This window comes from Xyrauchen texanus, chromosome 29, assembly GCF_025860055.1.
Source record: "Xyrauchen texanus isolate HMW12.3.18 chromosome 29, RBS_HiC_50CHRs, whole genome shotgun sequence".
In the NCBI taxonomy this organism is placed as follows: Eukaryota; Metazoa; Chordata; class Actinopteri; order Cypriniformes; family Catostomidae; genus Xyrauchen; species Xyrauchen texanus.
This window is the reverse complement of record NC_068304.1, coordinates 35,055,145-35,343,502: the sequence shown is the minus strand read 5'-3', so window position 1 is coordinate 35,343,502 and position 288,358 is coordinate 35,055,145. Positions and strand designations below refer to the sequence as shown.

The window sequence follows — 288,358 nt, the reverse complement described above, 5'->3', positions numbered from 1 at the left end:
AGATCTAGATTTTTAGGTGATATTGTACATAAAATTAACCCTGAATATTGCATTAAAATTTAAGATGCATACTTAGTTGTTCATGCAGTCTTTTTATGCATTTAAATTGTACAGATAAGACAAATAACCTCACCTTAAACGACGTTTCACAGTTCGCCTGGACACACACAAAATTTCTGCCATTTGTTTTGTAGAAAAATTATATTCTAGCAGAAAACGCAACTGTTCTTCGGTTATGGAGAATCGTGGACGGCCAGATGAGCCCCTTACCAAGGGAGCACTGTGTGTGGTGTGCGTGCGTGTGGGGTGTGTGGTGTGCGTGTGTGTGTGGGGTGTGTGGTGTGGTGTGCGTGTGTGTGGTGTGCATGGGGTGTGTGGTGTGTGTAGTGTGGTGTGCATGGGGTGTGTGGTGTGGGTGCTGTGTGTGGTGTGCGTGTGTGTGGTGTGCATGGGGTGTGTGGTGTGTGTAGTGTGGTGTGCGTGTGTGTGGTGTGCATGGGGTGTGTGGTGTGCATGGGGTGTGTGGTGTGGGTGCTGTGTGTGGTGTGCATGTGGTGTGCGTGTGTGTGGTGTGCATGGGGTGTGTGGTGTGGGTGCTGTGTGTGGTGTGCATGGGGTGTGTGGTGTGTGTAGTGTGGTGTGCGTGTGTGTGATGTGCATGTGTGGTGTGCGGGTGTGTGATGTGCATGTGTGGGGGGTGTGTGGTGTGTGTGTGAGTGGAAAGTTATGTAGAATTAGTTAGCTAGCTAGTTTGTGTCTGTGCGTGCGTGCGTGCGTGCGTGTGTGTGTGTGTGTAAAATTAGGTAGAAAGTTAGGTAGCAGCAGAAAGTAAGGTAGAACAGTTAGCCTATGTGTATTAGCATGTAGATACAATGGGTTATCCGACCGGTCACTATTGTTGCCGGTGACATGTTTGTGAGTTCTATGACCACATTAAACAAAGTTGAGTAATTGCAAATGCATATATCAATACTAGACATCTTAAACATGATGTGTACCAAAAATCTATGTCCTATCTTTAGGACTTTACTAATCTTTTCTTTGGGAGCTTTCTTGCTGCCATCCTCTTCTCTTGGCGCAAACAGAAATAAACAGCTCTGGTCATGTGACAATTTACAGTAAACATGCGACACACTGCACATATTTCATTGAGACCCTTTATTATTTCAATATCTGCTGGAAATGCATTGATAGATCATTCAGTAAAAAAAATTACGGTTACTATTGTGACCGGTGGGATTAAATGGGTTAACACATTTTGGAACATACCGTGCTGCTGAATCGATGTTTCCAAATGATCCAGAAACTCAGATACCTGGTCCAGCATGTCATTTGCCGTTTCAGGATCCAGAAATCTCCCTCGTGACCATACCACACTTCTGGCCATCGTCTGCATTCTGTAAAAGGGAAAATATATATTATAACATAATTAAAAAAAACGTCTAGGTTGTTCTACTTCAGTGGTGGCTGACTAACACTGTCATTAACAACTGCAAGCCTAGATCTTACAATTAATTCAAAATAAATGCAAAGAAACAGATTGCCATATTAAATTTGTATTCATAGGGAAAAAATTCTGTCAGAACAGATCATAAAACAAAGTGCTTAGGAAAAGTGCAAAGTGCTTAGGACTATATTGTATAATGTAACAAAGTTACATATAATTTAATTCATAATTCATTACATACGTTTAATAGCTAGCTACCCATTAAACATCCGCTGGTATTGAAAGACAGGACAATTCTCCATACCATGTAATGACTTCAAGTTGCATTAAGTCAGCCATCTTTCTTATAAATGTAATGCCTTTTGGACATACCGTAATATTACAAGATTCAAATCTTCATTAGTATGGTTATTAGAAGAAGCCAGCTCCACGCAGTCTGAAAAAGTTATTTGGCAGTTTGCTAAAAAATTCTAAGAGCCATGGTTATGGTTTCAGCTGCTTACTTTGTACCTGATCGCGTTTCATACTGAGAAAGAACGTAGGACAAAGGGCATGACAAATCATGACATAAGGCTGACATCACACACTACGTACCAATGCATTATCCCTCATGAACAATTATAACGTCTGATGTTTGCATACGTGTACCATTACGACATCATTCATTAATAAACATGACTTCTGATGTTTGTATACGTACATACCAATCAGAGACATACGTACCATATGCAAATATAGTCTCAAATACAGCAATTTCATTGGCTACTGTGCTCTTTGACGCGTTAACGCGAACAAACAGCGCGTGTTGACGCGGTCAAATTTCACGCGTTTCGTAAATAGACTATTGGCCCCGTTCGAGACCAGATGCACATCATAATGCAACTAAAGCCGAATCCTTTAATTTTTAAATATCATTTTAGGATATTGTTAGATAATTAATTATTTCACAGATATATCGAGGAAATAATGACTTGATATCGAGGAGCTATTTCTGGAACCCGAGTTGAAGGTGTAAATTCTCCAATAAGCCAGTGAGTGGCCATGATGCACTTAGACTCGATCACGTGCAAAGGCTGCGCTCTAGCGGCGGGCTTGCGTATTGCATGCAGAAATACATGGGATCTGTGGCAGCACATACAGTAGGAAAAAAATTACAGTAAATTAATAATCATAAAAAATTAATAATCAAAATATGGAGCGCTTCACGAATTTGCGTGTCATCCTTGCGCAGGGGCCATGCTAATCTTCTCTGTATCGTTCCAATTTTAGTATATGTGCTGCCGAAGCAAGCACAAACTTACTGGTTTGATGGCATCTATTAATACCATGGACCTCCATGTATCTGTCTGAGAGGTGGTAAGTGGACAAATCACTAACTTACAGTAGCTGTGACTATATCATAGTAACAAAAACGCACACATAAACCTGTAGACCTTAAAAACCAGTAACAATAAATAAATAAAATAAACACAGTTTTGTGTAGGTTTACTGTAGTATTCCTCTGGGCTACAGATCGTATACAAAAGAGCCTGCTCTCTCTAGACTGTGATTGGACCTCTGAATGTGACGTTGTGGAGCTCTTTGTTACGTGTCTCGTACCATCCCCCACAATGCCTCACCCTGTGGCAAAGACCGGTCTCTTGATTTACAAAAGAGCACAGAGGGCTGTGGCGCCAGGAAGTTCTCGTTTCAGAACAACCGAGGTAGTGAAAACACGGTCGAGTCTCAGGAAGTCATAGGGGTGTTTTATATGTCCATGGCTTGACTTCAAGATCAGTCCTGCGTTCTTAAAACACTTAAACACAATGTGCACTTTAACATTCTCATTCATAATGTAGTTTGAAAAGGTTTCCAAAAAGTCTTTAAATAGCCACACTTGAATCAGTGTTGTCTACTTTCTAGTCTTTACGTTTTTAGGGGTTTTTATGTAGAGATAAATGGCCCTAAGTGTAATTATAAGGATTTTCTCCTGCATACACACAGTATAAAAGAGCTAGTGGTAAGGTAGTAGAAGCCTATATGACCTATTTGTTCATGTAAGATTCCTCAGTTTCTAGATCAAAAGCTAGAAAAAACACTGAAGAGAAAGAACAGGGTTGATACTTTTAAGAGAAAGCGGTGGGACTATGAAGCTCTAATTGATGAACAATTGAGGCAGTGAAAACTGTATTTTTTAATCTACTGTGTTTATAAAGTGAAAAATGCCACAGATCCCATGCATTTATGCGTGCAATACGCAAGGCCGCCTCTAGAGCGCAGCCTCTGCACGTAATTGATATATGTATCAGTCCCACCTAGGGATGGGAATCATAAGGAATAACAATTCCGGTTCCTTAATGGTTCCAGCAGGGCAAATTAGATTTGGGGGCCCCTCGGTGCCGCCAATATGATTGAATATTGTCAATGCTTGATTATTCAGCACACTGTAATTGTAACACACCCCTTATCAATTGTATTAGTTGTAGCTGTGTTGCTTACAACATACCAATGTCTGCCTGGCATGATTTTACCCTTCTATTGTTTTAATTGTAACAGTAGCACACCTATATTTACCCAATCTTGTTATCCCTCCGTTACCAGTTTTGTGGACTTCCTAGAGAACAATTTGCAGCAGAAGCTGTTTTGAATAAGTGAGCCAGCTCCACTTACATTTTCTCCCCATTAATTACTTTTCTGTAGGTGTAGTGGAAGCTTCGGCCATCAGGTTTTTCAGGGAATGGGATGTTTTCCTTTATAGGCAGTGGCCCTCTGCTTACCAGATCAGTCCTTTCTGAGTCGGACAGGATAGATGACCACTCAGCCGGGTCAACTGGAGGAGCTGCTGATCCATGGTGTAGGCTGGAAGTTGCAATGGGGCCGCTGAGGTTGAAACAGATATGGAAGGAACAGCAGGATCAGTGGATGCCGGTGCTGGGAAGTGCTCCTCGTCTGCAGAGGATGGACCTGATGAAAGATGAAAATAATAATAATAACAGCTAGCCTAAGGTAATGCAACTGTCAGTCAGAAACTAAATAAAAGGTCTCACAAAAGGTATGGTTTATCCATATAAATATATTGATCTGGGATTGTTGAAAAATCATCATCAGCTGTAGCACTGGCACTTGGGGCAGGTGTCATCGGTTGTGCCTCACCTCCAAAACATTTCAACAGTGCTCCTAGGGAAGTTTCATAAGAGTACATATTTGACCGAACAGAATGTTATTTTCTCAACACGAATTATTATACACAGCAGCAAGCCGTCTGTACACCTAAAACAACTCTTAATCTATAACAAGCTAACTGAGGCATAATGATATTGGAATATAATAGCAAAGACCCCAAAATGGTAGACTAATGTAAATAATGTAAAGTTGTTATCAGTACCAAGTTTATGAAACGGAAGCATATTTTTATTACAAAAAAATACATACATAGGAAAGTTATTTTTACACTGAAGACAAAAACATATATTGTACTATAATATATTAAGATGTCAAGGCTATTTACGGATGTTTAATCAAACTTTCCTAAAAAACAGAAGATATGCTACATAGGGTATGTTAACGAACTAGCCAGCTAATGTTAGCTCGTAACATAACCAAGCTACTCAACATAACTTTATCGTGCCGTTTATACTCTTACTCTGTTTTCTTCTTTTTCCATTTCTCTGCACCAGAGGATATGTTCTTTTTTGTGACATTGCTGGTTTGCTGTCTGAATGTGCTTGCATCCTGCAGCCCGTTAACATAATATTGCGTTTTTGTATAATTACCATTGTCCATTGACAGTTTATCGCACACAAAAAATCAAACTGTCATTTCATGTGCTCTTGGGGGCCCCCTGGTGGCCACGTGGGACCTAAGCAGCCGCTTAGGGCCGTTACATAGTCAACGCGAGCAAGCAACGCGAGTGACGCGAGCGACGCGCTCCCTTTCATAGTCTAAACAGTGGACGCAAGCAGACGCACGCGTCACGGCCGCACGCGCTAAAGCAACCTGTCAGCAGAGCTCATTTCTAGTAGCGATATCCAGAAATGGTCCAATCACGGCACGCATCGCTACCAAGAATATTTGAAGAATGAACCAATCAGACGTTTGTCACTACCTGGTTACTGGAATTGACCAATCACAGCCGGTACCGCTACTTGGAGTCTTCGAAGAATTGACCAATGAGGCGCGCGAATTATCTAAATAAAGCCTAATCATGTAAATAATATATTATTTTGGCTTTATGTTAACAAATTGCATTGCTGTAAATATATAACCGGTAAAATGAGTGTTATTGACTCTCGGCAAAAGTGTGAAAAAATAATAATAAATCAACAGGCTTGTAAGCATTTGTGCTCACGTTATTATTATTTTTATATTTGCACTTATATTTACAATATACTTACAGTTGCAAATCAAGCATTTTAAAGATGGTGATTACTCATTTGCACAGTTTTATATTATTATTGTTATAATGTAACATTTATTTCATGCGTTTGATTGTATAAGTAATACCTAATTATATTGTGTATATATTGTTTACAAACTGCACTGCTGTAATTATATAGAGTATATCCTATAATATGTTAGTTTTTTCATTACACATTTTTATTCAAACAAGTTTGAATGTATTTGTCATCACCTTATTATTATTGAGATATATTTGCAATTACTGTATATTTTTTTATTTATAGTAGAAGCAAGCATTTTAATGGTGGTGACAAAAAACAACTTGTACAATATAACAATAATCACATGTTTGCTCGTAGACAAGACATTTTAAAACATAAAATCACATGTTTATAGTACAGATTAAAAATAGCATTTTCCGGTATTATTAATATACCAAAAGTATTGTTACGCCATTTATATCATACATCAAATAACTAGTACTGATTCAAAAATAAAATTGTCCAATATTAATGACACATCAGAAGAATTGTTAGACCATTTATTCCAGTCCATGTATCATTATTTGTAACAATCGTTTTAATAGTGACACAAACAATAAGAACTTTACAAATATTTCTTAAGTGTGTATCGTCAGGCACGAAACTTCACAAGATTATATAAAGATTTATACTCCAGAGCTGGATTCGAACCCACGTCTCTATGACGATTGGTGGTAGTTTTCTTTGAGCTCCACCACGACGTACACGCGAACCCAACACGCGTTAGCGGAGAGATTGACAGGCAGGAATTTGGCCTCTGACCAATTGGTGTGCAAGAAGGCGGGACTTACAACGAGGGGTTAAAGCAATGCAAATATGCGCGAGCTCACAAGAAGACCAGATGCACATCATAATGCAACTAAAGCCGAATCCTTTAATTTTTACAAATCATTTTAGGATATTGTTAGATAATTAATTATTTCACAGATATATCTTGGAAATAATGACTTGATATCGAGGAGCTATTTCTGGAACCCGAGTTGAAGGTGTAAATTCTCCAATAAGCCAGTGAGTGGCCATGATGCACTTAGACTCGATCACGTGCAAAGGCTGCGCTCTAGCGGCGGGCTTGCGTATTGCATGCAGAAATACATGGGATCTGTGGCAGCACATACAGTAGGAAAAACATTACAGTAAATTAATAATCATAAAAAAATTAATAATCAAAAGATGGAGCGCTTCACGAATTTGCGTGTCATCCTTGCTCTCTATGCCCAGCAATGTTCTCTGGATGCCGGCCAATCAGCAGCTCGTATTGTCGAGCGTTTGTCGCGCGTTTTCGGTTTTGCGTTTATCAAAAAAATTACCAAAGAGTTTCGATATTGTTCCTATTTAAAACGTGACTCTTCTGTAGTTACATCGTGTACTAAGACAGACGGAAAATGAAAAGTTGCGATTCTCTAGGCCGATATGGCTAGGAAGGAACTATAATCTCTTTCCTGCGTAACAATCAATGAACTTTGCTGCCGTACCATGGGTGAGCAGGCACAATGTTATTACGCAGCGCCTGAAAATAGTCCCCAGCTATAATTTACAACGTGACCGGCGCTAAGTTTCAATCGTGGCATAATATCATTGCACCTGCTGCACCCATGGTACTGCAGCAAAGTTCCTTGATTGTTACGCAGGAAAGAGATTATAGTTCCTAGCCATATCGGTCATTTTTTTGAGAGAGATGCTAACGGTCTAATCAGATTCAATGATCAATGCTAAGCTATGTTAAAAGTGCTACCGCCAGACCCGGAGATCGGCAGAATGGATTCAAAAACGGTAAAACTCAACTGATTAACTCTAGGGGAGTTGGAAAATGAGCCTATTTCCAAAAAAAGTGGAGTGTTCCTTTAAGACCTTTTTGATTACATGAGTAAGAACATTCAGCATCCAAGCATCTTTGGCAGATTTTTTTTTGGGGGGGAGGCGGGGATCCCACAGGCACATGTTTTTCCTCTTAAAATAGTCCTCTGAGTTAGATTACAATTTCCTCAAAAGTAAATTTAAAAGATTTACATATATATATTCTGCAATGTATTCTCTGCTGTCTGTAAAAATATACTTTCATTATAACATTTTGAACATACGCAGAATTGGCAACATTTCGAAAACAAACTTGAGAACATTTTGAAAATGTACATTAAGGCCATTTGAAACTATTATAGTACAGTAGAACATTTTGACAATATGCATAATATGCATACATAAAAACATTTAGGGATGAAACTGTAAGGTAGGCACCTGTGCCACTGCGAGCTAGACTTGCAGGTAAATTCTTAATAAAATTGTCCTGTGAGGTAGGCTTGTGTTTTTACCTCTTAAAATAGTCCTGTGAGGTAGGCTTGTGTTTTTACCTCATAAAATAGTCCTGTGAGGTAGGCGTGTGTTTATACGTCTTAGTACTTGTGGATCCAGGAGAGATGACCATCACTTTGGTAGCCGCTGCTCCTCTCTGCAGCATTATTCCAGTGTTGCCACTGTCAAACAACAACAAACAATCATTATCATAATAATAATAAACTATACAATCAGGAATGTACAGTATCCTGATACACTCCAAGCTAATGTTTATAAAGTAATAATACCAGTTCTCTTGTGGCTTAATGTGGCAATGCCAGACTGTCAAAACAAAGAGAGTGAGATTAAAGAGAGCTCACCGATCTATATGAAGTTCCATTCAAAGTCAAGGAGATTCTTCAGTAGCATGGCGACGTGTGTATTGACTGCAGAAGACTTCTTCTGGACGACCACACCTTTCTTCTTGGAGACAACCTTGCCCCTTTTGGCCTTTGTCCCTCCCTCTGGATTTATACCAATGAAGCACCTGAAATCAAAATAGTCTAAGATCAGAGTGGGGTTGCAACAACATACTGTTTTGTGTACATTCAATTAAATGCAATGAATTGTTTTTGTTTTGTCTTTCTTCATTGCACAAATAGAGTTGACTTGAATGACATATAGAAGTGACATCAAATGGAATTATGATAAAGCCTATAGTACAACAAAATACTGTGTGTGTGTGTGTGTGTGTGTGTGTGTGTGTGTGTGCGTGTATTTATCACTTTGTGGGGACCAAATGTCCCCATAAGGATAGTAAAACCCGAAATTTTTGACCTTGTGGGGACATTTTGTTGGTCCCCATGAGGAAAACAGCTTATAAATCATACTAAATTATGTTTTTTGAAAATTTAAAAATGCAGAATGTTTTCTGTGAGGGTTAGGTTTAGGGGTAGGGTTAGGTTTAGGGGATAGAATATAAAGTTTGTACAGTATAAAAACCATTATGTCTATGGAAAGTCCCCATAAAACATGGAAACACAACGTGTGTGTGTGTGTGTTGTGGCTTGAAATGTACAGTACTAATACCATTTTATGCGTGTTGTGGCTTGAAATGTAATACCATTTTATGCAAACAATACAAACACATTAATTTAATTGTATATATCCATATAATGATGACAAGGAATGAAGGGGTTTTACCTCTGAATGAATTCCAGAGTGCAGGCTGCCTCATCTTCAGAATCAGAATCAGAATCAGCTTTATTGCCAAGTATGCTTACACATACAAGGAATTTGTCTAGGTGACAGGAGCTTCCAGTCAACAACAATACAAACAATACCAAAAAAACAGCAGCAAGACATAGGTAATTAAACACAAAAAAGAACACAAAATAAATAATTATACATATACGTACATACACTCACCTTCACACATACCCACATACACACACGTAGTGCAAATCTAATACAATCTGTTATATAAAGAACAAAAACCTGTATATTATGTACAGAGAATCTTGACATTGAAGGTTGAATATGTAGTAGATTGCAAACACAGCAGCAAGTCCCGTTGCAAATGTTGGTGTGATGCCCTCAGAGATTACACGGCCCTCTAAGGTGATCATCCAACCTTTAATTAACACGAGAATGCATATTACCTTGTATAAACATTTGTAAACTCAAGATGAATGGCCGCTATGATATATAATGTGTCTATCAATTAATCTAAATGAAATGTATACCAGGAAGTATCAGGCGAGGACTTGCAGGAAGACTGAGAGTTGTCTCAACGTCAGCTGCAGTGGCAGACACCTTTAGGGAACAAATACATTATGCTTACCATAATAAAATTTTTAAGAAGAAGAATTATAAAAGGTCAATAATTAGTAAACACTAGGTGAGAGTAACCTAGAGGCAAATGAGATAGGCTTCTGTCTACCTACAGTCAAACTGCTAAATAGATTTGGCATTCAAAATTTAAAGGGTAACAAATTTATTTTTACAGGTCTTGGGGAGTTCTACTGTAAATGTCTAAAAAGTAGTATGAACCCTTTTGTGGTTCCAGAGGAAACTGCACATAATCTAATAAATTGCCTCAAGTAATGTCACTCAGTGGTCAAGTTGCATTGTGGATAATGTAGGCACCAGCTTTTGAAAAGGAAGAAGAATATTTGGAATAAAAAATTTAGATTTCTGTTTCTGCTGTATTGATTTGATCATTTGCTTTTAAAACGTTCAACAGTGTCATAGTAGGGCAAAGGAGACAAGTGAAATACTTTTTAAAACCTTGCACCTACTTTACCCATAATGCAATTTAGCAACTGTGTGACAACATTGAGGAAATTTATCAGCTTACATGCAGCTTCCTCTGAGCCACAAAATAATATACACTACTGTTTTCACATAATGTAGTAGTACTCCCCAAAACTAGTACACAAATTAGGTGTCTGGACACTGAAGACTGGTGGAGTCACCCTTTAAAACACAGGGTTAGAAAGAAAAAATAAAACTTACATCTGTAAGAAGGATCAGCCCGGTTAGGTCCTCTCCAAAGTGTGCCATGAGCAGCTGAACAACACGAAGTGCCATCTCATTATCTTCACCATTAGAGAGGATATCCTTGACATCTTTGTTGGTAGGTTTTCCCCTGAAGTATTCTGTGATGGCTCTTCCACATTCCTCCATACTGAGTTCCAAGCTACGAAGCACATTGATGTCTGTGAGCAACTCAAAATGTGCGTTTATATACCTTGGCGTGAAAAGAAAAGGCCATTTGCTTTTCACATCTTCAATGTCAGGTGGTGGAAGTGTATTTATATGGCGACGTTGTAGAGAGAATGTGATCTCCATTAGATTTTTAACTTCTGCTCTTTCTGCTCCACCTGCACCCTCCTGTCTATAAATCTCCTCCAGTCTCTGGCGGTGCTGCTCCACAGTGTCGTCAGTTTCTTCTGGGGGTAGCTCTGGCTGAAATCGTGTACATCCATATGTGTCAGTTGGACCCCTCTTGCCTGTAGAGGATCGGTGGCATGAGAAGCTTCTGTCACGGTTCACATTCTCAATGCGTTTTTCACTTGAATCAAAAGTGATGTATAACCTCCACACAGAAGTGACCCATCTGGTGCAATATCAGCAAAACTCTTTGGATACTGCCTGATGATATTTCGAACCACAGTTAGGCACTGTGCGTGAGTGGGGTTAGCTTCATACCTTCTCATTTCATCCGCGAGTACTCGTACCATCTGGCGTCGCTCCACTGGTTTAGGTCTCTTGCCATCTGCAATTGCAGAACGAATTTCCTGTGGCATTTGTTCCCTAAGGACCTGGAATGTTTCTGGCCATGTTTTCAGTATCTGAGATGTGGAAGGTCTGTTGCTTGGCTCGCTGTTTCTTGTCTGGCTTGAACATGATGAAATGGCCGATAGCTGTGATGAGCTAGAATTAGGCGGAGTGCATAATGTTGGTGATGAAGACCTAGACACCGATCGATCACTACTCGTCAGTGGTGACGAAGTTGGAATGACTTGAAGATCCAATGTAACTGTCTCGGTTTCTAAAAAACAAAAAAACAAAAAGAATTAGGGCACATAACTAATAAGCTATATCAGAGTCACTGCAGAGATTTGGCCAAAAGTCTACTTAACTTTCCTTATTAGGCATATTTGAAAAGTTTAAAGGTGCATTATGTAATTTTAGAAAAAAGAAATTCCACAACTGCATAAACAAGAGAATTTGACAAGAGAATGCCACACTAAATTAACCATACATTACCTAATTTGAATGCATCCAGGAGTTTTCTGCACTGGATAACAGGTAACAGATCAGCAATGTCTTCCTGTTGTACATATTCTAAGTCTTCTTTTGACTCCAAGCCGGAGCTCTGAAGTTTCGATACTATTTGCAACTGGGTCTCCTCAGACAGATTTGGCAAGGTCTTGCAGATTATCTCTTTGATCTCTTCACTCATGTTCACCATCATTCTGGACTAGAGGGAAAGAATGGTGAAGAATGATCAGTGGTGTGCCATGGACAGTGTACTCAGGCAAGGGATAGTAATCTAGCAGATTCTCCTGATTAATACAACAGTAGCTTCTCTGCATCAGTGTGAGGCTGTAAACACCCATGTCAGGAATACGCAGGGCATGATACTTTTCAGCAATAAAATATACTGCTGAATCCTTATGAACGAGAACCACTTTGATTTTTCCAGTGACAAGCCCCTCATCATCATCAATCACAATGAGCATGTTCTTTTTGTATTTTGTCCCCTTCACAGTCACTTCATTGGCTATCAGAGTGTTTGTGGACTTAAAATTGTGATGTGCAACTGCTTCTATGATTACATCATTGTAGTCATCTGAGAAAAACTGTGTGCCCCTCTCCACTGAAACACCTGGAGGGAAGAAGGTGCCAGCACTCAGAAAGGCCTGCAGAAGCTGATGTCTCTCTGCAAGAGTAGAACATGGATTCTTAAAGTTGCGCAATTTTCTCATACACTGCTTAAAATATGTGTGTTTGCTCTCGAATCTTAAAGTCCATAGGCGAATAAGTGGCCCAAACTGGATAATGAGCTCAGGATAATGACTGACATAATGATGTTTGGGCTTCAGTGGGTTGTCAGGAAAGGTTTGTATTCGGCAATGCAAATATTCATCAATCAGAACTCTTAGGTAGGCTATCTGGCCATTTGAAATTGTAGGTGCACAAATGAGGTCCACAACTTCTCTAAGTTGCAAAACCAACTGCCATACTTTGTTGTCACCTGGATATTTTACTTTGTCTCCGATCAAAACGGGCAACATTCTCAGCAAACACCAATTCTGCACAGCATGTCCCCCAAGTTTTACACCCTCTGGATTAACCTCACACGGTTTGTCATTAGCATCCCTACCGAGATACTTGAAATGATTTATTCGTCGATTCAACTCAAGATAGTTAAACATTTTATCCACCTTAACAAGATGGTTAATGCACAGTGCCAGATCAGAGGATACAATACCTTCAAAAAGATCGTGGCCAAGACATGGAGGCATCCCTGGCTGACATACATGGAAGTATTTGAGCGTATTGAACACAGAGTCAAATTTAACACCTCCACTAGATGTAGACTGTCCTTCACTGCTCTGAACATGACCACTGTATGACTGCACTGTGCGTTTTGTGCCCTGGATAAGAGGATCTGCATGGAATGCTTCTCTGCTGATATCACAATATCTGCAGAAGTGTGAACTCCTGCTGAAGTTCTCCACAAAGCCTCCTATGTTATGTGAGCCTAGGTTGTCGCCTGCAATGGCACACAAAGTTCCCTTGTAGACCTTTCCATCAAACAGGGTAACACCATTGAGCTCAAGATCTTTAAGGTCATTGACGAGGGTGCCCATATCCAAGTCTCGACCAAAATACTTAAAATCATGTTCTTTACAGAGAAGAACAAGTTGCATTTGATCAGTGCTGGATCTGTTGTGTGGCATTAAATCTGCAAGAGTTAGATACACTGCAAGTATCTTGTGTTTTTTCTTTCCAGATCCCAGTGGGTTTACCACTTCAAATGCATCCTGATACAGGATCAAGCTCAGTGATGAGCCCTCCGTCTGGAAGAGAACATTCTCAGCCATATTTTTGCCATCCCACACATCCTTAAGAATATCCTTAGAACCAATACTGGAGTGTACTTGCTTATATTGTTCCTGCACTGATTGGCAATGGAATAGAGAATCAATTGTCTGTTTAATAGGAACATACTGGGCAAAACACTCTTTGCCTGCCTCATTCTGACCTAGACAGATCTGAACTGGCTCAACATAGTTGAAGCTGTTCTTGAAAACTGTTTTTCTTTTCTGATCAGTTTTCAGTGGCTGAGCGTTGCAGGTCCTAAAGAGAGCCTCAGTTTTCATGACTTCAATCACATTGTTTGTGTTAGGTTCAGAAATCCCAAGTGTTATCAACTTCTCTTTTAGTTTGAAAAGCAAATGTGACTGGCTTATATCATGTATTTCCTGAAAATCTTCAATAATTGTTTGGATGACAGAGGATGGAAGCAAACACTTTGCTTGCAATTTCAAATAAAAAAGGGCTACATTTTTAAAGAACTGTGATTCATCAGCAATTTCTGGGTAAATCTCTTGTTCATCACCTGCATCACTGGGAGGCTCAATCTGCATATCAGACTGATCTTGTTCACTCTCATGGGAAACACCAGGATTCACAACGGACTCAGACAAATTTTCCTCAGTACCATTTTTATGTTTCCGACTCATGTGTGATGTGAATGTTGATAAAACTGTAAAGCTCTTGCTACAGTGTCTATAAGGACAAGCGACTGTTTTCCCCTCTCTAATGTGTGTTTTCAAATGAGAGTAAAATGCAGTCAAAGTCTCACACCTTGCACTGCAGATATTAACATGACATGTTAGTTCAACACCAGACAAAGTAGGCATAACTACACGTTTGTTATGTCTGTAAGTGTGACACTTAAACGTTGAAAAGTTTTGAAAAGTCTGACTGCAATCTGGCAAAACACACTTAAAAGTTAAATTAGGTGTATTTTTATGAATTCTCATGTGCCTTACGTATGTCACTATTGTGGCACAGTTATGACAACAGATCTGACAGGGGAACATTTTGTTACTGCCTGATTAATCTTGATTATGGCTGGCTGCTTTTTGACACCGTATCAGTCTTCACGGAGAAATGTTTAATCTTAAACAAGTTGCAATGTTAAGATTGTGAAAGAAAAGCCACAGATGATGCAAAACGGTTTGACAAAGCCTATACTGTTGGGAGAAGTAGGCTGTGTGAGACGCACAGCGACAGATAAATAAACAAAATGCATTCACAAAGTCCAGAAAGGCAATATTTTCACATCAATTTTCCGTTTAAACAGAAAAATGCAAAGCCTTGAGGATTCAAGTGTCTCTCTTTAACCGAACTACAAGCTTAATTTTCTTGTTAAATGTTTGTAAAACACACTACATTAAAAGTCGACACAAAATAAAACTCACCAAAACCATCTCGGTTATAGCCGATCAATGTAGGCTAATTATTCCAGTACAATGATATTTCCCTGCTGCCTCCATCTGCCGATTGCCTCTCTTACCGATTAACAAGTGTTGTTCCTCGGATGCAAACGTTCGGCTAATGTTACCAAAATTAAACAAAAAACCACCCAAAAGTAATGTTGTTTTGGTCATTCAAATCTAACCCTCACTGATAAATGACATGTTCAAATCCCTAGCTAGACAAGCTCCTGAGCATCAGTTTGATATCAAACATTCTTGACAATATGAATAAGATTTTAATTACCGTTTAATTTGTAGATGCAAGACCCGATGAATGTTGTTGATGAAGAACACTCGATGATGTCCAAATGATGGTTCCTGAAGTCCCGCAGGAGTTGATGGCAAATTATTTCTGTATTTTATAAAGAAAATTTACCAAAACAAAAGTAGTAGCCTCAATGTAAAAGACTGACGTTGTATCAAACTTCTGACCGTGCTCCAAATTCCCCAGTCAATCAGTTTCTAAAAAATACTGTAGTTTCCTGTAATTTAAAACATCAGCATACTGTTTAGGGCCTCTGTCCTGTTGCTCCAAGTTAAGCAGCCCATAATGCATTGCTAACTACAGTACTAAACTGTTTAACATGAAAACAGTATTTTAGTGTTGAAAATTGGCTGTAAATTTACAGCAATTGCTTACAGTTATAAGACCCCAAAATGGTAGACTAATGTAAATAATGTTAAGTTGTTATCAGTACCAAGTTTATGAAACGGAAGCATATTTTTATTACAAAAAATACATACCTAGGAAAGTTATTTTTACACAGAAGACAAAAACATATGTTGTACTATAATATATTAAGATGTCAAGGCTATTTACGGATGTTTAATCAAACTTTCCTAAAAAACAGAAGATATGCTACATAGGCTATGTTAACGAACTAGCCAGCTAATGTTAGCTCGTAACATAACCAAGCTACTTAACACAACTTTATCGTGCCGTTTATACTCTTACTCTGTTTTCTTCTTTTTCCATTTCTCTGCACCAGAGGATATGTCCTTTTTTGTGACATTGCTGTTTTGCTGTCTGAATGTGCTTGCATCCTGCAGCCCGTTAACATAATATTGCGTTTTTGTATAATTACCATTGTCCATTGACAGTTTATCACACACAAAAAATCAAACTGTCATTTCATGTGCTCTTGGGGGCCCCCTGGTGGCCACGTGGGCCCTAAGCAGCCGCTTAGTTCGCTAATGCCTTGGGCCAGCTCTGACTGTACATATAAATGCACTTCCAGACTTGTTCATTGTACTCTTTTCATTATCTGAAAATGTAAATGAGACATGCTGTCATTTAGAGTCACCCACAGAGCCCTCCTTTAGCTGGTGGTCAATGATTCAATGAAAAGAATTATTTCTAATGCTCCGCCTTCTCGAATCTGGACACACCAGACCTGATTGCTGTCAGCCCTGATCAATCAAATCAACACTAAATAGACATTTATTTCCAGCCAGGTCTCCTAAGCAACCAAATTGGCCCGGTTGCTAGGGAGGGTAGAGTAGGTTACCCCATGGTTACCCCATGTGGTCGAGTTTAGGGGTTCTTGCTCTCAATGGGGCGTGTGGTAAGTTGTGCATGGATCGCAGAGAGTAGCATGAGGCTCCACATGCTGTGAGTCTCTGCAGTGTCATGCACAGTGAGCCACGTGATAAGATGTGCAGATTGACAGTCTCAGAAGTGGACAGAGGCGAGTAACCGCGCCACCACGAGGCCCTACTAAGTAGTGGGAATTGGGCATAACAAATTGGGAGAAAAGGGGATAAACATTTTTTTTTTTTACATTTGAACAGCAAAAATAAATATAACAATACTAATATATAAGCAGTGAAAAAAGTAATTAATTACTAACTACTAATTACATCTTCTATAGTGTAATTAGATTATTGTACTAATTAATCTTTCCGAAAAGTAATTACTTATTACTATTTCTTATTCCTTATTATGATTACGTTCTAAAACCAAGATCAACCTCGACCAGATGAAAAATACAAGGGTAGACATGAAACTGTTCTTTTAATTCTTTCAAATAAATCCTATAAAATCAAATAAATTATTAATGAACTGGCCAAAATATTTTAAGGGGGCAGCGTTAAATTAGAAAGCATACAATTTAACATTAGGTGTTTAATTTAGCTTTTAAATTCACTATTGTTTGATATGGTCTTTGCAGTATTTAACGCAATTACATCAGAAGTAACTGTAATTACAGTACTGAAAAATTAAGAGTAATCCCATACTTTACTTTTTCAGCAAAAAGTAATTTAATTACAGTCATTAATACCTTATTAATGCATTACACCCATTACAACAGTGTGTATATAAGTAACAAATAAATTATAAAATAAGAAAAACAGATAAATATATTCTTCTGATGTTCTTTTGAGTGGATGCGCATCTTCTCTGTCATACACGGTACACTACATACAGAGAAACATTAGGCGCTTCTTCTCTAGCATGTACGGTATTGTTTCTCCCTCCATCGGTGTGCTGCAATACCAGCTTTCAGTCACTGGGGGCGCCATGCCGTGTATGAAAGAGACGGAGCTTTGTGCCCGAAACTAAAAAAAACAACATCTAAACCAGAACCTGACTCATGAATTAAAAGAACGACTTATCCGTGAGGTAATGATTGGGATTTTGTTTTTAGGTGGTTGTGAGGCGGCTGGGGTCGTTTGGAGCAGTTTAGTTCACACAGTTTTTGTGGGATGGTCAAGTTAAGTGCCTCGCTGAGTGAACTTATACAGGGAAAACAAGTAAACAATTCCGATTTCCTGCCGTGTAAAGTTGGGATGACGGCCGCTGTGGAGTAGTATGACTGAGAGGTCTGGAAGAAATGCGTTTTTGGTCACGGGAAGCGGCGGGGTTTAATTTCATTAGGTAAACGTGAGTGTTGCCTGGATGTTTGTTGAATAGTTTGAGGCCTGGAGCTGAGGGCTAGGCCATTAGCCGCCAAAAGATCTCTTTTATTGTTTGGGGTGCTTAAAAATTATTTTATACCGTCCAAATTGTTGACTTGCATCTAAATGTTCATATCACGTAGAAACCTTTGTTACTAGAGACTGAAATTGCTGCGTAGTAGTGCGGGTCTCGTTAGCTCCCAGGCTAGCACTGTTGTTAGCTTCATGTTTTTATTCTGGAATTGTGTCTTCTTTAATGTTTTCATGTCATTATACTATTTTAGGGGGGCTAGCTAGTAGCTACACGTTCAGAAAGCAGAAGGCTGAAGTGCAGGAGATGTTTTTGAGTGTGTTTTCAGAGGTGTGGTAGGGCTGAACTTCAGTGTTGTTGCCCATAGAGGCCAGTAGAGGACTGTCTGTCCGGAGAAGGATGATGAAGAAGTACATCCTGGGCCGAGACAAGGAGCGGTCGGCAGAGGCGGCTGCTACCCCCCCACCTCCCAGCAGCAGCAGCACCACCACCACCAGCAGTGGCCCCAGCAAGGCCGCTGCTTCCACCGCGCTGCCGCCACGCAAGCCGATCGCTCCCATGTTCTCGGCCCTACTGGGAAGGCATCCAATGGCCCCAGGTGAGCTGCAGGCCAAGGTCAGGAAGCTGATGACCACACCAGCACGGCCTGCAGTTCCAGGTAGATCTCTTTCTTTCTCTTTAACACAACAGTGGTTCAGTGTACAGGATTAACTAACCATTGCCCTCCCACCCCACAGCGGTGTCTACATCCGTCAGAGACCAGCGCCCCTCGGTTCCGCCGCCGCCCCCCCCCACAGAGGTGACGGACGAGGAACTGGTCCAGATGGCCACTGACTTAGAAACGGGTAACTGGCACCACACTGGACACGTCACACTGTAACATTTGCCCTCAATATATATTCTTCTGGCGGTATTTTTGTATTAACTGTAATGGTTTCATTTACTGGTCTCTACAGCTGATGCTTGAAGACCAAAGGTAGGTTTGGCAGGTAATGTAGCCGTCTTTGTCGGTGGTAGATGTGTAGAACGTAGTGGCAATGTAGATTTGCTTAACCACCTTCACATGTCTACTTCCCTTGGCCCTGCTGCATCTCTTGACATTCACCTTGTAGCACTAAACCATCTGCCCTATCACTGGCATTCTGCACGTCATCTAATCACTGGCATTCTGCACGTCATCTAATCACTGGCATGCTGCACGTCATCAACACTCAGACTCACTTAGTCTTGCCTGCCTGTGTGTTGCCCCATGACTATCATTGTGCTGATGCCATTTTGTTGTGTGTGAATGTGACTGAAGCTCACGTACAGGTCCTTCAGACTCTCCCGCTGGTGGTGAGGCCTCCATCTCCACCTCCTCCGGCATTGTCCTCCATCCCCCCCCCACCGCCTCGAGTTGCGGCTGCTCCACCTACGCTCGCGGTTCCGGCTCGGGCTCCGGCGTTGACCAGGGAGGAGCCCCGTCGCGTCTCCGTGGAGGAGACGCCATCTGGAGAGGCCACCCTGGCACCAGCGCCGGCGAAGAGGAAGAGGAAGGAGAGGAAAGTGGAGCAGCCCGCAACACCCACTCCTGCTTCGGCTGAGGTACAAACGCACGCACACACACACACACACACACACACCGTGCCCGTACTCATGGATGGCACAACTCAGTGAAGTTGACTGTCAAACTGCATGTAGCACCTCCTCTCAGCCTCCTGACAGTTTGTTTGTTTGTTTGTGTGTTTTTTTTTCCCCTCACAGTCCCGGTTGCCTGAGAGCTGGCGGACAGCTCTCACCGTGGAAGAGCAGGAGTGGATCGGCCGGGAGCTGTTTAGGACAGACAGCGAGGGGAGGAGCAAACTCACCACAGACCTCAAGCTGTGGTGGGACCCCCCTCAGCCCCGGCCAAGTTACACTCAGCCACCCGCCTCACCAGCTGCCTTCTTCGCGTGTCGGCTGTTCCTCTGGACGCCCCTGCGTCTGTGGGGCGTCCGGCCGACATGCTGTAATAGGGCCCTCACCAAGTGCGGGCTCTACAGGACCATCCGGAGGGTCCTGGACATCGACGGCTGGTACTTGATGGCCACCGAGTACCTGGAGTGCCGTCGGTGTAAGAGGAAGGTAGCTGCCTGGTCGCAGGAGGTCGTGAGTCAGCTGGGAGAGGGGCATCGCGCCCTCTTCCCTGCAATCCTCACCTACAAGTAAGTAGCTGTCTGAAAACTGTCAAGCAGCCCCTCGGTCTGTCTGTGTGTGGCTCTTCTGTAACACATGATGTGCTCCTCTCTGTAGGCTTGCCTGCGACCGGCGGGTTATCATCCAGCTGCGTGAGCGTACTCTGGGGAACAGCGCCACGCAGCTGTACAAAAAACTCTGTGAGGCACACACAGAGGCCTGGATGCGGCGGTCCATACACTACCTCAGCGTCATGGAGCCCTTCACGTCGCGGGGTGTCGTGCGCATGTGCACCCCACCACCAAAACCGCCACCCGTGCCCCAGTACGCGTGGCTGTTAATGGTGTACTGCCACGACATCCTCTCCCGCCTGGAGGACATGAAGGCCGGGTCACCTCCGTCTTCGAGCGGTCCTGAAGATGCATTCGACCAAGAAGGTAAATGTGGTGCTATAGCGCAAAGCGGAGTATCATGCTCTGGCTATTTGCGTGCAGCCTTACTGAGATGCTTTGTTCTTTCAAACAGGTGACCCGAAGCTTCGCCGGTGCTGCCGCCCAGACCGCAGCGTGGGCAACGAACGTCGGCAACGAGCACGGACAGGTGCTCATGTCCGTGCTCACGGACGCCGAGGGTGCCGGCCTGTTGTCCATGGCTGCGGGGTTAATGCGGCGGTATCGGGACGCTGGGGTGGAGCCGCCTCAGCTCCTCACGTTGACCGGGACTGTTGTTCGATCCCACGGGGATCCAAGACAGCTGACATGTTCAGGAAATGGGACAAGCTGGTGGTCCGGCTGGACATCTGGCACCTGATGCGGCGGTTCGCGTCAGGTGTGTTGTGGCAAAAACAATAATTAAACAAACAGCATCACAGTAAGAGACGTCATGGTTCCATAACTTGATATAACATGCATTTTTCCATAACAGGTGTCACCACCGAGAGCCACCAGCTGTATAAACCCTTCCTGCAGCAGCTGTCTTCGTGCATCTTCCTGTGGGACCCAGAGGACGCAGCCCGGTTGCTCAACGCAAAGAAGAGGATGCTTGAGGCGCAGGGGATGACCTTCTCGTCCGACGCCGGAGTGTGGAGGCACGTCAGCCGCAAGAATATGGCTCTCCATTGCCGTCGCCGCACGCGTGGAGCGGCGGAGACGGAGCGGCTGATCGGTGACCTCCTGGAAACCTTCGGCGGTGCCAACGGACGAGACACCATGGGGATTTCCCTGCTGGACCAAGACCGCATCCAGAAGATCTGGACGGAGCAGCGGCGCCACCTCCATTGCATCCAGGACCCCGCCGGGCGTGGAGCTGTACACTGAGACCGGCAGGGTGACCAAGGGGGGGGGATCAGCCTGCCGGTGTACCGTTGTGCACGAGGCTCCACGTCCCTGGATTCGTTCCACCTGCATCTCAACCGCTTCATTCCAGGTGGACCACATGTTTCACTGTCATGTCAATCTTTCACTGTCATGGACTCGTTGTCATTCACATTGTGTGCACTGAATAAACTGCTAAACAGATCTGTGTTCCTCCTCAGGAGAAAGTGCCAATCCCTGGCACTTCCAGGCATTTCTCCTGGAGGGGTTGACGCGGTGGAACGCGGACAGGGCGGCGTCCGTGGCACAGGAGGGACGGCCGCTGCTCCGCTCCTACAATGGCCCCCTGCAGCACTTCCTTGACCAGCTCAGCCAAAGGGTGCTTGGCATGAGTGTGGTCAAGGATTACACCAAGCCCAGGGAGTACACTGGTAAGAACACTCAAGCCACCGCGCTTACACGTGTCCACACTGAATGATATTTGTACCTGACTGACTGTTGTTGTTGTACTTCAGGGGAACTCATCGGCATCGAGTACCTGTACTCCCAGACGGGCAGAGTGCTGCAGGACGTCAGCTTGGACCCTGACATTCCGGACGCGGGGGGGGACGTTCCCCAACTCGTTGAGGATGACGAGCTCGCCGACGGCCAGCAGGAGGTGGAGGACCTCACGCTCCACGTGCCTGGCGAGTTCCCAGCTCCTCAGACGGACCCGCGGTCAGGGCGACCGGCTGACGCGCCCGAGCCATCCAGTCCGACCGGTGCCCCCGAGCCCGCACCCCACTCCCCCGGCCGGTCCTCGCCAGAGCCTCAGCAGGCTGCTGAGGTAAGCACGCCACCTCTTTGTGGTCTGCGACTGCAGTGCATCTCGCATCACCAAAAACTGCGCTCGCTCTGTTCCATCCAACTGACTTATTGTTTTCCATCTCTTCTTGTGTGTCTGCAGGACTACAGAGGACCAGATGACCAGCCGGGGTACCTGGCCGTGGTCCAGTTGGCCACGGCCTTGGTGGGGTTGCGTCACGACCCGGCCTTGTCCGAGGGGAGGATAGATGAGCTTATCAGGCTCTACGAGGCCCTGTCACCGTACGACAGGGCCCGAGTAGTTTACCCTCCCTGCTACAGGGACAGGCCAGCTCAGGGGCGCTTCATGGCAGCGAAGCCAAGCCGCACCAGTATACCTGGTGTGGAAAGCTTGAGGCGGTAAGGCTACACTTCCATCATACATTTCCCTGATGTACACACAAGCTGCTCTATGTAATGTTGCCCATTATCATGCTCATATCTGTCATTGTTTTTGTCCATTGTCCACAGCTGCCTGGTCGGAGAGACCTCTGGACCTGCCAGCTGTCCCAGCGCAAGCCGGCTGGTAGAGGCAGTATGCACCCAGCTCTGCCGCTTGATCCCCTCGGGAAGCCGTGCGCGCGGTGCCCGGAGGTCGCGGTGGGACAGCATACTGCTTCGGTACCAGCACATCCGGGACCTTGTGCTGGGCCACCAGAGGCTGATGGCTCGGGCGCCAATACAGCTCTTTGAGCTGAACGCCAGGACCCTCTCGCTGTGGTATGTTTGATGCTTTGGCCAGTGTTATGGTAATGACATGCTTGAATGGCATGCTCTCAAAATTGTACATGTAACTAAAATACTACGTTGAAATCCGTTCTCAGGTTCACCAGGACGCAGCGGGAGAAGGAGAGGACTGTGCTAGCTTCAGGCGGTGCAGCAGAGGGACAACCACCAGCGGCAGCGGGTTCGGCGACGGCGCCGTGCCCAGCAGCAGCGGTGGATCGTTCTCCGGCAGCAGCAACAGGCCAGGCGAGGACAGCAGCGCCAAGGGCGGCGGGACCTCTGGCAGCAGCACCGGCTGTGGCAGCACCGGTGCCTGTTCTGCCAGCGCCAGTGCGCCCACTGGGGCCTTTAACGCCTGCCCCCTCAGCTGTTGTCCTGGCTATACCACCGGCTGCTGCAGCTGCAACAGGACCTTTTCCAGCAACACAGCTTCTCTTTCTGGACCTCTCACTGCCCCAGCAGAGTGTGAGGGTGCTCCCCATACCAACGCTCCCTCGGACAACGCCAGCCCCACACGTCCTCCTTCTGCCGCTGGCCGCCGCACATCACGCCGGCCCTCAGGCAGCAGCTCCTGCTCCCCCTCCTCAGCCTCGCTCTGCGTACAAAACTGAATGGCTGAGGAGGAAGAAGGCTGAGCAGAGGGCAGCGGCAGGAGCAGTTGTTGCTGCTCGGGCCGGCGTGCCACAAGAACAAAAGTGCAGGAGATGCGGCCAGCCAAAGCGGAGGGAGACCGGACACACCCGCTACGGCAATGTGCATTTTTGCTCTGCCGCCGCGGCGGGTAAGAGTGTGGAGGACTGGCTGAGGGAGATGAAGGACCAGGGTCGAGCCCCGGACTGATTTTGCATTCTCGCTGGGGCAGGTGTATATAGTTGTTTCAGTGTTTGTTTGTTTTTTAAAGACATTGACTTTACCCTCCACAAGGACCGGGACCTTGCCACGGTGTGGAGGCTTCCTACAAACACCGGTCCACATCTGCCACAACTTTTCATTATTTGTTAATGTGTGAATAAATGAATGAAATCCTTCACTGTAAATATTTCTTTGTAAATGTTTGAATAATATATTAATGTTAACAAAATACGAATAAAAATATTAAAAAAATATATCGTTAAACAAAATAAACTATTTAAAAGCACACAGTTCAAAATTAACAAAGATAAATGAAAAATAACAGAATATACAGCCATTTATTTGCAGTGACGTGCGGTGGTGTCTTAAAGAGGCTAGGCACTGAGTTTATGAAAGCCAGATTACCTGATTTATTGTTTAAGCTAATAATACGTAATAAAAGTGAACGTTACGCACAAGCGCGGCATATCGAGAAATGTACAAATCAGGATGTATTTCTCTCTCTCTCTCTCTCTCTCTCTCTCTCTCTCTCCCCCCATTCAATTGAGCTTTATTGGCATGACTGTGTAAAATAGCACAATATTGCCAAAGCAATAGTAATATACAAACATATATGTAGATAAATAAAAGTGAACAATAAAAAACAAAAAAAAACATTTCCATATTATGCATAAATATATCACAATAAATAAAATAAAAAATATATACAATAACAAAAATAAGTACAGAGAGCAGTTTAATGGAACTGAGGGTTCAGCCCTTGTCCCTCATATGATGGCAGGAAGACACATACTGCGCTGCCAGCTGAACACACTCTTCTTTCTCTCCCAAAATATAACACAGTTTGTTTATGAGGCTCGCTTGTTGAAATTGAGGTACAATCTGTGCTATTTGTGTGAAATAGGCGTCTCTGATGTTTTTATACTTGCTGCACTCAGTGAGGAAGTGCAGCTCGTCCTCTACGGCCCCATCAGTGCATTGTGGACACAGTCTGAGCAAGCTCTCTCTCTCTCTTTCGCTCTCTCTCTCAAATTCAAATGAGCTTTATTGGCATGACAAATTGTACATTGTATTGCCAAAGCATTTATATGAGCATGAAAATTAACAGTAGAACAAATTCTGTATTGAACAAGTGTGTAAATAAAAATAATAATAATAATAATATATATATATATATATATATATATAATAATAATTAACAGTGTGTATACTCTCTCTCTCTCTCTCTCTCTCTCTCTCTCTCTCTCTCTCTCTCTCGCACAGCCAATTTTGGCAGGGTAGGCAGTGCCTAGTTTGCCTACCCAGACCGCACGTCAGTGTTTATTTGTAACAATCGTTTTAATAGTGGTGCCCAAACTCTTTTTTTTCTGGGCTGCCCACATTGACTGCACGTGTAGCCTTTACGTGGACTTTGCAGCCCTTGCGGAGGAGGAGGCGAACGGGTATGGAACGCCAGGCAGTTCAAATGCACGCGAATTTTAACACGTAGACAACACGTCAACAACACGTTGTTTGCACGTTGTTAACGTGTTGTTGACGCGTTGTCTACGTGTTAACTTTTCACGCGTTGTTTACGTGTTGTTTACGTGTTATCAACGCGTTGACAACGTGTTAACAACACGTAAACAACGTGTTGATTTCATGTGATTCTGAGCCATTTGGCCACTTGTCCAGTTTGAAGGGGTGAGTGTTGCACTTTTCCATTGGCTGCTGAGTTGTAGGGTTAAACCATTTCTGTAAGCCTGGGGGGTTTGCCTGCCACTATTTAACATACTAAGATCCTCTAATTTCTTGGTCCTTTTCTTCCAAAAGTAATATTAGGATTGCAGTTTTAACACTTTACAATTTTTTTTAAGTTATAAATTATTTACATAAAGACAAATTGCCTCCTTATGCTTCACTACTGATATTCTTGCTTTACACCATTCAACAATTGTGTTGCTGCAAAGTTACAGTGGTACTCACTAAATGATGGTTTAGGATACAAACCATTGTAATAAATGTATTTGGAAAACATGAAATTTTACTCTTTGAACATTTTTATTGAATGTAGGTTATGACCAGCAGGGGGGCATACCAGACTAGCCTATACCCTTAAGATATAGTGAGAGAGTGAGTGAGTGACTGAAAGATATAGTGAATGAGTGAGTGAGTGAGTGAGTGACTGACTGAAAGATATAGTGAGTGAGTGAGTGAGTGACTGAAAGAGATATTAAGTGATGAGTGTGTGTGTGTGAGTGAACCAAACAGAGTTAAGTTAACAGAAAATAAATTGATTAGCCTATATTGGAATCCTTGATTTCACACATCCTCACATTCAAACGGGAAGCAGAACCACCCCATCACATCCCTTACCACCACGTCACAATAAAACATGTGATGGGGTGGTAAATTTCATCCCAAAATGGCTGCAGATCTCACATGTGGTCAAGTTCCTCACATAGCATAAATGCATTCAATCTGAAATATAATTTTCTTTGCATTAATAATGTAAAAAATGACATAAAAAACAGTTTTCCCTATCTATTTTTTATGACGGGGTGGTTGGTTTGAGCTTGATGGACCCTGCCTAACATGAAAAAGCAACAAATAAACAAAGTAAAAGAATGTCAGTACTTGGCTGCTTTTGTTTGTGGTGGCTACAAGGCTCAAATGATGTAATTTCCACTTTGTGATGTGATTTAAAGCAACGGTACATTATTTATAGATAAAACAATTAGTGTGACGGGTGGTAAGTCAAACTGAGGGATGCACACAAATCATAAAATATTTACCAAAAAATAATATTTATTTTAAATAAATATATTTTATATATACAGGGACACACATAAAATCCTGAAAATAATAAATGTTTGAAAAAAATGTATAACTTATTTGGTGATATTTTAGATGCAAGTGTCATGTTGGTCAACACGGACATGTGAAATTGGCTATGTACTAATGAAAAATGATTAAAAATAGTATGTTACTCTTTAAGAATAGTATTTTTATCATATATCATGTTAACAAGAACACTTCATTTAATAACTTTAAGCTTTGGAAACACACTCTGGGACATTTTTTGTGCCTTATTCATCTCATCAAACCTTGCGGACACAAATGGCAGCTGTTTCATGGGATAACTATTTTACACAGTTATGTTTTTAACACTAATAGACACCTCCTGACCTTAGGTTCTCAGTTGAATATGATCATAGTCGTTTGTCTTTTTTGGATATGTGGATCGAATTATGCAGTGGCAGCCTTATATCAAAAATAAACAGATAAGACTACAATCTGCCTAGCCAGCAGTGCTCATCGAGCTCTGGAATATGGTTTACCCACTGATCTATAACTGGATAGCTCATGACGTCACAACAGTGAAGCTACTGCGCCGCCATCTTGGTATTCCCTAACATTCTGTACTCCTATGTGTCTCAATGGGAAATCGTCTGTTTTGGTGAGTAATTTGTACCCATCCAGTCACATTAAAACACATTTCTTATGTCTGCATACACTGTATCACAATGCAATCTTCCTAAATATGTAATTCATTATTTATTTTGACTTTAATTCCCCGCTTATTCTAAATGTGAGCGTGTTATGTTACTCTTTATTGCAGCAGCATTACGTTCAGCGGTGCACGTGCATGCGTGTTTCAATAGAAACAAGTTTAAGAAACTGAGGTAAGATATCAGTAGACATTTTCAAACATATTTTTTGCAGGCTTTAAAGTTTTTATTCTGAATACATAATTATGTTTTGTAGCTTTTGTTTACGTTGAACGTGCATTGTGGTTATTTTCCTAGGATAAATGAATATTAGCTATGCAGCTAACGTTAACTTAGTGAGATATACTGTTATTCTTTGTGGTTATTTTCCTAAGTCAGCTTTTTTGGTCAAGTTGAATATCTAATTGCAGATCAACACCGGTTACATATGATAAATATAATGTGGGTTTTCATTAATTCTCTGTGTGATTTGTACTTTTTGCAGTGCAGGCCTGAATACGGTCCAGCTCACGGGCATCAGTGATCAATTGGAATAGACGAGGAGCAGGGCAGGACTGGTAATCTGGACTACCGGACATTTTTCCGGTGGACCGACAAACTTTGGGGCCGATCAGGGTGGACTGGCCATCGGGAGAACCGAGCGGGTCGCTGTGTCGGCCGCGATAATCTAAAACGATCCGCCGCGTTAGCGAACACAACTTTTTGACAGTTATGTCAAATCCCGGGCCGATTTCTCTTTCCAGTCCAGCCCTGAAAAGGTGCACATGGATATTGTTGAAGTTAAACAAGGTAAATGTGCCGTTTGGATTTCAATAAACATCGCACTGAATGCTAGATAAAACTGGAATTGGTTTGCAACAGGAGGAAAAGCTGTATGAGGAGTCAGCCTGGCTTCACTGAAGAGCTGTTTTAACAGAGTAAAAAATATTATACTGTCTGTTTTTATTTGCAATGAAGATACTTTTGCAACATGCAGTATAAGTCTCATAAAATTACTGTGTTTCAGATAGTTATAACATTTAATATTAATAGAAAAGTTGACCCAAATATGTAAATTCTGTCATCATATACTCAACCTCATGTCCTTCCAAATCCATGTGACTCTTTTGCAGAACCCCCAAAAATGTATTTTGTATTCCATATAATGAAAGTAAATGGTGAGCAAAATAGCTTGTTTTGGTCACCAGTGGCTTTCATTATATGGACATCTTTTGTGTTCCACAGAAAAAGTCATACAGGTTTGGAAGGACATGAGGTTGAGTAAATAGCTGTGCGTAAGGTCTTAAGTTGGGGTATAAAGTTCAAGGCTTCGTAACTACTAGTTAGTTTGCAACTAAGTTGGTGCTTAATTTGGTTGCTCCACCTGTGGTTAAGTCAATTTTTTTTATGTACTTGGAAGCTTTTGTTATTGAACAAATAAATATGTATGATTTCCTTGAGTGTGCATATGTCAATAAACCTATTTCTGATTATGATTTAAAATATCAGGGGATTGTTGAAATAATTAAATGCTCACAAGCTGGTATGTGCATGTTCCAGAAATGAATGCAAATGGATAATTCCATTAAGTAAAGGTAAATTAATGTGTGTGTGTGTGTGTGTGTGTGTATATATATATATATACACACACACATACTACATATGAACTTGTGTGTGTATACTATGCTACATTTTTTGGTTCTGGATTTATTCTAAGAGGTACTGTCTAGTTACAATATCAACACAAAGCTAGTCGTTTTTATTAACTTTAAAATTTGTTGATGTGCATGCACCCCCCCTAAATTAGTTCACATTTACTATATAATCTAGTCAAAAATGGTTAATAATGTTGGCAAATTATGCAGATGTATAATTTGTCAACATTATGAACAATGAGCATCAACAGATTTAATCTATGAAGGCAGAGAAACATTGCATCCTGTAACAATCTGCAGATGGATAACTTTGCTTTAAAAAGGGGTATTAATACACTTTGGTGTTGTATTTTTACTGTTGATTATTAAAGATTATGATCGTTATGGACACTCTACGTGGGGATAACGACTAATGTGTGGTTAATATGTACATAGTCATAAATTACAACCTGTGGGCACTTTAGCCGCATCCTTAAGTGAGTGTTGTTTCGCGGTTAAACGCTGCACATGCCGCGATGCCCTCTGTCGGTAGGGAATAGTAAGATGGCCGCCAGAGCACTTCCGGTAGCTTCACCTACTGCTGGCAGTTTAGAATTCTATGAGCTATCCAGTTATATATATAGATCAGTGGGTTTACCCAAGAGCTCAGATGTCATTCTAATGAGGAACTAATTGATAAAGCTGCTGCAATGAAAAATAAAGCTTTCAGGACAGAGCCTCCTCTTTACAGTGTATTGATGAGGCTTACCAAGGTGCATTTAAATTCTAGTTTGATCTTTTACAAAAAAGTGTCAAATAGGGTAAAAGTTACTCTGTCAGAACACTATTCTTAAACACTGGACTATCTTTGCCTCTGATACGGCATAAGCATTAGCATACCCAGCATTTTAACGATCCTCCCCTCTTTGTCTATAGAAGAGGTCCTAACTTATGCAACAAGCTGGTGCAGGACTAACATTAAGGCAGGTCCTAAACAGAATATTTTAGCTCCTCTAAAAGATGGGAATAATCCATCTAGCAATTGTGCCCAGTGCCAAACAACAAGGGAAAATCCTCAATGTGGATTTTGATATGTGTTTTGCTGTAATCCAAGATGTTTCTTTTCTTCATCTCTCATGTATGGGTCTATGGTTTGTGGTGCCCCTCACCTGATATCTCTCCATTAGCCCTTTGTTCTGAGATGCTTTTTACTTATAGATCTGGGGACTTCTGATTTATGATGGCTTAAGCCTGATCCCTCTCAAATCCCCATTTAATTTGTGATTAGATTGTATTGTACTATTATCATGGGCAAGTAAGGCTTCTAATGGCATGCATCACAGTACGCCATTCAGTACTCAAAACCTCAATTCCCAGGAAGTGGAGCCTCTGTCTTCAGAGTTTGCACATAGACTTACAGTCTATTGGCGTGCACAGATGTGTTGGCACTGCCAGTGACTGGAATGTGATTGGTTATTTCTGCCTGCCTATCCAGTGTTGAGTTATGTATGCTCTGATGAAGGTCTGTTAGACCGAAAGCTTAACAAACTGATACACTGCATAGATTTAAGTGTGCTGATATCTCTTTTATCAGTTTGGACTCATTGATGCTTCCAGCACCTTAGCAAAAATTAAGCCGGGTGGAGGAGTGGTCATCCTGTTTTATTTCTGTCTCTGATAATAAAACAGAGTGAAAAGAATGGATTGATTTATTAAAGTGCAATTTAAACTTTTATTTTGTATTTATATAGTTATTTATGACTGATATAGTGTATAGATTTGATGGCTGTTGTCAAGGCATTCAGGCTTGGAGACACTTCAAGATGGATTTACTTTCAACATGCTTAATACACGGCATAGTTTCTGTCTTACAGGTTCTCACTAATATAAGCTTCAAAATACATAAGACTTGATGCACTGGATTTTTCATTCCCACAGTATCTCCAATATGCCGCATTCGCTCATTCATACTAAACAAAAACTTGCAGCATAATCCCACAACCATGCTTTCACATAGTGATGCGGTTTTCCGGAACCAGCTGTGTGACAGAAAAAGACCCAACAGACACAACACCAGCATGCCAGCTGTGGCTTTTCACACACACATTGTTCCATCTCTGTTACTACTCATGTTCCTGGCGCAAAGGTGGATCAAATCAGACCCCCCTTTCATGCTCCGTACCTTTCATATAGCGAGACAATACTCCCAGAAAATAATGCAGTGTGAAAACAGCTATGGATAGCCAGACTCATGATTTAATTGCCAAAAAATTAGATGAGAAGTCTGATGATATTTAACAAGGGCCATCAGACCATTTGCACAATATTGGGCACAATTAAAACTGTTGAACCACATTAATATATATAATGTATTATGTATAAATAGGCTGTAACTGGCTAAACACTTACTTCTCAGGTTTTAGGCTTTAATAAGAATTTTAAGCATGACCTAGGAGTTTGGCACAGTAGTGTACATCTGCTGTCAGGACAGTCAAATCAGTTACTATCTGACCTAATTACAAACTTTCATTCTAATCCCGACAGTCTTTGGAAGGCTGTACATTTAATCAAAATGGGTAATATCACCTGTGTACATATGTCTGAGTGCTTAATATCTAAACAAAAAGAGGTCCGTTTAGGTTTTAACAAGCCCCATAATTAGTCACAATGTGCCCTCTGCTGGTCAAAGCCCTAAATTAAATTAAAATGCTGAAAAAGGTTCATGTTGTTTTCCAAAGACATATACAGTATTTATTACAATGGTCTGTATCTTACACCAACATTAAATGAGTACCACTGCAAGTTGATGAATGGTGTAAAAAGCATGAATTCCCTCTAATGTGTTTGTTTACCAAAATAGGCAGTAAAGGAGCAAAAGGGGGCAATTTATCTTGATGAAAATAATAATAATAATTTACTTTAAGTCCTAAAACTGCAATCCTAATATTACATTTGTATAGGCTACACACAAAAGGAAGAAAAGGACCAAGAAATTAGAGGATCTTAGTATGTTAAATAGTGGCAGGCAAACCCCCCAGGCTTACAGAAATGGTTTAACCCTACAACTCAGCAGCCAATGGAAAAGTGCAACTCTCACCCCTTCAAACTGGACAAGTGGCCAAATGGCTCAGAATCACATGAAATCAACACGTTGTTTACGTGTTGTTAACACATTGTCAACGCGTTAACAACACGTTGACAACACGTTAACAACACGTAGACAACGCGTGAAAAGTTAACACGTAGACAACGCGTAGACAACACGTTAACAACGCAATTTTTTACGTGTTTCTTTTGAACGTGTAGACACGCTCATTCTGTATGGAACGCGAACGGGGCCAATAGTCTATTTACGAAACGCGTGAAATTTGACCGCGTCAACACGCGCTGTTTGTTCGCGTTAACGCGGCAATTTTTTACGTGTTTCTTTTGAACGTGTAGACACGCTCATTCTGGTCGTGTTAAGGCGTCAGTTTTCGTCGCGTTACTTTAGTGCGTGTAAAGACGCACAGTTTTACCATGTTGAGACGACCAATTTGAACGTGTTTCTTAACGCGCACATTCTGTACGTATTGAAGTGTAATATTTTAGAAAAACAGACTTACCTTAAGATGTAGCCTTCCTACATATTAATCATTCAGTTTATTGTGGCATTGTTTTACTGACTGCTGTGCTAGAGTAAAGTAATGTTAAAATGTATATTAAGTAATTGCTAATTATCCATATAATACAATTATTATAATGTATCTTTATGGGTTATTATTTGTTTTTGTTTTAAGTTATAATTTCCAAAAGTATTATAGGCTAACTTATACAGCACACATTTATAACTAAATACACACACACATTTATTCACTTTCACATAGCCTAATAATGTTTTGTAATTTGGTGTTTAATTGGTTGTAGAGTTTCTGCTGTTGTCTGTATTGCAGAACATCATCTTGGCTGCTGCAGGCTGATGAGTGCTACAATAAAATTACTACATTATATTTAACATGTGTTTTGATATTCATTATACTTTTATTATTAATATGTTATTTACCCATAAACTTGTCTTTAGGGATCCATAAGTTATAGTGGCAAGAATAACTTAGTTAAATATTGAGGGCGGTTTCCCAGACAGGGTTTATATTAAGACAGGAGTTTAATTAATGTTTAATTCATGTAATTCATGTTGTAATTCAGTACAGATTACTAACAAACAGATTTCCAGATTTCTTTTCTTTTATTCCAAAGGTGATGTGTGCACATTTTTTTTTTTTTGCTTGCATTAAAATAATTGTCTCTTGTTTTTTTTAATTGCAGTCTGTTTTTGTTCCTTCCAGTTCATGCTTCTCAGTTCCATGCAATTTTAAGATTTTCTTGGTTCATTCCATATAGGCTGACATCTGTCGAAGTTTGTTTTACAGTTTTTTCAAATTGCTAAGATGCTAAAAGTGGAATTTGAGGATCACTCGGTGAAACCATTCACTCATATACCCAATCTTTAGACCAAGTCTGCAAAAATACAAGGACATTATTGCTTTGCACTGAGTTTGCATTTGAAAAACAAACTTTTTGCAAAACTCTATCAGTAGAGTTTCACATCATTCAAAACTAACAGCTCTTGTGTTTAATTTGGGAAACACTGCCATTTAAATGCCACATTAATTTTCTGATGACCTAGGCAATGAACATGTGGGAAAACACTTGTACATAAATTGATCACTTAGAAATCCAAACTCAGTTTTGAGAAAGAAAGAATTATTTTTACTATTATTATAATAATATTATTAAATTATTTTTTATTATTTTCAAGACATTTTGGACAATTTCATGCTCCCAACTTTGTGGGAACAGAGATGGCCATTTCTGTTCTAACATGACTGCGCACCTGTCCTATCTAAAGTCCGCAACATCCGCTGGTATTGAAAGACAGGACAATTCTCCATACCATGTAATGATTTCAAGTTGCATTAAGTCAGCCATCTTTCTTATAAATGTAATGCCTTTTGGACATACCGTAATATTACAAGATTCAAATCTTCATTAGTATGGTTATTAGAAGAAGCCAGCTCCACGCAGTCTGAAAAAGTTATTTGGCGGTTTGCTAAAAAATTTCTAAGAGCCATGGTTATGGTTTCAGCTGCTTACTTTGTGCCTGATCGCGTTTCATACTGAGAAAGAACGTAGGACAAAGGGCATGACAAATCATGACATAAGGCTGACATCACACACTACGTACCAATGCATTATCCCTCATGAACAATTATAACGTCTGATGTTTGCATACGTGTACCATTACGACATCATTCATTAATAAACATGACTTCTGATGTTTGTATACGTACATACCAATCAGAGACATACGTACCATATGCAAATATAGTCTCAAATACAGCAATTTCATTGGCTACTGTGCTCTTTGCCGCGTTAACGCGAACAAACAGCGCGTGTTGACGCGGTCAAATTTCACGCGTTTCGTAAATAGACTATTGGCCCCGTTCGCGTTCCATAATTCTGTAACGGCCCTAAGCGGCTGCTTAGGTCCCACGTGGCCACCAGGGGGCCCCCAAGAGCACATGAAATGACAGTTTGATTTTTTGTGTGCGATAAACTGTCAATGGACAATGGTAATTATACAAAAACGCAATATTATGTTAACGGGCTGCAGGATGCAAGCACATTCAGACAGCAAACCAGCAATGTCACAAAAAAGGACATATCCTCTGGTGCAGAGAAATGGAAAAAGAAGAAAACAGAGTAAGAGTATAAACGGCACGATAAAGTTATGTTGAGTAGCTTGGTTATGTTACTGAGCTAACATTAGCTGGCTAGTTCAGTTAACATACCCTATGTAGCATATCTTCTGTTTTTTAGGAAAGTTTGATTAAACATCCGTAAATAGCCTTGACATCTTAATATATTATAGTACAATATATGTTTTTGTCTTCAGTGTAAAAATAACTTTCCTATGTATGTATTTTTTTGTAATAAAAATATGCTTCCGTTTCATAAACTTGGTACTGATAACAACTTTACATTATTTACATTAGTCTACCATTTTGGGGTCTTACACTGTAAGCAATTGCTGTAAATTTACAGCCAATTTTCAACACTAAAATACTGTTTTCATGTTAAACAGTTTAGTACTGTAGTTAGCAATGCATTATGGGCTGCTTAACTTGGAGCAACAGGACAGAGGCCCTAAACAGTATGCTGATGTTTTAAATTACAGGAAACTACAGTATTTTTTAGAAACTGATTGACTGGGGAATTTGGAGCACGGTCAGAAGTTTGATACAACGTCAGTCTTTTACATTGAGGCTACTACTTTTGTTTTGGTAAATTTTCTTTATAAAATACAGAAATAATTTGCCATCAACTCCTGCGGGACTTCAGGAACCATCATTTGGATAGGAGATTTTCCAGAAGAGGACGCACAATTTAGATGACGTGCATGCATCATCTAAATTGTGCACATCATCGAGTGTTCTTCATCAACAACATTCATCGGGTCTTGCATCTACAAATTAAACGGTAATTAAAATCTTATTCATATTGTCAAGAATGTTTGATATCAAACTGATGCTCAGGAGCTTGTCTAGCTAGGGATTTTAACATGTCATTTATCAGTGAGGGTTAGATTTGAATGACCAAAACAATATTACTTTTGGGTGGTTTTTTGTTTAATTTTGGTAACATTAGCCGAACGTTTGCATCCGAGGAACAACACTTGTTAATCGGTAAGAGAGGCAATCGGCAGATGGAGGCAGCAGGAAAATATCATTGTACTGGAATAATTAGCCTACATTGATCGGCTATAACCGAGATGGTTTTGGTGAGTTTTATTTTGTGTCGACTTTTAATGTAGTGTGTTTTACAAATATGTAACAAGAAAATTAAGCTTGTAGTTCGGTTAAAGAGAGACACTTGAATCCTCAAGGCTTTGCATTTTTCTGTTTAAACGGAAAATTGATGTGAAAATATTGCCTTTCTGGACTTTGTGAATGCATTTTGTTTATTTATCTGTCGCTGTGCGTCTCACACAGCCTACTTCTCCCAACAGTATAGGCTTTGTCAAACCGTTTTGCATCATCTGTGGCTTTTCTTTCACAATCTTAACATTGCAACTTGTTTAAGATTAAACATTTCTCCGTGAAGACTGATACGGTGTCAAAAAGCAGCCAGCCATAATCAAGATTAATCAGGCAGTAACAAAATGTTCCCCTGTCAGATCTGTTGTCATAACTGTGCCACAATAGTGACATACGTAAGGCACATGAGAATTCATAAAAATACACCTAATTTAACTTTTAAGTGTGTTTTGCCAGATTGCAGTCAGACTTTTCAAAACTTTTCAACGTTTAAGTGTCACACTTACAGACATAACAAACGTGTAGTTATGCCTACTTTGTCTGGTGTTGAACTAACATGTCATGTTAATATCTGCAGTGCAAGGTGTGAGACTTTGACTGCATTTTACTCTCATTTGAAAACACACATTAGAGAGGGGAAAACAGTCGCTTGTCCTTATAGACACTGTAGCAAGAGCTTTACAGTTTTATCAACATTCACATCACACATGAGTCGGAAACATAAAAATGGTACTGAGGAAAATTTGTCTGAGTCCGTTGTGAATCCTGGTGTTTCCCATGAGAGTGAACAAGATCAGTCTGATATGCAGATTGAGCCTCCCAGTGATGCAGGTGATGAACAAGAGATTTACCCAGAAATTGCTGATGAATCACAGTTCTTTAAAAATGTAGCCCTTTTTTATTTGAAATTGCAAGCAAAGTGTTTGCTTCCATCCTCTGTCATCCAAACAATTATTGAAGATTTTCAGGAAATACATGATATAAGCCAGTCACATTTGCTTTTCAAACTAAAAGAGAAGTTGATAACACTTGGGATTTCTGAACCTAACACAAACAATGTGATTGAAGTCATGAAAACTGAGGCTCTCTTTAGGACCTGCAACGCTCAGCCACTGAAAACTGATCAGAAAAGAAAAACAGTTTTCAAGAACAGCTTCAACTATGTTGAGCCAGTTCAGATCTGTCTAGGTCAGAATGAGGCAGGCAAAGAGTGTTTTGCCCAGTATGTTCCTATTAAACAGACAATTGATTCTCTATTCCATTGCCAATCAGTGCAGGAACAATATAAGCAAGTACACTCCAGTATTGGTTCTAAGGATATTCTTAAGGATGTGTGGGATGGCAAAAATATGGCTGAGAATGTTCTCTTCCAGACGGAGGGCTCATCACTGAGCTTGATCCTGTATCAGGATGCATTTGAAGTGGTAAACCCACTGGGATCTGGAAAGAAAAAACACAAGATACTTGCAGTGTATCTAACTCTTGCAGATTTAATGCCACACAACAGATCCAGCACTGATCAAATGCAACTTGTTCTTCTCTGTAAAGAACATGATTTTAAGTATTTTGGTCGAGACTTGGATATGGGCACCCTCGTCAATGACCTTAAAGATCTTGAGCTCAATGGTGTTACCCTGTTTGATGGAAAGGTCTACAAGGGAACTTTGTGTGCCATTGCAGGCGACAACCTAGGCTCACATAACATAGGAGGCTTTGTGGAGAACTTCAGCAGGAGTTCACACTTCTGCAGATATTGTGATATCAGCAGAGAAGCATTCCATGCAGATCCTCTTATCCAGGGCACAAAACGCACAGTGCAGTCATACAGTGGTCATGTTCAGAGCAGTGAAGGACAGTCTACATCTAGTGGAGGTGTTAAATTTGACTCTGTGTTCAATACGCTCAAATACTTCCATGTATGTCAGCCAGGGATGCCTCCATGTCTTGGCCACGATCTTTTGAAGGTATTGTATCCTCTGATCTGGCACTGTACATTAACCATCTTGTTAAGGTGGATAAAATGTTTAACTATCTTGAGTTGAATCGACGAATAAATCAGTTCAAGTATCTCGGTAGGGATGCTAATGACAAACCGTGTGAGGTTAATCCAGAGGGTGTAAAACTTGGGGACATGCTGTGCAGAATTGGTGTTTGCTGAGAATGTTGCCCGTTTTGATCGGAGACAAAGTAAAATATCCAGGTGACAACAAAGTATGGCAGTTGGTTTTGCAACTTAGAGAAGTTGTGGACCTCATTTGTGCACCTACAATTTCAAATGGCCAGATAGCCTACCTAAGAGTTCTGATTGATGAATATTTGCATTGCCGAATACAAACCTTTCCTGACAACCCACTGAAGCCCAAACATCATTATGTCAGTCATTATCCTGAGCTCATTATCCAGTTTGGGCCACTTATTCGCCTATGGACTTTAAGATTCGAGAGCAAACACACATATTTTAAGCAGTGTATGAGAAAATTGCGCAACTTTAAGAATCCATGTTCTACTCTTGCAGAGAGACATCAGCTTCTGCAGGCCTTTCTGAGTGCTGGCACCTTCTTCCCTCCAGGTGTTTCAGTGGAGAGGGGCACACAGTTTTTCTCAGATGACTACAATGATGTAATCATAGAAGCAGTTGCACATCACAATTTTAAGTCCACAAACACTCTGATAGCCAATGAAGTGACTGTGAAGGGGACAAAATACAAAAAGAACATGCTCATTGTGATTGATGATGATGAGGGGCTTGTCACTGGAAAAATCAAAGTGGTTCTCGTTCATAAGGATTCAGCAGTATATTTTATTGCTGAAAAGTATCATGCCCTGCGTATTCCTGACATGGGTGTTTACAGCCTCACACTGATGCAGAGAAGCTACTGTTGTATTAATCAGGAGAATCTGCTAGATTACTATCCCTTGCCTGAGTACACTGTCCATGGCACACCACTGATCATTCTTCACCATTCTTTCCCTCTAGTCCAGAATGATGGTGAACATGAGTGAAGAGATCAAAGAGATAATCTGCAAGACCTTGCCAAATCTGTCTGAGGAGACCCAGTTGCAAATAGTATCGAAACTTCAGAGCTCCGGCTTGGAGTCAAAAGAAGACTTAGAATATGTACAACAGGAAGACATTGCTGATCTGTTACCTGTTATCCAGTGCAGAAAACTCCTGGATGCATTCAAATTAGGTAATGTATGGTTAATTTAGTGTGGCATTCTCTTGTCAAATTCTCTTGTTTATGCAGTTGTGGAATTTCTTTTTCTAAAATTACATAATGCACCTTTAAACTTTTCAAATATGCCTAATAAGGAAAGTTAAGTAGACTTTTGGCCAAATCTCTGCAGTGACTCTGATATAGCTTATTAGTTATGTGCCCTAATTCTTTTTGTTTTTTGTTTTTTAGAAACCGAGACAGTTACATTGGATCTTCAAGTCATTCCAACTTCGTCACCACTGACCAGTAGTGATCGATCGGTGTCTAGGTCTTCATCACCAACATTATGCACTCCGCCTAATTCTAGCTCATCACAGCTATCGGCCATTTCATCATGTTCAAGCCAGACAAGAAACAGCGAGCCAAGCAACAGACCTTCCACATCTCAGATACTGAAAACATGGCCAGAAACATTCCAGGTCCTTAGGGAACAAATGCCACAGGAAATTCGTTCTGCAATTGCAGATGGCAAGAGACCTAAACCAGTGGAGCGACGCCAGATGGTACGAGTACTCGCGGATGAAATGAGAAGGTATGAAGCTAACCCCACTCACGCACAGTGCCTAACTGTGGTTCGAAATATCATCAGGCAGTATCCAAAGAGTTTTGCTGATATTGCACCAGATGGGTCACTTCTGTGTGGAGGTTATACATCACTTTTGATTCAAGTGAAAAACGCATTGAGAATGTGAACCGTGACAGAAGCTTCTCATGCCACCGATCCTCTACAGGCAAGAGGGGTCCAACTGACACATATGGATGTACACGATTTCAGCCAGAGCTACCCCCAGAAGAAACTGACGACACTGTGGAGCAGCACCGCCAGAGACTGGAGGAGATTTATAGACAGGAGGGTGCAGGTGGAGCAGAAAGAGCAGAAGTTAAAAATCTAATGGAGATCACATTCTCTCTACAACGTCGCCATATAAATACACTTCCACCACCTGACATTGAAGATGTGAAAAGCAAATGGCCTTTTCTTTTCACGCCAAGGTATATAAACGCACATTTTGAGTTGCTCACAGACATCAATGTGCTTCGTAGCTTGGAACTCAGTATGGAGGAATGTGGAAGAGCCATCACAGAATACTTCAGGGAAAACCTACCAACAAAGATGTCAAGGATATCCTCTCTAATGGTGAAGATAATGAGATGGCACTTCGTGTTGTTCAGCTGCTCATGGCACACTTTGGAGAGGACCTAACCGGGCTGATCCTTCTTACAGATGTAAGTTTTATTTTTTCTTTCTAACCCTGTGTTTTAAAGGGTGACTCCACCAGTCTTCAGTGTCCAGACACCTAATTTGTGTACTAGTTTTGGGGAGTACTACTACATTATGTGAAAACAGTAGTGTATATTATTTTGTGGCTCAGAGGAAGCTGCATGTAAGCTGATAAATTTCCTCAATGTTGTCACACAGTTGCTAAATTGCATTATGGGTAAAGTAGGTGCAAGGTTTTAAAAAGTATTTCACTTGTCTCCTTTGCCCTACTATGACACTGTTGAACGTTTTAAAAGCAAATGATCAAATCAATACAGCAGAAACAGAAATCTAAATTTTTTTATTCCAAATATTCTTCTTCCTTTTCAAAAGCTGGTGCCTACATTATCCACAATGCAACTTGACCACTGAGTGACATTACTTGAGGCAATTTATTAGATTATGTGCAGTTTCCTCTGGAACCACAAAAGGGTTCATACTACTTTTTAGACATTTACAGTAGAACTCCCCAAGACCTGTAAAAATAAATTTGTTACCCTTTAAATTTTGAATGCCAAATCTATTTAGCAGTTTGACTGTAGGTAGACAGAAGCCTATCTCATTTGCCTCTAGGTTACTCTCACCTAGTGTTTACTAATTATTGACCTTTTATAATTCTTCTTCTTAAAAATTTTATTATGGTAAGCATAATGTATTTGTTCCCTAAAGGTGTCTGCCACTGCAGCTGACGTTGAGACAACTCTCAGTCTTCCTGCAAGTCCTCGCCTGATACTTCCTGGTATACATTTCATTTAGATTAATTGATAGACACATTATATATCATAGCGGCCATTCATCTTGAGTTTACAAATGTTTATACAAGGTAATATGCATTCTCGTGTTAATTAAAGGTTGGATGATCACCTTAGAGGGCCGTGTAATCTCTGAGGGCATCACACCAACATTTGCAACGGGACTTGCTGCTGTGTTTGCAATCTACTACATATTCAACCTTCAATGTCAAGATTCTCTGTACATAATATACAGGTTTTTGTTCTTTATATAACAGATTGTATTAGATTTGCACTACGTGTGTGTATGTGGGTATGTGTGAAGGTGAGTGTATGTACGTATATGTATAATTATTTATTTTGTGTTCTTTTTGTGTTTAATTACCTATGTCTTGCTGCTGTTTTTTGGTATTGTTTGTATTGTTGTTGACTGGAAGCTCCTGTCACCTAGACAAATTCCTTGTATGTGTAAGCATACTTGGCAATAAAGCTGATTCTGATTCTGATTCTGAAGATGAGGCAGCCTGCACTCTGGAATTCATTCAGAGGTAAAACCCCTTCATTCCTTGTCATCATTATATGGATATATACAATTAAATTAATGTGTTTGTATTGTTTGCATAAAATGGTATTACATTTCAAGCCACAACACGCATAAAATGGTATTAGTACTGTACATTTCAAGCCACAACACACACACACACACGTTGTGTTTCCATGTTTTATGGGGACTTTCCATAGACATAATGGTTTTTATACTGTACAAACTTTATATTCTATCCCCTAAACCTAACCCTACCCCTAAACCTAACCCTCACAGAAAACATTCTGCATTTTTAAATTTTCAAAAAACATAATTTAGTATGATTTATAAGCTGTTTTCCTCATGGGGACCAACAAAATGTCCCCACAAGGTCAAAAATTTCGGGTTTTACTATCCTTATGGGGACATTTGGTCCCCACAAAGTGATAAATACAGCAGCACACACACACACACACACACACACACACACACAGTATTTTGTTGTACTATAGGCTTTATCATAATTCCATTTGATGTCACTTCTATATGTCATTCAAGTCAACTCTATTTGTGCAATGAAGAAAGACAAAACAAAAACAATTCATTGCATTTAATTGAATGTACACAAAACAGTATGTTGTTGCAACCCCACTCTGATCTTAGACTATTTTGATTTCAGGTGCTTCATTGGTATAAATCCAGAGGGAGGGACAAAGGCCAAAAGGGGCAAGGTTGTCTCCAAGAAGAAAGGTGTGGTCGTCCAGAAGAAGTCTTCTGCAGTCAATACACACGTCGCCATGCTACTGAAGAATCTCCTTGACTTTGAATGGAACTTCATATAGATCGGTGAGCTCTCTTTAATCTCACTCTCTTTGTTTTGACAGTCTGGCATTGCCACATTAAGCCACAAGAGAACTGGTATTATTACTTTATAAACATTAGCTTGGAGTGTATCAGGATACTGTACATTCCTGATTGTATAGTTTATTATTATTATGATAATGATTGTTTGTTGTTGTTTGACAGTGGCAACACTGGAATAATGCTGCAGAGAGGAGCAGCGGCTACCAAAGTGATGGTCATCTCTCCTGGATCCACAAGTACTAAGACGTATAAACACACGCCTACCTCACAGGACTATTTTATGAGGTAAAAACACAAGCCTACCTCACAGGACTATTTTAAGAGGTAAAAACACAAGCCTACCTCACAGGACAATTTTATTAAGAATTTACCTGCAAGTCTAGCTCGCAGTGGCACAGGTGCCTACCTTACAGTTTCATCCCTAAATGTTTTTATGTATGCATATTATGCATATTGTCAAAATGTTCTACTGTACTATAATAGTTTCAAATGGCCTTAATGTACATTTTCAAAATGTTCTCAAGTTTGTTTTCGAAATGTTGCCAATTCTGCGTATGTTCAAAATGTTATAATGAAAGTATATTTTTACAGACAGCAGAGAATACATTGCAGAATATATATATGTAAATCTTTTAAATTTACTTTTGAGGAAATTGTAATCTAACTCAGAGGACTATTTTAAGAGGAAAAACATGTGCCTGTGGGATCCCCCTCCCCCAAAAAAAAATCTGCCAAAGATGCTTGGATGCTGAATGTTCTTACTCATGTAATCAAAAAGGTCTTAAAGGAACACTCCACTTTTTTTTGGAAATAGGCTCATTTTCCAACTCCCCTAGAGTTAATCAGTTGAGTTTTACCGTTTTTGAATCCATTCTGCCGATCTCCGGGTCTGGCGGTAGCACTTTTAGCATAGCTTAGCATTGATCATTGAATCTGATTAGACCGTTAGCATCTCTCTCAAAAAAATGACCGATATGGCTAGGAACTATAATCTCTTTCCTGCGTAACAATCAAGGAACTTTGCTGCAGTACCATGGGTGCAGCAGGTGCAATGATATTATGCCACGATTGAAACTTAGCGCCGGTCACGTTGTAAATTATAGCTGGGGACTATTTTCAGGCGCTGCGTAATAACATTGTGCCTGCTCACCCATGGTACGGCAGCAAAGTTCATTGATTGTTACGCAGGAAAGAGATTATAGTTCCTTCCTAGCCATATCGGCCTAGAGAATCGCAACTTTTCATTTTCCGTCTGTCTTAGTACACGATGTAACTACAGAAGAGTCACGTTTTAAATAGGAACAATATCGAAACTCTTTGATAATTTTTTTGATAAACGCAAAACCGAAAACGCGCGACAAACGCTCGACAATACGAGCTGCTGATTGGCCGGCATCCAGAGAACATTGCTGGGCATAGAGAGCAAGGATGACACGCAAATTCGTGAAGCGCTCCATCTTTTGATTATTAATTTTTTATGATTATTAATTTACTGTAATGTTTTTCCTACTGTATGTGCTGCCACAGATCCCATGTATTTCTGCATGCAATACGCAAGCCCGCCGCTAGAGCGCAGCCTTTGCACGTGATCGAGTCTAAGTGCATCATGGCCACTCACTGGCTTATTGGAGAATTTACACCTTCAACTCGGGTTCCAGAAATAGCTCCTCGATATCAAGTCATTATTTCCTCGATATATCTGTGAAATAATTAATTATCTAACAATATCCTAAAATGATATGTAAAAATTAAAGGATTCGGCTTTAGTTGCATTATGATGTGCATCTGGTCTTCTTGTGAGCTCGCGCATATTTGCATTGCTTTAACCCCTCGTTGTAAGTCCCGCCTTCTTGCACACCAATTGGTCAGAGGCCAAATTCGTGCCTGTCAATCTCTCCGCTAACGCGTGTTGGGTTCGCGTGTACGTCGTGGTGGAGCTCAAAGAAAACTACCACAAATCGTCATAGAGACCTGGGTTCGAATCCAGCTCTGGAGTATAAATCTTTATATAATCTTGTGAAGTTTCGTGCCTGACGATACACACTTAAGAAATATTTGTAAAGTTCTTATTGTTTGTGTCACTATTAAAACGATTGTTACAAATAATGATACATGGACTGGAATAAATGGTCTAACAATTCTTCTGATGTGTCATTAATATTGGACAATTTTATTTTTGAATCAGTACTATTTCTTTGATGTATGATATAAATGGCATAACAATACTTTTGGTATATTAATAATACCGGAAAATGCTATTTTTAATCTGTACTATAAACATGTGATTTTATGTTTTAAAATGTCTTGTCCACGAGCAAACATGTGATTATTGATATATTGTACAAGTTGTTTTTGTCACCACCATTAAAATGCTTGCTTCTACTATAAATAAAAAAATATACAGTAATTGCAAATATATCTCAATAATAATAAGGTGATGACAAATACATTCAAACTTGTTTGAATAAAAATGTGTAATGAAAAAACTAACATATTATAGGATATACTCTATATAATTACAGCAGTGCAGTTTGTAAACAATATATACACAATATAATTAGGTATTACTTATACAATCAAACGCATGAAATAAATGTTACATTATAACAATAATAATATAAAACTGTGCAAATGAGTAATCACCATCTTTAAAATGCTTGATTTGCAACTGTAAGTATATTGTAAATATAAGTGCAAATATAAAAATAATAATAACGTGAGCACAAATGCTTACAAGCCTGTTGATTTATTATTATTTTTTCACACTTTTGCCGAGAGTCAATAACACTCATTTTACCGGTTATATATTTACAGCAATGCAATTTGTTAACATAAAGCCAAAATAATATATTATTTACATGATTAGGCTTTATTTAGATAATTCGCGCGCCTCATTGGTCAATTCTTCGAAGACTCCAAGTAGCGGTACCGGCTGTGATTGGTCAATTCCAGTAACCAGGTAGTGACAAACGTCTGATTGGTTCATTCTTCAAATATTCTTGGTAGCGATGCGTGCCGTGATTGGACCATTTCTGGATATCGCTACTAGAAATGAGCTCTGCTGACAGGTTGCTTTAGCGCGTGCGCCCGTGACGCGTGCGTCTGCTTGCGTCCTCTGTTTAGACTATGAAAGGGAGCGCGTCGCTCGCGTCACTCGCGTTGCTTGCTCGCGTTGACTATGTAACGGCCCTAAGCGGCTGCTTAGGTCCCACGTGGCCACCAGGGGGCCCCCAAGAGCACATGAAATGACAGTTTGATTTTTTTGTGTGCGATAAACTGTCAATGGACAATGGTAATTATACAAAAACGCAATATTATGTTAACGGGCTGCAGGATGCAAGCACATTCAGACAGCAAACCAGCAATGTCACAAAAAAGAACATATCCTCTGGTGCAGAGAAATGGAAAAAGAAGAAAACAGAGTAAGAGTATAAACGGCACGATAAAGTTATGTTGAGTAGCTTGGTTATGTTACGAGCTAACATTAGCTGGCTAGTTCGTTAACATACCCTATGTAGCATATCTTCTGTTTTTTAGGAAAGTTTGATTAAACATCCGTAAATAGCCTTGACATCTTAATATATTATAGTACAATATATGTTTTTGTCTTCAGTGTAAAAATAACTTTCCTATGTATGTATTTTTTTGTAATAAAAATATGCTTCCGTTTCATAAACTTGGTACTGATAACAACTTTACATTATTTACATTAGTCTACCATTTTGGGGTCTTTGCTATTATATTCCAATATCATTATGCCTCAGTTAGCTTGTTATAGATTAAGAGTTGTTTTAGGTGTACAGACGGCTTGCTGCTGTGTATAATAATTCGTGTTGAGAAAATAACATTCTGTTCGGTCAAATATGTACTCTTATGAAACTTCCCTAGGAGCACTGTTGAAATGTTTTGGAGGTGAGGCACAACCGATGACACCTGCCCCAAGTGCCAGTGCTACAGCTGATGATGATTTTTCAACAATCCCAGCTCAATATATTTATATGGATAAACCATGCCTTTTGTGAGACCTTTTATTTAGTTTCTGACTGACAGTTGCATTACCTTAGGCTAGCTGTTATTATTATTATTTTCATCTTTCATCAGGTCCATCCTCTGCAGACGAGGAGCACTTCCCAGCACCGGCATCCACTGATCCTGCTGTTCCTTCCATATCTGTTTCAACCTCAGCGGCCCCATTGCAACTTCCAGCCTACACCATGGATCAGCAGCTCCTCCAGTTGACCCGGCTGAGTGGTCATCTATCCTGTCCGACTCAGAAAGGACTGATCTGGTAAGCAGAGGGCCACTGCCTATAAAGGAAAACATCCCATTCCCTGAAAAACCTGATGGCCGAAGCTTCCACTACACCTACAGAAAAGTAATTAATGGGGAGAAAATGTAAGTGGAGCTGGCTCACTTATTCAAAACAGCTTCTGCTGCAAATTGTTCTCTAGGAAGTCCACAAAACTGGTAACGGAGGGATAACAAGATTGGGTAAATATAGGTGTGCTACTGTTACAATTAAAACAATAGAAGGGTAAAATCATGCCAGGCAGACATTGGTATGTTGTAAGCAACACAGCTACAACTAATACAATTGATAAGGGGTGTGTTACAATTACAGTGTGCGAATAATCAAGCATTGACAATATTCAATCATATTGGCGGCACCGAGGGGCCCCCAAATCTAATTTGCCCTGCTGGAACCATTAAGGAACCGGAATTGTTATTCCTTATGATTCCCATCCCTAGGTGGGACTGATACATATATCAATTACGTGCAGAGGCTGCGCTCTAGAGGCGGCCTTGCGTATTGCACGCATAAATGCATGGGATCTGTGGCATTTTTCACTTTATAAACACAGTAGATTAAAAAATACAGTTTTCACTGCCTCAATTGTTCATCAATTAGAGCTTCATAGTCCCACCGCTTTCTCTTAAAAGTATCAACCCTGTTCTTTCTCTTCAGTGTTTTTTCTAGCTTTTGATCTAGAAACTGAGGAATCTTACATGAACAAATAGGTCATATAGGCTTCTACTACCTTACCACTAGCTCTTTTATACTGTGTGTATGCAGGAGAAAATCCTTATAATTACACTTAGGGCCATTTATCTCTACATAAAAACCCCTAAAAACGTAAAGACTAGAAAGTAGACAACACTGATTCAAGTGTGGCTATTTAAAGACTTTTGGAAACCTTTTCAAACTACATTATGAATGAGAATGTTAAAGTGCACATTGTGTTTAAGTGTTTTAAGAACGCAGGACTGATCTTGAAGTCAAGCCATGGACATATAAAACACCCCTATGACTTCCTGAGACTCGACCGTGTTTTCACTACCTCGGTTGTTCTGAAACGAGAACTTCCTGGCGCCACAGCCCTCTGTGCTCTTTTGTAAATCAAGAGACCGGTCTTTGCCACAGGGTGAGGCATTGTGGGGGATGGTACGAGACACGTAACAAAGAGCTCCACAACGTCACATTCAGAGGTCCAATCACAGTCTAGAGAGAGCAGGCTCTTTTGTATACGATCTGTAGCCCAGAGGAATACTACAGTAAACCTACACAAAACTGTGTTTATTTTATTTATTTATTGTTACTGGTTTTTAAGGTCTACAGGTTTATGTGTGCGTTTTTGTTACTATGATATAGTCACAGCTACTGTAAGTTAGTGATTTGTCCACTTACCACCTCTCAGACAGATACATGGAGGTCCATGGTATTAATAGATGCCATCAAACCAGTAAGTTTGTGCTTGCTTCGGCAGCACATATACTAAAATTGGAACGATACAGAGAAGATTAGCATGGCCCCTGCGCAAGGATGACACGCAAATTCGTGAAGCGCTCCATATTTTGATTATTAATTTTTTATGATTATTAATTTACTGTAATTTTTTTCCTACTGTATGTGCTGCCACAGATCCCATGTATTTCTGCATGCAATACGCAAGCCCGCCGCTAGAGCGCAGCCTTTGCACGTGATCGAGTCTAAGTGCATCATGGCCACTCACTGGCTTATTGGAGAATTTACACCTTCAACTCGGGTTCCAGAAATAGCTCCTCGATATCAAGTCATTATTTCCTCGATATATCTGTGAAATAATTAATTATCTAACAATATCCTAAAATGATATTTAAAAATTAAAGGATTCGGCTTTAGTTGCATTATGATGTGCATCTGGTCTCGAACGGGGCCAATAGTCTATTTACGAAACGCGTGAAATTTGACCGCGTCAACACGCGCTGTTTGTTCGCGTTAACGCGTCAAAGAGCACAGTAGCCAATGAAATTGCTGTATTTGAGACTATATTTGCATATGGTACGTATGTCTCTGATTGGTATGTACGTATACAAACATCAGAAGTCATGTTTATTAATGAATGATGTCGTAATGGTACACGTATGCAAACATCAGACGTTATAATTGTTCATGAGGGATAATGCATTGGTACGTAGTGTGTGATGTCAGCCTTATGTCATGATTTGTCATGCCCTTTGTCCTACGTTCTTTCTCAGTATGAAACGCGATCAGGTACAAAGTAAGCAGCTGAAACCATAACCATGGCTCTTAGAATTTTTTTAGCAAACTGCCAAATAACTTTTTCAGACTGCGTGGAGCTGGCTTCTTCTAATAACCATACTAATGAAGATTTGAATCTTGTAATATTACGGTATGTCCAAAAGGCATTACATTTATAAGAAAGATGGCTGACTTAATGCAACTTGAAGTCATTACATGGTATGGAGAATTGTCCTGTCTTTCAATACCAGCGGATGTTTAATGGGTAGCTAGCTATTAAACGTATGTAATGAATTATGAATTAAATTATATGTAACTTTGTTACATTATACAATATAGTCCTAAGCACTTTGCACTTTTCCTAAGCACTTTGTTTTATGATCTGTTCTGACAGAATTTTTTTCCCTATGAATACAAATTTAATATGGCAATCTGTTTCTTTGCATTTATTTTGAATTAATTGTAAGATCTAGGCTTGCAGTTGTTAATGACAGTGTTAGTCAGCCACCACTGAAGTAGAACAACCTAGACGTTTTTTTTAATTATGTTATAATATATATTTTCCCTTTTACAGAATGCAGACGATGGCCAGAAGTGTGGTATGGTCACGAGGGAGATTTCTGGATCCTGAAACGGCAAATGACATGCTGGACCAGGTATCTGAGTTTCTGGATCATTTGGAAACATCGATTCAGCAGCACGGTATGTTCCAAAATGTGTTAACCCATTTAATCCCACCGGTCACAATAGTAACCGTAATTTTTTTTACTGAATGATCTATCAATGCATTTCCAGCAGATATTGAAATAATAAAGGGTCTCAATGAAATATGTGCAGTGTGTCGCATGTTTACTGTAAATTGTCACATGACCAGAGCTGTTTATTTCTGTTTGCGCCAAGAGAAGAGGATGGCAGCAAGAAAGCTCCCAAAGAAAAGATTAGTAAAGTCCTAAAGATAGGACATAGATTTTTGGTACACATCATGTTTAAGATGTCTAGTATTGATATATGCATTTGCAATTACTCAACTTTGTTTAATGTGGTCATAGAACTCACAAACATGTCACCGGCAACAATAGTGACCGGTCGGATAACCCATTGTATCTACATGCTAATACACATAGGCTAACTGTTCTACCTTACTTTCTGCTGCTACCTAACTTTCTACCTAATTTTACACACACACACACACACGCACGCACGCACGCACGCACAGACACAAACTAGCTAGCTAACTAATTCTACATAACTTTCCACTCACACACACACCACACACCCCCCACACATGCACATCACACACCCGCACACCACACATGCACATCACACACACGCACACCACACTACACACACCACACACCCCATGCACACCACACACAGCACGCACACCACACACACGCACACCACACTACACACACCACATGCACACCACACACACGCACACCACACACAGCACCCACACCACACACCCCATGCACACCACACTACACACACCACACACCCCATGCACACCACACACACGCACACCACACACAGCACCCACACCACACACCCCATGCACACCACACTACACACACCACACACCCCATGCACACCACACACACGCACACCACACCACACACCCCACACACACACACGCACACCACACACCCCACACGCACGCACACCACACACAGTGCTCCCTTGGTAAGGGGCTCATCTGGCCGTCCACGATTCTCCATAACCGAAGAACAGTTGCGTTTTCTGCTAGAATATAATTTTTCTACAAAACAAATGGCAGAAATTTTGTGTGTGTCCAGGCGAACTGTGAAACGTCGTTTAAGGTGAGGTTATTTGTCTTATCTGTACAATTTAAATGCATAAAAAGACTGCATGAACAACTAAGTATGCATCTTAAATTTTAATGCAATATTCAGGGTTAATTTTATGTACAATATCACCTAAAAATCTAGATCTGTATGTATGTGGTATTTAAGTTGCACATAAATCCATTGCAAGTGGTGGCATGATGTCACAGCAGTAAGGTCCGGCTCTCTGCATCTCCCCTACATTTACATTTTTCATTACATTTATTTATTTAGCAGACGCTTTTTTATCCAAAGCGACTTACAAATGAGAACAATAAAAGCAGTTAGGCAAGGCAAGTTTATTTATATAGCACATTTCATACACAATGGTAATTCAAAGTGCTTTACATAGGAGAAAATAAAATAATCAAAACAAATAAGAATAATTAAAAGTTTAGAATAAAATAAAATAAAAATAAAATAAGTACAGTAAAAACAGTCGGACGAGCAGTGGCACAGTGCTCATTCAGTAAATGCATAGCTAAACAGAAGTGTTTTGAGTCTGGATTTGAATGTGACTACAGTAGGAGCACATCTGATCTCCTCTGGAAGCTGGTTCCAGCACATCTGATCTCTTCTGTAGGAGCACATCTGATCTCTACTGTTGGAGCACATCTGATCTCTTCTGGAAGCTGGTTCCAGCTGCGGCTGGCATAGTAGCTAAAAGCAGACTCTCCTTGCTTAGAGTTAACCCTTGGTATTTCTAGCTGATGTGATCCTAATGATCTGAGTGATCTGTTGGGTTTATATTCAGTGAGCATATCTGCAATGTATTGAGGTCCTAGCCCATTGAATGATTTATATACCAGTAATAATACTTTAAAATCAATCCTAAATGTAACTGGGAGCCAGTGTAAAGACCTGAGGACTGGTGTGATGTGTTCATATGTTCTGGTTCTGCTCAGCGTTCTGTATGAGCTGCAACTGTCTTATGGTCTTTTGGGAAGGCCAGTGAGGAGTCCATTACAATAATCCACCCTGCTGGTGATGAAAGCATGCACAAGTTTCTCTAAGTCTTGACTGGAAACAAAGCATCTTATTCTTGCAATATTTTTCAGATGATAATATGCTGATTTAGTAATTGCTTTGACATGACTACTGAAACTAAGGTCTGACTGTAGAGACACACCAAGATTCCTGACTTGATTTTTAGTTGTTTGACCCCTAGAGATAGATTCCCATGACCCAAAGTAAAGCACACGGATAAATAAGCCTGACTCTGAACTACTCAAAAACGTTATTCTCACAGTCATATGCCTTATTGTTTCATCTAAAATTGTCAAACCCACACAACCCCTATTTCAACAAACAGTTTGAAAAAGTTTTAAACATCAACAGTGTTCAGTATTGAGCAGCAAATATTTATTATATAAACTATATACAGTGAAAGGGATAAACCCTAAGGATAATGAAATAATTGATTGATTGACTGATTTTAAACAATATTAAATTAATATACATATAGAGGAAAATTTGAGTAAAGGGCAACAAAGTTATATTGGGTTTGAATCCATGAGTCTCACATTTGCTCTCTTCTATCAACAGGGAATTCTGTATTTCACTTAGAGACAGATACACTGATCTGTCCGACTCTGACCTTGATAACAGAGTCAGAGAAGTAGTTGGAGGAAATGATGAACTTGGAGCAGAGTCAGTCTGGGCACGTCTGGCTGGTCAGGGTGTTGTGGTGCAGCGGCACAGAATCCGACAAAGTTTAATTAGGACTAATCCAGTGGGAGCAGCCCAGAGAGTCACTACACGTAGACTGCACAGAAGAGTCTATAAGGTTGCCGGGCCAAATTCATTATGGCATTTGGATGGTAATCATAAATTAATCAGGTATATGGTCCTTCTATTATTTTTCTTTTATGTAAAAAGACCATGTGTAGACTGTGGCATACTGCTAAAACAAACGGATAATTTTTTTGTTAATCAGGATTCTTTTACTCGGGTTTCATTGAAATGTAACATGCACAATATTATTGATGGCACTCAAGATGTTATCTGCCAAATACAAATAAATCCAGTAGTATTAATTTCCATCACCTTCTGCATACTTGGCTTTAGATCTTTAGAGATGAATACCAGAATAAATGTTACGTAATTTGATCAGTTTTCAGTTTACCTCACATACCTTTTTTTTTTTTGTTAGGTGGAGGATTGTCATACATGGTGGGATTGACGGGTACAGCAGGCTTGTTGTATTCTTAAAGGCTTCTTCCAACAATCGCAGTGACACAGTTTTCCATAGTTTTGTAGAAGCCATTGGCCAATATGGTTTACCTTCAAGAGTCCGCTGTGATAATGGAGGGAGAATAATGCAGTCTGCCTATTTATGAATGTCTTCCGAGGATTCACCAGAGGAAGTGCTCTGAGAGGAAGGAGCACGCACAACCAAAGAATCGAGAGATTGTGGCGGGACGTTTGGCAGGGCATCTCCGATACTTACTATGCATTATTCATGCTTTTGGAAAGTGAGGGTAAAATTGACAGTACCAATGAAATGCACCTGTGGGCATTACATTATGTGTATATACCTCGAATTAACAGGGATCTCCAACTGTTCATTCAACAATGGAACCACCACAAGCTGAGAACTGAACAGTACATGTCTCCCCATCAGCTCTTCATTCGAGGATGTCTCTCACAGCTAACTCGAAACCAGACAGGGATACGTGGAATCCTTGGAGCAGATGAAGAGCCAGTTGCAGAGCCAGTTGCAGAGCCAGTTGCAGAGCCAGTTGCAGATGTTAAAATGAAAAAAATAAATAGTAATTTTCAGCCTTTGTTCTAAGGATTCAAACTGGCGCCGCTGATGATCCTTTTAACACAATGAACAGATAAATAAACTCATTACATGTATTAAGTTTATAACATTATTCAAAGTTAATCACAAAGTTCACAACACAATCTTATTTTGAGAACATAATATGCTTTAATTAAACATTACAGCAAACTGTACATGTAAATGTACAGTTTTCACCTGATAGATGAGAATGCTGGTTACTTACCCTGCTTGTTCCCGGATTACCTAAAATGTCTACGGTTCCATAGATTGGATCCTATCAAAAAAATTACACTAAATCAGAATACAGAATTTTACAGGGTCAAATATCATGTTAATTTTGTTGTTCTTGCTGACTGACAGGTCTGAGAAATAATGAATATTTTACACTTTAGAATGAACATTTTATAAAACAGTCACAGTTTGAAAAGAGGTGGTTTGTCTTAAGCATTTCATATTGAATATATTGTAATAAATAAACTTATCATGTATATCTGAAGAATCATAAAGTGAGAAAAACTTACAGTAGTACTGCTTTGACAGTTCCCCTCGTTACTGCTGTCATGTTGTGTGCCAGCCAAACTGGATGTGTTCTGTCAAGAAAAGGCAGCATAGTCTTTCAAACAACTTTTCTTTTTAATTGAATATTAATATAACAATAGCAATGGCATCCCAGTAAAAGCAATGCAGGATCAGCCAAAAAAAAAATAAAACCTTTTTGTTTTTATAGCATAATAACTCGTTTGGGATATATATTTGGTAGAATAATTTGTTGTTCTTTCTTACCTTAAGCCTCACATACACCGCTGACCTGCCAAACTGTGGGCATGCTTTTATAGCTGCAGGGCAAACTGAGCTCAACTCAACAGGTATTACCCTTCTCCTCCTGTCAACTCTGCAGATTTCAATTCCACCCTCTCCTATTATTGGAAAAGCTTCCCTAATTTTCTGATGAAATGCTCTCTCATCCATTGAAAATGGCACAACTAGTTTTTGAACCGTTGTACCTGTTAAAAGAAAAAAATGTAGCCTATGAATATCAAAAATAATGATAATAATGGTCACATAATAACCACATTTAATAATGTCTCGTTAGACACTACAGAAGGCACTTACGTTGTGTTGTGATGAGATGCTCCCCACTATTTTCAATGAACGAAATCCTAATGATGCTCTGCCTAGCAGCTCTTCTCCTAGTCGTGGCTAAGACTTCATTGGGGATGTTGCTTTGGAACATTCTCAGTCTGATAAGAAAGCATTCATTTCAAAATGCAAAGACATTTGGGTTATATTTTTGAAGCCCAACGCGTGTACGTCTTATAAGTGTAAAATCCATGTGTAATTTTCTTATTTTTCAGCTTAGTAAAGAGACTGCTGTGGAGGTTTGGACATGTTATAAGAAATGATCAACGATAATGAAGGAAGTGTAATCCATGAAGTTATGAAGTAAATCCAATTCTTACTATATACTTGGTACCATGTTAATAAATTATTTGTATGTGAAATCCAAGGATTTGCTTTTAAAGTTGATAGGGATCGAAATACAATGAACTTAAAATAGTTTACCTAGCTTATTTAGATTTTGGCGCGAATTTTGAATGACATTACATGAAAGGTGTAGAAAACCAACCTGTCAATTGTGTTGCGTTGACAAATTGTTGTCTTCTTCTTCATTTCTCAATCGATTTTGTATTAATGCATTAAATCTTGTATTTAAAGCCTCAAGTCTTCTCCTCAGTGTCATTATCGTCCTGATGTCACATTCGATGGGAATTTAAGAGCACCCGGCCTTTCCTTAATACTTTTATCAGTGTTCCAGTCAATGTCCTCTATATCTCGTTAAGGCCATCTAGCGGCAATAACCATTAAATACCATTTTATGTAATTTTTCCCACAAAAGGACATCAGAGACGCTTAATGCATGATCTACTGGTTTTATATGTTTTAACTGTTCATTGCATGCTACATAGCTACTGGAAGGTTTTTTGTATTTAAGTGAAATAATGTGAAAATGTTTATTTACTATTAAAATGATTGATTAAATCCAGCAATTTAGGTAAATAAACTAATATGATGATATATATATATATATTTTAAACATAATTCCTTGATATAAAAGTTCTGGGGGGGGGGAACAGGAAATGTTTAAAGGTTAAATATTAACCCTCTACTCCACAGCATTGCCTGCAGGCAACAGAAAGTTTTCTTAAGCCCTACAGTATGTTTAGTACATTTTTCTTTAAAAGATTGCAACCAATTAGAATGTTTGAAAAAGCAGGAGCATAGTGTGAGAAGAAAGCAAGATTATTTGCTTTAGTAATCTTATTTAAATTGACATGACATGTATATAAAAAATATTTGTGTGTGTATGAAGGAGAAGCCATTTGGCAGGTTTTACAAAATTGTTTACAATGTTTACAAAATATATTTTTCTTTTTGTTGACTCAGGGAAACGTTGTGCGATAAGGGGTACTTTTCAAGGATGTATTGTACAATACCTCACAATGGCAAATAATGTGTTACAAGAAGGGAAGATGCAGGGTTCCTGTGTGCACAGGAACACCCAAAGTCACCAAAGGGACTCCAATGTGCAGCATCCACCTGTATGATGCGACGTCAGCCATATTGTGCCAGAACACCCACCACACACCAGCTTACTGATGGCTCGCAGTCTCCGCTCTAATTCATCCCAAAGGTGTTCTATCGGGTCAAGGTCAGGACAGGTGCGCAGTCATGTTAGAACAGAAATGGCCATCTCTGTTCCCACAAAGTTGGGAGCATGAAATTGTCCAAAATGTCTTGAAAATAATAAAAAATAATTTAATAATATAATTATAATAATAGTAAAAATAATTCTTTCTTTCTCAAAACTGAGTTTGGATTTCTAAGTGATCAATTTATGTACAAGTGTTTTCCCACATGCTCATTGCCTAGGTCATCAGAAAATTAATGTGGCATTTAAATGGCAGTGTTTCCCAAATTAAACACAAGAGCTGTTAGTTTTGAATGATGTGAAACTCTACTGATAGAGTTTTGCAAAAGTTTGTTTTTCAAATGCAAACTCAGTGCAAAGCAATAATGTCCTTGTATTTTTGCAGACTTGGTCTAAAGATTGGGTATATGAGTGAATGGTTTCACCGAGTGATCCTCAAATTCCACTTTTAGCATCTTAGCAATTTGAAAAAACTGTAAAACAAACTGTGACAGATGTCGCCTATATGGAATGAACCAAGAAAATCTTAAAATTGCATGGAACTGAGAAGCATGAACTGGAAGGAACAAAAACAGACTGCAATTAAAAAAAACAAGAGACAATTATTTTAATGCAAGCAAAAAAAAAAAAAAAATGTGCACACATCACCTTTGGAATAAAAGAAAAGAAATCTGGAAATCTGTTTGTTAGTAATCTGTACTGAATTACAACATGAATTACATGAATTAAACATTAATTAAACTCCTGTCTTAATATAAACCCTGTCTGGGAAACCGCCCTCAATATTTAACTAAGTTATTCTTGCCACTATAACTTATGGATCCCTAAAGACAAGTTTATGGGTAAATAACATATTAATAATAAAAGTATAATGAATATCAAAACACATGTTAAATATAATGTAGTAATTTTATTGTAGCACTCATCAGCCTGCAGCAGCCAAGATGATGTTCTGCAATACAGACAACAGCAGAAACACTACAACCAATTAAACACCAAATTACAAAACATTATTAGGCTATGTCAAAGTGAATAAATGTGTGTGTGTGTGTGTGTGTGTTTAGTTATAAATGTGTGCTGTATAAGTTAGCCTATAATACTTTTGGAAATTATAACTTAAAACAAAAACAAATAATAACCCATAAAGATACATTATAATAATTGTATTATATGGATAATTAGCAATTACTTAATATACATTTTAACATTACTTTACTCTAGCACAGCAGTCAGTAAAACAATGCCACAATAAACTGAATGATTAATATGTAGGAAGGCTACATCTTAAGGTAAGTCTGTTTTTCTAAAATATTACACTTCAATACGTACAGAATGTGCGCGTTAAGAAACACGTTCAAATTGGTCGTCTCAACATGGTAAAACTGTGCGTCTTTACACGCACTAAAGTAACGCGACGAAAACTGACGCCTTAACACGACCAGAATGAGCGTGTCTACACGTTCAAAAGAAACACGTAAAAAATTGCCGCGTTAACGCGAACAAACAGCGCGTGTTGACGCGGTCAAATTTCACGCGTTTCGTAAATAGACTGTTGGCCCCGTTCGCGTTCCATATCTTGTGAGCTCGCGCATATTTGCATTGCTTTAACCCCTCGTTGTAAGTCCCGCCTTCTTGCACACCAATTGGTCAGAGGCCAAATTCCTGCCTGTCAATCTCTCGGCTAACGCGTGTTGGGTTCGCGTGTACGTCGTGGTGGAGCTCAAAGAAAACTACCACAAATCGTCATAGAGACGTGGGTTCGAATCCAGCTCTGGAGTATAAATCTTTATATAATCTTGTGAAGTTTCGTGCCTGACGATACACACTTAAGAAATATTTGTAAAGTTCTTATCGTTTGTGTCACTATTAAAACGATTGTTACAAATAATGATACATGGACTGGAATAAATGGTCTAACAATTCTTCTGATGTGTCATTAATATTGGACAATTTTATTTTTGAATCAGTACTATTTCTTTGATGTATGATATAAATGGCGTAACAATACTTTTGGTATATTAATAATACCGGAAAATGCTATTTTTAATCTGTACTATAAACATGTGATTTTATGTTTTAAAATGTCTTGTCCACGAGCAAACATGTGATTATTGATATATTGTACAAGTTGTTTTTTGTCACCACCATTAAAATGCTTGCTTCTACTATAAATAAAAAAATATACAGTAATTGCAAATATATCTCAATAATAATAAGGTGATGACAAATACATTCAAACTTGTTTGAATAAAAATGTGTAATGAAAAAACTAACATATTATAGGATATACTCTATATAATTACAGCAGTGCAGTTTGTAAACAATATATACACAATATAATTAGGTATTAATTAGACAATCAAACGCATGAAATAAATGTTACATTATAACAATAATAATATAAAACTGTGCACATGAGTAATCACCATCTTTAAAATGCTTGATTTGCAACTGTAAGTATATTGTAAATATAAGTGCAAATATAAAAATAATAATAACGTGAGCACAAATGCTTACAAGCCTGTTGATTTTTTTTTTTTTTACACTTTTTGCCGAGAGTCAATAACACTCATTTTACCGGTTATATATTTACAGCAATGCAATTTGTTAACATAAAGCCAAAATAATATATTATTTACATGATTAGGCTTTATTTAGATAATTCGCGCGCCTCATTGGTCAATTCTTCGAAGACTCCAAGTAGCGGTACCGGCTGTGATTGGTCAATTCCAGTAACCAGGTAGGGACAAACGTCTGATTGGTTCATTCTTCAAATATTCTTGGTAGCGATGCGTGCCGTGATTGGACCATTTCTGGATATCGCTACTAGAAATTAGCTCTGCTGACAGGTTGCTTTAGTGCGTGCTTGACAGTAGCAGCTGAGTGTAAACGATGCCCTAACGAAAGTGCAAATTTACTGAAGATTTGCACAAAAAATTCCCATGCTTTCGTCACGGTCGAGATTCGTGGGAAGCAGAATGTATGACATGTAAAGCTGGCACTTATATGTCAGTTGCTAATAAAGGTGAAAGTGATTTAGAAACACACAGCTCTGCGAAGCATAAGGTGAAAGGTCATCAGGTAAATTAACGGACTACATTTTGCAACCAGGAAAAATTATCATCACATTGCTTAATTCTCCATGGCCATTCAAGGTAATAGTAATAGTAAATGAAGGTACACTCATGGCATCAAATATTTTATTTTATTTTTATTCGGCTTTGAGTGTGACCGGCTGATGATTGGCTGTTCTACCTTAAGTCCAGCCTCTCTTGGTGTGTTATCGGTTAGCTCGTGCTGAGGAGGCGGGAACTTATGGTGGTTATTTGCATCTCCCTTTTCCAGGTACTTTGAATGAGTGTTTATGCTTTCAAGGTTTTTAAATAAGCTTGATATGTGTTTGGGAAGATGTTCTGTTTATGTTTTGTTGACATGTCGAGTGTTTTCGGTATTATATTTAGTTTTTTAGACTAATGCTAATTGGGATATTGTTCAGCAGCTAGCTAAATTCGGTTATGTATGTGGCATGCAATGTATAAAGTAACTGTGATGAAGGCAGGGAATTGACGAGGAGGAGGGACAAATTGCCATTGTTAAGCAGTGTATAAGCAGTGGGGTTATTGCCAGTGTAATTGATTTTGAAATTGAGCATTGTTTGTTGATTAGCTGAATACTTTTGTGGATTACCTGTTGTGTTTGATTGTACATGTTGAGGAGAAAAAAAGTGAGAAATGATGACATTGTTTGCATACCTTTTGAAGAACTAGAAACGTGTATATTATTTTATGTTTAAAAACAGTAAATTGTTACATTATTTATACCACCAGAGAAAAAGCTTTGTGTGGGCATTTTTTTTTTCATATCTCCCCTTTTCAGGGCGCAAGTAAGCAAAATTTAGCAGTCTCAGTCACAGTCCTGTCAGACCCATGTCACTATCAAGCTTACCAGTCTTTTTGTCACGCAGAATCATTAAGATGCAGAAAAGTGAGTGGTGGTGGCGTAGTGGCTAAAGCACTGGGCTGTTAATCAGAAGGTCACAGGTTCTAACCCCACAACCACCACCATTGTGTCCTTGAGCAAGGCACTTAACTCCAGGTTGCTCTGGGGGGGATTGTCCCTGTAATAAGTGCACTGTAAGTTGCTTTGGATAAAAGCGTCTGCCAAATGCATAAATGTAAATGTAAAAGAAAGAGGCAGGAGAAGATTGACACCTTTTTCAAGAGAAATCTTGTAAGTGAAAGTTAAAAAATGTTGACATTAAACAACAGTAGCCTATTACCATTAGATATTGTTTGCATTTATTTCATGATATTACTTTTCAATATTCACTGAGGTTTGCTAGTGCCACGGCTGTAACTGTTTGACCCTATTCCTTTACCACTGCACCCTTGTTTAGGAGAGGAAGTTGCTGGAGGCATCAGTTTCTGAGAGAGCACAGGAAAATTCACAGGTGAAATGAATGTTACCGTTTGTGAAAGAGGTCTATGAAGGAAGAGAGGCCATGTGTGTGTGTTTTAGGCATGTGCCGGTAAATTGATTGAGCTTTTATCACGGTATACGGTATTATCACAATATTTTGATTCCACAAGAGAAACGGATGGATTGGGGGGGGGGTGTAAAAAAACAACAACTTGCATCACAATAGGTGTAATTGTGATTGTCAAAACATTTGGTAACTAAACAGAATTTTATTAAGTTTAGTGACAACATGTTACAATGTTTACATGGTGCAATGACTGGTAGGCTACTGTTTGTATTATTGCTTAGCACAATTTTCATGATTTCAGTTCAATTCTTGATTTGATTTCAATCTTGATTCAATATTGACTTATTTGGATAAATATTAGGTAGGCTACAGTAGATAGCCTACATGTAAATTTTTCTCAAGAAAAATATATCTCACATAATGCTGTAATCATACAGAGAGCCCTATCAGCTGGTATTATTAAAGGTTGAAAATAACAAATTAAATATAATGTGGTTTTCATTATAATAACAATTATGTAATGACACAAGTAAAAATATAATAAATGTGTAATATAGTGCACATAGCCTATTTAGCGTTCATCCTTTTAATTGTTAATAAACAAACCACATCCATCCCCCGCACTTTTGAAAAGCTTGCTACGCCCCTGTCTTGCCCAAGGACACTTCGGCATGTGGAGTTGTGTGGGCCGGGAATCGAACCACCAACCCTGCGATTGGCAGCTGACCCGCTCTACCAACTGAGCCACAGCCACCCCTTTTATTTATATATATATATATATATGTGTATAATAGTGTCTTTTTCACTTTATTGAAGTTTGCATTCATAGTAACACTGTTTTGAACCTTACTATTCCACCCCACCCCAATTGGCACCTTGTTCACTTTTATTGGTCATTTATTCTGAAAACAGAGGCTGGGTTAGGGGAGGCCAAGGTCATCTGCGTTGGAGGAGACCCCCTTGAAAACCTACTGCTGGCAAGTCAAAGTGCCATCCAGTTTGGCCAGAACAGGGGGAGAACCTTCAAGTGGATGCTTGATTATGACCTTGGTTACTCCCTCATGATCCTAGCCAGTCATCAAAGGGAGTGTGAAGTTGGCAGACTGGACAGAGGTGTCCTCGTGTTCAACAAAGATGCCTTTGCATTCCCTGATGTTGCAGAGGCCATCAGATTGAGCTGGCAGAGAGAGGGCACCTTACCTGGTGCATGGTGGGCTTTTGTGTTTTGAACGTATTGTTTCGAAAAAAATAATTCTCATCCGAGAACTGAGCCAAAGCTATTGAGGAAAAACTGTTAAAAATTCTCATTGAAAGAAAAAGCCCAATGTACACATTTTGTTAACTTTCGAATGCAAATCTGGAAATGTCGCAGTAAAGAAGAAGATATTTGAGGTAATGTAAAGATTGCATTTTACCATAATCAAGGGCATAGGTTTGGGGGGGTTGCAACGTGAAGTATCTACATGTTTCCATTGATCATAGTATAAATATTGTGGGGGTTGTACTTGTTTTGATTATATGCCCCTGACCATAATTATGCATTAAAAGTATAATATTATGCATGATCTGAGTTTCCACGCCCACTGCATCACTATCAAAAGTATATGCATGCGCTGACAACCTCTGAAACTTACTGACATGTTACTCTGGAGCAGGTTATGTTCAGAGAGTATGTTGCCATGGCTACACACCAGCTCTAATATACTCTGAAAGTTACCTCAGTTTTTGGGTTAGCTCTTACTCTTGAGTAAACTTACCCGGTTAAGTTGCTTAAGCTGCTTTCTGGAATATCTGAAGATTTGCCATATGCGATAACAAAAGTGTACAAACGTGCATAACAGAAAAAAGTGAATATGTGCACAAAAAAAGAAAAGAATAATATTGTATGAATGTAGCAAACCTTTTTTTCTTTTCTTTTTGTGTGTGCACATATTCACTTTTTTATAAGTAATATTAATATTTCTAATTTTGAAGTTATGTGATATTTTCAGTACTCAAAATTAGCAATACCATGTATTCTGCCTCTATAAGGTTGAGGAAAAAAAGGATGAGGACACTCAGAGAAGGGAAAGTGACAGTGAAGAAATAGAGGACATGGCTAGAGAGGAGAGACAGGGACAGGTGACACTACCCAGTCAGCCAGCAGCCAGTCAGCATACCAGTGAGCCATCAGCCAGTTACCTGGGTCTATTAAAAAAATTAAAGAGACAAGAAAAAATATCAAAAAATGCAAAGGCAGCACTAAGAAAAATAAAGAAGGAAAATGCAGCTCTCAAGAAAACAATTAAAATGAGGGACAAAAATTTAAAACAAATTTTATCAAAAGACCAAATTATGGCATTAGGAAGACGAACCACAAAAGGGATGAAATGGACCAATGACACAATTAAGAAGGCATTAAAAATTCGCTTTGCAGCCGGTCCAACTGGTTACAAGACCCTACAGGAATTGCAGATTCCCTTGCCAGCAATCAGAACCCTGCAAAGAGTTTTTTGTTGTTGTTGACATAAATCCAATATTCAGCTGAGCTGAAATTGTCACGAACCCCTTTCCTCTGCCCCATCTCCGCGTCCACGAGCACGCACACATGCACTCCGCGAGCGTGCTCGCTTCCCGCTTCCTCGCTCCGCCCCCTTGAGCTCGTACGCTCTGTTTCCTCCCTCGCGAGCTCACACGCTCGTTCTGCTATTACGAGCTCTCGCTCGTAAACTCTCTCCCCCCTCTGACCCACTTGCACTCACGCGCTTCCTATCTTCACACATTAGTTACACCTGCCACAGTCCCAATCACCTGTCATTGTCTACACCTGCACCTTCCCCTATAAATACCCAGCACTTCCGTTTCACGGGTGTTGGTTATTGTATGTTTAGTTTCCCGTACCTTTGCCCCGCTAGTCCCGTCTAGTTTTGCCCCTGCTAGTCCCGTCTAGTTTTGCCCCTGCTAGTCCCGTCTAGTTTTGCCCCTACTCGTCACCTCTTAGCTTGCCAACTCGTTCCCCTGTCTTCGTCCCTTCTTGTTATTGTTATCTTGATTCCCCGGCTTTTTACCTACCGCTCACCCTGACCATTCCTCACTGGATTTGCCCTTTTTGTACTGTTGCACTGCTTTTAACACATTAAAAGCAGTTCTCACCGACATTGTGACTGTCTCTACTTGTGTGTGTGTGTGTGTCGGGTTGCAGAATAACCAACCGCACCGAAGACAGTCACAATGCGTCGCGCTGAGGATTCGCGCGGCTCACTAGAGCGGAGGAATACGTCACATTCAGCGCGAGGAACTATGGTGTGGAAGCATGAACGCGCGCTCACAGCCCAGGGCCAGCAGGTACGTGCAATTTTTGATTTTTGTCACCCTGCGTCACCTGTGTCTGCCCCTGAGCCCGTTTATGCTTCCCATGCATATTTGAGCGCCGTGAACTCTCCACCCCCGGAGAGGTTTTTTGGCTCTTCCGGCGCTGACCAAGGGGTTTTTATGCGAGGCAGAGGTTGTGTAACTCATAACCCCGCCCTCGACATTAAGGAGCCAGCGGCCCGACTCTTGGGGTTGCTTCAGGGGAGTCAACCCTTGGAGGTTTATGTGGTTGATTTTTGTGCCCTGACCAACCAGGTGAATTTTGATGAGGTGGCTCTGAAAGACATTTTTCAATGTGGACTGAATGAGCCAACCTCATCATTAATGCCTGGTGGTCGCTGCTCCCTCAACCTGGCTCAGTTTATTGACCTCGCCCTACTGTACTCTGGTTCCTCGTTCACTGTGGGGGAGGCAGACACTGAACCAGCGCTCCACACCAAGGCCCCCGTCTTGAAGCCTTACACGGCCCCCGTCTTGAAGCCTTACACGGCCCCCGTCCTGAAGCCTTACACGGCCCCTGTCCTGAAGCCTTACATGGCACCCGTCCTGAAGCCTTACACGGCCCCCGTCTTGAAGCCTTACACGGCCCCAATCCTGAGGCCTGTCACGGCCCCAGCCTCGAAGCCTGGCACGGCCAGCGAGTCAACGCCCATGCCTGCCACGGCCAGAGAGCCAGCGCCCATGCCCGCCACGGCCAACGAGCCAGCGCCCATGCCCGCCACGGCCAACGAGCCAGCGCCCATGCCCGCCACGGCCAACGAGCCAGCGCCCATGCCCACCACGGCCAACGAGCCAGCGCCCATGTCTGCCACAGTCAGCGAGCCAGCGCCTGTAGCCTCGACCGTCCCCATGGCCATATCCCCTGTTGGCCGAAGACGTCAGAGAAGGAAGAGGGCCCCTTCTCCCCAGTCTCGTCTTGTGCTCAAGACCGCAGAGGTTCCCCCAGAGTCTTCCACGGCTCTGCGGCTCTGCCGCCCCAGAGTCTTCCACGGCTCTGCGGGCTCTGCTCGCCCCAGAGTCTTCCACGGCTCTGCCGGGCTCTGCTCCGCCCCCAGAGTCTTCCACGGCTCTGCCGAGCTCTGCTCCGCCCCCAGAGTCTTCCACGGCTCTGCCGGGCTCTGCTCCGCCCCCAGAGTCTTCCACGGCTCTGCCGGGCTCTGCTCCACCCCCAGAGTCTTCCACGACTCTGCCGGCCTCTGCTCCGCCCTCAGAGTCTACCACGGCTCTGTCAGCCTCTGCTCGCCCCTCAGAGCCCTCCCGGGCTCCACCTCACGAGTCTCTCAGGGCTCCTCCTCTCGAGCCTCCCAGGGCTCCTCCGCTCGAGCCTCCCAGGGCTCCTCCTCACGAGCCTCCTAGGGCTCCTCCTCACGAGCCTCCCAGAGCTCTACCCCTCGAGTCTCTCAGGGCTCCATCCCTCGAGTCTTTCATGGCTCCACCCCTCAAGCCTCTCACGGCTTCGCCTCTCGAGTCTTTCATGGCTCCACCCCTCAAGCCTCTCACGGCTTCGCCTCTCGAGTCTTTCATGGCTCCACCCCTCAAGCCTCTCACGGCTTCGCCCCTCGAGTCTCTCAGGGCTCCATCCCTCGAGTCTTTCATGGCTCCACCCCTCAAGCCTCTCACGGCTCCATCCCTCGAGTCTTTCAGGGCTCCATCCCTCGAGTCTTTCATGGCTCCACCCCTCAAGCCTCTTACGGCTTCGCCTCTCGAGTCTCTCAGGGCTCCTCCGCCTCTCAGGGCTCCGCCCCTCGAGTCTCTCAGGGCTCCTCCCCCTCTCAAGCCTCTCAGGGCTCCCCCTCTCGAGTCTTTCAGGGCTCCTCCTCCCCCTCTCAAGCCTCTCAGGGCTCCCCCTCTCGAGTCTTTCAGGGCTCCTCCTCCTCCTCAAGCCTCTCAGGGCTCCATCCCTCGAGTCTTTCAAGGCTCCCCCCCTCAAGCCTCTCGAGCCTCCCAGGGCTCGGCCAATAGAGGCTCCTATGGCTCTGCCTCCCGAGCCTCCTACGGCTCCCCCTCCAGAGCCTCCTACGGCTCCACCTCCCGAGCCTCTCATGGCTCTGCTCCCAAAGACTCCAGAGCTTCCTAGGGCTCCGCCTCTCGAGCCTTCCACGGCTCCACCACCCGAGCCTCCTACGGCTCTGCTCCCTAAGACTCCAGATCCTTCTAGAGATTCACCTCTGGAGCCTCCTACGGCGCCACCTCCCCCGGCTCTGCCTCCAGAGCCTACCAGGGCTTCACTCATGGAGCCTGCTATGGCGCCACCTCCCACGGCATCACCTCCTTCGGCTCCACCTCCAGAGCCTTCCAGGCCTTTGCCCCTAAAGCCTCCGTCGGCTCCACCTCCAGAGCCAACTACGGTGCCGCCTCTGACGACTCCACCTTTCACGGCTCAGCCCGGACTTCCTGACCCTCTACCTGTCCTGTGGCCTCTTCCCTGGCCTCCGGACCCTATTCCTGTCCGGTGGTCACCTTCCAGACCCCCGGACCCAGTCCCTGTCCTCCAGTCGCCTTCCAGACCTCCTGACCCAGTCTCTGCCCTATGGCTGCCCCTAGATCTCCCGACCACCGCCTGTCCGCTATGTTCCTCCTGACCTTGCCTTGAACTGCCCAGTGACCCCCATGGACTGTTTTATTTCCCTTTTGTACCTTCTATCCCCCTTGGACTGCCCTCATATTATTTGTGTGTTTTGTGGGTTTTCCATTCCCTCGAGCTCACACGCTCGTTCTGCTCCCTCGAGCTCACACGCTCGTTCTGGTCCCTCGGGCTCACACGCTCGTTCTGCACCCCGCGAGCTCACACGCTCGTTCTGCACCCCGCAAGCTCACACGCTCGTTCTGTCCCCTCGAGCTCACACGCTCGTTCTGTTCCCTCGCGCTCCTCGCAGCCGAGCGCGGCCGTCAGGAGCCGTCCTATTCAGAGGGGGGAGTACTGTCACGAACCCCTTTCCTCTGCCCCATCTCCGCGTCCACGAGCACGCACACATGCACTCAGCGTGCTCGCTTCCCGCTTCCTCGCTCCGCCCCCTTGAGCTCGTGACGCTCTGTTTCCTCCCTCACTGAGCTCACACGCTCGTTCTGCTATTACTGAGCTCTGCTCAGTAAACTCTCTCCCCCCTCTGACCCACTTGCACTCACGCGCTTCCTATCCTCACACATTAGTTACACCTGCCACAGTCCCAATCACCTGTCATTGTCTACACCTGCACCTTCCCCTATAAATACCCAGCACTTCCGTTTCACGGGTGTTGGTTATTGTATGTTTAGTTTCCCGTACCTTTGCCCCGCTAGTCTCGTCTAGTTTTGCCCCTGCTAGTCCCGTCTAGTTTTGCCCCTGCTAGTCCCGTCTAGTTTTGCCCCTACTCGTCACCTCTTAGCTTGCCAACTCGTTCCCCTGTCTTCGTCCCTTCTTGTTATTGTTATCTTGATTCCCCGGCTTTTTACCTACCGCTCACCCTGACCATTCCTCACTGGATTTGCCCTTTTTGTACTGTTGCACTGCTTTTAACACATTAAAAGCAGTTCTCACCGACATTGTGACTGTCTCTACTTGTGTGTGTGTGTGTGTGTCGGGTTACAGAAATATAGACAGGTAACTGTTAATAGTCAATTGAATCACAATGCCTAAAAACACTCCACCCATATGTTTTTCAAACTCAATTCACACTAAATTTATATCAATAGGGTGCACTTTATTATTAAGGAATTGTATTATTTAATACGTGTAATAGGGAACAAACTTGATATCCTCATTTTTACCACTTCCACCCACCGCTGTCACACATGGTCAAACGTTATATTGAACTAATATGCAACTAAATATATTCACCTTTTAATGAAACAGTCCTAGATATCTACAGTGAAGGATTTCCTTCATTTATTCACACATTTACAAATAATTAACTATTTACAGTGAATAGATATGCTCACAATAACAAATAAATATCTACAGTGAAGGATTTCGCCAATGGCAGGCGAGGAGCTCTCTCGACCAATGGGAGAGACGCGCGCCCTCTCGGCCAATGGGAGAGTCGCTTGTCCTCTCGGGCAATGGGAGAGACGCGCTCCCCTGAAACATTTCGTCGGCCGTCCAATGGGCCGAGGGCAGAATGGGCGGTGCATGGTGAAACAAATCGTCCGGCGGCCAATCAGAACACGACTCCGTTTGAAACAATTCAACACATTCACCCGAAGATCGGTTTCAGCTATGACATGATGATCCTGCCCAATCTTCTCTGTGCAGAACCCTTGATATTTGAACCACATTCCAGCTATAAAAGAGACAGGAGCAGCATTTATTTATTAAAGAGACAAGAGCTCGTACTGCAAATTATGGCTCCAAAATCACAGAGATGGCCTCCTGTTCTTTCAAAGAGAGAGTGTGAGCTCAAGGAGAAGTTCAGAGAGAGGCTCGCAGGGGACATGGACAAGACAACCTTCCGAGTCTGCAGGGCAGAATCTCTTCTTCTAAAAGAAAAGAAGAAATTCTGCAAACCTCACTGGCCTCCAGTGCTTTCCTCTGTGGAACTTGAGGTAAGGATACAGTTCCTGAAAAGCCTGGAGCAAAAGTCTTCTCCGCAAGCCACACCATCCACCAGTCGGCAGTGGCCTCCAGAGCTGAAGGGCATGAAAGTGTCAGGTAAGATTTTTAAACTATGAATGAATGAATGAATGTAGAATAATGAATTCATATGAAAAGCAATAAATGTCTATAATATATTTTCTGTCTTTTACAGTTCCTCCTTGTGCATCTTTGGCTGTGCTTCCTCCTCCTCCTGCTGTGGTTGATGCAGCCCTTAAACGGGTGCCAAGGGCCACAGCCTGGAGAAGAAAGAAGAGGGCCGAAGAGGACAAGAAGGCCCTGATCCATGGCAAAGCCATTGCACGGCGAGCGGACCCAAAGGGATATCCCTGCAGACTGTGTGGACAGCCAAAGAGATTGGAGTTTGGACACAGTTTTTCCAAGGAAAAGTTTCTGTGCCACTTCTGCTGGAAAGACTGCTTCCCAATGGCTGTCTGAGCAGAAGAGGGTCGCAGCCGCAGACAATGTGAGAGATGTGCCTCGGACTGACTGCCTGGAGGTGGAAGAAGAAAGCGGAGTCGGTTGGCGCTTGGGCTGCCTCAAAAAGGACGAAGAAGGGCACACCGTTTACCTGCCGGCTGTGCCAGCAGCCCAAAACAAAGGATTATGGACACTCACGTTATGGTGGCAAATCCTTCTGCAGCACTTATGAGGGCAAAACGGTTGAACTTTGGCTGACAGAGCAACGGGCTCTTGCTTCTACCAAATAAATGGCTGTTTATCTTTGTTAATTTTGTACTGTGTGCTTTTAAATAGTTTCTGTTGTTTAAGTTTTCTGTTAAACAATTGTTTTTATCTTTTTATTAGTATTTTGTTAACATTTATATATATTTTGTTTGTGGTGTGAACTACTTAATAAATAAAACTGAAAACAAACAGACTGTGTTTGACTTAAAGATATTTTAAGGGTAGAATTGCTATTAAATGAATCAAGGTTCCCAAAAATGTGTATAACAATTTAATTACATTATAATCCAAATTAATAAATAGGGGCAAAAATGAGCAATACAAATAAAATAAATGGGTAAGACAATTTACATGACCTTTATGAAGGCAGATAAACATTCTATAATAAACAACAATAATCTAGGACTGTTTCATTAAAAGGCAAATAATAAGTATATAGAAACAGGATATTTATATATAAATCACACATAAACAAATAAATAACGTTTTAGAGTGAAGGATTTCCTTCATTTATTCACACATTTACAAATAAATAACTATTTACAGTGAATAAATATTCACACATTTACAAATAAATATGTACAGTGAATAAATATTCACACATTTACAAATAAATATGTACAGTGAATAAATATGTACAGTGAATAAATATTCACACATTTACAAATAAATATGTACAGTGAATAAATATTCACACATTTACAAATAAATCTGTACAGTGAATAAATATGTACAGTGAATAAATATTCACACATTTACAAATAAATATGTACAGTGAATAAATATGTACAGTGAATAAATATTCACACATTTACAAATAAATATGTACAGTGAATAAATATGTACAGTGAATAAATATTCACACATTTACAAACAAATATGTACAGTGAATAAATATGTACAGTGAATAAATATTCACACATTTACAAACAAATATGTACAGTGAATAAATATTCACACAGTTACAAATAAATATCTACAATTAAGGATTTCCATCATCTCTTCTCTCTTGCTGCAACTCTTCCACAGTCTTTCCCTCTGCTGTGGCACAGTAGAAAAAGCTGCCCACCCTGGTGTGCCCAAACTCTTTTTTTCTGGGCTGCCCACATTGACCGCACGTGTAGTCTTTACGTGGACTTTGCTGGGGACGGGGCAGCCCTTGCTCTTGAGCTAACTTCTCTGCTGCCTTCCTCCTCCTCCACAGAGTTGTTCTGCTCAAGGATGTTATTGAAGCTGCCGGAGGAGCAGAGGGAGCGGCTGCCAGAGGAGCAGAGGGACCGGCTGCCGGAGGAGCAGAGGGACCGGCTGCCGGAGGAGCAGAGGGACCGGCTGCCGGAGGAGCAGAGGGAGCGGCTGCCGGAGGAGCAGAGGGAGCGGCTGCCGGAGGAGCAGAGGGACCGGCTGCCGGAGGAGCAGAGGGAGCGGCTGCCGGAGGAGCAGAGGGAGCGGCTGCCGGAGGAGCAGAGGGAGCGGCTGCCGGAGGAACAGAGGGAGCTTCTGCTGGCAGTGTTGGTGCAGGGTGAGGAGGTCTTTGCCCACGTCGTGTGGCCTGACCTGACATGTCAGGGTTCTCAACAAAGGGGAAGGGTGGAAGTTCTGTCCCAGACTCAGTATGCAGTAACGCTTTCTGTTTGGCTGCTGGAAGCGGGGTGTGAGACACCATGCTGATCTGAGGTAAGGGCACACTCAGAGCCAGCACATCCACTTCCAGCTTCTTACAGTAGTTATTGTACCTATGTGAAATGGCACAATTAATAGGATGAAATTAATCTGGAGATTTGCACCACTACATTCTAAAATGACGTATTCAACTGGCTCTCAAAGAAATGACTTACCAGACAGAAAGCGTCCGCTGATTGATATCAAAGAGCTGAATCTTCGTTTTTCCCCTAAGTGTAGAGCAGTTCCCTACCAGCCTCCGTATGGCCTGGTAGTCATGCAGAATGGCAGCCCAGCGGTTCATAGAAACGCCCCACTTCACCTTCCCCGCTGGATGAATGGAGCAGAGCTCCAGACATACTGCCTCCACAATCCTACTAATATTGGGCCATTGCGCAGGGCCTGACCCCTGTCCCAGCACACACCTGTAAAATAAATTGAAAAGCTATATAGCATAAAAAGCGTACCACCTTTTACATTATCACAGCTGTTTAACTGATGTTTAGCTATCTAACAAATGTTTAACTAACCGCTTCAGGCTCTCCTTTCCAAGACAGGTTGAGGTTTTCGAGTGTGTGGCCTTGAACCTGCCTTGCAGAAGTCTGTCCTTGTGCCTCGACGGATAGGAAACCCCTTGCTTGTCACTGTCCGGCAGTCTGTCCCACAGCCGGACAATGTCAGCAGCTTCCCTATCTGAGACACAAGGCTTTTCCCTAAGCTCGACAAGGTACCTGGCCAGCTCCACCACTCGATCAAACCCTGGAGTGCCATCTGGTCCTCTGCACACCTACACGCAGGAAGAAGAACAGTTAGTATGGATGAAAATGCCCTCCAAGTGATGGCATGGTAAAGGATGCTTGCATGCATACCTCTTCATGGGGCTCCAGTGGCAGGTCCTGGGAGGACTGAGAGGGTGACGGTACATCCCGAGACAAGCATATTGCTTCCTTGGTGGACAGCAAAGAAAGATGAGAGATGGTGTGGTCCTGCTCCTCGACCTCATCCACAAATCCCTCATCTTCCACCTCCACCAAGTTGTCTGGGACTCCGTCTAGGGCATCTGGGTCCCTCCCAAATTCATCCCTAAACTCCCAGGACTGCTGCGAGCACAGGTACTCCACCCCGATGAGCTCGCCTGACAAAAAAAAAAATTCAATAGAAAACAAGGTTTTGAAACAGATGTCTGTGCATTACAAAGTAAACAACAAAGCATTGCATTATAGACACATACCTGTGTACTGTCTTGGCTTGGAGTAGTCTTGTACAAGACTGACACCAAGAACATCCTGACTGAGCTCATTGAGGCTGTGCTGGAGCGAGGCACCATAGCAGCGCAGCGATGATGGGGCCTCATGCCCGAAGGCAGCAGCAGCACGGTCCTCATTCCACCGCTCCAAACCCTCAAGCAGATAAGCCTGGAAATTTTCCAGGTTAGCGCTAGTTCCTGATTAAAAAAAGAAGTAAACTTTAAATAACTAATTTATAATTACCAAAGACATGAACGAATCATCACGAAAACACGCCTTGAGGTGGAATCTTACCGGGTATGAAGCGGTTGAGGTGGTTGTGGAAGGACTCCAGGGAAGTGGACCCCCGAGCGCAGCGGTAGACAGGAAGTGTGAGCCCTCCCTTTGTTATACTTCCTGTCTGGGTGTACAGCTGCACTCCAGGGGGTCCTGGATACAAGGAAGATGCCGCCTTTGGGTGCCCCAAATGACGTCCATCCTCTCCTGGTCCACCAAGGGGATGCCCATGGTTTCCCTGGCGTCCTTGAAGGCCACCAGCATCTGTCCGATCAGCTTCTCTGTCGCCTCCACACCACGTGTGCAGCGGCGACAGTGCTGCGCCAGCTGTCTGGAGGTGAGCCTGCTGGTTAGCTGCTCCTCTGTGAGGCCTGTGATGCCCTGCTGTTGCTCCAGCTCCCTCCTTTTGGCCTCCCTCAGCAGGGCCACATCTCCCTCGTCCCAGATGAAAATGCAGGCAGAGAGCTTTGCCATGAACAGACCGTAGAGCGGGTGGCTGTCAGTATGCAGACCCGTGGCAAAGCGCCGCATGAAGTGCCACACATCAAGACGCACCACCAGATCGCTCCAGCCGCTGAACATGGCACCGCTCTGCATGTGCCCACAGAAGAGCAGCAGTCTCTGTCCACGTAAAGGAGTGCGGGGGGAGCGACACCAGCTGCCTCGTACCTGCTCACCAGGCCTGTGGTCATGGGCAGCAGTCCCTGACCCTTATGTGAGGTGAGCACAGACATGAGGACCTGTCCGTGCTCATTGCCCACATTTGTGACCCAGGCTGCGGTCCCAGCTGCAGCTCCCGCCAGTTTTTTGACCACCTATTGTTGGAAGACAGAATAATTCAATGAGCTGCCTTACATGTACTAAGGATCAAATGTTAAATGTATTTAAAATAATCTGTGATTAATACGTTACCTTTTTTGTGGAGTCCATCTTCAGGATGGACCCAAAGACAGAGGTGACCCTGGCTTTGAGCTCACCATACCGGGCCCGGACATCCTCCGCGTGGACGTAGAGGAGCCACCTGGCGGTCGGTACAGGCGGCATGGGTGGTGGTGTGATGGGTCGCGTGGTGGTGCCCAGGAACCGCTTACACACAGAGAGGTATTGCAGGGACCTCTCCATCCAGTCCTCACTATGCTGTTCACATAGCTTGTGATATAACATAGAGGCACTGTTGCCGAGAGATCGCTCCCTCATCAACTTAGCCACATGCATATCACAAGAGAACCTGTTAAAACACACAGAAAAAACAAGTAAAAGTTTATTAAAGCCCGAGAGTAGAGGGACATTTTTATTGTTCAATGGGAATGGGCCTTTAACACAGCCTGAATAGAACCAAAACACCCTTTAAAAGGGCAAGATTAATGGGGATGGGCCATTTACACAACACGAATAGAACCAAAACACCCTTTAAAAGGGCAAGATTAATGGGGATGGGCCATTTACACAACACGAATAGAACCAAAACACCCTTTAAAAGGGCAAGATTAATGGGGATGGGCCATTTACACAACACGAATAGAACCAAAACACCCTTTAAAAGGGCAAGATTAATGGGGATGGGCCGTTTACACATCCTGAATTGAACCTTGACTGTCAGACACAGTGTCTTTTGAAAGAACTACAAAACTGAGATCATTTTTCTGTGTACAAATGTTGTTTTTAAATTTTAACAGTATTACAAAATTGTTATTTGAATAATTCTGTGATATTGTTGCAATTAAAGCCTAGTTAACGGTGTAACATTTCAGTACTTAATTGCACCTGCCTGTGCATATTTGCCTATAATAAGAAAAACATTTTCACGACTCACCGGTAAGTGAGGATAGCTGGGAACATCCTGCGGTGAGCCGGATCCAGCTGGTCCAGGATGTCGTATGACCATGCGGCCTGCTTCTTATGGCAGCGCTGACACTCCAGGTATTCTGTTGCCAGAAAATACCAGCCGTGTATATTCAGCACCCGCCTCACTGTCTTGTAGAGCCCACAAGATGTCAGTCGCTGACCGGACCGCCTGCAGTTTGGCAAGCTGCAGATCAGCTTGTAGGACCACATCCTGTAGGGCATCCACAAACACAGCGGCCAGGTGAAGAACATGTCTGGCGATGCTGGAGGCTGATGATACTGCAGACGTGGCTGGGGAGGGTACCACCACATCTGCAGGTTATCAGTCAGCACTGCCTTTCCACCCTGTTGTCGGAAGAGGGAGCGGCCGATCCACTGCGTGCTGTTCTTTAGGAAGGAGCGCTTCCAGGCCTGGGGAGAACAACCTAGACACACACATACACATATAGATTGATATGATAAAATTATACAATTTACATTTGTCAATATTTACTGATGAGACATAAAAGCACACTTGTGGTGTGGAAACTGTACCTCAGAAGCCGCTGACACCAGACTTTGAGGGGCCAAGCGAGGTGAGCTGGATCGGCGTGGAAGGTGGTGGAAGTACTGTAAATAACACATCCTTTTAACTTTATCATTAATTATTTTGTCATAATTGGCATAATTTTTTGTTTGAAGACGGTTATGGTTACACAACAATACGACATCATGTTAGTAAATGTATTTGTGATCATATACGGTCAGCTGAGCATGGATTTGTTTTTCACCACACAACACTCACCCTGTGTCTCCACCTCCATGGCTGAAGCTAGCAGATCATCATCTGTTGGCTCTGTGGGCGGAAAATGTATAATGTTATTCATATTTACATTAGAACGTGCATAGAATTACGGCAATAATTGATTTAAAAACTCACCGTGTTCTGTAGCTGGCTGGGAATGCCAGCTTTGGGTGGGAGGAGGAGAAGCCGGACGTGAAGGGCGCGGGACAACAGGCTGGGATGCAGTAGATGTTTCTTTTTCCCCTAAAGCCATGATGTTCTGCTGGTCCCTCCCCAGGATGTATTTCTTTAGGGCATCCATCTTGCTGCCTGCTTTGGTGTCCTGGCGCCTGATGAACCTCACGTAGCTGCATAGGAAACGTACACAATGAAATAATACAAATGATAATAAAATAAATACAAAACAGCATACAGTTAACAAGCAAGCATAGACATATATTACCTTTTCCTATCCCTGTCCGTAGCCTCATAGAGCTCCTGGTAGGTGCTCTTCTTGTGCATCCCAAAGCCCACCAGACAGTCACCCTCACAGCCAGGTAAGGTGCCCTCTCTCTGCCTGCGCACTTTGATGGCTTCTGCAAGCATCTTGAATGAGCAGGCATACTGGAGAAAGGCATCCTTGTTGACCATGAGGGCACCTCTGTCCTGTCTGCCAGCCTCGCGCTCCCACTGATGCCCAGACAGGACCATGATGGAGTAACCAAGGTCGTTTTCCAGCATCCATTTGAAGGTTTTCCCCCTGTATTGACCAAACTGCATGGCGCTTTGACTTGCCAGCAGCAGGTCATCAAAGGGATCCCCTCCACCTCGGATAACCCTGACCTTGGCCTCCCCAGCACAGCCTCAGGCTCTTTAGGCACAAAGGGCACTCCTTTGGACACCTGAGAAAGATGGAGTTTCTCCACAGTGAGTGCCCCCTGAGATGCCCTCAGCACCAGCTCTCCAGCCTCCAAACGCAGGTTGGGTTTGCTTTCCATCCTGCAACAGTAAAGCAATGCACCTGATGTTATGATAAACAATGCACTGAAAAACCCAGACACAAAATAAATATTTATGGAAAATGTACATTATTAATTGGCATACACAAAATAAAAATTTAGCTGATCCATCAGATTTTCTCAAATCAAAGGATTCTTTTATACTTGTTAAAATAGTTTTTAAACGAATTAAATTTTCTTTTAATAGTTTGTTGATTATTCGCAGAAGAAAACGGACATTGAGTAAAGGGTCAAACGAACGGATCAGCATTCTCCATGCATTACACATATTTCAAAAATAAACAATAATAAAAATAACTAAGCGAAGTCCATAAAAATCATGAATGAATCAGTACTTTTAATACTGAAATCTGTTTTAGGCGGGACAAGCGTCCTCTCAACTTACTGAACGGATCAGTTTTACCCCCATTATTTCTCCCACCGCCTCTACATGCATTACACATCTGAAACGCTTATATTATGCATATTTTAAAGACAAGACAGAAAGGGATAAAATATGTTTACTTACGTGATCCGCTAAAGTGCAAACGAAATAAAAAATCAGAGCAAAAATGCAGAAATGAATTGCAAAAATGCAGAGTTATTTTTCTTGTTTTCGTTTTTAAAAAAACGGTTTGTTGTCGTTGTTTTTTTTTTCTTTTTTACTAATTTGAACAGCAAAAACAGCTTATTGTGTCTCGGGGTCGTGGTTGTCTCTGGGGATTGCGCTGGCGAGACCTCAAGCCAATGGTAGACGATGCGTCCTCTCGGCCAATGGGAGAGACGCGCTCCCCTGAAAGATATCGTCGGCCGTCCACAGCTATGATCCTGCCCAATCTTCTCTGTGCAGAACCCTTGATATTTGAACCACATTCCAGCTATAAAAGAGACAGGAGCAGCATTTATTTATTAAAGAGACAAGAGCTCGTACTGCAAATTATGGCTCCAAAATCACAGAGATGGCCTCCTGTTCTTTCAAAGAGAGAGTGTGAGCGCAAGGAGAAGTTCAGAGAGAGGCTCGCAGGGGACATGGACAAGACAACCTTCCGAGTCTGCAGGGCAGAATCTCTTCTTCTAAAAGAAAAGAATAAATTCTGCAAACCTCACTGGCCTCCAGTGCTTTCCTCTGTGGAACTTGAGGTAAGGATACAGTTCCTGAAAAGCCTGGAGCAAAAGTCTTCTCCATAAGCCACACCATCCACCAGTCGGCAGTGGCCTCCAGAGCTGAAGGGCGTGAAAGTGTCAGGTAAGATTTTTAAACTATGAATGAATGAATGAATGTAGAATAATGAATTCATATGAAAAGCAATAAATGTCTATAATATATTTTCTGTCTTTTACAGTTCCTCCTTGTGCATCTTTGGCTGTGCTTCCTCCTCCTCCTGCTGTGGTTGATGCAGCCCTTAAACGGGTGCCAAGGGCCACAGCCTGGAGAAGAAAGAAGAGGGCCGAAGAGGACAAGAAGGCCCTGATCCATGGCAAAGCCACTGCACGGCGAGCGGACCCAAAGGGATATCCCTGCAGACTGTGTGGACAGCCAAAGAGATTGGAGTTTGGACACAGTTTTTTCCAAGGGAAAAGTTTCTGTGCCACTTCTGCTGGAAAGACTGCTTCCCAATGGCTGTCTGAGCAGAAGAGGGTCGCAGCCGCAGACAATGTGAGAGATGTGCCTCGGACGACTGCCTGGAGGTGGAAGAAGAAAGCGAGTCGGTTGCGCTTGGGCTGCCTCAAAAAGGGCGAAGAAGGGCACACCGTTTACCTGCCGGCTGTGCCAGCAGCCCAAAACAAAGGATTATGGACACTCACGTTATGGTGGCAAATCCTTCTCCAGCACTTATGAGGGCAAAGCGGTTGAACTTTGGCTGGCAGAGCAACGGGCTCTTGCTTCCACCAAATAAATGGCTGTTTATCTTTGTTAATTTTGTACTGTGTGCTTTTAAATAGTTTCTGTTGTTTAAGTTTTCTGTTAAACAATTGTTTTTATCTTTTATTAGTATTTTGTTAACATTAATATATTTTGTTTGTGGTGTGAACTACTTAATAAATAAAACTGAAAACGAACAGACTGTGTTTGACTTAAAGATATTTTAAGGGTAGAATTGCTATTAAATGAATCAAGGTTCCCAAAAATGTGTATAACAATTTAATTACATTATAATCCAAATTAATAAATAGGGGCAAAAATGAGCAATACAAATAAAATAAATGGGTAAGACAATTTACATGACCTTTATGAAGGCAGATAAACATTCTATAATAAACAACAATAATCTAGGACTGTTTCATTAAAAGGCAAATAATAAGTATATAGAAACAGAATATTTATATAAAAAACACTTTTTAGAGTGAAGGATTTAGTTCATTTATTCACACATTTACAAATAATTAACTATTTACAGTGAATAGATATGCTCACAATAACAATGTTACATTGTATGGTTCAATATAACGTTTAAAAATGAGGATATCAAGTTTGTGCCCTATTACACGTATTAAATAATACAATTCCTTAATAATAAAGTGCACCCTATTGATATAAATTTAGTGTGAATTGAGTTTGCAAAACATATGGGTGGAGTGTTTTTAGGCATTGTGATTCAATTGACTATTAACAGTTACCTGTCTATATTTCAGCTCAGCTGAATTTTGGATTTATGTCAACAACAACAAAAAACTCTTTGCAGGGTTCTGATTGCTGGCAAGGGAATCTGCAATTCCTGTAGGGTCTTGTAACCAGTTGGACCGGCTGCAAAGCGAATTTTTAATGCCTTCTTAATTGTGTCATTGGTCCATTTCATCCCTTTTGTGGTTCGTCTTCCTAATGCCATAATTTGGTCTTTTGATAAAATTTGTTTTAAATTTTTGTCCCTCATTTTAATTGTTTTCTTGAGAGCTGCATTTTCCTTCTTTATTTTTCTTAGTGCTGCCTTTGCATTTTTTGATATTGTTTCTTGTCTCTTTAATTTTTTTAATAGACCCAGGTAACTGGCTGATGGCTCACTGGTATGCTGACTGGCTGCTGGCTGACTGGGTAGTGTCACCTGTCCCTGTCTCTCCTCTCTAGCCATGTCCTCTATTTCTTCACTGTCACTTTCCCTTCTCTGAGTGTCCTCATCCTTTTTTTCCTCAACCTTATAGAGGCAGAATACATGGTATTGCTAATTTTGAGTACTGAAAATATCACATAACTTCAAAATTAGAAATATTAATATTACTTCAACTAGTACGAGTTTGTACTTATTATATATGTGTCACCTGTAATACTATAGCTGTGATCAGCAGCGACGTGCTGTATGTTTACAGGTCTAGGGGTGCATCGTGGTGCAGGGGCCCTCCTCTTTTTGACCACAGGACCGATGCACAAAGATGGTGGGAATAGCATCTGGTCTCAGCCTACTCTTTAATTTTTTGTCATGACAAATTGGTTTGCCTCAAAATGTGCCTGCAGAGTGATTTGAGTTAAGTTTCCACACACAACTTTGTCTACCCACATACTGTACATATCGCATGATGGTTAAAGGCACAGTTATAGGTAACACTGATGACTCCCTGCAATGTGACTGCACCCTTACCATGAGATTTAGCTCCTGGGTTTTGCAAGGCTTTGCTTGGTCCTTATTTCTAGTAAAAAAATTCCCATTGGGGTATTTCCATATGAAAAAGTGCAAATAAATGTATAATTACCTCACATATTTTTTTGTTGTTGTAATTTTTATTTATATTTAGATTGCTCCTGCTGACTTGAGCCAACCATTTTTTTCTCCTCTCCATGTCAGTGGGGAAGCCATACATTTGCACACCTTTCTCTGAGCGATTGGAGCATCCCCATGCAGCACAGCAAACCATGATGAAGACTATGCAACGACAACATGAAAGAAAGGACACATACAAAATGCTTGGCATGCTATTTAATTTATTATAAATGTATTCATGAATTGCTGTAAATAGTTATTGCATTTATTTGAATAAAAATACAAAAACAAAAGTAATATCGTAATATATTATTATAATTTAAAATAACTGTTTTCTATTTTAATGTATTTTAAAATGTAATTTACTCCTGTGATGCCAAGCTGAATTTTCAGCCTCATTACTTTTGAACGGCAGTTTATATACGAGTATGCTTAAGTTGTTTTAAAGCTGAATATATTGTGTATATGAATAAGTATTGTAAGAATTATACATTAGATATATAATATTTATAATACATAAATAATTATATTACTATATATAGAATTGTAAGAATTGTAAACAATAAGCTTCATTTCACTCAATTTTACATTTACGTAACTGCTGCTAATAGTTAATAGTTCATTGACCCATTGTGCGGTGCGACCTGTCACCAGCCTGTCTCTGTACTATCTGAAAAGTCATAAATATGACATTAGTTACCATGAGATTAGTGAAAACAATGAACATGAGGTAACATAAAAAGGCAACAGAAACCCTAGCCTGAAATAAGTTGAGGCAAATAACGGTAAGTGAACACTAATCCTCAAATATTAGCTGATTTGATCTTTAAAAAAACAACATCGCTGTAACAACATACTCGTGCTACATATGTCGGTGTGTTACATAAATATATAAAATAAATGCATTTATTGACTACTAATTACCAGAAATCGCAGTTCTGTCACTCTACTCTAACTGTTTTAAATGCCTGCCAAAGCACTTCCTGGAACTATCTGAAGTCTACGTGAATCACGTGACGATCAAGCATTTAGAACTTCCGTTGTCGCAACTCTCTCTTTCTATGGCTCTGCTGTACAAGTAACATTCAAGGAGCATTCATGATCTTCAAAAATGTAAGGCAAACAGGTTAGGAAAGTGAACCAAATGAAAACGTATCCAGGTCACATTTAACACCAAATTAAAAAGGATATCATTCCGCTTGTGTTTGTGCCATTCTAAACCAAAGTGTAAGAGTAGTGCAGATGTGTTAAGAGTTACTGTATGAGTGTCTCTTACGTGTATTTTAAATTTTTTGACATATTATGTTAGCCAAAAGATAATTTGTGTGTGCAATATGAGCTGTTGGTAACGTGAAGTGAATCCGTCAGTCATTGTTTACGTACAACAGCGCTCCGTGATCGCTCATATTACTACTACACTACACAACTACAGCTAGAAAATAGCTTTAAGCAGCTTTAAACGAACATCTTCAGTATTATGGCTCATCACAGCTGAGAGACACATCAGACAGATTAATTACACAACTCATTACTTACCTCTTACTGGAGTTTCCACATTGGAGAAAATGTACTGTTCAAAATGGCGGAAGATATTGCGGTTTCTATAGTGAAAGACTCTTTCACCGGCCCCCACTTGGATGGCGATTTTTCCACTGAGAAAACTGATCTCCAGAAAGCTGACAGCATTTCTTTGGCAACAGGCTATCACACATGCTTCATCTCTCTCTCTCTCTCTCTCTCTCTCTCTCTCTCTCTCTCTCTCTCTCTCTCTCTCTCTCTCTCTCTCTCCCCATCACAGACACACACATCCATTCATCTACCATAACTTGGAAGAAACAGCACAATCCGTGATACTATTTCTGAAGTGACACTTTTGAATTACTAACGCAGTCTTAGACGCATCATTTGTTTTGAACCAGCAACGCAGATTATGATCTGTAGTGTAAGACAGTAGTTCCATGCACAAATGCGTTTTTATAACCGTAGTTTTTCCTCATTTCTAACAAATGTACTTGTTCATTGAACTGTTATATTTAAGCAATATCACACTCGCAATCATGCTATATGGCCCTACATCAGCACTGCTGCTATATCTCGGCCTGCGGCCGAATCACAGCAGTGCTGATGTAGGGCCATATCGCACTACTGCTTAAATATCACATTCAATACTAAAAGCAATATATTTCAAATTGAATTAGTATATACTGTATATATTAATTGCACTATTAAGAATGATATGCTTTCTCTGAAGACTAACTTAGCATGTTTATCTTTAAGGATATTAATTAATTCCTGGTGGAAAACAGATTTGTTAAACAATTGAAATATTCCACACTCACTTTCCAGAAGGTCGTTTTGGAAAGAACATACAATATACATCAGAGGATCTGGACCGAGTACTAATTATATGTTTTCCTCTTTTTTTCCCATTATGTTTGTTTGATTATGTACAACGTTTTGCAAGTTCACATAAATACTTTTATTTGTTTAAATTCATTATTTGTTTCTTGTATTTCAGGTCAAATTCTTCTCCAGTGTAGGATTCAATATTTCAGCTCAATTTACCAAAAGAGGGCAATATTTTATGAAGCAATAAAATACTTTTATTCTAGTGCAAGAATTGAATTGCATTCATGTTAAATTACATTAAAGCAGATAAAAATGGTTTTGCAGTTGTTTACAAACAAGCTCTTACAGGAATGTTACTTTGGCTAGTAGCACACAGGAAAGAAGTAAATGAAAAAAATTATTGCACTAACAATTGCCAGTTGAACACACACAAAAAAATATTCCCCACTGATCTACATTCGCAAATCAGAGGTGACATAAAGCAGCCAATTTATGACTAGTCAAACCAAACCACTCCCAAAATGTAACCTTACAACCAAGAGCAATGTTTTCATTATCGTCCTAATTCTACTGAACTTCTAACACACTTCTGACAAAACATTAATCATTAACAATTTATTTTAAATGGTTATTTGGTCCTCGCAGAACTGGAAGATATTATCATTTCCTCTTTTATGACCTTGTTGACTGATATTTGTTGTGTTTTGGACAAACTTCTCATCTATAATTTAATATAAACTGCTAAAAAAAAAAAAAAAATGCAGTTTTGAGGCTAAGATTTTGCTTTCACCATTGTGCAGAAAGAGAGCAAATAGATGAGGAATAATTCAACCAGCATTAGAACATTTACACTGTGCAAATTTCACTGAAAAGGTGAACTCTAAAAATCCTTCAACCATCTTTAAAAATTTGAAGCAACTTTAAGAACAAATGAAATGTTTCCTCTAATATTTTGGATCAAAGGGCATAGGGCCCAGCTCTATTTTGATGTCAGCAAACTGTCGGTTGGGATTGCATCCTGATTGGCTCCATTTTTTGACTCTTTGAGGCCAAGAGCATGGCTGCTGGTGTTTCCTCTGTTGCTGCTGGCAATAACACCATGGCTTGCACTTTGACCCGGGCCCTTCAAAGGGTCGACTGCAAATGTACAAACAGGAATTTTTTTTAGCCATAAAGCCTCATGCGTTGTTCTCTTATGCATGTAAACATGCACTCTACTGATTCTCAGACCTACAGACAGGGAAGTAACAGACACGAATGTGGTTACAAACATGCAACTTCAAGTCAACATGAAAACAAAATTGACCGCATTTACTTGCTATATATTTATATTTACCATGTTCCAGGTCTTATTTTGGACAAGTCATTATTCCAGAGAAATAAAAATGTTTGTCTTCATAATGTTTAGCAAAATGAAATAAATTGCTCTGCCTCTTAAAAAAACAGTCCTTCTTGGTGACACGAATCCATATTTTTCAAGCCGCCCCCCCCCCCCAACAAGTTGGCTCAGTTAATTCTCTATCCAATCAATTCATTATGTATAAAATCAGCTTAGGCTCTACATTGTTTTCCCTTAGGATGTCCTGTTTCGCTTGTAAATTTGTGACATTACAGAAGAATAACGGGTTTGCGAATACCATTTCATGTTGACTTTTAGAGATTTATTACAATTTTGCCAGCTAGATTTCCAGATTTTACCAACAAATACATCATGAAAACATAAGATTAACCCAACAACACCAAATGGCTTACCTTGTCCCAAAGTGTTTTAAGTACGTATCTCCAAATATGTGCCTGTAGATGTAGTCATCCAGATCTTCAAATACGTCATTATCGAGACTGTGATACTCGTCCATTTTCTCAAGATAATCCTCAACTCCACTAACAAAGTCTGTAAACAGCATCTGGTCATGGATGAAGACACCATTATGGAAGAAATTATTGATGAAGCTCTCTAGCTCCCTCCAGTGGTGGAAATGGCCAACTTCTTTCTGCAGATAGCTTCGCAAGAGTTTGTTAAACTCATCTGCGCGGATGGGGTCCATCGCCTTATTGAACAGACTCATAGACTCCTGATAAGCACAATCAAAAACATCAGAACACCCTCTGGGTGGCCTTTTCTGACTTTGCTCTTTCTGAGTGCCGGGTTTGCGTGTGTTAGGATCGTCGTGAAAAGAGTCGATGGTTGATTTGCGAGGGTGTCGATGTAAAGTTTTTTTAGGCTGCCAATGGATATCTTCTGCACGTTTGTTGCCCTGTTCCTTAGAACCATCTTTCTGAAACGTCTGACGTTCAGGTTTTGCATCCTTCCTCTCTTGGTACCTCTTGTCATTACCCCTATTGAAAACATTGGAGGCGGAGTCTTTAAAGTGCCTGAATGTAGATTTAAAAGAGTCCGATAACTTCCTGAGATTTTCCTTAACCACTTCTTTGGCCTTCTCGATCTGCTCCTTGTGATGGTGCACAAACTCTTTGGTGGAATTCTTGACAGCATCAAGGGTTTCCTTCACCTTTCCCATCATCCCATCCTGCGGAACCTTGGTCTTTACCTTCTGGTCACCTTTTTCTCTCCCCTTTTTTGACTCTACATAAAGTCTCTCCCAAAGATCTGAGCGTTGCTGCTCAAATCTAAGTTTGTTCTCTAGCTCCAGTAGTCGAGCCTGGAGTTCTTTGCCCTCGGGATCCGTCTTGCCTTTCATGTCTTTCTCTTTCTGACTCATTTCCTCAAGTTCCTCTTTCAGCTTATCTGTAACCTTCTGTTCTTTATCAAGCTCTTTCCGAAGGACCTGAGCCTCAGCCATGAGTGCTGCCCTCTGGCTGATGAAGCTACGGACTTTCAGCTTCTCTTCTTGCAAGTGGCCCTTCAAACGTTGGTTTTCGGACAAGATCGAGTCTGTTCCAGCTCCTCTCTCCTCTAACTCTCGGATCTGTCCACGTAGGTACCTCAATTCCTCCCGCAAGGCCGAGAGGGACTCCTCCTCTCGCTCAAGAGTGATTTTAAGGTGCTGGTTTTCCGTGGTCAAGTCCTTCTGCTGAGATTCCATCTTGTTCTTAGCTTGCAACAGTTGGTCAAACAAATCTTGTTTTTGAGCCTGTGTTTTCAAACAGAAAATCAAACTTTTACCACTACCCTCCTCACAAATTTGTAGGAGACACATTTTGAACTACTTAACACATACTAATGGTGACAATACAGAAATAATTGGTGAATTTTGTTGCAGCAATCCTACAGTATCAGCACTCACTGGATGTTGCACCAATTAGTTGATTTAGAGTTACCTGTAGCTCTTCCTGTTTAAATCGGTGATGCTGGTTTTCTTTAGTTATTTCATCCATGATGCTTGTGAGGGACAGGACCATGTCCTCTTTTTCCTCTAGATCTTCCCTCAGACTCTCAACCACTTCCTAAAGGTATGGAGATAGGGGCGTAAGAATGGACGCCTATGAAAAACTACAAAGAAAACTAACCAGATACCCCATTTACACCTGGTATTAAGATGCGTTTCCAGTTACAAGTGGTCAGCATTAAATACATGTGTAAACGGGTGCAAAACATTTTGCTATCAGATCACAAAAAACACAAACAGAGGTAGACAAAATTTGACCACATTGCATTTGAGGTGTAAATGCTAATCCGCCCTGAAAGCATCCCGGAAAACAGCGAAGCACCACCTCCCACCTGTCAATCAATCGCTGCACTAAAACAAGAGTTTACCTACACTATTGGGAAAAATTAGCAGCGAAAGTGCACAGGCAGACCCAGAAAGACAACCAGAAGATTGGACAGGACAATTGTGAGTAAAAAAAATAAATAATAATTTTGGATTGACTCACAAATCAATGAGAATTACCAGATACAACTAAGTTTGCAGACCATTTGAAACAGGATCAATGAGTACATGGGGAGAGAAATGTTGTGTAAACCATTCATTAGCTTAAACAGTAAAAAGCCAGGATAAAACTGGTAAAGAACATGCACAGAAAGACAGCAGCTTTTGGAGAACTGTGTCATTATCAGATGAGTCCAAATTGAACCTTCATGGATTTGATGGCAGAGTATTTGTGTGGAAAAAGGCAGGGGAAGAATTCCAGCCACACTGCACTAAGGGTACTGTAAAGCACAGAGGTGGAACTGTCAGAGTCTGGGGCTGTTTCTCTTACAGAAAAAGGGGGAATTTACAAACTGAAAATAGAAAAAACATTTAGCATTACAAATTGAAATCATAAGGAGTTTGGTTATTGTTTGGTAACTCGCATAAGATTAAGATTAGTCAAATCACTCTTAGAGAAAAAGCTGCTTTATTCTACACATGGTGCTGATTCATCATGAGTGCTGCCATGTTGAGAGCGTATGGCTAGGTGAATATTACTCGCGTTATCTCGATAATCCTCTAATTATACACTTTTACAGACAAAAAAAATGTAGTCAATGCTGACTGCAAATAGCACATTTCTACAATCGCATGTGTAACTGAGAACGTGTTTTTGTATGATGGCGTACTGAACGTCATGACAATGGTAAAGTTAAAGGCAGCTCTAATGTGTTTGTTTCATATTTGTATTACATTGTTTCATCATTGTATTATGTTTGTAAATCGCCAGACAAATTAAGATATTCCAGATCCCTTAGTGAAATGAAACATCTTGAAATAATTTGGTTCCTGTATTTATAAAAAAAAATATTTATAGTTTTTTGGTTCGATTCCCAACCCAATTAAAGGAACAGTTCACCCCAAAATGAAAATTCTTTCATCATTTACTCACCCTCATGGGATCACAGATGTGTATGACATCCTTTCCTCTGCTGAACATAAATGTTGGTCCTCACAATGCAAGCAATGGGGTACTTTTGAAGCTCCAAAAGCACATAAATGCAGCATAAAAGTAATCCATGTTAAGCAATCCAGTTGTTTAATCCATGTCTTCAGAATTGAAATGAGAGGTGTGGGTGAAAAACAGATCAATATTTAAGTCCTTTATTTTTCTATAAATCTCCAATTTCACTTTAACGTGATTTGCATTCTTTGTAGATATCACTACCTATTGGGCAATGAAGAGAATTTACACCTGTTTTTCACCCACCCCTATCATATCTCTTCTGAAGATATGGATTTGACCACTGTAGTAGTACAGATTACATTTATACTGTCTTTTTGTGCTTTTAGACCTTCAGAATTTTGGTACCCATTCACTTGCATTGTGAGGACTTACAGAGCTGAAATAATCTTCTAAAAAGAGAATTTTTGCATGTACTATTCCTTTACAAACATAGTCAAGAAATATAAACCGTAAGACTTCAGTACTTCACATCCCAAAAATAATATTTTTTTTTATTGAGCGGAACCTATAAAAGTAAGACATTTTAACTGAGATTTACCAAAAAGACACAAATTATTTGAAATAGGTTAGGGTTAGGTGGAAATATGAACTAAAAGTAAAAGACCACCAAATCTTCAAAGCATCTTAACATGAATTAGAGAGGAATTAATAAATCACCAGAACATATAAAAGACAATGAAAGCTGAAACAAACTTCACCAATGACAGCATTAAATACAGAGGAAAACCAGGAAATGTAGATGTTTCGTGATCAGAAAACTGGATCTATTTCAAAGTCTCTTGCCTAATTTTACTCAAATTAAATCAAGTAACAGGTTTAAAGCTGTAGTAAAGCCACAGTCTTCCTCAGTCTCATGTCAGTTAGAGTTTGTGAGTGCATTGTGACAGACCTTACTAGGAATCCTCTGCCTCTCTTGTATCTGTACAGTGCCTGAAAAATACACAAACAAGTTGGTAACATAGTTTGGGAACAAGCATTGCTAACAAAAACATTTTCTAGTTAATGGGATGAGCATAACTAGGAAGCATTTACAGACAATTTCCATGACTAAAGATTTTATTGATTTCAACTATTTTTCAAGGACTGGACATCACAATTTTAACATTTCCAGGTTTTCCATGACTGTGGGAGCCCTACATGGTATTACCTATATATATATATATATATATATATATATACACATACACACACACACACACACACACACACACACACACACACACACACACACACAACTATACAATTGTACTGCCACAGTGCTTTTTCTTTAAGGTACTGATTCTAGCAGTTCTATTTGAATTATTTAACCATTAAAGGGAAAGTTCACCTAAATATGCAAATTCTCTTATCATTTACTCACCCTCATGCCATCCCAGATGTGTTTCTTTGTTCAGCAGAACACAGAGTTTTTAGTGAATGTTGCTCAGACCTTTGTAGTTTCAAAAAGCACATAAAATAAACATAAAAGTAATCCATAAGACTCCAGTGTTTAAATCCATATCTTCAGAAGTGATATGATAGGTGTGGGTGAGAATCTCCACTTTAAATTTCACTTTCAGATGTGAAAATGAAATTAAACAGCCATCACATGTTCAGATGTAAAAGTGAAAGTGGAGATTTAGAGTAAAAAAAAGGACTTACATTTTTATATTTTTCTCACCCTCACCTAATATATCGCTTCTGAATCATGGATTTAACCACTGGAGTCATATGGATTACTTTTATGTGATTTTTGGAGCTACAAAGATCTGATCACCATTCACTTGTATGGACCTACAGAGCTGAAATATTTTTCTGAAAATCTTTGTTTGTGTTCTGCAGAAGAAAGAAAGTCATACACATCTGGGATGGCATGAGGGTGAGTACATGATGAGAGAATTTTAATTTTTGGGTGAACTATTCCTTTAATAGGAAGAGCACATGAAAAAGTGAGAGAACATGACACTGTTTACCGTAAAAGTGTCCGATGCCGATGCTGATGGCAATGAGCAGTGCCAGAAGGATGCATTTGTTCAGGGTGCCACTGATCTGGCCCTGGTACTGTGGAGCAGTGTGGGGGTCCAGATGTGCCTGAATCTCTTCAAGGACCTAATGAAGTCAAACGTGCAATAAAATCAAATTGGGGATACACCGATATGGAATTTTATTGTGTCTGATAACCTATAATTGCACTTTATGAGTTTTAACTCTTTAAACTGGAGCTACCAGGTAATTTTAGAAATCTGGAATTCACAATCTGACCAACTCTTAACTGTTGCTATTTATGGTTTGGCGGTAACCTGAACAAGAAGTGTGTCCATACTGAATGAGAAATAAATCACACAATATTTGCATTAATTGTATCGTGCCCATTTGATATAATAGGAATAGGTAAAAACGTCATACAGAGCTATAATGTAGGGAAAGTCTCAACATGTAAAATACAAAAACATTAGTTGCACTCAAAGGCTATTGTTTTTAGCCATCTAACGTCACTCTGTGAGGACTATTTCAAGATCTATGCACAATGTAATGTTGTGTTTGGGCTCCTTTTAATCAGGATCATCTATAAGTAACAATATGTCATTTTCTATATTCTGTTTATGTTTAATGAAGTAACAAGCAAAAATACGGCAGTAGGTGAGAAGCATTGGTATATGTTGTTTTTTCACATATTCAGTTTCTACTTTATTCCTCCTGTAGATTTATAGAATGAACTAATAAAAACATACATTTGCAATCCTAAAGCATTACAGTCAAACAAGGCATATGTTGTTGTAAAGGATTACTGCTGTTATAGCATGATTTTGAATAATGTACCATATAAATTTCTAGCATTTAATGTATTATAAAGCATTTTGAGTTGTTTGTTGCTATGATACGACACCTCCCCCTGTCTCCTCTGTGGCTCATGAGGCTCTCCGGGCTCTGAACTAGTCCTGGTCCTCCTCACTCTGCGTCTCCTCACCACAGGACTGCTCTTCATCTCATCTTCCGCTTCCTCGCTGCTGCTGTTACTGGAGTCTCTCTGCACAGGCTGATCCACTGGGAAAACTGCGAGGATAAATAAAACAAATTTACTTATGTCAAAACCCACACAAATTATTCATGAACATACTGTAAATAATTGATATCATGGTGGCAACTTCCCATTGTTCTTAAAATTCGAATCACTATTAGGTGGTGTGGCATAGTTTCTAAAGCTCAAAGTTATCGAAAAGTTGCTGGTTCAAGACCCATTAAGAGCAAGACATGAGCTAAAACCTGAAAGCTCCCTATAAGTCACTTTGGATAAAAGCATCTGCGACTAAATTACTTTTTAAAGCCTGGTCCACTCTGCAACTTATTCTTTCCAAGAACCATGCACTACGACAGGAAGAGACCATCATGTTAAGCAGTTTGGTTTGGTTTGTTTTTACATTTTATTTAGGGTTGGATTTATATGAAATAGCTGATACCATAAAAATACACTGGTGTGGGAAAAAAAATGATTAAGGAGCCATTGGCTCCTAAACTGAAACATAAAGGAGCCAAATGGCTGTTTTATAGTCGCCAAATCAAAGAATTGCTCGATTTAGATAGAACGGAGAAGAAAAGGAAGACAGCTGATAACCCATTAATCGGAGGTTTAATAACAGTAAATATAGTTGAGAAGATATGTTTGCATTCCCTTTTGTCTCATAAATGTTCACACACCTTAACCCATAATTTATACAAATATAAGAGATAAAAGATTTTTGATTTGTTTAATACTGCTCTTCACAATCTACATTACAGATAATTACATAAAGTATAGTATGCATATAGTAGTTTGTTGTCTTCTTGAGCATCAATGAATGTTTTGCACCTTGTTTTTGTGTAAAACAAAAACAAAAATCAAACAAAATCTAACATAAAACAAAGGCAATCTGAGTAAACACACAATTTTTTAAAAGTTACCCAATACTACTGGCGTGTGTGGAAAAAGTGTTTGCCCCCTTAAATCCCCAAATCTATAAAACTGCATTCATAATGGGGTACAACTGTACTAGACACACCCCAGATCTGATTACTGCCAGCCCTGATCAATCAAATCAACACCTTACTAGAACTTTTTCAGCAGCATGAAGTTGGCTAAAAGGTCTCACCCAGTAGCACACTATGCCAAGGTCGAGATAAATTCCAGAAATGAAGAAAAAAATGTGATTGAAGTATATCAGTCTGGGAAGGGTTACAAAGCTATTTTAAAGGCTCTGGGACTCCAAAGCACCACAGTGAGAGCCATTAAAAAACCTCGCACAGTAGTGAACCTTCCCAGAAGTGGGCGAACTTTGAAAGCCACTGCTATCAAAGAACATCATTAAGGCTCGTCTGAATTTTGCCAAAACACACCTTGATGATCCACAAACCTTTTAAGGAGAATGTTCTGTGGACCAATGAGTCGAAAGTGGAACTGTTTGGAAGACAGGTGTCCCATTACATCTGGCATAAATCAAACACAGAATTACACAAAAAGTACATCATACCTACTGTCAAGCATGGTGATGGTGTGGGGATGCTTTGTTGCTTCAGGGCCAGGACGACTTGCAATAAATGAGGGAAACATGTATTCTGCTCTCTACCAGAAAATCCTTAAGGGGAACGTCCGGTCATCAGTCTGTGAGTTGATGCTCAAGCAGAACTGGATTGTGCAGCAAGACAACAATCCAAAGCATAGGAGTAAGTCCACCTCTGAATGGCTCAAATGAAGCAAAATTGAAGTTTTGGAGTGGTTTAGTCAAAGTCCTGACTTGAACCTGATTGAAATGCTGTGGCAGGACCTTTAACGAGTAGTTCATGCTCAAAAACCCTCCAATGTGGCTGAACTTAAGCAGTTCTACAAAGAAGAGTGGGCCAAAATTCCACCAGAGTTCACAGTTGTGAACGACTGATCTCCAGTTATAAGAAGTGTTTGGTTGCAGTTGTTGCTGCTAAAGGTGGCACAATCAGCTATTACGTTTAAGGGGGCAGTTAGTTTTTCACATGGTGATATAGGTGTTGGATAACGTTTTTCTTCAATAAAAAAATATATATATTTAAAAACTGTATTTTGTGTTTACTCAGGTTGCCTTTGTTTTATGTTATATCTCGTTTGAAGATCTAAAACAATTTAGTATGAAACATACACAAAAATAGAAGAAATCAGGAAGGGGGTAAATACTTTTTCACAGTACTGTAGTCCAGTTATAAAGACTGCATCTTGGGGACCCAACAAAGTATCTACAATGTTGGTTATTTCAGGTTTTACCAGCTTTGTGGGAACCAAATCGCAAAACCTGACAATTTGTAAGGTACTGACAAATGTCAATGCAGTGTGTTATTTAACACTGATTCCTGTAGCTCTGCATTTGATTGTACAAGCATTTCTGCAAACACACGGCAAAAACACCTGCATACAGAACACATATCTCATGCCAAGATGCAGAAAAACAGGCCCTGAGGTAACCAGCTAATCAACTAAACTACCACATGACTTGTCCTCCAAAAACACCCTTAGATAAGAGCTCATGTTTTCAAAGCTGCAGAACTGTGCATGTCTTATGCTTTTGTGAATACCTCCTTCCTTTGTATTTGGTGTAATGCTCAAACAGGTACCATATCAACATTATAAGTTGTCCTGCAACAAGAAACACTTCGTACAGAGGGGGGAAATGAATCAAGCCTTCAATAAACATTTCGCATGAGTCAGCAGTCTGAATATGCGTGCAGTTGAATGAAGTATACTTTGAAAAGCTAGCGTTCGACTACACGCAGATGCTCAACATTCACATCAAACTGAATATATACTTTGGGGTTAGGGGTTTGTTCAAATCAAACCCCAAGTATGAGTAACAACAATAGTGATGACTGCCTCCATAAACACTACTAATTACCACACAATCTAGTCAAGACATGGAATTACAACACATTTGACGAACACATTGCAGTGCCTTTTTCTCACACTTTACACATGTAATCAGCTCATGCAGCTAGTCAGATTAATGGGGCACAACCTATTTTTGCCACATCAGTTAACATACTCAGTCACAAACAAACACACCCACAGTCCTTAGAGCTTTATCAGCATGCCACATGTTAAAAACGCTCACACCATCATTTCAGAGCACCTGAGAAGCTCTGCAGCTGGCTGCCATATTCCCACAGCGTTCTGGAAAATCCCCATCCACGTTTACACCAATTCAGTGCCACTCCAGGAGAGAGAGGAACATTATTTTGTGTCTTTCAACATTATAGGAACAACAGGCACACAGTAGGGTTGGGATACACACTGGGAATTCCAACCATGTTTCTAGGAAATTCAGTACATTTCCAAATACACTTTCCAACCTAATGGGAATTTAACCTTTTTATAGATGCCCACTTATGGAGTGCAGCCTGGGTGACATGTGAGAGGTTACATTTCAGGGTCAGAAATAAAACTTCAGTATTTATAAGGGCAATATTTGTTTAGTTGTATGTATATATACACTCACCTAAAGGATTATTAGGAACACCATACTAACACTGTGTTTGACCCCCTTTCGCCTTCAGAACTGCCTTAATTCTACATGGCATTGATTCAACAAGGTGCTGAAAGCATTCTTTAGAAATGTTGGCCCATATTGATAGGATAGCATCTTGCAGTTGATGGAGATTTGTGGGATGCACATCCAGGGCACGAAGGTTGAGATCTGGTGACTGTGGGGGCCATTTTAGTACAATGAACTCATTGTCATGTTCAAGAAACCAGTTTGAAATGATTCGAACTTTGTGACATGGTGCATTATCCTGCTGGAAGTAGCCATCAGAGGATGGGTACATGGTGGCCATAAAGGGATGGACATGGTCATAAACAATGCTCAGGTAGGCCGTGACATTTAAACGATGCCCAATTGGCACTAAGGGGCCTAAAGTGTGCCAAGAAAACATCCCCCACACCATTACACCACCACCACAAGCCTGCACAGTGGTAACAAGGCATGATGGATCCATGTTCTCATTCTGTTTACGCCAAATTCTGACTCTACCATCTGAATGTCTCAACAGAAATCGAGACTCATCAGACCAGGCAACATTTTTCCAGTCTTCAACTGTCCAATTTTGGTGAGCTCTTGCAAATTGTAGCCTCTTTTTCCTATTTGTAGTGGAGATGAGTGGTACCGGTGGGGTCTTCTGCTGTTGTAGCCCATCCGCCTCAAGGTTGTGCATGTTGTGGCTTCACAAATGCTTTGCTGCATACCTCGGTTGTATCGAGTGGTTATTTCAGGCAAAGTTGCTCTTTTATCAGCTTGAATCAGTCGGCCCATTCTCCTCTGACCTCTAGCATCAACAAGGCATTTTCAGCCCACAGGACTGCCGCATACTGGATGTTTTTCCTTTTCACACCATTCTTTGTAAACCCTAGAAATGGTTGTGCGTGAAAATCCCAGTAACTGAGCAGATTGTGAAATACTCAGACCGGCCCGTCTGGCACCAACAACCATGCCATGCTCAAAATTGCTTAAATCACCTTTCTTTCCCATTCTGACATTCAGTTTGGAGTTCAGGAGATTGTCTTGACCAGGACCACACCCCTAAATGCATTGAAGCAACTGCCATGTGGTTGGTTGATTAGATAATTGCATTAATGAGAAATTGAACAGGTGTTCCTAATAATCCTTTAGGTGAGTGTATATATATATATATATATATATATATATATATATATATATATATATATATATATTATTATTTTTTTTTTTATATAATATATAAGGGCAATATATGTTTCTTGGAAATGTTTTTTTCTAACCCTACAAGCCAACATATTGTGCCTTCCATTTCATTGCAAATCTTTGAACTGAACAAGTATGGCTGTAAATTATAAAATAACTTGGACATTTTTGCAATGGTCAGTGGCATTTTTGTTTCAAGCCCTGATCCAGTAACATATGCAAGTTTTCCACTCACTTGTCTCAGCCTCAATAAAGGTATACTGGCTGCTCGATGAGGTTCCAAGATAGAGCTCTTCGCTTCCTGTTTCCTCTGTCTCCTTAGCAACAGGCTCCTCCCGTGTGTCAATCTCCTCTTCCCGAGAGTCCGCCAGGGTGATGATGTCAGAGTTCTCACTGAAGGAGCAAAAAATGGCATGCTCTTCCACACAAACATCATCTCTTGTCTGCAAGAAAAAAAAAAAAGTGTATGATTACTTCAGAATTCCTCAGGTAATGTCTCTCTGAGAAACAATAACAGATCAAATATATATATATATATATATATATATATATATATATATATATATATATATATATTATGATAGTATTTCATACCTTTCTGGTGGGTCCGACCTCTGAAGTCACCTCCTCTCTCAAGGTGAGATCCAGAGAAGTCTCAACCAGACTTTCCTCATCGCGTTCAGCTGTAAAACAGGTTCAAATATTTAAAACTTATCCAACCGGTTCTGATTTTACACACGTCTGTAAAAGGAATTCTGTAAACAACATTCATTCATGAACTATAGCTTTTGTATGTTGATGCATATAGTTTATCACCAACAATACTGCATTCTAAAGTTTGCTGTAACCAAATTAGTGCAACATTAAATGCATGACATTCCTCCCACCCACTGAAACAAAAGACATAGTTGAGTTTGCAAATCTTTGTTTTAAATGACAGATCTTTGTGACATCCTCACCAGTTGGTATGTCTGCACGGCTAACCTCTCCTTCCTCACAGTCTCCCACGTTATCAAGGGCTAGTGTCTCAATATCTGAACCCTTAATAATAAAGAAATTGAAAAAAAAAGAAATTGAAGCATATTTTTACAACCATCTTTAGCAGCTGAATTACATTCAGAAAAACACATACTAAAATAACAATTTTTATGGCATTATTTTCAGGACACTTGAGAACATTTTACCCCCAATTCTGACTATCGTAAAGCTTTTTGATGTTTTACTTTTACCATTCCCATGATTGTATTAAAGTAAAAATTTTGTTTTTGTACAATATTTTTCGTAAAATAAAAATAGCAAAATCATTCTGATTCATTTTCTAAATCTTTTCATTTTTCTAAACTTTTAATTAAGCTCCAAATACAAACTTAATTTTCTATATGCAAAATTTTCATTTTCCTTTTGATTTGAGTAAATACATTTTTTACAGGTTTCGTAAAATCACCCAAATGTCACAACGCAACAAATCGTAATGGTCCTAAAGTAAAATGTCATTTCTCAATATTTATTTATTTCTGGCATGATACGTGAGCAGGGCATTTCTTGAACGTCTTCATAAGTAAAAGCTGTACTTTATTGACTTCTGAAAGTAAATTCAGGTGCAAAACAGCAACAAATAATATAACATGAACAAACACATAGCTGCATTAACTAACATATAATTTGAAATATTGCAAAGACAATTACAGCATAGGATTGTGAATGCATAATGTCCAAACGAAAAGTATTTTAACTAGGATTCAAGGTAAATTACTCGTGTAACCTGGATATCATTACAAGTAATAAAATAATAATCACCTCATTACTAATGACCATCCATCCACAGGAAGATTCAGTGTCGCTGGAGCTTTCAGACATCTTTCAACCAGCTAGACAACAAAAATAAACACAACATCTTTATACTAACACAACAGAAGCATGGACTGTTTTATTCAAAAGGAAATAAGAAAACACATTTGAATGTGCAAACAGCACACTGCACTATTTAAGGCCCCAGTTCACATTCATGTTGATTCTCTGTATCGACCTCCTCCTGAACACTTATTATGGGATGGAAATGTCAGGTCGACTCTGTCACTGGTAAATTATTATGTAGAACATACGAACAGAGATTACCATCTTTATAAACAAGCTTACAGATGACTATTGCAGGCAAAAATAAAGAAGCTTTTCATTATAGGTCTGACAGAAACACTGAAATCTGATACATTCTGGTTTATCTTCTCTAAAGACTTTCTTGTGTAATTTCTTACTCATTTTAATTTTATTCCAACCCTGTATGTTGTTGTTTTCTCCAAGGAGCATAAAGTATAAGGAGCAATTTCAAAGAATGTACACTCGCCTTTTTTCATTCAATTGCAGTTCATAGTGACCACATCAGTCAATCTTCTAAAAGCCCCAAAAAAACATAAAAATAGTCCATACAACTCGTTCATTAAATAATTATTATTTTAAGTCTGTTCCTTGCGCGCGCACACACACACACACACACACACACACACACACACACACACACACACACACACACACACACACACACACAAAAAGCTTGTTTCACTTATTTCTTAGTCAGGAAGCACTTACAAATGTGAACCCCCTAAAAAAGTAGACGCACAGAGAAACCATTAGACACTTTTAACATCATTCACCCAAAATCACTAAACCTTGAACAGCCTAACCATATTCATCAATTGAAAAAGCATATACATTATGATATATGGGTTAATGTATATGTTGGCTGGTGCATGATACAGAAAACTATTCTTTAGTAAGAATTCATCTTATTTTTAGAAGAATTCAGGAAATCAAAACCCAGCCAGATGGTTTATATTACGAAGACTCCCGTCTAACATTAACTTTAAGCTATATATGCATCCAAAACTCAACATTGGATTCACTAAACGAACTGAACAGCAGTAGTTTACCGATAAGCTGAGAAAACTGCATGTCATTGTACTGGTTCTCACGCGCGCACCAAAATATGAGTCACTGCAATACTTCGCTTTTGCTATAGATAAATAACTTTATACTGTTTTAAGTGCATGATCAGTTGTTCTTACCAGGTAAACTGCAGCTACAGAAAGCAAATAGAGAAATGTTATCTGAGCAAATCCACAGACACACCTCACCCAACTGAATCAAAACATCAACATCATACTTGAACGATAACAAGACGGCGGCAGCGGAGAGGCAGGTGTGTGGGAGTTGTAGTTTTAAACAAACGCAATCTCCTATTGATTTGATGAGGGACTCCAAATGTATAAACTACAATTCCCTTAATTCCAATAGCGGCCAAGCCACGAGGCTTACGAGTCCTGAAAGTGACGTAGACATTTTGGAGGCGTTATTTTTTAAAACACCCGCAGGTCCCTCCTCCTGCGTTCGGATTGGCTTTGGGCTATATGCAGGGTTACTTCCTGGTTTAGATAAGCCAGCTCGGGCATTTCCGGTCAACTGTCATTCCTGAAGATGTCAAAGATGTTCGTCAACACAAATGATGATGTACACCGCCTGATTCATTCAAATTCAAAGACTTCATCAAGCAAACGTGAAAAGGGATGTATTATATCCATGACTACGAAGGTAAGTTAGCAAAAGTACACTATAAGTATTTCGTTCTGTAAGCTAGCTATAGACAGCTAACTTAACTAACGTTATCGAACGTAAGTTAGCTACTGTTAAGTTGAAAGACCAACGATAGCTTAATGTTAGCACCGGTAAACAGGATATAACCGCTAAGTTGACAGCATTTAGATATATTGTAGGTGCCAGGTTTGGGTTGATATCTTTTATTTTGAAATTTTTACTTTCAGTTTGTTACGTCACTTGTTGTAGGTGCATATTACCTGTTAGTTTGCGTGTGGTTAGTATGTAGGAAGGGGGTGAATTGCTGGGACGCTCACTTTCTGTTGACCGTTTTCATTTCATTTAGCCAAATTTCACTTCATTGCCCTTTGCTTACTTTACTGTCAACATCCATCATGTTTGTTTCAATGTTACAATAAACCATCAGGATCTGCAGTGGAAACGCGTCAACTTTTATTCCCTCTACTCAGCCTCTTAGCGGTTACTGGCTGCCGCTATATTTAGTCAACAGAAAAGGGCTACTGTTGGATTTTGCATCGTGGATTGGAAAGGATTTCTTCGCACAAACGCATGTGAAATGCTGACGCGCACACTGAATTGATATCGCGCTTCTGTATCCTGACGGCAGAAGAGGTATGTGAGCGGTTTTGTTATGTTTGGCTGCAGCATATTTTATATTGGATGAGAAGACGCTGTTGTCGCCGGCCGTGCAGCGTTTGTGTGCCGCTTATTGCGTGGAATGAAGTGTGCTGCGCCCATTCATGAAATTGTTGGCTTGATCTGGGCGTTGAATACGGTGCTGTTTGGATTACTAGGATTGCGTTGTGTGAGAAATGGACGCAGATGAGGCTGCGCACGCTGCTGTGAGTAGCAAAAGAGAGCCCAAGCTTACAGCAAAAGCCTTGGTGCTTAAAATTGAGGCATTGCAAAAGGATCGCAAGGCTAAGGTGAATCAAATGAAGAGCTTGATTTTATCAATGAAAGATCTAATGGAATGTGACGAAAATGCTTTGCAAGTGTCTTCAATGGTGGGATCTTTGAAATGTTTGAAAGATGATGCTTTTGTGTTGCACAAAGAAGTGCTTCCCTTTCTTCCTCCTGATGAACAAAACAAACAAAACGAGTGGTTTGATACAGTTTCTAAGCACAATGATGGATTTGTGGAAGATGTTGAACGATGGTTGAATGAAGCTAAGAATCTGAGGCAAAATGCTCAAATAACAGAATCAAATTCTACTCTGCGTTATGCAAATCTTTGCCCATCACTTTCTGTCATTCATGATTCAAGAGCAATGGATAATTTGGCTGAACCTCAACTGAGTTGTGATTCTAATATTCCATCTTCAGCTGAACCAGTTTCATCGTCTCATAATATGAATATTTCAAGTAAATATCAGAACTATGATATGGATGAAGGGGATGTGCAGAATCAAATACAGCCAACTGATAGTGTCTCTAACGTGGGCAGGAAAACGACAACAACTCATGGATCTCGAACCAGTCGATCTTCCATTGTATCTGCTCATCTTAAGGTTAAGGTCGAAATGGAAGCCTTGTTGGCACATCAGAAAATGTTATCACGGAAACATATATTGGAGAAGGAAGAGGAGGATTTGAGGAGGAGAAAAGAACAACTGGAACTGGACACTAAAATTGCTGTATCCATGGCCAAGATGAAAGTGTATAGCAACGTGAGATCAGAACAAAGTGATTGGACGAATTCTTCTGATGCCAGTGCATTTTGGGTGAGAAATACTGGAACCAGTTCTCTTAACCCTAATGTGGAACCATTTTTACCTTCAAGTTCACATTCAATGCCACTACAGCCACCTGTATCTTATACACGGGCTCAAGCCGCACCAGATAATCCAATGCGTTTTCCAACTCCGTCAGGTCAACAACAGATTGTAAATTCTAACATAAGGTTGACACATTCTACGTTACCCAGCATCAGTCATGATGGCGGACATGGTCCTGGACTGCAGGGTGCACATAGATCGAGTTTACAGGATGGTTTGGAAGGAGGAAATATCATTAAGCTTATTGACAAGCAAAATGAAATTGCTGCCCTATTAGTTCAGCAACACAACTTATCTTCACTTCCACCAAGGGAGGTCCCATTCTTTGATGGAGATCCATTGCATTATCACAACTTTATACGAACATTCGAAGAGGTGGTTGAAAAGAAAGCAAGTAGCCATGCAGATTGCTTGCATTTCTTGGAGCAGTACACTAGAGGGCAACCTAAGGAGCTTGTTCGAAGCTGTCAATTGATGATTCCTTCGCAAGGGTATATAAATGCTAAGGCCTTGCTTAAGGAGCATTTCGGTAATGAGGTAAGGATAGCCTCAGCTTACATGAAAAGAGCACTCTCATGGCAAATGATAAGATCTGAGGATGCTAAGGCTCTACAAGACTACAGCTTATTTCTTAGGAGTTGCTGCAATGCTATGCAGAATATTTGTTACATGAATGAGTTAAATCTTGCCTCTAATATGCAAATTGTTCTTGCAAAACTTCCTTATAAGCTCAAAGAAAGATGGAGGATTGTAGCATATGATTTACAGGAAAGATGTAACCATCCAGCTTGCTTTTCTGATATTGTGGACTTCATAGAAAGACAGGTGAAAATAGTCACAGATCCGGTATTTGGAAGCATTCAAGATGTTCTGCCTAGTGGAGGTAGAAACCTGAATACCAAATTGCCTCATTTTAAACCTAGAAGTAGTTTTGCCACCACAGTCACTGCAACTGGTGCAAAGGATTGTAGTGGGAAGGCTGTGAAAAAACCTGTCTCTTCTGTGAAGGAGCACATGCATTGGACTTCTGTAAAAGGCTTGTTGAAAGATCTCATGCAGAAAAGATGAATTTTCTGAAGAAAAAGGGGATTTGTTTCGGTTGCTTATGTACAGGACATTTCAGCCGTGATTGTAAAGAGAGAAGCATATGTATGATATGTCAACTCAAACACCCAAGTCTTCATATTTTTCCATCAGAGAATAAGGGCATTCAGTATAAAGATGAGTCCAAGTCAACAGTGGGAAGTGCTTTGGTCTCGCTGCAGTCTAGTGCCCTTACTGGGGCTAGTAAAGAGAATTGTGCATTGTCTATCGTTCCTGTATGTGTGAAATCAAAGAAAGGAAGCAAAGTTGTGACCACCTATGCTTTTCTGGACTCTGGAAGCTCTGCATCTTTCTGCACAGAGAGTTTGATGTCCAAGCTCAATCTCTCGGCAAAGAAAGTTAACATTCTAATGAGAACCATGAGTCAGGACAAATCCATTTGCTGTTATGTTCTGAAGGATCTTGAAGTGTCAGGATTGAATCAAGAGCATTACTGTGCTTTACCAGAGGTATACACTCAGAAGACCATGCCTGTAAGTAAAACCAACATCGCCACACAAAACGATCTTGCTTGTTGGCCTCATTTAAGTCATCTATGTTTGCCTTCAATTGATGCTGATGTGGAGTTGTTGATTGGTGCTAATGTGCCAGAGGCTTTGGAGCCATGGCAGATTATTCGCTGTCAAGACAGTGGCCCATACGCTATTAAGACCATGTTTGGATGGGCAGTTAATGGACCAATCAAGCTGACAGAAAGAGTATGCTGTTAAGGAACATTCTCACATGACTGTTAATAGGATCACAGTTATGAAACTGGATGAGTTATGGGAGCAACAGTTTAAGAGTGACTTTCCTGAATGTGTCGAAGAGGAACTGCAAGGATTGTCAAAGGAAGATCATCAATTCATGGATTTTGTTTCACAGTCAGCAAGACTGACCAATGGGCATTATTCTATTGGTCTTCCACTTAAAAACAAAAGGGTAGTCATGCCGAGGAATAGAGCAATCGTGGAACAACGTGCTCTGAATCTTCAAAGAAGACTTCAAAGAAATGCTTCCTTTCATGCTGACTATACTACCTTTATGGAGAGTGTCATCGCCAAAGGCCATGCTGAAAAGGTTCCCACAGCTGAACTGGAACGACTTGATGGACGTTTATGGTACATACCTCACCATGGTGTGTATCATCCTAAAAAGCAAAAGATAAGAGTGGTATTTGATTGCGGAGCATCATATCAAGGAACATCATTGAATGAGCATCTTTTGCAAGGTCCAGATTTAACAAGTCCACTGGTGAGTGTTCTTGTGCGATTCAGAATGGAGTATGTTGCCATGATGGCTGACATAGAATCGATGTTTCATCAGGTTAAGGTAAATCCTTATGATTGTGATCTCTTGAGGTTTCTTTGGTGGCCTGGAGGAAACATTGATGTGAATCTGGAAGAATACAGAATGGTTGTGCATTTGTTTGGAGCTACGTCATCTCCAAGTTGCTCTAGCTATGCATTGAGAAAGTGTGCAGAGGACCATAAGGATCTGTATGATGCCAAGACCGTGGACATTGTCCTTAATAACTTCTATGTAGATGACTGTCTTGTATCTGTGCCTACAGATTCAGAAGCTGTTCTATTGTATCAGAAGCTACAGAAATGTGCGCTAAAGGTGGATTCCGATTAACCAAATGGATAAGTAACAGCCGCACTGTGTTAAATGCCATCCCTGAGGAAGACAGAGATAAGAAAGTTAAGAACTTGGATTTGGAACATGACATGCTACCTTTGGAAAGAGCATTGGGTGTGCAGTGGTGTGCTGAGTCTGATGTCTTCAAATTCAAGGTGACCATCAAGGATAGACCTCTTACTCGAAGAGGAATTCTTTCTATCATTAGTTCCATCTATGACCCGCTTGGCTTTCTGTCTCCTGTGATTCTACGTGCCAAAATGATACTTCAAGATCTGTGTCGAGAAAAAATTGGATGGGACAGCACTATTCCAACAGTGTACATTCAGCGATGGACGAGTTGGTTGGAGAAACTTCATGAATTGGAGAAATTCAAGGTCCGTAGGTGTTTAAAGCCTGAAAACTTTGGAGAAGCTATATCTGCCCAATTGCATCACTTTTCGGACGCCAGTGAGCAGGGTTATGGCATGGTGTCGTATATACTACTTCATAATGATCGACTACGTGCCCATTCCTTTCTTTTAATGAGTAAGGCAAGAGTGACAACTTTAAAACCTATCACTATCCCTCGTCTGGAGCTCACTGCTGCCACACTTGCTGGTCGCATGGACAAGTTGTGGAAGAGAGAGCTGAAGATGAAACTTCAGGATTCTGTATTATGGACCGACAGCACCTCTGTCCTCAAGTACATCCAAAATGAGACTTCTAGATTCAAATGTTTTGTAGCCAACCGAAGTTGCTGAAATTCAAGTGTTTCTGAAATCAGACAATGGAGGTATGTGAATTCTTCAAACAATCCAGCTGACCTAGCATCCAGAGGTCTACAGGTTGATTCATTCTTAAAGAACCAGATATGGATTTCTGGTCCTCCATTTCTTGTTCAACCACAAGAGTTGTGGCCCATGGATCCTTCTGATGTAGGTGAGATGTCGCCTTGTGACCCAGAAGTTAAAAAGAGTGTTCTGGTGAATGCTGTGCAAGTTCAACAAGAGTATGAGTTTATGCCATACTTTAATTACTACTCTTCATGGATGCGATTGAAAAAGGTGTAGCTTGGATCCTTCGATTCAGGAATATCCTAATTGATCTCAGCAAGGAAAGGAAAAGGTTGATGACTGCTTACTCTGATATGGACAAGTTGCAACGAGAGACTGTTGTTAAGAAAGAGATACGAAAATTCAGATCCAATGTGCCTGCTAAATTGTTGTCTTCAGGTGAGCTGGAAAGAGCTGAATTGGAGATTATCCGTCTTTGCCAAAGGAAGAGATATTCTGAAGAACTGGCTAGTCTGCGGAAAGATGGATTGGTAAAACGGAATCGTGAACTCTATAGACTTAACCCTGTGGTTCACTCCGATGTCATCAGAGTTGGAGGGCGTCTGGACAAGGCTATGATGCCTGAAGAAGTTAAGCATCCGGTAATACTGGCCAAGGATCTACATATATCAGATTTAATTCTGCGGCAAATTCATCATGACATTGGACATTGTGGACGGAATTATATGTTGGCTAATTTGCGGCAGAGATATTGGATCCCTGGTGCTAGCACAGCTATAAGAAGAATTTTGTCCAAGTGTGTGGTCTGCAGACGTCTTCATGGAATCCCGGGTCATCAGCAGATGGCAGATTTGCCACAAGATAGAGTCACACCTGACAAACCACCATTTACGCATGTTGGAGTGGACTGCTTCGGTCCCTTTGAAGTAAAACGGGGAAGGAGCGTTATGGAGTGATATTCACATGTTTGACTGTAAGAGCTGTTCACCTTGAAATAGCAAATTCACTTGATACAGGCTCTTTCATCCATGCATTAAGAAGATTTACTGCACGTCGAGGACAAGTTGTCGAGATTCGTTCAGACAATGGCACAAACTTTGTTGGTGCCCAACGTGAACTGCAGGAGGCTATAAAAAACTGGAATCATAATCAGATCAATTCATTTCTGCTTCACAAAGGAATTAAGTGGAACTTTAATCCCCCGGCTGGTTCGCACTTTGGTGGAATTTGGGAACGGATTATAAGATCAGTAAGGAAGATTTTAAATTCTATCCTTAGAGGACAAAGTTTAGACGAGGAGGGTCTTTACACACTCCTTTGTGAAGTTGAATCAATCCTTAATAATCGTCCAATATCCAGAGCATCTCTGGATGTTAATGATTTGGAAGCCCTAACTCCTAACCATCTTCTCCTCTTGAAAACACAGCCGTCTTTACCACCTGGACTGTTTAAAAGGGATAATCTATATTCACGACGACGTTGGCGACAGATCCAATATATGGCGGATCTATTTTGGAAGAGATGGATCGGGGAGTACCTACTTCAACTACAAGAACGCCAGAAGTGGCTGGTGAAGAAACGCAATTTTCAAGTGGGAGATATTGTGCTTGTAGTGGATGATACTGCCCCAAGGAGCTCATGGATTATGGGCAAGATTATTCAGATCACACAGGATAAAAGGGATTGACACGTCAAGTAAGAATCAAGACCAAGAGTTCCTGCTTGACCAGACCCATTACTAAAGTTTGCCTTCTTCTTGAAACGGAGGACTTCTAACTATTCTATGACCGACTGACTAATTGACTGACTAATTGACTGACTGACTTATGAGAGCTCTCAAATGACTTATCGAAGACTTTGACTAAAGACTGTTTGATTGACATGTTTACTTCAGTTGATTACGGACACTGTTCGCACATTGAAGAATTGGACATTTACACACATTTGTGTATACATTATTTATGAAATAAGATTTAGCGATTTCTATGTATGCAAATAATTACGCAGTGATGTATACTTTGCATGATTGTGTTGTAATTGTTATGATTATTACAGTTTTGGGGTGTAATAATCAGGGGCTGGAGTGTAGGTGCCAGGTTTGGGTTGATGTCTTTTATTTTGAAATTTTTACTTTCAGTTTGTTACGTCACTTGTTGTAGGTGCATATTACCTGTTAGTTTGCGTGTGGTTAGTATGTAGGAAGGGGGTGAGTTGCTGGGACGCTCACTTTCTGTTGACCGTTTTCATTTCATTTAGCCAAATTTCACTTCATTGCCTTTTGCTTACTTTACTGTCAACATCCATCATGTTTGTTTCAATGTTACAATAAACCATCAGGATCTGCAGTGGAAACGCGTCAACTTTTATTCCCTCTACTCAGCCTCTTAGCGGTTACTGGCTGCCGCTATATATATAGATCTGTCTTCCGCTACTCTCCTTGACATAACCTGGCTTGGCACTAGCATAACATTTTGTCTTGCTATGTGGTCCTTGCTTAATTCGTTGCCTCCGTTTCTGACAAGAATGAGGCAGGAGAGGTGTCTGTGAGGCCAAGCTGCTTCAGGTCGATGAGGAAAAAAGAGAGACCACACAACTTGAGTGTTGGGGAATGAGAGCAGGTTCAATAATGTTAATACGTTCTGCTTTCTGGGAATTCCATGTGCCAGTATAAAATAGTCTGGAGAATAGATAGTGACTGTAATACTGTTTGGACCTACAGCCTACTGTTGCACCAACAGAACCGTGCACCAACTAGGGCCTACGCTGTGTGTTTCAAAAAGTATTTTACTCAACAGTACATAGTACACTCTGTTTATTGTGTAGTAGACATCGTGGACACATGTAAAAATTCCCAGAGAGTAGAGGCAGGTAGGTTGCCAGCATTTGACATTGTACACAGTGAGCATGTTTAAAACGCATAATTAGCTACACTGTGACTCCATTTAGTTCTGTTATTAAATATGTATTTCAGTAATCTCAGCCACTCTCAAAATTATTTACCTGAATCTCAAAACACATGAGATACAGTATCAATTGATAATAATAATAATTATTTTTTTTACAGGTTGTTCTCAAAGACTCTTAACCTGTTGAGCTGTTGGCCTGTCATTGCTCATGTGTGGCAGGGCTTGCACTATGCAATCATGTTGCAGCTTTGCTCTACCAGACCTCGCATAACGGCTGTCCCCCTACTCACAGCTGCACAGGGTCTGAGCTGCAGTGGCACAACCTAGCACCCAGGTGATGTTTTCAACATTATGTGTCTCACTTCTTCCTGGTTATGTCACATAAATCACATCAACTTTCAAGGCTCCATGCAGCATCCTTCCTTCTGAAAATGTGATCATATGAGCTAAAATTTGTTTACACAAAGTAAATAAGTTCTTGTACATATTTCTTGACAGGGCTTTAAGCCTGGTCCAACAAATGAGATTGTGGTGTTGTCAGCTAGGCCCAAGGAGAGGATTGGCTGAAGGGATCAGGTAATCTGTAGAAATGGGCAGTATGTCTGCTACATGAATTAAAATATGTACTGGAAATGTAAAATTGTACTTTGTATTTTTAGACTAAAGATGAACCTCTAATTGAACTGAATGTCCATACACAGACACACACACACAACATCCCTGTAGCATAGAGCTACACATCACTGAAGTAGAATTTGACATGAAAAGCATTAATTTATGATAATAACAAACAGTACATACATGCTTGTCTAACTGTTCAGTTGTGTATATTTTCAGAAGTAACTTGTACAACGGGGCCTGTGACCGGTGACCAGTGACCGGACCTGTGACCTTCCAGACATGTCAGTTCTGCGTGTGAATGAGATTTACCGAGGAATGCCAAGGGAAACCGCTCCACCCACAACAACAATGGGAATATATTTATGGAATTGTTTATTCAAAGAATATTCAGAGACGGGAGAGTCATAAAAACAATCAAAAGTTTGATTACTTTTACTCTTACCTACCTATGCTTTTGGCTTGTCAATTTCCATGTTTAACTTTCAGTTTTTTTTACAAAGTTCAAATAGTTTGGTTTTCATTACATTTCTGAGCAGTTTTCATGTGTTCACTATTGTCATCTGCCACAAATATATTCTAATAGAATTCTAGTATACAATGTATACAAATTATTTTATGTAGTTGAACATGTCATCATTAATTTATTAAATTACATATTTTCCTATAAATGTTATTTATGTGAGTGTTTGAGGTTATATCTCATTAGTACCTAAAAATAGTATTGTTTAAATGCTGTTTGTAATGGTCACAATAAAATACACAATGCTTTGGGGAGCCCTTTAAAAAGGCAGTTACAAACAAATGTAGGTTTATTCACTGGAAGCATGAAACTGATCTGAAAAATACAGATCCCTGTATGAAGTTGTAGAGATGTAAATCCATTCTTTATCATTGAACAAAAGCAGTAGCTAACAACAGTAAAATAGTTAAAATACTAAACAGAACTGCGCACTGGTCTTGATGCATCTATTTAGACAAAGCAATTTAACGCAAAAAACTCAAAGTTTGAAAACGAATAGCCGAATTTAATTTAGATGAGGATGAACACTGAGGGACGCAACAGTGCCCAACTGTCGTCCACTCAAAATGCTGAAATTTAAACGTCTTTTTCATTTCGTTCACTTATTTTTATAATCTATTTAAACAAGTGAATAACGAGAAAAAAAAGATTGATATCGCTTTACAGGCTATTTACACTGTCCATCAGAAAATTGAATATGCCGCTACAGCAAGTGACGTTTCACCGGAAGTTTTTGAGCTGGCTTATATTATTCCGGAAGTTGTAATTAACGTTCCATGCATATAGATCAATGGAAGCGGTCTGCGATTGGCCAGTTCAGAAGTCGTTCATATAGTCATCATAGTAACCATAGTAAACAAAGGGAAATCATATCGTATAAGTTGCAGAAAAACAGCCACTAAGTTCGAAGTTCAGTGCTCATTTTAAATGGTTAACATAAGACAAGAGTCAAGACAAAACTATCACATGCATTTAAATAAGTTGTTTAAAGCTTTGTCGATTTAATATTATAATGAGGGAGATGTAACATTGTCAGTTCCAGTGTATGAACGCGCGTGTTTTAACTCTTCTGTCCTAAACAACTAATAGACCAAATTACTATACAGTGTATTCATACAGCTCCATATACGATATGTAACATAATGTCACTTATTTTATTTAACTTCTTATTATTAATGAATTCTACAATTCGTTTTTTAATCATTTAGAACGTTTTACTATAGGTAGAGTGTTTAAACATAAATTAAATTATCAAGATGTGTGTTTGTGCAGCAAACTTAATATCAAGACATAGAAAGTCATGTAAATTACATGTTTATTAAAAGAATAATTTTTCAAATGAACAATTAGAACAAAGTGATAGTTCACCCAAAAATGAAAACTCTCTCATCATTTACTCAGCCTCATGCCCAGATGTGTATTATTTTCTTTCTTCAGCAGAACACAAATTAAGATTTATAGAAGAATATCTCAGTTCTGTAGGTCTTTACAATGCAAGTGAATGGTGACCAAATCTGAGAAGGTCTCCAGTGGTTTAATCCATATTTTCAGAAGCAATATGATAGGTGTGGGTGAGAAACAGATCAATATTTAAGTCCATGTTTTTTTTTTTGTTTTTTTTTTTTTTACTAAAGTGAAAGTAAACATGTAGATTTACGGTAGAAAAAGGACTAAACATGTTTCTCTGTTTCTAGGAATATGGTAAGACATAATTGAAATTTGTATATTTCTTAGCTCATAGAAAAGTGAGAAATACACTGTGAACTGTGAATTAAAAATGTTGCTTTCCAACCTTGCTGCCTTATAATTATATATATGATATAATGCATCTGACTCCATATAATATTCAGTCAATTCAAGTTCTGCTTTAGATTGAATACAATTACCTTGAAATATTTTCTGTTCCAAGGGTGGCTATGTGCTTACCATAAATTCACTGTAATTAGCAATATTACAGTCAGGACTTTGAAATCTAATTTGATCTAATTTAATTTTGCTGCCTGGCTTCAAATATAAGCTTCCACCCCAATGGAAATGTACAATTGTTTAATTTTACAATTTTTTTTTTTAAATCAGATAAATGGGTGATTCTGTAGCTATAGGCACTTGACCTGATAATTTTGTCTTCTTTCTGTCTAAAACTGAATTACTTCACATTCAGTCTCCAAGCAGAGTTTCTTTTCCACAGCATTCTCAGAAAAGTCTGAAAGTTAAATAGTAAAAAAAACAAAAACATTCTCTCATGGGTTACCAATATCAAGGTGGTTACCTTGATATTTAATATTTTTATTTTTGGAAAATTGATTTGTCAATTTTTTATTTATATTTTTAATAATACAATTCGGATTCATATCACTCATTATTGTTCAGAATAAAGTGATATGTCACATATAACGAATTATTTTCTTTTGGGAATGGGAGACTAAAGCTTAATGTTATTAATTTACATTAAATATAAAAAAAAAAATGTATGCTAGTTTGTGGGGGGTGGCTAACGCATTCTGTAGCCTCTGTTTATAATGCTGATTAGTTTATCATATTTAACACCGAGTCTGATGGCTTCATTTGAGTTTTTACGTGAAGTTTGTAAAAGGTGGCCGAAAATAGGAGTTTTATCCGTTTTACTTATGCGCTTGCGTTGATGACGCGTACACTCGTTTCCATAGATACGTAACGACAACAAAAGCGCCGGATCGTCCTCCCGGTAAGATTAACTTGTTATGCTAAAACAAAACAAAAAAATCATGCTCTTAGACACTTTAAAATGAGTAGAAATAGTAATTTTCATTATTCAATAATAATCTAATTGCACGAGATTCGAAGAAACAAACTGAACAATAATAACATAAAGGATAATTACAAAATGAATGTAATATTGATTTTGAAAATATAAAATTAAAATTAAATATAAAATACAAATATTAAAGTGTCAATTATTAACTGACTTTTGTTAACTTGTGTGTCATATGTCTGTACTTTTCTAACCTATATTATATGTGATTTCCTCTTTTATTTATTTACTTTCAGCTCTCTGTTATAATGTCATATTTTGAGCATCAGCATCCAACAACTCCATGTGCAAATCCTGGAAACCCAGTTTTTTCCTGCATGCTAAAACCAGGATCTTACACATCAGCTGAAGATCCAGCTCTGGCCACATATCAGAACCTCATGTATAAAACCACATCCGGCGACTACGGTGTCCGACCGCCCACATTTGAATCCTCACCCTGTTCCTATCATCCCATTTCGCAGACTTTCTCACAGCATCTTGGAATGTGTGGGATGTACCGGGACAATTCCTTCAACACAAGCTTGGACCGTAGCCGGGTGTACATCCCAAATTACAAGAAACAATTTTAAGGCACAGAAATGATAAATCACTCTCTTACTTCTACTTGTTCCCAAACACATTTGCCTCTGTCATTTATACCCACTTCTATTGATTATTATCTTAATACAGGACATGTTTTGTGGTTATCAATAATGCAGTACACCATACTCATTCATTAACCCTATAAAACATTGATGTATTTCATGTAACTTGCATGTTAGCCTGATATGCATTAAACAAAAACTCATAAAATGTTAATGCAGTTTAATTGAGAAGACAAATACTGTCAGAGCAAAATAAACTTGGGTTTCATGTGTATATTTTCTTTTTTTTTTTGCCTCCAATTGAACCACTACTTTATATGTGGTGTCATATTAAATTTGTTAAGTCGGCACTAATAAAATAAAAATGTTATGTAGCACATGTGCTTATTTACATGACGTGGTGCCTTGTACAATCTGGCGAATTCTGTCTGTATCAGCTTTTAAAGCAGCATTGTGTGGGTCGATCTCTAGAGCAGCCTGAAAATCCTGAAGACCTGAAAAAGGAAAACCATCAGATTTAATAGTGAAATGCTTTAGAGGGGTTTTACTGCACTCGCTAGGGTTGTGCACCATTTAATATTCAATTGAGAACTGAATTTATAAAATAAATTAATTTAAGCAACAAACAGGATGCAAATAATTAAATCAAATTTAAAGGACTACTCCCTGTTCAATACATGTTAAGCTCGATCAACAGCATTTTTGGCATAATGTTTACCCCAAAATGGGGCCAATTTATGGAGGGTTTAAAGGCAGTCCTTTTCGTTTGATAAAAGTACTTAAATAAATGTTTCTGTTAAATCTCATGCATTATTTGAGCTGTGAAGTTGTGTAAACCGTAATTGTTATTGGTAGTTAAAGGGGTTATAATGTTACGTTGTCATGGCAAAAAAGTTTTTAAATCAGATTTTTACACAGAAAAGATTTATCACACTAAAATCATATTAACATGCATATTGTTTACGTCATGTGGCTATACTTTTAAAACAGTGAGTATTTAAACATTTATGGTCTGGCCCCATTCACTTCAGTTGAAATTAATTTTTGTGGTAATCAACATTATGCCACAAATGCTTTCAATCAATCTCAACTTGTATTGAACCCGGAATATTCTTTTAAATTTATGGTACAATAAAAATGGAATTAAATAAAAACAATCATAAATCAAAGCAAATATAACAATAGTGGGAGCTCCCAAAATGCTCTATTCACCTCAAATGTTGCTGTCAATATTATTTAAAAAAAAAAAAAATAGCTAAATTAAAATCTGTTTTGATGGCTGGTTAATTGTTTTGACAGTATTCATTTTTGTATTAGTAGAGAAATATTTGTAATCAGCTGAGAAAAAATATATTAAATATATCATGGAATAAATAGGCAGAAGTAATTATTATATATTACAAAGTGACTACTATTATTAAATAGTTATTATTAAAAATGTGTTATTTGCTACACATACAGTCAATCATAACTAAGTCTCATATAAATCCAGTACCTTCCACATAGAGCTCAAGCTCACAGAATGCTGTTCCACGTCTCACGTGAGCTTTCAGACGAGCTGTGGCATTTGCAGTGACCGCAGGCGTGAGCAACTCCAGCGCCTGTAAAAATAAGAAAGATGAAAAAATCCACTTAGTATTTAAAGTAGTATATAAACATAATAAAACTGACCTGAGAGCTGTCCTCAATGGCTTTGTGACAATTTCTCAGTTTGAGATGACAGGCCGCTCGATTGGAAAACAAAGCTGCAAACTTCCTGTTGAGTTTGATGGCCAGATTATATGCATTGATAGCAGCCTGATAGTTTTCTGCCATGAAGAATTTACTGCAGAAAGAAAGTGAGGCGTAAATGCTGTGGATAGTATCATAATAACAGAGCTCAATTCACCTTTCTGAGCAACTTTTAAACAACTGTTGTCAAGGTTATTTTTAGTGGATGTATGAAGTCAGTTCCCAAAATTTCACACAGGTGTCCTACCAGAGTAAATACAGCTGTAGTACAAAACATGTTCCACATGTTTGACAACCGCAAAGCATTCAAATGCTTTTTGCCTGCATTTTGAAGAGTATGATTATTGTTTAGTCAATGCAAATCTAAGTGTGCTTGTGCTATCTTTTCACAATACAATGCCATTTGGTTTGATATTTTGTTATCTAATGCAATGATATCCATATAGTTTTAATTATGGTACATTTAAAAATACTAGAGTCAATAATTCTCTGTGTGTGTGACAAGAAAACTCACTCTCCCTTCTCTTTGAGCCACTCTGGGTTTCTCTCTTCCTCGCTCAGGTCATTTATTTCGGCCAGGTCAGCGTTCGCAGCTCTCCTGGCCTCTGCCTGTTTCCTCAACCACTGCTTGCACACACAAACACACACAGTTATGGTATTGTATGTGACCTCTGACATCATTAGTCATTTTAACCTCATGTTAAAGTGATAGTTCTCCCAAAACTGAAAATTCTCTCATCATCTGCTCACCCTCATGCCATCCCAGATGTGTAAGACTTTCTTTCTTCTGCAGAACACAAATCAAGATTTTTAGAAGAGATATCTCAGCTCTGTAGGTCTAAACAATGCAAAGTGAATGGTGACTAATACTTTGAAGCTCCAAAAATCACATAAAGGTAGCATAAAAATAATCCATATGACTCCAGTGGTTTAATTACAGTCTTCTGAAGTGATCCAGTAGCTTTTGGGTGAGAACAGACCAAAATATAAAAATAAATTTCACTGTATCTTTCCAGAGTATATCCTTTCATATCTAGGCACGGTGATAATTTCAAACTTGATTACACTTCCCAGTGCTTGACGCATGCACAGAGGGCTAGTTGGCACTAGGAAGTGTAATTAAGCTTGAAATCATGATCGCCAAGGAGACTGTAGATGTCAAGATTTATAGTGAAAAAGGAGTCATATTTTGGCCTGTTCTCACCCAAAAACGATTAGATCCCTTTTGAAGATATGGATTAAACCACTGGAGTCGTATGGATTACTTTTATGCTGCCTTTATATGCTTTTTGGAGCTTCCAAATTTTGGTCACCATTCAATTGTATTGTATGGACCTACAGAGCTGAAATATTATTTAAAAAATCTTTGTTTGTGCTCTGCAGAAAAAGAAAATCATACACATCTGGGATGGCATGAGGGTGTTTAATTGATGAGGGAGAATATTCATTTTTGGGTACTTCCAGAACCCAGGTGGCTGAAAAACTAGGCGGCCACTGTTGCACTCTATAGTGATAGATGATATTTACATTAAGTGTGAATAGCAAGAAAAAGCATATTCTTTGCATAAGTGCAAATAGTATTAGATGCTATTTGCAACCCAGTGAATAGTGGCAGATACTATTTTCACCTCTGATTAAATAATAACATACAGTATAGGGGCATCACTGCCGTGTGTTTATTTAGAGTTCTGAAGACACCCTACACCAACCCCTACCCCTAAACCTAACCCTAACCTTCCCTTACAAAAACTAACCATGGTTTTACTACAGTAACCATAGTATCACCACAAAAATGTGTAGTGTAATACCACAAAATTAAAACATGGTTACTATATTAACTATTATGGTTAATTACATAAAAAATATGGCTTTCGCCAGAAAAAGATGGTAACTACAATATTACTGAAGTAAACCCAGGGTTAATTGTACCCAGATCAAATCTTTCTCTCAACTCCCTGACCTTCAATGTGATCAAATCACTGCAAGGCAATCAACATTTATATTGAATTTTATTCATTATTAAAAGTAGTTAAGGAAATACTTAATTAAGGAAATATTAAGAGTGGAGACAGAAAGCAGGATGGGAAAAAGTTGGACAAAAGGCGGAATCGATCCCGGGTCGTCTGGACAAGAAAAACCATCCACATCACCGTTATACCCCACGCCGCTACAGTGATACTATGAAGTGCAGTTTCTCTTCTATTTCTGTGTTTCCGCCTGACTACTGGAGTGCAAATAGCCAAGCTGTGTGACAGGTGTGGCAGTAATCTGCAATTACGGTTTCATGAATATAATATGATAAAAACTAGAATTCATTATTATAATTATTTTGAGACATCTTCAAGCAGACTCTTTAATCCAAAGTGCCCTGCAGTACGTATATAACAGGAAGGGAAAGTCCACTTGAAATAAGTAAGAGATTAACAATGAAGTATGTAATGTGATTATCAACTGATAATAAAATATTTTCTCCTATCCCATCTTAATATGCAGAGAAGCACAGATCTGACCTCTTCCTCTTCCGGGACTTGAGACTCTCTTAGGGCAGAGGGAAACATGCGTGGGGTGAAACTGATCTTAATACAGCCAGCTGATCTGGGAGCAGGTAGAACTTTAGGCTTCTTTTTGCTGCTTTTTTGACCTAGGAAGAAAGAAAGGCAACAGGTAGATTATTTGGAACTGTGCGTTACATATTCTGACTACTGTTTCAAAGTGAACAGGAATCAGGTTATCCTTTTGGGTTTAAATGGGGGAAGGAATCAAAAGAGGCTGTTGTGATGACAGTGCTCCCTGAGAGAAGCTAACTTCTAACATTAGATCTGCAATCTATTTTTGTTTACCAAATGTAGTATTACCAGAATTGTGCAATTGTCTCGCTGCAGGTGTTGTGTTTGCACGCTCTGGGTTCTGAAAAATGGGTTTGTTGTTATGTTTGCCGGATTCCTGCTGTTTCAGCTGGTTCTCCTTTTCTTCTACTGGTTTCCGCTGTGTTTCTCTCCAAACCTCCAGCTCTGCAGTGGCTCTCGCACATTCATCTTTCTTCACCTTCTGAATCATGTCTTGCTCCTCTTTCTCAAGCTATAAAAAGGCAGAAAATACAGTAAGTTAAAGTTCAAGATTAGATATGCTAATAAGTATGTCTAAATCTTAAAACCTGTCAAGAACAGAACCTCTGAAGCAAACTTATTCTGATTTTTAATCAAAAGTGACTGTTTTTTCTATTATTGAATTATTATTAAAGGGAAAGTTCACCCAAAAATGAAAATTCTCTCATCATTTACTCACCCTCGTTCCATTCCAGATGTGTGTGTCTTTCTTTCATCTGCTGAACACAAACAAGCTTAATTCAAGCTTATTTTTTTTTGAAAAATATTTAAACTCTGTAGGTCCATTCAAGTTTATGGTGACCAAAGCTTTGAAGCTCCAAAAAGCACATAAAGGCAGCATAAAAGTAATCCATAAGACTCCAATTGTTAAATCCATATTTTCAGAAGAGATATGATATGGGTGGGTGAGAAACAGATCAATATTTAAAGCTGAAGTATGCAACTTTTTCGGTGTTAAATACTTTATTCTATCCCAGCTTAATATGCAGATGACTATAAGTGAGGTTCATTTTCTCGAAAACAGAAAGCATTCTTTCTCAGTGGCCCTTTGAAAATTTCCATTTGTTTAGAACAACCCATCTGACTCCATCCAACAACATTGCTAAACCAATGGTGTGAGTTAGGGGGCGGGACTATCTCTTTATTTGACCAACGGCAGACAGTATTCAGAAAGCTGTTTTGAAAACAACGTTTATTTTTTGCCATTTCTGTTTGGTTGTGCTAGTGGCGAAGAAATTACTTCAGTTTAGTCTTTTTTTCCTATAAATTCTCCTCCATGCCCAATAGATGGTGATATGCACAAAGTATATGAATCACCAAAAACAAAAGAATAATAATGTGAAAGTGGAGATTGTAAGTAAAAAAGGACTTAAATATTGATCTGTTTCTCACTCTGATGTGGGTTTAATCACTGGAGTCGTATGGATTACTTTTATGCTGCCTTTATGTGCTTTTTGGAGCTTTAAAGTTCTGGCCACCATTGAATGGACCAACAGAGCTGAGATATTCTTCTAAAAATCTTAATTTGTGTTCTGCAAAAGAAAGATACACATCTGGGATGGCATGAGGGTGAGTAAATGATGAGAGAATTAAAATTTTAGGGTGAACTATCCCTTTAATAAATCAAGATAAACAGAAGTGAAAATGAAGAGACACCAGTGAACTTGAGACAAAGAATACGGTTCATACCTTCATCATGGTCTCCAGCGCATATTTCCTCTCCTGCTGAATCCTGTTGGCTTTGGCTTTGGCCTTTTCTACTGCTTTCTCCTGAACTTTGAGATTTGCTTGTTCTCGAGTCAGCCTCTGTTTGTCTTTATCTTTGGAATAGGAGATAGATAGAGGTAGCTTTAAAATGAATGGACGTCTCAAATACAACATCCTAAGTAGCTATATTCCCATGCTGGGAAAGAAAGAAAGAAAGAAAGGTCTCCTACCAATATTTTTAATGAGCTGCTCCCACAATTCTTCTCTTTTCTTCTGCAATGTGAAAACTGCAACACCATTTCCAATTTTGGCACCACTTTTTTCATCATCTATTGGTTGAAATAAGAAGGCTTCGAATAAAAACGGGGGGAAACTGACCTGCAAAATAATTCAAAACATGTGTCGGGTGCAAGATGGCCTCACGTGATCTCTCTAAACACGCGATTGCACTTTTAAGTTAGCATATTTGTTTAACGTGTTAAATTTTACCTTCAGATACTCATCCGTGCAAAGGACATCGACTTTAGTGGTCTTTACTCCTTTTAAAGGTACACTGATGTAAACTGTGCTCTGGCTTTGAGTCCATGTGTAATCGCTAACTATCAGCGGCATCTTGACTGTCTGAGCGCGATGTAAACACTGGTTGCTACGACGCGGCGGTGGTTGTTAAGGGGCGGGGCGAATGAATGTTCCGCGGAAGAAGAAAAAAACAGCCAATAAGTAAATCGTACATAATAATTAGGGGTTAATAACAATAATGCTGATAAGTAATATAAAATAAAATAACATTTACATCCATTTGAAAAACAAGCTTTATGGCTTTGACAAGTTTGGGTTCAGATGTTGAATTTCTGAAAGTTTCAATATAATTAATAAAAATAAAAAATAAATACAAATCTCATTTTGTGGATGTAAAACTTCAAATAAAACAATTAATAGATTTAGAATATTCTTCTTATTTCGAAATATAAACAAATATAATGTATTTTTATATAATGTATTGTTTTGTGAGAATGTATGAGTCGCCATGAAAATGTATTGTTTTGTTTTATTGTAAATAAAATATATTTTTATGGTAGAGTCCAAATGTTGGAGTGAATTAGCGTTGGAATTCCTGTTAAAAGGGTTTCTTAAAACTTTTAAAATGGTTTTTTTTTTTTTTCATTGAGATGTCACTGGAAGTTCAGATTTTATGAAGCGTTATACTATTTGTTTACAAGTGAAGTTCTATGTGAAGGTTAATTTACCAATCAGTTGCACTGAAGATCCTTTTCACTTATCAGCAAAACTATATAAAAGTATATTCATATTAATAAGTTTGTTTCTATTTAATATATTATGTTTGGTGTTCATAATGATTTGTTACTGTGAGAGTTCACATTCTAAAGAGAGCTGAGAAACTCCTATTGTGAAAGGAATTGACAATGTATAGCAGGAAATCTTTTAAAACCCAGTTTTATTAAAAGTACAGTGTGAAGTGACACCAAAACAAGACACTTGAACATTGGCTTTGCCCAGGTCTCTCTATTAAAAGAGGCTGTTGTTCACAGAGAAATATGAGTTATCATAACACACATAAGACGACTTTAATTTACATTCAGAAACTGTCTGCATGAACGGTACCAGCTTGAATTAGAGAATGTCACAAGTATTCTTGTTTAACACTTCTTATTCTTCATTATTTACAGTTTATTGGCTCTGTACATTCATTGTTCTGTTATAAAATTTGTTATAAAAAAGTGGGCAGACAATTACCTGCACATTACTAACTGTTCAGTATATAACCATCTAATACAAAATACAATAAAAACAATGCAAGATGAAACAATGTAAGGCACAGGGGTCAATCAACAGTCAAATGTGGCCAATTACACAGTAATTGTCCCTACATTATTTTGAAAGAAACATTATGTCCCTCAGATATATTATTACTGCACAATCCACACACAGTGGTAGTTTCAGATTATCATCAAGAGTTCAGCTCCACAAAACGTTAAAGTGCCTTTTTAATACACAGAATTTACAGGCTTATCTTATATAACAATTGGGGGATAGAAATCAAATATTCAGCATAATGTTTTCTTTTGTGATTGGCACTGTTACAATATAATTAATCTGTTAAAGTGTGTAAACACGTAATACCCAACACAACAACATCTTCAGGGCAAAACGTGTGGACACATTTGGACAATCAAATGGAAGAGAGCAGGACTGCATTGCACTATGTCACGTTTCCCACTCTCTAAGTTAAAAGACACACAAAACAATGTAACACATTATTGTAACATGTTACCATACCAAATCCAAACTATATTCATCATGAATGTAGCTGGATTCTGTTTCTAATGAGTCTAAAAAGTGAAAAGTGAATACATTTGAGGTGATACATGAATCTCAGGGAAACACGTTCAGGTCACATTTCATTCAGGTCAATTAAGCATATTTTTAGGACATTTTGTGGGACACCAGACAAGAGTTTTTGCATTTTGACATTATTATAATGAGAATTAAGTGCCCCCTCCCCATAGACCTCATTCTCATTCTCACGCTAGCGCCATCTTTGATTTTGAATGACAAAGATGCTGTGAGGGATAGACGTATAGTCTTTTCAATGGGGCGTACTGCAGTTTAAAGTGTTTTTGGATTTTTCCTTGGACAGAACATTGATAAAATATCTGTCCAAGAACATTCAGTAAACAAAGAACTCCAGACAACATGAATTGTGGAAAATCAGATGTGATCTAGGAGCTTTATAACGCTGGTGCCATTGATGAGATAAGAATATTCCTCACAGCCTCGTTGTCATTCCCATTAAAAATCAAAGATGGCGATAGCTTGAATAAGGTCTATCTTTTTACTGTTATGCAAAAATCCTCCCTCATTCTGTACTATGAAATAAGTATATTATTAATATTTGAATTAATTAACTCTGATTAAATTTCAGAGACAGATGGTCAAAAGGGCTGATCTACACAGGTTTTTGGTTGCATAAATATATTTGCATGCTATTTAATGAATCATGTCCAGAAATAAGGCCTTCAAGTAACAAACCTCCCCTGTCTTGCCCTAAAATAAAACGATTTTAGTTTCATATCGTTTAATATATTTTAGTTTTAACCCCCTCCATACTTGTTCAAACTTGTAGCTCTGCTGCTACTTCAAGATTCATTTGTTCAGTATGCAAATATTCCAAAGCAACGAAAAGTGCAATACAGCACACACTAAATCTAAATGCTGTTACAGATCACCATCGGCAGTTACACGAGTTGGTTCTCTGGACACTGGTCCGATAATAGTCTACAGTCTAAAACAACAGCAACATTCAATGGGAAAGACCCAACCATGTTAAAAATCTTGTAGATTATTTCCAGTTGCAGAGTTTTCCGATTCACCTGCTTAAAAGTAGAGCACGTTTCTGGATAAAGAGAATGAAAAGATGCTTGTTATATTTAGAGTTGTTGGAGCTGTATGAAACTTGGATAGACACTGTAAGATTTACAGTTAATAAAGGCAAATTCGTAAGACAACAGAATAGAAAAATAATAATAATACTACTAATAAAAAAACACAACCATTATAAAAAATAAAGTGTTTGTAGCTTCCCCCATAGGGGGGATGGCTAATAACTTCCACAAATATTAAAATATAACAGCTCATTTACACATAAAGCCTTTAATGTGAGAAAGCTGCTGAAGACTTGAAAGCTGCATGCACTTTGTAATGTGACACATGCATTGCTCTGCAATATTGGGGTTTCCCTATATATTACACTTCAGTGTTCCTATGACACCCTTGAGCATATACACATTTACATTTACATTTATTCATTTGGCAGACGCTTTTATCCAAAGCGACTTACAAAAGAGGAAGAACATCAGCGAATCATCTTAGGGAGACAGTGGTACAAAAAGTGCCATATTACAAAGTTTCACTATCATCAGAATAGTATACAAAACAGATTTAAGTGCAACAAGAAATGTAAATACATTTTTTTTTTTTTTTGTATTTTGTTAGTTTTTTTAGTGACCGGTTAAGTGCTTTTGGAAAAGATGTGTTTTTAGCCGTTTTTTGAAGATAGAGAGTGAGTTAGCTTCCCGGATTGAGTTGGGAAGGTCATTCCACCACCGTGGTATGATGAAACTGAAAGTCCGGGAAAGTGTTTTGGTGCCTCTTTGTTTTGGTACGACAAGGTGACGTTCCTTAGCCGACCGCAGGCTTCTGGTGGGAACGTAGCTCTGCATAAATGTTTTTAGGTATGCTGGAGCAGACCCAGTGACTGTTTTATATGCCAGCATCAGGGCCTTGAATTTAATATGTGCATGAACCGGCAGCCAGTGGAGAGAGACAAAGAGATATACACACATGCGCACTCTTCAAAAACATATTAACGGCACTTATGCGTTAACATACACATATAAAAGTCACGTTCCCACCAGAAACCGTGTATGATAAAGCTCTTTCTCTCAACAGCCTTTCCAGCTGCATCCCTTAAACAGCTGCACTCACGTTTACATATGTATCAGAACAACTGTTGCAAAACCCCGGAATACATTTTTTCTTAAATGCATGTAAATGTGGTCAAAGTCTTGAGAGATCGAAAGATATATTTGGAATTAAAGATATAGTAGCCTCAGAGAAGCAAAATTATGTCCACACAGCAAACTAACAAGGAACTCTGCTTCTATCCACAGGTGAAAAGCTGTAGATCCAACAACACAACTTGTGTTCATTGGAACTACAAATCCGGGAAACATCAAATCGTTGAACTATGTTGGTAACGATAAAACTTGCGCCCATAGTTGGCTAATGATGCTTTTGGGAAACACAATACTGTATGACATTCTGTCTTCCGTGAAACACCAGGAGATATTTTTCCAAATGATCACGCTGCTATTTTTCAACAAAAGCATTCAGTGACCACATCTTTCAAGCCCCCAAAAAGACTAAAAACCATAAAAGTAGTCCATCTTTAAGTGCTTAATATTCCATATTTTCAACAGATATAGCTTTGTGTGAGCAACAGATGAACATTTTAGAGGTTATTCACTGTACACAGTGAATAACATCTGAAACATCTGTATACTTGCTATGTCATGTTGGTTACGAGACTCATGACGTTTGGCGTCACTGATGTGCAATGCGTCTTGATGCTTTCATTGAACGGACAAGAGCAGCATGAACCTTCTAACTTACAACTCCTTTTGTGTTCTGTAGAAGAAAGAAAGTCATACAGGTCTGGAACAACATAGAGGTGATTAAATGATGATAGAACTTTCATTTTGGGATGAAACATTTAATCAAACCTTAGGGGCTTTTCACATCGTAAGCATTTTTGCATCCATCTGCTTTGTTTTTCTACATAAACATGCGCTAGACAGACGTATTTATTGTTGTTGTGCCACATCTCATGCTGGAGCATCATGTTTTTTTATGCTGTTTCAAGTTAAAGAGATCTTCAACTTTTAAAAATGCTTTTTAAGACAGCTGCGTTCTGTTGTATTCATTGTGCTGCATCTAACTTTTGTAATGCAAGAACACATTTGGACTGAACAGCCCCTAATTCAGACCGGAGGATCAGAAAATTTTTGGAACTCGGTTCAAATAGAAGAGAAACAATTGATTTGGACTGGAAGTCATCTCATGATTGTGCCTCGCTGGTAACCGAAGGCGGCACATGTACCTCTCGGGTTTTGAGCAGTTGTGCTCCCTTGTCTTCCATGCAAGAGTCGCAACCCCAAACCGCAGACGTCTCTGCCGTTAGCAGGTTGTACGCCGTCTCAGTCATCCCTGTGCAATCTCTGTGGAACCATTTCTGACATGAAGCCTCGCACAAAATGGCTTCTTGATCATCGTTAACGTCGGTCAGGCAGATGCCGCATGGGTATACGGGCTCGGACGAAGACAACTTGCTCCGTCTTTTAGGGTGGTTCAGGACTTTATTATTGGTCAAAGCACTAGTAATGTCGCAGCTGCCCCTACGAACTCTCTCCACTTGTGCATCAACAGAAGGTTGCGGTGACTTCTTCAAGGCTTCGTTATTGGGGTGAAGCACACCGTTGAGTTTTTCGACACCTCTGTCCAGAGTGGCAGGTGTGTTCCCTCTGCCTTTTTTCTTCAGCTCCTGAGCTGCGCTCTCTTCACAGTTCTGGTTTTGTTTCCTTGGCAATGGATTTTGTGTGGTGTTTTTGTTCACGGTTTCACTCACACCCAGTTTGGGTGTTGGCGTGTTGGACTGAGCAAAGCTATTTTGTTGCTGAGAGAGGTTAGGACTCATACCGTTTCCCTCTTGACCGAAACCTGGTCCACCATCAGGAATGCGGTTCAGGTTCTGAAGTGGAATTTGATTGGCATTCTCTCCTGAACCCAGTCTAAAGTGCTGCCCTGGTGGAAGCGGCATGTTGTTGATGCTACCACTAAACTGGTGCCCATAATTTGAGTTCTCAGGATGCCTGTAGTTAAATCCCAGTGCCCGGTTGAGACCTGTGATCATGGGGTTCCGAGAGAAATTATGGGGCTGGTTTCGCACCTGGTAAGGGGTGCTGTATGGAAATGGCATTCTGTTGGGCATATGGCGGGCATCCTGGGCTGCCCATAGCCACTGAACCCTGGGTAATGGGAGTGGCCAAAATAGGGGTTAGCAGGGGGGAGTGGCTTCAGGGATGGCGAGTTGTAGTTGTCATCAAAAGGGTTGGCAGCTATCAAATGATCCGAGATGGGATTTGACGGAGGGGCAAATTCAGATAGAGGAGAGAATGGGGGCGCCTACAGAGAAAGAAAGAATCTTTTCATTTTACTCCTCAAATGCAATTATTCCAAGAACATACACTGATGCTCACAGCACATGGCCAGTATGTGTTCATGGGAACATTTCATATTCTACCTGTGTGCTAGACTTGCGTCTCTTTTTATCAGGGCTTCCAAGGAGCAGACCAGGACCCCCTAAAATATCCAGCCCACCTTCACCTCCTGTAAAATGAAACTGTGAGGTTAATGCTCTGAAACAGAAAAATACAAAAAAATAATAATAATTTAAGTGAAATTTAAAAATGTGTCTGTACCAAGCAATTCAAACCATTTAGAAATTAATCTTGATGGTTGCAGTCAATTGATATGGGTAATTACTGCTGGTATAAAAAGCAGAGGGAGGGCAATGGCTGATATATTGCCAATAATAACAACAACAAAAACAGCTAAAACAAACAAAATGTTTAAAGTAACATTCCGGCATTGATGCAAGTTAAGCTCAATTAACAGCATTTGTGGCATAATGTTGATTTACACAAAAAAAAAAAAAAAATATATATATATATATATATATATATATATATATATATATATATATATATATATATATATATATATATATATATATATATATATCTCAACTCATCCATCCTTTATGTTAAAAAACAAATATTAATAACAGTGAGGTTCTTTCAATGGAAGTGAATGGGGCCAGTCCATAAACACTAAAATACACATTGTTTCAAAATATAGCCACAAAATGTAAAGAATATACATGTTAACATTATTTTAGTGTGATAAAATTTATTATTAACCATATATGTGGTAAATTACATCCATTGTTGCAACTTCGTTGTCATGACAACACTTATAATCCCGGTATTTGAAATAACTTCACATGTAACTTTACAAAAGGTCAGTAAGTGATTTTATCACAATCAACTCATGTTAACGTTTATAATGATTAAGTCTCCTGACTATACTTTTGAAACTCTGTGTATGTAAGCGTTTTATGGACTGGCCTCGTTCACTTCCATTGAAAATGTCTTAATGTAACCGGGATTTTTGTTACTAAAATTATGTTTTTTATGGTAATCAACATTTGTTACTGTTTGAGCTTAAATCCATAACATTCTTTTAATATCTTTTGACATGACTGTCTGTGTATTTGGAACTAACATTAAGTGAAATCAATTAAATCTGAGGATGCACAGTATTACATCATACAAAATTATCTCAAAATACAATTTTAGCAGTTTTCAGCATCAGTCATTAAAGTTTAATATGATTATAAATATTAAATGGCCTTAATAATGAAGTATACTGAGAGACAGTAGCCTTTGACGCTTGAATGTTTCAATGTTTTCCACTAGAAACTGCATTCTTTATACCATTTATAAATTCCTATATTCATTGTGATTTATTTTTTGTCTCTTAATTGCCCTTTTCAAAGTCCCATTTTAAATTCTTTACCTTCTCTGTAACGTAACTCTCATCTTTTTTTTTTTTAGGTTGCCTAAATAATACGTTCATATGACGTTAATAACCCCAATGCATTATAATGTATTCACGTGTATTTGATCCATAAACTTTTATTTGATTTGCTCAAACTCCACACTTAAGTTCACTTCACCAAAAGTTCCTTTTCCAAACGTGCTCGTGTCCGTAATCGCTTTTTGATGTCTGTCATGCATTTCCTTTCATTTGAAAATGTTGTCGTCTACTTTTCTGCTCCTCACTGAAGGCCTGAAGGCCGCCAGACTGCTGCTGTCGCTCCGGTCATTACGACCGAGACCGAATCAAGCCATTAAAAACACGTAAAAAACACTTTACCTCGGTTTCGTTTTAGAGAGTATGAATCTTTATCCTGCTCTGTGGACATTACAGGTCCCCTCACATGACTCAAACAAACAAAAGGAATGGGAAAATGCTGTAACTTTGTTGTCAGAATGAGTGACTGTAGTCAACTCGTCTGGTTTCTTCCAGCGTTTCGCTGTAGTCATTGAAGCGAATTTACTATTCCTACTATGCTAAGGGACAGTCTATTAATATTCATGAGTCAAATTCGCCATTGGTAGCAAACCAGTGACGTTACCATAACTTGATCAATATTAAAACAACAAAACCCTTCGTCATTGGAAGGAGTGGCAATACAATTATTAATATTAATGAGAACGTACTCAGCCATTGGAAGGCCACGTACAACGTAATTAATATACATTAGCTTAGCCCCTTCGCTGTATTAATATAGATCAGGGCTGCGTTTCCAGAAAACGATTGAGCTTTGCGGTTAAGGGCGTTTTCTACAAACGATTTTACGAACGTTCGTTATTTTTACGTTCGTTTCCCTGCACTCAGGGGCGTAGATTCCGGGGGATAATCAAAACAAGCAAGCAAGTACAACTCCCCAATATTTATACCACGATCAATGTTAACATGTAAATTCTTCACAGTGTAACCCCCCAATGTTCAAGCAAAATCTAGCCCTTGACTGCACTTTACGAACGTGCGAGGACGCGCTTTAAGTGCCACTTTAGAGAGACACTAGCTGTGTCTCTTTTCGATGGCTGCGTACTAGGTAGGACGCGTCCTTTGAAGGCTGCAGTATACCGAGTGGGCCTTCCTAGGACAGACAGAATGTAACATGGTTGCTATGACAGCACGCCACTCTTTAACAAGCGCGAGCACTGAGTGAGAAGCGAACAAAGTCACTTCAGTTTAGAATGTATGAGGTACATTTTAGGAGAGTTATAATGATGTAAAGAGAAAAGAAAATAGATTGTACAGGTGTACCTTTAGTCTAATACTTTAGTTTAATTATATATTAATATAATTATACATATTATATACTCTGAACCCATCTACTGAGGTTTTCATCAACTTGGGAGTTTTAACATTTCTTGTGTTTAAACATCATAATATGGGCAAATTGGCATCATTTTTTTTTTTAGATATTTCTGTTGAAGCAAAGAATTGTGGGTTGTGTGTGCCCACGAATTCCTGTGAAAGAAGGTTGCATTCGAAGGTTGCATTTAGAGTGTTCTAATCTGAAAGGACACAGCCTCCGTGACATATGCGGCCCACAAATGCGACCTCCGGAGGATGCAGCCTTCCAAAGAGACAGCCTCTGTCAATAAATGTGAAGTGCTGAAGTATGACCATATAGTGCTGCTCGTCATTGCAACCAGGACTGGACTGGGAAGAGAAATCGGACAAGGATTTTACATAGCAACCGACCCAAAGGTTGTTGGGGGGGATGTTCACTGTCGTTTTCTGCATATCGTTCTGCATTTTGTGGTCTGTTCTGCATAACGCGCTGGCTCATTTTAGCTTACCGCTGCCCGTTCGGCCCGTTTCACGGCCGACCCACTGACCCGCTTGTTTCTCTCAGTGGCGGTTCTAGCTTGTATGGCGCCCTGGCCGAACCCCCCTTCTGTCAAAACATTTACAACTATATACATATTAAAATATATACAAAAATAGGACTCATAAATATCAAAAAGAAGTGCCGCCCCCCCCTGGGCACTTGCCCATGTCGCCTATACCTAAATCCGCTAGTGGGTTCTCTCGATGGCCAGTCTGCTCCTGATCGGCCCCAAAGTGTGTCGGCCCACCGGGAAAATGCCCGGTATTCCAGATTACCAATCCAGCCCTAATTGCAACCTCATAATATTTGTCACGTAACTTTAAAAACGGTTTTATTTTACCTCGCTGGAAATAAATGTACAACTTAATTCACCACATAATTGCATTTTGTTTTGCAATCGTTTTGTGCAGAACGTTTTATTTTATTCCCAATTTGGAATGCCCAATTCCCAATGTGCTCGTGGTGGCATAGTTACTCACCTCAATCTGGGTGGCAGAGGACGAATCCCAGTTGCCTCTGCATCTGAGACCATCAATCCGTGCATCTTATCACGTGGCTTGTTGAGCATGTTACCACGGAGACATAGCGCGTGTGGAGGCTTCACGCTATTCTCCACGGCATCTACGCACAACTCACCACCTGCCCAAACGAGTGCGAGAACCACACATTATAGCAACCACGAGGAGGTTACCCCATGTGACTCTATCCTCCCTAGCCACAGGGCCAATTTGGTTGCTTAGGAGGCCTGACTGGAGTTCCTCAGCACTCCTGGATTCAGACTCATGAGGTAGTAAGAATCAATACTCGTTGAGCTACCCAGGCCCCCTTATTTTCTAATATTTACATCTTTTAGTTTCATAACAAAATTCCATCAAATTGAATTGCGCAGTCTTTAACATAATTAAATAAAACATTTAATTCAAGTATTATTAATTACATTTTGTTAAAGATTTTAAGGAATTTTGTTATGAAATTGAAATGCGTGAAGCTTAAAAATAGGTTGAAATATTTTTTGAGTGTGATGTAATGTTACAATAACATTGTCTGGATGCATTTTTAAACATTGTCAAAACACCATGTGATTATTTACCTGGAACATTTCTCACAGGACACAACATCAATATAATGTGCAAGACATTTAACTAAAATAATATATTTGTATTATATTATTTAATAATATCATTTTTTAACTTGTCTCTTTCATTAATTTTCACCGTCATTTACGTCACTTTTTTACTTCCTATGTTGTCTATTCCTTAACTGTAAGTGCTTTATATTCTTTGGCAATATTGAGAAATGTAACAATCAAACCATTTTAGCTTTGTTAGTTTCCTGACAATGAATGCATATGGGCAACATCATTATATCTTAGCAAGCACCACTAATAATAAATAAAACAAAATTATTCTAGAAATAAGTAACAGAAAATATATGAAGATTTACAAGTTTCAACATTTTTATTAAACTGGAAAACATTCTGTATAAACAGTCTTATTTTTGTGGTGGGGGTAACTAAATATATACCTTTTTGGCATAATTACACCATACTATTGAACAGAAAGACAAAAAAATTATTATAATAATCTTCCATTAAACAAATGGTACGTGTATTTGTAAAAGAAAGTGGCCAATAAGTCACTGAATATTGACAAATGGAATTTTATTTATTGAGAAATACATTCAGTTTTTAAGGCTTATAGATGTATTTACAGCTGAGTCACACCTGGAGAAACCAAACATTCACTGCTTGAACCTTTCTGGTTCTTTTTGGAAGACGTTACCTATCTCTTCCATTTTTCCCTTCGGTTCATGCACCTACAAAAAAAATTATAATAATAAAATAAAATAAAAATTAAAATTCCCACAGGGGAAAAAAAAATCTTTTGAAAATCTAAGCAAGTGCAGTTCACATCAGTACTGTCCATAGTGACATGAAACTGGATTAATATTACTTCCTGAGTACGATCTCCTAATCTAGGTTGCTAAACCTTATATAACTTTGGTAAAACCTTAAAAGCAACCTGAGACGTTTTTATTCTGGTATTTTAAGCAAAACTACTCCAAGATCTTCTGTTTGTATGTGTAACATCATGCTGTGAGGAAGGAACCCCTTTACACTTCACAGACAGCTGCAAAACATTTGACACGTTTTATTGTGTTGCAATACTAAAGTGCAACTTTTGTAGTGATTTAGGTTTTGTATAGCCGAAGATCTGACATGTTTAATTACACTTGCGCACACAACAATTGAACACAAAAAATACAACATTTCTCCTCCAGTGAGAAAGGAAACAAAATACACAAAATCTCTTTGGTTTGCTTTTGTTGAAAGTCAAGATAGATTGAAAGTACGACCAACATGTAACACTGTTTTTGGTTTCCTGATGTCATTTCAGTAAGCAGCAATCAAAACTACTTAGGAACAAAGTTATTATTATTATTATTATTTTTTAATTGACAAAACACCATGCAACATGTAGGAATCTACGGTAATCTTCTGTGCAACGGTGACAACATTCTTTGGTTTCAGGCTGTTTGCTTTGAAAAGAAAAGATCAAAACATGATTGTGTCTCTGTTTTAAAAAATGTGGTCATCAATGATCAATCAATTTCCCCTGATTGAGAAGAAATTCAGCAGCATGGAATGTTAATTACTGTAATATAATATAATATAATATAATATAATCTCTCTCTCTCTCTCTGAATATAATCTTCATGTATAATACAAACATCCATATTGCACTTGAAATTCTAATGCGGGAAGATGATTACTGTGATTTTTGGTTTAAGGGAGTGAATCTCACATAATCTCTCAAGAACATGTATATTTCAACCACAAAATCAAAATAAATAAAAATCGAATTAAATATATATAAAATGAAATGAAGCTTATTGTGGGTCCTGTGTAAAAAATACAAATATATTATTTAATTGTAAATTATTTATACATCATGGCAGGCAGTATCTGTTGTGCTGCCTTTAATTTAAGCTAATTTTCAGTAAAAAATAAATAAATTATTATAGTACTTTTTGTACTGTAATATTGGGATGAAAATGTAATGAGAATTGTCATTAAGAATAGTAAGAATTACTAATTACTTAATAACTAATTATTAATAATAACTGAAAAGTAAAAGATCAGAATGAATTGAGAATTTTAAAGGGAAATGTGCTTAATTGTCATGAAAATTTTGTCAGAATGCAAAAAAAATTAAAATCTTAAAGGAATAGTTCACACAAAAATGCTAATTCTCTCATCATTTAATCACCCTCAAAATTGCATGACTTTCTGTCTTCTCTGGAACAAAAACACATTTTTTTTTAAGATATGATGTGCTTATTTAAATACAATGCAAGGGGTTCATGGGGTCTAAAAATCCCAAGCAAGATTTAAAGTGAAAAAGGAAATACATTTTAGTTTATTTCTCACCCAGAACCAATCGTACCTCTTCAGAAGACATGGATTAAACAACTCGGACTACATTCATGCTGCCTTTATGTTCTTTTTGGAGCTTGACATTTTTTGTCCCCATGGACTTGTATTGTATGGATATAAACACATTATAAATCCATGAAAATATATTTGTTTGTGTTCTGCAGAAGAAAGAGAGCATAAGGGTAAGTCAATTATAAGAGAATTATAATTGTATTATTATTATTATTATTATTTCTTTGATGCGTTCTTAATGCAAAACATAGTATCTTTTTTATTCTCTTGATTTTTGGGGTTAAATATGATCTGGATATGTTTTGTGAGATTCACCTAATAGCGTAAAACCATCAACTGTATTTGTTCAACTGACCACATCTCAAACATATTTGGTCACAGAATGGCATCTTTTACTTCCTAAAAGTAGCACTTTTAGCCCACGCTCTAAAGCCAAACTGTATGATTCTTAACTCTTAGTTGTGCTTTAGAGTTCAGGCGATCACTGGACTCTGGATGAAACATCTTTGGTTTCATTCACGGATAATCTCATTGTCATTATATCAATCCAAAGACCAGGAAAAAGATTAAACAAAAGAAGCAAACAGTTCCGAGGATGATGGCGTGTCACCGTTGCACATATAGTTGCGTGACCTACACATAAACCCAAAACTAATCTGACAAGTGCTAAACTCATGTTTCTACATCTAAAATAGTATGTTTCAAAGCACTAACGTAACTAAAATGTATACCCAGTAGTACATATCAAGAAATGTTAAGAAAAATAGATATCTTCTGAGGCAAAAAGTTTCATGATCATTCAAATTTTTGGTTTAAGAACATTCACTCCATAATATCAGACTGGAATCACACGAATCTCATCCATATATCTGCACAGCTCTTCACGCGTTAAGGCCATTTTTTTTTTAAAGCTATCAGGTTTTACCGAACTGAGAAAGGTCAGTTTCAGCGTTATCTTGTTACTTCGTACTCAAAAGAAGAATATATCAAGAAATAAAATATGGAAAAGAAGTCCGTCTCCACAGCAACCACACAAGTCCTACTTTCACGCACATCTGAGGTAAAACACACATTCAACACGGGTCGACCACCCTTGGACAAGCATTACAAGGATACCCTGTCAATCAAACCATGTCACATAACACATGGCTTTTCAAATGTACTAAACTTGATCCCTGAGGTAAGAAAGATAAAAACACACAGCTTAAAATAAAACTTAAAATTAGGTAGTATAAAACAGGAACTGTAAGAGCAAAAATATGCACATTCATACAATGGAGAGGAGTTGTAAATAAAGACACAAAATACTCAATTGTACGTTAATGGAGTAACATGTTCAACTGAAAGTTAAACATCTATGAACCTGAGGTAGGTAAAGCTGTTTCTGATCCTGAGTGAAACTAACATATGTCCTAACCAGGCGTGACGTGATACGCAAAGCCACATTCAAAGCTTTCTTTTCGATTAGACAGCCACGACAAGCAATGCACGATAGGACACTTTCTCCATCGTTTGTTTTTAATTTCTAAGGTGTCGCTTTGGGTAGCTCCACCCACCGAGAAATGTATTGGTCCACATGACTGTATAATAAACCTCAAACACATTCTGACTGGCGGTGATTTTATCGCGTTGCGCAGCAGTTTCACGTTCATCGTGGACATATCGCTTCTTAGACACTTCCTGGTTAGGACATGGTGCAAAACGTTGCACACTTGAAATCTCATAATTCAGGACTAAACAAACAAACAATAAACAAAGACAAACACACAAACTCTAAAAGGACGAACATTATTGCTAAGAGGATGTAACGTTGTCACATCACCACGCTGTGCTCCGCCCACGACGAGTGTATAAGTAGATATTAAATATTTAGAACAAGTCTGCCATCGCAGGTAAACTGAGGTAGATTAGAGAGTTGAGAGAGTCTATTCTGTCCACTCCCGCTGAGGTTACATCAGAAAATGCGACTTTTTTCTCATTTTTTGACGATTTTTAAAACATTCATGGTGGGTGAGATTCTAGTTTCTTTCAAGCACACAATCACTTATAAAAATGAAAAAATAAGAGAGAAACAAATAATACATTCACTGAGAAAGAGGCCATTGATTGGACGTCCGGAGTAAAAGCAGTTCGCCCAGTACAAAGCGACCTCCGTGGGTTTCCTGCTCAGTTGTTTATTTAAGCAGAAGGGGGCGCTAGAGAGCACAAGGTTGCTAAACAGGCTTTGGAGGCGGGGACGCAGAGATTCTCTCCATCATTTCCTGCTGCTGAGGTGTCATTTCAGTCACCTCTGCCATGTCACAGAAGAAATGCGGCTGTTGCTCTTCATGGACGGGTGTATCGTCCGATGCCCCGCTCTCCTCGCCACGCAGGGAGGCCGGATGGCTACTCGCACCCAGCGACAGGTTGGTCGCCTCTGCATTGTCGTGAGAGTAACGTCCCGAGTCACCCGTCTCATGACTGCCCTCACTGGAATGAGAGCCCTCGCTGTCACCCCCTGATGGCCCAAACAGGCCCTGCAGAGATGTCGGCTGGTGTTGAGGAGATCCAGGCGATGTCTCGGTGTAGCACAGCAGAGTGGTGCCCTGATGATACGAGTATGAAGGACTGGGGACCCTCTTCACATCCTGTTAAAAGCAGAAAATACTAGTAAACAAGTGTGGAAAGATAGAGGTCAAAACTAAGGAGCCATCATTTTTTGTCAAAAATGTACAAAAGAGCCATGATATGGATGAATCTCACAAAACCTGCTAACAACACGTCTTAGACATATTTCACCCCAAATCAGGTTTTGTTTTGCTTTAAGGGATTGTTCACCCAAAAATGTAAATTCTGCATAATTTTTATCATCCATACAATAAAAGTGAATGGTGAATGAGGCTGTCAGTCACAAGAATTCTGCCTAACAGGTCATTTTATGTTGAATAGAAGAAATTAAATAGTTTAGAACAAAACAAACGTGAGAAAATTATGACATCATTTTGGGGGGGGATCTCTTTAAAGCAAATGAAGCCTGTTTTAAGAACCATTCAGGTCCATTTTCTTTTTATACCAATCTTTAAGAACAATTAAACATTTTTGCTGAAAAATTCTCTTTATTATACATAAAAAATAACATATTCTCATTAGTAAGTAAAAAAATAATAAAATATAAATATTACTTAAGTGTTAAGTATTACTTAATTGTAACGCATTTGTACATCACGGTAGCATTTGTTTCACTGGCTTTATTTTACACTTATTTAGAAATGTAAAAATCATTTTACAGTAATTTTGGGCTAAATTGTTAAAATAAAAAGTCACATAATCTTAATGGTCCTAATAATTTTTTTTTTTCATTTATTTAAAAGTAATTTAATAAATAATTAAACAATATGTGACCATGTTTTCATGTGATTCACCCTAATTTCCCTTCAGTCCTTTGGTGCATAGGCGGAAATCGCGGGGGGTCAGGGGAGTCAGGACCCCCCCTATCTGAGGGTTGTCCCCCCCCCTAAAATATCATTAAAATATGTGTATTGTAAATAATATAATGATATATTCTTAAAATAATTGTTTAAGAAATAAAAGAATACAAATGCAAACGGGGCAACAACAAAAAAAAACCTTGGTGTCCCCTTCAAAAATTGCTCTTGAGAATTGTTATGTTTATTGTCCCCCCCAACATTTTGATGAAACTTTCGCCCCTGCTTTGGTGTGACATGTCAAGTGAGTAATAACATAGCAGCTTGATTTGTCCGTTTCTTTAATGAAAGCATATCGCAAATTGATCATACCTTTTCTCCTCTCTTTAAGAAGTTCCATCTTTTTCTTCTCTTTTTCTCAGTGGTTGGTTTCACCGGCCCGTAACTATTGATGATCAGATTTGTTCCACCCTAAAAAAAATAAATGTATACACATTAATCAGATTGAGAACATTGCTTCTTGCACACAGACACAGACTTAAGTCTTTAAAATCTATGATATGATGTGTTATTTTCAACATACTTTTGCATCAACAAAATGGTCCCTCATCATTGGCATCATCACCTCCACACTCTCTGCTGGGCTCCCATTGGCCACAGCAGTGGGTGGCGTCTGTCCACCTGCTTGTCTGATACATTTGGTGGAACAGGATTTCCTGTGTCACAATGTGATAATTCCAAGTTAGTCTCAGTATCACCATAGAAACGATCACTAAAGTGACATTTGTGAATGCATTCTTACAGGCAAATAATACTGATATACAGACAGTGAAGAACTGTGGGAAAGTGAACCGACTATAGGTAGACCGTTATATCAGTTTTACAGACCAGTCGATGCCTATAATTGCTTTTTGGAAATATTGTTATCTGCCAAAAATCTATGGCGATAGATTAGTTTTTTATTCCTCTATGGCCAGTGCTGGAGGATTCAACGGTTAGAACGGCTTGGTTCTACCGTATAAAGGTGATCTCTAAAGGTGAAATAAAAGCAATCTCTAACTGACAATATACCTCCATATTTATCCTCACTTCAACACAAATTAGTTTATTTTAAATAGATAAATCAAGTGTTTTAAATCAAAATGAGGGCATTCAAAGAAATATGTCCTGTTAGCACATTCTGTACATAGTGACTTTATATCTTGTGAATAATAATAAAAAAAGCCTCATCTGGTGATGCACAGAATCTCTACACCGGCTGAATATATAGGCTATTATAAAAAGCTTAATTTGGTAAATAATTAAACATATAGCATAGTAACAGAGCCAAGTTACCATCATTTTAAAATAAGAGTCCCAAAATAAATAAGTGTATTTTGGACTTGTTCATAGTCCTGCGTTATGCACCAAAATCTTGCACAATAAACTGCATCTGGAATTTCATTCATTTAGTAAACTCTTATTTAATAGCCTCTATGTCTATGCCAATCATAGTAAGTCCTATAAACATATTTAAACCATATCGGCTGATTAATTGGTTATCAGCTGTTTCCACCACATTAGTTATGGAAATCGGCAACCTCTTGAAAAGACCTAACATTAATTACAGGCGATGGCAAGTGCTCATAGAATACCTAGTTTTGCTCCTGCAAGTCAATATGAGGATACAGATGATGATGCAGGTTAAAGCGATACACACGCCCACCACTATACCAGTCATCGACTGCTGATCCAGGTGATAGAAGCCATCTGGGAGCACACAGAGCATAAACACTATTAGAAATCAAGACTTATAGGATATAAAATGGATAGTTCCAGTCCCGGAAGCTGATTTGTCAATACTAGCCATGGAAGGCTGTAATATATATATATATGTAGTATGTTACAATATAGTAACAGTTATGATGTGAAACACCTGTTCAACAGCTATAATGACACGTGTTGTTCTGAAAGCATAACAGAAACAAACGAAAGCAAAAGTGGGCACATTTACTCCCTCGATTATCCAAAAGTGAAGCGCTGCCGGCTCGTGATGTGTGAATGCACACGCTGCACGTGTCCGTTGGGTATACTGCCGTCTCGTCACATTTTAACTTTTTGTTTATCCTCCCATTCAGCTCATGAAAACACGCTGTGTGGTCATGAGAAGGATTACATAAAGATGTAGATTGGAATACAGGTGCATAATTTCACATGAATAAAATAATCTACTCCTCTCTTATCATTGCTAACGTGCCAGGGATTACCCCTCCGCATGCCAACGCTGGCACACGTGCCATAGGTTGATGACCCCTGCTATAGACTAATCAAAACACAGAATGGCTTCTTGTGTTGAATGCTGATTAAATTATCCCGAGTATTAATAGTCAAAGTTAACATTTATGAAATCTTTAGTACGAGATTTGTTCGTTTGGAGTCATTTTAAATTTGAAATTATGTCAATCAATTCGACATGTTTATTCATTTTAAACATCTACTTTTGTCATCAAATACCCAGAGAAGTCTCTAGGGGGTGCTACAAAGTGCTCGATATTCACCTGTAGCATGGGTGGAGCCGTGGGATCGAGAGATGTGGCCTTCAGCACGCATGGTCAGTTCTACAGCGGGCGAGAACGGCCCATCTCCCATCTGATTGGATGCCGAGACCTTCACCAGATACACCTGACCAGACTGAAGATTCTCCAGCAAGGCCATAGTGACACTCCCTGACAATGAGACAGTGGGGTTAGTATTAAACATGAACAAACTATTAATAAATTATTTGGTAGGTTCAAAAACGCAAAGGTTTCATAAAGTCCCTGTGTTCAGGAACAGGGTGACTCTCACAAAGAATTGCATGGGTAATATTTCACCCCAAAATCAAAAGAAAAATCATATTCACGTAAAATCCTATATATAATATATTTAAAATATATATAATATAGAAACAAATAATACATGTACAGAAAGCAGAATTAATGAAGGGAGGACAAGGTGGGCGGTAAACATATTTTTTACAATAAGAGAAGACCAGGAGAAAGCCTAAATGTTTTCCTGGCACAAACCTTCTTTTTGCAGGATTTGCCACTCTCCGGCCGCCCATGCTCTGCGTGAAGCATACAGGATGGTGTAGTGTTTCACAGCGATGTTGGGCTCGTCAGGTGGTTTCCATGACACCAGCGCCGTGTCTCCCTCAATCAGAGTCACTTTGACTCCTGAAGGAGTGCGAGTGGGAGCTGAACAGAGAATGGAGAAACAGTTGCCTTGTCATTCAAAACCACTCCATTAGAGAGTTATAAAAGCACAGAATTGACAGGTACAGGAATTCTGACATACAATGGAAGTTAATAGATGTCTACTGATATATATCAGAGTTACTGATTAATCAGTGCTGATAGTTGCTTTTTGGAACTATCAGTTTACATTTACATTTACATTTACGTTTATTCATTTGGCAGACGCTTTTATCCAAAGCGACTTACAAAAGAGGAAGAACATCAGCGAATCATCTTAGGGAGACAGTGGTACAAAAAGTGCCATATTACAAAGTTTCACTATCATCAGAATAGTATACAAAACAGATTTAAGTGCAACAAGAAATGTAAATACATTTTTTTTTTTTTTTTGTATTTTGTTAGTTTTTTTAGTGACCGGTTAAGTGCTTTTGGAAAAGATGTGTTTTTAGCCGTTTTTTGAAGATAGAGAGTGAGTTAGCTTCCCGGATTGAGTTGGGAAGGTCATTCCACCACCGTGGTATGATGAAACTGAAAGTCCGGGAAAGTGTTTTGGTGCCTCTTTGTTTTGGTACGACAAGGCAACGTTCCTTAGCCGACCGCAGGCTTCTGGTGGGAACGTAGCTCTGCATAAATGTTTTTAGGTATGCTGGAGCAGACCCAGTGACTGTTTTATATGCCAGCATCAGGGCCTTGAATTTAATACGTGCATGAACCGGCAGCCAGTGGAGAGAGACAAAGAGTGGTGTAACATGTGCTCTCTTAGGTTCATTAAAGACCAGACGTGCTGCTGCATTCTGGATCATTTGGAGAGGTCTAATATCACATGCAGGAAGGCCTGCAATGAGAGCGTTACAGTAGTCCAGTCTAGTTATGACAAGGGACTGAACGAGCAGTTGTGTGGCATGTACAGAGAGGAAGGGTCTTATCTTCCTTATATTGTGTAAATCTACATGATCTTGCAGTTTTTGAAATGTGGTCTGTGAAATTTAGCTCATCATCAATGGTTACCCCTAGATTTCTGACCGTTTACTGCAAAAATGTATGCTGATTGAGGTTTTTTATTTTATTTCTGTGTTCCTCTGTGTCTAAACTCCTTCATCTGGTAAATATATATAATACAAAAAGCTTAATTTGGTGAATATTTACATATAGAGCAATGTAACATAGCCAAGACTCCATCACCATCACTGTTTATGGACTAATTCACAATAATTAATGTGAAATGTGTAAAATAAAAGACACATATGACAATTGAAAAGCTATCCCTGACAATCTAATACTGATGAATGATGAACTACTGTTGATTAATTCCTGTTTACAGTATTAATTAGCCCATATCACAATGTTTACTTTATAGCGATTCTATTGTAATATACTGTAGATGATTGTAAGAGTGCATGTTTTGTTTCATTTATGTGTTTGTGTAAGTTGGAAGCACAGACATTTCAAAATAAGAATCATCAGTGTATTTCGTGGCTTGTTTATAATTTAAAGTCCCACATTATGCACTGTAAAGGGATCAATGGAAAGGAGGAGGCGAGAACCGGCTTTTCAATATAAATAATAGTTTAATGATAAACTTAAAAGACAACATAAACACACACGACGGACATGTCCGTAAACGATCTCTCTCTCCCACACGATCCTCTGCAGTCGTCCTTTATCCCTCACAGAGGCTTAATTAGCCTAATACGGGACCACGACCCGGCCCCACCCTCCGCCCTGCCACATGCACCAAATATAATAATAAATTTTTTTAAAAAAGAATCACCACAGCTCTAAGGGTGTTTCTATTACAGCTGCTGAGAGAGTGACAGTAAATTTGGCAATTTGTTTAATTGTAATTTTAAATTTTTTTCGGCACTGCATCTCCCTCCATGTTGCAAAACTTGTGAGCAAGTGGGGCCGGGTTTGCACCGAGAGTGTGAGAGAGGAGAGATGGAAACACTGGCATGGCTTTTTGGAAGAAACTGGTTCTGTAACGCAACATCAAACTAAAACAGTATTGTCTCATCCTGTATCTTGTTTGAAATTATATTGATATATCTTTACAAATCGATACACCGCTCAGCCCTAATGGGGACACAGAAAACATGTACAGTACAGCCAGAACAAGGCTGTGTGTGTGTGTGCGTGAGTATGTGTACCTTCAGGTAATGTGGTCTGGTACACCACAGGACTCCAGGGGCTTGACAGTTGATCCACATGAAGACGAATTGCAAACTCATAATTAGTATTTGGGTTCAGATCACTCACCAGCAGATTCTGAGCAGCACTGCAGATACACAACACATATGAGAGGATGACAATTATAGCATGTTATTTAGCATTTTTGATACAATATAAAATAAAATGCTTTAACTTTTGATATTGTTATCTAATAATGAGCCGAGTAAGAGAAAACACAGCTAATTAACACAAGTCAAGCACTTTGCATTGTGGGATATAATATTCCACAGTGTGCTCTAGATGTATAATGCACATTGTAGGACATCTAGTTGCCCATCTGTGTATTATATGTATACAGCAAAACAGATACTGTGCACAGTATATACAGTATAATGCATACTGCATAAACAGTATGAGTAATATCTATATGTACAGAATATACAAGCCTCAATCGGTCTTTCGGGTCAGTAATACTCACGTCTGCAGGTAGAGCACCAGTGAAGCGTTCTGCAGTCCGACAGGGTTGCAACGGATGGTGTAATTGACCATTTGTCCAGTGGTGAAAGCGGGTCGGGCCCAGTGCAGGAACACAGAGGAGGAGCTGTTACTCTGGGCATATACATGATGAGGCGGAGGAGGGGGCGGAACCAAACGATCACGAACCGCTGCAAAACAAACAAGCATTACTAAAATAAGTTTAAATGACACATTCCCTTCATGTTTTTTTCCCCATACAACTGTAAAATACAACTGTTTTCTGAGTGGTTGCTAGGGCAAAAGATAGATGGATGGATGGACAGAACGAACGATATACAGATATTAAGACAGCAGAACGAATTAATGATAGATAGACAGAACGAATGATAGATAAACAGACAGACAGACAGACAGACAGATAGAACAAACAAAAGATAGACAGACAGATAGAACGACAAACAGAATAATAGACTGACAGGCCAATAGGCAGAGAGACAGACAGAACGATAGACACAGTCAGACAGAACGAACGAATGATAGACAGACAGATAGACAGTACAAATGAAAATAGATAGAATGACAGAACAATAGATAGAGAGATAGATAGACAGACAGACAGACAGAATGAACGATAGGCAGACAGATAGAACGACAGACTGACAGACCGATAGGAAGATAGATAGAGACAAAAAGAACGATAGACAGACAGACAGACAGATAGACAGTCAGACATAACAAATGATAGACAGACTGACAGACAGTACAAATGAAAATAGATAGAATGACAGAACAATAGAGAGATAGATAAATAGATAGATAGATAGATAGATAGACAGACAGACAGAACGAACGATAGGCAGACAGCTAGAACGACAAACCGATAGGTAGATAGATAGAGACAAACAAAACGATAGACAGACAGTCAGACAGAACAAATGATAGACAGACAGACAGACCGATAGAATTATAGTTTGACAGAAAGAATGACAGACAGACAGGCCGATGTAACGATAGACAGACAGTCGCCCAACTGAACGACCGACCAACTGACAGACAGATTGTTAGACGTGTGTCTCTGCTAAACTCACAAACACATCCTGGAGTGCTGATGGTCTGGTCTGCCTGGTAACCTTCACCCATGAAACTATAGGCCAAAAGTTTGACATGATACTTCTTCCTGGGGTCTGTAAGAGCAGAAAAGAGTATTTTTAATATCTGTTTCTATTGTATTTCCATATTACACATATCATCTATCACTGAAAGAGAGGTAACAGCAGATGTACCCGTATGATGTCAGAATTAGGGATGGAATATTAATGTGGTCAGCTATAATGTGTGTGTGGCAATAGTGGTGACGTGTGGCAAGCGTGTGTCCATGCGTCCATCTGCATGTATGTTCGCGTGTGCACGTGTGGCTAATCAATATCAGATGCCTTGAGCTAGAGGGGCTGGTCAGTATGTTTGTGAGCGGTGTCCTTTGTCCATCCCCCAATCTGTTCACTCATCCGTCATCCATCAGCTTTAAGCCCCCAACCCCAGCTGAACACTGAAGAGCGGTCTCATCCCATTCACAGCAGGGACACAGAGGTCAAATCAAAGACCCAAAAGTCATGGGAAACACAGACAGACACAGAAAGGTCAGTCGTATGGCCAAAAGCACAGGGACATCTGACCGATAGAAATATTGATCACTGATCAGAAATTTATCCCAGGCTGCTGAGCAGCAAAGTTATGACTAGCCCACCTGAGCTCATTACTAGACATTCAAATGACACTAAAGCTGTGAATAAGACACAAAATCACAGCAATGCATTATTTAAAAAAGAAATTACAATAACACAAAACCTTTTAATCATAGTATATTCTCTACCAAATATCTTCCTATGACCCTAATTGGGAAAATAATCACATACTGCATTTCCATGAAATTTAAAGGGATAGTTCACCCAAAAATGAAAATTCTGTCATAATTTGTCACATAAATCTTCATGTGGTTACAAACCCATATGACTTGTAAATGGTCAGTCACTTACATTCTGCTTAACATCTCATTTTGTATTACCATTAAATGGAAGAGAGAAAGTCATATGGGTGAACAACATGACGGTGAGTAAAAATGATATTTTTCTAAAATATCCCTTAAATGTGGCCCAGCTGTAAACTACAAAAACTGACAATTCTAATCATCTTTGTTGTCATTCTGTCCAGATTATTTCAGTTTAAATAATTTTTCCTGTTACCATTTCAATGACAATGCAAATTAAAAATTCCACAAAAATATTATTTTATATGGTCAGAATTAGGATCATAACCACTATAAGACATTACGTTTGGACAGATCCCTATAGTCCCCACCAATATTCAGAATAGTGGTCAATATGAGTTTTTGAATGATCGTTTCATCAAAGTTTGCATTTGGTTTCCGCAGTCTTAGTATTTGGTTACATCCTTCTGTTGGAGTGACATCAGCAGTGGCCTGATGTCACTCCAACAGAACTTAATTTTGAACTTAATTTTGGGGAACTGATGACTTTTGTCATATTGTCCTGTGGTGTTTATTTTTGCCACATGATGCCGCTAGACAGCACCGAGTTCAAAATACCTCACTGGCTATGTGTTTAAGTGTTCTGTGGTTCAGTTTTGGGCAGTCAAATCCTAAATTCTAAGTGTCTGTAGTTGTGCAGTTAAAAAATACATTTTAAGATTTTTCTCTGATATCAAAGTGTACATTTTCAGAAGCTGTAACTGCTCATTATTTAAATGTATTCATATAAAAGGTCCTGTGTGACAACGGCAAATGCAAGTAAATTATAAAAGGCACTAATAATACATAAAAAATACAAATATTCCATGTGCTTTAATCTTTCAATTATTATGAGCTCATAAAAACACAAAGTTTAGCATGCCACACAGCAGTCGCCGCTTGACATATCTTGTCAGCTGCCTAATTACTGTTACACAGAAACAATGACAGACGCTGATAAAGTATGATCAGATTATGGGGTTAAAGGGTTGTTTTTGGGGTTAAAAAATCAAGCATTTGATTTTTACTGGTATGGATTGGATAGAATGTGTCCTTCAAAACAGATTGCACATTCTCAAGCTAAAGTTTCCAGGTGAATTGGGACTGATCAATCAAAACAGAGTTGATATTGTTGAATAAATACTACAGAGATCTAGGGTTGTGTTCAGAATGGAATACTAGCACACTGCAGAGCTTAAACTGTATACTGCAAACTATTTAAAAAATATAGTATGTGAAACGTAAAGTTTAAATGTTGCCGTAGTTACTGCATTCTGGCTTTGTAAGGCGGAATGGTAGTGTGCTATTCTGAACACAGCCTTGGAGAAGTCATTAAGGAGGCGGGGTCAAATATCAGCCCTGTTGTGATTGGTTGACTGGGTCTTAGAGAGCCACAACTCTGGATGAGCCTCAGTGGAGCCAGTCAGGGGTCAGGGTTCACACTCAGATAAAACTCCTAAAGAATCTGGAGGTCAGAGGTCAGGCACACAAGTCAGGGCTCTTTCTCCAGGCCATCAACATTTAGAGAGACACAAAGATAAAGAAAGTATTTGGAGAGGGGGAGTGGGACAAAAAAAAGAGACTTTAAATCTTGAAGAGAGTAAAGCCTATGCGATTTAAGAGTCCAAAAACAAGAATAAATCTTAATCATGAAAGAGAGACACTATAAAATAAAAACAGCAGGGCTGATGCTTTGAAAATATCTAAACTTATTTGATAAAACATTTTTTTATCTAGGTATACACTCGTTGATGGCTTTCGACAATGTGTCTGACTAATTGAGAATGTAGTTGACAGAAACAAGAGACCCCCTCGAACCTTAAACTCACTACGAACATCAGTATCCCTGCGGTAGCCTACAATAGCCCCGAGATATTAACCACACACTAAGAGACAGGCAGAGAGAGAGAGAGAGAGAGAGAGAGAGAGAGAGAGAGAGAGAGAGAGAGAGAGAGAGGGAGAGGGAGAGGGAGAGAGGGAGAGGGAGAGGAGGGGTTTGACATCTGTGTCATGACCTCTGACATGGAATCTGGGCAAGTCAAATCCTGCAAAGAGGTTCTGGGAGGAGCTTACATACAGGACAAAAACATAATACCACACACATACACGTGTGCGTTTACAATAAAAAATGTGTGGCCAATTCTGGAAGCTAAGCCAGTATAAATACAGTAAGTTATAATGCAGAGTCAGCTATCAGGACTTCGACACAATGGAGATATTCCAAGTGTTACAAGGCTATTTGACAAATAAATACGTAGAAGTACATGAAATACTGATCTGGGGAGAAATAATTATATTATGTGAGAAAAAATAGAGTGAGGCATGATTTAGGAAATCGCTTGCCTGTGACAATGGTCAAATACACAGTTTAGCGCTCATTATGCAAACCAATTTGACCACAGAGTGTTGCAATTGACCATTTAGAATTCAGAATTGCAGAGACGAGTAATAATGCTAAATAAATAGCTCTAGATATGGTGCATATTAAGAGGGTGTGGATTATGTAATTGCAGGCTCTCAGCTCTGTGCTGGCCAAGATTTTACGACACACATTTTGAGCTATTTCTGCTGTCCAGAAACAAGTTTTCTTCTGTTGTTTTTGTGGTCAAGGGTTAAACTTCACTTAAAATCCTGCAGAAATTCATCTTCTGCCTGACAGCAAGCATCCCATAATGTTTCTAAATGCAGAAACACACTCTCACAGATGCTTTAACACCCTCAGGCTACAGTACACAACTTACAAAGAGCACATTCATAAACAGACATATACAGTAAGTGTGCTGCAAAGCCTTAAGCTATAGTTTCTACAAGACACATACCCATCTCACATAATTTGCAGTCAAATTTCTCAAGTTATTTACAGTAGTTAAAAAGTAAGCTAGAGCGATAGCTATAGTTAGAGTCCAAAAATATGTTGAAGGAATGCCAGTCATACTGTAAGTAAAGCGTCACTTTAATGGGCATCTCATATGAGATCTCCACCAATTAGAGCGCTCTGCACAACCTCATAACTCATTATCTGACACTCATACAAGAGAGGGAAAAATCAATGTATAAATGCCACATACACTTCTCTGAGGTCAGCTCTCATGGATATTAATGACAACACTCTGTTTTAATTAAAGGATGAGCATTAGAGGCTATAACCCCTGGGAATGACTGTAGGGACCCTCACCTCCACAGAGCACTAAATATCATAATTGATAAAAGTCAGGGTACAAAGCAGCTTGACTCTCAAGGAAAGAGTCGTGTCTAAGGAGCCATTCAGACCAAACACACGCTTGCGCTAAACAAGCTAGATGCAGAACAACGAGTAGAACAGAATGCAGGTGTTTTAAGATTGCAATTTTAAAAGTTATTATAACTTGATGTGGTGTCTTCAAAACGCAACACTCCTATGCGTGACACTGAAATATATATATACAGTGAGGAAAATAAGTATTTGAACACCCTGCTATTTTGCAAGTTCTCCCACTTAGAAATCATGGAGGGGTCTGAAATTGTCATCGTAGGTGCATGTCCACTGTGAGAGACATAATCTAAAAAAAAAATCCAGAAATCACAATGTATGATTTTTTAACTATTTATTTGTATGATACAGCTGCAAATAAGTATTTGAACACCTGAGAAATTCAATGTTAATATTTGGTACAGTAGCCTTTGTTTGCAATTACAGAGGTCAAACGTTTCCTGTAGTTTTTCACCAGGTTTGCACACACTGCAGGAGGGATTTTGGCCCACTCCTCCACACAGATCTTCTCTAGATCAGTCAGGTTTCTGGGCTGTCGCTGAGAAACACGGAGTTTGAGCTCCCTCCAAAGATTCTCTATTGGGTATAGGTCTGGAGACTGGCTAGGCCACGCCAGAACCTTGATATGCTTCTTACAGAGCCACTCCTTGGTTATCCTGGCTGTGTGCTTCGGGTCATTGTCATGTTGGAAGACCCAGCCTCGACCCATCTTCAATGCTCTAACTGAGGGAAGGAGGTTGTTCCCCAAAATCTCGCAATACATGGCCCCGGTCATCCTCTCCTTAATACAGTGCAGTCAGCCCTGTCCCATGTGCAGAAAAACACCCCCAAAGCATGATGCTACCACCCCCATGCTTCACAGTAGGGATGGTGTTCTTGGGATGGTACTCATCATTCTTCTTCCTCCAAACACGGTTAGTGGAATTATGACCAAAAGTTCTATTTTGGTCTCATCTGACCACATGACTTTCTCCCATGACTCCTCTGGATCATCCAAATGGTCATTGGCAAACTTAAGACGGGCCTTGACATGTGCTGGTTTAAGCAGGGGAACCTTCCGTGCCATGCATGATTTCAAACCATGACGTCTTAGTGTATTACCAACAGTAACCTTGGAAGCGGTGGTCCCAGCTCTTTTCAGGTCATTGACCAGCTCCTCCCGTGTAGTTCTGGGCTGATTTCTCACCTTTCTTAGGATCATTGAGACCACACGAGGTGAGATCTTGCATGGAGCCCCAGTCCGAGGGAGATTGACAGTCATGTTTAGCTTCTTCCATTTTCTAATGATTGCTCCAACAGTGGACCTTTTTTCACCAAGCTGCTTGGCAATTTCCCCGTAGCCCTTTCCAGCCTTGTGGAGGTGTACAATTTTGTCTCTAGTGTCTTTGGACAGCTCTTTGGTCTTGGTCATGTTAGTAGTTGGATTCTTACTGATTGTATGGGGTGGACAGGTGTCTTTATGCACCTAATGACCTCAAATAGGTGCATCTAATTTAGGATAATAAATGGAGTGGAGGTGGACATTTTAAAGGCAGACTAACAGGTCTTTGAGGGTCAGAATTCTAGCTGATAGACAGGTGTTCAAATACTTATTTGCAGCTGTATCATACAAATAAATAGTTAAAAAATCATACATTGTGATTTCTGGATTTTTTTTTTTAGATTATGTCTCTCACAGTGGACATGCACCTACGATGACAATTTTAGACCCCTCCATGTTTTCTAAGTGGGAGAACTTGCAAAATAGCAGGGTGTTCAAATACTTATTTTCCTCACTGTATGTATATGTCCCCAAACCATTATAGGGAAAATTTCTCCCAATCGGATCAATTCAAGTTTGAAGTACTACCTGTGTTCAGCAGTGGGCAGTAAGCGAAACACCAGCTGAATAGGCCTTTTCATGCTAGTGTCATCTTTGATTGTTAATGGGAAAGACAATGAGGCTGTGAGGGATATACTTACCATCTCATCAATGGCACGAACGGTATTTAGCTGTATAAAGCTCTTAGATCACATCTGATTTTCGTCAACCCATGTTGTCTGGACTATAATGAATGTTCTTGGACATGTATTTTATCTATGTTTTGTCCGTAGATTGATCCAAAAACAAACTGCAGTACAGCCCACTGAAGAGATCATTGTCATTCCCATTAAAAATCAAAGATGGCGCTAGAGTGAATAAGGTCTATAGGCAACAAGCAGCTGTACAGACAACAAACCACACATAGGCCCATTTGAGACTAGCGACAGCACAAAATGAGAAAGTTCAAACACAGCTGGACAGATCGCAATTCCGAATGCAGAGACGTGTTTTACTTTGTTTCAAAATACGTTTATCTAAAACGCTGTTTATGATGCAACACATCCAAAGTGAGAAGTCGAAGTACATTGAAGCATCCTTATTAAAGCCCTTATAATAAGTCCATCTCGAAATAGATTTACAAATTCAATAGCAAAATTGATTGCTGTACACTGTAGGCCAATGATAGTTTTATGTTCATTATATGGAAATAAACAATCTATTGCCTTTTAAAGGCACTTTTTGTATTGTCGTATCAATGCTTTACTCGACTTCAACAAAACAAATTATGAATTTGAAGGAAGTATGTCAGTTGAGGAAGTTTTAAATACCTGTCGCACATAACTTCTGTCTTTCGAAGCTTTCTGTCTTTTCGATATGTACAACGCCAAGAACAAATGTGGATCGACGTGTATACATGCTGGATGGAGCTGAGCTAGAATTGCAGTTTCTAGGTCTGTTAGTCCCACTTTGAAAAAATATAACTGGTACAATTTTAGTCAAACTAAAACATTAACATTTTAAAAAGATGTATCATTGTTTCGGTCCGACTGAATTCGAACCTTTAAAGTGCATGTCAACGTGCTGAGTGTGAGAAAGAAAGAGAGTGTGAGTGAGTTTGTGTGTTTGTGTGGATGGGGGTGTTAAAGCATTGTATAAGGAGCTTTGAAGTTCCATCTCATCCCACATTCTGTCCCACTGCAATCATAAAACACACCATAAACCCTCCAAACAACAGCTCCTCTTTCTTTCCTAACATTCTCTGCTCCTCTTTCACCTCCTCTGGACTGATATGCCATAAACTCACCGTGAGACACATCCAAACCTCTAATGAATAGACTCATCCATGCAGCAGAGAAAATCTCTGCTCACTGTGTATCCGTCATGTCTTTATGAATACAGTATAAATCATGTTTAAGGGTGGATCTCACAAACCTCAAAATCAAAAAGAACTAAATAAAACAATTACAGTTTGCCATTGTGACATTGTCATGACAACTAAGCACATTTCCTCCATAAATTATCATTACTCTAATGTGCAAAATAATTCTATAATATTTAAATGGTCAAGTATTTATGGTAAGAGCCACGTAATAACGTGCTTGCATCTTTCATTTCTCAGTTATTTCTCCTAGACACCATTGAGAATTAGATTAAATGGAGAGCAAATGGAGAGTTCTGCTTAAGTCACATCATCATTGGACACATTAAACCAAAATCCAATCTGCAGATGAGGGTCATTTTGAGTAACACTTACATCAAATACTGGGACCAGTTCAGGTTGATTTGAATATCAGCTGTTGACCAGCTGTCTGACCTCTCTACGGCCACAGATGGCCACCGGTCAAGCAAAGCATTGTGGGATGGCATTCATGGCCACCACTGACCACTAAAGGCCCAGATGAAACTGACCTTTTGGGGCAAGAGAGGGCAACCACACCAGGGACTCATGGGAAGACCACCGCACTTTCCAGCTTTTAGGTAACAGGAAGGCAGGGTCAGAGGTCAAAGGGGTGTGGTCATTTAGGGAGAAAAGCCACAAATCTACATATCTGAATAACACTTTAATGCTTTTGTTCTTGGTAAACCACTGGCCTGTTCATTTCAAGACCTTTGATGGGGGGATGCCACAACTAAGTCAATAGGTCATGAAAGTGTCTAAATCTACGTATCTGCTCCTACGTATCTCCTGTTTTGTGTGTCATGTTCTAATGACCTCTCTGATACAGGAAGAGCCATGAGAATTGCCAGAGAGAGAGAGATAGAGAGAGACAGAGACTTCATGTATTGTGTACTCACCCAGGCCTCCAATGATGTGCTGGCGGTGGTGTGGGGGTATCTGAGTCAGGGGTCCGTCTGGTTGGCTTTCCTCATGGTATGAAAGTTTGTAGCCTTGCAGTCCGGTGGTAGTGCTGCCCACTGGGAGATGCCAACGTACCACGATCGTAGTGCAGTTCAGAGTATCCAACTGCAGCTCTGGTGCCAGTGGCACTGTGGGAGAAAAAAACAAACAGGCAATCACAAACAGACATTCACAACATCCAATCGTAAATCTCACTCATGAACAAGTCATTGCACCATTACATTTTTTTTTTAAACCAGGCTGTTTATTTTCTCCCTTAAAAAACTCCCTTGTGGTCATAATTTTGGATTGCATGATCACCCAGAGAATATTTTTGCTCAGAGGTTGTTCTTTCAGTGCTCAGGAGACATAATGGAGTCAACTTTGTGTCATACTTTTCTCTGAAAATTAAAGGTGCACTCAGTAAAGTTTTGCTTGTGTCATCATGTTACAGTGACACCTAGTGATGTAGATGAAGCATCATTCAAAATGGTTATTGTGTTGGCATTAGCACTGTTCCCAGACACAGTTTCTGTGTGTAAGCAATGCTTTCAAAATCACTAAATCTGCAGCAATTCTTGAAGCACAGTCCACAGCAGCCCTGCAACCACAGCAGCCCTGCAACCTCAGGAGAACAAATCATCAAGATTTATCGGTTACAACTGCACCTATGAATCTCTCAAGTCCACATGAGATGGGACATCACAGGAGCATCTCCAGGTTTAAATCACTTCATGCTTAATTAAACACACACTCCTCCAGAGTTTCCTGTGGTTCAAGTGTATCTTTGTAGGCATTCAATTTAAACACAGCAATTTAACAGAGTATGTTCCCGTAGATCTCACTTTTCTGCCAGACAGAGTTTGATATGTGAGTGGAGGCTGAACTGGAGATCTATTGCTTTCTAAACCATGACTAAAGCCTTTCCAATGTGGATGAAAAGGGGGGTCAAAGGTCACGCTGTAACAAATGCAATGCTTTAAAAAGATTATTATCTGAAAACAAAGAGAGAGAGAGAGAGAGAGCTGCATTTGCTCAAAAATCTTCTACATTTTTAAGTATGTGTGTTGCAGGTTTTTACATAATGGAAGATTCAATGGATGGAATAGAGAGACAGTCACAGACAGACAGACAGACAGATAGACAGATAGACAGATAGATAGATAGATAGATAGATAGATAGATAGACAGACAGACAGACAGATAGATAGATACCTTTGTTTCTGGAAGCTTTGGGCGTTCTGTGTGATGTCCAGGCAGACGGCTCACCCCAGCCCACACTGGTCGTTGCAGCGATACGGAGCAGATAGGTGGTGTCAGGCTGGAGACCCTCCAGGAGGTGATGGGTTCTGTGCCCTGACAGCTCCAGTTGGGACGCTGCTCCTTCTGTGCTTGTTCTGTATGACAGACGGTATGCAGACACACGACCGCGACTCAGTTTATAAGACAGGGGCTGCCACGACACCTGAATATCACTCGGACTCCGACTAGTGAGACTCAACTCAGGGGCACGCAAGGGAACTGAAATATAGAGGAAGAGGGAACATTAAGAGAGAAATTATGAGAAGTAAAATTTACTTTATAGCAAATTGCATTGATTAATTCCATACTTTATTTGACTCGACAGCAAACCCACATTGTAACTCAATTCCCATGTGAAGAGGAAGTCATTTTCATACAGAAGTCTTAAAGGTACTGTAATTCTAACAGTCACAGTAAGCATAGAAAATGATAATCAACACCACAAGGTAAATTATTATATATTTTTGATATCATGCTGGCTTTGAAAACTTTGTATCCCCTGGTAAAGTACAGCATAAAACATCATCCATTGCAGTCTACCGTCCTGGAACAAACAAGTACCATTCACAACTCACCGTCCTCTAGTGTTTGCTGTATGACGTGGTCAGACATGCGACTGGCACCCATGGGCATGTACGCTACGATATAAAATGTGTAGTTCCGCCCCGCCTCCAGGTCATCTATGATGTACCGGGTGGTGTCGTTACCGATAACAATCTGGTACTCTTCGTTATTTAGACCTGTTGGGACAATGTGTATAGCAAAGCTCAGTTAATTTGCTCTTAGAAGAATCTGATGAGAAAATGAGATCTATGAATTATTTGGAAAATCTGCGACAACTTGAGACATTGTTGAGATCTCGTCTAAACCTCTAGTGGAGACACACATGAGATTACTGAGATCTTTTTTCAGGAGAAAAACCTGAGAAGCAGGAGACCTGAAAATGTCTACATGTGCTCTCCATTTAATCTCATTATAGTCTAGGAGAAACAATTGAGGTATTAAAGATATCTAATTGGTTCTTCTTTCCAATGGCTAAGTGGCCTCACACATTGCTTAGTGCATAAATGCATGGTTGTTGCACCTCTTCATGTAAATCCATCAAGTCTTTTCTATGAGTCTGTGTGGCTATTCAAAATCCAGAGCAATTATAAAAGAAACATGCCCACTCAATCAGCAAGACCATGCTTCGTTTAACTATCTGCTTATCAACACAACTAAAGCCAAATTCCACCTGCTGCTTTTCCCACAGATCCACTGCACTTTAATTAGCCTATATTAGGACATTAAAATAAAAGGAACACTCACAAGCATTGAGCCCCAACTGAATTTCTGACTCAATAAACAAAATCCTCAACCGTCAACAGAAAAAGGCCTTGTTCTGATGTTGAATGGCCATACTGCAGACTTTGACGTACAGAGGCGAATCCCCCTCCCCCATAAGCCTCTTTAGGGCAAGATTAAGACCCTCTAACATGCAGGATAATTAGCCCCTTTTTCCAAAGACTTCCGATGTTTTTTGCCCTCCAGAGCAGATGCAGTATGTATTCTATGCCTATTCTTTATTCTGCAATATGGCCTGGAATTCTCAAGGACTCCTGGGAACATACAAATCCAAGTACAACCGACAAAATGTTGAAGATTTCACACAATTCAGGCACATTGTTCATTTTTGACTTCTCATTCTCTTCACTTTTTTTTATCTCCACACAGGCAGGCAGGTGTTGTATTTGGACGACTTTCTCAAAAGCAACGACTGTCAAAGGATTTCAATAGTAAATGTTTTGGACAAACGATTCTCGATATTTCTGTCAAAAGTTACTTTTCAGCCCTTCCATTGACAAATTCACAATAGAGACTCACAAGAAAAAAAGATGACATGAATGGAGAGAAAGAAGTTCCCACACGGTTTTTATTCGTCAACAATATTTTAGAATTAACTGGATTCCTGTGCCAAACAAAGCTGGTTAAGAGAGATGTGCTTCACTTTCCTCAGCAATCAAACTTACGATATTTGTCTAAAGTATAATTCAATGGGCAAAAAATATGACAGACATTGAAGGAGGGACCTAAGCCATATCTAGCGGCCAGAAACCACTCAGAAGAACACCCTTGCAACCACCCAGATCACCCTAGCACAGGGGTCGGAAACCTATGGCACATGTGTCAATGCTGGCATGCCAGCAACAACGAGAAAGGAGTAGCCTATCTTATTTATATGGAATTCTGCACATGCATTCCAATCTACAACTTGATGTGATCCTTCCTTATGATCACGCAGCATGTTTTCATGAGCTGAATGAGAGGCTAAACAAAAAGTTTAAATGTGACGAGACTGCAGTATACCCAACAGACTTGTGCAGCGCGTGCAAGCCATTCACGCATCACGAGCTGGCAGCGCTAAACTTTCGGTTAATCGAGCGAGTAAACACACCCACTTTGCTTCTGTCAGGCTGCTCGGATGACATGCTACATATGACATATTACTGATATATATAATTTGTAATGAAAATCAACTATTAAAATAGAACAATGCAAAATAGAAACATTTTAGCCAGCACAGTCATTAACCAGGAAAATAAAAAAATGGCACCCTGTGTCAAAAAGGTTGCCGACCCCTGCCCTAGCATCACGGTGGCGAGTTTTACATAGGCAAACAAATTCTTCAGAAATTGTAAAATTCTAGTTAGTTCTACAATTTCTACAAAAAGTTCTAAAACTACAGCTATATTTGTGTATGGATACAGAAATTCGGTGTTGAGTTTGGCACTCACCTTCTGCCTTCATGTAGTGCACAGAGTAAGCGATGACTTTGTCTGAGTTGTACATCGGCCTTTCCCAAGCCAGCAAGATGGCTGAACTTGAGACGGTATCGGCACAAACGTTTCTGGGCGCGCTCGGCCGGTTGTCAGACATTACTACGATCAGACGAGCCATGGCCAGAACTGAACCCAGCTCATTTTCCGCTTGACACTGGTATATGCCGTCATCCTCTGGAATGATCTGGTTTATCACCAGTTTACTGCGAAAACAGAGAAAACTTTATTCAGGTGCTGTGTGCATACACATCGACTTTTGGTCATGGAAAAAAGGACTACTAAGAACATTTGACAGACTTCATTACTCTAATGCAAAATATTATGACATATTATTTCAATTATAAAAAAATATGCAAGTATTTGTAGTACTGCTTTTAATTTCAGTCTATTTAAATAAACAAAAATATTGTATTACAGTATTTTATGCTGTAATAGAGTAATGCAGTTTAAAATCTTGCCTTAGTAACATATTGAATAATGTCATTATTTCATCTATTCAATGAGCACATGACTTGCATTATACATACTTTATTTTTTGTTTTCCAGCTCTTTTTTTTCTCTCCACTAAATAAACATCTTGTGGAATTTTTTTCCATGCCACAGTCACCTTTTTCAACTCACTGGGAGCTTAAAAGAATAAACAGTTCAACCAAAAAATGAAAATTGGGATTTTTCTCCTCTATTTAGAATGCCCAATTCCCAATGTGCTCTAAGCCCTCATGGTGGCGTAGTGACTCGCCTCAACCCGGGTGGTGGAGGACGAGTCTCAGTTGCCTCCACGTCTGAGACCGTCAAATGAGGCTTGTTGAGCGTTTTGTTGTGGAGACCTAGTGCGTGTGGAGGCTCACGCTATTCTCCGCAGCATCCATGCACAACTTACCAAGTGATTCAGAAGAAAAAATTATTTTTATTCCAGCCCATACGGTTCCAGAGTTAAAATAGAAAATGCAAAGGGCCTAATTATAGCACCACCTAGTGTCCGACAAATGTGTGTTTGCTTGCCTGAGTATTGGGTGAAATTATGAATCATCCCACCAAGTTTGGGGTCTCTGCTATGTACAGTCTCTGACGCCAAAACACTTTTAGGGCAGAAAAATAATTATAAGTAGAAAATCCTACAAAAATATTAGGGTTCCAGCACCTTGCGCTTGGGCCCCTAAAAAGAATAAAATTAGTACAATTACAATAGGGCTCCAGCAGCTTCGCTGCATGGCCCCTTATCATAACAAAAATCCTAAAAACAATAGGGTTTCTAGCCCTTCAGGCTTGAACACCTAATAATATATGTAATAACAATAATAATAAATGTAAATATTCCTAATATAGGTATATAATTTATTTTTGTTATCTTTTGGGTTTTAATGCAACCTGGAACTGTTTTTACGAGATTCACGAGGCCCATTTGTAAACAGATTTTTTGGTACATTAACAGACATACTGTAAATGGAAGTACTGAAAAGACATTTTACAAACTTCTTTAACACTTGCTACAGAGATGCTTTCCATTTCAACATACTCTAGTTCAACCCCCTTTGCTTTCAGGTTCACATAACAAACACAGACAGGAAACAAATGAGAGGAAAATCAAAGAGAAAATCAACTAAAACATCATTAGCAGAGCACTGAATAATTAACCCTCTCTCATTCCACCGAAGAAACCGACTGCTGAATATTTCAGCATGACAGAGTTTCCAGCAGATAAATGAGGCAATTCAAGCCCTGAGTAACGTCAGTGTACTAAAGCCAGATTGAGCATCCGGTATACTGTAGCTCTCAACTTATATACTATACTTTGCATCAAATTCCTGCAAAGTCAAAAATAAACACACTTTTATTGTGGATTACACTCTGTCAGAACAACAAAGTGTCCACTGGGTTCATAATTTGATAAAAAAAAAAAATGTGTCCGCAATATCGATTAAATGGTGAAATATGTCATTTCTGTGTCACTAGTGCCAAATGTAATTGAAAAAATTAAGATTGTGTTCCTGTCTTCCAATGGTTGTAAAGAATAGTCATGTCATTAGGTCACAGCCAGTGTTGCTGTGACAGGCCCATCCAATAGTGTGAGTTTGGGAAACTGGTTAAGTTGACGTCTTTATGTGGCTTGTGTCAATACCTGTTGTACATCTTGATGCGTCCATTTGCGTGAACGGGTTCTCCATTTTTCAGCCAGGTGATCTGAGGGGACGGAAATCCCTCTGCCGTGCACACGAAGCGGGCGGTACCAGCCCTGGGTCGAGTCACACTCTCCGGCCACTCCACCAGAGAGGGGGGAGCTACACAGAAATAACAACACGTGTATATATATATATAGTAGGTACCATCTGAAGAGTAACTTTGCATAACATGTTCTTACTGTTAACTTAAGCAGTTTAAAACAGTAAAAATATTAGAATATGTCTCTACCTAGCACAGTTATATTAGCAGCTGCAACAGTGTAGTTTCTCGTTCCGGGCGTAGTTGCACGACAGAAGTATATTCCCGCGTGCTGGGGCTTTACGTCGGATATAAGCAGGTTTCCGTTGCCGAGAACTTTCGTGTTGTAGACGTCAATGGACTTGTGATCGGCACGACTCCATGAGATGAGTGGACGAGGATTTCCTGTCGCCATACACTCCAGCAAAGCGATACTGTGAGTCGCTACAGTCAAATTCTGCGGCCCAGCGATGATACGAGGCCTCTGAGGGATTCTAGGAGATGAAGCTATTGAAAAGTAAAGCGATTAGTGAAAGTTTTTTAATGTGTCTAAAATTTTGACTGGCAGTGTACATGCTCTTGTGGGCTGCATGGTTTGATCTTTGTCTTACCTGCGGTCACGGATAGTATTGCCTCTGTACTTCGGCGTCGGCTAGCAATATTGGTCGCCACACAGCGGTAACTACCAGCGTCACTCGGTTCAACTCCCTGTATTTGCAAAATGCCACCGGGCAGCACTGTGATTCTAGATCAAAACAGACATCGAAGAATCTTTAATAACATTCTTTGATATCTTTCTTTTTTACCAAAGCACATTGAGGTTTAACATTACATTGAAGTTTACAATTACACAATTGAATTTTTTTTTTTCACTTTGCAAAAAAATAAAAATTAAATAAAGTTAACCTAGGAGATATTAGGCAGAATGTTAGCCTCAGTCACCATTCACTTTCATTGTCTGGAAAAAGATGCATTGAAAGTGAACCGTGACTGAGGCAAACATTCTGCCTAATATCTAATTTTGTGTTCCAAGGACTAAAGAAAGTCATATGGCTTTAGAACAACATGAGTAAATGAGATTGATTAAATGATTACAGAATTTTCATTGTAAGGTGAATTAACCCTTTAAGCACTGATGGTGCTGTCTAACGGACAGTTCACCCAAAAATGAAAGATATTTAGAAGAATATCTCAGCTCACATTAATGCAACTGAATTGTGAAAAGAACGCAAAAAAAGCACAAATGCAGCATAAAAGTAATCCATACGATTCAAGTATTTGTGTCTTCAGAAGTGACATGATAGGTGTGGGTGAGAAACAGATCAATATGTAAGTCCTTTTTTCTATAATTCTACACCTTTGAGCTGCCCCAACCAGTAGGTGACTGAATGTAAAAGCGAATGTCACTTCTACACCACAAAGTGGAAGTGAAAGTGAAGATTTTCACTTGCATTGTGAGGAACTACAGAGCTGATATATTCTTCTAAAAATCATCAGTTGTGTTCTGTAGAAGACAGAAAGTCATACACATCTGGGATGATATAAGGGTGAGTAAATGATGAGAGAATTTTCACTTTTGGGTGAAACTAAGTCCCTCCCTCCCCCCTTTGGTAAGTGGGCAGAGCCATACCTTTCAGTGGCCAGTGGTAAAGTGACTCTGTTAAACTCCCAAGTAATGATTGGTGGGGGTGTGGCAATGATTTTACAGGTGAATCGGGCAACCGATCCCTCTGTCACCATGATAGATGAAGGCTGCTGCGTGAAGGGCGATATACCTGTGAAAAAAAAATAAATAATTATATTATATTCATGCTAGTTAGTGTAATATCAGCCTAATATATCTGATATATATATATATATATATACACACACACACACACACATACGTATATATACTGATATAGCTACGTTAATAATTTTTGGTAAATTATCTTTGGATAATCTTGTAAGCAGAAGACTTCTATAAGGATTTTTTTAAACCCTGTTGCACAAGAGCGGCTGTTTTAATCAATGGACCAAACACATTTCTCTCTCTCTTACTGCATTTTATTTGTCTATAATTGTAATGCAGGACAAAGGGAAACATAAGGAACTTGGAAAAGATGGACAAAACAAGAGAGCATGTCAAAGAGTAAATGAAGAGAGGTAGAAGAAATAAGTGTGATGATGAGAGATGAGAAAGAGACAGAGAGAGAGAGAGAGAGAGAGAGAGAGTGAAAGAGACAGATAGTGAGAGAGAGAGAGAGAGAGAGAGAGAGAGAGAGAGAGAGAGAGAGAGAGAGAGAGAGAGAGAGAGAGAGTTTAGTTTGGTTGTTGTAAGCTTATACTGTCACACGTTCTCAGTGTCAGCAGAGACGAATGAGTCAAACTCAACCAAAAGCTTTAGATAAACACTGCCAACAAACACCTCACGCTAGCATAACACAGGCCTTTTGGTAACACTCCTTTGTGTGTGTAAAGCAGTCATCATTGTCTTTTTTCTTCCATTTTAATGAACCCAATAACAAACAAAACACTGAATTAGCAAGTTGTCCATCTTTACGTGAGTGTCATTGAATTATTAACACACTGTCTATCCCATCTAAATAGAGAGCGCCGACTAAACATATCTTTCTCTTAAACACACACACACAGATTTCATCATGTTTATTGTTCATTCAGGAATGAAATCTGAAACATTTTAATTACAATAAATCTTTCTGGAACAACCAAGACTGAAGCTTCTTGCTCAAGTAACTATAAACCCTTCTGGGGTTTGAACCTACAACCTTTGGGTTACTCACCCAGATCTTTAACCACTATGGCATCAGGCATTCACTGAGTCATGCCATTGGGGCCAGTTGCTTCTTTAATTATTAAACACTCAAATTTATCCCACTTTTCACTCTTGCGCTCTGTTTACCCACAGTGATGCATGCAAAAAGAGAGACAAGGCCCTGAATCAAGACTTTACATCTTTAAATTGTGGTGTTTTCTTCACAAAAAGGTATCGTATGGCTTCAGACGACTTGAAATATACCACAAGAGTCACATGGACTACTTTTATGGTGCCTTTTTTGTCATTTTTGGAGCTGAACAGCACTCGTCCCTATTCACTTTCATGTAATAGAAAAGAGCAGCATGAACATAATTTACTTTCAAATATACTCTATCCTTGTGTGTTCCACGAAAGACAAAAAATAATAATGATAATACAGGTTTGGAACAACATGAGGGTGAACAAATAATGACAGCACTTTCATTTCTCCCCTTATGAGTGATAATAATCAGTAAAACAAACACACTGTAAACTGGCTGTTTTATGGTTGTCCAGATTTTGAAAGGCATTACTGTTTGTGTAACTTGTCTAACTTCTATTTCATCACAGAGGCATCAGTGTTGCAGTGAGGGTCTGTTATACCTCTCTGACCTTCTTGGACTCAGTGCCATAAAACCCCCAAAAGCCATTAAGATCTGCCCCTTCCTACCCCCTGACGTCCCCTCCCCTCTGCTGGGTATTAAAGAAGCCTCAGGTCAATAAATAGTTAACTAAAATCAATGAAACCTCAGCTATACATGCAGACCTCAGCATAAATCTCATTTAAGGATGAAGATAAAAACAATAATATCATAGCCTGAGGCTTGAATGTTTTGGTACAAAGATAAAGACGAAGATAAGTAAAATCAAATCACTGTCAGGAAGTATCTTCATAGAATTAAAGTAGGGATGCACCGGTATCGTCTGATCCCGATCCGATACCATTGTTGTTTTCTCATAATCAGATTTGAATATCTATACTTCACTGTGTGATACTAATTGAGGGTACTCTTTCAGATATATAGAAACACAGTCCTCAAACTACACATTATTTCAACATAAATGTACAGCCTATTAAGAACAATTAACAGTAATTCCAGTGAAGTCTTCAGTAGAAAAGAAGCCAGTTTTCTTTGCACATTTTGTTTCTGGACTTTAAAGGACTGTAGGACTGATAGTTGTAAGATATCAGTCCACTTTTCATTCACAGTTATTTTTTGGAACCCAGTCAATTTTAATATTGTTGCCATTTTTAAACAAATAACAATTATAATCATACATTTTTATTATTATTATTGACTTTTAGAATTGTATAATACAAGAGTAATATATCTCAGTCATGGACCTTTAACTTTAAAACCCTCGAAACACTCCAGGGAGTCCTGTAAGTGTCTGTGTTTAGGCAAGTTCACTGTAGTTTAAGTCGCTTCTTTTTTTTTAAATGCTCCTCCGGTGCCGTTCTATATGCATGTTATAAGTGAACCGAACTATTGAGCATCTACATCTGAGATATTGTTCGTGTGGACCACTCGCATATTGCGTGCCGGTCTGAGAGCTCGAGCACATCGCCAGCCTGTGCGTGCTATGTATGTGTGTCAACAGATCCGTATCATTTACTAATGCGCTGCGCATGCATACTATATTTTTAATTATTAAACGCAGCCTTTTGCTATTCACAAAGCTAACGCTTCTTTTCAAGTGGCTTTGAATATAATGCACGAATCATATGGACTACATAAACTGTGCTTTATGTCATTTTTGGAGCTTGACAGTAACGAACATGGCTAACACACCGTATCGGATTTGGATTGGGCTTGTCAGACTGATACCTGATTTATCTAAAAACGTCAGTATCAGAGCCGATACCGATCCAAGTATCGAATCGGTGCATCCATAATTTAAACTACAGGTCCCTACTTCATTGAGCACACTGCAGACAGAGCAGGGTCAGAAATGAATGTCATATATAGGGGCAACAATTTATTTATTTAGCCTTTATTTAACCAGGTTGGTCCCTTTGAGATTTGAATGCTTTTACAAGAGAAACCTGGCCTAGAAAGGCAAATAAATATAGTTTATAGTATATAATGTTAATTGATGGCTCAGTGGGTAGCACTGTTGCCTCACAGCAAGAGGGTCCACTACTGTGTGTAGTTTGCATGTTCTCCACGAGTTCGCATGCTCCGGTTTCCCCCACAGTCCAAAAAGACATGCAGGTTAAGTTAATTTGAGAATCTAAATGGCCCATAAGTGAGAGTGTGAATGTTTATGTATGTGTGTGTTGCCCTGTGATGGACTGGCCACCTGTCCAGGCTGTTTCCTGCCTGGGAAACAGCTGGGATACTCTCAAGCACTACAAGCGGCTATAGAAGATGGATGGATGGAAATTAATCACAGGTAATCGTGAATATCAATATTTGCAGAGACAGGCCCCCCAAAAAACGTTTTAATAAAAAATTATTAAATAATTATAAATAACTATATTTAAATACTTACAAAAATATAGTATAGAATATAATATAATAATTCAGATAATTAAAATACATTACATTAGTGTGGCAGATGAGTAAAGCATTGATTATACTAGGGCTTTAATCATATGGTCAAAAATATGATCAAATATAATTTGGTCAAATATAATATGGTCAAAAATATTATCTCAATATTTTTTTCATATTCATTGGTTTCAATATTTATCACAATACACATTTCATACCATAAATGGGAAAGGAAATAAATTCCAGATGTTTGTTAGACCTCAAGAATGAATGTGACCATAACCTGTTTGTTTACAATTAACCTCCACAGGGTTAGCTAACTTTTAATTTGAGGTTCATGAAGTATACTCAGTTTAGTATTTAATAAAGGTCTGTGAACTCTTAAAAAAACTTTTAACTAAATAGCACATATATAAAAAAGGGTGTTGATGTCAAAGTTGTTGTTGTGTTCAGTCGATAGCTATATATGGCATTATCAGTGCTGTCTTATTTGATACACAACAACAATATATTGGCCAGATAGCTATCTGCCACTAGCCTAATAATACTTTCCTAAAAGGTTGATTTCATTGTGTGTATAATTTTGCCGAACTGCTTGCATTTTTAGCGATATGTACCTGATCCGATCGTCTAGGTGTTGAACATAGGCTAAACAAAAGTTAATCATCGACATGAAGGAAATCTTTGCTCAATAAATATCGATATCGTGATATTTCTGTGATTAATCGGTTTTGTTTAACGTGTTTAACGTAATTAATGCAGTATCTGTTACTTCCTAAAATTTCACCAGATGGGAGAAAGGTGTCTTGAGTTGTTCCTGCCAGGCCACTCAGCCTTACATGATCCATATGGTTAGGATTAGGGTGGGGGCAGGGTTAGGGCATCTTCACTAATGTTTTTCCCCACTTTCTGTGGCTAAAATTGGCATGTATCCATTTTCAGCAGGTCCATGCTCGACTTGACTACACATCCTAGCACAGAAACTGATTGTGTGGAGCAGTGCACGCTTAATCATTAAGCACAATGCATGCCACGGCCATAATAAACACGGGAGCAGATTTACAGTACGGAGGATGGAGACTTCACCCGCAAGTGGAGAACCACGTGCTGGATCTCTTCAGATTGCCCGAAAATGCTCACTCACTTTCATCTGAACCCGTACTAAAAGCAAAACCGCAGATGAAAGACCCAGCATGTGCACGATAGAGACTGAAGGACCTGGCCATTCAGCAAGATACAGCCAGATATACATGTAGACTGAACGGCAGCCAGAGATAATAATAGTTCTGAGATTTTAAACTTCAACAAATTAAACTTCAGCATTCAATATGTTTTAAAGCTGTATGTATAGTGTCTACTAATGCATTGGTAATGTACAAAGTTTCAATAATAATTTATATGAATTGAATCTGCTCATTTGATTCAAAAGTCCAGATTTTGCCCAATTTAAATTATAGCATGTACATTGATTTTATGGCATGTATACATAAATATTAATACCTGTAAAAATGTGTCTAATTAACTCTATCCACAAAAACATGAACATATTTAAATATTTAAAATAAATGAAGACAAACCAATTTCTTGCAACCTCATTGAGACAAAGTATAAAGCAAATATATTTATAATAATTTTTTAATGTTTGCTGTAATGTATCATGTACCATAATTTAATCGCAATTAATCGCGATAAGAAAAAGCGGTGCGATTAATTAGTTAAACTTGTTTAATTAAAATAGATATTATATATATATATATATATATATCCATTTAAATAAAACAATAGCAAACTTTACAACATTAGTCCCCAACAAATCTATTGTTTTAGTTTAGCAAATGATAAACTCATCTAGTTTTTGTCTGTTTGGCTGTGTAGTAGGGATGTGCGGGACTAGTCGACTAAACTGTTCTGATGCTGCTAGTCAACACTGGAATTACTAGTCGGTTAATATTTCCCCATTATGATCATCATTTTTACACATTTACATTTGGCTTAATATATTTACAGAGGCTGCGCTTAAATTATGGTAATATTAATGGTATATTTTTTAAATAGAATTGAAAACACAAATATTATTTCTCAAAAGAGGATATCTGGAGCAGATGCAAAGTTTCATTTCACCTCAGGCTGTGCGTGCTTCTTCCCTCTCTCACTCGTGACGCGCGCAGGAAAATGTCCTCTCGCTAGACAAGAAAACTCAGCAAAGTAGCTATGAAATCACTTTGGTGATGGGGCGGGAATTGGATTTCTAAACGTTTGAAAGTCCCTATGGATGTTTTCACATTTGAGTATTCTTTATATCTGTGCATGCTTGTATGTTATTTTTCATCTGTGCAGGCTTTTTTCAAGCACAGGAAAGTGGCCTCAGGTGAGTCAAGACCTATCTTTCCATGTCGACGTGTTAATTTTGCTCATCAAAAAATGTGTGCTTTTGAGTATGTAGCCAAGAAAATGACTGCTTCTTTTCAACGAGGTGCTGACCGCTTAATGGGTTAAACTATCTTTTATTCTGTGTGCACGTCATGTTTAGAATACATTAGGTTCATCTTAGGCTACATCACAGGCCTATTTTTTCTATCCTATGGTTATTTAAAAAAAAATTATTTTTACATTGTAAAAATCTCGTAGATTTTCTTAGTCTACCTGGTAGTCTACAACAATGTTCTGACTGTTTAAATATGTTAAGTAACTTTTACATGGTGAATTCCGTTTAGAACAGACTGGGTTGCTTTATTGGTCCTGCACTATTCATTTAATTGTTTTCAATAAATATGCCTGTTAAATATTCGCTAACGTTGATTCATTGAATGTGTGTCATGTTCTATATTTAATGTACAATGAGCATAAAGCAAGTCAAGCACGTCTCAGTTAAATGCCCCTTTTCAGTGGAATATTTTGACTACTTTCTGAAGGTTGGTTTCTTTTTAGACTAGTCGACTTAAAAATTTCTGTTTAAACATCAGTGAAATTAGTCATTCGGCACATCCCTACTGTGTAGTTGTGTGGGTAAAATCGCCACTCTGGAGCATTATAAAAGGATCTGACAATCTGTCCTTTCCACAGACCTGACCTCTAAACTTTAACCTCAACAAATCCCGACAGTAAGCTCAGGCATCCTGGGCCATCAAACACAAACCACCAGCATAACACACACAAACCAGTCACAAACCAGAACCAAAGCAGAGCAACATTATAATTGGATGTGAAAGTGCTCACTTCCATTTCATTTTGGTGATCTCTTCTTGAATTCCTTTCTCAATCTCTCAATCTCTCTGACAATGGGTCTTTAAGAAGTTCTGAGGAATGCATTCAGGAAACACAGGTCTGTGGATCCGTACTCACAGGGTCATCGGATAAGTCAGAAAGGGAGAATGGTTCCCATGACAACAGTAAGAGCCTGATGTGCAACTCTAGGGCCACCATCTCTATTTCATCCCCCAAAAAAACCTTGATCAACTTTTTACTGAGGGTGAAAAGGATATGTTTATTTTCTAATAAAAATATCTAAACATCCTTAACATAAAGATACATTTACTTGGGACCTGGGTAGCTTATCGAGTATTGACGCTGACTATCACCCCTGGAGTCGCGAGTTTGAATCCAGGGCGTGCTGAGTGACTCCAGCCAGGTCTCCTAAGCAACCAAATTGGCACGGTTGCTAGGGAGGGTAGAGTCACATGGTGTAACCTCCTCGTGATCGCGATTAAGTGGTTCTCGATCTCAATGAGACGCGTGGTAAGTTGTGCGTGGATTGCGGTGAGTAGCATGAGCCTCCCGTGCTGTGAGTCTCCGTGGTGTCATGCACAACGAGCCACGTGATACGATGCGCGGACTGACTGTCTCAGAAGCAAAGGCAAATGAGACTTGTCCTCCGCCACCCAGATTGAGGAGAGTAACCGCACCACCACGAGGACCTACTAAGTAGTGGGAATTGGGCATTCCAAATTGGGAGAAAAGGGGATAAAATAAAAAAAAAGAAAACAAAAAGATACCTTTACTTGACAATAAGATTATTTTCAGGTAATATATCTTGAATTAATACCTTTTCAATCAAACCTGTCATTACTTCCTTTATTCTGCCTAACACAACAGAAGTTTGAACAATGCTTTCCCATACAATGAAAGTGAATGGTTGAACTTAATGAACTGAGGATAACATTCTCACTAACATCTCCTTTTGTGTTTCACAGAAGATATATATAAAGTCATACAGGTTTGGAACGACTGTTGATTAGTCTTTTTTGGCTTGTTTTCCAAAATAACATCTAAAACCTTTAAAACAATGTACATTTACTTTAATAGCTATGCTGCAGAAGAAGAAGAAAAGATCAGAGAATGTTGAATACAATACTTAATCAGGGCTCGTCATTTCAGCTTGTCATCAAGTGGATTTTTGAAGGGGCAAGTGAAAGAGCAGACTGATTAAAATATCAATAACGAAAAAATTACTAGGTATATTTGTGATAGCTTAGGGCTGTGCCACTTATTAGAAAGTTCAAATTCTTATTCTGCTGTTGAAAGTAATCCAGAGCACAGCATTTTATAATTAGCCAACAATCTAGTAACAGCTGTGCTCTGTTTGATTGACAGTCAGAGTATGTGTGTGTGCTGAACATGCGTGCCTGTTCCGAAAATGCTTGCGCTAATGCGCACTTGAACGGTCAAATACATTTCAAAATTCCACCAAAATGCCCGTCTTGGTGAGGTATGCATGTAAACACAGAGAGTGATGTCTAAAGTGAATGTAAACAGAGGAGAAAAAAGAAGAATTGTATTAATATGTCGGACTTGTAAGTATAAATGTAAGCTAATAGACCTGCTGCTGTCTAGTGTGTCATTATAATAATCAAACAACCATAACAAGAAAATGAGAAAACACTCACTGCTCTTGACAGGGTAACTTTAGTAGGTTTAAAACATTTTCATGTATTATAATCATACAGTGAGTACCAGTAGTAGTTTTATGTTGCATTTAATTCTTAATGTTTACTTGAATACTTGATTCTGCTGTTAAAAACTTTTAAAGCTGTTAAAAAAAGCACAAAATTTTCTTAATTTGTATCTATTTCTATTCATTGCTGTTTTTATTGTTATTTTATTACTGTTTACTAGTCTTGAATAATTACTTAAGAACTTGAAACCACTCTTCCATAATTAACATATCAGTTAGTGTTATTATTTGTGTGGTTTTGAAGCTGATATTGAGAATCGTCCAACTACTGAAATTTTGGTATTGTGATCATGTATAGACTTTATTGTACATGGTAGATCTAGCAGCAATAACATGATGAAAAAGTAGTTCTCATTCCATAGAACTATGAGCATCCCTGCTGTAAATGGAGGCTTTCCTTTATGTGACTACCATACATAACATAAAATAATTATCATATGACAATAGCCTCCTCCCCAACCCAGTGCAGATTACATTTCAAGTTCAAGGAAATCCACTCACTGTTTGTTTTTTCATTTCAATAGATGCATGAAAGTCAAAGTCACTGATCGTGTTAAATAATCGTGATTTCAATATCTACCAAAATAATCATGGTTATGATTTTTGCCTTAATATAGCACCCCTATTGTTAAGTGTTTTCTGAAAGCAGATCATTACCAAGAGTCCTAAAAGATCTTTTAGTACAGGTAAGAGATGCCACTACTACTGACATTTCAACACACACACACACACACACACACACACACACACACACACACACACACACACACACACACACACACACACACACACACAAACTATAGTATTTCAGTCAGAGTAAAAACGTTACTCAACATAAACATTATTCAGCAAAAACTGAATAAAAACTGAAAGTTACGTATAAGTTTCTCAGCTTCCGTTTATTCAGTTTCTGAAGCTTTGTTCACATTTATAGGAGCAATATTTAACATTGACATCAAGCGTTTAAAATGGGTACTGCAGTCCAAATTCAAAATATTGGAGAGAGTTGTCTCCCCCGCCCCCTCCTCCCCAAACTTGAAGCTCACACGGGTTGCTAGGTTGAAGACACGCAACAGGAATGAGCAAACTGACAAAGGCAAGCGATGAGCCTTACACTGTAAGTTGATCAGCTAATATATATATTAGCAATGTTTATTCTTTGCCAATTATAAACCAGCTCATGTGGATTTTTTTATAACTCTGTCAATGTTAGCTAGATGTATTGCTGGCTTTCATGGCTGCAGTGTGATGTGTTTGCCCGCTAACTTGTTTAGAATCTGGCAAACCGGGGTGTCGAAATATTATTGGGAAATGGGCAGTGGGCGCGATCACACTGACCAAAACACAAACTGAAATTCCGGCCAGAACGGACATTTCAAAGTCGAATATACTGGCTGTAGCATGTTTTCGAAATCTGTGATAACATATTATGATAATTTTATGCTTTAGTACAGTAAATATATTACAAATTGCCCCTTTAAATGCAAGTTTAATCTCCAAAAAAAGAGACTAACAGGATTTTTGATAGCATTTTACTGATAACAAAGGACATTAAAGTCAATAAGAAGGTGAGCAAATGAAGACAGACTTTGAATATTTGGCTTAACCATTTCTTTAATACATGTTCATGGTCTAATTGTACAAGATGCATCAGTACACATTAATCCAAAGGTGTTTGTCTTTGTAATCCGCCTATAAAACAACTGTCTGTCAGGTTAAAAGCATCTTCAAAGTGCGTATTTCATGATGCTGTAATGGAAGAGGCCAGGTAATCCATTAATTCATCTTTAATGCGAAAGTAATTTGAGATGTTTTAAGGTTTTATTAGAGGCTGCATTATTCAAAAGACGCCCAGCGAGTGCTGTGAATAAACAGTGTCCTGCTGTGCCCTGACCTGACCTGAACCTCTTTCTCCTTCCTTAAAGAAAAGACAGTGGATGTAAAAAAGCCTTGTACGTGAATAGATGGGAAGAATGCTAAGCCCAAAAGCTCTGCAGATCCTTCAAGAGTCCACCCCGCCAGCAGGCAAGTTACAACCCCAGACTGCTGGCCTCCTCTTCGGCTAATCAGAAGTCAAATCAGGCCCTGTCCAGCCAATGAGAGGCCATACTCAGTACCTCTCCCTGTGCCCTTTAGCCTTTCAGCCTTGTGGGCAGTTGGAGTGGGGGTAAAGAGGCAGGAGACCCTTATCTGCCCCCTGAGCTCAGAAAACTGTCCCACCCAATCTAACATAGCACAGCTATTGTGTCTTATCTGATCCGCTGAACAGCAACAGGTCAAATGGTCAACCAGACAGCATTATCTGTGATCAAATAAATGTAGAGTAACACTATGTTCCAAAAACCTAGTGAGCGGCCTACCTGGACAGCATTTTAAAGGAACAGTTCACCCCAAAATATTTTTCCTCACCCTCTTGTTGTTACAAAAGACTTTCTTTCTTCTGTGGAGCACAAAAGCAGATGTTAGGCTGAATGACTCATCTCAGTCTCTGTCACCATTTATGTTCATTGTAGGGGAAAAAGATGTAATGAAAGTGAATAGTGATTGAGGCTAATATTCGGCCATACATCTACTTTTGTGTTCCACAGAAAAAAAAAATGTCATGTTCTGGTGAACTATTGCTTTAAGGCATTCTAGGCAAGCATAAACAATAGAAACCTAAATTGTGTCCCAAATGACACATAATGGTCTATGCACTTACAATACACACTGAAAATTCATACACTACATGTCTGATTGCATAAAGTGTAGTATTGTTCCAAATGGAACACTTTACGGATTTTTACAACACGGAAGCGTTCGCCATTTAACAGCTGATGGAAGTGATGTTTCAAATGCATGCGATGTGCTGCCGCTAGCTTTAGCCAAGCTTGAATCTCACAATTGTTTTGTCAGACCAGTGACACTAACTCCGCCCCTTTCACTACGAAAGGCAATCCGCGAGCACTGAGTGCATGAAGTGCCAAAATTCCACACTCTGTTTAGACGATTGCAGAAATGCATCATCTGGGTAATCATAGTAACAACTTTTTTTTAGGTTGCATTTAACATCCTACTCTCACTGTTTACACTACAAAATTATGTAGAATAGTGCAGTGATGTGCGCTTTGGGACACATCTCTAATTTTTCCAAGATGGTGGACTGAGTGAGAGAAATGTATATTATAAAACATAATTAATTGAAAAATATCAAATCACAAATCGTTTAATGGAATTACCAAATTAGTATTTTACCCGATATTTGTATGCCATGTATAAATTATGCTTTTAAGAGTCTCTCATCTTTTGCATAACAACATGCTTTCGTTGAACTCTATTGAAATCAACTATGAGTCGAGTCTAAGGACCGCTATTTGTATGATGCATGGAGTTGCTGCCTATGTATGCACTTCCATTTCAGTGTGTATTCTTGCACTAGACGGCACCTAAAAAAAAAGTAACATTCCTGAGGGAGACACTGAAAAATCTGCGTCGCATATCACGTGCCGCATATCAAGCGCATATTAAATAGAGAAAAGATTGTAAAAAAACCTGCTAAAATGCATTCGGTGTGAACACGACCTTCGAAGAGAGCTGCAGGCACTGAGGCAGCTCATTATGTTTTGAAACAACTTAGTTGTAGGGTACTGTATATTAGGACTGGATCATGGCAGTAAATATGGATGGGATTTTTAAATGCACAAAAAAAGAGTGAACTCCAGGAACCAGGCCTTTATATCCAATGAGATGAGCTGATTTATGGTGGCATGTTTTTATCTGTTATTAGTGAGATTTTTTGGCTCCTCTGTGCTGTTTCCTTGCACACAGCCTGCTAGGCTATTTAAAGCAACCTATGACCTTTTCTGAATGCCACTCAAGGAAACTATGGAAACCTTTCACACGCCACACTGCGAGCTGAAACAATTTTGTCCCTTGAAATTTCTCAAACATTTCTTTTCAAACTCAAATGCTGCACGTTTGTCTTTCTCTTTATTCTGGTTATTACCAACCCAAAGGCCAGCGGTGTCACCAAGCAACTATAGGTGAAAAAAAACATCATTTAAAGAATAAATAGCCTATAACTTTTGCCCCTGGGTAGTGTTTGTGATTTGAACAACCCTTAACTCTAAGTATTCAACTTTTCAACAGTTTGTGCAATGGACATGACCGATACCTCAAACCAAACCGGCTTGTTGTGGAGACGTGTGCTATTACTTTTCTAAGCAATCAGAATTATGTGTGTGATAAAACGTGTGAAGACTTACATTAAAAGAGGGACCTATCTCGACACCGGAATATCATAGAGACCTGGGGTGGACTTTATTGACTTGGGCCAGTCAAAACACTGGAAACCACATGGCAACGTGCTAAAAACAATTAGAAAGCCTTAGCAACTGCAACAATGCCCAAGCAATCACACATAACACCCTAGTATTGTGGCCAGGAGTTTTGCACAGACATTGAACAGATAAAATGTAAACCAAAACCCAAACCTAACCCCTCAAAGAAAACATTTTGCATTTTTAGAATACAAAAACATTATAAAACATCGTTATTTTTTTTAGAACATTTTACTTTTGAGGACATCCCAAAAAAACAGCTTTATGGCTCTCAACTACTTAGACCACAAAAATATAAGATGTTTGTTTTTTTAAAGATTGTTGGACAGGGTTGTGACAGGCCTAAAACACTGTACAGATGATGTGATCAGGTCCTAAAGGGTCCTGTAAAAGGTCCCAAATTCCCTAACTGAATGTAAAAGCTGTTGAAACAGTGTTTTTGAGGCTGTATGTAGAGAGGCAGGGTCAAAGATGATGTCAAAGGTGGCCTTCCTAAACAGTTTAAAATTAGGAACATGCCTAAGTTTGCGCTTCACACATGGTTGTTTTGAGGGCTGGTGTTGGGAAATGGCCTCTCTTACTGGATCCCTGAGGGGCTCTAATGTGTTCCTAGAATTCTTGGAATTGCCACAGGGACATCAAAATTCTCTTTTCTTTTCTATTGTGGTTGTCCGATGTGAGAATAGTTTGATTACTAGATTCTTACATTTTCTGAAGTAAAAGTGAGCGGTACAATGTTTGGGTAGTTAACCGGGTGTTGCTTTGTGGTTGTTTGGGTCTTCTGGATGCAACATTTCTTGGATGTTGCTAAATGGTTTCTAGCAGGTAATGGGTAGAAAAATAGGCCTGGTTGCTCATGTGTCCAAGTCAAAGGAGTCCACCCCAGGTCACTATGATATTTGCCTGGTCTCTATGGCTTGTGTCTTTCCTTCAATGTAAATTCTTGTGATTTTTTGCCAACTTTATCATCCACCTGTCAAAAACTGTTAATCTGATCACTTAGCTACCTAATAGCACACCTTTGAGGTTTCATTCATGTATCATATAACACTGAGATTTAAAACCTAGGGTTCAGGGTTTGTTTAAATGACTTACCAGAAGTATGAGCAATAGTAATAGAATGGGGAAAAACAATAGAAGTCTATGGAACGTCCTCATTTACATGGCCAAGTAAACGCGTGTTAGTGAGAGAGAAACACAAAAAAGGTTTAAACATAAAGAACCATCAATCTTACCATCACAAACATACACAATCAAACGCACAACAACCCAAAGCAAACACGCTTATTTTAAATTACGTTCACAACATATGCCAACAAGCAGCATTAAAAAAATGCAAGCATGATGAGAACAGTATGTGTAGAGTTTGTCACCTTTATCATAACATAACGGTGCTAAAACAGCAGCAAATAAATAAACACTCTGACCTCTAGAATCTCTACTGTACTTCAGTCTTTCACTACTGAACTGATTTTTTAAAGTCATTAAACTAAACCCTAAGTAAACCTGATCAAAACCCTACATCATCTTCAGTTCAGTCTCATTTGCATAATTGCCCTTCCATTGGTTCAAAGCACCAGCTGGCCCGTCCAGCTAACTTTAGCCAAACAAATGCCCCTTAAAGGAATCCCCTGCTTTGGCCGGGGCAGTTGGGGGCAGATGGAACACAAGGACACTGAGAGAAAAAGCTTTTCATGAATTCTGTAGAGTATCCAAGCAGAAAGCCATCGCAAGGAGACCACCAGCTCGACTTCTGCAATAAAATCAGGCATTCAGGATAAGAGTAGGCAGTTTACAACTATGAGTGTGTGTGTGTGTGTGTGTGTGTGTGTGTGCATGTGTTTTCATGTTTGTGCATGCAGAATGGCTGCACGAATTATCTAAAATCTCAATACTTTTTAGCTGTTAATGTTATTCAATATATTTCTCAATATGTATGTGTTATATATTATATCAAATACCTTACAAGGGTGATTATTTTAAATTAAAAGGAACCATCATGGCTTGTGCTGTTTCTATTGTATAAACAAGGATGGATGTGAGAGTGTGTGTGTGTGTGTGTGTGTGTGTGTGTGTGTGTGTGTGTGTGTGAGAGAGAGAGAGAGAGAGAGAGAGGAGAGGGAGAGGGAGATGGCGTGTGTGAGATCTCTTGTTGCCAAACCCAAGCAGAAATGCTGTCAGCTTTCTTGAGATCAGTTTTCTCAGTGGAAAAATCTTTCACTAAAAAAAGAATCTTTCACTATAGAAACCGCAATGTCCTCCGCCATTTTGAACATTGTGTTTTCTCCAATGTGGAAACTCCAGTAAGAGGTAGTAATGAGTTGTGTAATTAATCTGTCTGTTGTGTCTCTCAGCTGTGATGAGCCATAATGCTGAAGTTGTTCGTTTAAAGCCGTTTAAAGCTATTTTCTAGCTGTAATTGTGTAGTAGTAGTATTACGAGCGATCACGGAGCGCTGTTGTATGTAAACAATGACTGACGGATTCACTTCACATCACCAACAATCTTTTGCCACCACCTGCTGGCTAACATATGTAATGTCAAAAAAGAAAAGAAAAAATACATGAAAGAGACACTCATACAGTAACTCTTAACACATCTGCACTGCTCTTACACTTTAGTTTAGAATGGCACAAACACAAGCGGGGTGATACACACAGGAAAGCGTCTGAGTGCTGATGGAATGTCTCTCGTCCAATCAGATTCGAGGACCGAACAAACTGTTGTATATATATATATATATATATATATATATATATATATATATACATATATATATATATTCTGGTGAAGAAAGTCATACTACACACCTGGGATATCATGAGGGTGATTAAATTAATGAAATAATTTTTAATTTTGGGTGAACTATCCCTTTAAAACATCTCAATTTGAATGATCTCACACTTGTGAGTTGTAAAAGAAAGATTGCAAAACTTGTCTACAGAACATGGTCAGAACAAATATATCATAAATATGTTTATATATTGCCCAATATTCAGAGGTCCCCCACAATTCCCTCAATAGTGCTTGTGTTGTGCTTTTTCTCATTAGTTCCCAGGTGTCTGCCAATTTTATGAGCTTTGAGAGAGTCCATAGAGTGAGTCTAAATGTCCCTTTAAAACCAGCCTGTTAAAACACTTGCTGTCTTTACCATATCTTTCACTTCATAACACAAAACTTGATTCCCAATAAAACCTCTCTGTAAAACCACAATCTCCAGTGCTCTTGTAGAGAATGGGAGGGCAGTTAATTGTCATGATTTGTCACTCTCAAACATTTGTTTTCTACCTCCCTTTAGTTTCGTCACTGAGCTGTTACGCAATAAGAGGCTCATTAGATCTTATACAACAACTTCACCCCCCCGATCTGACGACGACCGTTAGCTCGCATACACCTGCAAACCGTCATATACATCGCTTCAACATCACCCCAAAAACTACTACACATTCTATCATAGTGTCTATTTAAACATCCTGAATGTTTTTGGCATGTTTGTTTGTATGTACAAAAATAGCTATTGCTCAGAAGTTGCTCTTTCATAGCTCAGGAGACTTAATGGAGTTCTCGGTTGTGTATTATTTATACATCAACTTCATTTCAGATGTTTCTCCTAAAGTATCATTGGAGATTTAAGAAATAGACACACAACTCAATTGTTAAAATACAGTAAGATTATAGAGCTATAAATATAATGTGGATGTGGAATGAATTTGCAGAGAAAAGTTTGAGATTTGCAGACTTTTCTGAAGAAAACTTCAATCACTTCCTGTGCTAGCGTTTGCCAAAGAGCTTGAATTTTGCTCTGAGAAAGAGAACGCACAGGAAAGACTGCACATGCTTTTGTCCTGAAGCAGCGCAGCACGACGCATGGCCTCAGGATAGGAGAGGACCTTTAAAAGCCTCTGCCCCTGTCAAACCTGCCCCTCCATATACCCTCACACACACAGGAACAATCGCTCTTGGTCAGGAGGTGCTGATATAAAGGCTCTGCTCTGTGAATAGGGGTCATATGCTCTTTAACACTGGGGCACTAGTGTCCTCTGCAAACTTAGGTTTTCAAACCTGCCCGGCTTCATTTGCACACCAATGGATGCATTCTCACACACCCATGACCCCAGAGACCCGAGAGACCCCAGGGACCCTTCCCCCACACAGAGGTAGAAAAGACCCACTGATGGATTGTTCTGTTTAATCTACTGCCACATATTAAAACAAACTTTCCTAACAGGTATCAAATCACTATCTATCTATCTATCCATCCATCCATCCATCCATCCATCTACCTACCTACCTACCTATCTATTTATCTCATGTTGTCTTGACCTTTACATCGGCCCCTCATGACAACTGCTGTAATGATTACGACCAACTGTGCTGTTCTGTCCATTAAATCTGCTGTAGGACACCTGAGAGCGCAGTAAATACTGAGCCCCATTCATCACACGGCACTTCCTCTATGTATCAACGTATCTGTCAGGAGTTCTTCAGAGCCAGATTCCACTTTTCAGCCAGAACACCCACACTCATACTCTTCAAATAAATGCTCCGTCTAGAATCAAAAAGGTTTCAGTCTGATGTCACATAGGAGAACATTTATGAATAAAGAACTTTATTTACTCAAGCTAATTAGAAAAAGATCTATTGCATGCTTGCATGTATCTATCTATCTATCTATCTAATGTCTTTATTTCGGCCCCTCATGACAACTCCTGTAATGATTACGACCAACTGTGCTGTTCTCTGTCCATTAAATCTGCTGTAAGACACCTGACAGCGCAGTAAATAATGAGCCCCATCCATCACACGGCACTTCCTCTATGTATCAACGTATCTGTCAGGAGTTCTTCAGAGCCACTTTTAAGCCAGAACACCCACACTCATACTCTTCAAATAAATGCTCCAACTAGAACCAAAAAGGTTTCAGTCTGATGTCACATAAGAGAACCTTTACTAATAAAGAACTTTATTTACTTGTGCATTAAAGAACCCCGAAACCAAAACACAGATCTGAAGAACCTATAATGGAACATCAAGAACTTGTAAATCGATAACTTGTTAAAGCAAATAGTTTGCACAGAAATTACAATTCTGTCATCATTTACTCACTCTTATGTGAATCGTGTATGAAAGGTACAGCAATGGTACTTAAATGGTACTCTTAAATGGAGATCAACAGCCCCAGTCCCCATTCACTTTGATTATATGGAAAAGAGCCCCCAGGATATTCTGCTAAACATCTCCTTTTAAGTTCCACTGAAGATAGAGAATCATACAGGTTTGAAACAACATGAGGGTGAGTAAATAACGACAGATCTTTTATTTTTGGGTGAATTGTTTCTCCAAAGAACCATATAGCAAACCTGAGAACCCTATACAGAAAATGGTTTGAAAGACCTTTGAAGAAGCTTTAATTTTAACCTCTGCAACATGCTTGACCTGCAGAAGAATCTTCGGTCATCAAACAAACTACAACTTTTCTACACATTAAGTGTTAAAGCTCTGTGTTTCCCCACTGATGTCACTGTAGGTCGGGTAGAGGAGTTGATTTAATCAGAAAGGACATTTGAGCAACACCAACACTCATTAGGTGCAATCATTGGGTGTCGTTGCTCAAGAGAATTTGGTGGTAGGGTACATATTGGGCCATTTAAAGAGCATATTACTCCCAACAAAACTTACTTGCGATAGTCAAACGAGCTCTTTGGCTCAGAATAGATCCATATTTGTTCTGGGCAAGGCACTGGTAGAACCCTTCATCTGATTTGTCTTTTCGACTCTCCACTTCCGAGATGAACAACGACCCGTTGGTGAGCAGGTACACACGCTCCGACTCGGTGAGCGTCACTCTGTTTTTTAGCCACCGGATGCCGATTGGAGCCTCACCGTGCACCTGGCAGTCCAAAATGACAGTGTCTCTCCTCATCACGGTCACATCATGAGGCTCTTTTATGAAAAACAATTCGCTAAAACACATCACACCTGCAGAGAGAGGCAAGACAGTGAAAAAAAAGTGAGTGAAACAATAAAGTTACAGTGGTTTAAATGTAAAGTTAAGGTGGTCAGTTTTCCTTTCGGTGGGACTGTAAAACTCTGTGTGCGGCTCACAGATGGCAGGTGAAATCTAGCAGCTGGTTAGGTTTCTGAGTTTCTGTAATCATATTTGACTGGATGGATTACTTCACATAATCCCCTTATTCATGGCTCATAAAGTCAGAGGCGACTCCACGGCTCGCTCTTTCTCTACAGGAGTGCTTTAACATAATTCCCAGCATGAAATTCAAAAGATATTTAGCAGCCACCCATGACAAGAGCTTCCAAAAAAGAAGAGCAACAAGAAAAGAAAAAGAGAGACATCAAATAGAACAGAATAGCAAAGGATTTTAAATGGCTTATGAAAGAAACACTTATTTCATGCATGGCATAGAAACGAAGCTTACACTGAAACCCAGCAAACACAAAACGTTACCCTAACGTTAGTATATGGTTATGGTTCCATTTGGTTCTTTTTTGGGAACCAAATACTAACATTCTGTGGATGTTCTTTTTAGATTTGATTTTTATAACCATAAACTAACATTCCCAGAAAGTTGCATTTTACAAAAATAATTTCTATCTAAACTAACCGTAACAATTAATTTTGTTTTTGCAACCCAATGTATACCAGTTTAAATAATAATATTTGACTTGAATGACACTAATTGATTTAGATGTTACCACACACATATTTTAGCACATTTTATGTTACCTGACATTACATTTGGTTTAGTGTAACATCAATATTTCATCTTAAATCCAGTATGAATATATATGAAAATATTTTAATTATAAATGTATTTAAATAAATGAATAGTCCGTTATGAATTATATAATATTAGCAGTGTTGGGTAAGTTACTCTAAAAAAGTAATTATGAACTACTAATTACATCTTCTCCAGTGTAATTAGATTACTGTACTAATTACTCTGTCTGAAAAGTAATTACATTACTTATTACTAATTACTTTCTAAAACTCTGATCAACCTCGACCAGATGAAAAAATACAAGTATAGACTTGAAACTGTTCTTTTAATTCTTTCAAATAAATCAAGTAAATTATTAATGAACTAGCCAAAGAATTTAAGAGGTCAGCGTTAAATTAGAAAACATATATTTTAACATTAGACTTTAAATTTCGATTTTAAATTCACTATTGTTTTATATAGAATTGCTCTATAGTCTATACAGTATGTAATGCAATTACATCAGAAGTAACTTTAATTAAATTACTAAAACATTAAGAGTAATTTCTTAGTTTATTTTTTTATGACAAAGTAATTTCATTACAGTAATTCATTTTTTAATAATGCATTACACCCAACTCTGAATATAAGTATGTTTATAAGAGTTTTAAATTCTCTTCATGAAGGAACAAACACTCAGAAAATGAACATTGTGATGAGATGAATAATTTTTCATCTCAAAGAGGAGCTTTGATCAACATTTTCCACGTGTGTGTATGTGTTGTGAAATCTGTTCTTCTTACATATATTGTCAAATATAATGTATAAATGTTTTACATATAAAAAATAACCACGTTTACTTATTCCTGTTTGTCTGTTGATGACAAAACCTGAGATTAAATCACGTATGTCAAAATGTATACATAAAAGTTTTTTTGGGGGGGGTTTAGTCAATTTGTAATTGTAAATCTGTAAATCTGCACGGTTACTACCTTCATGAAACATCCTGACATGCAACTATGAGGGACTGCATTACATATAACTTATTCCACAGCAAAAACATTCAAATGTGACAGACTCTCACTTACCTGTGAAAGACAGAAATACAGCAAAAAACAGCAAACGCTGGTATAATTCCTTGTTAAAAGATGCCATTTATACTAGTATTCCGAGCATGCCTGAATCCGTAGTTTGCGGACTCGAGTTCCACACTAATCTGATGTTGAACTGAAGCGCGTGCACTGCTGACCGCTGCGCGCGCACTACTTTACGCAGCCTCTGCGCGGATGCGCATCTCACCCAGAATGCACGTTTGTCAGAGTGGAAGAGATTCCTCCGCCAGCGGAAGGTTTGAGAGTTGGAGTGTGACGTCACAGTGGTCCCACGCTTCTGATAACGGATGTGTGTGGTTTTATTTTCATGAGCAGATATTTTAGACGTTGAGATCCTAAATGGCAGGTAGTCCTCTGATATATTTAAGTGATCTTTTTTTTTTTATTATTATTTTTTTTTACTTTATTAAAGCACAATAATGAACTCTGTGTTGGTGAACGCTAAAATGTCATCTTTATTACAAACAAGAAAATCATTTTAAGATTAATGCATTTCAATTTCATTACAAAATGTTCAATTTTATTGATTAATCTTTAACTATATCAAATTAAAAAACTTTAATTTTCTTTTGTTAAAAAAAATTCACAAATCAATTTAATTGTATTATTAAATCAATGCATAAATCTTAAAAATATGCACAAATATATTTTGGGTGTTTCATCTACACTGTGCAATTTAATTTAGTTAATGATCCATTTTTTTCATCCATATCAATTATAAATATTTTTGACCAAAACTTACACTAATGCTCAATCACTCAAAATATGCAGGCCACAACAGACATAAACCTAAAGGATATCTGAATTAAAGCATTTTTTACTCTAACATATCATTTATTACTGTTTCTATTTGTTGCATTTGTGTTTATTGTTTTATATGACATCAAGACTCAAGTGGCATTGTGATTATCAATTTTATATCCTAGGCACATCGTTATATCCTATATGTCACATCATTGCTGATTTATCTAACCTGAATTAAAATGCTTTAGGAGGCCCACAAAATATGAGTTTATCTGTACCTGTTTGTTATGACATTAGACACTTTTTAACATGCTAACATTTTTTAAACATTCAGTTATTTGTTCTCTCATCTATTTTTTCACATGCTCTAAAAAAAGGATATTGAATTGGATGGTAAAGTTTACGAGGATTGTTCTCTTGTTTATGGCATGCAAGATGTTGTCCTGTGTCTGTGACAATGGTTTGATATTATATGAGGTTTGCTTTTGCTCATTTTTCATTTTATGGACACTAGCAAGTGCGTTCATCTAATGAATGTTAACTCCCTCTGGTTCTGACAGGTGATAAAACAGATCGCAGCTCAGCCCAGTATCGATAAAGTTCTGTGCGACAGCTGCAGAGTGAAGGAAAAATATTGATCTACTCTTTGGCTCTGGCTGTTTCAGTAGAGGAAGAGTTTGACCTCTCCCCCTCCTCTAACCTCTTTCCTTCACTCCCTCTGTTCATTTCTAACATCCCTCTGGACCCACTGACCAGCAGGACAATAGCTCTGCCTGGACTGTTGGTCAGGCAGGACAATGGATCTGAGCACTGAATATCAGGAGAAAAGGACACAAGCTCACTTTCCCACAGTCAGGAAACCTGCATGGAGTGAAAGTGCCCATCACAGCCAACCAAACAAGCTCAGTATGAACACCAGTGATGTGTTTTCTGTGTTTTTAAAGTGACCGATTTCTTAAAACCACCTTCAGTTTACAGCTGGATAGTCGATGTATGTGTCCATAGACATTTTTTAAATAAACATCACAATTTTAGGTTAACGTTTATATGAATATATAACGGAAAGTGTACATTTTAGGTGTACATTTCACCATTTTTAGCATTTTTAATCACCCTTTTTCCCTTCACTAGTTCATTTTAAATGGCCCTGTAGAGTGACAAAGGTTTTTTTTCTTCTCAAGTACAAATAGTCCATGTAGTCATAGAGGCTGCATGCATAAAAAAGATATAAAGCTGTTTAAAATAGCTTTATATAGTATAACATGTCATACCGCAGGGCATGTCAACTTGCAAAATTATTTAATGTCACTTACAAAGTTCCCAATAAGAAATGTGATTTATCTCTTCTGTCATTAAAATACAAGCAACTGCTCTTTTAATACATATCTAACACTGTTGTCCAGCTCTACAGCTTTCAGTCAACATGAAGCCATTACATAACATCTGAGCACCAACGATGAACAGACCTGTTCTTAATTAGTTGTGCATGTGTGTTTGTTATAGAGAGCATGTGTTTCATTTATTCCATTTCAATTTGGGAAAAGCAACTGCTAATATGCTAATGCACCATGAGATCAATAAGGGATCAAATCATTAAGGGACTTCTCACTACAAAGCAAAAGAAGATCCGGCACATATCCTACAGTCAAAAAAACATTTTAGCCTATTTTTAAGATGTATCCATTTCAATTGAATAACAAATTTCCATCTAATTGAATTGAATAGTCTTGAAGAAAATGTAATTGATAAAAGTTAAATTTTGTAAGATTTATAAATTGTATTTGTGTTATTCAATTGAAATGTATACATCTTGCAAATAGGCTAAAATATTTATTTTGAGCATAAGATCCCCTCTCATTGGTTAAGGGTGCTATCACTTTCCCACATCATCCCGCCCTCCATAGCAGAAGGCCACACCCCTCTGACCCATTCAGTCCAAGCTATTGAATGAAATGGTGTGTGACCAGTCAGCTGACCTCTGAGGTGCTTTGGGGTAGAAAGTGGGAAGAAAGGGGGATGGGAAAGAGAAAAAGAGCAAAACAAGAGCACTACTTTAGTAAATGGACATCCTCTGGCTGATCATCGCCATAAATATTTTTGGGCGCATTTTCGCCAAAAAAAATAGTAGTGTCGAGATATATATATAAATATAAATGTATGGCGATGATGCGCCCCCTGATGGTTGAAAGCAGCAGTGCGTCTTAGATTTTCCTGCGCCATTGCTGCCACATAGTGGACGTTTAGAAAACTACAACCACGTGGAATAATAAATCATATTTAACGTTGCAAAAAGTTTTTTACGACCATCACCAAAATCTTCATTAGAATAGACTCTTATTTCTTATTATTCACAACGATGATTCTCATTACCATAGTACAGTTATCAGCAGTAATACAGTAGTTTACTATTTAAATAATGTATATTTTCTGCATTACAGCAATGAGAATTGGGAGAGTTATTCCTGCAAACAGACTTATTTATTTAATATAAAATGAAACTGAAAACAGCACATGCGCAGAGATGTTTTTGTTTAATTCATTTTTCAAAAATACATACCCATCAAGGTTGGCAATTTAAATCAACACAATTTACTTCGAAATGAAAGACACATATTCTTGTAAAGCTTTGATGGGAAACACTTTCTGAAAGTTCCCTCTCATCAGAGCCAAGAGTGCAACAGTATATACAGAATGCAACATAATGCAATTATACAACAGTATAGACATAGTGTTTCTCAATTAAAAGATAAAGTTCAAATCATCGTTCTATATTACAAATAAAGGTGATGTAATTTAACAGTCCGATATATTTTTCTGAGAAATAAAACATGCTTACTATAAGCAGTTTTTATGCTGTAAACAATAAAAAAAATTATATACAGCATTGATTTGTCACAAAGTCACAAAAGAGCTTGACTGAGGTGATCTATACACAATAAGACTTGAAACCTGTTTAGAAAAGTGCTTAAACCTTCAAAACCAGTACAAAAGATTGATTATAATAATCCAAAATACAGACTTTAAAAAGTCGGGTGTAATGCAAAAAAAATAAAAATGTAAACGTAAAAGGTAAAGTCATATGAAGAACTAATTAAGATAAAATATTGAGAAAAGACAGTGATATTTGTGTACCTGTTTGGATACACTTGAATTTATGGAAAGAAAGTAAATAAATAATGGTCTCATATTCTGCATTCTGATACATTTTCAGTAAGGCCTTTTTTACCATTTAGTGCACACCATCCCTGTAACTATAAAGTGTACTTTAAAAGCTCATGTCAGAAATACACAATTCCTAAATATGCTAAAATACTTAGATGTGATAAAAATCCATAGATATTTAGAAACAGTGTACAAACATACTTTATAGATGTATCCAGAAGTATATTACAAAAAGTTAATTTGTAAACCTCATAAGCAAACAGATTTGTGATATCGAGCACATTACACAGTTCTGTCTATCCTCAATATGTTGATTTCTTTCTTTTTTAAGGGAACTGAATGACTCCAAATCAGATTTTGTAACAACATGTTTACCCTGTCAGCTGCTAAAAATGCTCTCAGGTCAGTTTACTGGAAATTCTCATGTATTTCCTGCAGAGCCATGTGCACACGTGTGCTGTCCACTTTAAAACCGACAGTCGTGATGCTTTTGCCATGGTTACACTGTTGCCGTGACAGCCCGAGTCTCATTTAATCCACACCATCAAAGCCTTGAGCATTCTCAATCGCCATGTGCAGTTTCTCACGAAGCTCCTCGAATGATTCGTATGGAGGAAGATCCAACCTGTTGAAACTGACCGAAAGAGAGACAGAAAATAACTGGGTCATTCCTACAATGCAACACATTTACATGATCCCTCTGTATATTGGATCAAATAATAAACTCACAATTTAGATGAAAATCACAATTAGATTTCTAAGTAACAAAATATCACAATTTTGTGAAAACGGGCACATTTTAAATAATTTATCTACAATGGTTTATATTACCGTTATAACATGAAAAAGTAGGAGTTTATTAAAGCTAAAGTGTGTGATTTCTGCGCAACTTGTCTCCCAACAGAAAGGTAAAAGTAATACATGTTTTCAAACAGATTACAAGTTGTCAATAATTTGCCCGTCTTCCATTGGTCAAAAAACGGATAGTCCCGCCCTACACTCATGCTATTGGTTGAGCCAATGTTGCTTTGTCGGGATGCTTAAACAAACAGTGCAATGATTTGAAAGTGCTACATTAAAAATAAACTAAATGAACACTTTTTGTGACAATCAACCTATAAATGTCTTCTAGTTGGCTCTGCATATTAAGCTAGGATAGGACAAATCATTTTAACATAAAAAAAAATGACACATTTCAGCTTTAAAGGGACAGTTCACCCGAAAATGAAAATTCTCTCATCATTTACACACACTTATGTCATCCCAGATGTGTATGACTTTCTTTCTTCTGAAGAACACATATTAAGATTTTTAGAAGAATATCTCAGCTGTTTTGGTCCATTCAATGAAAGTGAATGTTGACCAAACTTTGAAGCTCCAAAAAGTACATAAAGGCAGCATAAAAGTAATCCGACTCCAGTGGTTAAATCCATGTCTTCTGAAGCTGTATGATAGGTGTGGGTGAGAAACAGATCAAAATTTAAGTCCTTTTTTTACTATAAATCTGTTTTCACACAGCGTTCACAAGAGCTCTTCTACTATTTTTAGCAGATTTGCATTCTTTGCGCATATCGCCACTTGCTGGGCTGTTGTGCAAATATATGTTATTTATTCTTTTCCTTTGCTTTATCCGTCCCTTTTTTATTTCTCTTTCCTGCCCAATAGGTGGCGATATGCACGAAGAATGTGAATCGGCAAAAAACAGAAGAAGAACTCCTGTGAATGCTGTGAAAGTCGATTTATAGGGAAAAAGGACATACATCTTGATCTGTTTCTCACCCACACCTATCATATCACTTTAGAAGATATGGATTTAAACACTGGAGTCTTGTGGATTACTTTTATGCTGCCGTTAAGTAATATTTGGAGCTTCAAAGTTGTGGACACTATTCATTTGCATTGTATGGACCTATAAAGCTGAGATATTCTTGTAAAAATATTTGTTTTTGTTCTGCAAAAGAAAGAAAGTCACATCTGGGATGGCATGAGGGTGAGTAAATGATGAGAGGATTTTCATTTTGGGGTGAACTATCCCTTTAAGAAATATTCTGAGTGTTTCTTTCTTCATTTTTTATCTAATCGGAAAAAAATGGCAATATTGTTTTTATTGATTATTTGTTGTATTGTAGGTTTTGTCATTGAAATCACTTTTCATTCTGTTAGTCTTTTGTAATATCCTTTTAACTAACAAAAGCCAGGTAATTAATGACATCATCCTACAGGAAGTGACATAAAAACAGTACAAACATCAGTAAGTATCTCAATGGATTTGATGAATTATTTCATGTTTTGTGCCATTAGTTGGTTTGTGATAAATTACAAAAATGGTATGATATAATCAACATTTTAAAAGATTGTTAAAAAACAACAAAAATACCTTCCAAGTTGACACCCTCATGTAAGCTAACTGTTATTCCCTCACTGAGTAATGGCTAACTTGAGCTCTTTATTTTCATTCTATTAGGGATCCTGTTCATTTACTTGCATTGTGTAAATCTGCGCTACTTAACTTGCAGGCCGAAGGCCGCATGCGTTTTATATATTGTGGAGCGGAGGGGGGCGGGGCCGGTCGGAATATCGCGCGCCCGGTCCCCAATCAGCCTGATGAGGCGCGCGAGGGATAAAGGCGGCCGGTGACGATTGTTCGAGAGAGAGAGAATTACGGACATGTCCGTCATGTGTGTTTGTTTATGTGTTTTTCAGTTTCTCATTAAAATATAATTTATGTGGACAAGCCGGTTCTCGCCTCCTCCTTGCCCATCCTTCAACTGTGTTACATATATATACTGTATATATATACTGTATATATGATCATAAACAATTTGCAGCCATTGACATTTCCAAAGTTGAGCAGCCCTGGTGTAAATAATAAAGTTATAAGTTAATAGTGCTAAAGTGTCTAAACTTGACCTGAGAATATTTCTATTCTATGAGTTTTACATGTTTATAGAAATGCATCTTTAACATGCATGTACAACACAAGCATACTCATTTGTTACAGATACAGAGTTACAGGAATGAACCGACTCAGAAAGTCAGCTGTAAGGAGAGATAGATATACAGGTGCAGACAGACACAACTAAAGATGTGGCACAGACAGACAGACAGACAGACAGACAGACAGGTCTCTCACCATGTGTGCGCTCGTGGCAGTTTGTCTCGTGCGCCCCATTGCTCAATGGTAAATAACTGTGGCCCGTTGGATCCTGAAAATTCAACAGAAAAAGTTTATTTTTAAAGCCTGATCTCATGAAAATTATGTGACTGTTTCAAAACATTTTTGCAAAATGATATTACGTGGTTCCCTACATGTATCGCGGCAGTTCTGAGATGAAATGTCCACTGTGTGGCGCTAAAACGAGTTAAATGTTCTCTCTAACGGATAATGTTTTTAAGGTTAATGCTCTATTGACTTTTACATCAGCAAAACATACCTACCTCCCTACCCTAAACCTTAAACCTAAATCTAATCTATAGTGTCATAAAAAGCGAACATGAGATGAAAGATGCAATTCGTGAAGCAACCAGGTCATTCTGTGGTGCTCCTATGGCACTTTCAGCTTACATTTAGACTCACGTGGTCTTCGGGACTTTTGCATCGCAGGTGCAATGCTCTATCAGTTGAGCTACCGCATGATCTGATCTCACTCGAACAAGCTTGTAAATGTAGATGGTCTTTGGAGGAACGGTGAGAAGAAAGTTTTAATGTGATGATAGTCTGCCGTTTTACTCATGATTGGTGTAAAAGTGAATGAAAGTCATTGTTGTTGTAGCAGCACCTCTAGTGTGCATTTCTCCAGGAAACTGCAGCAAAGTGTACAGTACAAAGAACCATGTAAAAAATAATTTTGCAAAAATGTAGGTATAGTAACATGATTCTGAGACCAGGTTGAGATTTCAATCAATAAACCAACATGAAAAAGCTGTAAAATTATGAATGAGAGTGTAAGAGTTAGTAACATTATTTTCATTGGATGCCATGTGACATTCTGATGTCACAGGGGCAGGACCTACCGTAGAGTTCAGCAAAGCCATTCATTGGTACACGGGACGTGCCTGTCACAAACTGCAGCAAACGGATCCGCTTCTCAGCATCCATCAGCAGTACAGTCTTAAAATCAAACAAACATCTACAGTTATTAAGAATCTACTTAACAGATAATAGATATAAATAATATCAAAAGTATGTGTCAGTCAAACAAAAAGCAATAAAACAATTATGTAAATATATGTCTTTAGCAGAAGGCTACAAAATAAAGATTTTTTGAAATTCTTACTACAGTTTTAAGCACATTTTCTATTTGATAAATTGGTAGTACATTAGCAAATAGTAGTAAATAAATGCATTAAATAAATCCAGACCTATATTCAATATTAAATTATATTATATTAAATTCAGATTATAGATGATTGTAACCTGTAACTCTTTAGCACTGTATAGGAATAAATTACACAATAAGACTTGAAAGCTGCATTTTTTGAAAAAGTAAAAAAAAAAAAGTTAAATTTTTTTTTTAATACAAACAGACGCGCACCCCATCACACACACACACACACACACACACACACACACACACACACACACACACACACACACACACACACACACACACACACACGTTGTGTTTCCATGTTTTATGGGGACTTTCCATAGACATAATGGTTTTTATACTGTACAAACTTTATATTCTATCCCCTAAACCTAACCCTACCCCTAAACCTAACCCTCACAGAAAACATTCTGCATTTTTACATTTTCAAAAAACATAATTTAGTATGATTTATAAGCTGTTTTCCTCATGGGGACCGACAAAATGTCCCCACAAGGTCAAAAATTTCGGGTTTTACTATCCTTATGGGGACATTTGGTACCCACAAAGTGATAAATACACGCTCACACACACACACACACACACACACACACACACACACACACACACACACACACACACACACACACACACACACACACACTTCAAATACAAAGTTAGAGTACTGGGTAGGGTTGCACCAGCTGTACGTAAATTCTCACGTAAGTTGGAACGTAAAGTTCACATTCAGGGCTTAGTAACTACTACTTAGTTCGTAACTAAGTTAGTGCTTAATTTGGTTGCACCACCTGTTCTTAAGGCAAGACTTAACTAGTAGGTCATAAGCTCTCCGTAATGCATAGTCGCATAATATGACGTTTACCTATTGATCCAATAAGCAGCATTCAAATTTGTACACAGAAGTGTTAAAAAGCCGTGAATTTCATTATTCAATTATCTTGCTACGGTTGATGTTAAACCTTGAACAAAATCATATCCCCACTCAAATACGATACGTAATAAAAGTAGCTACATTTGATAAATCATATATTTGCCCCGTGTAAATAACAATAAATAGGAACTGTATCTAAAATAATTAAGGGGTGATAAATACTAATACAAAAGGCTGGAAAAATAGACATTTATTAATTTTAATATCTTATATATTTTGTATATGTTGAAACTTGACACTGGGTGACGCATCCTGAAAACTGCACCGTTAGATGGGTTTCATTCTGAAGAGCCGCTTAAAAGTAAGTTTTCTTTCTCCCTCTCTAAATGTAAATGGGTGTAAATGTCAACATCATCATATATGTCGAAAGGATTGATGCACGCAAAACATGAGCTCATTGATGTCATTAAATGAATCTGCTTTTTTATTCCATCCGTTACTCCTGGTCAGAGGCTTCCGTAAATATTTAGCTTATACGTAGAGTTACGTCCTACCAAAATTGATTGGTGCAATGCTCAAATATTTAGTAGTGTGTAAATTGTGACTTAGTGCCCATTTACGCCACAATTATGCTAAGTTGTAACATACATATAGCTGGTGCAATTGAGCTGAAAGAATAAAATCTGACCTTCCAGAACCAAATGATGGCAGGGTGATTTGGGATGTAGCCATTTTTATATTTGGTGTTTTCTCTCCAATCATTAACATCTACATCACCTAACCCACACATCAACAGCTGAGGAACAAAAACAGATAAACAGATAGTATTTTCACACATAGTATCAAATTACCATTTAAAACTGAACATTTACTATTTCAAATGTTAAAATGGGACTTGTAGGGAATTTCTTGGATGGGAAAGGTTTCTTTGTGAAACATTCACAGTGTGTTGGTTTTCTTTTCTCTCTCTCTTTAAAAACTATTTAAAAAAAAAAAAAGAGTTTAAATAAAGTAAAAGGTCTCACCTCCAACTCATTCTCATCAAATATCTTGATCAAGTCCTGAGGAATCAGTTCATAGAATCCCTGCGCATGAAAGATCAAACGCAAAGATCAAACTCACACATGGGTGAACATTTCAGCTGACATTAATGGTCTAAACGTATTGAATTTGTGTTTTTACCTCTTTGAAGGCAGTCATCTGTCTTTGAATACGATCTACAAACCTCCACTGCATCACTAGACTGCAAATAAAAATATTTTACCCAAAAATAAAAGTTCTCATCATTTACTCACTCTCATGACATCCCAGATGTGTTTGACTTTCTAAGATTTTAAGAAGAATATTTTCAGCTCTGTAGGTCTTCACAATGCAAGTGAAGGGTGACCAAAAACGTGAAGCTCCAAATATCACATAAAGACAGCATAAAAGTAATCCATATGACTCCAGTGGTTTAATCCATGTCCTCAGAAGTGATATGATGGGTGTGGGTGAGAAATAGATCACTATTTAAGTCTTTTTATACTATAAATCTTGACATCAGCAGCCTTCTTGGCGATCATGATTTTAAGCTCGATTACACTTCCTATAGCGCCATCTAGAGTGCTGAGCATGCGTCTAGCACTAGGAGGTGTAATCAAGCTTGAAATCATGATTGTGCCATGAGACTGCATTGGCAAGATATACAGCAAAAAAGGAGTTATATTTTGGTCTATTCTCATCCAAATAGATTGGATGACTTCACAAGACATGGATAAAACCACTGGAGTTGTATGGGTTACTTTTATGCACCTTTTATGTGCTTTTTGGAGCTTCAAAGTTTTGGTCACCATTCACATGCAATGCATGGACCTGCAGAGCTGAAATATTCTTCAAAGAAAATCTACAATTGTGGTCTGCAGAAGATGAGTAAATGACTGTGAATATTCATTTTTTGTTGAACTATTCCTTTCATGACAATGATATCTTTGAACAGGAATTACATTTTCCTGCACAAAAACTTCCAAGTGTCAGATGTGGTTCCTTTCTGTGCCACAGGAGGGCAGTGAAACTTACTGAATGTACTCCTTTTTGTTGCTGTCATTGATAACGATGTCAGCGCCTCCTGGCATCAGTTCATGCTGGTGCGTCTGCAGAAGAGATGAAATTATTTGTTAATAGCAAATAGTACTCTATTCATCTTGACAAATCTTATGTAAGGGAACTTCAGAGGACATTCTTTAAATATGTTTTCAGGGAATAGTTAATAACAACATGAACATTCTGTCATTACATTCTGTGTAAAACTATTAAGCAATACCTGTCCAAACAGCTCCTCGTCAATAGTAAACCTGAGATCCAGGTCTGTGGGGTCGTTATCCAAGATCCATCTTAGAGAATTAAAGTATTCACTGTCCTGAAATAATATGAGCAAAAAAAACAGCTTAACTAGCTTTTGACACCTGAGAGCCAAAACTCCATGCAACATTAATTACATTATTAGTGTTATCAACATGCTCAATGTTTACTGTTTGTTCAATTTTAACTTCTACTTTTTATACAACACTCAAAACTTGCCTAACGACCCAGAGGCATTGGGTATGTTCGAAATTGAATACTTTCTGCACAGTATATACACCTTACAATTTATTTTTATTTCATGTGAAAGAGTGCATCTAAATCTATTAAACAGCCTTATGCTATATTTTTGTGAGACTGAGCTGCACATACAAAAATAAAAATTCTCTAATTATTTACTCACCTTCTTGCCATCCCAGATGTGTATGTCTTTCTTTCTTAGGTAGAACAGAAATGAAGATTTTTAGAAGAATATCTCAGCTCTGTAGGTCCATAAAGTGACCAAAACTTTGAAGCTCCATAAAGCACATAAAGGCAGCATAAAATTAATCCATATGACTCAAGTCTCCTAAAGCTATCTAATTGATTTTGGGTGAGAAAAACAAAATAGAACTCCTTTTTCATTGTACATCTTGCCATTGCTGTCTCTAGGCACATTCATGATTTCAAGCTTGATTACACTTCCTAGTGCTTGACGCGTGCACAGAGCGCTAGATGGCGCTAGAAAGTGTAATCGAGCTTGAAATAATGATCGCTAAGGAGACTGTTGGTGTCAAGATTATTAGTGAAAAAGGAGTTACATTTTGGTCTGATCTCACCCACAACCAACTGTATACTGTAGCTTCAGAAGACATGGATTAATCCACAAGAGTTTACTTTTTTACTTTTATGCTGCCTTTATGTGTTTTTTGAAGCTTCAAAAATTTAGTCACCATTTACTTGCATTGTATGGACATACAGAGCTCAGATATTCTTCTAAAAATCTTAATTTCTGTTCTACTGAAGAAAGAAAGTCATACACATCTGTGATGGCATGAGGGTGAGTAAATGATGAGAGAATTTACATTTTTGGGTGAACCATCCCTTTTATTCATCGAGTGGCATTTAGTTATAATCTCAGGTATAATATGGATATTTTACATTTTTAATAAAATTTTGTGTAAAATTTTGCAACTTTTGTCTGTGCGATCAAAAGATGATTGAAAATCATATTAAAAATAACGACTAATGCTACTGCCTGTTCATTCTTCAACATTTAGAAATGATGCTGATTGGTTCAGGCATGTCTGTCACTCACCACTGACTCCATATCCTGTAACGTGATTGGTTTCTGCAGCATCATTTTATAGAAGGGCCGAATGAAGAAAGCTGTGCAGATGAAACAGAAAAAGCTGTTGTGAGGAATACTATCAGAAAATTGCTTGTTATTACATGAAAAGGAACTGAATCAGATCACATTAGTAAAGCAAATCTGAAGCCTAAAATGCTGCCTACATTATTTGCTAAAAATAATAACATTTGTATTATATTCTGACTAAATACCTCATTCTTTTTATTTGCAAGCAACATTTCATGTTTCATTTTTTGCAACAAAAATGTCCGTGTATTATACTAGATGTTGAACCTACATTTTGTATTAATATTTCTCAATAAATATAACTGTGGTTGAAATACTTAATATTCTGAGTAGTTTGTAGTTTGCCGATCTTTCCCAACACTGGAATTTACACATTGTGCACAGAGCTGAGGGCAGTCGTCCAGTAAAATGTTGTCAGTGTGAGTTGTGGGTATTTGTATATTGGTCTTGAGAGATTATTTGTGACCACTTACCATCCAACAGCTTTCCATGATAAACGGCCATTCCAGCTACCTGACCAATGAACTTAAAGTAAGACAGGTGGTCCTCATTACACAGACCTGAGTTGGGGTTAACCTGTAGGGTGTAGTTATCACTGCAATACACACACAAACACACATGCATACATGGGGTTAACAGCACTGCTTTTAAACTTCCTTTAAAGGTATGGATCACAAAAATAAAACAAATAAATCACATTTTTAAAAAAACATATATTCACTCACTCTCATGTTGTTTAAACCCCTTGAACTGAAGGGAGATGTTAGGCAGAATGTAAACTTCAGTTGCCTTTCACATTTATTGCATGTTTTTTTTTCCCCATTCAATAAAAGTGAATAGTGACTGGGGGTAACATTCTACCCATCATCTCCTTTTCATGTTCCACGGACGAATGAAAGTCAAACTGGTTTGGAACTACACTGCCGGCCAAAAGTTTGGAATAATGTACAGATTTTGCTGTTTCAAAAGGAAATTGGTACTTTAATTCCCCAAAGTGGCATTCAACTGATCACAACATACAGTCCAGACATTACTGATGTGAAAAACAGCACAATCACTATTCGAAAAAAGTCTTTTTTTATCAAATCTAGACAGGCCCCATTTCTACCAGCCATCACTTCAACACCTTATCCTTGAGTAATTATGCTAAATTGCTAATTTGATACTAGAAAAATCACTCAAAGCCATTATATCAAACACAGCTGAAAGCTATTTGGTTCATTAAATGAAGCTTAACATTGTCTTCGTGTTTGTTTTTGAGTTGCCACAGTATGCAATAGACTGGCATGTCTTAAGATCAATATCAGGTCAAAAATCATGAAACTTGTCAGTCAATCATTGTTTTGAGGAATGAAGGCTATACAATGTTTGAAATTACCAAAAAACTGGGGGCGAGTATTGACGCTGACTACCACACCTGGAGTCGCAAGTTCGAATCCAGGGCGTGCTGAGTGACTCCAGCCAGGTCTCTTAAGCAACCAAATTGGCCCGATTGCTAGGGTGGGTAGAGTCACATGGGGTAACCTCATACAGAGGTGTGCACTACAGTCTTCAAAGACAAAGGACAACTGGCTCTAACAAGGACAGAAAGAGATGTGGAAGGCCAGATGTACAATTAGTCTCTAATTTGATAAATAGATGCCTCACATGTCCTCAGCTGACAGCTTAATCGAAATCTACCTGCTCAACACCAGTTTCATGTACAACAGTAAAGAGAAGTCTCAGGGGCGCAGGCCTTATGGGAAGAATTGCAAATAAAAAAACACTTTTTAAACAGAAAAACAAAAATAAAATGTTATTGTGAGCAAAGAAACACAGACATTGGACAACAGATAATTGGAAAAGAGTGTTATGGATTTTAACCCCATTGAGCTTTTGTGGGTTCAGTTAGACTATAAGGTGTGTGAGGATTCTTTAAAGTAGTTTAAGAAGTTCTGATCTTTTTCCCAAATTGTAATAGTAATTTTTCACATAATTAATGTCCTGAGTTTATATTGTGAACAGTTGAATGCCACTTTGGTGAATAAAGTACCAATTTCTTTCCATAAGAGCAAAATCTGCACATTATTCCAAACATTTGGCCGCCAGTGTACACGAGGGTGAGTAAATGATGACAGAACTTACATTTCCGGTTGAACTGTCACTTTAAAAACAAAATATCAAGGTTTGTTTTTTTAGAAAAAAAGTTAGCTCTACACAGAAGAGAATATAATAATCTCATCACTCACGTGGCCGAGTACTCAAACAGACCATAATACGGGTTGAACATCTCTTTGGATATCAGAAAGAACCATTCTCTGGCAACGCCCCCATAGTCCAGTCCCTTCTCGCCCTCAAAATCCACCCATAGACGGGCCTTCAGCAGATCTGGACGTTTGATAGACAGAATCTGCCGGTACGAGTCCTCCAGAACAGCGTTCCGTCTTACATTCAGCTCAAAGCGGTTTGGGATGTCTGCCTAGTGATGGGGGATCACGACAGAAAATTATTTTATTGTCCAGAAACACTAATTTATTAAATTTTAATTCACAGAACAATTTTGCTCAATGATTTTAGAAGAAACAACTCCTGTAATGTGATGTAATGTATTTCTGAATGAAACTGGGATTTTATCCATCAGGATTTGATTAGATTAAACATGTTAGGTTATGATATAATTGGTTCATATAAATTTTCTCCACCCATTCGGCCTTGATAACAGCATAAAAGTTGTCTCTTGAGACAAGAAAAGTTTTGTAACACTTTATATTACAATAATAATATGTAAGTACAAGCAGCTAACAGCTAATACATGTACTTGATTAGTATTAATCAGTAATTACCTCTGTAAATCACAGTAACATGAACGCTGTAAAATAAAGCGTGACAAAAGTTTTATATTTTAAAGGGCACCTATTATGCCCCTTTTGAAAAGATGTAATTTAAATCTTTGGTGTCCCCAGAATATATCTGTGAAGTTTCAGCTCAAAATACCCTACTGATCATTTATTATACCATGTTGAAAATGGCAATGTGTGTGTCTTTAAATGCAAATGAGCTGGTGTTCCCTGCCCCGTATCCAGAATAGGGCGGAGTTTTGACATCTCTGCTTCGGATAACTAGGCATCATAAGTAATATGAAGCAGCGAAAATAGTGGTGTTCAGCCCTATATGTTTGAACCCGAGTCAGACTGTGATGAGGGAGAGACTCCGTCAGAAGGAACAACTTTGAGAATGAAGCAGGAAGTTTCCGAATGGTTATTTGATAAATGTGTTTTAGAGTTTTTTCAGCTGTTTTTGCAACAATGGATGAGCAACACACACACACAAATACTGTTACAATGTTCGCTATTCACTATAACGAAATAACACACAAACAAACATGTCCGTCGGCAGTGTCCGTTAACAGTCGTGGGCGGGGCCTGTACAAAGTGACGTCACTTTGTACAGAATCTGCAAACGGCTTGTTCTGAGACAGTGCTTGTGATTAATGGGGACTGGGTGGATTTTTATCATTATAGGGCGGTTGTGTACACACACTGCCAACACACATTTATGTTCAAACACTATGTAAAAGTGAATTTTGCATAATTGGTACCCTTCAATAAAATATTATGAAAACAACTTTTCTTTCAAATAATTTGCACTAATAAATTTTGCTCAATAAGACATTACACAGTAAATAAGGTCACTTTCAAATTTCATGTCGGCATTTCATTACATGTTGTTCAAGTCAACATGAAACATTGTTTGCAACCCATTTTACTTCGATAATGTGAATCAGCACATTCATTAAAAAAATAAAGTCGATTTTATCCATCGAGAACTGAATGGATGGTGAAAAGTGGTCTCTATATATCAAGTGGTTAGCAAGTCACTTCAAAAGTAGAGAATGATTTTGAAAGAGAAAAAGCACCATATATGGGTTGCAAACATACAATCAACATTGTACCAATTAATACAGATAAATCAAACAATAATCTATAATTGATTATTTTTATCTAAAGCTATGCCATTAGAGCACTCTCTGGGTTAAAAATTAATTCATGAACCTCCATTAATCCTAAATGACTGTTTGTTTATTGGTCTAGATATTGACATTTGAACGGGACATGAAAAACACAGCTCTGAACAAAAAAGACATACTGGTTTCTTGAGTTTCTTGCGGAAGTACTCGTACTTCTGTTTATAGTCTCTGGAGTAAGGCACAGCCTGAAATAACAGAACACAATCACTTCAGCAATAATCCACAACCATTTATCTGCTCAGATGTTCAGCATTCCTGACACGACAAACATCGTACATTTCATACAGGACAAATATAACCTCCCCTCCTCTCTTGACCCTAATGACAAACACACACCCGTACACACTACAGGAAATGAATAGGAAGAAATGTACAGAGTTTCTGGCTCAGAATATTTTTAGAAACAAGATCATTGAGTGCTACAGTAATACATCTCAATATCACTCCGTAATGGCTCAAAGCTCCAGCTCTGCATGTTTTTAAAAAGACACATCGGAACTTACCGGACCAGTGATGGCTGAATTTTGTAGTCTTGGGTCTTCCCACTGTGTGGTTTTTGTGTCTGTAAAATAAATAGAAGACATCTGAATTCCAGCTGAAATTAACCAGATTGTAGTTTTGTGAGCTGGTGTGGATATAATTATGAACTTGACACTTACTGTGATCAATATAGAATATTCTGCCATCACTGTGCACCCTCTCCTCCCAACAGGGCTATAAGACACACAAACACACACATGTTGGTGCAGCTATCATTATGAGGACTCTCCATAGACATAATGATTTTTATACTGTACAAACTCTATCCCCTAACCCAACCCCTACCCCTAAACCTAACCCTCTCAGAAAAACTTTCTGCATTTTTACATTTTCAATAAAACATTGCTATGTTTTTTAAGTGGGGACACTAGAAATGTCCTCCTAAACCACATTAATAGCATAATAAAACCCTTGTGATTACCAGTTTATAATCCTTGAAAACCACTTAAACCTGCCCACACACACACACACACACACACACACACACAAATACACCTTCTCAACCTCTGTGCTGAAGACAATGTCAGTGAAGTCAAACTAAACAAATATTGAACCACTGAATAATGACATCACTGATGACATAATTGCTCTCACCGGCAATGGACCAAGGTCAGAGGGGTCTAGGGAGAGTTTCCTCATGATGTGCATGGGATCCTTCAGCCTGGGGTCTTCCTGTGACAGTACAGGAAATGGCAAAAAAAGGAAGCAGATTTCAGCATGGACAATAGCGTGAAAAATGCAGGAAAAGACATAAACAACAACTTACAAAAAAGTACTGAGGTGGTACCATGGTACATTGATTGCATCAGATGATAACACCATGCTACTTTGATATATACAGTAACAGTGAAAAGTTTGAACATCTTTTCATTCTTTATTATTACTATTTTACTCATTGTAGTAAAAAGTATGTAGTGTCCAAATCCACATATAGGCGCAAATGATATGTCTACAAAACATCTTCAAGCATTTAAGCATTAACCTTTACATCAAAAGGTTTTTTAAAGGGATAGTTTTACAAAATATCTGTATGAATTTCTTTCTTCCTTGGAACACAGGAGATGTTAGGCATGTAAGGTTGATCTCAGTCACCATTCACTTTCATTGCATGTTTTTTCCCATGCTAAGAAAGTGAATAGTGACTGAGATCAACCTTACATGCCTAACGTCTCCTGTGTTCCAAGGAAGAGAGTCATACAGGTTTGGAATAACATGAAAGTGAGTAAATGATGACAGAACTTTAATTTAAGATCACAAGAAACAAAATAATTCAAGTGCGTCCACACTTATAACTGGCAGTGTATATAATGTTACTGACTGATGACCATATTTACATTCCATGGTATTTACATGGTATTCCAAGGTACTTCATAAACATGGTACTAGCGTGGTACTTTTTGGTATATATGTTTGTCTTACCCATGTGGTGGTCTTGGAGTTGTGGTCTATGAAAAACGGGCGTCCGTTTGGCGCACTGCGTACCTCCCAGCCTATCGGCATCCGCCCTATGTGCGCCGGCGTGTGAGCGTGTGCATGCTGAGGCGACATGTCTGGGGACAGCAGAGGTGGAGCATAGCCCATGGGATTATGGGAGAGAGTCATGACTCCACCCGCCGCCTCTGAGGATGGCTGTATGAGCTGAAATGCAAAGGTCAAAGTTCACTGATCAATCTACCGATTACAGTTTAACAGTTATTATAGATATTGAAAATATTGGCTTGCAGAATGCTGCGACTGACTAATCAGAATCAAGCATTCCACAGAGCCATGTAAATAATTTAAAAGTTAGACTTTAAGTTAGACGTTAGGGACAGTTCACCAAAAATTCAGTCATCATTTACTCACCATCATACTGTTCCAACCCCTTCCAACATTACTTTCTTTCTTCCATGGAACACAAAAGGAGATGTTAGGCACAATGTTAGAAACAGTCACCATTCACTTTCATTGAATGGGAAAAAGGATGCAATGAAAGTGAAGGCCAAACTTGTATGCGTATAAACTCCTTTTCTGTTCACCAGAAGAAAGAAAGTCATATGGGTTTAGACCAACAGCAGGGTGAATAAAAGATATCAGAATAATTTTTTTTGGCTGACCTGTCCCTTTAAGGATGTACCTGAATCAGTGGGCGTGTCCAAGTCGTCATTCTGCTGTTGTGATTAACATAATACATTCTCCCTTTACTGTCCTGCTTTTCTTCCCAGCCCGGAGGCAAAACACTTGAGTTGGGTAATAACTACAGAGAGAGAGAGAGAGAGAGAGAGATTTTTTAATTATATTTTTAATTAATGATTCAATTAATTATGTAATTAATATTTTTGCAATTAAGTCTTATATTTCAATTCCCAATATCATTTTATTTCCATAATCCTTCTTGATTCTTCCATTTGTATTATTGTTATTTTATTTTCATGCAAGGATGGATTATGAAGCGGGCCAATGAGGCCAGTGCCCCGGGGCCTCTGACAAACCATGTGTGCCAGCCATGTTATCTATTCCTGGGCCCCTAATCAGAGGTTCAAAAAACAATTATTTATAATACAGTAGTAAAATCATATACTGTATATATTTTAGAATATCTTCAATTGGCTTCCTTGACTATATGCATGTGTGTCTGTGTGTGCTTGGTCATGTATGATGGCCGTGCTTTGTGATTTTGTTTTTAATTATTAATATTTAAAGTTCCCCAAAAAGGCCCCCTTATGTGTTCTGTATGGGAGGGGGAAATTAGTAGAGGCCATTTGCTATTTATCAGCTATCCCTTGCACAGAGTAAACTCTATAGTAAATGGATTAGAAACAATGGAGTAGTGGTACATAAGGAAAAAAAAAAAAACAAGTCAAACGAGTCAAAAGGGACACTTTGTTTTTTTACACAAAATATACAGGAATTTTTTTCTTTTTTTTAAGAGATGATACGAGGAGAGCAGAAAAACAGAAACAATCCATTAAAGATCATCTGCGTGTGTCATATATAGTCGTTTGTAGCAGTTTGCCTGTAAAACACAGCGTCCTGAGGGAGCAGAGGCACAGCAGCAGCTGAGGTGATGTACGAGGTACAGGGCATGCTGGGATATCTGGGACAGCTAATATTACACACCGTGAGCAAAACACTCTACATTCAGCTGAAACTAGAGCACACACCGCATGCTGGATCTGAGCTCAGTCGGATATATTTCTGAATGTTTCTGTTCTCACCACAGGGTGAACTGGATGCTCCTCCACCGTTAGAGTCTGTCCGCTTCCTCTGCGACTGCTGTGTCCCTGTTGCTGAGACAAACACAACACTGTTATAATGGTCACTGACAATAAAGGTTGTCCCCAAGGCTTTCACCCACTGTTGCACTTGTGTATATGGTTGAGTGGCAATAAAGGGTTTTATAAATAATAAAATAATAAAGGGTAAAAGATTGAGGTGATAAAAATGAGAAATATTTAGGGCTGTCGATTTATCGCGTTAATTCAGTACGATTAATTGTACAAAAAATAATGCGTTAAAAAAATTAACGCAATTAATCGCCAGCCCACAGATAAGGAATAAGGAAGATTCCTGAGAAATGCAAGCTTGCAGTACCACCTGTTTACTCCAGAGGGCAGTAAGTGAAATTTCAGCTGTATGAGCAACGCACAGTTTATACAGTGAAGAAAACACTTCAGTAGGCAGAACAACAAAAACATGCGTTACGTTCTTGCGTTCAAAACACTCGAAAAAGCACAAATGTGGATGTGTTTAAAGATTGAGTATTAAACTATATTTAACTTGACACAGTGACCTAAACATTTTATGTTTATGACGCAACACACGTCTGACGTAAGTGTAAATTGACAGGCCCTTAAACAAGCCCTCATAATAAATCTCCAACTGATTGACAAATTCACTTGTGAAATGGATTGCTGTGAACTGTGTGCCAATGATTGACTTATGATCAATAATATGGTAGTAAACAATACATTGTATTCTAAAGCCGCTTTTGGTATTGTCTTATCAATGATGAACTCTTCTGCTACAGGAATGTAAAGTATTTTAATTATCTGAATATATATATATATATCATTTTTAAATATTTAAAGATAACTATGTATAATTATATATTGATATAAATATGTATAATCATTATATATTGAGTTATTGTTATATGAGGGGCTTTCTCAGCAAATATTTGTATATGCGATTAATCGCGATTAATTATTCAGGACACCATGTCATTAATTCGATTAAACATTTTAATCGATTGACAGCCCTAGAAATATTTAAAGAAATGTATTTTAAAACACGTGACCATTTTTCCATTTTTTGTTATTAACAATTTGTATGGATTCCATTCACAATTTAAATAAACATAAAAATTATTTAAATTAAGCACCCACCACAATAAGAACGCACATACACATTTAAAACTACAAATACCTCTCCATTGCCCCTTCCCGAGAACCCTCCAAAAACTCAAAATACTCAAACCAGCCCATCTGGCACCAACAATCATCCATGCGATTATCTAATCAGCCAATCGTGAGGCAGCAGTGCAGTGTATAAAATCATGCATATACGGGTCAGGAGTTTCAGTTAATGTTCACATCAACCATCAGAATGGGGAACAAATTTGATCTCTATGATTTAGACCGTGGCATGATTGTTGAGGCCAGATGGGCTGGTTTGAGTATTTCTGTAACTGCTGATCTCCTGGGATTTTCACACAAAACAGTCTCTAGAATTTACTCCGAATGGTACCAAAAACAAAAAAACATCAAGTGAGCGGCAGTTCTGCGGATGAAAATGCCTTGTTGATAAGAGAGGTCTATAGAGAATGACCAGACTGATTTGAACTTACACAGTCTACGGTAACTCAGATAACCACTCTGTACAATTGTGGTGAGAAGAATGCTATTCTGAGATGCAGGTTGGCGCTGTTTTGGTGGCACGACAGGGACCTACACAAAATTAGGCAGGTGGATTTAATGTTGTGGCTTTTCGGTGTATATATACGTATGATGCTGTTGCAGGGCGGGGAGGGCGGGACCGGGTCGTGATCATACACACCCGGTCCTGTATTAGGCTAATCAAGCCTCTGAGGTATAAAGGTCGACTGCAGAGGATTGTGCGGGAGAGAGAGATCATAAACGGACATGTCCGTCATGTGTGTGTTTATGTTGTCTTTTAAGTTTACTATTAAAATATGATTTACATCGTCAAGCCGGTTCTCGCCTCCTCCTTTCCATTGATTCCTTTTACAGATGCATTTGAAAATACATGATTATAAAAGTGCTACCACTGGGATCCGCACTTTCATCTCTCTACACGCAATTTAGATGAAAAAAAAACAATCATCACAATAACGACTGGATCGTTTCAATAAACAAGGTTTTTATTCAACAATACTTTTCTTCTTCTAAAACATTGTCAGTGCATTGGAAATACCTTGCAGTGTTGTTTATTTCCCGTCATATTTTCATAAACAATGTTTGAAGTAAAATTGTTAAAATTATCCTTATAATCCTGTTTTTGTAAACGGAGGCAAATGACAACTCAAACATTTTTGTGTGTAATTTCATTGACGAGATTAATACAGCATTCTGGACGTGCGGCTGGAAACATCATAACTCGCAAAATATTCAAGTATCTAACAATTGAAAAGCTTCCAGCAAAGGTAGGACTGAACTATTTAATTATTGTCCAACTGTTTATTTAGTCATGTTAAATATTGGAGTTTAACAATATTAACAGAATATGACATCTTTAATATTTTTAGTCCTTGTCGTGTGCATGTTACTGACATATAAGACCAGCTGTATATTCTAATAACAGACAGAAATGTACAACGATCAGCCACACAACATTAAAACCACCTGCCTAATATCGTGTAGGTCCCCCTCATGCTGCCAAAATAGCTCTGACCCGTCGAGGAATGGACTCCACGAGACCTCTGAAGGTGTCCTGTGGTATCTGGCACCAACAAGTTAGCAGCAGATCCTGGCGTATGACCCTGTCGCCGGTTCACTGGTTGTCCTTCCTAGGATTACTTTTGGTAGGTACTAACCACTGCATACCGGAAACACCCCACAAGACCTGCCGTATTGGAGACGCTCTGACCCAGTCGTCTAGCAATCACAATTTGGCCCATGGTCACAAAGTCTCTCAGATCCTTACACTTGCCCATTTGTCCTGCTTCCAAAACATGAAGTTCAAGGACTGACTGTTCACTTGCTGCCTAATATATCCCACCCCTTGAGAGGTGCCATTGTAACAAGATAATAACTGTTATTCACTTCACATGTCAGTGGTTTTAATGTTGTGGCTGATCAGTGTAAAACCAATGAAAAAGTTTTATATTTATTTTTGGGGGGTATTTTGTGATATTTTACAAAGAGTTTAATTTTTATTTTGTATTTATAATGATTTATTTTACTTTTAAAAATTAATAAATACATAATTTGTGCGCATTCCCTACCCCACCCTCAATCACCATATAACAACGTTCACCAGCAGTGATTGGCCCTTAACCACTGCAGTGGTAAAAAGCCCTACATGAGCGTGAGTAAATGATGAGAGAATATGCAGTTTTGGGTGAATGACTAGCATTTAATAAATTGATACTTTGTGTGCTGTGAAGTGATATATGGTACACAGCAGCTATTGAACAGGTGCTTCATATCATAGCTGTTATTACATCAAGGGCGGAGCCAGGAGTTTTTCACAGGGGTGGCCGGGCTGGGGCCAACGATCAGTCTGTGGTGGCACAGACATTTTCGGGTAGCATTTTCGTATCGTGGGACAGCGCCTGGAAAGCGGATGCGCGTGGATACAGAAATGGAGGGGAGTGGTATAGTGACACCCGGGACGGGGAGGTGCGACGACCTTGGTGCACATGTTAAGTCTCCTCTCTGATGGGGGTTGTACACAGACGGTTCCACCTCTAAAAAACTTAACTGTGCCCAAGACAAAAAAGACAAAAAATGACCAAAAGGTCAATTGTGAGTGGGGTGGCCAATGGGGTGGCCACCCCTCTGTATTACATTCATTTCAGTTATTACATTACATTTTGTAGCAGAGCTAAAATATTTTACTGACCAATCAACATGCAGGACCGCTATCTGTTTTATAATATGCAATATTGTAGTTACATTAATAATAAAAAAAGTAACAAATGTAAGGCTACATTATAGCATCTTTATATGCACTAAAACTTTTTAATATGCTGAATTCTTTCACAAACATGCATCAGTGTGCATAGACTGACCGTGAGGGACGTGCGTCTGTCGCTTCCCGGCTGAAATCTGTTGAACTCGTCGCAAAATCCTGTGAAATCCATTGGAGAGTGGGGCGGTGGCGGCGAGCGCGGCGAGCGCGGTGAGCGCGGCGAGCGCTCGCTATGGCTGTTATAGAGCGTGGACTCATCTGCTGTTATGATCTCCCAGCTCTACACACACAAACACACACACACACACACACACACAAACACACACACACACACACACACATGTAAAAGTGTGTAATTTGTCCGAGAGTTTGGAAGAAGTCACAGAAAAATTTGTGTTTGTGTGTGAGTATGCATACTAAGCTACAGTTGTGGACAAAATTGGCCCCAAAAGTGAGCTAAATCTGACAAAAGCTCCCTTATTTTAAAACTGATACATAAATAAAGAGAAAACTGCTTTGTTTAAAGCTGTTTTAACACTTTGTGTGTGTGAGTGTGTGTTTGTGTGTGAGAGTGTGTGTGTGTGTGTGTGTGTGAGTGTGTGTTTGTGTGTGAGAGTGTGTGTGTGTGTGTGTGTGTGTGTGTGTGTGTGTGTGTGTGTGTGTGTGTGTGTGTGTGTGTGTGTGTGTGTGTGTGCGTGTGTGTGTGTGTGTTAGTTTGTGAGTGTGTGTGTGCGTGTGAGTGTGTGTGTGTGTGTGAGTGTGTGTGTTTGTGAGTGTGTGTTTGTGTGTGAGAGTGTGTGTGTTTGTGTGTGTGAGTGTGTGTGTGTGTGTGTGTGTGTGTGTGTGTGTGAGTGTGTGTGTGTGTGTGTATTTATCACTTGTGGGACCAAATGTCCCCATAAGGATAGTAAAACCGAATCTTTGACCTTGTGGGGACATTTTGTCGGTCCCCATGAGGAAAACAGCTTATAAGTCATACTAAATTATGTTTTTGAAAATGTAAAATGCAGAAAGTTTTCTGTGAGGGTTAGGTTTAGGGTAGGGTTAGGTTTAGGGATAGAATATAAAGTTTGTACAGTATAAAACCATTATGTCTATGGAAAGTCCCATAAACATGGAAACACAACATGTGTGTGTGAGTGTGTGTGTGTGTGTGTGAGTGTGTGTGTGTGTGTGTGTGTGTGTGTGTGTGTGTGTGTGTGTGTGTGTGTGTGTGTGTGTGTGTGTGTGTGTGTGTGTGTGTGTGTGTGTGTGTGTGTGTGTGTGTGTGTGTGTGTGTGAGTGTGTGTGTGTGTGTGTGTGTTTGTGTGTGAGAGTGTGTGTGTGTGTGTGTGTGTGTGTGTGTGTGTGTGTGTGTGAGTGTGTGTGTGTGAGTGTGTGTGTGTGTGTGTGTGTGTTTGTGTGTGAGAGTGTGTGTGTGTGTGTGTGTGTGTGTGAGTGTGTGTTTGTGTGTGAGAGTGTGTGTGTGTGTGTGTGTGTGTTCGTGTGTGTGTTCGTGTGTGTGTGTGTGCGTGCGTGCGTATGTGTGTTAGTTTGTGAGTGTGTGTGTGTGTGCGCGTGTGTGTGTGAGTGTGTGTGAGTGTGCATGCGTGTGAGTGTGTGTGCGCACGTGTGTGCGTGTGTATGAGTGTGTGTTTGTGTGTAAGAGTGTGTGTGTGTGTGTGCATGTGTGTGTGTTTAAATACCTCAGGCGAATCTCTGTGCTCATGGTTTTCGTCATGTTCAGATATTTGTCTGCGAGTGAGGAAAGCGCGCTGAGACTCGGTGTGTGTGTCCTGTCGTTGTTCATCTTCTCCCTGACTATCCCTGTCAATCAGAACAGAAACACTTCAGCGCTCAGAAACAACTGAGTTTAACAGTAATTTGTTGGCTTAACAACCATGACATATATAAAAAATGTATCGCTTCTACTCAGAAATGTATATATTTATAATATTTGAAGCTTTACTTATTTTGCATTAATGTGTTCAAAAGTGTTACATAAAGTAAATTAAGAATTGTGAGTTCCTTCAACTTCTTTGGCTTCAAAATTCATCAGTTTAAGATTTTAAGTACTATTATCTCAAACGATCAATTGAGGTTGTGGGGGAAACCAATAAGCTCTCATACTTGAATAGTTTAAGCATGTTTGTTTGGTCAAAAGCAACTTATTGGGATGTTGTTATTAAGAATTCATATTTTAGCTCTTTTTAGTATTATTGACTTTGTAATTAGTTGTTTTGTGTAAAGTTACTATTAGGGTGATTAGTTGGACTCTGTTCAATACATGTCATTTTCCCATACACATGTGAATGTGCATAGATGCTGCTTTATCTGCACTTTTTTGGGGTAAATTAAGTAGAAACAATAATAAAAAAAGCTAATTAGAAACACAGTGCTATTAGTTGTTAAATCTTATTTGTGTGAAATACCTTTTTAAATAAATAAAGTTGAATGAACTGATACATTTGTGCATATCTAACACAGATTTTCTAACTATGCTGACATATGTACATATGTAGCATTTTTGCATCAAGCTTTTAGTAAATCCAACACATAATATTTTTCAGTGAAGTGAAACATCTCTAACCAGTGAAAGTAATTTATGTATTGGGTTGTGTGTATCATTTAAAATGGGTGTTGGGAATCTGTGTTTGTGTTGAGTAACCCGTTAAAATGTGTGTGTGTTTAGAATGTATGTCATTAAAAGTCATTTAAAATCTTTGTTGGAGTTAAATGTGTGTTGATGTTGTGTGTATGTTTAAGCATGTAAGTGCTCATTACTGTATGGTGGGTCTGTGCCACTGGGTGGTTCGGCATTCGTGGTTGACATAATAGGTTCGGCCCAGGTTGTCCTGCCTCTCCTCCCAGCCAGGGGGCAGCACAGGCAGCTGCTGTGGCTGGTGTGGACTGCACAGTTCATGAGGCTCCAAAAACTCCCAGCCAGGCTAAAACACAGAAATTAAGACTGCACTGAAACATTCAACCTCTGTGGCATATTTAGTACTGTTTACTGAGGCAAATTCCAACATTACTATTGCTCATATTTGGGGTTAATGATTTGAACATATCTGAATCTCAAGCCTCTCAAATCTCAAACCATGCAGCTTTTTGAGGAGAGGTGTGAAATCACTTTTCTAAGCAATTGGTTAAATTTTTCACCTAGCAGATGATACAATCCCATAGACATTGGAGGAGGGACCCAAACAATATCTAATGACCAGATGGCCTTTTTTGACCTGGGCCAACCATCTGATAACCATGGTGAAAATCCATTAAAATAAAGTTTAATGCAGAGTCAGAGCTTATTTAACAAAGAGTTCAATACAACCAGTTATAGGGGTCATTAGTTTTTCTCTTCAATTAGCCACTCGGAGGTTAATTACCCAGCCCACTGTGCATTTGATGAAGGACCAGTACTTTGTTACCATTCATTTATCTGCTTTAGAACTTACAACTGTGAACTTACAAACTCAAGTTCATGACACATGCCTGCACAAACATTGTGTTCCTAGACCAGAACTTAAACCAGCTGGATACCACTACATCGAATGTACAAACAGAAGCACTTCTGGGAAAAATGACTGTTTTTTTAAGAATTTTGAAGTTTGGAATTGTGCCTGTATTTATATTACGACGTAAACACACACACATACACATACATGCCCGACACCTGTATCAACACAGCTCTCGTACAACGAGACCACATTGGCACACTGACTCTTCCGGTTCTATATTAAGTTGGATTGGATCGCTACAGAAGACATGCATTACCTACATCCACACTTTGTTTTAGCCCTGTTCCAGCACTGGAGAGTCAAATATAATATACAGTCTCAAAGTTTGTAGTAAAACAATCATAACTGTGTAATTTTAATTATGCTACCTCATCTGTCAGCATGATGCCGGTGAATCACGTTCAGTCTCTTTGTATGTTACGTCATTGTTTTGGTCAATATCGTGTCCCTATGGAGTGTGTGCACACGATTCACGAGCAACAGGTAACTCGCTGCAGTTCACTTAACGGCCACAGGTGTCATTAATAACAAGGGTTTCTGAATCTTACATACTGCACCTTTAATGGTGCCACTTACAACCTACTTTAATCGTGTTCTTTCCTGTCTAGAATCAACAGTAGTGCACTTGGGTTTGCTAAGAAGGCTTACGTTGGTGTGTGAGTAACATTTGAAGTATTCTTACATCCAGATTCTCGTTCTGTTCAGCGGGGTCGTCCTCCGTATCACTTTTTTTGGGCAGGTAAGTCATCTTAAGTCGCAGGTGACCTTTTACCCTGGACTTATGACTGCAACAAAAACAGTTAAACAGATGCATCAACAAAAGATCCACATCAAAACACCCGAAAAACAGCTGAAATGTAGCAATGGTGTCTACATGTTTCAAATGAAAACACTTAACAGCTACAAGGAATGATGTCATAGGAGGTCAAAAGGATAAAACGACAACAACGACTGGAATTACACAAGCAAACATTTGGTTAAAAACCAGCTTTTATGATTGGGGAATAAACCATGCAGCGTACCTCCTCGGGTGCAACAGGAAGTCCTTGAAAGTGTACGGCCGTTCATTGTTTGGATTTTCTGTCTGTGGACATAAAAAGTGAAAATGCTTCCTGTTCCAAGTTACATTCTTTAGATTTGTATTTCAGCACCATTTCTTTTACACTTACTGTAGCATAATTCATTACAAATAGCAAGTGTTGAAACAAATGACACGTCACTGATATTTTTAAACCTTAATAATGCTGAACACTCTGCCAACCAACACACACATATAAAGAGAGTTTATTTTTCACACAGTGACTCATAACGAGGTGTTGTGTGAGGTTTATTTTATGATGTCATGTTAAAATGGGAGTGTCTCTAAAGACGTATGAGGTAGACCTTCTAAAAATATCAGCTAACACCTTATTTTAAACAATAGGCTTATTAGTGACCACAATACAACACAAGTCAGGAGCTTCTACAAAACAGAATAAAACTAGAATCCAATATGCGTTATAAACACTCACTGGGATCTGATGTAAAGGAATATCCACTTGTCCGAGGAAATCATCTCTTGTCTGCAGAGAAACACAAAGTGACATCAAGATTAGAAAATGAAGAACTTTAACAAAACCTTAAGATTCTGTCAGAAAAATAAAATAATTTTTACATCCATGACCATAAATTAATTCTTATTAGTTTACAACTAATTTAATGCTTGCGTCTACTATATAAATTTGCATGCATTTGAACGCATCAAACAAACACACACACACAAAACAAAGACAAAGATCCCCCATTTAGCCTTAACAGGGGCAAGTGCTGTAGGGGCAAGTGCTGTTAGCGAGCACCTATGAAGGCCGGAACGGTACATGAGGGGGTGGGTGGCCAGCACCACTCCCAACCGCCTTTGTCTCCCCAGTGGCAATGTTTACACACCACACCAGGTACTCATTTTAGGCTGATTCGACATAGGGGAGGCCCGGTACCGGTTCAGATAATTGTCACTGGTGTTGGCCATGAGCGGGAATCGAACTCGGGTTGCCAGGTTCGTAACTTATAAGTTATGTAGTAAGTTTATACATACTGTATAGTATATCTAATTTACATTAATTGTTCTTAAAGGAATATTCCAGGTTCAATACAAGTTCAGCTCAATCGACAACATTTGTGGCATAATGTTGATTATCACAAAAATTTGTTTCGACCTGTCCCTACTTTTCTTTAAAAAAAGCAAAAATCAGGGGGGCCTGGGTAGCTCAGCGAGTATTGACGCTGACTTCTACCCCTGGAGTCACAAGTCTGAATACAGGGTGTGCTGACTGACTTCAGCTAGGTCTCCTAAGCAACCAAATTGTCCCAGTTGCTAGGAAGGGTAGAGTCACATGGGGTAACCTTGTGGTCGTGATTAGTGGTTCTCGCTCTCAGTGGGGTGTGTGGTAAGTTGTGCGTGGATCACGGAAAGTAGCATGAGCCCCCACATGCTGTGAGTCTCTGCGGTGTCATGCACAACGAGCCGCGTGATAAGATGCACGGACTGACTGTCTCAGAAGCAGAGGCAACTGACACTTGTCTTCCGCCACCCGGATTGAGGTGAGTAACCACGCCACAACAAGGACTAACTAATTTACCATTTACCATTAGTGGGTATTGGATATTCCAAATTGGGAGAAAAGGGAAAAAAGTTAGAAGTAGGCTATTACTTTACACAGAAAAGATTAGTAAGTGAATTTATCACACTAAAATCATGTATAAATGTGGCTATACTTTTGAAAACGTGAGTATTTTAATGTTCAAAAGTTGGCCCATATTTACTTCCATTCTAAGTGCCTCACTGTAAACCAGATTTTTGCTTTTTTTATATGGAAATTCTTTATTAGGAATAACCCCTTGAGATGTACCATCTCGTTTTCAAGGGGGTCCTTGATTGAGCTTAACTTGTATTGAACCCGGAATATTCCTTTTAATACAAAGTAACAATTGGTGTTGCAAAGTTTCAGTCTCAACTCCTAAACCTATTAAACATCAGTGCGTGACTCATCCTGCACTGTTTGTGCTACAGGCATGAATGATACTATCACTGAATCACAGATCATCAGATCTTGTGTCCTGTCAGTGCCCTTTCAACTACTGCAAATGTAACCGTCTGCTTCGAGAACAAAATAAATTACACTTAACACAAACATGACAGTAGCTGTCTGAAATACTCCATAAAATATGTAACTGTACAGTGGCCTTATCTGAGATGTTACAGTGCTTACATTGTTTACAGTGAAATACTGTTAATACTTGAATTACATATAAAAAAAAAAAAAGGTTTCCCAGTTGTCTACCCCTCAGACTGGGAGCGAGCTGCAATAATAAAGTGAAGAAGGTAAAAGTAGGCTGTGTGTGTGTGTGTGTGTGTGAGAGAGAGAGAGAGAGAGACAGATAGAGAGAGAGAGAGAGAGAGAGAGAGAGAGAGAGAGAGAGAAGCAGAACAAAAGAAGGCAGAGACGGTTTGTTTTCGGAAAAAATCATTCCCATTGAAAAACCTTTTCCAACTGGTGCCATTCATTTCAATGGCTGGTTTTCATACTTAGCGTGGAACCACTTTATATACATTTTATATAAACCTCTATACACACTGTCATTAAGTTAATCAAACAATATGACATTTAAACACACATTACCTAAATGAGGCCTTCATTTTCCAAAATGGTGTCAGATGGTTTTGTTTTATAGTACACTATAACATGTCCATCAACATATAGGACTTCCTTGCAAATGACTGACCCAGATTAAAAGGAGTCATTCAGTTAGTTTTTTTTCTCAAGCATTTATAAACCCATAATGGTGACTAAAACTAAAATGTATTCCCTCTTTCTTAATGGCCTCATATGTTTGTTCTGAATTTGGGTCAAACCACAAAGAAGTTCTGCCATTTTGCCAGGCACCATGTCTGGTGTCAAGACATGTCTTTAAAGTTATTAAGCCAGTGAAGTGTAGCACAGTATGGCAGAGTATAGTTCAGCACAGTATAATATAGCATTGCACTGCATAGTATAGTATGGTATGGCATGATATGGTATTGTAGAGTATAGCAATGCATGCATAGTATTGCTTAACAGTACAACAGTGGCAGCATATTGAAAGCTTAGCATAGCTATTCCAAAGTACTTAGCATGGCATTACAGAGTCTAGTGCCATGTAGTATGACAGAGACTAGTGAAGCACAGTATAGTATAGCACAGGATAGTATGGATGCTGTGAGGTACACTTAGCATAATATAACATAGTAGTGTAGTACTGTATAGTAAAGTATATTAGGCATGGTATTGTATAGTATGATAAAGTACAGTAAAAGTAGTATAGTACAGTATAATATAGCATAGCAGCATTAAAGAGAACAGTAGAGTAGTGCAGAGCATAGTATAGTAATAGCATGGTATAGGAGAGTATAGCATAGTAGGGTAGTGTAAAGCACATTATATATAGAACAGCACAGTATGGTATGGAAGAGTGTAGTATAGTAAAGTAATATATGTTGTAGTATCATATAGTATATAGCATAATAGAGCACAGAGTGTAGTATGGCATAGTATAGTGCAGTATACTATAGAGTAAAGTAGCATACTAGAATAGTGTAGAGAGTGGTATAGTATAGAATAAAATAAGGGTATAGTTTAGTATAATTCAGTATAGTACAGAATAATATAGCAAAGTAGAGTAGTGCGGAGCAATGTTATAATGTTATATAGTATAATATACCTGTAGCATCCATTGAAGAGTAGTGCAGATCATGGGAAAGTACAGTCTAGTATAGTATAGCATTGCATAGTACAGTACAGTATGGTAGAGTATAGTATACTATAGTGTAGTATAGTATAGTATGGTATAGTAAGTCTGGTTTTAAATGATGAACCTCATCTTTATCCATTGTGAAACAAGGCAAAAAGTTAATGAAGCAAAAAATGGAAAATAGCTGTGAAACAGCCGGATCCGATTGGCCTTGTCTGGCCGGGTAATAAGAAGGAAAACAGGAAATGATGCCAAATGTTTGAAGAGAACACTTAATGATGTTCTGTTTACTGCAATTTTCTGCTACATGAGGAGCGTGACTGCTTCTGCAAAACACACACCTGACAAACATCAACATCACGATAACTCAACAATCAGTTTTTCAGCGAGCAGATGACTCAAAGCTGAATGCTACTGACAAAAGAAAACCAAAGCTTGAGACCATTTCCAATAGTAATTTAAGCAGCATATATTTTATTCTGGATTTACAGTGTTTCCTGCTCTGCTGATACGATTTCCCCACCGCTGCATCTCCAGCATCACAACTAAAGAAATTATATAGGTTTTGATTTTGCAGTTAAGATGAGGCTAACAGCACGCCTTTCTATTGCGTTTTGTTTGCTGCACTCAAAACCAATGACTGAAACTTATGGGCTGGTACTTCCAATGAATTTCTCCAAATGAATGGCCAAACTCACAAGTTATTAGTTTGAATCAGTCTGACGAATCATTCACTGAATGAGCTCAGTTATAGGAACACATCAGCCCAATTCCCAATGCACTCTAAGTCCTCGTGGTGGGGTAGAGACTCCCCTCAATCCGGGTGGCGGAGGACAAATCTCAGTTGCCTTCGTGTCTAAGATCGCCAATCCAAGCACTACCGTAGTGACATTAAGATCCTCGTCATCACCTACAAAGCACTCCATAATCTTGCACCCAGCTATATTTATGGCCTCCTATCAGGATATGTTCCTACACGCTCCCTTCGCTCTTCCTCAACTGGCCTACTTGTCACCCCCAAATTCCGTCTATCCACCATGGGGGCCAGGGCCTTCAGTTGCGCTGCTCCAACACTCTGGAATGCCCTTCCCTCCTACATTCGACAGGCAGACACAGTCAATTCATTTAAAAAAATTGTTAAAGACCTATCTTTTTAAGAAAGCTTTTAATCTTTAAAACATTTTTTCTATATTGCCATAGTTACCCTACTGACACTCTTTATAGTGCTTTCTTCGGGCGTTCTTAGCATTTTGCTGATTTGTCATATTTGTAACATGTATTAGCATAATATGAATTTAAATGTATTTGTATTTTTAAGTCCTCCGAAACATGTAAGATGTCCTTGGGTATTTAGAAAGGCATCGGCCAAATAAAATGTATTATTATTATTATTATTATGCATCTTATCACAAGGCTTGTTGAGCCACACACACATATATATACACATATATATATATATATATATATATATATATATATTAGGGCTGTCAATCGATGAACATTTTTAATCAAATTAATTACACGGTGTCCCGATTAATTAATCGCAATTAATCGCATATACAAATATTTGCTGAGGGCTTGTTTAATGACCCGTCAATGTACACTTGCATCAGACATGCTTGTGTAGCGTCTCGGGTAACATAAAATCTTTAGGTCACTGTGTGAAGTTAAATATAGTTTAATACTTTGAACACATCTTGAGATCCCTTAGTTCGAATTTGCACTCCATCAAGTGTTTTGAACGCAAGAAAGTAACAGATGTTTGTGTTGTTGCTGTTTGCTGGAGGGTTGTTGTCTTCACTGTATAAACTGCGCGTTGCTCATACAGCTGAAGTTTCACTTACTGCCCTCTGGAGTAAACAGGTGGTACTACAAGCTTGCATTTCTCAGGAATCTTCCTTATTACGGTCCGGGGGCATGCGATTAATTGCGTAAATTTTTAATGCGTTGTTTTTAATAAAATTAATCGCAATTATTTAACCCGTTAAATCGACAGCCCTAATATATATATATAAATAGAGCGGCCCTTATAGAGTGATGCTTAGTACAATCTGGCCATCGACCAAGAAATGAGCTTGATATTTCTGCATTAATGTCATCACTGTGGTAATTCTCCTAAAACTATTAGCATATATGAAATAAAATGCTTACTCTTCTGGAAAATGGACCAAAAATATTAATGACTCATCATGCTGTCAGTGGTATATGCTACTTTTTGTCAAATAAAATGCTTTCTAGAATGAGAATGTCCCTCCTCTGACTAGCAATAGAGAATAGCAAATCATGGCTGTTCATGGCTAGTTGCTATTTAAAAAAACGCCCCACCCAAACTTCCCCTTAAACAATAATAATACATAAACACCGGAAAGAAAGCGGCACTTGTCAAGTGATTTCATTTTGATTTGAGAAATTTTGCATTACCTACAACAGTAGCTTAAAACATACACATATTGCTATTAGTCTATTAGTTAACACTAACCAATAGCCTGCGCAGCTTAAAGGCTGACTTATTCTTTCCCGTCGAACCTACGCCATAGTCTATGCGTAGCTATGGCGGTTCCAGCGAAGCCTGTGCTGTAGCCTGGCATGCACCTCTTCAAAAAAGTAACAATGCGTCGCAAAGTTGTTTCAGTGGTGAAGCAATTTGTTTAATTTGATGAAAGATTACAAAGACTGATAAATCATGAACAATAAGACCAGGAATGAGCATGTAGTGTCTATATGTCGAATCTGTTACAGAGGTCTAATTATTTTAATAAAGCCATGTTAAATGTATTTAAGTACCATGGCAGAAGTGCCATTGCTGAAGAGATTTTAAATGCTGAACTGTTGACTGATAAGAGCTAAACAAGCACAGCTGTGGAAAAATACAACTGGCACACACAGTCATCTACTAACAAAATCCTCGACAGACAAACACTCAGTCATCTGCTAGCTCTTTAGACACATTGATTGCTTTGACCTCTGCCAAAGATCACACAGTCATGATTTAACTAATCTGTCACTGAACACAAGGTGTGGCAATGTCCTTGAGCGGGAAACAGAGGAATCGTAACTTATAGTTTCACCCAGGTATAAAGGGTTTGAAATTAACTTCTGCCAACCTGTCAAATGTGGGTGTATCATGCACAGTGGTGGGTAATTTGGATAGCGAGCTGTAAAAATATTAAAGTTCCCTTTTGTGCTTTTCTATTATTTAACCTCCATTTGTATCTGCAAAATTATCATTATGATAATAATAATATGGTATATATGTTAAATTACAAAATAACATTATATTAAAATCAAAGTGGCTAGTAAAAAAAGTCAAGGTGGCCGGTAAAATTGGACATTCACCAGCCACTATGGATGGTGGGCCAAAAAGTTATGTACCTTGCAGGTATAGCAGTACTGAAAGCAGAATTTTGCATACAAACATCCACCTGAATTGCATTGTACTGTATCACATTGTATTGTCTTAAGAGTTGCTGACATCCCCCTGGTGTAATTTCTACTCATCCAAACGACCTACAAGAATAATATATTAAAGTGTTCGTAAGGCACTGAACATCACAAATGGTGTGCACAGACAAGCAGCATGCAGAAATTGCAGAAATTGGACACTTTGAAGTTTAGATTACATTATAGGCTACAAGAATGCAGTAAAGGTAACAGCCACTAGTAATTGCTTGTGCAAACTTTTTATAACACATTTCAAAGACACAGAAAGAGAGTGCAAATGAAATGAGTGTGGGTGAGAAAGCAAGATACCTGATGCTCTGAAAACATGCCACAGCTAAGGGACGACCCGCTGGGCAGTGAACATGTTATCACCCCCCCCCCCAATCAGCTGACCTTTTCCTCAACAGCTGAGACAGCCCAACAACCAGGTTCATCCTGTGCATTTCATGTTGAATCACGTCCAGACTAACTGGAGTCAAGTGGAATATTTTAGGAGCTCTTTATTTATAGACCAAGGGCTGTGGGGGTCTCGGCTATCTATAGGCCTAATTATCCCCAAGGTAAATACTTACACTGATTGCTCAGTGTTAACAGATTAATAAAAATGGAAAACCCCTCTAAAAGATGACATGTGCATGCAATAGAGTAGTTTAGTTTTTCAGAGAAAAACTTGCACCTTGTTTTCAAGCTTTTGTCGGTAAGCCAGCCAGACCGAATGAATTAGTGCAACTGAAAACTGCTGAATGCTTGTTTATGGGCTGGTTAATTGTGTGAATTAACAGTCAATGCCAAAAGCAAACAGGCTTAAATTAGCTCATTTTTAGCATGTTTGCAGAGAACGAATGACAAGAGATGCAGCAATATATTCAATAGCATTTTCATGTGAATTTGTTACAATCTGGTCAACCAGATTTCTTAATTAAGTTTTTGGCAATTTCTCAAATGACAACTACTGTTGTATGAACTCTAAATTAATTATACATTATACATGGGGATGTTTCTCCTATCACCAAAAAAAATGTCCTTGTGTACATGAGAACACTTGGCAATAAAGCTCATTCTGATTCTGATTCTATGTGAGAAATATTAAATGTTTACCTTTTACAAAGTGTATTTAATATATCTCTTCTTTCGACAGACACAAAGTCTTTTGTTGCAAGAAGTTTTTTAAAATCCTTGAACATTCAATTTAAAGGAAAACTTGATGATAATCTATTCCCAAGATCAAGGTAAGGATCCTACAGTATTTGTGAATTTATCAATAGTTCTAGTGTGTATCTTCTCAGTCATTGCAAAATATTCCATTCACAGCCACAGTGTTCAAAAACATAGACCAACTTTTCATGGACAAAACAAACTAAAGACAATGACTTAGCACTACAGTAAACTAGGATGCAAAATATGTCTTCATTGCAAAGATTGGCAGCTTGTTCTAAAAATCCCACAAAGGCATCCTTAATAATCTACTATTTTTACCTGATTTTAATTTAATTTCAGGGCGAAACACTCACCAACTTTTAGAAGAGTAAAACTTCCTACTGTACGAGTTAAACCTGAGTGGCCTAACAAATTCTTCATAATTTTTTACATGCTTTTAGACAGAATGGCTTACGGTGGCATTTCTCTCCATGCAGGTTGGAGCATGATCTTCTTTGTCATTTGTGCCGCAATCCTTTACAGTGTTTGATATTCTTGCACCTGTGCCATGACTTACAAGGATGTGTACATGTGGAGGACCATTCTTGGAGTATATGTGTGCTGCGTTTAAAACATGACAAGATATCTCCGTGTTACCACAGGGTACCTCCAGAGAGATACTTCTGTGAAGTACGTGATGAGAACCTTTTTTTGAGGGTTTATCCAAATTACTGCTTGTTGGACAAGTGTCGTGTCTCCTTTCAGTCGACGACGACCTTCCACTTGGCAGCATACATGCCGAGGTGCTACGGAACAGCTTTACCTTGTTGGGTTCTGGTACACTGTCTGAATGTGGGCCCTCAGGAGGTTTAGAACAGTCAACGTTAACCTTAGTCTTGACAGAACTTCCTTTCCCTGTAGGAAGTGGTCGTTGGTTTGCAAAGTGTAGTAAAATGCTGGAGTGTCTTTCCGTTTGTTCTGTTCCTGATGGTTGTTCTGGGGATACACTGAAATGTACAATGGGTTTAGCATCTCTTTGCTCAGCCGACATACAGCTGGTTTTAGACAGCCGCAGACCATTAACTACTGTGGCGATGGATCCCTTCATGTCATCTTGTGATGGGTCAGTGCTGGACAGCTGCATCTGATGAGATGTTTGAAAGGAACTTCGTGCAGATGGAGGGAGTGGCGGAATCATGGAAGATGCTACTGGATTAATGGGGGATGCAGGTGGTGTCGGACAGGGGCTATGTGGAAAGATCACAAGAGAAGAGCAGCGACGCAAGGGAGCCCTCGTCTTTCGTCGTGACACGGTCCTCTCCTGAGCCACCTTGCGCTCTGGGATTTCCGGTTCAAAGATGCTATTGCTGCTGCAGTAACCGGCATCGCTCGTTGTGCTACTGCTACAGGAACCTTCATCGTACATGCTCCCATTTCCACCCTCACAGCTCGCAAGCTCTCCATCCTCCCCGGCACTGCTGTCCACGTCGCTGCTTTGTTTGCAAGGCTGCAAAGAGATCTGCAATATGCTTTTTCTGCTTGCTCTGCTTCCATTAACCTTAGGGATAAATACGGTGGAGTGCCGCTGTAAATTACCATACTCTGGTGACAAGGGTGGTATAGCCATGGCCAGCTGTCCTGGAGTCACCTTCATGTGGACAGAGCTGTGCGCCTGGCCCTCAGTGGAGCTATGGCTGGTAACAGTCAGCCCACCCTCCTCTGCATGAGTGCAGCTCTCTGACAGAGGGTCTGTGTTGCTTCTCCTTGAAGCGAAATGCAATCGCAGGTGTCGTGCCATGCAGGCAAGCCTATTAATCCAAGGAATCTAATGAAAAGCACAACATGGCAAACCTGCTCATGAAATTAACAAATAAAAGAAGATGTCAATGAGCAGCAAAGCAACTGCTCCTGGTCCAGAGCTGCGATCGCAATCATTAGCAGTTGAACATAGCCAAAATAGCAGCAGTGACAACCGACATTCCTCCCGAAGCTCCTCAGACGCTAACAGCCATGAGATGTCAAACGCACCATGAAGAAAAGCCACTAACATATAGTTTTATGCCAACACCAGTTGATAGCCCACAGATCTTCCTCTTTAAAGTAGGAGCAAGCTTCTAGAGCTTTACAGAGGCATCTGCTCCATACAGGCACAATCAATCTTGTTTGTAGAGGGCTCTACAGTGCCAGACCTCGGGAGTTTCACAAGAACTGATTCAGGCAAGGGTGCCCTCCCCCTGTCTGAAGCCCTGCTGCTGGTTACCCCGCAGCAAAAAACAACAATCTGTGTGCATGCCAGGATGGAGAGAGGTGGAACCGCTTGCTCCTGTTCAAGCCAACCTCAACTATGCCACCTCCTCCTGCAGCAGTGGCAGCCTGGTGTCTAGAGTTTCAGCAAAGCTGTACCCCTACTAATATTTTTACCATACAGATATAAAGGGGTTTTAGCATTATTTTGTGTGAAACTTGGGAATTAGGTTTCCGCTTAGCATTCGTGTTCTGAATCAACTAGTGTGTTGCAGGTATGCAAGGAATAGGGTGTTGAAACCACCAAGTTCATAAACTGAACGCTTTTCTCATTTCTGTAGTTCCAACCATGCGCAGCTTGAAGGCATGATAGCTTCATCTAAAAGTTCAGTCAGCAAAACTACCCAAAGGAAACAAGCCCATTTGTGTTCTTCTGTTAGTGCCAAGAAATAGCCTCCAAGTCAAATACTGAGCTTGTTGTGCCCATACTTACATGAACACATGCCACATCACGTGTCATTTGACACCCACTGTTGCAGCCATTTAAGACCATGCATGTGTCAGAGACATGCCATCTCATCAATCAGAGGAAACTGCACCAGGGCTAAGTGCATTTACCATTAGGGGTGGATTTATTTCTTTTTTTTTTCATTTAATTTAAATTACACATTTAGCTAATACAATGATTTACATAAATATAGGAAGTTATACTGTATCTGTGCCGAGTTCCACATGAACTGGTTTTGTCTCTGAGAAGCTGTCTCTTTAAAGGTATAGGTTACCCAAAATTTTAAATTCTCTTGTTATTTACTCACTCTCATGCAATCCTAGATGTGTATGACTTCTGCTGAACACATATGATGTCAACAGGATGCAAAACTTTTGAGGTTAAGAGGTTAAAATACCTTTATCCCACTTATTTGTTGAATATCTGTTAGTTACCCTGTTACAGGGCTGTGCTTAGCATCATATGCTATATTGCTATGAAACACGTGTGATTTGGTAGCATGGACGTAAAGCAGCCTAATTATACATGGGTTCCTTAACACTGACTAGTCTACTACTACTAGCTCTGACAACGCATTGACTAGGTAGTTTTAAATTGGTTGTTTGCACACCGCTAACTTTATGAGCAAAAGATGAGAGTTGCGAGGCCTTATAAGACAGACTAGATCATGATTGTAACAGAATTAATGAATGGTGTAATGCTACCACGAGTCCTCCATGAGAACTACCGCTTCCACTTTCATTTACAGAATCTCAATACTCTAAAAATGACAATACATATCGAATCGGCAAGAAAATATCATTGTAATATTGAATCAGGAGGTCTGTGGCAACTCCCATTCCAAACCTTCCTTTATCAAACTTGATGAATGATCCAGTGAATGCGAGAAAGATATCATAGATGGAAGATTACACTGTACAAGTATTTTAACCATGGTCCCTTGTAACATGATTGAACGAAGTCTAGAGTTAGGGCTGGACAAATCGATATTTTAAAGCATCGCAATATTTTACATTACAATACTGTATCAACATTTTAACGGTAGTAATACACAACAAATCACGAATCACAAATTATCACATTGTGACCCAGATATCAATATAATATCATATTGTCAGGTCCCTGCTGATTCCCACACACTGAATGAAAAAGTAACATATACGATTTGTAGAGAGAGATCGCAAATTAAAGATTTCACTATGCAAGCATTTTAGCAACAATCTCTTGTAACATGATTGAAGAAAGACTAGAAACATTTGCAAAAAATTAGATGCAGATCCATAGTCAATCCACCAGAGCTGATTCAGTGTTAAGTGATGTGTCATCCATCCTATAAGCTACCACATTCCTCAGGTGATGGAAATAGCGTGCATGCTTGGTTCATGCCAACGAACACATTCTAGCAATGACATGTCAGTTTTTCTAATATCCAGTAACAGGGTTGACCTACCTGTCACATACAAGAGGGTGACTATGGTTTATAGTCTTATCAAGACTTACTGTTCGAACACTGGTTCCTTTCTCTAAGCGTTTGTTTAACCTTCATCGTTATTCACTGACACTGCCGTAAGCGTGTAACAGATAGATCCCCCCCCCTCAAAACTGGACACGCGTCATTCACTTTTATGTGCTTTAAAGCAGTTACTTTTCACTTCTACCAGCACTCAAGGGTAGATTTAATTTCCCATGCCTGGGTTTTATAGTGGCTACTTGCAAAAAGGCATGCTTGTTCAGTAATTACACACTAACTGCTGATTTACAGGGCTGAATTCAACACTAACAAGCAGAATGGATATGAGATTGCTAAACTACGTGTAAGATTTCACTACCAAGCTAACACTTAAATGTGTTACTTATAGCTGGAATAGGAGAAAGCATTTTAACTAAACATTTTGCACCATTAGTGGCACCAAACAGAATCACAAAAATAATTATTGTTTTCAAACAGGTTTCCCAAACATGCCAAGCAACTTGTCCCGCCCCAAACTCATGAAATTTGCGGAGACAATATTGCCAAGTGTATCTGTCTGCATCCCACAAGACAACAAGGAACATCCACTACACAGCACGCCCACTCCAAGTTAACTGGTTAGCCTAATAGCTTAGCATATTGCTAGCTACTTCTCCTCTTCATTGTTATCACGTTTCTCCTCACTGTCTCCACACAGTGATTAGGCTGATTCTTCAATAGCTCCAGCAAACGTGCATACAAAGAACTATGAGGCTGAAAATCTGACATTTTCACACCGAAATTCACTCATTCACAAATCTCAAACATATGTGGCTTATATCACTGTAAATCAATGTGCCCAATGCCCATGCAAGTACATACCAAACGATTTTCATCAAACACCTCCAGTAACAGACGATGTCTCCTGGGATGCACCTGTGACAGAGAAGGAAAAGAGAGAAACAACATACAAATTAATGCTGAGGATACTTTACATTCAAACCTGAATCAGATAAACACATATCAAACAAGCTGCATTTGGGTGGTCGACACTCAACATAAAATTCAGACCGACTGATGTAAAAAAAACATTTTTTTTATTTTTTATTTCCAATTCTTCTATAATAACTATACATGCAGTCTCTATGACCACATAACAATTAAGAGACTACAAGAATTTTACTTTTAAAAATTATTTTGTCACATTGTAGGACCATTTTGAATCTGCGGGCAGTCACAGGAACTAAAATATCCACTTTATATGAATGTACCTTTTGTTTTCATTTAAATTATTACCTAAAATCTTGATGATGAATCAAAATAAGTTAGATGGAGATGTTATATGCCAATGACCTATTTATAAAAGACAAAAATAGAGCACATTTAAAATAAATAATGTCTAATTTCAAGAAAGAGGGTCTGTTTGTCCTCCATTCATAACCCTTGACTGTAAAAATCCTAAATGGCCAGTGACTCATAGCAGTGTGCCTGTAAGCTCAATAGCGTCCCAGACAGCATATCATTTAGTCCTCTTCTAAAGTCCCTGTGTTGGAATTTGAGCCAGCGCTCAGCCAAAGTCTTTCTTATACCGCTATCTGTATCATTATAGCCATGATTCATGAAGTGAATATCATGTGCGGTGACCAGTTTGTGCCAAGTCACGCTTCCAGTTTCAGAGCAGTGTGAAAGCTGAACAAAAGAAAAGCTAGATTTTTATCTCGATCGATAGGGGATTTTACAGATACCATTTACTAAGGTGGTGGAAAAGGGTGATAACTGATTAATCGGCCAATATATATATATATATATATATTTAAATCAATCTAAATGATAATAAAAATATCTTATTCTTTCCTTACTTGGAAGGGCACAGACATGGTGCGATAACCGATAGTCCCAAAAACAACTATCGGTACTGATTAATCTGTATATCGGCCTACATCTACTACATCTTACACATACATTTGCAGCCGAAAAGAATTTGGACACTTAAGTCACAAGTATAAATGTCTGAATTTCATTGCATTACAAAACAAAATACCAAAGCAAGTGTCGTCTGCAAACGAAGATGTTAGAGCTTTTCTTAGAACTAGCTTTATTTTTCTGAGCCATTTTTGAAGAGATAGCCACTACAAAGTGATTTTTAATGGATGTAAAAATAAATGTTTCAGTACTTCTATAGTACATACTTGGAATGTCATAAAATATCGACACATGGATTATTGATCTACACGTTATTTTCCCTATACTGTATGTTCTTGAGGCATCAATATATTAACATTAGCCAACATTGAAATCAGAAGCCTAATTTGTGTGCTTTCCAATTAACTGAAGTTATGGTGGAGTAGTGGGCTAAAGCACATATCCGTTATTCAGAAGGTTGATGGTTCGATCAGGGGCGTAGCACCAAATTTTGGGCCCTGGGTACAAACCATCTTGCTGGGCCCCCGTACCAAATATGTATGTATAGAAAACTGACTTCTAAGGGGCCCCCCCTGCCTCGGGCCCTGGGTACTCGGTACCCTTTACCCCCCCAGTCCGACGCCCCTGTCCCCACTGCCACGACCATTGTGTCCTTGGGCAAGGCACTTAACGCCAGGTTGCTCCGGGAGGATTGTCCCTGTAATAAGTGCACTGTAAGTCGCTTTGGATAAAAGCGTCTGCCAAATGCATAAATGTAAATGTAACTGTCTATTGGCCTTCCATTTAATGTAGTCTGGTGAAATAGCTTTGCAATACCACAGGGGGGTGATAGAACATTTACTGAACTTAAAACAAAGTTATTGTCACTTCTGTCACACGTACATTTCTGCAGCTGTTGTTTCACATAATTTTTTGTTGTGGATAATGTTATGACAAAAAAAATTGCGATTTTTGGGGAAATGGAAAAAGAAGCAATGTCATTTCGGATTCTGGGTTGATGGAGCAGGTCAATATCCCTTATGAACAGATATCATGGCAAATGGCAGGTATGTGCGGTGAAAGGCAATAAACAGGTACAACCTAAAGTTGTGGAAGCTTTGAACCCTTGGAAAAAATTATCAATTGCTTCGCCACAGGCAGAGAAGTGAACAAATTGCGTAAATTTATAGTCGGTGATATGCAGCCACTTAACATAGTGGTGAGTCCCATTGAAAATATATTTGAGGAAATTAAACCAGAGCCTGCCTCTTACACTTTACTAACATTGTGTTGAGAAAAATGTATGATGAGGCAAAGACAATTGTGCAATAAGTAGCCCTATTTATATCTAGAGAAAAATGCTAATAAAGATCGATAATCATCTGGGAAATGTTCGGATTATCGATTGCTGAAAAACGTATAGTTTGCAATTTCTAAACTTTATGTAGATCTACTCTAGTGTGAAACCTTCATTATGCTTCATAAAACAAATGGATAAACTGTCCTTGTTACTGTTTGGTCGTGAAATGGGTTCTACCAACAAATTCTGTCTTGCATAAACTGTACAAGTGAGACTTCCGGAGAATGTTTGCACCTGCATCTATCTGTCCATTCTGAGAAAATGAGCAATGTGTATGAAAGAGAGACATGCACACCACGTCAGTAAATGCGTCACAGCTTGTCACATGTTCACCACGAAACCAGATGGAATGTAAGAGGCACCTTTCTTCTCGAGCTGTCCTGTAACCCAACTCTTGACCTGGGACCCCTGATCCCTGACCCCACAACATGGGAATGCATCTCTTATTATATGCTGCCCAAACTAACTAACTAACTAACTAACTAACTAACTAACTAACTGTCTGTCTGTCTGTCTGTCTGTCTACCAATCATCTGTCTGTATGTCTGTCTGTCTGTCTACATACCTACCTACCTGCCTGCCTGCCTGCCTGCCTGCCTGTCTGTCTGTCTGCCTGCCTGCCTGCCTGCCTGCACACCTACCTACCTATCTATCTATCTGTCTGTCTGTCTGTCTGTCTACCTACCTACCTATCATCTGTCTGTATGTCTGTCTGTCTGTCTACATACCTACCTACCTACCTGCCTGCCTGCCTGTCTGTCTGTCTGCCTGCCTGCCTGCCTGCCTGCCTACCTACCTATCTATCTATCTGTCTGTCTGTCTGTCTGTCTGTCTGTCTACCTACCTACCTACCTACCTACCAGTGGGGATTTCTTTAAGACTGCAAGGGAAGCTCAGCTTCCCCTATAATGTCAAAAAAATAATGGTCAAATATGTACTATTGTGTAAACAATTTATTGACTAAAAATGCGTTAGAACACGTTCATCTCGAAGACGAGTTCGTTCAGAATCAGCTACATTACATATAGCAGGTCGGCTGACTCGATTTACTTCTCATACATTCCCGTAAGCGTCAGTGCATTTCCTGTTGAAGCAGAGCGCCCATTGACTTCAATGGGGCTGCTCTGATCAGTTTTTTTCAGTGCTCGAAAATAGACGGTCATTGGATAAATGCTGCGATCATGTCTCGCCCACGGACGCTCAGCGTCTCTGGGGGTGAATGAGGAGTGGGCTGGCCCGACTCCGGGCTTCAGCGTGATGATTGGAGGATCTGTCGAAAGACTGCATCTCCTTTTGATTGACAGCGAATCTGTACTATAAGAAGTCACTGAAGCTATTTCAGCTCCAGTCCCATCGTGGATTTCTCAAGTGTAGTCGAAAGACAAACTGCTGCAACCTATTTCTTTATATTTGTTTGGCTGAAATTGCTAGTCAATTTGCATAATACATTTCACACAATTATACACCACATTCCTTGTTTCAGTTTTACCAAGTTTAATATATTTTGTTTTAGAGCGTTCGTTCGTTCGTTCGTTCATTCAGTCATTCATACAGTAGGCTAGGCTAGCTTCGTACGGGTGAAACTGTGCACGATGGCAGACGGTGCTAATATTGTCGACCTGATTTTGGCGAAGCCATTTGAAAGTCTTCCTTACGAGGAAAAAATTAGAATTAAACAGCAGGGCAGATCAACACCTAAGATTGATTTAGTGCAAAAAATAGGGTAAATAAGTTTATAATGTAGGCCGAAAATGAGCTTCCCCTCTTTGAAAGACCAGCAGCCGCCACTGCTACCTACCTATCATCTGTCTGTCTGTCTGTCTACCTACCTACCTACCTGTCTGTCTGTCTGTCTGTCTGTCTGTCTGTCTACCTACCTATCTATCTGTCTGTCTACCTACCTATCATCTGTCTGTCTGTCTGTCTGTCTACCTACCTACCTACCTACCTGTCTGTCTGTCTATCCACCTACCTGTCTGTCTGTCTACCTACCTACCTAATAATAATAATTTTGAATGAAACTTCTTATGGGATTCAAAATAAAACCAGCACAATGGCTTATTTAAATTTAAGATACAGACTGGTCACGTGATATCTTAGAGGAGAGGTGCATGCTGAACGATATGTTACTTGTCTAAAGAATTTTCCAGGTAATAGAACTGGAGGCTCTGTGTGGTGTTTGACTATATTTCTCTGCTTTGTGTAAACACAGCTAGGAGCAGAGACAAACACACACAGTGGGCATGTTACAGAATACATGTTGCTATATATACAAATGTTTCCAGCGGTGCATGTCATTAAACAAAACCAGAACACTGTTTCAAAGAAAGAAAAATGCTGTTGCTACCTAATCACCCTCATGTTGTTCCAAATCTGTAAAACTGTCTTTCCTTAGTCAGTTTAGTGAAATACAAAAGGAGATGTTATGGCAAAAGTTTAGTCTTAGACACCATTCACTTTCATTGCATACTTTATTCCATACAATGAAAGACAATGGTGACTGAAGGTGTCGGCCCCTAAATTTCTGCCTAACATCTCCTTTTGTGTTCCATGGAAGAAAGTAAGTCAAACGAATTTAAAACAACATGTAAGTAAATGAAGACCGAAATTTAATTTTTGGTAAACTACATATCTCTTTAAGTAAAAAACGTGCATTATGGTCCAGTAATTGAGCGCAACAGTCTGGTTCTGGAAGTAAAAATCCCATTCATTCTTTCCATAGACAGATTTATTTTTACCTATAACTTAAACAACTATAAATACAGACCTACCGTGAGCTCAGAGGTTGTTCATCGACTGTATATGATTCTTGTAATGTTTTGATTCACATCAGAGCGGGTTGGTTTGGTTCATGGCTTAGGAGTCTTTTATTTAGGATTTTATGGAAGGGAACAGTACGTCCAGAACCCAGGTGGTTGACAAAGTGGCCAAGCACAGTTGCGCTCTATACCAATGGATGTACATTCATTCATACAAATAGGATATGAATAATAAATAAGTACAAATATAATAAAAGCTAAGTAGGTCCAGCATGTACCTGAGTTAATAACGAGTTATCACACATTATTATCTGATTTATATTGTGTTTACTTGGCAGGCTGTGCATAACATTATGTTATAACTCCATATGGTCAAATAATATAAAAAATAAAAAGGTTTTTAAAGAACACTTGAGCTTGTAATCAGGCTCCCTATGCTGAAATGTGAGCAGCTCATATGGTCTAGCATTTTCCATTATTACAGAACACAAAAACTGAATTTGTGTTTGATATCAGTTGAATTGCTGGTGCATAACAAACAATTATTGAACATACTAATGACAAATAAATGAGAATCCAGTGAGGCGAAATAGCCATTTACTGTAAACAATTAACCAGGTGATGTTTACTCCACCTAACAGGTGAAGATGATATGTGTAAAGATGTCATCAGAAATGGCATGCATGTATGGTACATTTCTCATGGGACAGAACTTACATAAGCAATAGGAATGTCTGTAACATTTTACAGTGTCCATTTTACAAATAGTACATTTTATGATTACTAACTACTATAATAGTAACAATAACGATATGTACGAAGTTAAAGGGTTTTTTAGTTAATGATCTGTAAGCATGGGGCTTTATTAGTACTGGTCATTGATTCAAGTAATTTTTTTGACATTTGTGTATAAAGTGTTTTAATTCTACAATATATGGTGTAAAAACGTCTGAGTGCTGCCCTCTTCAGGTTGAACGGTGGCTACTGCAGTTGAATTTTCCTATTGGCTGTTGCGGTACTTCGTGACGTAAGCGGTGACAGCTGACGTAAGCAGGTTCCAGCTCACCACGCCAGATTCATGTACATGTCGTCTTGCGACCGTGTGAGGAATAATAATAACATAGAGTCTGACAGCAGCTGTCAATTAATCCGTCACTACGAGTCTCAGGTGCCCCCCACCCCACCCCCGCTCAGCCCCGCACTCGGTTCGTTCCCTCTATCCCCGCCGGGGTCTGCCCACTTTTCCTGCATTTTCAAATATTTCTAGTGGGTGGAGTCAGACTCTGAGCAGGTGTTTAGTTACCCTTTAAGAACAAGAAACTCTATATAATAATTACATAACAAGTATATGTAGTTATTAGTATATGGTCTGCACTTATATAGAGCATTTTTAACCTTAGCGTTTTTCAAACGCTTTACACTGTGCCTCATTCACCCATTCACACACACACACACTCGCTGAGCAGGCACTAGCCTGCCATTTGGAGCAACTTGGGGTTCAGTGTCTTGCCAAAGGACACTTCGGCATGTGGAGTCATGTGGGCCAGGAATCGTAGTGGCAAACCCGCCCTACCACCTGGGACACAGCCGCCCCTGAGTATTACTCAGTAATTAAAATAAAATCTTATAAATGTATGAAAATTAGGTGATTTTTAAATAATCAAAATAACATAAATTAAGTGTGCAGAACATACATAATATTCAATTTTTCAGTTTCATTAATGAGAATGAGATTTTTTTTCTCATTGCAGTGGACTACTAATAATAGTTTGGACAAGAAATTATTTCCTTAAGATTCATAAAAATATGAACTTTGTATTAACCCGTTCACTTACCCTAAAGAAGAATTCTTCATTCCACTTTGGATCCAGAGTCTAAAGAAAATACAATTCATACATTTAAATGGATAAAATGCTGGATTCTGTAGATTTGTTTGTAGTTGAGAGTTTAATTTTACAAGGCTGTTTACCTTTTTGATAGTTTTAGTTTGGAGGCTGGTGATTTCATTGTTGACTGGGTCATAGAGAGAGATTCTTGTGTATGGATCACTGAAATATTACACAAGCACAAATGGAAAAAATCATTCTCATTTGAGTCATAAAGGAAGTGCTTCTAAATATTTTAGTGATGAGGTCAGATTCTCTAGACTGTCAATCCCAAGGCCATGACTTCAAACTTGAATGTCTTGATTAGTAGCCATGTGAGAATGGAAAGGATCCATATTCACTCGCCATAACCAGTCACCTATTCATCCCTATGGTCTAGAACGATTCTCTCAACCCAATCTAGTAACTCTATTCAGATGAATTGGTTTGGGGTCATTTCAGTTTGCGTCTTAACCTGCATACAATCTCAGGTGGAAGCAATTCACAATCCTTCAACCATTTCATTTAAGTCGCTAATGGTTTTTGCTGAATATATGGCTGTTTTCCAAGTACGGCTGAAGTACAGATTAATACACTCAAGGAGAGATGCTATCGCTCAGCACAGATATTGATTGCATACTTAGAGCTGGGTTATTTAGGTCAAAGTGAGAACAACAGATCTGTTTGTACTCTCAAGGACAGCCAGGACTAATACTTACACTGCCATCTGCTGTATTGCCCTGACCAGCACCCCTGAATGAGTGTATTTCTCTCAAAACAACAGGAGATTTCTGACGCATATGTCCTGTAGCATCTATCTTTTCTTGGCAAAATACATTGCAGTTATTGCACTAAACAGAAAGGAAATACCAAATAAATTCTAATTACAACTATTATACCAACTACTCATTGATGTCAACACAAAGTAGCATTTGCAACCCATTTTATGTCTGTAATGTGAAACCTGATTCATTGAAATAACGTGCACTGATGAATCATGCACAATAAGACCAGGACTGTGTATTATGAAAGTATATAAGGTACATTTTTATGTTTTGTTGAATTAAGTTACTGGAGTTTGTATTTTGTCTATGAGAAAATTCAGCTAAAATGGAAAAGTAATAAACTATGGTCAGTTAGTCAGATTAATCACAGGAATCTGAATTCTCGTAACTCCAGGAACTGTATATAAATAATTACTATTTCTACATAACCTTTTGTTTTTCAGCATCAAATAAAAGCCTGTGTGAGTGTCATATTGAACAAACAGAAACTCCATCATGTGGTTTAGGCTACAAGAGCCGCATACAAACTCTCATGTTTCCATAACAAACTGATGCCGTGTGGACACACAATTATGATGCTGGTGGAACTGGTACACAAAGTAATCCTATGCAAACCACAAAGCTGAGCGAAGTGTCCTGTTGATCTACCTACAATTGGTTTAACGGTTGTAAATGCTTTTGGTGCTATGAGTGTTTAAAGAAAGTATGACCCCTTTTTCAAACAGAGGAAAGGACCTTAAAATGCCAAGTGTCCTTTGTGAAAACATTCAATCTTACCACATGCAAAACTGACCTGGCACCCAAAATGTCCTTCTTGGCCAATCCAATTCCAGCAATGACTTTCACCCTTAAGATTCTGGATTCATCCTAAAGGAAAGAACATGGGCAGTAGTTGAATATTTTTGAACAAATGGGTAGCTAGGTTACAATGTATATTATATTTCTTTATAGGAAAGCGTATATTTCAAAGGAATAGTTCACCCGAAAATGAAAATTCTCTCATAATTTACTGACCCTCAAGCCATTCAAGATGTGAAACGCAAACTCTAAATCTCCACTTTCACCAGCCCTACTAAGCATTCTCTTCTCTCCTAAGAGTTTAAGCAATTTGCATTCTTCGTGCATATGACTTAAATATTGATCTATTTCTAAACCACACCTGTCATATCCCCTCTGAAGACATGAATTAAACCACCACAGTTGTATGGGTTACTTTGGTGCTGACTTAATGTGCTTTTTGGAGCATTAAAGTTGCATCGAATGGACCAACAAATCTTCATTTGTGTTCGGTGGCAGAAGAAAGAAAGTCAAACACATCTGGAATGAAATGAGGGTGAGGAAATGATAAGAGAACTTTCATTTTAGGGTGAACTATTCCTTTTAGATTCCTGCTATGACTAAAAATATGGTTTTCCACCACTTTAAATCAACTTTGTGTGATCACCTGTTCATTTGAATTGGTTGTGTATACAACTATTCCATGTGGTAAATTAATATGAGGTCATGAAAACTGCATCACAATTATAATACAATCAGAAAAATGCTGTTTAAAGGGGTCATGACATGAGAAACCAAATTTGCCTTGATCTTTTGGTATATAAGAGGTCTTTGTATCATTAAAACGTCCTGCAAGTTTAATATTTTAAGACGTCCTCCCCATTCTAAACGAATCATTTATTTAATCAAACTCAAAATACAGCTCGTTCTGGATTCATGGTTAGAAGTGACGTGTCGGTTAGAAGTGACGTAACAGCGTTTGCATATGACCGCCTCCAGCACAAGATAACTACGCTTTAAGCGCAAGACAACTACGCTCATTTCAGTATCGCCGTGCGCCTCACAAGTGTTCAGTCGATGGACAGCGAGCTCTGACAGAGACTACTTGTGCACAGGAAAATTACGATGCCACACAGATGTGCTGTTCCTGGCTGTGGTCAAACAAAACCTCTGAATAAGCTGCCGAAAGATCCAGGCGTCAGGGAAAAATGGATGCAGTTTATTTTTTGCGGACGTTCCAGTCACGGCAGTGTTAACTTAAGCGTTTGTTCTGTACATTTTTAGGATGACTGTTTTGAGAACAAATCTCAATATGATGCTTTCTTTGCCAGAAAACTGTTGCTCAAAGATAAGTCCGTGCCGACTATTCTGGGAACAACGACGCAAACTGTAAGTAATCTATTTTAAACTTTAAACTACTTTTTAAAGCGCAATTTCATTCATTATGAATAATCACAGTGTTTTTACTTAGTTTACTTGCATATTGTTCTGGCTGGGGGCGTCAATAATTGATACATAGGCACTGACGTTAGCCAATCATAACAGTGGGCATTAACACTGAAGTCTTAAATGGAAAACGCCCCCAAAACAGACTGTTTGAATCAGAGGATGAGAAACAGGGTGGGAAAAGGTCATAAATCACTAGATTTTAAAAGTTTTTCTTAAAAAAATATATATTAATACTATAATTGCACCTAAGGGAACATAATAATACAATAAAAAAAACCATGTCATGACCCCTTTAATGTAGTTTAGCCGTTTCAATGCTATTTGACACATTGTTAACAACAATTCAACACAAATAATTAAAGCCTTAACTAATTTTATGCTTATTGGTGCTCAAAATCTCTCTTCTATTATGTAGATGATTGTAGACCACTGCAGGACTGATTAAATGAACATGGAAGTAGTTCCATACAAACATTACAAGTTTAATTAATAGAATGAGATCATATTTAATAACATCCTTCCCAAGACCTTTTCCTCTTACATAAATTCTTAAAACATTTATTCATTACCTCACGTTAATTAGCAACATTTTAAAGGATACCCAACACGTTACACAATTACAAACTGATTTTTATTCAACTCAAACTGTCGCTCCATAACGCTCCGTTATAGTTTGTTAATAAATTGTATAGATTTTGTATTTCTTACATGTTTACGGCAAAGTGTTTAGGGCAAAGTGTACATTTGGTCAGTTTTGAAAAATAAAAAGTAATTTATTTTAATTTAAGATACAGACTAGTCACGTGATATCTTAGAGGAGAGGTGCATGCTGAACGATATGTTACTTGTCTAAAGAATTTTCCAGGTAATAGAACTGGAGGTGATATAAAAATGCCAATATATTTAAATAGTATTTCTGTCCATGCACATTTTGATATGTTTCTGTATTTCACAGGACATACAGGACAGTCACTCCAGAACAACCTCTATGTTTCACACACACACACACACACACACACACACACACACACACACACACACACACACACACACACACACACACACACACACACACACAATTTGAATAGATAATAGACCATGCACAAATTTTGTGTATTTTGCTGTCCAGCCAAACAATGAAATTGCAAGAAACAAATACTGGATTTTTTTAAAGACAGTACAATAACATGTCATCTCAACTTCCCAAATATTCATATTAATCAAGTCATCACTGGTCAAAAGAAAATGTATGTCAAATATTAAAGTGCCAAAGTGTGGGAAGAATTATTTAAAAAATGTGTGCGGGGCACAGTTAAGTACGGGAGTTGATTTTCTCCCAATAAGAAAGGTAGCAAACAGGACTTTTTCTTTTTATGTGTCAGTGACTCCAACAGCCCTAAGTTTTTAAATATGACATCATACGAACATGTGACCTCACAGGGTAGATATTGCACAATACTTCACTTGAATATGGAGTTAGAATTGTTTCTAATTCAGAGACAAATGGAAAGAGATTCACAAATAGAAAATTGGCCACAAATAAATTGAATGAGATCCACAGATAAATGTAAGGAGCTTCAATTTATTATATCAAATATATTTGATTTACAAATATATTTTTAACAGCTCTGTTGGCATTTATGTGAGGATCACTTGCTATGCATTTGTGAATGGCAGCTCACATTTGTGAATCCTGAAATATGTCTTGCGTCCGAGCTGCAGGCAATCCACAAATAGGTGGACTCCAGCCATTAAGACAAATGTTTTTGGGAAACATCTTATGAGCCGAAGACTTTTGCACAGTATTGTATGCCATCAGAGGAATACTGTGACTTAAGGTTTGTATCATTTTCTCTCGTTATATACGTGTGGTGTCTTGTTAAATGTTGACAGCTGAAAATTGCCCATTTATAGAATCCTCATCATTATGTTTATAGCTAACCTGGCTGACTGTATGAGTCTGCTAGTTTAATTTTAACCAAGTTTCTTGACTGAAACTCAATGTTAATGTATGTGTCATCAAATCCTTTACTCTTAATGTTACATGGCAGATCCAAACAGACACACTACTACACACTTCAAAAGATCAGTAGTACAGATATTCTTTATAAAACATGAATCATATTAGATGATCTTAGGAGCACAAACCATAAATCGATACCCGATATTACACAGTGTACAAGATCTGCTATGCCAATAATTTGGTTTCACATTATGTTAATGTATTTAATAAAAGCAGTTGCAAGTTTATGTATTTATTTATTAGCATTTAGCACTTTTGTGTGAATGTTTTAGGAGGTACTATTATGGGATCCCTTTCTAAAATACAGCTTCGTGTTATGACAGTGATACTTGACTCATTAGATATTGCTGTCTTTTTCAGATGTTTCCCTTGTGTACTATCCATCAACTTTGAGCACTTGACTCACCTGCTCAACTCAGCGGTTCCAGCTCCAATAGAGGACACCTTTTAAAATGTGTAATATGAGATTGTTTATTTTTCATGTCAGATATCATGTCTTGAAATCAAAGTTGCAATACAAAATTTAAACAAACCGTAACATTGTCTTTGGGTTGAATTATTAAAAATGAAAATTCTGTCATTTATACACCCTCATGTATTTTTTTAGTTTCTTCTGTGGAATATTAGAATACATTGTAAAATGTAGATGCTGCTAATGAGGCTGAAATGAAAGCGATGCTGTCAGTCCCTATCATTATTCCTGACACCTCCTTTTGAGTTCCTCCCACAGAAGTCAGCCGTTTGTGTTTGGAACAACATGAATATGAGAATAAATTATGCCACACCTCATTTGACAAAATATTTATTGTCATTTAGTTGACAAATCTTTTATTGAATACTATCAAGTTAGTAGGGTTTAAAGAGTATCTTTTTTCTTTTTTTTAAGCAAGTCTAAAAGGTATGATTTTTGGTTACAAATTACAGGTTGTCATGCATGTAACTACAAAAGACATTACATTTGGTGTACATAGTTTATTTACACACACAAACACTGGAATTAAACATTACAACTGGAGTGCTTGCATTTTGCTCAGTTTTGTTTTCCTTATTGCAATGTCATGATGTTTTATCAGTTGTCTGAGACGGATACTCCTAGTCAGGGTAAGAGCATTCTGCACAAATGATTGGAAGAAATAATAGTTACATGTTAAAAACAAGTCCATTACTGTATAGAAAAGAACATGTTACACAAACAAGATTGGGCCATGGAGCTTTGTGAGGTCTTGCCACCAGTAGCACAAAAGTCCCACAGCTGTTTCCATCTTTTTGTGATCCAGCAGAGGAGGAGGACGCCAGTTCTCCAGTATCCCCACAACTCTTATTATAATAACCATTTATATTGTCCTCCTGTATCTCACAGCCCATATACTTCCGGAGTAAATAAGTGAAACACGCATTGCTTTACAGGGTTAACATAATTATTTATTGTGAGTAACATTGGACTGGTCTGCCATAACACTAAGTGCTAAAAATATAAATCCTTTGAAAATGTACTTCAATTAATTAATTATTAGTATTATTTTAATTTGCATTAACAATGTGAAACCAAATTATTGGGATAGCAGATCTTGTAAGCTGCCTAATAAATGGGTATTAATATATGGTTTGTGCTCCCAAGATCATCAAATATGATTCATGTTTTATGAAGGCACTATCTGTACTACTGATCTTTTGTGGTGTCTAGTTGAGTGTCTGTTTGGATCTGACATGTAACATTAAAGGTTTTGATGACACATTTCAATTAAACTAGCAGACTCATACAGTCAGCCAGGTTAGCTATAAAGATAATGATCAGGACACTCTACAAATGGGCAATTTTTGGCTGGCAGCATTTAACTAGACACTGTTTGTAACCAAGAGAAAACAATAGGAACTTGAAGTCACAGAATTCCTCTGATGGAGTCGGTTTCTTTAAGAGTTTGTGGCCTTGGAGCTTATCTGTATGTGCTTAATTCCGTGCTCATGAGAGCGCTGTGACTCTGGTCCCGCCCTGATAGTAAAACTAAGCATGATTGGTTGAAGATAGAACATGCTAAGATTGGTCTGATCAATTTGGCCATTATCTGTTTGGCTGAGTAGACAATGGCTGGAGTCAACCTATAGTCAACCTATAGCTCGGATGCAAAAAAAAAAATTTCAGAATTCACAAATGTAAGCTGCCATTCACAAATGCACAAGCAATCCACAAATGAATGCTGAACAGAGTTGTGTATGAGAGTTAAAAATATATTTCTAAATAAAAAATAAAAATTGCAAATCTCATTTTATTTATTTGTGAATTCACTTTATTTTGTGACTCTCTTTCCATTGGTCTCTCAATTAGAAAAAATTCTAACTTCATACTTGAATCAGATTATAGGCATGAAAGTGATTATTATAATGCTTTATAACCAAAACAAACACATCCAAAGGGAGTCAAAGAGTGGTTATATAGCTCAGATCTAAGCCTTACTTGTATCTAAACTACGGGTGGTTAAAAATCACAACATCATAACACTATATGATTTCAACAATCATAACATAAAGTGGACCTCAACTTTCTTTCCACAACCCACCGGATGGCACAAGCAGTCCATGTGATGGCATATCACACAAGAACAGACTGACACTCAAATTATGCTCATACTCATAAGGCCACAAATTCAATGAAATATAGCAGCATCGATGTGACTGATATAACGAGTAACACGATTTGACAGCTGATTTCATATACCTCGTCAGCCTCGAGTCCTCGAACCTCCGGGAGGTGCGCGGCCATGTTCATGTTGAGTGCTAGGATACCAAACTGCGTCAAAATGAATGTGAAAAATAACACAGTAAATCCGTACAGCCAAAGAGCACGTCACGCGCTCACAGATATCGGATGTGCTCCCGTTCGGAGTTGTTTTAGGTTGTCAAATGCATCGTGGAAACGACGCGGAGCTACATCCCCTCTATGAGCGTTTCCACTTCGCCACGCCTCCGCGACATTAGTCACGCCCCCATTGCTAATGATCCCACGCAGTCATGACAACAACACTGTAAACGGGATGATGGTCACCTGGCTTTGTAATACAAAGGTTTTGTTGACGCAAATCGTTTTATCTCTCTCTCTCTATCTCTCTATCTTTCTCTTTGCCCTTTTAAGTCACTTATTCCTGACTGGAGTGACGTGATTTACAAAAAGTCTTACTGTTTTATGATTCTTCGTCTTCCAAAGTTAATTAAATAATTTGACGTCATGCAATAAGGGAGAATATTTCTCATAACTTAAAGGGACAGTTCACCCAAAAATGAAAATATTTTTTAGAAGAATATCTCAGCACTGTAGGTCCATTGAATTGAATTGAATTGAATTGAATTGAATGTTGACCAGAAATTTTAAGGTCCAAAAAGTACATAAAGGTAGCATAAATAATCCATACGACTCCAGTGGTCTTCAGAAGCGATATGATAGGTGGGGGAGAGAAATAGATAATACATTATTTACGTTTTTTTTTTTAGACTCACAAACATTACTTTTGCAAATAGAAAAGATTAGAATAGAAGAAGAGTGGTGGTGGCGTAGTGGGCTAAAGCACATAACTGTTAATCAGAAGGTTGCTGGTTCAATCCCCAGAGCCACCATCATTGTGTCCTTGAGCAAGACACTTAACTCCAGGTTGCTTTGGGGGGATTGTCCCTGTAATAAGTGCTCTGTAAGTCGCTTTGGATAAAAGCGTCTGCCAAATGCATAAATGTAAGAACAGGGAACCCTGCAACAGATGTCATGGCCCCCACTGAACACTTTGTCAGTCTAAGATTACATAAAGAGACAGAAGCAATTTAGACAGCCTAAATAGACAGAAGAACTGTGGCGAAATCTCCAAGAAGCTTGGAACATCATATCTGCCAACAAATAAGAAATACTGTGTCCAGGTGTACCTTGGAGAATTGGTGCTGTTTTAAGGGCAAAGGTGGTCACACCGAATATTGATTTAGTTTTTTATGTTTACTGGACATTGTATGACATTAATTGATCAATGAAAACTATTTATGTAATTATGTTTGTAGACATCCTCACTATGCAACATTTTTCACAAGTGCCTAAAACTTTTGCACAGTACTGTAAAATAAAAATAAAAATTACATCTCCATTAATAACTGGTCGATACACCTGGTCACTAATTGACAAAACTGTACAACTATTGTCCCGGAAAAACCTCTCTAGTCATGACTGGAATCAATGTCATTATAAAGTAGCTTATATTTTGGATAAAGTGTCTGGACTGTCACACTGAGTTCACGCTGAAAATATTCATATTCAATTAAGTCATGAGGAAGTGAGAGATAAGCTTTTCTTTTCCATACTCGAAAAACCTACCAGCAAAGCATCTTTTCTGAAGTATGGCACAGTCTTCAGTAGTTGTAGACTAGACTCAGATAGAATAGAATAGAACTATACATTGAATAATAGAATAGAATTTTCAACAATAAAGAATAGAACAGAATAATTTATTAATTGGAAATTTTGTGTAACACCATCAGATTATGAACCACATTAAGTTTTCTCTCTTAAAGGTGCACTCAGTAACTTTCATCTTTGTATAATCTTGGACTTACACTGACACCTAGTGGCGTGGATGCAGCATCATTTAAAATATTAACAGTTTTCAGTTTCAGATGCCATTGTGGAAATGTAGTTTTCACAGTCAGCCATGATTACTTTAATCAACGAGTGAAAGTGTCAAATAACAGGATGGTTACTGAGATTAAGCGAGTAGTATTCAGCTGGTCATGTGATTCTAACATGGCAGCCCCCCATGTGTGGACCCGCTCATGTAGAATAAAACAGCTTTTATACAGTTACTGATATAACTGGATATAACTCACTTTTAATGTGAGTGGCCATGATTTCCTACATATATTGCAAAATTACAATTCGTGTCATTAGGAGTTAAAAATGTTTATTGTGGAAATAAATTACTGAGTGTGCCTTTAAATAATACAATAAAAGGCAACATTATGCAACTCAATGGATATAAAACGAAGAAGCTGGAGAAAAAAAATACAAATAAAAATAAATTACAGTTATACACGACGCCAAATACAGAGGGACTGTGCTTTACAATTAACATACCTTTTTCAATTTTTAATTATCTTAAGTGATTGCATTGAATTTACTGTTAGGGTCAGGCGTTGGACAGAGTTCATTCTCAGCCAATCACAACTAGGCATATCTCACTCTTATCCAATGAACACGACTCATTATAAATCCCGCCTATTCACGCGTTTCTAGGAAGTGCACGTTACACACTCGTTTGAAAAGCACGATTGTAAAGGTATGTATTGATATGTTTTACCTGTTTATTCAAACTATATAATATTGTCTCTCAACAGACCTCTTTTGCATTCCTTAAAACAAGAAATTCGTGTTTATCAAAAAAAATTAAAAACAGTAACACTGATGTTACACAACGGCTCAAGAGTGTGTCGTAATTACACAATTATTTAAGAAAGTAATGAAGAAATTCTGTATTGCACGATTCCGAGGTTCGGCTCATTCACGTTTAGAGTATTTATAAACAGCTTTTTAATCGGCTCCGCATCTGACTGACATAAGAGCCCATTGTACTTAGTTCATTTGTGCACTTAATTCTGAAAGATTAGTGCAATCATACAGTCAGAAAAGACATTCTTTAAATCATTGTTGCTGTTAAAATAATAATGTATTATATATATATATATATATATATATATATATAAAATTTGCAGAGTCCACTCTCCTTGCAGCTTTAACAGAATGGAAGTCAACGGAGAAGACAGCACCTTCCTCATAACCGGTGGAGGAGGTTATTTTGGATTCCGGTAAGATTTTAACTTAATGTTTCAGATTCCTATTTTTCCCCTAATTATTCTATTCATTCCTCATAGGAGTGATCATGCATGTACCTCAAAACGCTAGATGGCGCCATCACACTGTATTACATTTCTCACAATGCGCAAACATTTTCAGTACGCCGCTCTAAATAGTCATAACAGTTGTTTATTGTCGGATGATGATGCATTTCCCCACTTTGTCTAATACGATACACCGTTAATATATATCTTTGAAGCAATGCAAATAACTATGTACTATGCTATAGAACTATGCTTCTATTTTGCATTGTTCTTATTTAATAAATAAAAACTATTGTCAGCTTAACATTTTGAGTGAAAAATTATTGTCCCAGCATGATTTGAGAATGTTCCAAAGAGCAACTTGTGTGCTGTAATTGAAGCAAAAATAAATAAATAAATAAATAAAAATATATATATATATATATATACACACACACACACACACTCACCTAAAGGATTATTAGGAACACCTGTTCAATTTCTCATTAATGCAATTATCTAATCAACCAATCACATGGCAGTTGCTTCAATGCATTTAGGGGTGTGGTCCTGGTCAAGACAATCTCCTGAACTCCAAACTGAATGTCAGAATGGGAAAGAAAGGTGATTTAAGCAATTTTGAGCGTGGCATGGTTGTTGGTGCCAGACGGGCCGGTCTGAGTATTTCACAATCTGCTCAGTTACTGGGATTTTCACGCTACAACCATTTCTAGGGTTTACAAAGAATGGTGTGAAAAGGGAAAAACATCCAGTATGCGGCAGTCCTGTGGGCTGAAAATGCCTTGTTGATGCTAGAGGTCAGAGGAGAATGGGCCGACTGATTCAAGCTGATAGAAGAGCAACTTTGACTGAAATAACCACTCGTTACAACCGAGGTATGCAGCAAAGCATTTGTGAAGCCACAACATGCACAACCTTGAGGCGGATGGGCTACAACAGCAGAAGACCCCACCGGTACCACTCATCTCCACTACAAATAGGAAAAAGAGGCTACAATTTGCAAGAGCTCACCAAAATTGGACAGTTGAAGACTGGAAAAATGTTGCCTGGTCTGATGAGTCTCGATTTCTGTTGAGACATTCAGATGGTAGAGTCAGAATTTGGCGTAAACAGAATGAGAACATGGATCCATCATGCCTTGTTACCACTGTGCAGGCTGGTGGTGGTGGTGTAATGGTGTGGGGATGTTTTCTTGGCACACGTTAGGCCCCTTAGTGCCAATTGGGCATCGTTTAAATGCCACGGCCTACCTGAGCATTGTTTCTGACCATGTCCATCCCTTTATGGCCACCATGTACCCATCCTCTGATGGCTACTTCCAGCAGGATAATGCACCATGTCACAAAGCTCGAATCATTTCAAATTGGTTTCTTGAACATGACAATGAGTTCACTGTATAAAATGGCCCCCACAGTCACCAGATCTCAACCCAATAGAGCATCTTTGGGATGTGGTGGAACGGGAGCTTCGTGCCCTGGATGTGCATCCCACAAATCTCCATCAACTGCAAGATGCTATCCTATCAATATGGGCCAACATTTCTAAAGAATGCTTTCAGCACCTTGTTGAATCAATGCCACGTAGAATTACAGGGTGTCCGCGGGGTTTTAAAAAGTATTAAAAAGTGATAAATCAAAAGTGTCAAATTTAAGGCCATTAAAAGTGTTAAATGTGGTCTCAGAGGTATTATTTTTTTCAGACTATCAGGTGTCCTAATTCTGATTGAAATTATATCTACGTTCGCGTTATTTCGTTTAAATATGGGCTTTAGCATATCTCCGCACATAATCAAAGATCTTTCGTCTCCGTCTCAACTTATGTTTGACGCTGACGTCATATTCAGTGGTCGTTCGGCATCATCTCTGAACACTGCGCGCTCAACAGAAGTGGCTGGCTTACGTTTTATTTAAGACTTGCTTCAAGGCATATCTTCAACGACTGGACAACCATCGTCGTCTTCATGGGCAAATGCAAGTTTTCTGGTAGCTGGGTGAACGACCCAGCGTTTAAGGACTGGCTCAGGCCTGTAGTAGGGAATAACAGGCAGGCTTATTGTTCGGTGTGTAAAAAAACATCAATGTCAACTGGATGGGAGCTAACGCACTTCGGTCGCATATGCAATCCACTAAACATAAAAATGGAATGCGTTCTCGGAGAGAGCAGTTAATTCTACCAATCTCAGCTGTCTGTGCGGCTGCACCTCCACCACCACCGCCGCAAATTAGTGCCACTGTTGGCCTACTGGCCAACGCTACGGCTCTAGCAACGTCTGACCTCCGGGTGGCCATGAGGCCACACCAACACTGCGCTGGAGGCTCTGTGGTGTCTGAACACTGCAGTTAAACACCACTCATTGAGCTCCAATGAAGGAATTTCGGAGCTGTTTAAAGAAATGTTTCCCGACTCTGACATCGCGAAGTCATTCACGTGTGGTAAAGACAAAACCGGGTACATCATCAGATTTGGATTAGCATCGTTCTTCAAAAAACAGCTTGTTGATGGCATCAACAAGGCTGGGCCATTCGTGTTGATGTTTGATGAGAGCCTCAATCAGGCGTCCATGTTCGATACTGGGAGGATGACCATGTCCAATCCAGATACTTTGGATCTCAGTTTTTGGGACATGGAAGGGCCGAAGATTTGTTGCATCACATAAAGGTAAGTTATTTTTTATATAGCCCTATTTACGCTCTATCCTGTGATCACTCATTTGAAGAGTTATTTATTCACAAAGATTTTGTATATTATAGGATGATGTTGGCTAATTTACTGTTGGTTACACAAAATAATAAAATTGGCCAAAGTCCTGCAGTTACTTGAATGAAACATGTAGGCCCACCTGCATTTATTGACCTGTGGGGTATAGCTCAAGGTAAAAGAAAATTATGTTTTTAGTATTTTGTTAAATTCAACAACTTATCACAGTTATGTAAGGGATAATGTATAGCAGGCGGTTGTTATAACGAATGCTACCACCCCGACAGGATGACTAGGAGCCCAGGCGGAGGGATCTTAATCAGCCTGAAGGGGTGGTATTCGCTATAACGACCGCCTCGCTATACATTATCCCGCTTATTACATGGCTACCTACCAAATAAATCAATAATTTGACTCAAAATATTGATTTAAAAAGGAGTTTATTGATTTAAAAACGATTGTTTTGCTTCCGCTAAAGAAAATAGTCCGTTCCGTCTCTGAACTGCGTCCATGGCAACGCTCTGTTATACTAAGCAGCATCTGTTATCAAGAAATAACAGACCGCATTCTACATTGGAATTCTACCAAGCCATGTAATAAAGAAATTTAATATTTGGCCCAGGTTTTGTTGTTGGAAAAAAAACACTAAATAATTTAATTGCTGAATTACCAATTGTTAATTGAAATCAAATGTGTATGCAGTAATGCTTCTCCTTAACCAACCTTTGTGAATGTTGAGATCTATTTGAGATCCTGTTGAGATTCTGCCAGAGCGTTTTACTTCTTTCACATGGACAAGCCACCGTGGAGAGGGGCTTCTCCATTAACAAGGAGGTGGAAACCTGTAACCTTCTAGGTGAATCCTTGGAGGCACTGAGGTTAATCTGTGACAATGTCAGTAGCTGTGGTGGTGTCCTCAAGGTGCCTTTAACCAAGGAACTGCTGGCTTCTGTGGCCTCAGCAAGGTCCCAGTACAGGCTCTACCTGGAGCAAGAGCGTAAAAGAGGGAGAGTGATACTCAAACACAGAAAAGGAAGGCCGCAGAGGACCGAACTACAGGAGCTCAAGCAGCAACGCAGAGTCCTGGACGAAGTCTGTGCCATCCTTGAAAATGATGCCAACAAATTGGCCGAGGAGGCAGAGGGAAAGCTGGGTCAAAAATGGCCCAGCTAATCACCAAATCAAACACACTTAGAAGGAGACACAAGGAGAAAAAAGAGGAACTGGTCAAAATGGACAAAACTATTGAGGAAAAGGCCATGGAATTAAGGCACTTTCCATAGGATTTTATGCCCACAAGTTCATATTAGGGCTATAGCACAAGTGCAAACAATAGTTCACCAGTTCATGTAGTGGATGCCAGTTTGTGAATCAGCAACAGTTCATAGAAGATGCCAGTTTGTAATGCATCAACTTGCAGTGAATACCAGCCAGTGTGCTGGAACTATCCATTCTCTCCATTGCACATTTTATATAGTTTGTTTTATTTTTATTTACTAAGTGAAATAAATATGTGCAATATGTTGTCAACATCAGTCTCTAAATCTATTCTTTTTTGTATGTTATATATGTCAAAATCTGTGTAAATAATAGAAAGGTCGCTGATTAACACTTGCAATTCAGTGTCGTGATGGTTTTAAAAAAAATTCTGAAGGTAGTAAAAAAGGTATTAAAAAGTATAAAAAAGAATTACATTTAACTTAAGGATTGCTGTATATACCCTGAATTAAGGCAGTTCTGAAGGCGAAAGGGGGTCAAACACAGTATTAGTATGGTGTTCCTAATAATCCTTTAGGTGAGTGTGTGTATATATGTATATATGTATATTCCAAAATGTTTGGAATAATGTACAGATTTTGCTGTTTTGGAAGGAAATTGGTACTTTTATTCACCAAAGTGGCATTCAACTGATCACAAAGTATAGTCAGGAAATTAATAATGTGAAAAACAGCACCAACACTATTCGAAAAAAGTCATTTTTTGATCAAATCTAGACAGGCCCCATTTCCAGCAGCCATCACTCCAACACCTTATCCTTGAGTAATCATGCTAAATTGCTAATTTGGTACTACAAAATCACTTGTCATTATATCAAACACAGCTGAAAGCTATTTGGTTCGTTAAATGAAGCTTAACATTGTCTTTGTTTTTGTGTTGCCACATTGTGCAATAGACTGACATGTCTTTAGGTCAATATTGGGTCCAAAATGGCAAAAAAGAAACTGCTTTCTCTAGAAACTCATCAGTCAATCATTACTACAGTCTTCAAAGACAAAGGACAACTGGCAGAAAGAGATGTGGAAGTCCAGATGTACAACTAAACAAGAGGATAAGTACATCAGAGTCTCTAGTTTGCGAAATAGACGCCTCACATGTCCTCAGCTGACAGTTTCATTGAATTCTACCCGCTCAACACCAGTTTAATGTAAACAGTAAAGAGAAGACTCAGGGATGCAGGCCTTATGGGAAGAATTGCAAAGAAAAAGCCACTTTTGAAACAGAAAATGTTGGAGTGGGAAAAGAAATACAGACATTGGAGAACAGATAATTGGAAAAGTGTGTTATGGATCTTCACCCCATTGAGTTTTTGTGGGATCAGTTAGACTGTAAGGTGTGTGAGAAGTCCCTGACAAGACAGCCACATCTATGGGATTGTTTTTAGGATTTTTTGATGAGAACTCTTTGCAGTAGTTTAAGAAGTTCAGAAAAAACAAAATCTATTTGTCATAGTAATTTTTCTCATTATTAATGGGCTGACTATATATTGTGATCTGCTGAATGCCACTTTGGTGAATAAAAGTACCAATTTCTTTCCATAAGAGCAAAATCTGTACATTATTCCAAACTTTTGGTCGTGTGTGTATATTTGTACAAAAGAGTAAACATGGTCAGTTTAACAAATGTTTATATTTGATTAAGAAATTGTGCTTGTATCTTGACATTATATTTTTACAGTTTGTCACATAAAAAAAAACTACTATGTATAATTAAAGCTTGACTGCCAGGGCAGAATTGAAAACAAATAATACGTGTGATATCTCTTTCAGACTTGCCTGCGCTCTCCTCAAAAACTGCTCAAAAGTTGTGTTGTTTGACATTATGCCCCCGAATCAAGAGTTGCCAGAGGGTATCATATTCACACGAGCAGATATCCGTGACTACATGCAAGTGGAAAAAGCTGTCCAGGGCGTTCACTGTGTGTTCCACAGCGCCTCCTATGGGATGTCCGGTCGAGAGCAACTCAACCGCAAACTGATCAAAGAAGTGAACATACAAGGGACAGAAAACATCCTCCGGGCTTGTGTGGCTCATGGTGTCCCCCGTTTGGTCTACACCAGCACGTACAATGTAGTATTTGGTGGTCAGGTGATCAAGAACGGCAATGAAAGTCTCCCTTATTTGCCCCTACACATGCACCCTGATCACTACTCCCGGACTAAGTCAGTGGCCGAAATGCAGGTGTTAAAAGCAAACGGTTTGCCATTAAAGAATGCCGTAGGTGTCCTACGGACTTGCGCCCTGCGTCCAGCCGGTATATACGGCCCTGGGGAGCAAAGGCACCTGCCTAGGATAGTTAGTTATATCGAAAATGGGATCTTTAGGTTTGTTTATGGGGACCCTGATAGTCTTGTAGAGTTTGTCCATGTGGATAACCTTGTGTCTGCGCACCTCTTAGCTGCTGATGGGTTAACGGAAAAACGGCAGCACTGCGCCGCTGGTCAGCCCTATTTCATCTCCGATGGAAGGCCTGTCAACAACTTTGAATTTTTCAGGCCCTTGGTGGAGGGGTTGGGGTACTCATTCCCTACCCTTAGACTACCCATATCTCTAATATACCTCTTTGCATTCTTGACTGAGATGGTTCACCATGTTGTGGGCCAGATCTATAACTTCCAGCCCCTGTTGACACGTACAGAAGTCTACAAGACTGGCGTCACACACTATTTCAGTATGCAGAAAGCACAAGATGAACTTGGGTACAAGCCAGAAGAGTATGACCTGGAAGAAGTTGTGCAGTGGTTTAGAAGCAAAGGTCACGGGAAAAAGCGCACCCAGTCATCAATAAAGAAACTAATTTTAGATGTTGTGCTCATTGTGGCCTTTGCTGCAATAGCTCTCTCCTGCCTTCCAGTTGTGGGGCAGTAAAAGCGTAAAATGTCATCAGTTATAGCACTGTGCCTTATGTGAGGTTTATACTGATTGGATGTGTTAATTACTTTGTATTAATGATCAAAATATCTATTGACAGATCAATGAATTTTAGGGGTATTCCATGGTGAAATTAGCAGTCACAAATAAGCTAACCCTTGACAAATGTATTTTAATTTCTCTTTCATTCCTGTAATGAGCACTGCATGAAGTTTCATATGAATTGCACAATCAGCCAAACTCATCTACTTATTTCTTTCTCATTTTGTTCCAAGCTTTAGAAAGAAATTCATTAAAATTATTAAGTAACATAAATGGCAATGATGTAGTGACCCAAAAAACATGTTAAAACAAATCACAAATGATGTGCCTTATATTTTAGCATTGATTTAAGTTGCGACACTTAAGATGCTTTTATAAACATTATTAAAAGGAGCTCCCATGTATGCTGGACACTTGTTGACTGTTTTTTTTTTTTATATATATATATATATATATATATATATATAATTAATTTACTATCCACTCCAACTCAATTTAAAAATTTTAAAAATATCTATTTTAAAAAGATATTAATATGCACTGTAATTTTTTTTCTTTTTTTTTACATTTCATCCAGTTTATGGGGAATTTTTAGAAAGAAAATCCCAACAAAGTTTCAAACGATTTCATTCTGAACAATGGACCTTTTCATACTTCCAGGTTTTTGGAACGCAGAAGAAAATTATTGCAGTGAAAAGCGATAACTGTGAATGGGAGATCACGCCAAATATAATTTTTGCTTACCAGTTTGATACAACATCAAAAGAAAAATGTCACTGTTTACTTTCCACAACTCTCCAAATGAAGGGAAAAAAAAAAGAGCGATGGATTATGACTGTCAGAAGAGAGAAGGTGGCAATTTTGTCACTCTCTCAGCAGTGGTGTTAGAAGCCTTATTGCATCAGTTGTCACTCATTTATTTAAACTAATTCCATGTTAATATAATACAAAGCATAATGTTATACATTTACACTAAATAATGTTTATAAATATAAACAAATGTCAAGCATTTAAACTTAAGCCTTATATCAAATTATTTTTACAGTAAGATCATGAGAAACAGTCATGTGTGTCCAAACTTTGATTGGTGTATGTGATCAATACTGGATCTAAAACATTTTTGCTTTACAATTTTTAAGTAATTTCAACTTATATGGTCAGTTTATGTCTGCACAACTAGAACACCTTTGTTAGATATACACAAATGTATCAGTTCATTCAACTTTATTTAAAAGTGTATGTCACACAAGTAAGATTTAACAACTAAATAGAAAGTTAACTTTTATAAAACTTTTTCTACTTAATTATCTTGGCTCTATAGAAAACAATAACTGAGGTCTGGCATTTAACTTGATTCCAGAGAAGTGCACATAAATCTGCCTATCAGCTCTGCATTTTCACATGCACAAGGAAAATTATGGATTGAACAGGATCCATGTTCACCGCTTACGGAACACTAAATCACCCCAATGGTGACATTACACAAAACAGCTAAACTCCAATTTAGTAAAAATCCAAATAACTTCCGAGATCTTTATTGTAAAGGATTTAAACAATGTTGTCCATGCTTGTTCAATGAACCATAAACAATTAATGAACATGCACCTGTGGAACAGTCGTTAAGACACAAACAGCTTACAGACGGTAGGCAACTTTGGTCACAGTTATAAAAACCTTTAGGACACAGAAGAGACCTTTCTACTGACTCTGAAAAACGGCAAAAGAAAGATGCACAGGGTCCCTGCTCATCTGTGTGAACGTGCCTTAGGCATGCTGCATGGAGGCATGAGGACTGCAGATGTGGCCAGGGCAATAAATTGCAATGTCCGTAATGTGAGACGCACGCCTAAGACAGCGCTACAGGGAGACAGGAAGGACAGCTGATTGTCCTTGCAGTGGAAGACCACATGTAACAACACCTGCACAGGATCGGTACATCCAAATATCACACCTGCGGGACAGGTACTGGATGGCAACAACAACTGCCGGAGTTACACCAGGAACATACAATCCCTCCATCAGTGCTCAGACTGTCAGCAATAGGCTGAGATGCTGGACTGAGGGCTTGTAGGCCTGTTGTAAGGCAGGTCCTTACCAGACATCACTGGCAACAACGTCACCTATGGGCACAAACCCCCCTTCGCTGGACCAGACAGAACTGGCAAAAATTGCTCTTCACTGACAGGTCGTGGTTTTGTCTCACCAGGGGTGATGGTTGGACTCGTTAAAGGAATGAGTGTTACACCGAGACCTGTACTCCATAGTGGGATTGATTTGGAGGTGGATGGTCCGTTATGGTCTGGGGCGATGTGTCACAGCATCATTGGACTGAGCTTGTTTTCATTGCAGGCAATCTCAATGCTGTGTGTTACATGGAAGACATCCTCCTCCCTCATGTGGTACCCTTCCTGCAGGCTCACCTGACATGACCCTCCAGCATGACAATGCCACCAGCCATATTGCTCATTCTGTGCATGATTTCCTGTAAGACAGGAATGTCAGTGTTCTGTCATGGCCAGCGAAGAGCCCGGATCTCAATCCCATTGAGCACGTCTGGGACCTGTTGGATCTGAGGGTGAGGGCTCAAGCCATTCCCCCATAAATGTCAGGGAACTTGCACGTGCCAGACAATTCTTTGGACTTCATGGCTTGGTTTGTGCTCTGACATGCACTGTTAACTGTGGGACCTTATATAGACAGGTGTGTGCCTTTCCAAATCATGTCCAATCAACTGAATTTACCACAGGCCAATCAAGTTGTAGAAACATCTCAAGGATGATCAGTGGAAACAGGATGCACCTGAGCTCAATTTTGAGTGTCATGGCAAAGGCTGTGAATACTACGGAGCCCCTGAAGTGACCTGTACAAAAAAAAAATCAAAGAGACTTCATGAGCACGAGAAACTTTTCCACAGGTCACTTCAGGAGCTCCGTAGAATACTTATGTTCATGTGATTTTTTTTTTTTTAATATTTTTTTTTTTTTTATAAATTTGCAAAGATTTCAAACAAACTTCTTTCACATTGTCATTATGGGGTATTGTTTGTAGAATTTTTAGGAAAATAATGAATTTAATCCATTTTGGAATAGCCTAAGGCTGTAACATAGCAAATTGTTGAAAAAGTTAAGCGCTGTGAATACTTTCTGGATGCACACTATATATATATATATATATATATATATATATATATATATATATATATATATATATATATATATATATATAATTACATTAGCCTATTTGATGCATAGAGGCAGAGGAAATATAATTACCAGTTGTACAAGAACAACCTTTATCTCTGTTTTTGTCCTAAGAATAAATAATTGAATCAGAGTTGCTCATTGCTTCAGTCTCTCACTTTGAGACGTTCTGTTTATTTTATTAATGATTTAATTATGTTCTGTGGGCTTGGTCTGTGTAGTTAAATCTTTAATCTGGCCGCTGGATGAAAGTGGACACACATAGGCTTCTCCAAAAGGCTTTTTTTTTTGGGTCAGGATACTGCTCCCCCTTGCTGAGTTGCTCTCTATCATTGTTTCGCTCCGGCATTAACCACATTCCAGAGCGCCGCAGCGCACCACGTCTCCCTCCGCGCATTCCTTATTGCACAAACGAGTCCCAAAAACACTTCGCGTCATACACGCATTTGCCATGCATTTTGGCACGCAAAATCTCTCTTGTTTGTCACGGAACTCTCGGGAAGAAATTATAAGCGACTTGGCTTTGCCGAAGAAAAAGTTCGCAGGGACAATCACGGAAAATCAAAGCGACGAAATTCCTCCGCGCAGCGCGCCATTGACTGTAAAGACCTTTCAACTTCACAAAAACTGAAATTGAGAAACGTTCTCTTGTGTGGAAACTTTGTCACGACGAGTGCGATAGGCGGGGATCATGTGTCGTGACGAAATGACGGTAAAGGACTAAGTTAACGTGAACAGGCAACGATGGCTCGCCTGAGGCGGCATTTTTCGCTCGAGATTTCCATGTAAAATGCAGTTTGTGCTGTAGTTGACTAGTGCTCCGCGCGCTCCCGTTCTGCGTCCCTCAACTCGCCTTACGATCCTGCGGCGCGATATGGATGAATATGGCGAGGACCCGAGCAAAATGTTGGAAAACCTTTCCATATATGACGTTTACCAGGATGGAATATACGGGGAGCCGAAACCAGAGATGGGGTTTAAGTCGGGTGCGCTTCCTGAGCAGAAAAGTAAGCGAATGAATGGCAGCTCCTCACTCGCGCCTGGGAACAAAGTCTACGGCGCGGCTCCGGTGCGCTCCGTCAACGGTAACCGACCCTCAGTGCCTTTGGATTTCTGTTCTCCGCAAAGAGAAGTAGTGTATCCCGAGCCCGAATTGTATTGCACCAAATCTGAAGTTGCCTTGCCGTGTTACACCGGTGCGTCGGACCGGCTCAGAAGATATACGCACGCGGAGGTGCAGGGACACCGGTACAGCACCGGCTGCGCGTACGACGGGCTCATTCTGGGCAAACAGGTGCCCGTTTCGGGCGTAAGAAGCAACAGCATGTGCATAGGCAGTAACCCTGATGGCAGGTACTCTGCCACGAGCCCCCGGTCCAGTTTGGCTTCGTCCCACTCGTCTCAAGATCAAAGCAAGCACACCAGTCCAAGGTCCAGCATCAGCAGCCCGCGGTCCAGCCTGGTGTCACCCGGACACCAGGAGGGGAACAGCGTGATCAGTCCCCGGTCCAGCTATGCGAGTACGGCCAGTGACACCAGTAAACATTCCAGCCCCAGAACCAGCCTGAACAGCTACGACTGCGGGAGCAAACCTAGCAGTAACCGAACCAGCGGCATCAGCATGGGCTACGATCAACGACACATCAGCCCCAGGTCTAGCACCGCCAGCCAGTATTCCAGCACCACGAGTCCGCGCTCCAGCTATTCGGAATCGCGCTTCATGCCTGCGGGTAACCACGAGCCGGAGGGCACCCCGGTGCACGGTATACCCGTGACCAGCCCCCGGTCCAGCATCTGCAGCCAGGACGGGGGTGCTCGACCCGCCGGGGTGTCCAACTGCGTGGTCAGCCCCCGGTCGAGCATCTCCAGCCATAGCTCCAGAAGCTCACGGAGCTCCCGGGGATCCATGAGCGCGTATCCTGATCTCCAGCTGCCCTCGCCGCGGTCATCCATACAGGAGGACACGCTGCTGCAGGACTTCACGGAGCCAAACGGCCCCCATAATAACCGCGTCCACCTCCAAACGTACCCCGTGCTGGAAGAGGCGCAACAACCGAATTCAGACGTGAACATCGCGTTTAGTTATGGGAAAACGGGCGCCGCGGGGCAGCGTTTCAAGCTGCCTTATCAGGTCACTCCATCCCGGGACAGCGGCCCCAGTCAGGCGGAGAGGCGCCTTGAGGCCCTCACCCTGGAGCTGGAGAAAGAACTTGAGATGCACATGAAAAAGGAATATTTCGGTAAGTTGATCCAGAGTTACTTCAGAAAAAGACGTAAAAGCACTTGAACTAAAAATGAACATAGTGAGCTCTCCAAAGTCCAAGTAACATCTGGACATGGATGTTGGAGATTTTGATGCACACTAAGTTTAAATGAAAGTGTTTATTCGCACCAGCAGGTCCATTTCATTTTATATAAACATAAATTATTCTTTTGAATGGCACCGTTCATCAGTGTTTTTCTATAGCTAAGTTTTGGTGGAAAGTTATTATTCACACCTGGACACATACTTTACCAAGCTGATCACAGAGGAACCTTTGTGTTTGACTCGTTAAAGCATTATTAGGGTGTGGGAAAACAGGTGTAAATCATGTTTAGACAATGGATCAGTGTGCTTTCCTGACAAGAGATTTTAGACTTGATCTCCTAAAATGTTTACACATTTTAAATGCATTGATTGACTTTTACCCTGGAGCAAAACACAAGTTTATGAAGTTTTTAAAGACATTAATTCAGAACTATATGCAGCACAAAGTGTTTATTTCGCGTTATGGTTAACTCCCTCCATTATGTTTGACCAGGTTGAATCATGTTAAATTAATCCAGAGTATTTTCCCACTCAAGGCAACACACAAAAGAAGCTGTTTTGTTCAAATTCCAAAAGCCTGATAACCGCACAAGACATGCTGCGACAAATCAAACTAATGACACTGAATAAATGAGTCGTTAGTTATCTCATGAATTAGTTTAAAATTGTATCGTTCAGAGGTTGCTCTTTCATACCTCATGAGACTCTATGGTTTTTGGTTTATTAAAGTTAAGCTCAATCATCAGTATTTGTGGCATAATGCTGATTATCACAAAAATGAATTTTGACAATTTTTTATTGTGACGTAATGCCGTAAACACTCAAACGTAATTGTTTAAAGCGATGATTTAAACAACTTTACAGCTCAAGTAATACACACGTTTTTTTTTAAATTTGTTAATATTTCTTTAGACCCTCTAGAGGAGATTACTTTCTTTTTCTCAGGTCAAAACCTTTGAGAAGTCTCCATTTGCTCTCCATTTATTCTCATTGCTTGCTAGGATAAATTATTAAGATTCTAAACAGATCTTATTTGTGTTTTTCTTCTTTCTTATGGGATAGATTTGGGTAGATTTAATTTGAGCATTTAATAAAAATTGTATATTTGATATGCTTTTTTTGTCCTGACTCAAGGGGTTTAAGGATGCAGATTGGCACATGGTGCCAAATGACTACAAACTTTGGCAAAACAGAGCAGTATCTGGGAGATCTGGCTTGTTAGCATTGTAACCAGCTGATTGCTGATTGGTTTTGGTCACACTGGGCAGCAGCAGTGGGCCAATCATAACAAGAGCTGCTGGTATCCCAACTGGCACTGCCCAAAAAGGACATTGTAGTTGGTGAGCAGACAAACAAGAGTTCTTAGCTGCTTGTTTTTGGCCCGGACCTGGACGGAAAAAGGCCAGTCTTCAGAGAGTACATACTTTGTCTCCCAGTTTGAACGCCACTTCCTGCCAGTGTCCGTCCAAGTCTCAAACGTCAACAAAAATGTTTGAATGTTCTTTAGCAGTGTGTGTGTGTGTGTGTGTGTGTGTGTGTGTGTGTGTTTTCTTAAAGGAATCCTAATTTCTTAACTGACAAAACTAGTGTTTACTTAATGGAGGGGAAAGACAACAAAGTTATTTACTGATATATATATATATATATATAAACATCCCTGCTATATTGAATTTAAAATTGACAGAATTCAATTGTCAGTGTTGTTGCCAGGGCATTTCTGTGCTTTTGCCAGGGTGTGCTGGGTGGTTGCTAGATCCTTGTCATGGTGTTCTGGGTGGTTGCTTACTAGCCCAAGTCAAAATAGCCCTCTGGTCTCTCCAGATATGGTTTGGGTCCCTGCTTTAATGTGAATCTATAGGATTTTTTACCCATTTTATGATAATCATAAGTTATCATAAGTTAAGTCTCTTAGAAAAGTAATAATGTACAGTAAGTAGTCATGCAATCATATAGGGCACACTAACACAAGCTTTGAATCTGTTGTTGTTGTTGCGACTGTGTCGCATTGGCTCAACTTTTGTATCTCCATAGCAACGGTGGTTTGTTTCTGTCTGCTCATGTTACTGCCTGAAAACACACTTGAACAGGTTTATATGGAGGAAGTCTCGTGATGGAGGTATGTGTGGCTTTGCCTCTGTAAAGCAGGTGATGTTTTTACTGCACACTGAACCCTCTTTAGACTGCATTAGTCTGTGCGTAAGAACGAGGCCGCTCTGTTACCGTGACAACAGCTCTCCTAAAAGCAACCTCGCTTGGCATTCGTGATTTGTCTTTCTGCACTCTTTAAAGGAATAGTTCACCCAAAAATGAAAAATCTGTCATCATTTATTCACCCTTGTGTAATCCGTATGACTTTCTACTTTTGAACTCATAAGGAGATGTTATGCAGAATGCTGATACTGCTCTTTTCTAAAATATGAAAGTGAATAGTGTTGGACGCTGTCGAGCGACAAAAATGACAAAAAAGTACCAGAAAGCACCATGAAAGTAGCCCATACAACTTGACAGACACAGCTGCTGGGGGTCGACACTGATCACCTGCTTAGAATAATAATCATCTTAAGTCCGCACATGTGCACAAAAACTAAATTGTGCTATAACACTCCAAATACAGCTCCAGAAGCTTTGTTGACATTTCAGCTTCCCAAAGTAATCTGTTCCTGAGAAGAGATGGACATTTTCTGGCACCATTTGCCTGTTTGAGTCCTGATTTAGCTGACCTCTGACCTCTGCATTTCCACATGCACTAGGGATTCAGAGTCTTGTTTAAAATCAACACTAAATTATACTTTTTCCCTGCCAGCCAAGTGAATACTGACCACATCCACATTATCAGATCTTCCATTCTAGGATTTTGGAAATCACATTTGGACAGCTTGAACCTTGGCCCCTTGAGTTTTCCTTGCTTAACTTGTTTTAGTGATTTAGTTGGATGAACAAACCCCCTTACCCTAAATACCATATTAAAGGGATAGCATAATGGGACTCATTCATTCACTCACCCTTATCCCATCCCAGATGTGTAGGATTTTCCTTCGATCATTGCTGCAAAAAACCTGACTGCCATCCAAACAAAAAAGTAGTGCACTAATCTTTGACCATGTGTAAAACAAAGCAAAGCACAGCACTACATTTATATTGGGAGATGAGTGAGCTTTTATCAGCCAGAGAGGAAAGGAGATGTTGTTCAAGAGCTGAAGAGGAAGTGGTACCAGGCCGTACCAGGTGAAGGGAGTGAGTTTGGAAGATGCGTGCTGTTAAGTGCAGAACTGGAAACTCTGCTGTCTGTTGTTTACAATCTGCAGAATACTGACCAGGGCAATGTACAAAATAAAACACTACTGCTCATTGCATATTGCGCATTACATACTGCATATTGCCTACCCTTAGTGAGTGAAACATAACCCAGTATGCGACAATAAATGTTTAAAAAAAAATAGTGCAGTATTTTACATTGTTGTCATATGGCTTCTTTATGTTGCATGTTTAATATAGAGAATGGCATGAATTGCATAGATAGTATTGTAGTATTCTGTTCTGAACCTAGAACGTAGAATGCTGTGTTCATATCTGGGGGAGTTTGATGAGATGTTTAGAGGTTGGAGGTTTAAATCGCACTGGGAATATCCACTTCTTTAGCAACACCTACTGGCATTCTATCATCCCTTCCCCCAAATTAATTTTGTAGAATCAACCTTTCGTTTTCCGTTTTCCGTTTTTGTATGAGTGTATAGCTTAAGTGGAATTTCTGCTTTAATCCTTGTGGCTTTGGTCAGCTGAGCAAAGATTGAGTTATATACTATAGTCAGAATCTCCAGCCGTGCTTCTGCAGAATCACTCTGATATGAAGATTAATGGTGCTTTCAGTGCAATCTGTACTGCTACAGTCAGCTAAATGTGTTAATTAGTCTCCACTTATTTCACTGTTCCTAACAATCACCTGAGAAACTTTAACTTCACTTTTTTTTCAGCTGCCAGTGTGAGGAAATGTGTCATTTGTCAAAATACCAAAATTTCAGCATTCAATACCAATACCAGAACTTAATCGTTTTATTTCATTTTACATAAAGATTGTATAAATATTAACAAATTAAGTTCAAGTGTAACACTTTACAATATTCGTTACCATAGTAAATGTATTAGATATCATAAACTAACAATGTTTAGCAGTATTAATTATCTTTGTATTGTTATCTTTTACTGTATATTATTATCTTGGTTAATGTTAATTGATCAAAATACTATTGTTCAGTGTTCCTGTTAGATCATATTGCACTATGCATCTTAAGTTAATGTCAACCTTTAATGTAAAGGTAAAAATGTATTAGTATTTGTAGAAATTAACCATAAACAAGAATTATAAATGCTGTAAAAGTACTGTTAATTTAGTTAACGTTAGTTAATTAGTTATTGTGTAACTAATGTTAACGAATACAACCTTATTGTAAAGTGTTACCAATTAAAACTATGGCATGTGACCTTTAAGTATTTCCCAGTTAAGTAAACATTGCTTGAAGTATTTTGAAGTAATTATTCAAGTAAACAGACGGAAGTAATCAGATACAAATGAAGTTTTCAGGTTTCTTACATCAGTATTCAGTTTAACATTCCTAAATTGAGAAAAACTCAAACGTTTTGTAAAACTAATATTTTAAATGATTGTATTATTTGACAAAAATGAAAATAATAATAATAATAATAATAATGATGCTAACTCAAAATGCATAACATTCCTAGGACATTTAGGACATTGAAATCCTTTTTTTATTTATTTTTTTATTCAATTTTATTGTTTTCTGTTTTTCACACTTTTATTCTTGATTATTTTGTATTTATGTTATTAATTATTATTGATTTATTATTATTATTACTAGTACTACATTGAATATTACATTTAACTATACAGTAGTAATATATTTCTATTGCACTCTTTTATTCTTTCAATTTCATCCATCTAGTTAAATTAAACTTTTATTTTGGTGGAAAACCGAATAAACCCTCAGTTTGTATGTTTGATGACGGCTTCTCACCTCTGGATGAGCAGTTCACTATATGGCCGAATGTGCTTATTATTCCACAAAATGCTGTGAATTACACAAACACTTGCATCATGAGCATCATACGTGCAGCACATACAGATTGTATATTTATTTAATTCAATTCCAGCCTTTTGCATTTTAATCATCACACTAGGATATATAACAATATTAATTTGATGAATTGTGCATTCAATCGTTCATTTCATGCCAAATATGTACAATTCTGTGACATTCCCCATTTTATAGTTTATTTTGTTTTTGTGACTGGATTCTGCGATTCCACCTGTGTTTTCCGTATAGTGGTATTTGTAGGGGCCTAGCTGTATTTAAGCTATCATACATATCCTGCAAGTGTCTACATTCATCAAAGCCTAATGGTTAAATAATTTGTGACTGTCATTGTTGAAACACTTAGTTACATGCTGCCTATACACAACATGTCTGGTAAAGGCAGAAATGTATTGTATCAGCTTGTATTTACAATCTATAGACAATCCAACAAGACTAGCTGGCCATCTCAATATGAAAAATGATATCTTTCTGCTCTTCCTAGAGGTAGCCGTAATTGTTCCAATGGGCACATCCAATATTTTCCATATAGATGGCTTGACTGTGCATATTAAGACTGGGATGACAACACTTGTGTACCAAATTGGTTCTTGGTACCATCAATATTGTACAAAGACTGGTATTGTTAAACTGTTTTATTTTTTAGTATTAACTTGGTACCAAAGTACTTTTGACATCCGTTGTTCTTGGGGAGGGTAATGGCTGTTTTTGTGGGCCGAAGTTGTCGAAGTTACCCGAGGCAGCCACCACACCTCCCAGTCGTAACTGATGGAGATAAATGGAGTGCCTGCTGGGACTTTCACCAACACGATTAAATCAAAGTGCTGGATGCTGGTACATGAAATTCCCTCTCAGTGATCCTATAATTATCTTGATGAGTTAACCATTAAGTTACCAAGGGCTTATCTGATTGATGTTGTGCATAGAGTGGTGATTGCTTCTACAGCCTGTTATCACATGTGTAATGGTGCCCAGGGCATATTTTTGGGTTTTATGTTAAAAAAGGTTTTATGTAAGTTTTTCCAAAATCAGTAATGGCAAAATTTTTGTGGTTTGGAATCAGGGGAATTAATTCTCCCAAACAGTGGATTCAGTTTTCAGAATGATTGATTGAAATCTTTGTCGGAGATTCATGCAAGATGTCTCCGGTTTGTTTGCTCATTCGTCAGTGTCGTCTCAGGAGGGTGGGGGTAATGTTGTGTCTTGTAGGCGCGGTGATCTCAGCGTGACTATGTCTAGGTATTGACTGTGGCCCCAGTGTGGAATGCGACCCCAGCGGAGGCCATCTTGTGTGTGAGAGTGCAAGGATCATTAGAGATGCTGACTCACTCTTCCATGATGCAGAGCGCTTGCTGTGTATCGAGAGTGGACCTATCTGCCAACAACCTTGAAAGAACTGTGCACAGAAGTGTACCTATACGAATTAGTGCTGTTTTAAAGGCACACCAAATATTGATTTAGGTTATAGATGTTTACTGCACTTTGTATTAAGTTCATTTTTTAAAACATCCACACTAAATTTCACAACTGCTTAAAATGTTTGCAGAGTACGGTATAGACTGTATAGCATAAATACAACATGCAGTTGAGTGTTTGTTCCATGAATTGCTGTGATTTTAAGTATGTTTTTCTATGTTCTCTTCTAGGTATTTGTGTAAAGTGTGGTAAAGGTGTTTATGGAGCGAGTCAAGCGTGTCAAGCGATGGGCAACCTTTATCACACTAATTGCTTCACCTGCTGCTCATGTGGTGAGTGTCCACACACATAAATGCACACTACATGCTGCTGTTTTGCTCTGCATGACTAAAACATTTCCAGGCACTTGATGTCATTACAGTTGTTTGTCATTATCAATTGTATTGGTTGGTTTGGTCCAGCAGGGACTGTATGAAGAATTTTCTCACCCTTCCCAGCAGCACAACTGAGCATGTGCTAAACCAATCCAGATTAGTCTTACCCAGAGAAACCGGCATTGGTGTCATAAGCTTCCTTTGTTGTGTGAGTTTGTAGAGATTTGGAGGCACTTTTAGCACTGTCGATTCCTAGAAAGTAAAGTGTTGTTAAAAATCTTTTCACACACTCACTAGTTTATTGAATTTGTCTACTAACATTGTTCAACAGTCTATGCACATGCATCACGGAAGATTAATGACATTTTTGCCATTGTTTCTGAAAGTTCCCACCACAGTATAATTTTCAGCACATGTTGTGTTGTGTTTAATAGAATCCCGCCGTGGAAATGATAGTGATGGAAATTGGATTTTGTAATGTTTTTTTAATTTATTTTTTTAAATGGCCAATTCCATAATTAACATTTATAAATGTTACTCCATTAAGTAACATTTATAATATTTATATATATATATATATATATATATATATATATATATATATATATATATATATATATATATATATATTTTAAATAGTATTTTGGGAAATGTACATCTTGATAGAAAATGACACCCAACAGAAATGTTCTGCATATTATTGATTTTCTTCAAACATCATTTGTCAATTTGTTTTATCTCAAGCATGTTCTTTACTGATGTGCACTGGAGCTTTTGATGACTTGGTTAAAAAAAATTGTTTTGGTTTGAAAAAACAAAAACTAATTTTGTTTGGTGTGGTGGAAATGATGTCACAACTTTGGGAAAGATTTTAAAATAATGAATAGAAATAATTTTCACACAATAAATATTGAAGTAGTTTATTTCACTCCTTGTTTAGAGTTTCATCATTGCATTATTATTATACACATGTAATATTTTATATATTTATAATGGATTTTCATAGTTTAATTTTGAAAGTCTGGGTCAGAAACAAGGCTAAAACAATAAAATCTGTACAGAAAATGTATTTGAAAAGTAGCAAAAATAAACTATGGCCTTGTGAAGGGGTTTCAAGTCAGTTTTAATGTGATTTTCATATAACAACAGAAAAAATATATATATTCAACCCCAGGGACATGACAGTGCCTTTAGTTGGAAAAACAAAAAACACCAAATTGAGCTACAGAATAGTTGTGACTTGTGCTACATTCTTCATGTGTCTGTCCAAGTATACATGACACAATGCAAAATCGAATATTTGATGGTAGGATGTCAGCTGAGGAAGTGTCTGTAAACATGTCGAACATCACCTCTGTCTACATATACATGCTGGATAAAGCCAAGCTACAAATGCATTATCTGGGTCTGTTAGTCCTTCTTTGCAGAAAGTCAAAGTGAAAGAAACTGTGACAAAAACAGGTAGGTGTAGTTCCTTAAAGGGACAGTTCACCCAAAAATAAAAATTCTCTCATTATTTACTTACCCTCATACCATCACTTTAAAGCTCCAAAAAGAACAGACAATGGTAGTAAAAGTAATCCTTACAACTCCATTGGTTAAAAAACGTCTTCTTAAGTGATATGGTAGCTTAAGGTGAGAAGAAGATCAATAATTAAGTCCTTTTCACAATAATTGTTTACTTACCAATGCGCTTCCACAAGGCGATCCACGCTGCCTCTCATGTGATGTAAACACGCTGGCATGTTCAAATGAAAGCAAAACCAATAAAGCTTGTGAACAGCGTTCTCTTGTAAACAAATCGAGCTGCACTTCTGGTTGTATCACGTCAGTTCTTGCATGAAAATGCCAACGCACTTACGTCATGCGAGAGGCTGCATGAACTGACCCTCAACAGAGGTCCAACAACGGAGTTGACCTGTTTCACGGTAATACAATTTAAAATATAACAAAATCTAAAAATTACCATATGCCAAAATCTTTCTAGTAAGTCAGTCCACTGTTGTCCATTTTTGAATTGCTCCCAGGTGTCACAGTCGGTCTCCGTCGTGTAGACTAGGACTCTTATTTTGAAGTGTTTCCCCCGGATGACATTACCCATCATGTACTACCCTCATCACTGCCATCTGTTACTCATTGTTCTCACCTGTTTTCCATTCCCTCATTAGCTTTTGTTTGTATAAATACCTTTTAGTTTTTGCATTCCTTTGTTAGTTCTTGTATGTTGTTGTTTTGAGTTCCCGTTTGTTGTTTCACTGTCATTTTTTATTAAAGCCTGCAAATAGATCCTACGTCTTCTGTCTCATCTCAGCAACTACTCGTGACACTGAGGCTATTTCCTGTCAGGCTAGGGCAGGTCCTATCCACTTGAATGAGGGAACACAAAAATAAAAAAAATGATGATTGGCTCATTTACCTGTAAGGCAGGATTTCCTTTCTACATCCGTTGACCGTTGGGCACGCGAGCTCCTTGATTGGGCCTTCTAATTTCTCACATTCATTTGAATAGAAATGGCCACTCTTTGCTAAATAGTCTCTGCACATACACAAACACCAGTAATCTAATATACAAACTCTCCAAAACGGTGTCCTATATTTCATTATTCAGGCTCAAAGGCCAGTGTAATGAGATGAGATTTCAGACGTGACTTAAAAGTCTTCATTGATCACACTAGGCTGTGTTGCGAACTATTTATCTGAAAAAGTGAAGCTTTCAGCAAAAAACACATGTCATAATAAAAGCACGATTCAAAATAAAATCTAGATGCCTGAAATGTAAGAAAGTGTACACTTTATAGTAAAGTGTAATGTTCACTGTAATAATAATAATACTTAAGCAATTTATCACAAGCAAGACTAATGTTGAATAAAAGTTTGGCCCAAAAAAAAAGAATTGCAATGATATGACATGTTGTAAAGTTCTACAACCCAACTCTGAAAAAGTTGGGACAGTATGAAAAATGCAAATAAATAAACATTAGTGATTTGTAGATTATATTCACCCTTTGCTATATTGAAAGCACTACAACTACACATAATATGATGTTTTTATGAAGTACAGTCATTTCAAATCAGATGACTACAACACACAATATATTGTACACTTCATAATGCACTACACATTCTTAATTAGAGATGGTCAGGACTGTAGGCTGGCCAATCTAGCACCTGCACTCTCTGCTTGTTCGGCCAGTATGTGGTTTGAAGTTGTCCTGATGAAAATTCCGTAATATCCCTGGAAAAGGCTGTGCTGGATGGCAGTACAGTATATATGCTGCTCCAAAATTTTTACGTACCTGTCTGTATTAATGGTGCCCACACAGATGTGCGAGGTACCCATGCCATGGTCACTGACACATCCCTGGGCCATACAGACACTGGATTTTGGACCTGATGCTGATAACAGCTTGGATGGTCCTGTTCCTCTTTGTCCCGGAGAACACGACGGCTGTGTTTTTCAAAAACGGACCAAAAAACACAATTCCAAATGATCCTTGCTCTAGGCTGTTTTTGGAATCTCGTTATGTACTATGACACAATTGCCTCACCTGTTTAACGTCTCCTGTTTCACATTGCCTTGTTATTTTTACTCGAAAATTGTTATTAGTCTTAAATTGCCCCTGTCTCAACTTTTTCATGCATGTTGCAGTCATCTGATTTGAAATGACTGTACATTTTCAAAAAACAATGAAATTCACAAGGTAAAACATTATTATGTAGTTGTAGTTTTTTCAATATAGCAAAGGGTGAATATAATTTACAAATCACTCCTTTTTGTTTTTATTAGCATTTTTCATTCTGTCCTAACTTTTTAGGAATTGGGGTTGTATTGTCACTTGCTAAAAGTTTTAAGAAATAATTGATCAGATTTTTTATGTTGAAATTAAATTAAAGTTTAAAACATGGCATTTTGGAAAATAATAATAATTATTAAACTATAATTATTAAAATAATTATTAAAAAAAAAACCTGAAACTGGTGTGTTCAATAGCACATTATCATATTAGCATATTTTTGTTGTGGTATCGAAATTGGTATTGAGTACCATGAAATTTCACTGGTATCGGTATCAACTAGGGCTGCAACTAACGATTATTTTGATATTCGATTAATCTAACAATTATTAGAATGATTATTCGGAGATTATTGCTACATTTAATCATCAGCTCTTTACCGATAATTCACCTTGTGCCCCGACTTAAAAGGTTGTATTAAATGTGCTTACTAACAATAAAGAGGACAAAATCATCTTTTAAAAATACCTCTAAATGACATTCATTGAATTAAAGGAAAAAATACTTTTTATTAAGTTTAATTCAGTACATAAATTCACTGCAAAAAAAAACAAACAATTGTTATCCAAAACAAGTTAGGTAGGAAGTTTTCCATTTAAAATTGTCTAAAAATCCTTAAAATAAGAGACATTTACTTGAGAAGCATCATATAAGATATTTAGACTTGCTTTAAGAGGATGCATCTTAAATATTGTGCATTTTGTATATATGTGTATTTGTTCACTTGGTTATACATCTGCGAGTGCAGTAAAGACTTGATACATTCAAGATCGGTTCTCTAGCAAGTATTAATATCTTATATGCTGCTTCTCAGGTGAATGCATCTTTTTTTAAAGGATTTTTAGATATTGTAATTTGTAATAATATATTCAACATTAACCGTTTTTTTCTTCTGTAGTATAGTTCCTAAAGTAAATTGTTTTAAATTAGTTTTAGATATTTTTATTGGAAATCAAGCCAAAACAAATCATAAACGTATTTTGTTGCAGTGTATAATGGGGCGAAGACTTCCTCTCTCACCTTTTTGTTCACTAAAATCCATCTTTAACTCACAAAAAACACACTCTCTCTTAATAATAAAGCTGCATATTGCCAATTTTCTTCACCATAAGAAATGCACAGTGACATATATTATGATTCAATAAGTCGCGAGCCATAGCATTATAATCTAGCTGCATTAAGTGTGTGCGCTTGAGGAACGAGCATCCCAGCGACAGTGTTCATCAGCCGAGTGCAGTTTAAATCTCTCACCCTTAAACCGGGACATTCGCTTAACTCATAGAAGAGGCGCTGACCGCACAGAGAAATGCCAGTTTCGGAGTTTGTAGTTATTTACATGACCTACTTCCGACTTTATATAACGTATTAAAACTGCATTTAAGATGTAACACCAGGGTGTTTCCTTTAAAGAGCTCCGACTCCACTTATTCCACAACGAGAGTGCTTCTGTATTTACTTGGTATTTTTGTATAATTCCCTTGTACTTCGTGATCATCATTTGAGTTTGGGATATGTGAAAAAAGAATTTCACTGTATATATATGCAAAAATGTACGTATAATGTGTGACAATAATGAAGGCTTTCTTTCTTACAAAGCTGAGATATTCTTCTAAAAATCTTTGTTTGTGTTCTGCTTAAGAAAGTAAGTCATACACATCTGGGATGGTATGAGAGTGAGTAAATAATGAGAGAATTTTCCTTTTTGGGTGCACTATTCCTTTAACAGAGACAGATTGGTGTAGCGACTAAACTGGCTTATTGGCTTAATAATTGTTTCTATTTTTGGTAATGTGTGTGTGTGTGTGTGTTGAATTGTAAATTCATATCAGTCATGTATTTGTGTGTGTGTAGGCGTGCATGCCGCAGGGCTGGTCAGTCACCTGACTCATCCTCTGCTCTCCTGTTTCCTCTGGAAATGAGAGAGAAATCACAGTGGTACTGTTGATCGCAACTGCTGTTCAATATTCTCTCTTTCATTCGCTCTTCTACTTCACACAGATACTGTTTCCTTGCGCTTTACAGCCTGTGCAGATAATTTACACGTAATGCTAGCTGTGCGCTATAAACGTATTGTTCGCTAAAGAATGAGGGCCAGCAAACCGGATGCATGGTACTGTGGTTTGGGAGGAACTGGAAGGCTCTTTTAAGGACAAATTGAGTCCTTGAAGTTCACAGGAACATTAAACTTGATGTTTGAGTGTGTGTTTGTAGATTTTTGGATTATCCATGATGGATAGGCGGCTGTGGTAGATCGTTATTATGAGCCAATGTAATGTTTTAAGCTCGAGGGAGACACAACATAAACCATGTGTTGGTTAAAATATTCGGAAATGAGACTTTAAAAGGGCAGTTCAATGATGGATAATGATGATGGATTTTTTTTTGGTTAAATATCTGATGAGTGTACATAGCATCTGCCCAGAACTTCAGTTTGACTCTATTTTAAGATAGCATTTAGTGCTCATTAAAATGTTGTCCACAAAACAAGTATAGGAGCCACTGCTATGCTATATTATATCAAAACACTTTTACGCTAATGCATTTAAAAAAAAAACCAATACATTTTTACGCTTGTATTGCAGATCCCACCTACATTTACACACTTATTCCAATGCGATTACACAGAAGTACGTTTTACTCATTAAAACATCCATCTAAAATTCACCTTTCAAACTTATTCTGATTAAAGCATCATTAGTGGCTGTAAGAAACAAATCGATAATTAAAACATTTTTAACTTTAAATCGTTGCTTCTGCCCATCGCTGTATTGATGATTGAAATTAAACAAAATTCTTGCGTGATGTTTGTTCCTCTGTTGTATACAAAGCGTGCACTTCTGACTTCTTGCATGAACGCGCCATTGCGCTTATGTCACTGATGCATCAACTGCTTGGAGGAAGTGATTTTTTTAAAGTGAATAAAGTTTTAATTATCGATGTATTTTTCGGTTTGCTTCAGAAGACATGAATTGATTGACTGGAGTTGTGTGGATTACTTTTATGCTGTTTAAATATGCATTTTGGACCATCAAACAGCCAGAAGCCTGATGGCACCCATTTGCATGCATTGTATGGACAAACTGAGCTGAAATCTGCTTATAAAAATCTTCGCTTCGGTTCTGCTGAAGAAGGAAATTCATACACATCTTAAAGATAAATAAATCATAAGAGGATTTAATTTTTAGGGGAACTAACCTTTTAAGTCTGACTAAAAACAAACTTTTAAAATACATGTTAATGTACTGACTGCGGATTCTCATACACAACCGAATGAAAACGGTGCGTGCTGAGCATTTACACAGAGACAAAACCTAAACTTACCAAAAACTTTAATACTATTCTTTTACGAAAACAACAAGGTGTATGTTGAGTGTTAATTTGAAATTAATTTGATGAAGTGTGTTTTTGAGGTTGTATGTCCTTGCACACATTTGATAAGGACACAAGGCAGCCGGATGGACTTTTAGAGAGGGACAGCAAGTTTGTTCTTGGATAATTGTCTGGCTGTCTCTCTCTCTCTCTCTTTCTCACTCTCTCATTCCCTCTCTGTTTAATTGAGCTTTGCTCTCACTTCCAAAGTAGCACCCACCCTGTTCTCATCAAAGACTGAGGAATTAATTCCTTTATACTCCATTCCTTCTGTCACATGTAGTGCTGGACCAACTTGGTATCAATCCTGGCATGGGGCTTTGATAAACACACACACACTCGCAGTGTCACAAAATTCTGTAGCAATTAGAAAGGTAAATGTGTGTCTGCCTTGAGCAGCCCACAGGCCTCGGGCGAATGTGTGAGCAGCATTCATGTTCCTCTTCAAATACACACACACACACACACACGAGAATGTTTTGAATGATTCATGACTTTAATGACTGTTGCGAAAACTTTGTTTTTGTGTGAAACTGTAAGATGTTGGAATCATAAACAATGCAACATTTGATGCATCGACTATATAATTGAACAAGGCAGTTAATTGGACAAGTGGCGTTCCAAAAGTGCTTCTGTTTAGTATTGGGAGAATAGAAATAGGAAGAGAGAGAACGTTTATTGAGTCCTCAATTGACATTGCACTTATTTCTGTTTATTTTGCACTATAATTAATTATAGTTAACTTTTATTTTTACAATGTTTTCATTGTTTGCTTCCAAGCTGCACATACTTTTTAGAGGGCAAATGAACATGTGTGAGGCCAGCAGGCCTGCACATGCTCTGGACCACAGACTAGAATTCCCCTTTTAATAGTAATGCGCGCACACACACACAATGTCTACAATCTTGATGTGAATTACGAAACTTACATATACCCATTCAGTGACTCATCACTGCCTGTATCCCATCATGCACTGAGGGTAAACCCACCTGCAAATGATAAAGACTTGCTTGTTCTCTTGGTGTGCATAGGAGTGTGTGTGTGTGTGTGTGTGTGTGTGTGTGTGTGTGTGTGTGTGTGTGTGTGTGTGTGTGTGTGTGTGTGTGTGTGTGTGTGTTCTTTCAGCATTAAGAAAGGATAAAAAATGGAAAAAAGACACACTTTGTCTTTGTTCACACTGCACAAATATCTGATATTTTTGCAAATCTGATCTTTAGGACTGAATATTTGCACTGTTATTTTTTATTATCAAGTGATGAAATTGTATCTGATTATCTGGACAGTGCAGTCAATATCCAATCTTCATCAGTTCCCATTGTAATGACTTCATCAGAACATTTCAAGAAATTTTCTTCTACATCAACTGATAGTTGTTGGTATTGTGTTAATCTGTCTGTCTGTCTGTCAATCAAGCTGGCTGTTTGGCTAGAGCAACCTACACCATAACACAGCGGATTCACATTTTTGTTTTGAACCATGGGCCGAAGGAAAAGAGACACAATATTATCATTACCATGGCCGGCCCGTGGGTTTGTGCGGCTGTAACCTTACCGGAGCCAGCTGTTAGATAGCTGTGCAGTGTGTAAGCCTCCCACGCCGGAAACACCGGTTCGAGTCGCGTTCGGAGTGGGGCGAGCAGAGCCTCTCTTTTTTTAAAGAGAAAGCACTAAAAATAAGCAACTTTTTTTTTCCCAACATGCAGATGTGTTTAAATTGTAAGGGAAAGTGTGTAATTTAGGTGCTGTGAAAATTCAACACTTCTTCACCATCTTCACAAGTTTTTTAAGATTTTAATAATTTTTCTAAAAGTGCAAATAAACTAGTGCCTGAGTTGATATGGAGTCATAGAAACGTATAGTTACGTTTAGTATAGTATAGTATAATAGTATAGACAGGGTTTGAAAGGAACTTATTGGCTCACCAGCCACTGTGGCTAGTAGTTTCCAACGTCACTAGCCACTCAACATTTTCACATTTTCACTTTTGCGCAAAAGCACGCTTCATTCGCCCTGCACAGATGCAAGTGTTAGTTATGAGAAGAATAAATACCATTTAATTTGCTTTGCCAGCGGCTCTGAGTTGCCTGACATTCATAGAATTTTCAATGCAGGAAAAACCCTGAAAAGGTCACCCGCCAAAGTGGCTGGTAATAGTGACAGAGTTACCTGCCACTGCTGATTTTTACCCGCATTTGGCAGGCTAGTGGGTGCCCCTGTGTGTTTGTGTGTACATAAATGGCTGAAGATATTCCCCGTTTAAATGTTTCTCCATATCTGGAACTTTGATTACAGCAGTCTTAACCAGCTAATGACAATTTGTCGGTCCCCATGAGGAAAACAGCTTATAAATCATACTAAATTATATTTTTTTGGAACCGTAATAATGCAGAACGTTTTCTGTGAGGGTTAGGTTTAGGGGTAGGGTTTGGGTTAGGGGATAGAATATAAAGTTTGTACAGTATAAAAACCTTTATGTCTATGGAAAGTCCCCAAAAAACATGGAAACCCAACGTGTGTGTGTGTACAGGGAGCCAGCCATCATAAAATTAGCAGGTCAAATGAGGCTCGCCTCCGGATCAAATCACTGTGATGAAATCAACATTTATATACATTTTTATCCATTATTTTAAGTAGTATTAAAGGAAATATTAAGAGTGGAAACAGAGAAGCGGATGGGAAAAATAGTGAGACAAAAGGCGGATTCAAACCAGGGTTGCTAGGACAACAGTACACATTCACACCGTCTTTACACCCCATGCCACTGGAGCGACATCTATTGTTTTATTTGTCGTATATTCCTGTGGTTTTACCAGACCATTGGGGTGCAAATAGCTGGACTGTGTGGCAGATGCTATATATGTAACGGGAGCCAGCTGGTAGATAGCTGTGCAGTGTGTAAACCTCACTCTCCTGACCTCAAGAGGTGCACTAGCAACTGACGCTAGAGGCTGTAGCCTTTAGCCTCCTTGTTAGCACACCCGCCTCCCGTTCGGAGTCCCGTTCGGAGCAGGGCGAGCAGGGCCGGTTACATATATACCGGGGTATACCAGGGACACTCAAAAACACTAATAGACATGCAAAAACACTAATGCACTGTGTTCAATCGACCTGTATTCATAAATTAACCATATTTAATTGGCATACTACATATAGATATGATAAATGATTCTTAAAGAGCAGTAGCAGTAATGGGATTATATATTATATCCAAGCAGGGAAGGCTACCCCCGAGTATTTTACGGTAGCCGGTGTGTAAGAGTCATTCACTATAGAAACCTCTTGTCCAATGAACATTGATCATTTACTCCACTGAACCCAATGAGAAACACCTATATACCCTATGGCAGAGGTGTTTCTCATTGGGTTCAGTGAATGACTCTTACACACCGGCTACCGTAAAATACTCGGGGGTAGCCTTCCCTGCTTGGATATAATATATAATCCCATTACTGCTACTGCTTTTTAAGAATCATTTATCATATCTTTATGTAGTATGCCAATTAAATATGGTTAATTTATGAATACAAGTTAAAATATCTAATAAGGTATATTCTATCAAAATGAAGATTTTCAGAAAATTGTATAATGCTTCCTGTCTTTTTCGCTACTTTTGGTTGACAGATGCATACAGGGTTATACGTGTCCTGCCTCTGTGGCTGCTCTCAATCACTGCAAACAAGCATAAAGAAACATCTGAAGTGTAAAATTAAAATTATGTTTTAAGAGAAGAGAAGTAGTTGACTGTGGCCATGGACTTTGACAAAGGCTGGTGGAATAAAGCCACCCTCACCCCCTTAGTCTCTTTTCCTGTCTCTCTCTCTCTCGCTCTCTCTCTCTCTCTCTCTCTCTCTCTCTTTTGCGTGGTTGAGGAGGGGGGTTGGGTGGAGGGTGTTAGTTGGACCAGCCGGTGACCTCAGACAAAAAGAATGTCGCATTTACTCAGACCTCTCTCTCATTTTGTGTTCAGATTCTGTGCCCTCCATTTGTCAGCCCCAGAGATCTCGGTGATCTTCATTTGTTGTGTTTCCACACATCTACAAACACCCTTACCTTTCACTGCTGTCTCACTTTTTAAAAATGATGCCTTATTCTCAGAGAGATCCACTTGAACTGTCTTAAGAAACACTAATTAGAGTTTTACATTTTATGATGAAAATTATAGCATTGCTTGCCCATGCAAAACCCACCGTTGTGTGTGGTTGCTAAGATGTTCTGAGTGGTTTTTAGCAGGTTGCTATGTGGTTGCTAGGGTTTTTTAGATGTTTGCTAGGGGGTTGCTTATGGGCCACCCCAAAGTCTCTATGACATTCTGGTCTGTAGATATGGCTCAGTTCCTTTTTTCAATGTAAGTGTATGGGATTTGTCTCCTGTTTAATTGTCTTATCAGGCAAGTAAAGTATAATAACACACCCCCCCTAAACAAGCCACCTGATTATCATCCATGTCTGTAGTGCGAATGGTGCAGGATGAGTTACATGGCACATTTTAATTCTGTGGTAAGGGATTTGTTCAAATCACTAATCCCAAACATGAGCCCTAGAAAGCACTACTAATTAGTAATCTTTCGCCGTGAATTACGTTGGGTTTTCTTTTCCCTGGCGGGCCGCTGGCTGTTTGAATGTGGCAAGTGCATACATTTTAGGATGTTGAAAAGAAACTGGATGTCTGCCGTAAATTAAGAGGCAGCTCTGTAGGATGGGGAAAGGGGAAGATCAGACTGATATATGAACTCTGTGTTTGTGTGAGAGAAACTACTCTCGTTTAGCCAGACTTACGGCATAAAGTCTAGTCCACCACAGCTTATTATGACCAAAAACAGCCCACTTAGACAGGAAGATAAATCAACATACATGTAAATCGACCAACTACAGTTTGCTTTTTACAAGCTATTGAGAGGTTGGTTGATCTGAAATGGGATGTAACTCAGAGAGAAAAGCTAAATGTACAGTTGTGCTGGAGGATGTCTTGTTCATGTGCAACTAATGGTGCATTCATGGGAAAATCAGAGTTTTTAATTTCCTTCTTGGAAAAGGGCAAAAGAACGACATTGAAGTCAGATTTCCAACTTTTATGATCTCTGGCAAATCCAGCAAGTTGGTCTCCCTTGAAAATGTTCATTGTAACTCGATTTTGTTTTCTAGCAGACTGGTAAAAACAACCTGGTCTAAAAGAATCATGTTACTTTACCTAAATTGTTGGATAACTCCATATAATAACTTTCATTAATAAATCATTAGCAAACTTTATATGATGCTTAACAGATAATAAGTTCATGTATATTCAAATAATTAGAAATATGGGATAATGCACTTTTTAATGTTTAGCTATGAATTTAACTAAAATTAACTAATGATCTGTTGAGCAGTATGTTATGTAAATTCAAATACCTAAAGATTTTATAAAGCTTTCATTTAAATATGGATTTGCATGTTTTATCATGTAAAATGTTTTTAACAAATGTTATATAATGATTATCAAATTGCACATTTATATACTTACAGATGCCTTTAAAATGTTTCATAATTAATTTAGCGATAATTCACTTTTTTTACATTTGCATATGTTTTCAGATGATATTTTTATTTTTCACCACTTCACAATTTTTCAATAATAATATTATTATTATAAATAATAATTTGTTTGTTTGTTTGTTTGTTTGTTTGTTGATGTATGCAAGCATGCTTTTACCATTTACACATCTTTACAAATCCTTTATAGATTATTTGTTAATTTGTTTGCAGTACCCAATCTAAAGTTGTAAATGTTTATAAAGGTTTACAAATAATAATTTAGTACCTTTATGGGCATTGGGCTTTGAGCTACTGTAAGAAAGTTTGTGTAAGTGGTGGTTTGTTAAATTTTTTGAATACTTTTGTTGACGTAACAAGAACAGCCTACATTGAGAGATTTGGTTTTTTATATATTATTGCCTCGATTGCAGGTTTATGATTAAAGAAAAGACTCAATTGTGCCATATATCACATTGAAAAAATCCAAAATATGAATCTTTCAATGTTTTTTCCTGAAAAATATTTACCAATACTGATTCTGTCCAGCAAACACATTTGTTTCTGGATGTTCCATTTTTGAGCAGGTTACACCGATCTTGTAATAAACCGGTATTCAAATTTTAATGAGTTAATGGAAGTAAACTGCCATTTAAAATAACTCAACAGCTGTTGAATTTCTGGTCTGGAAGTGGGCGGTCACTTTTTTCCATTAAATGATCTCCGATTGGTGGATCCATGAAGGACATTGCTTCAGTAGGATTGTGGGTAGTGTAGTACTTCACCAGGAAATTCGTCTGTTGGGTTCGTCTGTTGTCCAAATATCACGACTCATGAGCACTGAAACACCGCTTGTAATATTCTAATAGGTTTTTTCAGGATTTTGAAAACATCATGGATGAAATCAGCAGAATTTCACTCGCTCAGACAACTAAAATTAATTTTATTTCCTTTCGTAAAAATGCAAAGGACCAGGGTCGTGTCCTGAAGGGTACACAAGTTGACACGTGAGTCGAAAGTGTCATTGAAGGCCAACAAAATGGCATGGTTGCTTTAGCAATTGCGTTTTTCATGTAACATTTATTTTTTTTACACTATATATAACAATAATATTTGAACAACATTATTGCCCTACTGTAGTTTCCTCTATATATTTATCTGTTGTGTCTTATTTTTTATGCTTATTTCACTGTTTACATGTATATGTTTGTATTTATATGCTGTATATGTTTATTTTTTTGCACTGGATGCATCTGTCACCATGACAAATTCCATGTGTGTGTAAGCATACTTGGCAATAAAGCTCACTTTGATTCTGATTCTATGGGTTAGGTCAGGGTAGGAATGTAGGTTTTGTTGATTTAAAACTTGATAGATCATTAACCTTAAAAATCTTATCTGTTTTGAAGAAAATTGAACTAGCTTTTAATAACACACAGTGGACAGTTCACCGCGGAACCGGTGTGATACGTGTAAGAAACCACGTAATATAATTTTGCAAAGGAGATAATGATGCATGAGCTCATGAAGCTGAATAAAATCCAGTCCACCGTGAGTCACGGTTAGTTGTGTAAAGGCAGCCAATCAGTTTGGAGCTTGTCATTTGGAAAAGCTCTTCCCATTTTTAGTGCAGTATGCATCTGACAGTCCGTAAATGTGTGGGTGAGTTGTGGAAATGGACGTCTAGTCATCTCAGCATGTGTCTCTCATTACACAGCTGTTCAGCTCCACATGCATCAAAGATAAAACATATTCTGTTCAGTCAGTCATTTGATGTTGCCAATTAAAAAATTATTGTTTGTTTGTTTTCTAAGCTGTTGGTAAACTTGGAGCATGCAGACACATGCAAATTCTTCATGGAATTGAATGGTACGTTACGCTAATATGTAGTCTGAAAAAGATGTTATCGGCATGGTAACAGCGTTTGGTTTTCTTTCATCAGGGCGGAGGCTACGAGGGAAGGCTTTCTATAAAGTTGACGGAAAGGTTTACTGCGAAGAGGACTTTCTGGTAAGTTTGATACGTTTATTAATTCAGTCAAAATCATTAAGAACATTTGATACAATTTTCCATCTGTAACTAAAGTGGTTGAAGACTTAACTTGATGGTGATGATCTGTCATTGTAGACACATTTACACACTCTAATGTTGTTCTGCTGAGCTCATCCAAGACATTAAGCTGGAGTCAATGCTAAATAAGACAGAACTTATTTTTTTTATATTGAAACTTAGTCCAGCTGTAACGCTACACCAGTCTTAGTATAATCATGATAATCCTTTGCTTCCTTCCTTGTTTCCTGGATGGGTGGAGGGATAGTTAAATAGTAATGAATAGTGGTCATTAGTGGATGGATGGATGGATGGATGGATGGATGGATGGATGGATGGATGGATGGATAGATATATAGATGTCCAGAGATGTCCACATTTTTTAACCCTCTTGGGAGAACAGATGCTGTAGCTCTGCCCACTTCCCCATTTCACTCCAATTAGACATGATTCTGCTTAAAGAAACACACACACACACACACACACACACACACACACACACACACACACACACACACACACACACACACATCAAGATAGATGAGAAGATACTTGGTCCATTCTTTCGAGACCAACTACCTGTTATTGGCTGTGACAACAGCTTGTGTGCTGAAGTTTCAAAGTCATTGTTCTATACAATACTTAAATGCAAATCATATGATGACAGCAGTTCCAGTGTTTAGTTTAGCTGTCCAGAGATTCTCTGCTGGCTCAGAAACAATATAGTTTAATGTGATAGTCATGATGCAGACCAATATCAGCCAGGAGGTTTAATGGCCCAATATTTTGAGATTATTGACATTGGACGGCATTGGATAAAAATGTAATGTGCACATAAATTTATTCAATGTAATTTTTTACTTTAGTCATAATTTTGTCTTTTGATGATAAAATGTCTTATAATCATAGTTATTATTTTGTCATGTCATATTCATTCATTTGAGTCAATTCCGATTATATGCAATTAAAATGTAGACGAAAATAACATATTTTAAACAATACAATTTGGTAATGTTTAAAATGGCAAAAACATGCCAAAATACTCAAAAAAAAATTACCTTTTGCTATCGTCAGTTTTACTCAAACCTCTCATGTTCATATTACTCTAAAAATGCATGGAACCAGTTGAATTAAATTAACTTAGTTGATTTAAAAAAAAAGGATCTTGTCAGCTTTACTTTATCCATATGCATTGGGACAGCATGAATATTTTTTTGTTTAGTTAACTGAAACTAGACAGAGTAGTTCCCAGCGTGCTTTGCATAGGACTCAATAAGGTTAAAAATTAATTAACTGTTATTTTCAGGGCAGACCTGTTAGTGTTTAATGTTGTGTTGTATTGAGATTTAGAAGAATTCCTGTTATGTTTTGGGGGTTACCATCATGGTGAAGAGTGGAGTTTGAGCCTAGGCTGAGGACCAATACCTTTTGAGTTTTCTACATACAGTATTGCTTTATCCATTGAGCAACTGCTGTGCATAGTGACCTGAAGTTGCACTTAGTAGTGCTTCCCACCAGTATTTATCTAGCATGCTTACATTGCCTGTTACTGGCTATCATATAACTAAGAGTTTCATTAAAGTTATTTGGACTACTTTTTGGGATTACTTGATTCATTTAGGTTCCCTCTACTTGATGTATTTAAGTTGAAATTACATGGCAATTTTGTAAGATGTAAGACCCCCACCCCCTACCCAGGGGTGAAAATTTCATCAAAATGTTGGGGAGGACAATAAACATAATAATTCTCAAGAGCAATTTTTGAAGGGGACACCAAGGGATTTTTTGTTGTTGCCCCGTTTGCATTTGTATTATTTTATTTCTTAAACAATTATTTTAAGAATATGTCATTATATTATTTACAATACACATATTTTAAGGATATTTTAGGGGGGACAACCCTCAGATAGGGGGGGTTCTGACCCCCCATGATTTCCACCTATGCCCCTACCCCCTCCCCATCCAACACGCGTCTGTCTATGTGACAGATGGTCTGTCTAAAGTGGTCAGGTGGGGGTTTCCTAGTATTGATCAGTCCCTTCCAACTCCACTTGCTGGTCCTCTCTCCTCAATTAACACACACAATCACACAAACACACATACACCAACACATAGTTGAATAGAACCTTTGAACAAGCAGTGATGTCATCAGTAGGGAATGGAACCTAGCTTCGCGCTCGGACGGAAAGTTCCATGTCGTTAAAATCTTGTGTTGCCTTTGCCCCTCATTTCCATAGAGTGCATGTATGAGAACATCCTCACTCTAATGGCTGTGTTCCAAACCATTGTCACCATGGTAACCAGGTCAAAACCCTTTTCCAGAACAGATGGCTCCCCTCGGGTCATTTCTGGACTTAAGGCGCCTGCAACCTGTCCAGCATATAAGACATCTGAAGTATTAGATGTTCTTAATCTAAAGACATTTCAGATAGAGTCCATCATCTAAACCTCACAAAGTGCACCAGTCTACAACCGTATACCTATTTGAAACTCTACCAGACAATGTGAGTGTATTTCTGTAGCGGTCAGCCTATTAATCCATTCGAGTCCCAAAGCTGTGGGAAGTTTTCTCAGGAATTGTGCTGATGGTGACAGTTATCCTCAGCTAATGTCTTAAGTGTTTAATCAAGTCCACCTCTCTTTCTAAAGAGCTAAACACCCCAATAAGACATCACTGAACCTCTCAGCCCAGAGAGAGCACCAGCGCCCCCTAGAGAATGTGACTTATTATATCGAGAGTGTTGAATTGATGGAGGTTTTTAGAATTACATTATTTTTAAGACAGCATCAGTGTCCTGCAGTGTGACATCCCATACTTCATCTAGAACTGTTTTAAAGAATGTTTTCTAGTACTTTTATAGGCAAATTATTATACATGCATTTTAGTAACTTCATATTAATTTAGAGACTACATATTTGTACTTTTAAATACACTTTAAACACACAAGGACTTTTAAGTGAACTGCAAAAAGGTTAAATATGTGATTAAAAATGGTTGCAAACTTTAAAACAATCATTACCAGTTACAGCACTGGTCTAAAATATACACTTTCCCCCTTAAATATTGTTATGTGGAAAAAGTGCATGCTATTTGTTAACTACACACTTACATAATGTATCGCATGTTGTTGCACGGAGTGGTGGTGGTGTAGTGGTCTAATGCACATAACTGGTAAACTGGTAATCAGAAGGACACTGGTTCGAGCCCCACAGCCACCACCATTGTGTCCTTGAGCAAGGCACTTAACTCCAGGTTGCTCCGGGGGGATTGTCCCTGTAATAAGTGCACTGTAAGTCGCTTTGGATAAAAGCGTCTGCCAAATGCATAAATGTAAATGTAAATGTTAAAGGATTAAAGGAATATTCCAGGTTCAATACAAGTTAAGCTCAATCGACAGCATTTGTGGCATAATGCTGATAACCACAAAAATATATTTAGACGTGTCCCTCCTTTTCTTTAAAAAAAGCAAAAATCAAGGTTAAAGTGAGGAACTTACAATGGAACAGGGGCAAAAATTTCATCAAAATGTTGGGGGTGACAATAAACATAACAATTCTCAAGAGCAATTTTTGAAGGGGACACCAAGGGTTTTTTGTTGTTGCCCCGTTTGCATTTGTATTATTTTATTTCTTAAACAATTATTTTAAGAATATATCATTATATTATTTACAATACACATATTTTAATGATATTTTAGGGGGGGACAACCCTCAGATAGGGTTTTCCGCCTATGCAATGGAAGTGAATGAGGCCAATTTTTGGAGGGTTTAAAAGGCAGAAATGTGAAGCTTATAATTTAAAAAAAGCTCTTACAATATTTCTTCAGTTAAAACTCATGTATTATTTGAGCTGTAAAGTTGTTTAAATGCCCATTTTTACAGTCATTTTATACACTGTTTACACCGGAAGCGTCCGTTGACGTGGCGTGACACAACAGCTTGAGGCTGTCTGCACTGGACGCATCGAGACGAGCGTTCTAAACCGTTTAATTTGTGTAGTAGCGCCAGCAAATGCAGCGCAAAATGCAACAGAGACACCTGTTTATTGTCGTCGTATCCCAACGGACGCTTTCAGTGTAGAAGGCATCACTGATTATAATGGGTTCTATGGCTTTTGACACAGCACGACGCTTGCGTCCGGTGTAGACAGGGTGTTAGTGTTTTAGGATTTGTGGACATTACATCATCATGGCAACAAAGTTGTAAAATTGGCTTTAACTTTACACAGAAAAGGTTAGTAGGTGATTTTATTACACTAATATCATGTTTACATGCATATTGTTTATGCCTTGTGGCTATACTTTTGAAAAAGTGAGTATCTTAATGTTAAAAATGTTGCCCCCATTTACTTCCATTGTAAGTGCCTCACTGAAACCTCGATTTTTGCTTATTTTAAAGAAAATACATTTTTGTGGCAACCAACATAATGCCACAAGTGCTGTCGATTCCTTTGAGAATGATCAAAATATTTGAAAATATCAAATATCACAAGTTCATGAACTTCCAAAATTACATAATGATTCTTTTTAGTAAATTGCAGTCATAAAGCAATAATAATAATATTTTTTTTTTATCTATATACTGTAGCATCTTCCTAAAACTTAAGATCACTTTAAAGAGCCAGAAACGATTGTGAGCACAAGACAAATCAAATATTAACACAAGGGCGGGGGCGGGGGGTTAAGATATTGTAATAGAGACACATAATAGAGGAAAGCAATCATACTGTGGATACAAAGCAACTGCTAAAAGAGAGCTATAAAACATGTACAGAAAATCAAAATACCAAAAAAAACACTAAATCAGATTGAAAAGGGCTCATGGACCTGATGTAGGAAAATAACACAGAGAGAAATGAAGTGCTTTCAACAGTGCATTTGAAAGATTACATGAATGTGAAAGACAACACTTGCTGTCAAACATGATCCTACAGCTGAGCTGTGGTTTTTACCTTCATAGTATTCCGGATTCCAGCAGACGGCAGAAAAATGCTTTGTGTGCGGTCACCTCATCATGGAGATGGTAAGAAAAAGTTTTACAAGTTTATTTGCTGCATTGTCTGTGTCTTGATGCTTTTTCATGAGTGTTTGCTAAGGCAATCATCACCCCAAACCCTAAGTATTAAACTTTGGCATGTAACCCATCCCGCACCATGCTCCTGGTTATGCTTGCATTGTGATGCCGAGTTTTACACAGGAAAGTACCATTCACATTTTCTGAAGAAAAATCTATTTTGAAGGAAACCTCCTGTAAATGAGTCTTTTAAAAAATGTGGATGACCAAAAATGGGTTTACAAAGCTTTACCCTTTTTGTTTACGGCACATACAACTATTCATCTGTGTGTGTTTGTGTATGTGTGTTGTAGATCTTGCAGGCGCTGGGTAAGTCGTATCACCCGGGCTGTTTCCGCTGTGTGGTGTGTAAGGAGGGGCTGGATGGAGTTCCTTTCACCGTTGATGTGGAGAACAACATCTACTGTGTGAAAGACTACCACACGTGAGTTTCATGTTCATTAAAATGTTCACAGTGTTGCGCATGATCAGCAAAATCCACTTGAAATACAATTTTAACAATCCCAGTTCAAACCATTTGTATGTGGTCTAATATCAGTTTTTTTTATAAATGTGTTTTCAGCAGTTTCAGACACGGCATATGTGTCCATATGTGAAATACAATAATCCTTTGATTCTTATGTTGTCTCGAGTTCAACACTGTGGCAAGATGTCATGATAGACTTAAGCGGAGACTCAGTACTTGCAAAGTTACACTGTGAACAATCAGTCCTAAAGACACGATTTAAAAAAGACAAAACAGAATTTGGCACAGTGTGAACAAAGCCAAAGTAAGCCTGGTAGTGACATCAGCACAATAACATCCCATACTAGTGACCAGCATCCAAAGTACAACATATGCTGATACTCCCAAAAACATAATTCATATTTATAGTATCTATGGTTTATGTTGTTTGAATTCTCTTTATATTCACAGGGTTTTTGCTCCTAAATGTGCCTCTTGTAGCCAACCCATCCTCCCGGCACAGGTAAGAGTGTTTAGACCGATGGCATATGGATCAGTGACATGACTCTCATTAGTATATTTTTTTTATATAAAATAATATAGAATAATATAAATACTGTTTCTAAAAATATGAGGACTGTCGATTTAATGTTATTATTAAGTGTGATCATTTATATAAAAAATTATGTGTCAAAAAATTAACACAATTGATCATAATAAGAAATGTTCACCTTCATGTCATGAGTCTCAATCAGCACTGGGCAGTAAGCACAACTCCATCTAAACACCAAACATGCAGCTGTACAGACAACAAACCACACCTTTCTTTTTTGTTTGTTTGTTTTTACAACAAATCACACTTACTGACAGCAGACAGCACAAGATGAGGACACATTCTTGATACAAACACAGCTTTACGGAGTGCAACTCTGAATGCGGGGTTTACGCAATCTTTTTTCTACGTTTCAAACTATGTTTAACTCAGCACAGTGTCCAAAAACGCTGTTTTTCTTACGCAAAGCAACCAAAGTTAAATACTCCAAAAGCATCTGTCTGGCGCTTTATGCATAGAGCACGTGTCCTTAGAAAGGCCTTATTAACAATCGACCATAGACAGATTGACAAATTCAATAGCAAAATTGATTGATGTGGACAGTAGGCCAATGATAAGCTTATGTTTAATAATATGGAAATGAACAGTGTATTGCCTTCTAAAGCCACTTTCTTTTATTGACTTATCAATGCTTTACTCGACTACAATAATGTCATGTATTTTAATGATATGATATTATTAAATGTATTACATATTATATTTAAAATGATTAAATTCTAAGTATTTTATGAATATTTTTTATATAATGTTTATAATGTATTGCGATTTAAGTCGATTTATTAATTAGCACATCATGTAATTAATTCAATTAAAAGTGTTTACCGATTGACAGCCCGTAAGTTAAAATTGTTTAGCTTGAAAAATTTGTTTGAAAACTTTGATAAAGTTGAAAATTATTAAATAAAACACTTCTGGGGTTGCCATAAATGCTTTTTAAAAATGAGTGAAGCCAATATGAACACAGAGTATGTTTATACGAACTTGACACGCTAGATTTATAAAAGATTTCTTATTTTTGTCATCACAGTCATTCTTATTTGTCCAATGACCCATGTATGTCAGAGGAGATGGACTGATGTCGTGTGGAATGTCCTGACAGAGACTGACTAACTGTGTGTGTTCATAGGGTTCAGAAGAGACCATACGAGTGGTGTCCATGGATAAAGATTACCATGTTGGATGCTATCACTGTGAGGTAATTTATACTATAATTGAATCAGTGCTTATTGTTCAAGAATGCTGAAGTGTGTAGGTTCAAACCCAACTAAAGGTGACCTGGGGACAGGAGAGGTCACATCCTGATTAAAGCGTGCCCGGTGAACAACATCTAAAGCTCCAGAACTCAGGAGAATGCACTGTAGTTACATGAGATGTTGTTTATATTAGTCCAGGGATGTGCTATAGATGTGCATTTATATTATGAATCACTGACTAAAGTTTGTGAGTTACAGTGTTGACATCCACACAGATATTCAACACATTCTCAACTACCCAAAATTCAAAGACTTTTAAAGTCTTTAAACCAAAAGAAAAAAGAACATTCTGTCATCATTTACTCACCTTCATGTTGTTCCAAACTTGTAAGTTTGGAAATTGCATCAGTGTGATCATATTAAAGAAAATGCATATGTGTGTCTGGTTTTTACACAGGATTGTGGTTTGCAGTTGAATGATGAGGAGGGGCATCGCTGTTACCCTCTCGAGGGGCATCTGCTGTGCCATCGATGCCACCTGCACCGGTTAAAGACCACTATTCATACCCACGCACCCCCAAGTTACCCCCTACATGTCACCGAACTGTGAACACATGGAGTCGTGCTGAAGAACAGAATAAAGACACACTGATGGGTGGAGATTATCGCATCACTCCTGCCCCGAGAGAGAGAGAGAGAAAGAGAGATTGGAATTCATGACGAGAAAGCGTCTGTCACACCATTAAACAATTAACTGGGAAATCTATTGTGCCTGTTAAACTGCTTCCACTTGATTAGGATTTACTTGACCAGCTGGCGAGTTTGTAGTCATCTTTCCATTATTTACATCCCCCAGTCATCTTCTCCTCTCTCGCTTCGGTCTCATTTGCTTTTTCGAGGGGTTTTGACTTCATTCATTCACACAGATGAGAGAACATGGCTTACGCCTGGCAAGCCGACGGCCACGTGGAACCAACGCAAGGTCGACACCACTGCCGCAAGAGGAGCGGAGCGTGACCTGTGCCTCTGTTGTTCCTCCAAACACGACCTCTGCCCGAGACACTGAGCAGCAAACAACAGCACTGAACACACACAGACTGACTCCTGTGCCTTCATTACTAATCCTGCATTGCACACGTTGTCACCTCAGTCACTGCCTTTGAGATGCACAGTTTGTGTGTGTTGTGTGTGTGTGTGTGTGTGTGTGTGTGTGTGTGTGTGTGTGTGTGTGTGTGTGTGTGTGTACACGTGAAATGTGCCTGCTCTTTTGTGCCAAGCTGCCTGGGCATTTAAAGGATTAATTAACAGAAAAATTTAAATTATGTACTCAACCTCATGTTGCTGCAAACCTATTTATATATACATATAAATAGTGCTTTGAAAAAGTATTTGCCCCATCCTGAATTCTTCTGTTTTTGTGTATACAGTATCTCATACTAAATTGTTTAAAAAATTCAAACAAAATCTAACATAAAACAAAGGCAATCTGAGTAAACACAAAATACAGTTTTTAAATGATAATGTTATCTATTGAAGCAAAAAGTTATCCAATACCAACTGGGCCTGTATTGCCCCCTTAGTTCCTAAATCCCCAAATCTATGAAACTGCATTCATAATGGGGTTCAGCTGGACTAGACAAAGCCAGATCTGAGTACTGCCAGCTCTGATCAATCAAATCAATGCCTAAATAGAACTTTTTTAGCAGCATGAAGTTGGCTAAAATGTCTCACCCAGTAGCACACTATGCCAAGGTTGAACGAAATTCCAGTAATTATGAGGAAAAAGGTGATTGAAGTACATCAATCTGGGAAGGGTTACAAAGCTATTTCAAAGGCTCTGGGACTCCAAAGAACCACAGTGAGAGCCATTATCTCCAAATGGAGAACACTTCGCACAGTAGTGAACCTTCCCAGAAGTGGCTGAACTTCCAAAATTCCTCCAACAGCAGAGTGATGACTCATCCAGGAAGTCACAAAAAAGCCAAGGACAACATCCAAGGAACCGCAGGCCTCACTTGCATCAATAAAGGTCACTGTTCATGACTCCACTATCAGAAAGAAACTGTCCAAACATGCCATCCATGGAAGAGTGGCAAATCCCCTGCTAACCCAGAAGAACATTAAGGCTTGTCTGAAGTTTGCCAAAACACACCTTGATGATCCTCAAACCTTTTGGGAGAATGTTCTGTGGGCTCAGGGGTCCCATTACATCTGGCATAAATCAAACACAGAATTCCATAAAAAGAACATCATACGTACGGTCAAGCATGGTGGTGGTCATGTGATGTGGTGGGGATGCTTAGCTGCTTCAGGGCCAGGACGACTTGCAATAAATGAGGGAAACATGAATTTTGCTCTCTACCAGAAAATCCTTTAGGGGAACGTCTGGTCATCAATCTGTGAGTTGAAGCTCAAGCGCAACTGAATTATGCAGCAAGACAATGATCCAAAGCATAGGAGTAAGTCCCCCTATGAATGGCTCAAAAGAAGCAAAGATTTTAGTTTTGGAGTTAGTCAAAGTCCTGACATGACCCTGATTGAGATGGTGTGGCAGGACATTAAATGGGCAGTTCATGCTCGAAAGCCCTCCAATGTGGCTGAACTAAAGCAGTTCTGCAAAGAAAAGGGGGCCAAAATGCCACCACAGTTCACAGTTGTGAACGACAGTTGTTGCTGCTAAAAGTGGCAAAAAAAAAAAATATATTTATATATATATATTTGATTTTTTTTGTATTTACTCAGGTTTCCTTGGTTTATGTTAGATCTCGTTTGAAGATCTAAAACAATTTATTATGAAAAATACACAAAAATCAGGAAAAGGGCAAATAATTTTTCACAGAACTGTATATATATCAAATACTTTTATATGGAAAAGAGAAGGCAGGATATTCTGTGTTCCATTGAAAAAATAGCTGCGTATGGGTTTAGAACAACATGAGGGTGAGTTATAATGCCTTTTTAATTTTTACATGAAGCGCTGATTAAATGCCTGAACTAGTGGCAGCAGTCGGCAGAACATTGGTGGCACAAAAGTGGCTTAATTCACTAAACAAAGTGGCGTTGTGACGCCACACGAAAAGTCTGCTGCACATAGATGGATTATTTTCATAAATGAATATGTTGCATATATTTCACATTAAGTATGTAAATGAGATCTCTCTGGCCAGGGTCAGAGAGGTCATTATGATCTGGCAGCAGCAAGACCGGGGTTCTCCACTGAATTCCGCTTTCTTCGCTCTTCAGACTTAGGTTTGAGCACTGAAAACCGCGGAAGCGTTGGGTGCCTTCTTGCCTTAAACATTCCTTCACATGGAGCAGACATACCTTATTATGTCTCTCAGGAGACCCTTAAGGGAGGTGGGCTGATGTGTGCAGGGGTCAAAGGTCAAGCCTGGATGTGCTGGACTCAACCAGGCCAATGAGAGACCACCTGTGTTTGTCCTGCAGTGAGTTTGTTTTTGTGTGTGACACTGTGTCTTAACCAGGGACAACGCGACAAGGGATAGAACGTTTTTTTTTTTTTTTTGTGTTTTGGTCACTTGGAGTCCATAGAGCGCAACAGTTGGACTCCAGAAGTAAAAATCCCATTAATTTACTCAACAGGTGAATAGATTTTTATTGATAACTTATAAACTTTAAAAACATACCCACTGAGCTCTGAGGTTGTTAATGGTATATGCTTCTTTTGAAGCATTATTTCAAGATAATAATAAAAAAAAACACGTTTATTAGTGGAATTTGTGGTGAATAACTACACCACCCATGATCCTGCAGAGTAAGATCCACCAATCGTAGAATTGCGCTAAACAATGTGCGCCAAAAGAGCTCTGCAGCAATGTTGGTTTCCATACACTCTCAAACTACTTACTGGTTATATTTTTATATATCTGAATATTTTGCAAAACATTTCAAATATATTGTTTGTATACTTATAATCAACAACTTTAAATTAGTAGTTTCATATTTTTCCTTTGATTTTTAATTGGCATGTCTTTTGCAATGCTTCATGGGATTGTAGTTAATTCCCTCATTAAAGACTTTAAGTACACAGTCTTGTACTTTTGTCAGATTGTTAAATACTTTTTTGCATCAAAGTTGGTTATGTTGTGACTCACCTCAGATCTGGTTGGTTTGGTTCATAAATCATGGCTTAAAACGCTTTTATGAAGTAGTTTTTGAAATCCATATGGAAAAAATGAATGTGCAAAGCACCTGCGGAAACAAGATGGCTGTAAAAGTGGGTGGGACTATTGTGATGTTGTTCTGTGGATGGGTTGGGATGTCCCATAGTGAAATCTGTTTGGTGCTAGGGTTCCGAAGGATCATGGAAAGCCTGAAAATATCAGGGAATTTTAAAGTTGTGATTTCTAGACCTGGAAAAGTCGTGTAAATTGGTAAGATCTTTAAAAGTCATGGAAATTTCATTAGTCATATATATTTTTTGTAGTGATGCTCAGCTCAAAAGTATTTCATTGGCTAGAAATTGCTGTTTTGTGAGTGTAATCTCTATAAAAAATAATATTAGAAAGGACTGGAAATTAAATTAATTGGTTTAAAGGGGAGGGAACCCTGTGGTCCAAAATACTGCTCCACTCTATACTGTATATTAAACATCAAATATGTTCTGATTGTCTGTGATCATATCACATCATACAGTATTTTTGTGTGGACAAAAAAATACTCGCCACTGGAATCTTGTTGTATCCCACCTGGTTTGGACGCAGTGTGTGTAAGTGGAAGAGAGTGTGTATGTGTGTGTGTGTATGAACGGTGGACCACCGTTTGTCTGTAAGTGTATGTGTTTGTGTCTGTGTGTGTTTATGGTGTGATTGTGTATGTGCAGACCTGCAGCAGCCATGAATTGCTCAACACTGCTCTCTTACAGAACAACTCTCTTTCTCTGTTCCAAATCATAGTAAGCTGTCTTCTGCTGTCTACTGTCTACATAGGTAGTTGTCTTCTAAAGGGGCGTTCACACTGGCATACCGACCTGAAGTCCTTCATTTTCTGTGCGTTTTCATGTTGCAGATGCGGCAACATCTGGCATGCATGTGATGCCTTAAAATGCTGTGTAGGCAGCTCACTACGTTTAAGAACAGAGCCTGTGTGTGTTTGAGTGTGTGTGCACATGCATGTCTTATACACTCTTGTTACATACACGTCTACTCTAATACTACTGAATTACATACAGAAACAGGCAGCATTGGTTTCCCCTGACCTGAGTGACTTGTGAGTGATTTCTTGAAATCCAGTGATTGCAGACTGAAACTCTTCTGATTTAACCATGTGAAAATGTGTATTACTGATTACAGAAGCACAACGTCATTATACCCTTGTTTTTGGAAAAGGAGGATTGCTAACAGAATAGATTGTAAGATTTAGTTAAAGGAACATTCTGGTTTAAATGCAACTTTTACAAGCTATATCTGGATAGCCTAGGTGACATGCTGCCGATTACTACAAGAAATGATGGTGACGCATCCCACGAGTTGGAAAGTCAAACAACTAATGTGCTGCGCAGCTATGTACTTACAATGGAAGTCTATGAGACAAGTGTGTACTGGTTGGCCCATAGACTTCTGTTGTAAGTGCATTTGTTTGTATTTTTTCAAATTGAGGTATGATTTGAAATTATTGTCTGTGGTAATCAACTGCATGAATGTTCAATATAATGACAGAATATTTCTTTTAAAAAAGAAATATTCATATCATTTTCAGATCATTCCCAGAGTGTATCGTGTAATAAAAATGCGTATAACTTTTCTCCACGTTGTCTTAATCGACTTTTAAATGTACTACTATTGCATAGCACAGCGCTAGAGTCCATGTAAATAAACAGATTAGAATGTATTTTCTGCATCTATCAGAGATTCCAATAAACGGTAGATTTCTTTCAGTTAGTTCTTTAAAAAAATGCACATTTTATGTTCTGTTGCATCACTTTTTTATCGTATGATTTCCTAGATATTTCATAAAGAAAAAGCAAAGTAGATTTATTTATCTAAACGTGAAAGTTTAAAGTTATTTAATGTATGAAAAGTCGGGACTTATCATTTAAACGTAGATTTATGTAATCTGCTTTTTAAATAAAGTGTTTTTTGTAGTTAACTTAAACAGTGTGACTGTGACTTTATTTGATGTTGGGTCATTTGACAAATTATTTCTTTTTTTTTTTTCACATTTACTTGTGGTCTGTCCAAGTATGGACATTTTTATTTGATTTTATATTTTAACTGACATCATGGCTGGACTGGGAAGATAAATCGGCCCGGGATATTACATGGCAACTGGTTCGCTGTCCTTTTCTGCATATCGCGGTGCCGTTTTGTGGTCCGTTATGCATAATGTGGCGGCTCATTTTAGCTTATCGAGGCCCATTCGGCACATTTCGCAGCCGAGTCACCGGCCCGCTTGGTTCTCCCAATGGCCAGTCCGCCCCTGATCGGCCCCAAAGTGCGTCGGCCCACCGGGAAAACGCCCGGTATGCCAGATTACCAGTCCAGCCCTGATTGACACAATATATTATTGAAAAATAAAAAACATTATTTTGTTTACCCCATGTATGTGTAAACCTTGTTACCAACTTTTGTTGCTATGCTTTATTAAAATAGAATAATATTCTATTAATCAGAAACACTTAAAGTGAACTCTGACAAAGATAACTGTATGTCTCCTTTTAATATAAAATCTCTTTATTTAATTTTTTGTCAGAAGCGGAATTGTCAACCTTGTTACTGTAATTTTATAAATGCATATACCAATATACATTGATATTTATTAATTTAGCTTGAGATGACAAAATCCATCCATCCATCCATTCATCTTCAACTGCTTATCCGAAGTCGGATTGCGGGGGCAGCATCTCCAGCAGGGGGCCCCAAACTTCCCTATCCCAAGCCACATTAACCAGCTCTGACTGGGGGACCCCGAGGTGTTCCCAGGCCAGTGTGGAGATGTAATCTCTCCACCTAGTCCTGGGTCTTCCCTGAGGCCTTCTCCCAGTTGGACATGCCTGAAACACCTCCCTAGGGAGGCGCCCAGGGGGCATCCTTACCAGATGCCCAAACCACCTCAACTGGCGATGACAAAATGCACATTTTAATAAGTTTTGAAATGGAATGTTAAAATTGGACAGGAAAGTATGTTGAAAGTGGAAAAAGTCAGCCATTTCATAAAACAGTCCAGTTACATCTCACAATGTCTGATTACTTATCTTTAGGTCAGTGTTTCCCAATATTTTTTTCTGCCACAGCACACTTTTTACGACAAAAACATTAGACGGCACACCACTATCCCACATAGGCTTACCATCGTCAATATTTTTCATTTTCAAGAACTTGTCCATGTTTTCTGTCCATCTTAGTGGCACATTTACTTGTAATGTTTGAAATTCGGCTTTGCAAAAAAACAAAACTAAAAAAATAACACAGTGCTTGCGTAAGACTTTCTCATCGTCCATTATTTTGATGAACAGGGTTGTAAAAAATCATTCATAATCTATTATTACCCATCATTTTAATTTTCATATTTTAATGATAATAAGACATTTAAAGGCTTTTATTTCAGTTCACATTTTTTATCACGAACGTACAGGATGAGCATATAACAGATTATGCATTTATTTATTTATGGTGAGAACAGATGATCAACAGAGACACCACACTAAGCAGATTAATGTTTTTTCCCCGCAGTGACAGCGGAGGCCACTAAAACACGACATATGAACAACGCAATATTACAAAAAAACAAAAACGATTAAACTATGAACAAAACACGTAAAAACTGAACAGAACTCAATCGACAACTCAAACCTTCCTCCTGGTCTGCATTGACTTAAAGTGGGTGTTCCCTGTGTGTAAACGCATCAAGGGAAACTGATGCTGAGGCAATTGTCATTCGATTTTGCATCTTTGCCTCGGACAGACGACTTCTCGTGGCAGTTTTAATTTGGTTCTGGAGGCTGAACCCAGTGTCAAGCACCGCATTGCCCTCCACATGACAAGAGGTGCAGAAAGTGTCACAGAGGGCCGATTTTACGAGTTTGACACTTAAAAAAAGCACTAGTGTGTCACAGCAAAATGTTTGGGAAACGCTGCTTTAGTGAAGTCAAGGGCTTGTTAAGGATCGGTCAGACTAGAGTTCGTTACATATACTCAGTAGCAGTTCTAGCTTGTTTGGGGGGCCTTTCTTTCGTCCATCATCCAGTTTCCTGCAGTTTTGCATCAGAAATGCCTTGTTGTTTTATAGTGGTTTCCTGTGGCTTCTGTGGGTCAGTGTGTTTACTCGGCAGTGATATCAGTCCACATCAGTGTGTGTGCATTTACACTGTAATCACTGGCCTGCACGCAAACACTCTGCCATCAGGGATATTCCAGACAGAGATGAACACTCACCACACCCTGATGCCTGATAAAGCTCTGTCCAAGATATTAGCCAACATCAGCAGCAATGTACTAGTTTTACAAGTGAAATGAATACAAATAAATGGTCTGAACCTGATTTTGGTTCTGCGGTATATTCATTTATT

The 288,358-nt window shown here is 38.9% G+C and overlaps 12 protein-coding genes, 3 long non-coding RNA genes and 2 other non-coding genes across 24 annotated transcripts; 8 read left to right on the top strand and 9 right to left on the bottom strand.

Moving 5' to 3' along the window:
* Positions 1-2,633: 2,633 nt before the first annotated feature.
* Positions 2,634-2,740, bottom strand: LOC127623432 (U6 spliceosomal RNA). Its single transcript, XR_007968057.1, has one exon. It is a non-coding gene; the product is annotated as a U6 spliceosomal RNA (small nuclear RNA).
* Positions 2,741-17,702: 14,962 nt separating this feature from the next.
* On the top strand, positions 17,703-19,317 carry LOC127622667 (uncharacterized). The gene is made up of 4 exons (XM_052096691.1): positions 17,703-17,817; positions 18,491-18,781; positions 18,861-18,968; positions 19,080-19,317. Exons 2-4 carry the CDS (start codon positions 18,523-18,525, stop codon positions 19,088-19,090), a joined length of 378 nt encoding a protein of 125 aa, XP_051952651.1. The 5' UTR covers positions 17,703-17,817; positions 18,491-18,522; the 3' UTR covers positions 19,091-19,317.
* Positions 19,318-21,811: 2,494 nt separating this feature from the next.
* LOC127622664 (uncharacterized) lies at positions 21,812-24,485 on the top strand. The gene is made up of 5 exons (XM_052096686.1): positions 21,812-22,021; positions 22,106-22,416; positions 22,537-22,793; positions 22,905-23,153; positions 23,258-24,485. Exons 1-5 carry the CDS (start codon positions 21,979-21,981, stop codon positions 23,997-23,999), a joined length of 1,602 nt encoding a protein of 533 aa, XP_051952646.1. The 5' UTR covers positions 21,812-21,978; the 3' UTR covers positions 24,000-24,485.
* Positions 24,486-41,602: 17,117 nt separating this feature from the next.
* On the top strand, positions 41,603-47,487 carry LOC127622669 (uncharacterized). The gene is made up of 4 exons (XR_007967991.1): positions 41,603-41,730; positions 42,385-42,551; positions 42,732-42,854; positions 46,671-47,487. It is a non-coding gene; the product is annotated as an uncharacterized LOC127622669 (long non-coding RNA).
* Positions 47,488-48,318: 831 nt separating this feature from the next.
* Positions 48,319-48,425, top strand: LOC127623431 (U6 spliceosomal RNA). The gene has a single exon (XR_007968056.1). It is a non-coding gene; the product is annotated as a U6 spliceosomal RNA (small nuclear RNA).
* Positions 48,426-50,637: 2,212 nt separating this feature from the next.
* LOC127623062 (uncharacterized) lies at positions 50,638-53,272 on the top strand. Its single transcript, XM_052097261.1, has 3 exons — positions 50,638-50,909; positions 52,479-52,772; positions 53,086-53,272. Exons 1-3 carry the CDS (start codon positions 50,674-50,676, stop codon positions 53,270-53,272), a joined length of 717 nt encoding a protein of 238 aa, XP_051953221.1. The 5' UTR covers positions 50,638-50,673.
* Positions 53,273-53,401: 129 nt separating this feature from the next.
* On the bottom strand, positions 53,402-55,336 carry LOC127622666 (uncharacterized). Its single transcript, XM_052096690.1, has 5 exons — positions 54,835-55,336; positions 54,505-54,725; positions 54,243-54,311; positions 53,945-53,995; positions 53,402-53,754 (listed from the first exon to the last, which is right to left on the bottom strand). The coding sequence occupies exons 1-5, from the start codon at positions 54,953-54,955 to the stop codon at positions 53,584-53,586; spliced, it is 633 nt and encodes a 210-aa protein (XP_051952650.1). The 5' UTR covers positions 54,956-55,336; the 3' UTR covers positions 53,402-53,583.
* Positions 55,337-70,258: 14,922 nt separating this feature from the next.
* LOC127623061 (uncharacterized) lies at positions 70,259-77,515 on the bottom strand. The gene is made up of 14 exons (XM_052097260.1): positions 77,416-77,515; positions 75,779-77,191; positions 75,472-75,683; positions 75,337-75,387; positions 75,105-75,161; positions 74,521-74,977; positions 73,620-73,935; positions 73,385-73,522; positions 72,726-73,203; positions 72,416-72,628; positions 72,054-72,319; positions 71,715-71,971; positions 71,361-71,609; positions 70,259-71,258 (listed from the first exon to the last, which is right to left on the bottom strand). The coding sequence occupies exons 2-14, from the start codon at positions 76,093-76,095 to the stop codon at positions 70,508-70,510; spliced, it is 3,762 nt and encodes a 1,253-aa protein (XP_051953220.1). The 5' UTR covers positions 76,096-77,191; positions 77,416-77,515; the 3' UTR covers positions 70,259-70,507.
* A 37-nt stretch (positions 77,516-77,552) lies between these two features.
* LOC127622670 (uncharacterized) lies at positions 77,553-81,789 on the bottom strand. Its single transcript, XR_007967992.1, has 3 exons — positions 81,542-81,789; positions 79,998-80,167; positions 77,553-77,996 (listed from the first exon to the last, which is right to left on the bottom strand). It is a non-coding gene; the product is annotated as an uncharacterized LOC127622670 (long non-coding RNA).
* Positions 81,790-82,523: 734 nt separating this feature from the next.
* ccpg1 (cell cycle progression 1) lies at positions 82,524-98,061 on the bottom strand. Of its 4 annotated transcripts, none has more exons than XM_052096682.1 (11): positions 97,944-98,061; positions 96,682-96,752; positions 95,844-95,925; positions 95,479-95,567; positions 95,120-95,327; positions 90,060-90,226; positions 89,146-89,281; positions 88,083-88,123; positions 85,634-85,759; positions 84,107-85,446; positions 82,524-83,491 (listed from the first exon to the last, which is right to left on the bottom strand). In XM_052096682.1, the coding sequence occupies exons 2-11, from the start codon at positions 96,739-96,741 to the stop codon at positions 83,299-83,301; spliced, it is 2,442 nt and encodes an 813-aa protein (XP_051952642.1). In that variant the 5' UTR covers positions 96,742-96,752; positions 97,944-98,061; the 3' UTR covers positions 82,524-83,298. The 4 variants fall into 4 exon arrangements, with proteins under 4 accessions (XP_051952642.1, XP_051952643.1, XP_051952644.1 ...); XM_052096683.1 differs by having other exon boundaries at positions 96,682-96,741; positions 97,944-98,047; XM_052096684.1 differs by lacking the exon at positions 97,944-98,061 and adding an exon at positions 97,226-97,272 and having other exon boundaries at positions 96,682-96,741.
* A 257-nt stretch (positions 98,062-98,318) lies between these two features.
* On the top strand, positions 98,319-110,791 carry LOC127623192 (uncharacterized). 3 transcript variants are annotated; one of them, XR_007968034.1, is made up of 4 exons: positions 98,319-98,466; positions 106,833-107,008; positions 107,173-107,250; positions 107,512-110,791. It is a non-coding gene; the product is annotated as an uncharacterized LOC127623192 (long non-coding RNA). The 3 variants fall into 3 exon arrangements; XR_007968036.1 differs by lacking the exon at positions 98,319-98,466 and adding an exon at positions 99,020-99,102; XR_007968035.1 differs by lacking the exon at positions 98,319-98,466 and adding an exon at positions 106,452-106,636.
* A 407-nt stretch (positions 110,792-111,198) lies between these two features.
* On the bottom strand, positions 111,199-117,862 carry dnaaf4 (dynein axonemal assembly factor 4). Its single transcript, XM_052097512.1, has 9 exons — positions 117,727-117,862; positions 117,468-117,615; positions 117,220-117,350; positions 115,780-116,002; positions 115,435-115,565; positions 113,439-113,548; positions 112,865-113,018; positions 112,689-112,794; positions 111,199-111,687 (listed from the first exon to the last, which is right to left on the bottom strand). Exons 1-9 carry the CDS (start codon positions 117,847-117,849, stop codon positions 111,578-111,580), a joined length of 1,236 nt encoding a protein of 411 aa, XP_051953472.1. The 5' UTR covers positions 117,850-117,862; the 3' UTR covers positions 111,199-111,577.
* Positions 117,863-118,692: 830 nt separating this feature from the next.
* Positions 118,693-125,953, bottom strand: LOC127623157 (pygopus homolog 1-like). The gene is given in 4 exon segments (XM_052097443.1): positions 118,693-123,807; positions 123,810-123,999; positions 124,118-124,203; positions 125,815-125,953. Coding segments are annotated over 4 exon segments (1,257 nt in total). The 5' UTR covers positions 125,864-125,953; the 3' UTR covers positions 118,693-122,875.
* A 7,056-nt stretch (positions 125,954-133,009) lies between these two features.
* On the bottom strand, positions 133,010-178,235 carry prtga (protogenin homolog a (Gallus gallus)). Its single transcript, XM_052097259.1, has 19 exons — positions 178,169-178,235; positions 176,041-176,340; positions 157,427-157,571; positions 156,408-156,541; positions 156,007-156,303; positions 155,717-155,876; positions 153,553-153,800; positions 151,354-151,518; positions 150,692-150,997; positions 149,434-149,625; positions 141,150-141,245; positions 140,063-140,249; positions 139,563-139,690; positions 137,245-137,415; positions 136,738-136,905; positions 135,835-135,973; positions 134,784-134,916; positions 134,573-134,671; positions 133,010-133,423 (listed from the first exon to the last, which is right to left on the bottom strand). Exons 1-19 carry the CDS (start codon positions 178,233-178,235, stop codon positions 133,010-133,012), a joined length of 3,549 nt encoding a protein of 1,182 aa, XP_051953219.1.
* A 3,219-nt stretch (positions 178,236-181,454) lies between these two features.
* LOC127623153 (E3 ubiquitin-protein ligase NEDD4-like) lies at positions 181,455-235,583 on the bottom strand. 3 transcript variants are annotated; one of them, XM_052097430.1, is made up of 29 exons: positions 235,349-235,583; positions 229,180-229,253; positions 227,706-227,784; positions 227,572-227,610; positions 220,598-220,651; positions 207,683-207,733; positions 207,194-207,255; positions 206,854-206,956; positions 205,438-205,601; positions 204,360-204,480; positions 202,775-202,954; positions 198,738-198,809; positions 197,657-197,776; positions 196,960-197,178; positions 196,135-196,212; positions 195,660-195,714; positions 195,504-195,562; positions 195,120-195,185; positions 193,223-193,452; positions 191,468-191,589; positions 190,935-191,005; positions 189,600-189,695; positions 189,356-189,429; positions 188,483-188,543; positions 188,326-188,385; positions 187,989-188,096; positions 186,113-186,209; positions 185,232-185,304; positions 181,455-182,732 (listed from the first exon to the last, which is right to left on the bottom strand). In XM_052097430.1, the coding sequence occupies exons 1-29, from the start codon at positions 235,397-235,399 to the stop codon at positions 182,630-182,632; spliced, it is 2,742 nt and encodes a 913-aa protein (XP_051953390.1). In that variant the 5' UTR covers positions 235,400-235,583; the 3' UTR covers positions 181,455-182,629. The 3 variants fall into 3 exon arrangements, with proteins under 3 accessions (XP_051953390.1, XP_051953387.1, XP_051953389.1); XM_052097427.1 differs by lacking the exons at positions 220,598-220,651; positions 227,572-227,610; positions 227,706-227,784; positions 229,180-229,253; positions 235,349-235,583 and adding an exon at positions 215,989-217,702; XM_052097429.1 differs by lacking the exons at positions 220,598-220,651; positions 227,572-227,610; positions 227,706-227,784; positions 229,180-229,253; positions 235,349-235,583 and adding an exon at positions 215,989-217,702 and having other exon boundaries at positions 198,738-198,803.
* A 2,297-nt stretch (positions 235,584-237,880) lies between these two features.
* LOC127623244 (short-chain dehydrogenase/reductase family 42E member 1) lies at positions 237,881-245,791 on the top strand. Its single transcript, XM_052097602.1, has 3 exons — positions 237,881-237,935; positions 238,369-238,461; positions 244,239-245,791. The coding sequence occupies exons 2-3, from the start codon at positions 238,397-238,399 to the stop codon at positions 245,335-245,337; spliced, it is 1,164 nt and encodes a 387-aa protein (XP_051953562.1). The 5' UTR covers positions 237,881-237,935; positions 238,369-238,396; the 3' UTR covers positions 245,338-245,791.
* A 3,370-nt stretch (positions 245,792-249,161) lies between these two features.
* Positions 249,162-285,934, top strand: LOC127623231 (Wilms tumor protein 1-interacting protein homolog). Its single transcript, XM_052097572.1, has 8 exons — positions 249,162-250,822; positions 257,645-257,746; positions 272,401-272,468; positions 277,467-277,529; positions 277,874-278,004; positions 278,497-278,548; positions 279,765-279,833; positions 280,289-285,934. The coding sequence occupies exons 1-8, from the start codon at positions 249,457-249,459 to the stop codon at positions 280,439-280,441; spliced, it is 2,004 nt and encodes a 667-aa protein (XP_051953532.1). The 5' UTR covers positions 249,162-249,456; the 3' UTR covers positions 280,442-285,934.
* Positions 285,935-288,358: the final 2,424 nt, after the last annotated feature.

Coding starts and splice junctions, on each gene's coding strand:
- LOC127622667 (XM_052096691.1), top strand. CDS start 18,523: ATGATGAAGAAGTACATCCTGGGCCGAGACAAGGAGCGGTCGGCAGAG. Junction 18,782..18,860: donor AGCACGGCCTGCAGTTCCAG/GTAGATCTCTTT, acceptor CCCACCCCACAG/CGGTGTCTACATCCGTCAGA.
- LOC127622664 (XM_052096686.1), top strand. CDS start 21,979: ATGAGTGTGGTCAAGGATTACACCAAGCCCAGGGAGTACACTG. Junction 22,022..22,105: donor CAAGCCCAGGGAGTACACTG/GTAAGAACACTC, acceptor GTTGTACTTCAG/GGGAACTCATCGGCATCGAG. Junction 22,417..22,536: donor AGCCTCAGCAGGCTGCTGAG/GTAAGCACGCCA, acceptor GTGTGTCTGCAG/GACTACAGAGGACCAGATGA.
- LOC127623062 (XM_052097261.1), top strand. CDS start 50,674: ATGCACACCACACACACGCACACCACACCACACACCCCACACACACAC. Junction 50,910..52,478: donor ACTGTGAAACGTCGTTTAAG/GTGAGGTTATTT, acceptor TTCTATCAACAG/GGAATTCTGTATTTCACTTA. Junction 52,773..53,085: donor GGTAATCATAAATTAATCAG/GTATATGGTCCT, acceptor TTTTTTTGTTAG/GTGGAGGATTGTCATACATG.
- LOC127622666 (XM_052096690.1), bottom strand. CDS start 54,955: ATGTTCCAAAGCAACATCCCCAATGAAGTCTTAGCCACGACTAGGAGA. Junction 53,996..54,242: donor ACTGTCAAAGCAGTACTACT/GTAAGTTTTTCT, acceptor TTTTTTTGATAG/GATCCAATCTATGGAACCGT. Junction 53,755..53,944: donor GTAATCCGGGAACAAGCAGG/GTAAGTAACCAG, acceptor TTGTGTTAAAAG/GATCATCAGCGGCGCCAGTT.
- LOC127623061 (XM_052097260.1), bottom strand. CDS start 76,095: ATGCAGTTTGGTCAATACAGGGGGAAAACCTTCAAATGGATGCTGGAA. Junction 75,388..75,471: donor CCAGCCAGCTACAGAACACG/GTGAGTTTTTAA, acceptor TTCCGCCCACAG/AGCCAACAGATGATGATCTG. Junction 72,320..72,415: donor CAAGCCAAGACAGTACACAG/GTATGTGTCTAT, acceptor TTTTTTTGTCAG/GCGAGCTCATCGGGGTGGAG.
- ccpg1 (XM_052096682.1), bottom strand. CDS start 96,741: ATGTCTGAAAGCTCCAGCGACACTGAATCTTCCTGTGGATGGATGGTC. Junction 88,124..89,145: donor CGGCATCGGACACTTTTACG/GTAAACAGTGTC, acceptor TGTATTTTTCAG/GCACTGTACAGATACAAGAG. Junction 85,447..85,633: donor TTAAACAGGAAGAGCTACAG/GTAACTCTAAAT, acceptor TTGAAAACACAG/GCTCAAAAACAAGATTTGTT.
- dnaaf4 (XM_052097512.1), bottom strand. CDS start 117,849: ATGCCGCTGATAGTTAGCGATTACACATGGACTCAAAGCCAGAGCACA. Junction 117,616..117,726: donor GCACGGATGAGTATCTGAAG/GTAAAATTTAAC, acceptor ATTATTTTGCAG/GTCAGTTTCCCCCCGTTTTT. Junction 111,688..112,688: donor GCTTGAGCTCTATGTGGAAG/GTACTGGATTTA, acceptor TTCCTTTTTCAG/GTCTTCAGGATTTTCAGGCT.
- prtga (XM_052097259.1), bottom strand. CDS start 178,235: ATGGCATCTTTTAACAAGGAATTATACCAGCGTTTGCTGTTTTTTGCT. Junction 156,542..157,426: donor TTACCACTGGCCACTGAAAG/GTATGGCTCTGC, acceptor GTTTTGATCTAG/AATCACAGTGCTGCCCGGTG. Junction 135,974..136,737: donor CGGCTCCACCCATGCTACAG/GTGAATATCGAG, acceptor GATTTCTAATAG/TGTTTATGCTCTGTGTGCTC.
- LOC127623153 (XM_052097427.1), bottom strand. CDS start 217,311: ATGGCACGACACCTGCGATTGCATTTCGCTTCAAGGAGAAGCAACACA. Junction 191,590..193,222: donor CTGTTTGAGTACTCGGCCAC/GTGAGTGATGAG, acceptor TGTGTATTGCAG/TGATAACTACACCCTACAGG. Junction 189,696..190,934: donor TACAGGATATGGAGTCAGTG/GTGAGTGACAGA, acceptor ATATTATTTCAG/GACAGTGAATACTTTAATTC.
- LOC127623244 (XM_052097602.1), top strand. CDS start 238,397: ATGGAAGTCAACGGAGAAGACAGCACCTTCCTCATAACCGGTGGAGGA. Junction 238,462..244,238: donor GGAGGTTATTTTGGATTCCG/GTAAGATTTTAA, acceptor TATCTCTTTCAG/ACTTGCCTGCGCTCTCCTCA.
- LOC127623231 (XM_052097572.1), top strand. CDS start 249,457: ATGGATGAATATGGCGAGGACCCGAGCAAAATGTTGGAAAACCTTTCC. Junction 272,469..277,466: donor ACTGCGAAGAGGACTTTCTG/GTAAGTTTGATA, acceptor TTACCTTCATAG/TATTCCGGATTCCAGCAGAC. Junction 278,549..279,764: donor AACCCATCCTCCCGGCACAG/GTAAGAGTGTTT, acceptor GTGTGTTCATAG/GGTTCAGAAGAGACCATACG.